The sequence below is a fragment of the Harpia harpyja genome, chromosome 21 (genome assembly GCF_026419915.1).
Source record: "Harpia harpyja isolate bHarHar1 chromosome 21, bHarHar1 primary haplotype, whole genome shotgun sequence".
NCBI lineage: Eukaryota > Metazoa > Chordata > Aves > Accipitriformes > Accipitridae > Harpia > Harpia harpyja.
In genome coordinates this window covers 9,038,039-9,260,152 of record NC_068960.1, presented here as the reverse complement: position 1 = coordinate 9,260,152, position 222,114 = coordinate 9,038,039, and the positions used below count along the sequence as shown (strand labels likewise).

Sequence of the window (222,114 nt, the reverse complement as noted above, 5' to 3'; positions counted from 1 at the left end):
ATGGAGTAAAGACAATAAAAAATAACATGATTATGCACACTGCTTAATCCTTTGTTGAAAGAAGTCCAAATACAGTCTTTTCCTATCCTCATTCTCATACACCAGTGTAGAGATGTGTCATCTGAGCCAAACCAAAATGTGCAGAGACAAGGGTTTTGAATGGAAGCTTAGGCCCATTCTTTGTCATTAAACTATCATTTGAATCTTTTTATTTGTTAAAATTGATGTTGGCTATTGAAGGTACTGATTCTGTTACTGATCAGGTGAATAAACAGATATGTAAATGAACAGTCTAAATTTACTGTCTGTATTATAGTCACAACTCTTTCTTGAGTACATACTGTAAGATGTAGATTATTTCAAAAGAACATCCCTAAAATTAGAGATGATTTACACCAAATTGAAATAGAAATATGAGTTTGAGTTTATTTCTGAAGGGAAATATAAATAAGCAATTTTAAAAAGGCTCAAGTAGCCTTAAGTAACTCAATTGAGTATCCACTTGCTTAACTGAAAAGCCAGTAATTTGAACTGCAGTAACAGCATCACATTATTTGAGATGCTTTAAAATGCTAGATAGCCCATTAATTTTTCAAAATAAGTGTTTGAGAAATTATTAACTAGTGCCCAATCCTCATTACTTTCCAGCACCAGAAGGCGAAGACTGAAATTTATTAAAACCTTAGGCTGTTCAGCTAAAGGAAGGATTAGATTAGCTCTTTTGTCAAGTCTGGAGAGCAAAACCCTTCTTTCACAGCTTAAGTTAAACTCTATGGAAAAGACAGTCTGCCTTAAATGGAGTCCTTTGTTTTTGGAAGTCAAACTGGCAAACTACCATTTTGAGAGAGTTTCATTAAAAAAATTTCATCTGCAACTCAATCCAGCGGGTAGGCAGACATCTCAACTGGTACTCATTGTATTAAATTCCAAGGACCGTATAACGTCTGTCAAGAAGTATCCCAATGATGGTGCAATACGTCATTCCTACACATTAATTTTACTTGCAAAAAGATGTTGTCTTCAAATGCCTCCGAGTTCTCAAGAGTTTGTAATGCACTGGATTCAACCAGTGTACACTCTGTCCTTGTACTTCCTTAACTTTCTCTTACTCCCCTTCCAGTAAATACTATCTCTTTCCAATTTATCACACTAGTCAGGAGATGCTTTAGAATAATTTAGAATAAAAAGATGACAACTTTATATTCTTTAGAAACAAAAATCCTGAGTCAGTTGCATGAACTCTCCTGCAAGCTAACCAGCAGGCAATGCAGTAGTAATTTGTTGACACAATATCTGGCACCAAGTATCTAAATAACACCTCCTCTCTGGAAATTCTGTCCCTAACTCCATCATTAGCAAGGTTGTAATTTATGAAGCCATGTGCTTATGAAACCAAATTTAACACTAAGATTAGCAAGCACACAATCAAGTAAGAAGAGGGTCTCAGCACCTGCTTACTGAATGTACCCCCTCAGTGTTGTCTAGGGGTGAGGAAATGCTCATTAAGTTGCAGCAGTGACCCAATCTGTTCCAAAGGAAGTATCACAGAACCGAAACAGGTTAAGACAGATTAGGTTATCTGATCTATCTTCCTACTAATACAAGTTTGTTCTTGTAATACCTTTTAGATCTGGAGAAAATAAGGCAACCTGGACCTCACTCTCTTGGGGCCCCACTATGTATCCATCAGAAAGTATATCAGTAACATCCATCTTTTATCTACACACAGAAAGGTCACTTATTTGAACATACCTATAAATTCATTTTCAAGAATGCTAATTACAGGAGACACCTGCACCTTTCACTAATTTTTCTAATCCTACTAGGCAAAACGTTCTTGCTTATAAGAACTCATAAGTAGAAGAATTTGGGGCCTTTGTGTTGTCTTTTTCATTGTATAATTTTCCCTTTAACAGCCCAACAGTGTTAAAATCAACAGAGGTAGTACTTCCTGTTTCTGAAATGGATTTTTGTGCAGATGAGATAAGAGAAAGGTTTCCATCTCCTGAGAAAATGTACTAACCCTGTCTTACAGCATCCCTAGCTGAAAATCAGTCTCTGCTATTTCTAAGAAAGAAAATCTCATGCTCCGCAATGTCTGTATACTGCATTTTTTCCATCCTCTTTGAGTTATTAGCAAGGCTGTGAATTATTTGTAGTAATCACAGGTTTTTTGTGGTTTGTTTAATGAGAGCTTCTAATTAAGAAATGGAAATACTAAACCTGTAAAGCCAAGAATTCTACTACTATTACAAGGTACTTCATTTGTCCAAAAATTTTCCACATTTTTATCATGTCCAACTAACAGCTGAGTTGCCTTTTTTTTTTTCTTCCCCATGCATCTCAGCCAAGAAAGGTTGTGAATTCTAATGTTTAGCCAGCTTATCATTCTTCAGGAAGGTCTAGACAATGCTCAGGAAATACGGTTGGGAAGCTCATTTCAAAGAACCACAGAAAAATATCTCTAAGACAGATATCCTTCAACAGTAAATTCTATTACTTTTTCTCTAATAGTAAGGGCAGCCCAGGAAATCACGGACTTCAGTAATCATCAACTAAAGCAACTCAGCCATGCCTGATCCCCGGTGAAGAGGCAACAGATGCATGAACCCTCTTTTATAGACTTCTCTCTTACCTATATATTTTGGTCGCATCTACAAAAGCTTGAAATATATCTTTAATTACATTCTAAGAAATGCCTTCATCTCAAATCTAAACATTAACACAGAAAAAGCATTTAGAAAGTCAACACAGTAAGAAGGACATTGCAGACAATGTAGTAGAAAAGCCACTATATATTCACAAGAACCACAACTGTGTCATTTAATAAACTATCCATTAGTGTTTGTTCACAAAAAGGCGTTAACAAGAAATGAACATGGCAAGTTATCCCACAGTATTTTCTAACAGTTTAAAAGTAATTTATCTCCATAAGTGTAATTTAGCTAACATATCCTAGTGAACCTGGCTTTTAATTTAAAATGGCTTAATTTGGAGGACTATGTTTGTAAGACTAGCATTATCTGAAGAAGGATGGAGAAACTTAATCCTCAAATTTCAACTTCTCTTCATTTTAGTGTTTTAAGAATGATTATTGTTGCCCCAGCTTCCCTTTCAGCAGTGCCTCAGCAGCGACGGGTAAGCTGTTACCAGTCACTTGCAGGCATAAGCTCAAATCTAAATAGAAAGATCCTTTTGAGAGCAGTGATTGAATTGATCAATCCATAGGGAAGGATCTAACAGCCAGGTCCAACCTCTTTGGCCTGCATGCAAAGCACCTGTAAGAGGAGGCTCATGACTGGTTTTTCTCTGATGCCACAGTAACCTATTAGTGATCTGAATTGTTGGTGTGATAACAACAACAATTAGATGCAGCCATTAAAAAATATGGTAACTACCACAATGGTTTTTTAAATATGTAGTAAATTTCAGTTAATTTTAATTATATGATAAGTACAAAGTATCTGTGTTACTCTCATGAAGCCTAAGAAAAGACAATTTTTTTAAAGGACTGATTTTAATTAATCTTAGTTTATTTATAGATCTTCTGAAACATGATTCTCGTCTCAAAAATTGTTGTCAATTTGGATAACTGCTGTAGCATTCATAAACAAGTTTTATTTTTGCTATAGGTGCCAAATATCAGTCTAAATTGTTAGGAGTAGTTTCTTCCTATTAGTAAGTTGAAACACCTGCACATCTCTGTTGCCTTTATTAAAACAAATATCCATTAAGTGTCCAGCCCTGACATCTTTGCCCTAGTCACCAGGTAACAATAATGATGCACCAAATGCCTGCGTACTGTACTATTAATGAGGCATCAAATATGGTACATATAGTACATGAAGATACTGTACTAGTTACCTATGTATATCTTTGTGCAGAGCAGCACTCTACAACATACCTGTAACACTTCTTGCTTACCTGTATGTTACCATTCTTAAAAATTACTATTTCATGAATATCTGTATAAAACAAACCAGTGGTTAATAAAACAATAATGAACACTGTTTTCACCTATAACTGCTAAGCACAGCTCAACAGAAATTCCTGTGACAAGAACCATGTTTTAATGAGTTGTAGCAGCATCACTTAATGATTGTAGCAGGATACTGGGAACTGCTGAATTATAGCTGCATCTCTGACTTTGTGAGGCCTCGAGCAAGTGATTAAAATGCTGCAATTTGGGCAATGAAAAAAAAATACAAGACCCCAAATTAGTGGATGTTTATGCAGTGGGGTTTTTTTTTAAATGTTTGCCTTGATCTTTGAGCTTCTCTTGTACTGTGTACACAACAAGTCTAATGATGCATCTTTAGTACCTTCTTCGCATGCTGTGGGGATTAGTTAATGACTGCACAGCTCTTTGAAGATGTTCAGGCTATTTTATTTTTAATTAATGTTTGCAAGCTACTTTGAGCTTCTCTGATGAAAGGGCTTAAACAAGTACAAAATTTCAGGTAGTTATTAGTCCAACATGCAAGAGGGCAAGACGAGGAAGTAAAATGAGACTATGGGAGAAAGGAAACAGGTCCATTTATCAGGCACCTGGGATGTGTAGGTAAATAATACTGAAATAAAAAAAAAGTTTAAAAAACATGAGACAAGCATACTGCTCTGCAAAATGACAGGCTCCCAATGCATGTGCTGTCCAGAAGTTTTCCACAGAAATTCTGAGGCACATCTTCAAGGAGTGTCAGTTACTATAGTTTTATAATACAGCTCTGGCAGTTCATTCTAGCTGAGGATTGGTTTTACATGTTGACAAAAGACTATTCTCATCTCCTCCCTTTTTGCCATACATACTCCTGGGACACAGAAGTGGTAGGCAAATCCACAGAGTCTTATTTGCAAGAGTTGTGGATTAGATTCCCGTTAAAATCAGCAGCAAAACTCTTTGGGCCCAATTTCTTTAAAAAGAAAAAAAAGCCCTATGATAGCAGCTAGGTGGTAATATTAGGATTTCACAAGATTTGTAATGATGTGGGTGGCACACAGTTTGATGGGAGTTCTGTTCATTCTGATCTACTGCAAGATAAAGCCCAGGCCTTTGAAATAACTTTCTGTTTATAGTGTTCTATTTTCACTCACTCTTGCTCAGTGGTTGATAATGGCTAAAAACCAAAGGAATTTGGGAGCTGCTTTGAAGTCAGCAGGAAATCCCAGTATAAAAAAAAAAAAAAAAATCGCAGCCATTGGGGAGTAAAGTATATCTTTTAATAACAAAATGCAAGTGTTTTGACTTGTACACTGTCAGTCGTCTAACTGGCATAGTGCTGCCACACCTCGATTTATCCAGTGTTTCTGGGGCTTGTCTGAAGGGAGTTCAATTGAGAGAACATAGTTGGTTGAGTGGCCAGTAGTGGATAAGACACCTCTTCTTGCACTTGTCTTGTATACAGGGCATGAATAGATGTTCATATGAAGAAATGTGGAACTTTCTCCAGGTTTCAGCCAAATTATGGGCAAAGAATCATAAAGGATTTTTGGAAGTGATTCTCCAATTACCAAGGATTCTCTATCCCATCGTGCACCTTCCAAAAAAAGGCCTCTCACATAAGCCCCATCTTCTGGCATTTTGTCCATTGTGTGCTCCTGTTTCATCACCTAGAATGAGTAAACCATTGCTTGATTTTATTTTTATCTGGAGTATATTAAATCCTACAAGTGATAGTCTGAAATTGCTCCTTTAAATAAAATTTCTTTTCATTTGAAAACAATTCCTTGCTGCCCCAGAACATGTTTCAAGCTGTTCAAGAAAAACAAAATTCCTCTGCATTGTCTTACCTCAAATTCAAATCCAATATGATCAATTGGGATGGTGTATTTTCTGGCATAGTTTTGTAAAACACCAGTCAAAAAAGACTGAGTGAAGAAGAATCCTGAGAGCCAAAAGACTGTGGGTGGCCCGTTGATGACCCAATCCTGAATATGGAGAGAAAAAACAAACGTAAGAATAAATACATTTGTGGCTTCGCTGTGCCAATTCACCAGAAAAGGGATGTCTTTTCAGATACAGTCAAACAGCACAATGAGATCTAAACCTTGATGGGACCCTCTGGATACTACCATTAGTTCTATATTTTTCAGAGACAACAAATCACAGAAGTCAGTTATTTATGATGACAACAAAAATAATCACTCATTCTGAAACAACCAAAACTCAGTGCTACTGAGAAAGAAATTTCAGGGAGTAGCATTAGCATGTTTTGTTAAGTCTAGATACTAGCCAGCAAAAAACAAAGAAAAATGATTGAATTTGGACACTTTTATCAATCTACCATCTTTTACAGTCTTGTAAACACATGAAAAAAGGCCAAATTTTCTTACATAGTATCTTCACTGATCACTGTGAGGGCACTCGCTACAGCCAACACATCAGATCCTAGTAGAGGAAATAATTCCAGTACAAAGATGCCAGACAAGATCTTGGGCCAGTCTCTTTGTTGGATATCACAAAGGCAGTAGAAAAAACAAGGCAAGCGCAGAATGTCCTCACACTACTCTAAGCAAAGTGGAGTCAAAAGAAGCCCATATGGTACTCTGATTCAGCAAACAGGAAACTCTGCTGCTTATACATCTTTCAGATGCTTTTTCTAGCTTTCTCCTCCCCTGACTTGTATGGAGTTCCACTACATCTCAGTACCTCAGCTATTTAAGGTACATCTGAAAGTTTAAGTAATTTAAAGAGAGCGCTAAGAATGCAAGGGAAATAATGGAAGGGTGAGTAAAGAATAAAATAGCTTGTTCAAAAAGTGTGCGGAAGTGGTGTAACTTTTTATTAAACTTGAAAGACATTTACAGTCACATGTCACATATATAAAATTTAAAAGTACCTGTTATACACTGTTTCTAAAGCATTCTCACACCTGGTTCAGTGTCCCTTGAGCAGGGAAGCCATTAAGACATCAAGTAAAGTAATGCAAAGTAAAATGCATCTTCTAGAAATAGAAGAATGGAAACTACCAAATGCAGCACTGGATTAGCACCAAAGGATTATACTTCCAACTCACCCTGCTGAGCAATTGCCCAGCTAATTCCAGTGCTGTTAATGCAGTGTATATTTGGTCATGAGTATGTGCAAGTAGTTCACAGTCCAGAGCTATAAGGGTACTGCTGAGTGAGGACAACACTGATACACATTTTACCCATTCAGCTTTCAACTACTGAGTCTGTAGACCTGTCAGAATCAGTTTAGCATACCTGGAAGAAGGCCAAACGACAGAGGAGATCAGACACATAACTTCCCAGTGGCTTCAGTGATGGATAGGATTTGGCAGCCCACATTGATGGTACTTTTCCCATTAGTAAGCTGTTGAAAACATCTTCAAGTTCAGATGACATCAACACTTGGCCTTTAATGGCTTTGCCTAAATCAGTGAGGCTGCTCTGAACAACTTCAGTAAGCCTTCAGATAAAACAAAGAAATTGTCATCTCATTATTTACTTCTTACTATCTGGCTAAAGACATGCAAGTCCAACTTGAACGGAGGGCCGATCAAAGCTGGTAAATGTCCTGTCAGAAATTCCTTATCTCACCTGTAGTTATCAAAACTCTTACTTAACTTTGGAAAAGCAAACAAAGAAAAAACACACACAGAGAAACAAAAGGTAGTGAAAATTCCCATTCTAGACAAGGGAAATCAAGTGACAAGAGCTTTAAAGATTGTAACACTAATTAACATAGTGTGCTGTTAATATTGGGGCCTGGGTATGACTTAAAAAAAATAAAGTAGGCTGCCCTACATCAACACAACAAACTCTAATCTGATTTAAGTTCATACTCCAAGAATATAGGTACTATTTCTATGTTCAGGTAGTCAGCTGCAGCTTTCAAGTCTTTTTAAAAGGTTCATCCAAAGCAGAATCTATCATGTTAAGAACAATGTATTGTAAAAGGCTTATAACTGTTTAAGGCTTATGAGTTGCTAGCACTGATGCACACAAGCATATTTCAGTATTAGTAGCGCTACATGAAACACTGAGCCGTACCTGTTAAATTGAATTAGTTCTTGCCTAAGAACTGTATTCATGGACTCTTCATAAAGTAGTGGGTATACCTTCATAACCTCTTTAACATCAAAGTCACTTGGTAATTTGGACAGGATGTCCTGTGCCAAATCTTCAACAGTTTCCTGAAATCACAAGTTTGCAATGAATGAGGAATTTCCCTTTTTTTTCACCTATTTTTATTCAATAAATTCCATAAAACACTATAGATTTTTTATTTTTTTCTGTATAACCAGGTAAGTATTTTAGTCCATTTTCCTGAAGAAATAGTGCTTACATGTTCCTCCTCTCTTTGTGCATCATCCTGTCTGTCTCTGCATGTGCCTGCTTGCTCCTTTTCCCTTCTCAATAATTTTAAATTTGTTAGTAATTTCGGTTTAATTTGCAAAAATGTTTTAGGCAACTTCTAAGGAAACAGGCTGCAGGGCAGAGAAGCATAATCCTGCTACTGCCACAGTGAAGGAAAAGACAAAGCATGCAGCATGGGGAAAATGCTGGGAACACCATATGAATACCCCAGCCATGAGAGAAGCTATACTTACAGCATATTAGATGTCAGAGACCATGATCACTACACAACCCCACAGGAAATGAGGCTCCATTGATTCCACTTTTCAAGAATCCACTTGTGTATAAAATATAGGAAGTCAAATCTGAGGGGCTTGAAAGGTCATTTATCTGTGTCTCAAAGGGGCATGGATTTGGCCTGAGTACAGGATGAAGGAAAGAAATTCCCAGCATCTTCACAACCAGGTCCCATGGAGGGGTAGATGACAGTGAGGTCCATGTGCAAGTGATTCTATTCTGCCAAACTGCCCCCTTTCTTTGTGCCACACAAGTCACAAACACAGTTACATGTTTGGGACTGTAGAAACTGAAGCAGCCAAGGGAAAGCAAAAAATTGCATCTCAAAACCCAAGCATTCAATAAATAATAACAGACTGGAAGTGCCATTATAGCACAGGCTTCACCAGGAAGACAACTTTTGCCTCTAATGGGCTTATGTCACTTGCCTCATGGCTGAATGACTTGACAGAATTTCCTGGCACTCGGGAGTCTGTACCCCAGTGAGAATGGCAGGGATGGTTGGTCATACAACCACTGCTGGATGAAGTCAGGCCAGTGCATGAACCTCCATCATTGGAATTTGTAGACTGGAATTAAATGTTATACTTTAAAATTGCCTAGAGATGGATGTGATGTGAGGTGCTTTACCAATTGTGATTGTTAACTGTGCTCTAACTACAATTCATGACTGAAGTGAAGCACTTCACTGTTATTTTAAAACATGAAAGAAACATTCTTATTCAAACTGCATGTTCTACTCAACCAGGTTGTGTGGTATTAACCAATTTAAATTCAAAGTCATTAGGGTATCTTCCATCTTTAAAGGTTCTTCCATGACAAATCTGTCTGCTTCTCTACAGGAACATTCACATCTACTCCCAATGCCACAGTCATGTGATGAGAGGTGTTGGATTACTCTGAGACATAGGACATGACAGGAAAGGGCACCTTTCCAGAGTGCAAGTTGATCTTTCTTCCCCAGTTACCTGAGGGGACTTGCCACTTCCCCCTGCTTCTCTAGGCAAAGTCAGGAGCACTCCACGGAAAAGCTGGTTAGTCTCCTGGTTATCCTTGGTGATGTCTGCATTTTCATGAAGTCCAAACACTTCAGGGTGTGTTGTAATTGGTAAACTTCTTATGTATTCAATGTAAGACTGTAAAAGAAACATTTAGATACTAGAAATCATGCAATGCTATATTCATAAACTATCAGTAAACCCAACTTGGACAGAACCTTCCCATTTACAATCAAGCACATTAGATCCCAGTTAAATGCATCCAGGAATTGACTTACTCAGTCCACAGAGATAAATATAAAAGTTTTGAATGATTCAAAGACTCACTGAGGAGTTGTTCTTACTACCTTCATGTAAGTAGCAAGAGAAAGGAATGTACATTAGAAATATACAAGGAACTCTGGTAAGAGTCACAGAGGAGGGTAGGATGCTGTATGTATCACCCGTACAACTGCAGGCTACACAAACAGGTGGGATTTGAGCACATTTGTTATACCTGTGCAGTTGTTAGAAGGGAAAAAGGGGATGAAAATTGAGTATATACCTGCCATTCCAACTCCTCATCCTGATCACTGCTTTCAAGACAAAAAGTGGTGCCAAGAGGGTGCAAAAGTACCCTGTAAATTCCTGAAGCCTGACTCCTATTGGCTTTCTAGAACTGTACTGGAAACTTGCATAGGGGTGGCTCTTTGCGTCAACAAACATCAGAATATTGGATGATCTCTACGTCTCCATTGGAGTGTGTTAGATATTAAGTACCAGATTCATATTTCGTACATAAGATATATTCTGGCATGGCTTTGTGAACTTACTTTTTTAATTTTCTATTTGTTGTATTCAGTATATCAAAGTACAGTGTAGATAAGGTTTTTCCCAGTAACTCAGACATAATTTACATCTATTATCTTCTCACCTCATATGGACCATGTGGTGGTATGTAGTAGTCATCGCCAGCTGCAAGCATATACTTGTCCTGCTCTATATCCTTGGTATAGACTATGGAAAGAAGGGACAGGAGAAGACGCCTGTCTTTATCATCCGTTACTCTACCTCCATAGTTACATTCCCCTGGGAAAGGGCAAAGAAAACCAGGATGAAAAATTGAAAGTTAATGAACAAATAAAAATTGTTTTGCAATAATGTATAACTCCAGCAAGTTGAAGTTCCGAAGCTCCAGATCTTCAAAAGTTTTTAAGTCCTGTACTTCAATTGATTCAATGGAAATTAGGCACTTTAACACCTTTGGAACTATGGGCCAAATTTGTGTGTCTTGATGATGAAAGGTTTAAGGAACACTATGAGCTGGTCTGAGAAACTCCTCCTCATGCCACAGTAAATAATCTGATGTTTTAAATGAGAGCTCTTGCTTGAAATTCCCATAAGAATTCTTAGAACTGTCAAAATCTGAACAGTGCTATATAGCTGATCCTTGTCTTGTTCCTTTCATGCAAACTTAACCTGATTAATAATGTATACAGTAGAAAACAAGGGATCACAAATATGCAATACCCCTGTGCAGAAGGGGTTGGAGATATTTAAGTAATGGGCAAGCAATGAGGGGAGGTTTCCAGTGATACAAAGTACAGAAAACAGCTAAAAGCTCACAGTTATTACTTTAATCCTGACTCCCAAAATTCTTTTTCATAAAGCTAATCATAATATTAGCAAAAATCAGGAATGATCTTTATAACGGTGACAAAGGAGGTGCCAAGAAGCAGCTGTCTTTCTGGAGAAGGAGAACTGAATAGCCACAGCAACCAAGTTACTTACAGAGGTCAACACCTCCTGCTTTAAACTGATGAGTATTATCACATCCTCTGGTAAACTGACAATGCTTACTGTGTCAGGATCATATTTATCAGCTAAGGTGAAACAGAGGCCATTGACATTTTTATTTGACATATAAGAAACAAAGACCAGGAGGTTTGCTGGACCATTAGTAATGTTTCTAGCTATATATGAACCGAGACAGCAATGACATCTGAGGGTTTGGGATTCAACTTGTCTGTATGTGGAAGGCCAAGAAAGTAAACCTGAATGGAATCCACTCAGTTTGTCAAGAACTCATCAGTTTATCACTGTACCAGCTGAAAGTGCCTAGCAAAGTCAGCACATGTTAGAGGGTGGACTGCTTGTACCTGTTAGATATGTGAGAGCTTCAAATGGGATTTCTTCATATTCTTTCAGAAACATTTGGATCTGTTGCATACTGATTCTGAGGTCAGATTCGTTGAACTCATATGGAATATTCCAACCTGTTCAATTCAGAAAAGATATACAGGGCAATGATGCACTGTACTGATGACCATGCTCTGGAAATGATGGTATTGGTACTATACTGCTACTACAGAGCTGAAGGTAACAGCTGCTAGACAGTACCTAGAAGCAGCCCTGGAATTTAGCAGGCTGATTATTGCACGAGGGACAATATGACTGGATAACAATATTGTATCCTAAGGCACTATTACTATCATTCTATACAATTAAAACATAAGCACAGGCATTTTGGCATCACACACTCTGGAAAAATTATTTTTTACCTTAAGCAGAATACAGACCTGCTCAGTACTTTCAGCTAATCTGTTGCTATCTGAAGACGATGACAAGAAGAGTTTTAATTCATTGATTGATTTTAATTTTTAATCAATCTGCCCATCTATTAATGCTGTTTATATATGACATTCAGGGTAACAGTATAATTAAAAAAAACACACAGGAGCATACTCCAGGTAAGAGAGTCCTTCAGAAAACCCATACCCCTAGAGCAAACCAAAAAAATAGGGCTATTGCTGCAACAATCCTTCTTCTCCCAGACAGCTGGTCACATTAAGCAGTAGATGTTGCTTTTGAAAGTGACCTATTTGTCACTTACAAAAATTATATTTTTACTTTAAAGCAATAAACTAGTATCGTCATACTGGCAGTCTAGCATTTATTTAAACAGCTGCCTATTAAAATAAGGACAGTGGCTTTCAGTCAAAATATAACATTTCATAACAGTAACCTGTTATGACAAAGACAGACTCAGTCAGAATGGAAGACTGAGAACTTCATGTACACCAGTGGAGAGCATAAACTTTATATAGTTATAAAAATGGAATCTATAATTCCATACATTTCTACATTTTATGTAGAAATTCTACATAGTTTTCTAAATATTTCAAGATTATAGAAAAAGCTGAAGCACAAATCTTACTGATACATATATTTTCATTGCTGTGTTATGAACAACACACTGCAGCTACATAAATTTGTTTCATACCAAGTAAACAAATGCACTAGCTTTGATAAAAGGAAGTATACACATAAATAACAAAAGCAGAATTCAAGAAGAAGCATCTTAATTATGAAAATTTAAAACAGAACTGGATTTGATGGTAAGAACTATAGTAATAAATTAATAATTTAGTAAGCTATCATTTCATGTAACTACTGCATAATATATTTACTTGGAAAACTGGTACTTTCTAGTCCTCCCCCAGGGTAATACTTTTAGTAGCTTCAAGAGTAGCTTTGCCTGAATTAGAATCCCTGCAAATAACAGCTTTTAAACTTTATTATGTTCTGTGCAAAACAGATTGCACTTTTGTAATTCTGCTAACAACAATACTGCCTTTTCACAGAGAGGCTCCAATAATGCATTTCAAAACTACTAATCATTTTGAAACAACCTGTAAAATAATCTCAACCTTACCCAGTGGGCCAAAGTTTCTCCTTTCCTGCACAATAGCATGAAAAAAGCAAAGGCCAAACAGCAGTTTTTGCCACATTTCTGGCTTTTCGCAACTGCTAAAGAACACAGGGTCGGAGATGGGGTCATTAAGGTATGATCGAAGAAGGTTCACTCTAACTCCTTTTGGAGGCTCATTCGTCATTTTGATGCCATTCTGGAGGATACTAACAGGAAACTTTTCTGACGGATAACTAGTTAACCATAACCTGAAAAGAATTTTAAAGAGCACATTATCAAAAAATCATCAATATTGACAAATCCTTAACATTGATCTGCAGAAGACTAAGTTTTATTACTTGCTTAACTATAATAACAACATCTAAATTTGTTCCAAAATCCAGGCATAAAGTAGATTACATTGGACAGGTGGAAAAGATGACATCCTAATTAAGTATCTTTATTTTATCACTGCACATAAATGATATGACTGTTATACTTACTTCTTCACACAAAAGAAGTTTCATTTCTTTTTACTAGTGTCTTCAGCAAACAAGAAATACTCCCATTAAGAAGAGTAAAATATTAAAACTCCTACCTGAACTTATCATTGGTATTCTCAGGCACTATAACTTCCTCGCAGATTTTTTCCAAAGTAGGCATCCAGCTAGTTGCAAGATGGCAGTTTTGTAACAATATCCAGGTTCCATCAGTAATAGCCTGATAAATCATTTTTGCTGCTATTGGGCCCTGGCCCTGTCCAAGTGAAACAGTTTGAATGCCTGCGCCTCCCATGCCTACATCATCAGCAAATTTTAGCAAACCTATGATGGCAAGTTTCACACATGCAAACAAAGACAGACTGTTAGAAAGTAGATCTATGTTATATTCATAATTTTTATAATGCAAAAAATTAAAGGGGCAAAATTCAACAAATATTTTACTCAACTGAAAAAAAAACCACCCCACCTCAACAACCCAGAAGTAGTATCAAATGCTGTATCAGTCACTGTGTTTCTGAGGCATATGCTAAAATTTAGTTGTAAAAAGTAATACTAAAAACAAACGAACAAGAACTAGCCAGGTTAAATGCCTGTCCTCTCCTTTAGCCCTGAGTGCTCAGTTCCAGCCTGCACTACGGCTCTCTACTCTCTTTGTTGCATGGGTACAATTGTTTATGGGGGTTGAGCTGTAAATTGGATCTTTAGATCTGGTTAAAAATAACCCTCCAGCTTTCCCATCAAAACCAACCTCCTAGAAATACATCCTTACGGTATGGCTCCATATTACAATTCTTTTGGCAGAAAACCAGGTTTAAAAATAGTCTGGGTGGTTATTTTTTAAAGGACATTTAACAGATGTGTTTTTAAGTGTGGTCATATACACCATTTAATTAGTAACTGAGAGGGAGGAAACTTTCTAGAGGAGGGGTTGCAACAAAGACTGGGGCAAGTCCCAAACACCCACTGAAAGAATTGTAATGCAAGCATGAATTATAAACTGGTCTGGATGTTACAAGTTGTTAGAACCCTAAATTGCTGCTCAGACACCTAGACATTTCATCACCACTACATTCATTCCACCCTTTAGCATTTTAATGTCATTGTTTATATATGGGCAGATGCAAATGTTTGATATTCCATCATCACTGTATTGTACTTTAAAGATACTTTAAAGATCCAATGAAGGGGCCTACACTGTTATTGGCTTAGTCACACTCAGTGACCTTTAACTAGATAAAAAAAGATTTTTTTAATACCAATCTCACCTGCCATCGGATCAGCACCTGGTGATAATACAAAAATCAAAGGGGCACAACAATTTGAATCACTGTAACTTCTTCCAAGATCAAAAGTCGGTGGTTCAATAAATGTTCTTCCCATATTTTCCACAATGAACCCCTGCACTGCTGGAATAATTTTGTCAGGTCTCAAACATCTGAGAATAACCATGCGATCTAACCCAATCAGTGTGCTCCATGCATCTGGGAAAGCTTCTTCATGGGGTCTCACAGAGTCATATATTAGTTTCCACTTTGAAAAATTCTCTCTTACATGTTCCATTAGTCCCTGGAGGTTTGTCAGACTAGATGCACGTACGAGCTCAGCCCATGATTTGTCAGGTAGCCAATCTGGAGCTGGATTGGGGTGAGGATTATCAAGAGCAACACCTCCTGTCAGTAGGAAACGCCAAACCTCATCGTCTATTTGGTCTTTTCCCTTCATAATGCCTACTGTCAGAAGGAAGGAGAATAACAGCTTATCCTTTTCAAACAGTGAACAACAGACATTATTATAGATGCTTATTGTGAAATGATTGGTTATATTTTTAATTCTCTCTTTTAGATCTTCACTCTTTTTGCTTTTAGCAATAGATTGAACATACAAGTTAATGAACCAAATCAATGAATATTGGTACATAGGTTCAATGTTTGCCAGATCAGAGATGCAGAAGAAGACAACAGCTGAATGAATAGCAACTGGCTTATACCCCATTCGAGTAGAATCTATTTGCATCTCAGTTACAGAGGAAATTTTTTGCTTTTCAGAGATTTCTTCAGATAAGTCTTTGGATGAAGACAAAACATTAATTGCTGTTTCATCTTCTAAGATGTTTCCTTCTGAACTGGAAAGGATCTCCAGGATTTTATCTTCTATTTCCTTTAGTTGTTTTTTGTTGGCTGTGCTTTCTATAATCAGTTTATTTTTCTTTTCTTCTAGCTCAGGCTTTTCTTCTGCAGCTACAATTCCAAGAAGTTGGTCCTGAAGACCCAAAGGTGTAATCATGAAGTTGAGTAGACAAACTTTCACAGCCGCTTCAGGAAGATAATGGGGATTTCTTAAGTGGGTTGTTATGTAAAACCTGAAATCTCTTGAATATTCAATTATATTTTCCCCCAATTTCATGTATTCTACTCCTTGTTGTTTGAATGTTAGCTTTAATAAAATGGGTTCTATGAAAGCATCTAGTTCTTCACCAATATTTTCTAGCAAGACTGGTGTTCCAAGCTGAATAGCATTTTCTAATGTCCTCACATAATGTGTGTCAGATAATTTGATAACTGACAGCCTGTTAGTTTTCTCCATATTTTTTATCCACTTGTTAGCTTGCCTTTGAGGATCTATCATTAAAGCCCATCTTCTTGAGTTAGTAACAATTATGCCATTGTCAATGGAAAAAGAATCAACTGGCAATCCAGCAATCTGCCATGCACGGATTTTGACTGGATCCCCTAACGTATTACTTAAGCTAAAATCACTGGAGCATGGTATGTTCTTTTCATTGCACAGGACCTGCCATTGCTTTTGACATTTTAAGCGGTAATCGATAGTAAAGGCTCCCAAATAAGTGATAGTTCCTGATGATAGTAACACATCTCCTATAAGGTCTACATACCGAATTCCTAATAATCGTGCAGCTTCTGTCCACCTATCCTTCTCTCCACCAAGACCATTAATTAGCTGTTCAGCTCTCACAAGCTTTTGTGAACAAAGTTCAATATTATTTTCTAATTCTCTCTTCCGGTCATTCATGTTGTCCAACTCATCATTCAAAGCTTGGAGGCGATCAACTACCTCCTTAAGTTCTGCTTGTTTTGTTTTTAGCTTCTGCATTTGAACGTCCAGTAATCCTTCTGCAGCTCTCAAACGCTCACGCTTTGGTGCAACCACTTTTGCAACACGATCATATACCTCCATGGCTCGCACCCATTTGCATAGTCCTTCACAGGCAGATGAGACGTTTTTTATGACAGCTGGCTGAAAATCTGGATGATCAATAAACCTCTCTCTAATTCTCTTCACTATAGTGGGAGGAATATTATCCTTGTCATATGCCTTTAAGCTCTCAAGGAATTTCAGATCTCCAAGAATTTTTCTAGATGGCCCCCAGTAGTCTTCTAGCATTTTACCTATGTTGCAAATAATACTAAAATCAGGCTTAAAACATGCATGTTCAAACTGAAAAAAAATACTTAAACATAATATAAAGAATTAACATCAATGATTTTGCAACAGAATTTTACTATGCAACCACTGTTAACTAGTTTGGGAAAATTGTTACCTAAAGAAATCCAGACAGGAACTTCAGCATCACTAACTTATGTCATAATTCTTAATTACATAATAATTCTAAATCAACCAAGCAAAATAAGGGAAACAAATTACTATACAGTCTTTCTTAGCATAGTTTATCAGATAAATCAGTAACTATGTGAAAGCATTCCTTTCTAATGTAGATAAGACAGTTTTGGATGAAAGATGTTTATAGAATACCTATATTCAAGTACGAAGGGTTGGACTGTGGGGGCATAAGGTAGAAGAAAAGTGAAAGAAGAAGGTCTCTTTCCTCTCCTACCTCGCAAATCCTGTGCAATCCCACAATAACAACATAAACCATACAACATAAACCATACAAAAAGAGCTTGTTAGAGTAATTACCTATGGCAGTGGTATAGCTAGAATTCTGTCTCCCAGCATAACTGATAAAGTTTGGTAGCAGGGTTTAGAGGGGGAAATACAGGTGAATGGTGCACAGCACACCGCAGCTCCCAGAGTTCCTCAAGGCAATGAAAATCTCAAGATTGGGTCAAAGCAAGTTGAAGAGATGACTTTGTGCTGATGACTGGGATCATATTTACAAAGCTTGTACAACAGCGTCAAGCAAGGGCAGTATGTTACAATGGCAAAAGCAGCTCTTAGCTATTCAGTGTAGTTTTAAGTCATTGCTAGCAAAACACACTTTTAGCGCACATAGCTGCATTCACGCCAGAAGCACTTCAGCAGCACCTCAAGCATTCCTAGGGCAGGGATAACAAATACTGCATTACCACTGCCACTTGGATCAGGCTTTCTCTCTGGTTTAGTCCCCTTCATGACACAGATACTCTCCATGACGAGCTTAACAGGACCAGGTGGATTCTGCATGGATTTCACAAGAGAGATGTCTGAAGGATTCAGGGTATCAAGAGCTGCAAGTGCTGCCTCCAAAGCTGGCATGGCCTCAGCAAGGTCTCCTTCACATTCATCCTGTTAAGACATTAGGCAGAAGCCTGCAAACCTTCATACAATACCAGGTCCGCAACCTGATTACCCCACTACTGCACAGCCTCAGAGAACCTTCTTTGCTTGTAAGTACCTAATAAAAAGACTCTTCACAACATTGTGTTTCTCGGAGAGAAAACTACTTTCACAATTTGTCTGCACAGTTTAAAGAGGGAAGATTTTTAGAGAAATTAGTAACTTCCATAAACTGAACTGATAGCTGAAAAAGCCAGACAAGCCTTCAAGATCAAAGTCTCTCTGGTCTGACAAGGAGAATTAAAATACAGGTTAGATACAGTTGTTCTTAGTTAAATCTCACAGTGGTGATCAGGTAAAAAATACATACTGTGTAGCTTAAATTCTTTACCATGTACTCAGATCTCAGTAATTACCTTATCTATCACTGACATTTCCAACTAGTTACAAAAAAATATTGAGGAATCCTGCAGCTTCCCACAGGAAATTCTGCGCTACAGATGTCTGGCTATGGCAGTATCTCTTAGGTTATGCCTAACAGGGCTCCATGCAGCGCTATGCCAAATTACCTCAGCTAACTCTAAACGAACTGTCTTTGGGCCTGGAAACAGCATAACCTCATTACTCAATCTGTTGAGAAGGAGAATATATTAGTACACAAATAAGAACTATACGGCTTTTGGGATGTGAACTAGAAAGGGAAGCTATGCAGCACTGTGAGATACAGTCATACTCCAAACAGCCAAAATTTACCTTGTTTATATTAGGAACATGTCATTCATCATCTCTTGCAACTTTGTTACTTTAAGAGCTTGGATCATCCCATTAACACATCATCACAACTCCCATTTACTTGGAAAGACTTGGAACCCATCATGCTCCAGGCTCAAGCCCCTATACACTACCTTAATAGCTTTAGCAACAGCTGCTGCTTCATTAGCCTCTTTTTCATCTGCCGACACTAGTTCTTTCTTTGCATCTACTTCAGTTGTTTCCTTTTCAATCTGGATCATCATTTTGTCTGTTTCTGCAGAAGTTTGAATCAGTTCAGGCTGAAGGGCAGTCAGTTCTTTCTGCATCTCTGCAACCTGATGAACATAACAGGAAATCAAGAAAAAAATTGTGTAAACATTGCATGCATTTCTCATCTTGGTATCTTAGGAAGAAAGATCAGAAGACACTATATCAATACAATCTTAAAAGGGACATTTGATCTAAATAATTATTAAAATAGTTCTCTAGCCTGTTTTTACTAAGAGCTGTTTTATTTAACTGAATAGATTTTTTAAGAGGATTTTATTATCTATGCAATACACTTGCTTTTTTATGATCCACTTAATTTCAATAATGAGAAATAAATTGATTAATTGTATTTTTTTCCTCACAGTCAGTTTCAGTTTATGGAACCCCAAACAATCCTTTATTGCACAGGTGGAAAACAAAAGCCAAAAGAAACTTGGAAGGAAACACAGAATTAGCAACAGCTGCAAACTGGTTGTTCTTCTTCATCCAGCAAGTATCTGGAAGCCCCTTTACTTTGCATCTTGGAAAGATCAATCCCCAGATCACATGGGTTGAAAAAGGGGGTGGTTCACCTGGAACCTGATCAATTTCCTACTGGGAAACTACTCAGGAATTAACGTTTATTATTGTCTTACAACATTCTTCAACTTCTCCCCTATTTTGAGAGGGGTAACAGGTACTAGGATGCTGAGGCATGGATTCTCCATATAAGGTTTTAAGAAAATAATGAGATTTGTAAGGTTTATTCCTTCAACATTTAATGAATACCATCAATTTCATTTAGCTTTCTATTAAGTGCTATAACCTGAACTTACATACCACAATTTCTTAAAATGACTAACTTTTCCTGCTGGCTTTCTATAGAAAATTATCGATAGCATCATGAATATAGTGAAGAGGGAATTTAATAAGTTTTATTTTTATAAGTTTTAATAAGCTTATACAGACCCCATAGTAAAGTATGCATATGGCACATATTCAGTGTTTTCATCTGAAACTTACTTGTGAAGATGCAAAGTCAAGTTTTTGAACTCCCATAAGATAACGAGTTCTCATCATGTCAACTTCTTGCCTTTTGCTATTCAGCAGAGTCTTAAAGGTAAGAATCAATTCTAGGTATGAAGTTGGTGTCACATAGTTGTGTCTTCGCAGTGTAGTGTAATAGCTGATGGAGAGCTCTCTCACACTTTCTTGGAAATATTTGCACATTGACACAACCCTAGAGAAAATTTTTCCACATTACTATGAAAATACAATCTGTCTTTATGTTAATTATGAGGAAATTACTCTAAGCTTATAAAATTATATTAGTGTTAGTGAAGGCAGAATTGTTTTTTCCCCATTATAAGAAATATTTTAGACTCCTTTCAAAGAGTGGCCTGATTTTCAGAAACATCAGGTACATATATCTAGGTATCTTTGACTTGCACTGAAATCCCAGAGTTGGCTTAGCTTTGTCCATTTATAAGGATAGTTTCCTGATCAAGTACGTTGGGGGTGTGAAGGGGAGGGAAATGAACATCTGCTTCATATGTTTCTCGACAGATAAACTCATACTCTTTTCTAATGTCATCTTCGAGTTCAACATCCTCTAAAAACTTGTTAGCAACCATTTCCAAAGCATCTGTAGGCCAGGTTTGGAACCAATCAATGCTGCAGCAGTTTATCAGTGAAGGAAACATCCGTAATCGATTCCGAAATGCATCTCCAATAGGACTTATGGCTAGGGAAAAAACCAACCAAACAAACAAAAACCAATTGTTACTTAAGTTTGTTTGCAGTTAGGAAGCATAAAAAACTAAGCCTAAGAAAAAGCATTCTAAGAAATAACACATTGTATACAGACCTAAGACAATATGCAAATTTTTCTTCACCCTTTCAATAAAGAAATTGTACATAGCAAGAGGAGTGACTTCAATTTTCCTGTTCTCCATCCTTGCTGCACCTTGCATTTTCTCAACAATTTCAGCTTTCTCATCTGTTGTAAAGATATTAGGCACATCACCAGTATTTAAAAGCATGTTGATATCTTCTACAAATGCTTCATCCTTTATTTGATTATCACAGAACAAAAAGGACACATTTTTGTTACCAACACCTGCTTTCAGCATGACTCGTTTAACATCTTCTTTCCATTCATTGACTCCATAGGACTTTGTAATTTCAATTTGAAAGAGTTCAAAGGCATTCATGTAGGTGGCTAGCTTGGCAGCACTTTGTCGACCACTCCCACCAACCCCCATCAACAACAGATGTCCATTATCCTGTTTCAATACCCTGCATATCCTTGAGATATGCTCAATAGCAAACTTGAACATGACTAAAGACATTGGTGCTTTGCTGATATTGTTGTATTCCTCAAGGTAGTATTCCATCACGGTTGTCAGTTGCTTTAAGTCTGTGATTTCATCATACACTTTTACATTACTGTCGGGCTTCAAATAGTCTCCAAAGAACAGGTTGCGAATACTGTCATCAGAGATTTTTCCAGTAGGTGAGAGATGACTCAGTACCTAGGGAAAAGACAAGAATCAACAGATAATTAGAGAATTATTTTCCTTAAAGTCATAATCATTCTTGTCCACATAGTAATAATACTGTGGGAAGCACTGTTTTCCAGCTGTTCTACTTATTACCTTAGTCTGGAAAAAAACCCAAAACAAAACAAAAAACCACCTAAATGGGGAGTATGCTGTAGGTTGACATGCAAGTTTCCACATATGCATACTTCACAGAGAAATTTTGCTGTCAAACATAGGACAAGTTCCCAAAAGGCTTCTCTGAAAAGTACCCACTACTCCTATTTGCTCATCCAAATACTAACTTAAACAAAAGCCCAGATAAATATTGGGTAACACATTTATTCCAGATAGTCCTCTGTACTAACACAGAATCCTTTTCAAGTTATGAATCGTTCTGATATGAAGTAATTTCTATTAACTTGACTAAGAATATGTATAATACTCAATACGGAATAGAAGATCATCTATACTTTTTAAATGCACTGATCAAAATAATTAAAAATGTGTCCAATACTAATGTAATCTCAATGTCTAAGTATTTCTGAAAATGCATCAGTCTCATTCTTGGTCCCAGCACCCACAAATACCTTATTAAAGCTCTGCTTGAAGGTATTTGATGTTGTCTCTTGTACCATCTGAAAGAATACCTTCCTGTCCTCCTCATCAACTAAGCGATCATAGAAAACTCGGTAAACCTCATGAATCCAAAGTCTGATCAGTTTATCTCCATCCTGAAAATGTAAATACAAGAAAATGGGTAAATACAGCTCAGGCAGGATTTGCTTAAAAACAAAAGGATAGAAATGTCCATCTGGACCCTGCTATATCTTGTGCTAAACTCAGTGGGAATCTTTCAATTCCAAGCCAGTCAGCACATGGCTCAGCATCTGCTAACTTAACCAGCTTCCTCACCTAGGTACCATTTTGTCCTTCCTGCCCATACAAACTGGGACTCTTATGTAAAAGCATTTTTCTCTACTGTATCAAATCTCCCTACCCTTCCAACATAAAGTAAAGAATAAATCTTTCAAAGATATGGCTCATGGGTTCTAGCCCAAGCCCTGCCCAAAAACTGTTGCTGGCCAAGATTTCCCCTGAATAGCTTGTAGCTGTTTTGTTCTGTTTCTGTAGCAAAAACATCTCCCCAACAGAAATAAAACTTCTAATACTTCTTTAACCTGACATTTTACTGAAAATGGATGAAAAAAGTAGACGGATGAAAATCATATACATCTATCAGTATTCATTTGTAGTTTGTGACAACAGGCAAACTCGGGGCTAAATTATTCAGTCTTGGTCACTGATGACCTTGCCGTTTGTAAAAGATAGATACTGAGTCTTTTCCCACATTTGTTTCTTTTGTATATTTAGTTTGCAAGTTCAAGAGAAGGGACTGTCTGACTTGATGTACAGGCCTTAACAGATGGGCCTTGGACCTCTGGGCCCAACTGTAATACATATAAAGAATATTAACAAAAATTACAGCGCTCTCCTTCAGAGACAGACAGAAAATATATAGCAAGGTATTCAGGGACTATCCTAATTTTAAACCTTGTCAATCTATTGAAACCACAGTTCATGTATTTTGAGATATTTATGTACTGGTATTAAAAAATAATTTACTTCTTCCATTGCTCTTTCTTACAGCAACATAATTAAACTACAACTTACTTGCAAATGAGTGTGTGGACAGAGCAGCACTCCTTTAATAACCCTGGAAAAATCCCGTAGATTAAAGACATAGTGGGATTTTGAAGGAGTTGGGAGAAAATTATCAACTGCCATTTTATAAATCACCATTGTCGCTTGGACCATTATTTTACCCAGCCTTAAGAAGGAAAAGAGATACAATTTTAACTTCTGCAGATAAATCACAGGAGAAAAGATGACAAAGGTGTTACAGGAAATATATCACATTACCTTAGAAACAGAGGCTCAAAGCCTTTGCCAAAGTGCCAATCAGCAACTGCAGTAAAAATCTTGGTTAATGTGTCATCATCAAAAGAACAGATAGATACAATATTCAAGTGCCGTGTGAAGCGTCCTGTAATACACACAAAAAGATGCAGAAAGATTTAGGAATGTCCAAACATTTTTCCACCTATCAGCTAGCATATTCTAGGATTGACAGTCACTCAAACAACAACATTTGAATTTGGCTCCAGCTCCATGATTTTGTTTCTGGCAAACTTCTGCCCCAATAGTGATGCAAAAGAAATATAAACTGGTTTATCTTTTATATCAGTATTTCACATAGAATAACTGGTTTTAATATGAAAAATATGAATCTCCGTTACAAGGCCACTATTACCCAAATTTTGATTGTGATATGACACAGTAAAACTTTACAAAAACAAGTATCTTGTTATCAGCTTTCACCTAAAAAAATTCAGTCTATACACTAGTAAATTTTACAAATGTAGCTGTATCAGAATAGTTATTTTAATAAAGCCTCCTCAGAGCACATACAGTTATACCAGTATTAGAGTGTTTATATGAAGCAAAGTAGCATAAGTGCCTTATAACAGTGTAGCTGTAGCTACATTAGGGCTTTTACTGACATAACTTTTTCATTAGAAAATATAACCTCCTTCATGGTGATATGACAGGAGTCATGGACTTGCAGGCAACATGCTTGTAAGTAAATGCAAGCAGCCTATCTTAGCAGCAAGAGATACAATTTCAGAAGTGAATTGCCAGAAAGACTTGGCAAGAAGATGTATTCCCCCCCTTTTCCAAAGAATAGAAAATGGTAAAAGTGTCCAGTTCTCTACTTTTAGAATTATTTTCATCATTCATAGTTTAACCAACATTAAAAACATTGTTTCTAATTTTGATTAAACTCCTCCTGGAAAAGGTACAGATCTGACCTCAAGCATACATACTTCTATTTGGAATGACCCAGCTAGTGAATATATCTGTAGGTTTACAAGTAATAGATAAATGTAGAATTTGTCATCAGCAAAACTGAACCTGTCTTTTAACTTCAGTCAATTAGATAACTACTTGCCATAGTAATGTATTTTCTACCTGTAATATCATTCCTGCCTCCCCCAGGTGGACCCATAGCTGAAACAAGCAGCACATCTATGATATCAATCTTGGATGTATCTTTCTTGTCATACCAGTGACCATGATCAATCCATTGTCTGAGAAGCTCTATAGGTGGCTGGGCTCCATACACTTCCTTTGCAGGCATGTTTAGGTCATCTATGGAGAACATAGACATTGAATAAAAAAACCTCAGCATTTAGGAATTACAGTTTTCTTTCAAAGCTCAGAAGAAAAAATAACTTGAACTAGAGGTAGAAAAAAGGTTGTGTCTTGCTAGTCTTGCTTCCCATTAAACTAACCAGAATCAAATGACATTATACTTCGCAGGCATATTTATAGGTGACGGTTTAACTTAGTGTGGTTGGTGATTTTGGTTTATTTTATTTCGTGTCACACTGCAACACTATGAACTATTCTGAAGACAACCACCACTTAAACAGTTAGAAACCTTTCAGCAGGGGGCAGTGCTAATCCTTCTTTGGATGCCTGAAAAAAGCCAAAGAGCACTGAGGCAATCCAAAATTACCAGTCTCAGTGAATCACTTCCTTTGCCTAAAGCCAGAATTAAAATGATATAAAAACCCTGAAAAAAGCTGTCTTACCCACAAATATTATAGCTTTTTTCCCCAAAGGAGGTCCAAATAATCCTCTTCTTCTTCTATCCAGCTTAGACAGAATAATATCCTGGGTTTGGTTAGCAGAAGTTCTTGCAGAGAAGTTGATGAAGCTTGGGATGTATTTTTGCTTTGGAAGTTGTAGTAGAAAATTCTTTGTTATAGCTGATTTTCCAGTGCCAGTGGGACCCACAAAAAGCAAAGGGACATCATGCTCCACATATGTTTTAAGAAAAAACATTTGTCTGGCAGTTTCCATTGTTGGAATGATCAGCTCAGATACCTGTTACACAGGAAAGTAAAATGGCACATGAAAATCAAACATCCAATACCTTAACCAACATGAATATTTGCAAGCAACTACAGGAAGGCTATAGGACAAATGCATTTTTAAAAAATTCTTTTCTCTGAAAACTTAGGCTATAACAAGGTTCTGGTAGATCATTTGGCCCCACTTCTTGTTCAGTGTTTACGCAGTAAATAGCACAACTGGTATTATCTATATTATGGTTCATAGACACTATATAAAGCCTCAAAGGAGAACTGCAGGGTTAAGTATGACTTAATTCTGTTCCTCTACTGTGCAAAGGGAAAGGAAAAGTGCTATCGAAATTTTTTTCTCTTCCTCATCTTCCACTTATCATTAGCAATTTTAGACAGCAGAATGAAATGTAATCTTACATCTCTCATGTACTTAATAGAGAAGACAGTCGCAACTACAATGGAATGAAAAGCTGAACAAACATCGCTTCATTTATCCTGAAATTTCATCTGCAGAATAGGTACTTTTTGGAGATCTCTGCTGTGCTACACTTCCCTTGAGTTCACAGCTGGCATCAAAATGTGAGTGACCCTATTTGGAAATGGAGGGGATCCAGGACTCTCAGTACTGCTCTCCATATCCCAAAGAAGTATTAAGTCTCTTCACTTGCTTTCTCTGATTAGCTCATACTATATCACGATATCAACCACAGAAAACAAAAATGAAGGAACGGAAATTCAGGCTTTGTCTTTTTCCTACCGTGATTTCCCCAACATCAGATGCTATTACAGAGACAAAAGCAGAACCAAAATTTTAACCATCAGCCAACCTCAGGTCTCCATGTTCACCTGCAGTGCCAAACTTTCAGTACTGATGGTACCAGAATTAAGACATAAGCATGAAAAGGAGCCTACAGAGATTAATGAAATGTTGCAGATCAAACATTAAACAGCCTGATATAGTAGAATCAAAGCTAGCTAACATAGTTGACTTATACCTCTAAATGATTTTGTCAAATAATTATTTTCTATAATGAAAGATATCAATGTGAACCTTAGCCCCTGGAGAGATAACTTGCTCTTCTTTTGTGATGTACTCCATCCACATGTTCCACTGCCCACTGCCATGCTTGTAAAAATAGAAGTCATAAACACTCCCTGTTAATTGAAAAACACAACATAGGAAAGCCCACTGATTAAAGAATAAAAATAAACTTCAATCATTTTAGTGTGAGACATCCAACACTGTGAGATCATGAAGGCTTTCTAGTACACAAGATACCCTTCCCCCGCTACTGCCATTATCATCACAAAATTATTTTAGGTCAGATTCAGGTACATTGTTTGAGTACAACATGAGGCATATGCTACTCCTGGTTAAAAGAGCCAGGAAAGAGAACCCAACTGTGCAGCCCAAGGCTTGGCAGATGGTGGCTCTGCTGCAGACTTAACATCTGCCAAGCACTCTATTCTCCCCTACAGCGCTGAGTTTTCTTATTGCTTTATAAAAGGCCAGGCAAGTACAGTTATGAAGAAGCACCTTTTTCTGGGAAGATATTGTTTCTGGTAAGCTTCACACTTTTAGGGCGTGGGTGTTCATCATTCATTCCCAGTAGCAAGTTGCGGTAAAACAAATCAAATTTCTTTCTGCTATCTGCATCGATGATCCCACCAACTGTCCAAACCAAACCAAAAAGGAAAAGCCCCTGCAGCCACAAGATGATTTGCTGACTAGACATGCTTTCCTTCTCCTCTTCCTCCGATTGTTTTATTTCGTCTAAAACACATATTTTGAATTTTAGTTAAATTCCAGTATTAACCATAAATCCCAATTCAAAATGCATTTTTGCAAAAGTATTCCGACACAAACTTGGAGCATTGTCTTCAGTGGAACAAAGCCAAATCTGCAGAGTGAGAATCTTGTCTGTGTAAAATACCATTTACAAATAAAAATAATTGAGACAAAAATATTTACAAAAGGTCCTAATTCTTTTCTTCGGATGCTAGCAAACAGCAAGCAGAAGTATGGACTCACAAGATAATGTTCAGTTTTGTAATGACACCAGTGTCCAAATATGAAAGCTCTGTATGCTAGTCAAAGCACTATTATTAATACCGGTCAGTGAGAAAGGACTTGTGTTGTAGGATCTCAACAGTAAAGGAATTTCTTTGGTATTTCCTTGCATCTGATAACATGCATCTTGTTATGGGACACAGCAGGAAAACAAGAAAAATTGAAATAAAAAGAATAAGGCTTAGGGTACTTACCAAGCAGACAAGTAAAGAGTTTCATCAAGCTGTAACTCAGATGAATAGATGATGTTTGTACAATGGCTTTGCAATGAAGGTGAATAAATTCTAAACAGGGCTGGACTAGCCACATAAACATGTCATTGACCTGCCAGGAGAAAAGGAAATGGCTTTAAAACTATGCAGGAGTTGCCACATTTCCCACTGTCCCTCAATTCTCTCTCAATAAAACATAAGGCATCAGAAATTCTCCAAGTCTGCAGAGGGAGGATCAGGAAAGGACCTGTGTGAGGCAGTACTTAAGTGATCACAAAGTCACACCATCATTATCTGATAGCGAACACAGGTTGCTTCTGCAACAGAGCATTTCTCATGCTAAACTCTAGATGTCTTAGACAGAAGAAGGATGAGTTCAAAACATTTTGAGTCTTCCAGTATTTCCCACATTCCATTTCTAGTACTCACAGCATCTCCAGCTCTCGTGCACTTTCCTTGCAACAACATTTGACATTAATTGTTACAAACTAATTTACAACAGCCCCTAGGAGATCTCGGACCCTCTAAATCATGAAAGTACTTCAAAAAGTTTGATTCTGCATTCCTGCCTTCAAGTTGGCGAACGGTGAACATCACCTTAAAGTTAATCTTCTAAATTAGAGCTATGTAAAAAAATTAAGTCTCGCACCAGCTCTCGGTGTTCTTCCTGCAGGTTTGGAGGCAGTGTATTCATGTAGGAATCCTTCAGTGGCTTCCAACCTAACTGTTGTGGGTCCATATAGATCATACCACACCTGGGAAGAACAAACAACTATGGTACAGGAACCAATGTGCAAGGTGGGACAGTTCCAAGTTTGAATGCTTTCACATTACCTGCTGACAGTTGCTGGAGATGCCTCCTCTAAGTCTGCTGGCTCAAAGATTAAACTCATTTTTGAATTCATCTGTATTATTTCACCACTCATTAAGCATAACTAGAAGAAAAGCATCATGTAAACATGATCTAGTCATGTCAGTGCTGATCATCCAGTCAAAGCAATGCCTGTCATAAAATCACTGGACATTCTACTTAGTGTCACTCCTCATTCACTCATTCATGTTCCCATAACTCTTATTTTCTGGCCTCGTCTCAACTTTTCCATGTGTTACCTTAATGGCTTGCAGTGACACAGAGAACAATGCTCTAACTTTAAATAATTCTGCAAAGAAAAGCAGTTATGACCTGCAGCTTTTTTTTAGTTAATTTATTCACTAAGTAATTTAAGCAGGTTCAGTTTTCAGTTACAGAACTGAGTTTACATATTTCAGTTTCCTAAAAGGGTCAATAAAAAAGCCTCACTGAGCAACCTCATTTCAATAAAGTAGGAGCAAGACAAGGCTTCTAGGGAGAAGTAATAGCTTAGTATCATCTACTAAACCAACTTGTATAACTGGGGGGAAAAGCAATGCTTTTAAGCACATCAGCTTTTTCTCAGCCTCACGCTTCCTTTGACTACCATAGTAAGAATATTGCTACTACTAAAATAAAGTATGTATATTCAAGGACAAGGTTACTGGCAAAAGTTAGGCTACCTTTTTATTATCATCCAGCACAGTGTTCATGTTCTCTATCCAAACTGCATCCACTGGACCATCAAAAATAATCCACTTCCGATTGTCTGTGGTAGAAGATGCTTGTTCTCTGAAGGCATTTGCAAGAACTCCATCTGTCCACTCATGGCTTACAGGATCAAAACTGCCATACAGCTGCCCCATAGTAATTGCTTTGGGATTAATAACTTTGTATTCAACAGCAAATTCATCCATGGATTTTGCTGTGTAAAAAGACAAATAGATGAGCTTAGGAATTTGATAGGTTAGTTTCATTGAACAACTGAAGTACAGAACAAGAAGATTCCTGAGGATCCTACTTTAGCTGCCCAAGGCAAAAAAACCCCACACATTTGGCATCGAGGTAGCAGTAAATAAGAACTTCTGTTACTTGTACAAGGAAAGTACAGAGTCCTACGTGCAAAAGCACATGAAAAAAAGAAAAAAGCAGAGCAGAATAGATTTTATATGTTTATGGGAGCTACTTACAATCCCCCTATCAGAGCTAGTTTTTTCAAGAATATTATGCACAAATACAATGCTTAACAAAATTCATAAAAGCATAAACACATTAGTATGTTTTACTATTCCAGTAAATGCAGACAAAAATAATTCCAGACAAATATACCAGACAAAAATAGTTCAATGAATAGAAACCTTCCAGTTGAGAAAACAGAATGTAAGACAATTAACAACCTGAGCATATCTCTGCAAAGGAAAAACATTAGTCATAGAATTAACTTCATTTAGTGAGAAGTTTGTGGCTGAACAATGTTACCTGTGCACAAATCGCCAAGGGCTCCAGCTAGCACTTTGTATGCACAGGTCTTCCCACTCAAAGGATCTCCAACAATCATGAAACCATGGCGCACCAGCATCATTTCATATATCTGTACCAGTGACAAGACATTGACTCTTTAACACAGTACAAAAGCAAGCATTATGTGTATAAAACTAGAGGTATTTCTCCTGCACTCAGGTGCGACAGGACAAAATATCAGCCAAGTATCTGCACTCTATTAAGGCTGACCGAACCATTAACCCAAATCAGAAGGCAGTCATATTATTATGGCAATTCTCACTGATGTAATTTAGTAAGTCATTGCCCCCAGACATCCCCCCTTCCTCCTTGCTAAATATCATCTCTCAGCTGTAACAGCATCATTGTACAGGGTGTGAGTGCACTAACCAGACACTGTAGACCACAGCCCAGTGTAAAAGCCTGAACTGAAATCAGTGGTTACCAATGAAGCTAACACAAAGGGATTGAAACTACAGTTCTGAGGATCTGTCATATGACTGGGCCCACAGAGCCTGACGTTGAACTGCAAGGGTGGTAACTTTTTCAGCTATCCCACAAGATCTTGCCAGAACTCAGGTCAAAGCTTTCAAAGAGAACACCTTCAAACAGACCTGTAAGAAGAAGCCTTAAGAAGAATTTTTTTTTTTTTTTTTAATCTCAGGTTAAGGCTGATATTTTCCGGTTTAGCTTAAATTCCTAACCAGTTAATACTACCTCTATTTAAATGAAAGATAAAGCATGGATTGCAAAGCAGCATAAGCAAAATCTGAACATATGCCATAAAGTCTGAACTGCTGTTGGAGGGGTCCCTCATGATCCTGACCCAGGCCATGCATTTTTGCCCTTGCCATTACACTGTCACTAGGCTGTACTACTCACAAGGAAAGAAAAAAGTTAAGCATTCTTTAAAAGGTCACTAATACTAGTAAATAGGAGACAATGGGAACACAGAGCTGAATGTGAAGCATAAGCAAGGGTGAGAAATGTCACCCCTTTCAAGACTTCTCAAGGAGACTGTGAGCAGATCTGGGAACAAAGCCTGACTTCCATTCCAGAGTTCTGTTCACTAGGCTACACTGCCTCAGCTAGTACAAGATTCAGTTTAATCTTTATCGTGAACCATAAGACCTAAGATGTGGCTGCACACGTTAGCTCCTTCACAGGCTGGCTGAATTAAAAAATCACTATGAGTAAAGCAGGCTTCTACTCCATGATTTTTACTCAGTAAAAACATGCTGTTAGCAATATTCTATTAATTGATCATGGAAACTATTAGCTATTCATTCATGACACAGACAGACAGTGAATGAAGAATGTTTCTGCTCCTATACTTTTCTTCCCCAGAAGTAAGTATGTGAAAATAAACCTGAGTAATTTTTCCAAGGAACCATGGAACCGGTTGAAGATCCATTTTTTTTATATTTTCAGTTAGTGCCTGGACAAGCAGGTCATAGTCAGGTGTAGGAAGAACCACTCCAGGAAACAGGTCAGATAGGATGCCCTGTTAAGGAAAGACAGTATTTAAACACAGATTACGAAAAGGAAAACTTTTATGCCCAAAGCATAAAACTCTACAAGTAAAACAATATTCACACAGCTAACAGGAGCTTAAGAGGAAATGTCCTCAGCTGGACAAAACTAACTTCCAGGCAAACTGTAGCCATGAAAGTATTCTGTATGCATGTGACAAACGAGTGCCTGGACATTTCATACACATACTGATATTATAAAAGGAGGCTTAACCTGCTGCAAATTTGCCCCAAAAAGTATTACAGGAAAGGATGTGAAAGTGGTTGAAAGAATTTCAGTGATTAAATAGAAGGGTATGTGTTCTGAAATTTCAGAGCAATGATTCTGTGTGTGCTTGTACCCTAGCTTTTAGGTCTTTAATATTGATTGCTCTGTAGTTTAGCATAGTCTTTATTTTCTGTTAAAGCAGTATGCAAACAGAAACTTCATCGTTTTCATTTTGACTTCAAATTTCTAATTGACCATAATTTAGTTGTCCACATCTCTTTTACAACACAAAGCCAGAATGCAAACTTCAAAGAATGGTTTCCACAAATGAAACAGCTCAAGGTGCCTTTTAGCAAGATATCTTATAAAACATTTTATAGAATAACTTGAAAGCCACCACTGAAAGTTTGTTTTTCAAAATAATACTAACAGAACCAAAGAGTGCATCCAGATCACTGGACTGAAATAACTCCACACTAATATGGCAGCATCTAGATCAAACTGTTCTAAATTAAGATAATGACCTGTTTCTGTAGGTTCTTATAACGGACCTCATCATCACAAAATTTAAACACACCAACATGATAGCTTACCTGAAACAATGGCACATCCTGTGCCAAGAATTTGGCCAAGTTAACATCCAGCAAAGCCCGAAGTAACAATACGCTTTCATTTTCAGTTGGGTACTTCAGTTTTAAGTTTCCTGCTGCTGTCAGGGCAGATTTAACAGCACGCATTCCATAGTCATAGTGATGCTGAGATGACAGCTGCTCAGAGCACAAACGGTAAGTGGCAACAATTTTCTGGGCAAGACTGTGGGTATTAAAATATCACACGTAGAATGAAAATATCTCGCCATGCAAGGAAAATAATTTAAGTACCTATATACACAAAGGAACTGCAGTGATTGTCAGACATATCAGCTGATAAGATGGCCCAAAACACATAAGAAGCAAAACTGTAGATTATGCCGTGCCAGAGAATGTGTGTGCCATTTTGAAATTCTGTTTGATATTACGATACATTTTCCAAATGATCCTGTGTAGAGGTGGATATCTGTCAACATGAGGTGGTAAATGATAATTTATGATAAAGCAGGAGATTAAGAAGTACTTTCTGGAGAAACAGAACATGGACAGCCTTCCAGAATTATATGCCTCAAACACACATATATGACTTATAGAGGAATGAGGTACATCAGACTCAACTGAGGGAAAATTCAGCATGTCTTACCTCCGAGAGTCCAAAAATCCCATTGAATAAAGTGAAATTTCTCCAATCAAAGCATAATCTGGAACCATCATGGCAACTGTTCGAAACAGTGCCTGTAAGAAAAAAGGCAAGACATAAGCTTAGACTATGGAATACGGTAATAAACTTGCGCTTGTTTTGTAAGAATAGTAACTCTCCATAAATTCATTAACTTCTATACTCTGTATTCCATTTTCATTACTTTAGGAATCATCTGAAATCTATGAGAGTGCATTAGAATTGTTACAGGAACTGTGATATTATCAAGAGGTTCAATAGGTCTGTGCTAAGCACTGCAGGAACAAATGTTTATAAAGAGTCACAATCCTAAAGAACTATTAATAGAGGAAAAGGGACATGTCATTCATCTCACTTTCATAATAGACAAACTAGCACATGGTGGGGTTAATGTCTTGTAAAAGGTCATGCAAAAAATTGTGGCAAAGCTAGGAGAAGAATTAGGACCACATCAGTCTCTCTGCAGTGTCTCAGCAACTTGCAAAGTTATAATAAATTTAAACTGGGATTTGGATCGCCAAGCCATGGTAAACCAGGAGAATTTCCACTTGGAGCACAGTTAAAGCTGTGAACTAGTATCAGTATGGTTAGACTGAGACCTTTCATCTGTGCATTTTGTACAATCCTAAACACTTACTAAAGCTTAGCAAAAAGCACAGCAGAATACACTTGAATGGGTTATCAGTATATTATTTGATTTCTGCCTTCCTTTTCTTATTACAATAGACCACAAGTTGCAAATTCTGTTTAATTTCTACAAGAAACCAGGATTCGAGATTTACCTTCAGATTATCAGGCAGCTCTGCCCGTCCAGCATACCCAGGGTTCATCGTGATAAACACAGCACAGGCAGGATTAAGAGAGATCTCTGTCCCTTCAAAGATGAATGTTTTGAGTTTGCGAATAATAGCTTGCTGTATGCTAAGTATTTGTTGGGCAACTACAGATAATACTTCAACCTAATACAGACAGAACAGATTGGAAAATGTAAGACACTTGGAGACAATATCAAATGTTTTTGTTTATATATTTTGATGGCTATATTTACATTCCTCCAGGTGAAAATCACCCTGTGTCTGATAACTGAGCCTAAATATTAGCTGTCTATTGAAGCAATCCTCTGGAAGTTAGTGCCACCATTCCCTATTCAACCAATGTAGACAGATCAACAGAGGCTTCTAAAAACCTCCACAGGGAAATATCATCTGCCTGAATGTAGACATCTAAGTTAGGTGGACAGGAACTCCCTCTGGAGGCCTCCAAAAGCACTTTCCTTTCACCTCAAATGACAAAGAATTTAGGCTCTTCAGAAAGACTGATTCAGCCTAGCACCAATTGTCAGTGCTTTGAAGTATCAAGGTAACAGAATATTGGAAAACGAGAATGGTAACACTTGAATTCATTAAAAAACAAGTTACAGCAGACAAATGGAGGTATTAAGGATCCTAAAACATACAAAATAGAATTTCATGGAATTTCCACATTTACTAGTATTTACCTAAATCTAACTCCATCAAAATAACAATAAAACTTATCCAAAGTCATTAGTGACCAAATTAAAAAAAAAAAATCAGAATAAGACCAAGGAGGGGATTAGATGTGTCTGGTTACACAGCTAGTTAACCAGGTCACTCAGTTAGCGACACTCAGCTAGTCATCACAAGAATCCCTCCACGGGGATTTGTCCGTCTTGTGCTGAACATAGATAAATGCTGCCCCACAGCTGTAGTTTGATTTCTCAAGAAGAGAAGGACAGTTCTTTCCCAACAAATGAGTGTCACATACAAAAGAAGAAATTGCACAGGAACAATTTTTTCAGGTAAAATAATCCAGAACACAAGACTTCTGCAACACAGCACACATAGGCATGTGCTCCTACAGCAGGCTGCTGAGTACCTATTTCTGTGTCAGTGATTATCAAAACAAAGAGGCTGTACCACAAATAAAAGTAGAAAATTGGCAATAATGCTGTCATGTCTAAATCTAAAACTTCTTGTGTCTTAAATGAAAGCTTTATCATTTTATTTGTCCGAGTTAAAACGTTACCTCAATTCTATTGAACTCATCAAAGCAGGACCATGCACCAGATTGTGCCAGCCCCTTAAAGAACTTGCCCATTGCCTTGTAATCGAGACTATCGGAGCAATTAAAGACCACACACTACAACAAAAACACACAGAGAGCATCTCTTAGTATTAACACAAAGTGCATTATAAAATTCTTAGCATCTAAAATGGGAAAGGATTATTATTGCTAATATTGGATTACAACACTAGGATGCCATATAGACACAGTCCTAAATGCGTGCTTCTTACAAACAATTTCTATGAATAACAAATAGGTACAGAACAAGCAGTACTTGCTTAAGAATGGCATTTCAAGAAATATCTACATATCCAAACATAAACAATGCAAAGAAAAGAAGTTGGTATTTTGGCACCTGCTTAGCTAGTGCTTTTGCTAGATCTTTTGTTGTTTCTGTTTTGCCAGTCCCAGCAGGTCCTTCTGGAGCACCACCAAGATTTAATTTCAAGGCACCCATTAATGTCCTATAAAAACAAGAACACAGGCATTAGAAATAGTAATCTTTAATGGCAGATTGTTTCTGAAGGGGTGGATAAGTATTTTCCTATACAAGTTCCCCTGGAGACGATTTACTTGTTCCCTATTGACTTTGCAGCTTGCCCTAAAAAAACCAGTATTGTCTCATAACCGATTCCCAATTGTGGAAGCTCACATTCACCCACTTGGCCTACAAGGAACATCAAGGCTTTTTATTACATGCATCCATCCTGTATATCCTCAATTGCACAAGGAAATGCACAGTGGCATAAGCAAATGGCAGAGTTTGCAAAAACACACATTTTCATCAAGTGACACTCATGACAAGAGCTTGAAGCTGGCTTTATAAATGAAGTCAATCTTTAGAAACAGCTGAGAAAGCATAAAGGTTGTTTCATGAACCTGGGAATCACATTGCTCTCCAAGTGGTTTTCATACTAAAAATGAAATCCCTGTTAACACTGGAGTAATCTGATTATTTTACAAAAGCCTCATTCAAAGGCTTTGCCACCAAAAGCAGTTGTTAGGTTGTGCTGAATAGAGTCTTATTGCTTGCACTGAAACTACATCTGGCACAGCTGACTTGCACAGTTTTAGTTTAGATTGAGCTAATCCTAATGACAACAACCCCAGTTTACAGCTAATGCACCAGCCATGTGGCTCTTTCAACACCACTATGAATGCCAAAAGATTAAGCATTTGCCAGCATAGGCATTAACATAGGCACTTTACTACAAGTGCCTTCTACAAGATGGTGAGTTCACAGCTCAGTGCTGAAGTAAAATCTTTACATCCTCACCATATATTTGCCTGGAGATACTACAAAAAAAAATTCTTTAAACCTTAGAGCTAAAATTACCTGCTGAGATGACCTGTGTCTCCAGGGCTCACCAGAAGTGAAATACCAAATGCCCTTGAATATTTCAGCCTTAGGGGATGAAGTGTTTCCATTTCCAACCTCTTGCAAGCAAGCGGAGGAACAGGAAGCTAACTGCATTCAAACATCGGTGAAGGGCTTTATAATTACCTCATTTATTTTACAGGCAGGCATACCATTCCTGTACATCTTATTTCAAAGAAATTAATTGACCAATGCTACTGTAGGGTTCTTTACAGTTCCAGTACCATGAGTTGCCAGCTCTCTTCAGACGCACATTCTTTGATACAACAGACACTATTACTCTACTGGTGTAGAAACCTATACATTGTAAATATTTTACCATATTTGGGCAAAGAAGATATATAAGATTTGCCTCCAAAACCTACAGGAAAATCTTAGCTGCTGAGGTTCCTGCTATTAACCATAACAAATGAAAGTCAATATAGATCAATCAAAAAAATGAAAACATTATTCACAGACAACATGGCTTTACCTATAACATCGATCTGTTAGTGGGGTTATAACCAGACGTGAAGAATTGCCCAGGTACTCATAACCATATTTGGCTTCTGTTGTTATCATTCGCACTATTACATCCTTCTCTTCCCAGTAGTATCTCAGCTGAGAAATCCACTGGAAGTCATTCAGATCTGTGATTTTGTCTTCAACCAATTTTGCAACCACATCACGAGCTGCAGAGTAAGAAACAGATTATCTGAAAAATCTAAACACTTCTACTGTGTTAGTTTACTTAAAACAACATATAAGTAAACTAACATTTACTTATAGCTATGTAAGAGTAAATCAACATTTAGAGTAGTAGGCTGGCTTTCATGTTAGAAAGGAATCTGCATCTGTTTTGCATAGGCAATCAGCTTAATTTGATCTAGATTCCAGTGCCTGTTCTAAGTAGACAGGAGAGAGTTGTGCAGGACTGAGCAATCTCCATTTGCCCAAACACACTAACTTTGTAACTCTGTGCAATAACTCTGTAAAGGTTGTCTGAAGTTAGAGAAAGCATTTTAGCTGCCTCTTTCAAGTAGTTCACCCAACTAACAATAGCAGCACTGCCCCAGATGTAACTAGAGTACCAGCAACTGCAGATTTACCATGCACATCAATGACAGTAAGAGCTCCAAGTGTCAGCCGGGCTCCACTGGACAGCTTTCCTCTCACTAACTCAACAATGTCCTCAATTTGTAGATTGCTCTTCTCCAAGAAATCCTGTCACAGGAACAGAACACAAGCATTAATGTAATGCTGTAGCTAGCAGTTCCTAAGCTCCCATGGGTGCAGTCATTGGAGACGGGTCTTCCAACAAAACATAATAATGGAAGTCTGGGCACTACACAAACATTTAAAATTCTCTTTCATATACTGGAATTTTATTTTACTATGAACACTTCAAAAAGCTTTATGGCCTGAAAGTAGCGTAAGCAGAAGTCTTAATCTTTCTTCCTAATAAAAATGACAGAATTCCACAATAGGAGATGAGCAGATTCTTTCTGTTGGGTTAATTTGGATTAGATTTCTTCTGTAAATTAGTAGTAAATTGTAAATTAATAAATCTAATAGAAATCTAAGATTCTCCTAACTTTACTATAGACATTTTAAATTATATTCTCATTATTACATGAAAAAGTTTAATGAAATGAAAGATTAATGAAGTTTTCATTAGTGACTTAGACAACAGGACAGAGGGCACCCTCAGCAAGTCTGCAGATGATACAAAACTGGGAGGAGTGGTTGATAGACCAGATGGGTGTGCTGCCATTCAGATGGACCTCAACAAACTGGAGTAATAGGCCGACAGGAACCTCGTGAAGTTCAACAAAGGGGAAAGTCCTGTATCTGGGAAGGAATAACCCCCATGTGCCAGTACACACTGGTGGCCAATCAGCTGGAAAGCAGCTCTGAAGAACAGGACCTGCTGGTGGACACCAAGCCAAACATAAGCCATCAATGTGCCCTTGAGGCAAAGAAGGGCAACGGCATCCTTGGCTGCATTAGGAAGAACATTACCAGCAGGTCAAGGAAGGTGATCCTTCCCCTCTAGTCAGCACTGCTGACACCACATCTGAAGTGCTGTGTCACTCTTCAGCTCCCCCATAGAAGACAGGCATGGGCGTACCGGAGCAAGTCCATTAGCAACCTGGTTTAGTTGGCCCTGCTTTAAACAGGATTGGACTACATGATGTCCAGAGGTCCCTTATATTCTGTGATTCACAGTTCTGTGATTCCTTCTCGTTTTTCTTTATCTATGGATTGTTCAGGATATTTTCTTTGAAAGTAATAAATATTTTCAGTTCTGACTGGATATGTGGAATAAGATCTTCAACTGGTATCAAACAACACAGGCAAGTTAAACCTAAGATATTCAGTAAGGATACAGAAACAGAGCTAATATTAAAATGTAGTATTTGGTGTGAAGTTTATTAGAACTTTTCTATTTCCACATATAAAAAGCAGCCCAAACACTGTTGACAGAATTAATCCCCAAATAAATCCTCATCCACCTAGCTCAATTAAGATCAGACAAAAGCCCACTGAATTAATCAGAAATTATTTCCATTACTTGAGTATGCATTTGATTAGCCTCAGTGAAGTGATACTTAAAACTGTTGTGATGACAGAGGCACTACAAACACATAAGAAAAGTCTCTTGTATGAAATAACAAACTTGGCTGCTGCACCTTTATCACCAGGAGAATCTAGTAATAACCAGACAAATAACTGCGCCATTCTGTAAGGGTAGATTCTGCCTGCACATATCCCTGGGGCTTCACATGTAAAGACAGCAGTTAGAAATAAAAATACATAGTGTTTAACAACAGTCTATGACTTTTTGTTTGGTACTTTACACCAGTATCACCCATAAACAAATACAATTTCCTTCGGTGCGATTTCTTCTGATACATATCAAAGTAAATGAAAACAAGCCCCTGCTAAGACACAAGAAAAAAGGAAATAGAAAACAAAGCACACCGCATGAGTAAATTGTAATATGTTGTTGACGGAGGATCTTCTTTGCTAGAAGGAGCTTTTTATTAATTAATCAGAGTTTAGTGCTTAGAAATAGAATGGTAGAAGAAAATCTTACTAGTAAAGTTCCTTTCCTTATAGCCTCAGACACCTCTTCTGTCCAGTAAATGGATGAAACACAAATAACCACTTGTCCAGGCCACTGAAGTACCCACGTTTTCCGAGGAACCTTAAAAAAGAAGATCCATTCCAGACACAGGAAGTCATATAAACATATTAGATTATGGCACTCATAACAATTACTCTTCCCAAATTTCTTTCATCTCATGCTGTAAATAAATGAGAATCAGCATGGAAAGCTTTAATACTTTTTCTTCAAGAAATTCAGAGTTATAACTTCAGACTGGTACTACCGAACAAGGAGAGCTGGATTCCACTTAGCTTCAAACATGTTTCCCTGGTTAAGAATTTCAGCAACCTGTTCATGTACAGTTGCTTGTGAAATCTATTTTGTACTATAATTCAGGAAAAATTACCTTGATATATCCTCTTATGCCATCTTGAATAACTTGTCTTACACTGGCCAGCATCATTTCCTCTACTTGCAAAAGCCATTTTTCTACCATGCCCTTCAAAAAAGAAAAACAGATAAGAGCCAATACACATTTCCTGATTATACTCCTCTTAAAGGACAAATTCTTTGAAATGTGTTAGGCTTAAATATGCTTTCTTCTGATCTGGGTGTGGTATACAGGAGGAAGAAAGGTTGCAATTTCCCAAATTCTGACAGGCAATACTGCAGTTTAACACTGTCTGAAGCCAGGTATATCAAGCCAACTCTAAAGACAATCCAGCTGAAGAAACATCTGCATATGTTTCATATAAGCATAAACAAAAAACACAGATCACAGATTGCATGATCAGTTAAGCTTGGTCATTTTAACACAGGACATGGTTTGTGGCTGGAGGATTAAGGGAAAAGGGGCATCTGTAACTCACAACATGCCACACCTTTCATCTCTTTTTGGTTACCATACAGCAATTCAGCTCCACACCTTCACACTGAGAATAGCAGAAAAAAATGTGTCCTAGTTTCAGCTGGGATAGAGTTAACTGTCTTCCTAGTAGCTGGTACAGTGCTATGTTTTGAGTTCAGTATGTGAAGAATGTTGATAACACTGATGTTTTCAGTTGTTGCTAAGTAGTGTTTAGACTAATGTCAAGGATTTTTCAGCTTCTCATGCCCAGTCAGTGAGAAAGCTGGAGGGGCACAAGAAGTTGGCACAGGACACAGCCAGGGCACCTGACCCAAACTGGCCAACGGGGTATTCCATACCATGAGACGTCCCATCCAGTATAGGAACTGGGAAGTGGGGGCAGGGAATCGCCGCTCAGAGACTGGCTGGGTGTCAGTTGGCGGGTGGTGAGCAATTGCACTGCGCTTCATTTGTACATTCCAATCCTTTCATTATTGCTGTTGTCATTTTATTAGTGTTATCATTATCATTATTAGTTTCTTCTTTTCTGTTCTATTAAACCGTTCTTATCTCAACCCGCGGGTTTTGCTTCTTTTTTTTCCCGATTTTCTCCCCCATCCCACTGAGGGGGGGGGGGGGGGAGTGAGTGAGCGGCTGCGTGGTGTTTAGTTGCTGGCTGGGGTTAAACCACGACAAGATGGAACTGAGATACTTTTCAAAACTTGTAATGTTACTATTTCTACTCAGATCCCTTTTGAACTAATGCTCTGAGTCTTCACTGCCAGCCATTCATAATTTCCCTCATTCCTCTCTGTTTCAGCCATGCTGTGCAATGTTACATACATATGTATATAGAGAGCTTTATATAGATGTGTCTGTGTGTGTGTAGTTCTCTCTCTCTCTCTTATCTATCTACATCTTAAAAGTAGTAGGAACATAAAGCTACAGAAAAGTGCCTAGAGGAATTTACCCCCAAATTGGTATGTATTACTCCTTTTTGTAGGAAATCCTTTTTGTTCTAGAATACCAGTCTGCACTCTCACTTCCTCAACACCTTTCATGATCTGATCCTAAATGTTTTAAACCTCATTCCCCCAAAAACATACACTTCAGGCAAAGTAATAATTTAATATCGTATAGTTAAAAAAAAATTACTTTTGCATTCACTGGATAGATTTTATCTACAAAAGGAACAATTTCTTTCTCTGAACTGATCATGCCTACGATCTCCAGATCTTCTGTGAACTCCAGTTCAGCAATTCCTTCAAAACACTTCTTTAAATGTGGTTGTACTCGAAGAGGATCCTTTGTTTCGGACAATATTTCGAGCAGCTCATCATTAGATAGGAAAAAGAATCTGTTAGAAAAATACAATTAATGAACATGCACTTTCCAATCATGAAAATTGTCATTAATAATCTATTAATGCAAGATAGATGTAATTGGTTTTATTGTTGCTTAAGACACTAGTATAACAGAGAGGAAATTATCTCAAATCCCTTTTCATAAGTAATTTTTAACATTATAAAACTTATCACACCTGTTTTTTCCGAATTTCATTATGACCATCCTTTTACGCAGACGAAGAAAGAAGTGTTCTCAAACTCATGCAGGAAAGACCAGATATATCTATGCAGCCAATAAGTACCTTGTAAAAACACAGAATCCTGTTCCTCATAATCATATATAACTCCTACGTATCACACACTTCTGCACTACTAAAGAGGGTAGGGCAGAGACGAAATTGCAAGTCAGACATGGGAAGGTAGCAAGTTCCTTCAAAAATACCCTGTAAGTGATAATGTCTTTCTAATCATAAGTTTACACTGTGGTAGACAGATTTTGCCTCCCCACCCCCTGGCACTGCAAATTTAACTGGAGCTGAAGAAAATTAATGATGTCTGGAGAAAAGAACAGGTTTTCATTTTTTGTTGCATGGGACTGTGCCCCACGTGTTTACAAAATGAGACTTTTCAGTTCAGTAGAAATGGTTTGAAAGACCTCATGGATTTTTGTCTCTAACTTAAGCCTGTTTAATTAATTTACCTTGGGAAAAATAATCTTTTCTTCTCCAAGTAACTATTCAACCCCTTTTGAATGTCTTCTAAGAGAGTATTTGCTTCCTGAAGTCTGTCTAACATCATGGGTTGTTCAGTTGCTACAAGTACCTTTGTGTCTTTCACCTTTGTAAAAACAAAATACACAGCAGAAACCGCTAGAAGTTGCAATAGATTTGTACATCAAAATTGTTATCATCAATCACATACATTGCAGGAGGCTAAAAAGCTATATATTCTTCTCTGTATTGTGCCTTCCTGTTATTAAATACGCATGCATTATTTCATAGTTTTGCTTTTCAGACTATCAGTTTTACCAGTTTGAACTTTACAGACAATAATGCAACAAGGAAATATCCACAGGAATCAAAATCTTTGGCACTTGCTCCTGTGTCTTGAGCTTGCTACATTTTTTTCCATTCACAAATAAGTTCTGTCAAACAGAGCCACAGTACATCACAACTATTCTCTGTTCTTGCCATCTAGGTGGCATTTTTTCTTTCTGATAACACTCCTCTTAACTCAAAAGGATACACCTATTTCAGAACAGGCTTCATGATTCAGAGTCTGAGCTGTTAAGACAGGTCTCAACTTCTATTTAGTTGTACTGATTATTTCAACACTTTTATCACACAATCACACGCTCCCAATGTTTTTGACAAACATCTCAGCTCACACTACCACTAAGTATCTGGCTCTTACCCAACTTCTTAGTTATAGGGAGCTGAACAGGATACCTAATTGCATTTACTACCCCCATTATCTTATCCTGACACACTACCATCTCAGTACGTATTCACCAAAGTTTTGAGTAACCATGCCACCACATATTAGAGAACAATCATATGCAAAAAAACACATTTAGTTGCTCTAATAATGTGTATGCCTTAAAAGCCTAATGCAAAATCTAATCGTATCCAGAGAAGACTTTGTACAGTCAGTGAACTTTGAAGCAGATCCTGAAGGCACAAATCAGTCATCTTTCTACCTAATTCTGATCATTTAACCATACAAAAGCCAGAAAATTTAGAATTAAAATGTTACTTCAGCTCTAATTCACCCTGCAATATCCAGCCTTTACAGAAATCTCAAGCAATAATGATATAATTTACCACTTTTACTGCAAGACTAGGTTTTGGTGGGCTTTAGTAAAGGATTTTCCACTCCATTTTATACCTTCTTATGACTTAAATAGAAATACCTAACTCCAGAAAAGTTAGCATATCTTCATGATAGTAATAATCGTTACCAGATGTGCATAAAAATACATGATTTATTAAATGCGAGCACTTACCACTTGTGCCATAATGTCCTTCCAGTATGAATCCACAATCCCAAACTTTCTGCCCTCTTCAGGCATTTGAGCTATAATGTCTTCTGAACTAAAAATTGGTTCTAAATACAACCATGTTGCCTGACATTTTAACCAGCTATCTAGAATATCTTGCATTAAACACAGCTTATTCTCCCAAGCCTGTAATGAAAACATTTAATATTTAAGCAAAATTATATCAAGAATTAATCTACACTGAGGAAAAGAGCATGAGTTGCTTGGCTTCGAAGAAAAGAAAAAAAAATCCCAAAAAACAGAAACAATTGAACAATTTTAAGAGAGGGAGAAACTTTATTTAAAGAAAACCCCCACTAATAAACATCTGAATATTTCTTATAAACAACAGATGTATTCTTTCACTAGCGCTTTTTACAGCAACTTGTAAGAGAGCTGCCTAAGAAGTGCAGAGATGACTAGCATGACAATCCAGAATATCTTCTTTTAATTCTACTTGTGTACTTTCTATCTTATCGTCAGTGAAAGGATAAAAGCTTAACAAGGTATTCAGCAGACTGAGTAAATGTCAGTTCACAGGCCCTATATGTAGTGAGTTCAATCTTTGGCCCACCAAAAAAGCTATTTCATGCAACTCTAGCAGTAGAAATCGGTTTTAAAACCAGAGAGAGATTCTTTTTGAATAAAGAATTTCAGATAGCATTGCTTTTGTGACTTTGGCAGTCTACAGTGTAAGGGTTATGCAAGGGAATGTATTGCAAGGAGAAAACACAGCCAGCCTGTATTGCTCATTATTGTGCAAGAGGTACATGGAGATTGTTAAGATAGCTCTACATTAATCATTCCCTTTCATTTCACCAGCTCTACTGGAAAGCAGAAGTCAGCTTTACCTACAATTTGGCTAATGTCCTCAGGTAAGGATAGAATTTAGGTCTTAGCATTGCTTACAAATCATCACTATTAGGCCAGAAAAAGTGGTATTAAATACTGACGGGAAAGAAGTCTCTGCTTTCCGCATAATCTTCCTATTAGAAATTCATCATCTTTAACAAAGATCACATCTTTACAAAGTAGTAGGACAGCTAACAAAAAGGACTTCAAAACCCTTATAGATCATGCCAGTACCAGAGAATTACAAATAAATTCTCTCTCACAACTGACAGACCTATGTCTTTTTACACAATGCAGCAGAATTTGTTTAAATCAAGTGACCCATTCCCAAGACATTCAACTAAAACCCCATGATTATGACGACTAGATTAGCAATGCAATTACAATTTCCTTAGCTGTAAAGCAAGCCTTGCATACCTTTGTCTGGAAACCATTAATTCAAAGCTCTTGAAGAAAAATATGAATGTGTGTTCTTAGAAACAATTAAAAACTATATAACTTCTTATCATGCCAGAATACCTTAAAGCATTTAGGGAAAGCATATTATGAGACACGCAAGCTCAACCAAACCAGCTTTTCCTTACCCAGCATTCAGCTTCTATTGGTTTGATGAAGGGAGAGCCACGCATTGTCTGAGTCTTAACAATATGATCATCCAGCAAAAGCTGGACGTCATCGATTGCTGACAGGATGCTGGTGTTCTGTAAATACATCACATTTTGATAAGGCAAATAGCAGTTGCTTTATTTCACCGCTCATCAACCTTACACTCATTCAGCTTCCTGTCTCCCTCTTCTCTATGATGGTTGAAGGTACGAAAGTAGCAAGGCATTGAGAAATCCTGCAACATGTTTCAAGATACAAACGGTATCTCGACAGTACATCTCTGTTTCAAGGGTCAAGAGATATACTGTTTTGTGAATGGCAAGCTAGCCAGGGGTGCTAGTGACTTCTGACTCAATCTTTTGCACTGTAATTCTTGTTTCTTCTGGGCAAGTTAAAATTTCACTACTGTCCAGCTTTCCATACAACACTGGAGAAGCTCTCAGGCTTGCAGATTTGTTAGGATGAATATGTTGAGATCACAAGTTATCCAGATACTAAGGCCCAAATATAAAGATATATAATAATGGAGACATTTGCCTAGGCTCTGGGGTATGATACCACTTGCCATCATGCCACAATGAATGAGCAGTAACTTCCCTCTAATATTTCTCAACTGGTATTCAGAATCAAAGTAATTTTTTTCAACAATATATATATTGATTTGGTGTTTACTCACAGTATCCCTGTACTTCACCAGACTGAACTGCACGTTGACCCACTCGAATTTCATTTTCTCTATTGATTTCTCTAAGGAATACTCCTTACTCGCAGCTGCTCCAATAGGTTCCAGCCTAAATTGAAATGAAACATATCTTTGAAATGTTTTTGCAACATAGCTGAAGAGAAAAAAAAAAAGCAGTTGTCGTTAGAGTTGCATGTCAGACTACCTTTCATATGAATTTGTTCATAATACTATAGACTCTTATTTCAAGGAATATTTTTGCACTTTCAGGCTTACCAAGTTAGAGATATTAATATTAATTTGAAGATAAATACAGACAGAAAATTCTGAATGTGCAAATTAAGTGGTTTAGGAATATGACTCTCTTTTTTGGTGCCTTTGTGCTACAAGAACAACCAATAGTTCTACCCATAGCTTGATAAAATACAGCTGATTTTACAGCACATTCTAACAGCACACAAAAACCCCCAAACAAACTAATGTCTGGTGTCTGACATGAAATACAGTGACTGTCTAAAAAATTAGAATAAAGCTCCTTACTGATCAATATATTTTGAGAGTCCAAATTCCAATATGTTTTTAAGAGTAGTAGTTTCATTAGGTCTGATCTCACATCCTACAATTTCACTAATCTGAAAATAAAGTAAGAAATAAAATCTATTATCAAGATGCATGTTTGTAACAGACTTCTCAAAGAGCAGGAAATAAATGCTAAAGAACTATTAATGCAATCCCCTAATTTGTTCTTCCGCCATAATTAGTGATTCAAAGAAGCTCCTGCCTGTAGCATTTCAAATTTCAAAACTGGATCTATCACATGACAGGATAAAGGATGTTCTTACTGTGAAATACAGAACTATTACTGTATTTCACGGTATGGAATATATGGAGTAGTATATTGAACTGTCAGTTTCTGTGGTAGAATACTCCCACAGTTAAAGCAGAGTTTAAAGTACCTGCTCCCAATGTCTCTCCTTCATTCCACGATTGCAGGCAATCGACAGGACAGGAAGATGCTGTTTAAATTTATCAAGCTTATATTTAATAGTTTCTGGTAAGCCTCTAGGCCCAGCCAAATCTGGAAAACTCTTACTGAGCTTGTACATAGTCCTCCACATATTTCCAACTTCTTCAGTAATTTCATCAGCATTCAACGTCTGGAGAGATCCTGAATACAACAGTATAAAAAAAGCATAGCACACACATCAGCACAAGGAGATTCCCAGGGTGGTTTATTTACAGGTATTTATAATCATTCTCCTTTAACTGAAAATCAACTGTGTTACAAAAAATGATCTTAATACAAAATTCAAGTCAACAACTGTATTTTACATTGCTTAACAGCATTTATTTCTTCAAAATTATTTTCTCATAACTAATTAACCCCTTCACCTTCTACTTAATTAACGGAAAATTACACTTTTCATCAAATGAACACCAAAGCCTCACCATTCATCCATTCCTCAGATTTGGTATGGAAATTATATGCTGTTATCCAAAGTTGCTCAAAGGGTTGTTTGTTTGCAATTATAGTTTGCAGTAGAGGAAATTGACTCTTCTCCCGCTCAAGTAACTCCTCTTCTTTATTAATAGCCTTTAAGGAATAAATAAATAAATAAATAAAAAGTCTGATTTCCATCAAAGATTCCTACTGTTGTTTAAACTTTTAAATAGGTAATATTGAATACAATTATTTTACATGTCATAAAGCCAGCCAGATTTTTAGATTTAGGCCTGTGGATTTTAGGTAAATAAGGTAACTGTGTTCTTGAAAATTCCCCTAGTTATTTGTTGGCATCTTTTACTACTCAAACAATTTTTAAAATCTGTATCTATTTTAGAAATAGATAATGCACCATGGCATACGGTGAAACCAAGGCACACAAGTTACCAACCCACTTGGAAACCTGGATGTAAGCTCCTCAGTCACATAGGCTTGTAGGAATTTTTTTTACCTGTGCTTATTTTTTTCTATTACAGAAACATCTGGGAGCTCCAACCAAAACAGATATTAATTGCTGTGCTTATTCATGGTAAGATCTTGGTTTTGTCCAAAAGAGCTTACAGTATAAATCAATGTGCAAAGATTTAGATTAAAAAAAAGTATTGCCTTCTTCATTTTACAGGTAGGGAAGTGAAGCACAGAGAAATGCTGTCTGAAATGCAGACACTGAATTCAGATTGAGTCCCAAGTCTGTGCTTTTACAATGCCAACAGACCTTTCATAAAACTTTTAATCATTCAATGTGAGATGCAGGCAGAGAAACATAAAGATCCACATTCCAAGATAATTTTTAACTTCGTGTATTCACTAAGCTGATTGTCATGTCATTTATATTGTGTGCATACACCCCTCATTCTGATCATTTATTAAGAAACTTAATTACTTATTCTGATCTACCTATAACAACGTATCAGTGCTGCTAACTCACGCTAATTAAATATACTAGATGCCTTTAAATCAGATTAAGAGTATTGATATGTAGGACTAGCAATTTATCTAAATCCTAAACTCATTTAATTGGTTCAATTTTCTCTTTTGAGTGGGAGTTAATTAAAATCTTGATCCTTAAGGCTCCATATATGCAGAAATCTCATTGTCTCACTCTGATTTAGAAGATTAATTAAGCGTCACAATGCCTGTGAGATCTCTCAAAGGTAACCATTCTCATTTCCCAGCAGAGGCACAGCTGAGACAAACTATTCAACCTAGAACCACACAGTACACTGGATGGAGAGCCCTGAACAGAATCTAGGAATCTTGGTCTTCTGTTTCCTTCTGGCACCTGACACTTCCCTTGCTGTGATATTACACATATTTAATGTCTATAGGCAAGTTCTGGAATGATACAAACAGCTGAAAAACATTTGATTTTAATTAGCGGACAAGGAGAGGGACTGAAAACACAGGTCCAGCAGCACAAACCGTGGTTCAGGGAAAATGCCACCTCCCTAATATTCTGCTCCTGCCAACTCTGCCAGAAGAATTCTGTTTTCCGTGGATAGCATCATGCTACTATTGACTGCTTGGAAACACTGAAATTCAGTATTTCAACTCAGCAGTAGGGATGACTCAGCATACAGGGACAAGAAGATATTTGCCCCATGTTTGTGAATTTGGAAATTTTAAAGCCATCTTGACAATATATGACCAGAACCCTGAAAAAAACAGGGACAGGAACCAAACTTTTGCTCATCCAGCACATTGCAACCCACTCCATACTTGAATAATAAATACTAACCTCAAATTCTGTTACTGCATTATCTAGATTCTTATTTAACTCTTTAAATTTCTCAGCGTTCTTCTTCATTTCTTCTATGGTCATGACATCCCGCTTTTTGTAGCTTTCTACTTCTCTATTATAACCTTCAAGAGTTTCCTCAAATTGAGAACACCTAAGGTAAAGATAGCTAAGGTAATATGATGTTCTGTTTCATTCCTTTTCAGGTTTCATATTTTATTAACTATAACAGGCACTGTCAAATGAAATCTGATCTCAATACTAGTGTAAAGTAATACTATGCAGTTCACAGCATTAGAATTCAAGGTTCATTTTCAAACCTCCCAATTTATTTTGTTTACTTACATTTGCTACTTTTACTACCTGGAGGAAATAAAGGAAGAGTGAAAACAATGTAACAAAACTATGTGTAATGCTGTACTAAGCAATATAACAAGATAAAATTATGAATATTCTAGCAACATCCTTCATTCCTCCTTTCAGACCTGTTTAAGCATAGGAATATTCTAATCCACCCTCATCAACAGTATTTTTCTGAAATCTCCATAATACTGTAAACCAGGTTTCTTCCTTACTTTCTCAGCTCCCTTCCAAGTTCTCCTTCTTTGACATTTTCTCCCTTTTACTGATAATGAAATTTTTCTTTTCTTTAAAAATACCCAGTGAAAGAAAATGTCTTAACACCATACCTTTCAAGCAAAACCATCTCTGCATGATTTCTCCTGTTACACAACTGATCTCTACTGTTTTCAAAGATTGTCTCAATCTGATCAGGCCAATGGAAAACAGTGCTATTCAGGTTTATGTCATCATCTAAAATAAAAAAATATATAGACATCTTTAAGAAAATACCTTTTAACCAATGATCTAATAGAATGGCTGTTGTGAAGAGTAAGCAAAATAGCTAAAACTACATTTAGGAATAAACTGTCTAAGAAGCTACATATTTCAAGCTGCTGGCTGAATTATCTTCACTGCAAAGAGAAGCATTCCCTAAAACAAGTTTGATAGCAAAACTCTAAAATCAAGTTAAGAATGTGAAATTCTCTGAATAAGATCTTAGCTAGGCAGAGAAAATTAGTAAGAACAGCTATTCCAGAATATCAATTCCGTTCAACTACACAGAGAGACAGACCACTCCTAACTAAATATATATACCTACATAAGGTGGATAAAAGTAAAGTTTAAACCATTTTTAGTCCACAGTGTGTAAATGCCGAATTATTCACAAAAGCTAGACCATAACAACTACAATGAGCAGGCATCTCCATCTTCATATTTGTCATTTTGTTCAGTGCACTTAGCTCATTATAACTAACTGCAGGACACATTCTTATAAACCCAGCTAAAAAGAATATGTAATTATGAAATACTGTGCATGCAAACACTCCAGTCCAAAACATAACGGAAAAATGTCCTGGCTTCCATAGGCATCCTAATTTTTATCGGAAATAAATTCTAATAAACATGGCATATTCTAGTTATGTCTATCACTGTCTGATCTGAAAGTGTATTCTGCTTAAGGAGAAAGGATCATCCTGCCACTAAAATGGGTATGCTTTCATATAACTGCTCTACGTTTTTATGTACAGCAAATAACATACAGCATCTGTGAATGGCACAATTTTGCTTTAAATAGTGCAAACTAAAAGCAACTTCTACAGATGTTTCTTCCATCTTGGAGAACAGCCCTCCAAAAATCAAAACCAGCAAACCATCACAGCAGAACAACAAAAGGCCTCCACTGATCTAATACTCAACTGCAGAGATGCAAGTTCTCACATTCTCCAAAAGCTGTCATAGAGCCTTCGAGACACGGCTTTTTAGTTTTTCACTGAAGACTTTTTATTGAATAATGTAGAGGTGTAACACTATTTGGCCAGATTACATGACATTAATCTGATAATGACTAAGACATTCACTAAAACACAGAAAAAAGCACTGTCTGTGCTGTATGCCATTTCTCTAACCATTCCTTCCTGCATTGGTACATTTTAGCTTCTACTAAATTCTTTTTATTTCCTTTCTGTCTCTTTTGGAGCTTTCCATTAGCATTCTAGAAGACGAACATTTATGCATGCAGAGCCCAATATCTATATATAAATATTTTCAGATGGAGACTTTTATATTCTGTAATTGAAACATACCTGAAAGATCAGCATAGTTCATGAGGAATTCCAGCCTATGTGCTGCTTCAGTGACCTCCTGTCTCAGTTTAAAAGCAGTAACTTCACTGGATGTCTTTAAATATGCACCAAATTCCACTAGCTCTTCAGTGTTGAGAGGCACCTCACTCATTCTCTTTGCAATTAAGTTATATTCATTGCAAATTCTACGATAAAAAGAAAACAGACATATCACTGGGATCATAAGTGAACAGAGATGCAAGATCTTGTTAATCAAGTTTGTCTTTTAAACAAGAATATTAAATTGCTTCATAAATTAAGTATTCAGATTGAATATACACAGCAGATAGGCATTTATAAAGGATGCCTTTTTACTTTGCACAATCAGTTATATTGTCCTACTATGTTTACAAGAACTGATATATAATAGAATGATTGCTAAGTTGGTTCAAAATTACAATTAACAGCATATTAACAGTTTCCTTCCTATAGGTTTAGAATTTCCTTTTCAAGACCCGATCTGCTGCAGAAAGAAATGTTTGAAAGCAGTAAGCAAGAGCTCACTTAATCACCCCACAACAATAAAATCAAGTGCATGGTATGAAAAAAGTTATAAAGAGAAAAATATGAAACAATCAAGTTTATTCTACATTGTACATGGGAACAGAAAATACAGAAAGGAAGAAATCCTGTTATTTTCCTTCTTCCCAGTGATACGCTTTCTTGTTCCAGATTCCAGTTCAGTACTGCAATTATCTATACAGACAGCAGGCATGCAACCGGCAACCATACACAAAGGATAGGTTCACTTAAAGCAATTCCAGCCTTCCAAATGTTAGGTCTTCAGCATAAGCTCGTTGTCTAGATCCCTTCCACAGTAAGTGGAGGCAGAGAGGCCCCTCTAGACTGTGGTTCATCTCCACCTGGAGATGCTTTTTAGATAAGTGGGTTAAATAATTTATTTATGGTGATTGTCTCTCTCCATTCACTGTGGAAGTATTCCACAGTGGGGGTGGGGTTTTTTTTTGCTGGGGATATTTGGTGTTTGTGGGGAGTGGGGGTGTTTTTAATTCACAGAAACAGGATTATTCCACTACATTGGAGTCAAATTATATTTTCAAGGTCCTTTTTTTTTTTCTTTCTTTAAACTTGCCAAGATATGACATCAGGACTACTACTTTCCTGGGGGGGGGGGGGGGGGGGGGGGGGGGGAAGAAAAAGAAAATGAAAAAAAAAGTCAGGGACAAGACAAATGCAGAACTGCATAGTACATTCTTCATGCTGATTTAGCTGGACACCAGCAGGGGAAGCAAGGACCTCAACCCAAATCCTAGAAGGTCAGTAAATGAGGAAAGAACAAGGGCGTACTTTCAGTTTAATCTCTATGTACATGCTATACAGACTAAATTAGATATTTATTTACAAGTATTTCTGTTCCTGTTAATTTTAAATACCCACTTTGGTGTCCTTACATGTCTGGTCAGCACTAGAAAACCCAGCAGATGAATAAAAGTTATCTCATCCACAGATATACAGCATCGGTCCACACAGACAGCAAGAACCATGCATACTAACAACATGTACCTTCTATTTAACTCTCTGTTTTCCATCACTTCAAATTCAATCAATCTATCTTTAAGATTTTGGGTCCGACTGCAGAGTTCCTCATTCAGTTGTACAGCATCCAGACAGAACATGGCCAGAGGGACAGTGACATGCATGGAAGCAATCTCTCTTTTCAGTTTTGTTAAGCTGTCAATCTTCTACAAATGGAAAATAATACATCTGTTATTTTTCCTTAAAATCTATAGATGAAAAATGTTAAACAACAACTAATTAGTTCCCATCCAGCAAATGGATAATATATTCCAAATACAAGAAGGAACAGCTATTTTTTACCTTTCCAGAGCTCAGCTCCTATCCACAGATTCCAGGACTGAAAGCTTTGCACAGTAATGTGCCATATTAAGGAATACCACAAGTTGCCTAAAGAAGTATTTAGCCATATGCTAACTCAGGAATGCAGAGAGAAAAGTAGACATGCCTGACTAAGGACAAGACAGTCAAAAGACCAGTAAGCTGCAGATTCACCAAACACTCTGGGCAGCCTTCCACTGGACTTAGCTACTAAGACCCAACAAAACCCATAGAAGGAGGCCATAAAAAAACCTCCTTCTACATTTGCACAGCAGCCCTACAGTAAGAGACTATGTAAATTGAAATGGCTTCTCTAGTATTTATTCCCAAAGCTAAAACAAGTGATTTGAATGGGAGTTCTTTAGGTAATATATTAGGAAGTCAAGTGTGATGTGTTAGCTGCTGTATGAACATGTAGCAGTTGTCAGTTACAAATTACCTCTGTAAAAGCTTCTAAAGAATGACCTTCCTTCAAGAAATCTGTGACATCTTGCTGTGCATTGTTGTTCAAAAGATTGCTGTATTTCCTGTACACGTTTAAATACCTTAAACACAGGAGATCACAAAAACAAACTTAAGATTCCAATGTGAAGATTCTCTACCATAACAAACAATCAGCTCAAACTGTTTGTTTGAGTCAAATGGATAGTGTTATTAATCTGAGGGTTTGGATAGGCAACAGAGTTAACAGCCAGAACTTACTTCTGGGGACCAAGTATGTTGCTCTCAAAGATCTTTTCAAGTTTGTTCACATACTCTGAAAACAATGATTCCTCTGGTTTGACTGTACTGAGAGTGAGATCATCTCTTTTTAATTCTGGAAATAGAAATCTTTCTACCTAAAAGGCACCATTGCAAATACTGTAATAACACATATAATAGAGAAAATAATGTATTCTATTACCCCTTCACCCACCACTTCAAAAAAATGTTTTATTTGGCAAAAACACCACAATGTGAAAAGGCTCTGATTCATAATTAACACTTGGTTACACACATAGTTTGCTTTTGAAAACTATATGAAAGTGAAACCAGGGCTTTAATATAACTTGAATCTGAAAAAAACAATTCCTATGTTATCTTCTATAATTACAAAAGTTCACACAGTTCGTGAAACATGACCATTATCTTTATCTTCTATTTGTCAGTTTTCTGCCTCATTCATAACTTTTTATATCATAGACAGGTTTTATCCATATTGTATTTTGTATGCAGCTGTAATTTATCCAGTACCTTTGGAAGTTCCTCAGCACTGTGCAGGATATCCCTGAAGCAATGACTGATTAAATCCCAACATTCTTCCAAAGGTGGCTCAAAGACAATCTTGGGTTCTTCCACACTAAGTCTGACTGTTAGTATCTGAGGTACAAAGAACTGCATTTCTTCATACGGTTCTGTAAAATCACTTCCATCCTTAGTGAAAAGAATGAAAATTATACATGCCAAAGAAATCAGCTATAACAATAATAATTTTTAAAAGATTCAAGCTCTCCCAAATCTCTTAACTACACAGCACCAATGGGATCTTCTTCCCTGATTTTTATTCAAAACACTGATGTCCCAATACACAAGATTTTAAGGTGCCAACTCCTAAATGAATCTATAAAAGTTGGAATTAGGAAACTGGATTTAAGCCTAATTGCCTTGATTTTCCCTTAAGAAACAGAAGTAAAGCACTAATTACCATACAGAACAAAAGCTCTAAAAAAAAAAATCCATAATGCCTACCAGAAACCAAATACAAGATCCTGGTCTTTTAATTGCCTTGTATGGTTAGTAAGAACTGCCCTACTCCCAAATTGCCTTTACAGTAATGGAGTCCTAATCCATGACTAGACTCGTAATGTAGATGCTATAATGATTTAAAAACAAACAAACAACAAAAAACAACTGAAAAAAACCACCAAACCCCAAGCAACCCACAGGACCAAAAAACTAAAAAAAATCCCCAACCATGAGCAACACCATCATCACCTGGATGCAAGGCTTAGCATAAGGTTTGACAGCATATTGTAGGAAGTGTGATCCTCTGGCAGCAATGCAGTATTTAATCTGCCACATTTATTCTGTTTAAATATGTTTCATTTTGTCTTATCATCCTGAGTGATCTGCTAAGAGGCAACTTTATTGTAGCCAAAACAGTGGTAAAAACTCTTATTGTGTAATGCTTATTATTATAATGATGTGCATTACTTGAAATAATACAGGGCACTCATTTGGTGTAGACAGGGACACTGCATCCATAAATTACCTCTGCAAAGGATTACATGCATGACTATGCACACTTTTGACTTCAAAGGGGATTATTCATGTGCTTTCAGAAAAACACATTTAAGTGTTTTGCCTGGTTAAGGCCAAGAAAAATAAAACTAAAAATAAATTTAAAAAATGCACACACACTCAAAACAGAGTTGAAAACTCCTGTAAACTGCTAGTTGTAACCTTAGGCCTGCAAAATGATTATTCAAGTGAGCAGTTCTTGACCATACAAAAAAAAAAAAAAATCCACTGAGTATGCACAACTGTTTGAAAGATCCAGCCATGTTTTATGGAGGCAAGAGCTATCTGGGATATTTTAGCCTTCAAAGAGCATTACATTTTATGGCTATATGAATTATTATCTCCATGTAACACTGAAAACTATAGATATACTTCACAGCGTATACCTTGTGGATCATAAAAAATGCAAGAAGATCTTCTAAGGAGTTAACAACCATCTCACGTAATTGTAACGACATTAGAGTTGCCACCGAACGAAAATAGCTTTCAACTAGCTGAGAGGAATCACAGTCATTTTCAGGAGCAAAATGAAGCCATTTCCTTTTCTCATCACGGAAAATGGATGCACAAGTTGGGATCCACCTACAATGAAATAATATGGGGACAAAGTTTTAAAAGCTTTAGTCTTACTTTGCTCCTTGCAATGAAATCTGAACTCAGAAATTACCCAAAGAATGAGCAAAATTCAAAGGGCTAGTAGAGCATTGACAGCTAGATGTCAAACAAAACTATACCTTCCAGGACTTAGAGGAAACCTGAATTTTTAAGCTAAGGATTCTTGTTATAATGGGCCCCTACTATTAGTTTAAGTTAATATCAATAGACAAAATACTAGTGGCAATATTAAATTATTAGTCTTAAATGGGAAACTTGAGTTTGGAAGAGATCTCAGGTGGCAGAATGCAGTCACCTTATATCATGGGCCATTACCTCATATAATCTCTTTCTTACATTGATTGATTTCCGTAATTAAAAAAGTTAGGCTTTCTGTCACCATTTTTATAGATTTAGACTCCACTCCTCTCATGGTTAGAAACCTTCTAATTTCCAGTCTACATTTATTCATAGTCAGTTTATTCCCATTTGCTTTTGCACATGCACTTTTGCAGTTTCAACAGGTCTTTCAGCATCCTGATGTTTATCCCTCTCTGCTATCTTCCCCTCTGTTTTGGCAGCCTTGTGGTTGGGACTAGTGTCATCTCAGTCTAAGATCTGTTTTAAAAAGGGAGCTTCATGTAAATCAGACCCTAAGATACCCTATTTATCTACTGTTACTACTGTGGTACTGACTTGTTCTGAAGAATATTGTGAGCTTCCACACAGTGTCTTCGAATGACCTCCTCAAATTCAGTAGGCAACAGTGGCAGGTCTCTACAAAGCATTTCTTCAGTGCGAACAAACCTTAGATGACTATACCTATGGAAGTAAAACAAATAGTAGGTATTTTATGGAATTCTGTTTAAAAAAAAAATATAGCCAGGAAGGTCTCCTATGTATCTATAAACACTAATTTCACTGATGCATATCACTTCATTGCTAAGCTGTCCAACAAGCGCACTTCTAATGCTTGGGGTTGGGTATTTTTTGCTATCGGCAAATGTAAAAGGCTTCACAAACTTCATTTTGTACTTGCTATACTTAAAATTGTGTTAAGTTTTTGCTAAAATGGTCAGAATAATTTCTTGTCCATTTCCTAGATTCATTAGTGTATCCAGGCATTAAAGTACATACAGAACGACATCTACTGCTTCTATTCTATATTAATAGTAGTAAGTACCTATCCTGGCTACTGTGTGGGGAAAAAAATAAAATTGCATCAGCGTGGCCTATATCACAATCTGTAACATACAAGACCTTAAATTCCTGCAAATTTTACTTAAATGCAAAAACAGTTCTCAGGATTACCAACTACCATACTTAACTTCAAAAGAAAACTTATCTCAATTTTCAAAAGTCCCCAGAACAACTTCCAAGTACAGACATTTGAAAGAGACTCAATTTTAAGAGTTAATTTTGTTAATTGTCAGGAATCAAGATGACAATTCCAAATCACTATTTACTTGAGCATTGAATCTTAATTTAGGGAAAACATCTTTTAACAAAGGGGATGATCTTTTCATAGCATGGAGTTACCCATTCTTCACTGTGGACACATAGAACATGTTCATGCTTGCATTCAGAGTCTGCAGGAAACAATCATTTTACATTGAAATTCTCACAGGCTCAGAAGAAAAAATTCTTTAGAAAACAGAACAGGTTTTGCCACCTTCTCTCTACTGGCTCCGCCAGGATGTCCACAGCATATGTAGAGAAGTCAGCAGATGCACTCTCTAACCAAGTCATAAAATAAAAACATTCTCAATTTAATTAAGATCCTATGAACAAGACATCTTACTGAGAAAGCCAGAGCTGTTGCAAAGTGGGCATCAATGGATTCACTACAAATAGATTCTTTTCATTCCAGCTTTTTACTTCCTCATAAGAGCTGTGCCATGGCACTGGTGCACGGACAACCCTCCGGGGAAAAGGGCATGGGGTACTTCCAATGAACAGTCTCTCTCTCTCAGCTGGATCCATCAAGATGTAATCAACTAGAACAAATCATATATATCATGGTGAGACTACAGGTATGGTCAAAATCTACATATGAAAACACAGTATCTCCATAGTTCAGGAAGTCATAGAATTCTGCACATTTAGAACTTATACACTGTCATATAGTTACTTGCATGTTTTTAGGATGAAATACAGGACAATACTTAAATTACCAATTTGACTACAAAATTATTTCAGAAAAAGAAAAGAAGAATTGGTCCTGGTTCTAAAAATGGGAGGCAGGAGAAACAGCTTTTCATTCTGTCTTTCCAGTTGAAGCACATTTATTTCATGCTTCAATTCCTCATCCATAAACCAGGGGTGGCAATATCTCCCTTTCAAGGATGATTTTTAGAAGGCTTCTTAAATGTTTGTGAAACACAGAAATCTTATGAATCATCTGTTGCATGTAGGAAGCACATGACATTGAAAGGGCTGATCTATGATCTGCGAAGTGCCAAAACTCACATGCTACCAGTTCCATCGGACCAACGGCCTATTCCATATGAGATTAACAAAAGCTGGAAAGCTGACTTACTACCCCTTGTTGACATTAGCATTACCATGAAAAGGGACTGCAAACACTAAAATGGTGTCATTGATAAAAGGCAAATTAAAGGGTACTTAGAAAGATATCAGAGACTATACAAGGCAGAGTGAAAACTGTTTAATCTCTCCTTTTTATGTTGTCATGAATGAGAGGCCACACCTACTCACTGGTCAACATAATTAAGAAAATTGAAAGGAATTATTTCACATGTGGAAAACCCAAGAAAACCATCAGACTACTGGAAAGCAAATTAAAAAATCTCATGTTCTATGAACTGTCTCTTTCACATTCACTTTCAGATGGGCATTTCAAGGATTGAAATGAATTTCAAGGATTGTGACATTCTTTTGTATTTATGTATATACGATGGTCTTCTATTTGTTGAACATGAGCAGTGTAATCACGCGCATTAATGTATCATCTAATTTTCCTTATTCCTGTGATGTCTTAAATGAAATTCTTTGAACACGTGACATGATCACAGTGTAACATCTGCCTTCACTGGAGTTATGAGACAGATGAATTTGGCTGTTAATGGGTATCACTGACTTACTGCAGAATAACAAAAAGTTAGTCTGGGAAGTGTCTGTTAAAATAGCCTACTTTACCCTCTCCCCACATCAGGATCAAATATACTTAGACTGCTGTTGACAGATACTTGTCTATCATGCACTTCAAAGCATCATTCATCAATGAATCAAAGCACATTCATCAACGAATAGTCTGCTGCAGTGATTCATGATCTTTATAGTCACAATGTCTAATTTCTTCTCTAATTTCTTTTGCTACAAATTAAGATGATTACTCCTTGTCCACCATCATTTGATCAACCTCCTCTTTATACATCTGATGAGATGATGCAGAATTATGCATTTTGAATGTGATTTGGATTTGAATTAGGAATGGGGAATTGTATAAGTATGGACAAAACAATTCTATGCACCCAGAGCTACTCAGCTTGGACATGACTATATTTAAGTGATGGGATGTAGGGTTTAGTAAATAGATATTTGTTGAAACTAGAATGTTATGTAGCATGAGTTCTACTGACCTCAGAGGAATTCTCCATGGGTGCTAAGAATAGAATGCAGACTTGCTTTCAAAGTTCAATAAATGTCTACGTACTCTGAATTGCTAAGAGATTTTGAGTCTCACCAATGGCTTTCATGAGGCTGATATGATAGTCTGCCTTAATCTCTTCTTTTAAACTTGCAAGTAAATTCTCCAGGTCTGGGTTAGCAAGAATGTGAGTTGGAATATGCTTTAAAATTACATTCATCACTTCTTTATTCTGAGGTGCCAGCATGTCTTCATGCACTCCATTATATATGTAGTAACAGTACCGCTGAAAAATAATGTTAAAAATATTACACTTACTGTATGAATTTTCTGACAGATAATGAATTACTACAAAATATTTTTAGCTTTTCTGTCACTTGAACATTTTCCGCAATTGAAAGGTGTTTGAATATAATGGATTTTGGCTATATATCTCGGTTCTTTTTAAAGCACTGCCAATGCCTGACATTTTTACAACACTTCCATCTGTTTTGATGTAAGCATATATACCAGTAGAACTGAGTGTAGCATATTAAATTACTGATCTCTGAAGTACTAGCCAATGATGTGAGAGGTTAAGAATTTGGGAAGATACTTCTACTTGCAAACCCATTAGAACAAAAATCAGACTGAGTAGCTAGAAAGAGAAACAAATGGGAAAGGAGTTGACAATATTTAACAGCAGTTTGCTATATTGAACATTCACATCTTCTAAACCTCATGTACTGCCTTCTTTTTTCAATTACTTTTAACTAAACAGTTTACAGACATATATTGCAGATGATTACTGCTGCTACTTTTATCTTAAAAAGAAATTATATAAATACCTCTATATCATTTCTTGAAGGTGGCTTTTCTTGCTTACTTATCTCCTTCTCACGTAAGTACATGACAACAAACTGTTCTTCTGGGGTCAATGGTTGGCTGTCTGTATAATGTATGACACGTAATTCTGGCATATGAGCAGGTGCACACAGTGAAATGGGATCCAAACTGTTTAACAAATTTGATGTACTTCTGAAAAAAAATAATACAAGTTTAGTGAATAAAGAAGCAGTAATGGATTCTTAAATCACTATGGACAAATTACAAGCATTATATAAATCACTTACACTGCACTGAGGACAAGTACGACCTATGAAGTATTTAAATTACTCATAAAAAACCCTCAGTAAATTGTATAACATAGCATACTACTTTAACAGAAAAAATACAATCATGTAAACCTTACAACTGCACACTATCACTCAGACAGGCAGTATCTTATAAGTAATTTTATCAGAGCCAGACCTACTAGCGCTATTATTTAGGTTGCCCAAGATCTCCACCTATTTTCAGGTGATTATCTTACCAAAACCTTAACAGTCTGAGCCAAAAGTTCAAATTGGCTGATTTGCATAAATGTTACACTACAGACTTCTTTTTCATTATTATATACTGTTTTCTATAGGGCCTTTGTCCACACTGCTCATGATGAACAATACTCAGCCAACAAGCTGTCACTCCATACTTGCTTTACTTCACATTATGAAGTCCTTAGTTGAAGAGAATTTAAATATCCCTTTTGTCTTTTTTATGGTACTCATCACCATGTTATCTTAACAAGGAGTAAGAAAGTTACTGTCATAGCAGTTCCAGAGAGGCTTACTTCCTTGCTTTACAGATGAAGAACACAAGCACAAAGAAGATAAAAAGAAATACTACAGCAGAGCACCCAATTTGACACAACTCTAGGAGCATTACAGAGCATTTAAGCACTCACAGCAAAACTGAGAGTTTTGCATACAATCTGCATCTCTATTAACTAAACTTTGGGTTCTCAAGTCAGTAATCATGAAAGGAAGACCTTTCCTTTAGCATGCCTAAGACTGAAATTCATCCTGCCACAAAGAAGCAGTTAAACGTGCTTGCTTAGCACACCATGGAATTCAGTCTTGATGCACATACATTTTTTTGTAGAGACTTAACATTTAATGCTTGGATGCTTAACATCCAAGAAATATTAAATCACAACTCAAATATCTAGACTGATTGTAACAATCTGTATCTTTATAACATTACAGTACATTACCTATTGGAATTCCATTGACTTCTTTGTGTAAGTTTGAGCTTTCTCCTAGAAGGATCAAATTCTTTTGAAGCTTTAAGGACCAGTTAAGAATATCACACACAGGAATATTTTTCAAATAAGATATTATTTCAGATTGGTGAAAAACAGAGCTAAGTCAATTGATCAGATAATGAAATAACAGAAACTACAATGTCACAAAGAAGCCTTTAGTTTTGACTTAGCATTTAGCAAGACATTAAAATGATGTGTTAAATAATCTTGCTGATTCTGGGACTATAAACTAGCTTCAGGAAAGCATTCAGCTCATGCTTAAGACTTCAGTGCTTACTTCCCTCCCTGCACAAACCATGTTTTCTGCACTGGGACTTTCTATTTTGAATGTAAAAGCACTTCTATAAGATGTATAGTTCCACCAAATACACTGCACATGAAAAATCTGAGAAGTACAAACTATTACCATGTGCTTTTCAGAGTACAAATAAACAGGTCTTTTAACAAAATTAATACATCATGCCTTCTCACCAAGGAAAGTACCATGACCTGCTTCCCACCTCCCACCCATGTACTGGAGAAGTACACTGTGTAGAAGAATCAGGTGTATGATAAAGAAACTGTTAAAGAGACCCTATGAACAAAACCAAACCCTTCTTAAATAGTGTACAAGGGGACTAAGCAGATATTGAAGCTATTATGTCTCATCTATCCCAGGGAAACAAAACAATTTCTAACACTTCAGGGAAGCAAAGCAACAATGCAGGATGAGTATATTAACAGACAGACAGCATGTAGAAAACTATAGTTTATGAATGTCTTGCTCTTGATACAGAGGACATTTAACTAGATAATTAGGAAATAAAGTTCATTAATACTTTACTTTGGAATTTTCAGACTAAGTAATGGAGTTAATTTGACACCTGCAACTGGTAAGACACTTAAAGCCTAAACAACTTGTTTTCTGAAAATGTTTGATATATACATATTGGTAAACTTAAATAGCAAGAGTATTACAACTCTTAACCTTATTTGCTTTATATCACAGTGTCATGTTGAATCAACAGCATACAACATCTCGTATTGTAGCATTTACACATATATGCAGTTTGCTACCAAATACATCAGTTACATGGTTTAGACATAAACAGTGTATTAAGCAACATTTCTTGGATTTGACCCTCAGGTAAACGTTTTAATGCCTGTCCCCCACCTTGTTTTGCTATGCAAGACTCATGAATGTGAACATAACAGGGGTGCACATTGAATTTGTTTGTTTTCCTGTTGGTACTTTTACTTCTAGCAATAACAAGAGCTAACTTGTATTTTGTTCATTTTCTGCTTTGCAAACAATTCCCTCCAAATAACTGCATGTGATTATTTGGAGAGATGAACCTAACTAATTAATCAGAAACTGGCCTTACCTTTATTAACGTATGTTTTTGGAAATTTGTCTATACTGACCCTGTGGTGATAAGCTTGTAAGCGTTTGTTAGGGATAAGTGATTTTTCCAGGGATGATGCTTTAACAGATAAGAAATTAGAGATAAAAATGTATAGAACAAGCAAGGCTAAACTTATAAACACATTCAAATATGGATACGCAGTGAGGCTGTTCTCTGCTCTGCTGAACTCAGTGATGTCCCTGTCATTGAAGAGGACTTGAATTTGCACACATTTTTCAATTTTAAATCCTGTGCAGTGAGAGTATAGTTATTAGCTATGGAGTCACTTGGGCTTCGGTAGTAACTCTGTTCTTTGAATGGAGCTGCCAAAGTCCATGATGCTTGTTGCATCAAAGGAGGATAACAGCTGCTCTTAAGGACAAGCTGAAATTGACAAAAAAAACAATAGTTTTACACAGCACAGTCATTTAAAGAGTCTTCTTAGAGCTAGAATAGGGTTGAAGATCAGTTCATATAAAGAGCTAATACATAAGTCTGACAGAGTCATTTGATCACCAATCTATTTTTAGATCCTGATGTTCCACACGTGTAAGAATAATTTTACTAGCGGTTTCTGGAAAAGAAAGAAAAATCACCTGGCAAAAATCTACTGCTTATGCGACACAAATTTCAGGACTGGCTAAATCAGCTCCCATGTCTTATATAAACACTTAACACATCCTCAGAAGTCTAACTGATGAAAATAAAAAATTTTATCTAAAACTTCATTGAATAATTTTCACTTTTTTACCATTATTTTAGAGTATATGTCTCACTTAAAATTTCCTGTTTTCAAACAAAGTCCAAAATAACCCATTTTCCATCAGAAACTACTTCAATTTCTTAGCAAACAATATCTTTCTAAAGAAAGACATCTTAGATGAACTGAAGTGCTGACACAAACAAGCCAAATGAGCAACTGTGAAGCACTTACGGTGGGGAAAGCAAGCTCTCTCTTCTTCCTCCCCTTAAGTGTTGCCATATGTAATTTTTATTTGTGTCACACAGCAGAGGCTGTAGTTGTGCAGCTGTACAAGCTATCCATTCTGATCAATGCTGTACCTGTCAAGCTCTCAGCTGGTTTTGGAACAGCAGTCTAACTCAGAGGTTTTTGTGCTCTGTGATAAAGTATTGGGGGTGGGGAGGGGAAATCACAATTTGTTTGGAAGAAAAACATTTTTACTATTTGCTTCCTTCCCCAGAAACTTAAACTCAAAACATTTAATCCAAAATTTAACAGCAAATAATAAACTATAAATTTAAAGAACAAATTTAAACTGCCAAGGTTTAATATCCAAATCATAATAGAAGTTGTAACAACACTTTTCTAAATAAAAGTAGCTCTAATGAAGTACCTGACAATCTGTTTAGTACTTTAACTTAGTAATTTAGTTTTTCCTATTTTTACTTCATCTACCTATATTACCATCTGCCTGGTAATATATGATGCCTAAAATCATGCTAGCACATGTAATTTAATGTGTAACCTAACACAAGGGGAGAGAGCAACATACCTGATACAATTCTGAAGGTGCAGCTGAAGCAGAAGCAGGTAGGGGCGGTAATTCCGGTAACCGTTTTGCATGACTCATGTTATATACAGAATCATTTTGTGACTAGAGAGAAATGAAAAACAACTTCAAAGACATTTATGAAATACACTGTTTCAAAAAAGATACATTCAGAAAGAACAGAGACTTTCAGTTTTCATTGGAAATGACGTATTGCGACTTTTCTAATTTCAAGGAAATGGACATTCTGTGGAGCAGGCTCCTCAGCAAAACAGGTTTTCAGATTGCACGGTTCTTTGTAGTCATTTGATAAAACTTCCAATCACCAATAAATGTCAGATTAAAAAAACCCAACCAAGCAAAAAAAAACCCGAACATTTTTATATCACTGAAAACAATTCAAATTGTTTAAAATATTTTTAGTTATACTAAAAACTCCACTTTGTGTGGAGTTTGTAATGGTATAAACATTGGATATTAAAATATTAAAGCCTACCAGACTGCCAAATTGACAGTGAAACAGCCCAAGTTGCATGAGCTGCATTACTGGGGAGAAAAAAAAACTAGATTTTTTCATGTCTATAATGACCCAGTTCCAGAAGAAGCTATATTGCCAGGATGCCACTGGAAGAACAGATTGCTCACAATGACTCTGCAAAGTGTTCCAATACAAATAAGAGAATACCTAATATATCTTAGGACTATGTTCCATCTCCTCAAGGTGACCATACTTTGAGGTGGCCTTCCAGGACTCCATACAAAGTTCTCCAAGAATATTTTCTCAGAATTATTTAGCCTCACAGTGGTTTAAGATTTTTTTGAATGGCAACTTTCCTTAGCATGGGCCAAAACCTCACCCATAGTCTGCTCTGAGTTTCCTAAATCAAATCTGTTTAGGAGATTCATGAGGAACAAATTCCCAAACATATAGTGACACTATCAGTAAAAGGAGGTGGAAGTATGTGGTATCTGAACGCCAGTGAATTAAATCACCATAAAAGAGGAGGTTATTACCCAATAAAATTATGTTTGAATAACATACCATCATTTTTTACATAATTTTTAATACATTTTTAGCACGTGGTTATTGCTTTCTGATATATGACTGGAAAACTAGGCTGCTCAAGCTTAGTTTTCCAGCAGACAAAGTTGTGCCCTCCTCAATAGCAAAGTAGAGACCATTTAGAAATAAAATTTGAGAAAGGACTGATCTGATTTACCTCCTTGGTATTCCCCAGCGTGCCTGCACAGACACACAGAAATCAAGATATTATCACTGCCAGGCATATTTCACTATAGACAGCAGGAATTGCTCTTGATTAATGACTAAAGGATTAGGCCTTAGGGTCCTTTAGAAATGAATAAACCATGCGGTTTATTAGGAGATTTGCTCCTTCTTAAAGGTACAAGAGTTATTAAGAAAGCCATTGTTCATTCTAAAGCAACTCTTCATTTATATGCCACCTAACCCTTCCAAAAGTCAAATACTTGAGCAAAGGAATTCTTAATAAGAAGTGTATTATAAAGGCTTAGGTCCAAAGAATATTCAACAAGAACGAGTGCCTGCAAATAAGAGTTCTTCCAATGTCAAACCACTAGCCACCAGTAATAGCCAATTTCATCTGAAGTTTTGAAAAAGTTATCCATTTTTCACAGTCACTGCAGAAAGAACTTACCCTCAGGAGCCTCGGGCTCTGTGTTGGCTTCATTTTGCTTTGGTTTTTTGTTTGCTTAGAAGTTTTTGGTCCTCCCCCTCAATATAAGCATCCTTGTCATTACAGCACTGGAAAAGAATTAGACACTCATTTCAGGTACTACACAACGTGTCAAAACAGTCAGCTTCCTATCCCAACTGCCAGGAAGAAGAAAAATCCCAGCTCTCCCCTTCCTTGTTTACAACACTAAGCTTTCTGCCCGTCCAATCCACATGCTCTCTTTTTTTCCATTCCTCTTCAAGCTCACTTTTTACCTTAATCTTTCCAACTCTCTCCAGATGCCTTTCAAGCAACATTTTTTCCACCCTGCTCTTTCTACTTTCTCCAAAACTAGTTTCCATGCCACTGCCTGTTCTCTTCTAATGTCCCAGGGACTCTGGGCCCCTAATTGTGGTTTACAGCAGACAGAGCCACACATTAATTGCCATGAGAAATAAGCACACGTCAAAAGGAATGGGAAAAGAGAAAGACAGAGATGCCCAGCACGCCTTACACATCCACCGAGCGCATAAGCAAGCAGGGTAGGAGCAGATACTACCTGCAGGTGCCCTTGTTACCAGTCCCTCTGCCTGTTCCAGCTTGGTGAACTTCTCCGACACTCTGCCTTTCAGTCCTCAGCTTCGTCGCCCCAGTTACAGCATAGCTGGTGCTTGGAGACAGGAATTCCCTCCTCCCTCTCTTCCCCAAGTGGAGAGAAAACAGCCTCTTTCAGCACAGTGTTGCGCCAAGCTGTGGTCAAGGAGATTCAGTTGTGGAACCAATGAGCAACTGTACAGGTTCATTTTACCTCTGAAAGCTACTAAAAATGTAGTCCTAAGACATCTCAGATATTCTGACATTTGTATGAAAACACTGCACACAGCAAGGGAGCTCCCAGAGCAATAAAGGCTATATAAACACAAATTTTCTTAGGAAGAACTAGGAAAAAAAAATATTAAAGATTCAAAATCTTGAACCCAAACATCTCTATCACTTTTCCACCATTCAGAATCAAACTCCCTGAAGATCCGAAGACAGCAGGTGGGATACTTCTACTCCCAATTCCTCTAAGTCTGCTTGTATGCATTTGCCTCCCACTCACAGTCATCACTACGTCCTGAAAAAGTCCTCCATCAAATTTCTTCACAAATGGGAATTATTACCATTCGACATGAAATCTAGCGCAGTCTCCTTATACTGACCCTCAAGAGGGGCCTTGTACGTGTTCTGCCAACACAGCAAGACTTCCACTTTAACTTAAACTCTTTCCCAACATCTTTGGATATTATTTTTCAACCTGTTTTCTGTAAACTGTAAGAATGGCTGATATCCCCGAGTTAACAGCACAGTTTTCCTTACATGTTAATGTAATACCAACTAGAAGTGGAACATTGTTCCTGCCTGGCCACATGTGAAAGTTCCTACCATAAACAAAGCTGCTCTTTAAACACAAGCCAGCAGTGTGGGGTACAGAACCAGTGCTGCTAATGCTGGAGCTGGCAAATGCTAGGCTAGTGTGTATGGTAACCCTCCAAATATTTCAGTGCTGGTTTGCAACGTGAGTATTTTCCTGCTAATTCGAGCTGATGCTGGCATAAAGACAAACTCAATTAAGCAGCAGTTATAGTAACTACTGTTCCTCTGTGCACAACAACTTGGATGCTTATATATGCATGTCCTTTGAGGTTAAATAAATTACTTGTGCTGCTTGGGAAACATTAAAAACAGTTACTTTATATAGAAAGAGATTATATGTGAATTTCTAGCAGAATAAATAATTATGCATACCAGGAAAATAATTCACTAAGATGTACAAGACTATCTCCAAAACCGCAGCTATGGCATGTTTCGAAAACAGCCAGAAACTTAAAATCTCCAATATACTTCTAAACTCAGTGGAGCCATTAAACTTTATACTGCCATTATCACTGGATTATGTCACACTATAATTCCACCAGTTAGTTTTTCCCTATGCTCACTTTAAAAAAATTATACAAAATCAACAAATTGAAATTTAATTTTATATATAGAGAGTCTGCTAGGAATATCAATACACTACGCACTTTAATAATATGAGATATAAACGCTTTAACAGTTCAAGCAAAATAAACTTGCCCTCACCATCCTCTTGCAGGTATCTTGTGTTGGGCTTTTAGAGCCCATGGTCCAAATTTGCATTAATATGCAAATCTCTCTTTTACTTCCTCTGTCTACACAGATCCTTGTATCTGCAGAACTCATTGAAATCAGCACCTCAACGACACAGAGCTCTGGCAGTCTGATAGGTTAAAAACCCCATACTTTATAAAACCTTGATAGAACTAAAAAGCCCCCGCTTAGCTCAAAATGTCTGTATGTGTCGATTGTCAACATATTGTTTTTCTCAGAACCAGATGTGTGTGCATACGATTCTGTATCAACCTCTCTTTGTGTTCTAAGACCAGCACGCTCCAAATTAAACATGGTATTTATTTTGTTGCCTTTAAAAAATAATCACGAAACCATTAACGTTCAGTTTTGCAATACTCTCATGGGTGGCACCAATCAAAAACAGCGATTAAAGCAGTCATGAGAAGCACGAATATTTTACTGATTTCTGACTGTAATTTACAGCATGAAAAATTCCATCTATGTAGCAAAAGCTGGGAATTCACTGAAGCTTCACGCTTGCCCGTAACACCATCGTGATGGCTCTGGAAAGCAGCCAGGCCAAATCATTGTGCAACACACCTCAGTGAGCGTAATTTCTGAGATGAACAGTCCCATCCAAATGCTGGGACACTGTAAGATGCACCGATCTTGCTGAAAACCCAGCTGAAATTTTCAAGCAATTATTCCTCACGTGGAGCATCTCCCCAAACAGGTTTGCCACGTGGCCACCCAAACACCCGTGGAGACAGCAGGACAAGGTGGAAACGTGTGGGAACAAGTAACCAGAGATGGAGCGCGAGGTGAAGGCGGTTATGCCAGATGAAGTGTTTCACAGCTGCCATTCCACTACACCACACGGCGTGACCGCCTCAACAGCAACAATCTACCTAAAGGTGCCTTCGTAGCCTCCCACCCGACGGCAGCAACCCCTCCAGCTGGGATGGTGGGATTACATCCCGCTGCTATCTGACCGGCTCTGGCACCGGGAATCTAGATCTGAGATCTACGCTAGGGGCTGAGCGTACCCCTGCACGCAGAGGGGAACTGCGGGGCTATCGCAGATACCCTCATTTTCTACCCTTAATTCGAAAAAGCTCCTAAAGCCACACAAAACCCTGGGACGCTCCGAGGGAGCCCAGACCTGAGAGGCTGAGGCAGGGCCCGGGGGGGGGATGTGTGAAAGGCAGGACGGGCAGGGGGACGTTAAAGGGCACAACAGGGAAACCAATAAAAGCCCCTAAGCCCCCGGGCGGCCTGTGGAAACCTCCCTAGTCCCTTCCTCGCTAAACACCCCGCCGCGGTGCCTGCGCCACGCCACGGGTGTCCCTGCCCCGCTGCTCCGGCCCTCTCCTCTCTTCAGCCTCCCCAGGCGCCGGGCCCTGCCCGCCGCGCCGCCGGCCCCCGCGGGGAGGAGACAGCGGCGGGAGGGCGGCGGCACCTCCCTCGGCCCTGGCAGGCCCAGCCCGGGCCGCGCCGGGCGTTGCATCCGGAGGGCGGGAGGGCGAGGCGCTGAGAGGGGCTGCGGCCCGGCGGGCAGCGGCCGCAGGTGAGAGGGACGGCCCCGGCTCGGCGGGGAGCGGCGCCGCCCCGCTCCGCCTGGCCGGGGACTTGCGGGGCGGCCCGTCAGCCCTGACCGCCGCTCGGTCGCAGCGGGAGGGTCGGCGCCAGCAGCGCGGCGCGGCGCAGCGCAGCCCTGCGGGAGCGGGAGCCGCGTCTCCCTTACCTCCCTCGGCTCGGGCGGGCGGCGGCCCCCAGCCCACCGCGACGGGGCCTCCCAGCCGCCAGCGCCGAGCCCCTGCGGCGGGGCAGCGCGGCCCCTTCAGCCCTGCGCGGCCTCCGCCCGCCCGCCCGCCCTGCTTGGGACGGAGGCGGGGGGAGACCCGCGCTACGCCCCAGCGCTACAGGCCGGGGGAGGGCGGCCCAGGGCGCGGCGGCTGCTGCCCGGGGACCCGCTTGAAGGGCAGCGGCAGCGCGCCTCGGCGCTGACGGCGTGGCGGGGAGGGATTAATCGGCTCCTGACCTCGACGTTAAGTGCCCGGTGTTAGGCCGCGGGCGGCGGCGTGGGGAGAGGTAACGCTCGGGGCTCGGGCGCTGCCTGCCCCGGCGGGAGCGTTCTCGGTGGGGTGGCTGCCTCCGGCGGGAGCTGCTCCACCCCCCCCGGTCACTCTCCTTGCCGGTGCTGCTAGGAGCAAGAACTCGGGCGCTGCTGTGTGAAAATGCTGTGTAAACAAAGGGAGGGACCGTGTCCGGAGGCAGAGTATGAAGTAGTAATACTGACACGGTGACTGTTCAGATTTACGAGCAGGGAAACACCTCTTTTAACCTTCCCCTGGTAAGGGTCCTCTGAGCAACAACAGATTACGTTTTCGAGGGGGAAGGGAGATTTTTTTGAGCTGATGTTGCCTTTAAACTGTCACAATTAAGTATGTTCAGAGCGTTTGAAAGCATTTTGCCTTTATATGCAGAGTTTTGAAGCTGTACAGGGTATGGCTGCAATTCTGAACGAGAGGCTACTTACAAAAACAAGTGTCATTAAGGTGTTACAAGCTTCCAGGACTAGTAGCGATAAATTGTCCACGTGGATTGTTAGAATTGACCTTTTTACTGGTAATTCAATACCCTCACCTTTAAATGTGGGGTTAATGTTATAAAGGAAGAAGGTGAGAGTCACCTTGTATCTTGATACTTGGCTTTGGGAGTCTCAGAAGAGCTTTCGGGGACTAGCCGCCTACTTGAGATGTACTTTTGTAAAAGTAATGTTTTAGACTCTGTGGATCACATTAACATCTGAAATCTACATTCTCTGTTGTTGCAAATGAAATACTTCATTTTCAAAAAAGATCTGTGTGAGCCTGTTACTAATTGTACCTTAATTTTAAGGAAAATTGGATGGCTGAGTGAGAACTGGTTGTTCAAAAGATTCACGCTCGTGGCTGAGGATTACAGCATGTCTAAAGAAATGCAAGAACTGCAGAAGCAATGGCACACCATGGTGCAGTCCATCCATAGCAACTCAAATGTGGGTCTGGATTATAACTTATAATATATTTATAAAGATACTCTTTTCATAACTCTTGGAATATCACACCCCAATTTATTTAAATGCAATTTCAGGACTTCTTTTGCGGGGTGGGGGGGAATGGGTACTCCCTTTTTAAGTGAACACTGAGGAGCCTATGGGAAGGGCTGTCCTCCTACACCTTCAGCAATCAAGAAAGAGAGAAGCCTGTTCTGCATTTCTGTGTTTTACTGGTATAACCATTTGAGATAGTAGAGTGGCATTTTAGTTAAATGGTTGTGCTGCTATAAAAAGAACTAAAACTGCAATACATATTTCCTTAAGGGACAGGAAATGTCTCTACTACAGTAAAATTCTAGTGTGTAGGTATGACTGCATCTGTAAAGAGGATTTTTTTTAAATATTATAATTTTATATATATATAATTTTATATTATAATTAGCAGACATGCCTGCACTGTACTTAGTCAATATACGAGCAGGTTGCAGATGTTACTGAGGCATGAAAAAAAGAAAAATCATCATCATTTTTAAATGTTACAGTATTTTTTTCTTAACAAATACAGTTCTCTAGATCAAAATCATAGTGTTGAGACCCCGCTGAAATACTGTGCAGCTAAACTGTGATTTGTTTTTTTTTTACTTGTTTTCTTACTTGTTTTCAGGTTCTTTGTTTTGTTTTGTTTTTTAATTTGTGCAAGAATGGAACTGGGAAGTCCAAGAGAAACATGTCTGTTCTTGGTAGAATTATATTTGCTATGAAGTTATCTAAATTTGCAGTAAGTCTTCATGCTTTTGAAATACAGAGGCAACGGCTGCCCTCTATTCAAGCTGCAGACTTACAAAAAGATGCTACCTGCAGTTCACTAAAGTAGCAGTGACCTTTAAAAGTTATCTATGACAAGATAAAAACAAAAGCTGAAATGTTTTTCTTTCATCCACAGGTTGTTGCATTTATGAATTCTCGTGTTGGCCAATATTTAGATGACCATCCTTTTGTTGCCTTATCGCTCCTGGTGTTTATTGCAGTGTCTGCTATTCCCGTTGCATTTTTCCTGATTTTTGTTGTTACAACAGCCCTAATGGCCTGCATCGGTGTGATAGTCATGGAAGGTATTATGTGCCTGCATGTATGTACTTACTTATTCCCTTCTAAGGCATGATGTCTTCTCTTTTTTTAATTCTTCCTTCTGGAGACCCCAGTTCAAGCAATTGAGGATTTCTGCATGTAGTCCTCAGGTCTCAGCAGTAGCGAAACTCTTAATACAAGAATAGTAATCGGATTAAGTGTAGTCTATACAGGGGAAATCCTATTTCCCTTTCTAATCATCTCAGCCACGAGGATATGCCTAAACCAGTTATCTTGACCATGCATAGCTTTTATAGAGGCCTGCTAGTTGATTGCAGAAGACTTGTTTTCCCAAATGGTTTGAAATTGGGGTTGTGGTAGAACATCAGATGTTCTAATATACTTGTATATAAACTTGTTTAAATAACAAACTGATTTTCTTTTTTTAGGTGTTATAATAGCCATAGGTGGCATAGCCCTCCTCTGTGTGCTGTGTGGCCTGGGTGCACTTTCACTGGGAGTTTCTGGAGTACTTAGTGTTTGTTATGTCGTTCTTTCAACTCTGGTCAACTACTGGTATGCTTCAAGGTGAGTATTGATGTCTTGATCCATGCTTGGGTTTCAAACTCTGCAACTGTACTATTGCATTGATTACTTTATTCTACGTGAGCCACTGTTGCTTAGTTTAACAAATGTTTCTTGAATGCTAGAGCATCTCTGGCTACACTGGTGGCTTAATGTGCAGCATACAAGTGTCTAGTCACCAATATATATTTTAATGAGAGTTAATACATGCCCTCTTGCCTGTTTACAAAAGAGGAAATGTAAATAGTCTTTAAATGTGCATGTGCTAACACAACACGACATCAAGCAATAAAATACAACTTTGTGTCACTCAGAGTATTTGTTGCTTTAAATGTCATTAAAACACACTTCCAAATTGGACTTTGCCTAGAGGATGAACCGTTGGCAGTTTTTTCTGCATGATGACCCAGCTATGTCTGCTTACCTGCATTTGTAGAGTAAAGGACCAAGATTAGTTGTAGATTTGGAATAGGCAGAGGGGTACTTAAAAGGGGCAGTGTGGCCAAAATAGAAATTACAGGTTTTACTGGATGCTGCACATGTGCTGCTTGCACATTATGTCTCCCAGTACTTCAGGCTTGGAGGCCTATTTCACTCAGCATTGCCTTAGCCATGCTTCTTTGTACCGGCTAGGAGTAAGAGGCACTAGCAGGTTGTGCTGGAGTGCCACCTGTTGCCTGCTTAAATATCTACTAGGGAATGAATAATGATAATCACTTCTTAAACATAAGGAAGAGCAAGAAGAAAAATTACAGCTGCTCCATCCTAGACTTCCTGAGTTTGCTCCTTCATCACAGCTGTGGACACACAAAACTGCTTGTGGAGCCCATGATATCGTCAGGATGACAAGACCATGGTGCAAGGCCCAGTGTGCTTGCATTTGTTCCAGGGCTCCCTAACACTCCTCCAGGATATGCTGCCAGGTCCATAACATTGCCCACCAATTCCAGAAAAGACTTCTTTTTTTCCATAGCATATCTGAATATGCAACCCAACCTACAGACCAGTTTTGATGTTAAAACAGATAATACCTGCTCTTTTTGTGTTCCTGTGTCTTTTGAGAGAAGCTCTGGTAGACCAGCAGTGGATGTTCCAGGAGTCTCAAGACAGGTTTACATCTCACATTGCTCATGTTTTTTGAGCAAAAAGTTAGAAGACCATAATCTTACAGAAGAACAGACTGTAAAACCATTCTTTTCTCTTGTATACAGGGGTCAGATAAGGAAGCAAGAAGTTAATGGAAGTTTGCCACAGAAGAGTCCTTCTGTCTTGGATCTTTCTGCCAATAATGGAAAGAACGAGTAAGTGGGTTTCTCCCCACTTCCTTCATAGGCACTTAACAGTACTACCCTGACCTTTGCAATATAATTGTTTACTTGTTGAGCATTCAACCACTCCTTATGGGAACTGATATGCATCTTACATTGTCACTGTAAAACTAATATTAAGAATAACCATTAAGCAGCGGGGCATTGTGATATTAAGTCTGTGTGCATAATGGAATGTTCCACAGAATTTTGTAAAGGGATGTAATAATAACTGCTACTGTTGAGTCAGTGACAATTAGTTGAAAGAAAGGGTAGGCAGGTATTTGACTTCCCATTTGTAACTGGAGTTCTGAGCGTACTATCTTTTGAAATTTGTACACAGCAGTTGGTCATTTTGATACATAAGTGTCAAAGCTCAGAACACCAGAAATGTTTTTTTGAACGTTAAAAAATATTTTTAAGCCTTAACAGCCTTTGTTAAAATAGTACGAGCACACCATGCTAATGCTTTATATTTATTATATGAGGAAAATTGGGGTTTATCATGTGTTAAGTCATGGTATCAGCTTTTATATACCTTCAGATGTTGCATTATTCTGAAGGGTTATTTTCCTTGTTCTCATTGCCTCATCACATCAATGGTATGCAGTTAGGTCTTGCATTTTGTCATATTTATTTAGGTATTTAAATTGCCTGTTTTGCTTCTCAGTTGTAACTTCTTGTATGTTATTTAAACTTTTTTCATTTTTGCAAATGCTATAATATTTTTAAGCATTAAGAAAGTATCTAACTATATTAGTTTATTAAAGTGCTGTTTGTTTAACCAGGTTGTCTTGTTATTCTGTTTATTCTACAGTAAACACAACTTTTCCAGACCTCCTTGTAGGAAGGGCTACATTTGGAGCTGAATTTTTCTCCTCAGTTAACATTAAAGTACTTTGGCTGGCCAATATCACTGAGCCACAAACTGCAGATCACTCCCCTTCTCATGGAAATGCAGAATCCTAAGGACTATATTAGTGTAATACTCGAGCTTTGCATGAGCCAACATGCTGTTTGACTCCAACGTGGAGTCAATTTATCTATCATCTGAGCCGTAATGTGTTCCACATAGTATTGGTGGTAACATTTTCAGCTGTAGTGATAAGCTGGCCCCACCCTTCAGTAGTAGAGTGAAGGCATCCTTAGCCTTACTCTCCGGTACTGTCTGCAGGAGACAGACAGGACCTGATGCTAGTTCATAAAGTGCTCTAGTATTTACTAAATTCCAGTTAACTATGAAGGATTTACAGAATGGAGACCATAACAGGAGATTTCTTTCATAATTTACTAAGTAGATAAAAATGTTTGTTTTTTCAGGTGCTTCAAAGCTTTATTCCCAACCACATTTTTTTTTTTTAACTTTTGGTTGATAGTAGTATACAAGTGGTAGGAAAGAAAAAAAAAAAAAAAAACAGGAAAAGTACTTTCTCTACTTTCCTTGTAAGAAAAGCTAGTGCTGTGATACTGTTTACATGACATACAGCCTGGAGAAATCCATCTGAAATGTGGAAAAAGATTTAACATTAATATATGTACATAGTTTTTTACATAGCTGGTATCACCACTTTAGGCTCAAATCTCCAGCTGCTGTTAATTACAGTAGAGCTTTGCCAGTTTACAGCAGGTGAGGATCAGTGGGGGAAAAAAAATAGAATGCTGTTCTTAAGAACTGTGTGGTGCTGCACAATGATGCACATCACAGCTGTAGGTAACGCAAACTAAAAGCAAATTCCCCAGTGCATACACTGGACTGCAAAAAACTGAAATATACTGGTGTTTGCAAATGAAGAGACTCCAACTAGGTAGTATGGTGGGGGCATTGAGGTGAAGGAGGCATTTTGCACTGGCTGGTAAATGGAATACATTATCCCTTGTGCAAATGGACTGGTACCTGCTTTTAAGAGCTGTGAAATACTGAAATAACTATTTCTAAGTGCTAGAAGTCCTTACAACTAGCAAAAGGTGAGCCTTGAAATAGCATTCTAGTCATTACAGAATCCTGCCTTTCACCAGACTACTGGCCCCCATCATCAGGATACAGTTTGAGTCTAATCTTACTTTCCAAATCTTACTTTTTCTAGGCAGTAATGCCTTCAGTCTAGGAGTTTACTGGCTGCTAAGAGCAGACTAATGGTTGAGGGAAATAAGGCAATGATTAATGTGACTGATTATAACACAGTCACCACCTCATTTGTTTCCAGTGTTTTGCCTTTTTTACATGCTGAACTGCTGTAATTTCAAAAACACCTAGAAAATAAATCCCTTGTTTATCTCCTATTCTCTTCTGTCAGTCTGCCTAAAATGAAACACGTAACTGTTACTGTGCTCAAGAGCTCAAAATGAATTGAAATGGAGAAAGCACTTCACAGGAAGGAAATAATGATACTGTTTATCATCTGTGCTGCAACTTACCAGGAACAGCCAGAAAACACTAGCTTTCTGTGTACTTACACAGCTTGTACCTTTTCACTTTTAGGATGATCTTGCTTCAGAATCTAAAGAGACTATCCCCAATCTATACTTGCAAATCTTGCTGCAAACTTGACTTTAGATTAACATGGTTCTTTGCAGAATTATATGGAGATATTTATACTCAGTTAGACCCTAAAAGCACTGTCCTCTCAGTGGCTGGCTGCCCATCATTTTATTTAGAGGATTTCATTTACTTCAGGCCCCATTTGCCTCTCCAGAGCTCAAGTTCATTACTTAGTCTATCAGTGGATCCCAATCGCTGGCTTTAGCACCAAAATGAAATTCTGCTCTCCCTGGAAGCGTATTTCCAGCACTCTGCTGCCAGCTCGGTGACAGGAGCTGCCTCATTACATCCTGGCATCACTTTTGCCTGGTGGTGGTGCAGGGAGCAGAGGAGCTGCTTTTTAATCTGCATTAACAGCCTCTGCTGATGCTTAGAGCAATGGCTTTCTGAGCAGCCCCACAGATCTCCAAGGAATGTGCAACCTTTATTCTTTCAACATGAAACACTAACATCTTCAAGCTGCTGATAGGGACCAATTTTTCCTGAAGGATGGATTTTAAAACAAATCACACTGAGAGCTTGAACAGCTGCATCCCCAACAGCTCCAAGGCTGTTCAAAACTTTTCTCTGCCTCATAAGTGCAATAAACAGCTAAGTGAAAATATATATTAGTGTGTATAAACTATAATAGGTGTAGGAGGGGAAGAAAAAAATCACTTATGTGAAATGGTTTTGAAGAAAGCCTGTATATGGATATTATTATCCATAGAGTTGAGCAATATGTGTGTCAGAAATATGAATATATGTATTGAAACATTTATTTTATATGTATGCATTTGAAAGGGTCTAAATGCACATACATGGAATGATATACACACTGGTGCTCTTCCATTCTATTGTTAATATGTGCGCATGTATGAAGGGAAGAGTGGGTGTATGCACATGTTTTAATGCATATATTTGTGAAAGCTACTGAAAAAGCGCCTGTGTGTTGTTAGACACAACCACACACACACAAAGCACTTCGTCATCTTACATACGCCTAAGAAATCTGTTACTGTTTGCATTCAGAGCACTCACCGGCTGTTAGAAGCCAGAACATCCATAAGGCATGTTCTCACCAGTAGTCCTGGCACAGCTGACTTTTTCCTGCCTACACTTGTCTCTGCAGGTGACCCCAGCAGGACGAGCTATGGCAGCTTCATCATGCCCACCCAGTTTGGCATTATCTGCCTGTTGGCCGTTATCGGTAACAGCTTGGTTATCTGTACAATCTTAAAGAAATCTGGCCCTAGCAGTAGCATCCCAGACATCATCATCGGTCTCTCCATAGTGGACCTGCTTTTCCTCCTGGGCATGCCCTTCCTCATCCACCGGCTGCTGGGGAACAGAGCCTGGCACTTTGGAGAGACAATGTGCACCATCATCACTGCCCTGGATGCCAACAGCCAGTTCACTAGCATCTATGTCCTCCCTACTATGTCTATCGACTGCTACCTGGCCACCATCCACCCCTTCACCTCCACTCCCTTCAGGAAGCCCCCCGTGACAATCCTCGTCATCTGCATGCTCTGGACCCTTCCCTTCGTCAGCATTATACCCATGTGGCTGTATGCTCAGCTCATCCCTTTACCTGGAGGTCTACTAGGCTGTGGGATTCATTTGCCAGACTCCCAGAGGGACATTTATTGGTACACTCTCTACCAATTCTTCCTGGTTTTTGCCATCCCTTTTGCCCTCATCGCAGTGGCTTACAGGAGGATCCTGCTCAAGATGGCCAGGTACTCAGAAGCACTGGTGAGCCAAAGATGCACCAGGGCTCAAACCAAGAGACTGACCCATGCAGCGATTGCTATTTGTACAGCCTTCTCCATTTTCTGGGCACCTTTCCACAGCCTGCAACTTGCCCAGCTCACCATGACTTACCCCACCCTGCCTTCCTACTACACCTACAACATGGCTATCAGCCTGGGTTATGCCAATAGTTGTCTGAACCCCTTCGTCTACATCTTGCTGGGCCAAAATTTCCAGAGGCAGCTTGGGGTCCCTGTAAGGGCAGCAGCTGCAGGGCAGGCTTCCCCAAATGGGAGCAAAAGCATTCGGGAGGATGCACTTGAGTGTCCTGGTTTCAGCTGGGATAGAGTTAACTGTCTTCCTAGTAGCTGGTACAGTGCTATGTTTTGAGTTCAGTATGCGAAGAATGTTGATAACACTGATGTTTTCAGTTGTTGCTCAGTAGTGTTTAGACTAATGTCAAGGATTTTTCAGCTTCTCATGCCCAGCCAGTGAGAAAGCTGGAGGGGCACAAGAAGTTGGCACACGACACAGCCAGGGCACCTGACCCAAACTGGCCAAAGGGGTATTCCATACCATGGGACATCCCATCCAGTATAGGAACGGGAAAGTGGGGGGGCAGGGATTCACCGCTCGGGGACTGGCGGGGTGTCAGTCAGCGGGTGGTGAGCAATTGCACTGCGCATCATTTGTACATTCCAATCCTTTCATTATTGCTGTTGTCATTTTATTACTGTTACCATTATCATTATTAGTTTCTTCTTTTTCTGTTCTATTAAATCGTTCTTATCTCAACCCACGGGTTTTGCTTCTTTTCCTGATTTTCTCCCCCATCCCACTGGGTAGGGGGGAGTGAGTGAGCGGCTGCGTGGTGTTTAGTTGCTGGCTGGGGTTAAACCACGACATTGAGTCAGGGCAGCCACTGCTGCATTTGGTGTCCAGCTCCGGCAGGTAGCAAGACCCGCAATAATTCAGATATGCCCCCACAAGCCAGCCCCTCTTCTCTTCCAAAGAGACACAGGCAGGGGCAGGCAGGTGAGCACCATGCACCACATGTCCTATAGGATGGATCATTACTTGGCCTGAAGACAGTCATGGCAGCATTTGGGCAGAAGCTCTATTTGGCATCATATTCCTATTTACATCTTCCCCAACAGTTATGAATTATATTCTCCCCAGGCGATTAAAAGCTCTCGAGCCCTTTGTTAGATTACCCCACATACTAAAAATAGTTTGGTGCAAAACCCCAGACAAGCAGCAACCCTCTGCCCAGGGCTAAGACACTGCCTCCATTTGAAACCTGGGAATTTTCAAATTTATTTCTTGCTTTAAGCTCAGTAAGGAGAAAGAAAGGTGTTTACACTGTTCTGGATAATTTTTCTTCTGAAACATGGTTCAGGAGCATAAAACACACTTCACAAAAATTTTAAATACAACAATCAAGTTCTCATCTCTTTTCTAATGTACGAGCTCCACGACATGTTTAACAGTGGGTGAGACAATCATTTTTCTGTCATTTTAAAGCCAACAAAACCGCCCATTTTCCAGAATCAGCAATTGTCAAGAAGTCCCATAAATATTCCCAAATATATTTAAATTAAAACTAGCCATACTGATTTATTCCCAATCACTCTGAGACACAGTTCTGTACCATCTTGTTAGGGGACAACAGAAACCTGAGTTAACGACAGCTACTGTTTAAGTTACCAAGTTGCTTTGCAGTAGAAAGTAATGATTAGATCCTATCTACATAAAAGAAAACAGAATAGTTTCTTGCCCTTGGCAGCATATCATGTGCACATGCATATCATTGTGGTATTTCCTCAGCTGGCAGCAAGCCTTTAGTAAATACACATCTTGAAGCATATTGCTCAGGTTTTCAACCTGATTGTAGGTGGCTCAGTTTTCATGTGCCCATCTTGAGTAATTTTGAAAGGACTTGACAGTAGCAACCACTGAGTACCCATTCTCTGACAATCAAACATCTCTGCTGCACATGGCAACCAAAAATTACTGGGCTTTAGTTTTGAGACACTATTATTCTACTAATAGCAGGCACCTACATCCAGAAAAACAGGCAAAAGCAAAGGTTGTACACACTTTTGTTTTAAAGGAACATTTCCCTCTTTATGGTAAATCAAATTAAAGCTGCTTAGAAAATGCTTTTATGTTTCAAGAGATCATAAAGGCCAGACCAAATTCTTTACCAAGAATACTCAGTTGCTAGAAAGTACAACCTACTTTAATTTTAATAAATTAAAAGTTACAAACTTCATAACTAGCTTGATTTATTCCCACTCCTATAAACTAAACATCAGCACTGCAAATGAAGAAACATACTATGATTATTTATATGCCCTCCATAACATAGGAGATCTTTATCTCTACCTCTTTCAATATCCAGGAGCCATTTATTTTAATAGCATGTTAATTCAGCAAACAACTATTACAAAACCACATAGCCAGCAACCCCCGAGGCAAGGCTGTCTCCAATAGCTTTTCAGGAGGCACTTCCATAGACAGAGCAATAGAACCATTATACCTGTCTCAAGTGATAACACTCAAAAGCTTTAGACCCCAGCTCGTATGTGGATACACAGCTGAAGGGATTTAATCCTTTTCCCTGAATTTCCATTATACTCATCTTTTGTTGAAGGGAACAGGCTTAATAAACTCAGACACTGAAGCAAGTGAATTTATTCCAGCTCAGAGTCTGGCTCCACATGAACCATTTCCTTCTGCATTTTAAATTGCTTTTTCATTATGTAATTCATTCTGTCATCAGCACTTATCTGGAGCTAAAGCTGTGAACGCTCAGTTACCAGCAGGTTACCATGGAACAGTTTCACTCCTGCTGCCCTGACCTTTGCATCTTTATCAGTCACTGTCATTTCAAAGCTTCTCACCATGTCCTTTTAACAAGATCTGCTTTCAGTGCTGTGCCATCACCACATTAGCATGGTTTTTGATAGGGATATGCTGAAGAAATAAAACTAGGTCAGCACAGACCAGGTGTTTTTACTGGAGACAGTAAGGCCATCCCTCAAATGAGGGTGTAGGTTGTTTGGGTGTTTTTTTTTGTAATTATTAAACACTATGGTAGAGCTAAGAAGTCTTTAGCAAGGGAGGCTGGGGAGATGGTGCAGAGGTCCCATTTTCTCAGCTGCTTTCTTGGTTTCCTGCAGAACAGCACCAGCCTAGCAGGGAAACGGCAGGAGCCTTTCCCACCCCAGTGGCACCATTCCCAACCAGGTCCTCAGCCTACCCAGCCCCAAGGATCTAGTTCACTGGCCCTTACTTCAGACACAGACATGCCTCAATGGGCAACCACTCCTGCAGCCCTAATCCCTACATCCTGGGGGACCCTGAACATCCTAAGTCTTTCTAAGGAGAGTTGGGGCAAAGGTATTTTAAACACCCTCACTAGTGCAGATCTCTAAATTCATACATGCAAGCTATAGGAGAAATATTTTAATTTATGGGGATGTTGACTAACATTTATCTTTCACAGCACATTCACATCAGCCAATATGTTATTTAGTAAATTCTAACCATCCAGAAGCGGAGGTTCAAACTCCGTCCAGCAATAAGAGACAAGGAAACACTTCTCTGCCTGAACAGGCACCAGTCTTTTCCCACACTTAGGAACAAGGAGAAAGATGGAGAGGGGGGAAATATTAAGAATATCAGCCTTGTTCAGCTCAGATGAGCTAAAAGCCCATACAGTTAAGTACAACATGCTGTCAAGTGCACAAACCCTCTTTGTCAAGCACCACTTGTCTAGCTTTTGCAGAAATTCTTCATATTCCATCCAAGTGCTAAGTCAATAGGACTTAAGTACAGTAGGTTGTTCGCTGGACAATAGCTTAAGTAATCACTTCAACCCTAACCCCATCAGGTTGATAAATAGTAAGAGTGACTTGCAAATAAATGGCTCCAGTGTGAAATTCATAATTTCATGGCACTTCTGTTGACACTGTAACTGTGACTAACAGCATAAGTCTTTCCTAATGATCATGTTATCAGTACTCCATGCTCTCCTTGCATGGAATTTACATTAATATTTAGAAAATGTACCCTGAAATCTGTTGTATTAAAAGTAGCTCATTAATAAGTCTTAAGTGAAGCAGCAGATGAGTCCCCAGCCCTGTGCTATTTATGCACAGCATGCTTGACAATTAGCATTAGCAAAGTCTGTCCACTGACTTCATCCGAAGCCCTGCATGCCCAAAGAACAGAGCTGGACTTGTGATGATCACTCTCCCTGTTTACACAAAGTTGCCAGACAATGTTTAACCTAAGGCTGTTACACTCATAGTGCGACAGAGCATTTTCATCCCTTTTCATTGTCACATGCAATTGTATTTTTATGCTTCATTTCCTTGACTGTGTAAGGCAATGTGTACAGGATACAAAATTAAAAGCATAATTGCATAACAAACTGCCTTGCTTGAAATGGACTTGTACATCTACAGATATCACTGTCTTTGTCTATACTGAAAGCTGCAATGAACAACTACAGTGACATTTTTGAAACATAGACTGACCTTTTAACGAAACACTCTTACTATATTTCTTGCCCTACTGAAGTTCTGAGTGCAACCACCTTTCCTGAAGAAAAGCCTTAGGCTTCATTTAGGGGACAGTAAAACTAAAGATCCAAGACCTTTGTGTGCCTCAAGTGTGCAGCAAATCTTTAGTGACTCAGTGCTTTTGCTCTGCTACCAGCTCTAGGATTGAGGGTTTCCAATGTATTTGCTTTGGATGCAATTCCAAATGTTGATGTTTTTAAAAGAAGTACAGCTGAACCTCACTAATCCCAGCACTTTAGAACTCTGTCACTATTTGGTTTAGCGCAGAAGAGTAACTGCTAATACAAGTCACATTCTTCACATGGCTACAGAAGTAGAGTTTCCCCTGAAAATTAGTGGTTTGGTATAAAACAAAAGCAAAGAAAATTGTACAAGTGAAGGCACTAAGCACAGAAGCTCTGATACTGGTGATGACAGCAGGAGTAGGAAGTGGTATAGCAAGTTAACATTCAGTTTAACAGAGCTGTCCCAGTTATCAAGTCCTAGAGGAGTAGAGATCAGTTACTGTAACCTCACAGACCGTAAAGAAACCACAGGTCAAATGGAATCTAATTAAGTTGGTGTGGCACAACCAGTCTTCAAATGAGATGGCATTAATGCCAAGGCAGCATTAGAACTCTCCATTCTCTCTGCCTGCAGGCTAAACATACTGTTAAACCCTGTTTGGCTGCCTGCAACCTAACAGTATTTAGTTTACATGGTTGCATGGTAATTCCCTTCTACTTGAATTTGGAAAACATTCCTTTGTGAGAAGGGCAACATATCAAACCTAAAGTTTAACTTTTTGATAAGAAAGACTAATAATGCAAACAACACCAGAAGGTGACATGGGAAAATTTTTATAGCATCTTCTAGCACACTAATAAATTGGAAAAGTCTTCCAATTTTTGTACAGATTAGGAAGACTTGCATGTAAAAAAACCTATTAGAAAGCTAACTGAAACTTATTGCTACACAGTTCCTTTGTCTTTATAATTTAAGTGCCTCTTAAGCAGGGGGATAGGGGAAATAACAGGTATAAGTAGCTTCTCTTCCAAGCATCAACACAACTATTTTGCTTTAGTAATTAAGTATTACAGACAAAACAGCTTTATCTGTTACTCACAACCCTTTTTTCCTTTCAAAAACCACCTCTTTTTCCTCACTCCGTTTTCAAAGACCCCAAAATTACATACTCCTAGTGCTCCTGTTAAGCAATCATGGAACTTCTGGCCACCAGAACATCAGCTCTAGCAGCAGGAAGAGTCCATTCCACTCTGTGGTTTTCCCAATATCCTTCTAGCCTGCTGTGTTCAGAAAAGGCAGGCTCCAGCTTCACTGTAAATATTCCTCCAAAGACCCCTTCTAATTATCTGAATCATATACTAAAGAGAAAGATTTTTTACAGTAATGTTTTAAAACAAATGCTGAGTGTTGCCAACTGATTTAAATAAAGCCCAGGTTTTAATCCCCAGCTGCGGCACAGAGCTCACATTTACAAGGACAGCTGGAAGAGCTGCACATACTGCAGATGTTGGCACAATATGGATTTTTTTAAAAAAAAACAAACACAATTGAATGGAATTACAATTGTGAACAAAAGCATTTGATAAGCATTTCAAAGAGGAAATTGGCTGCAAAGTTCAACAGGAATGTAACACAGCAATGGGAGATTTCAGAACAAAGACAATCAGGAATTCAGTATTTAGTCATTGTTAAAGCCAAATCTTCAGTGAGGAGATTTAAGAGGACTAGCAGTATTCAGTTTCATAAGTAGATGCAAGAGAGGGAATACACGATAGACAAATAATTACCAGTGTAAGAGTGCTGCACTGAATGCTCTCCACTCTGACAGGTAGTAGAAAGCCCTAAGAAAAGTAAAGGCAGCAAACGTGAAATGGATCCACTAAACAAAAACACATTTTTCTACAATCCATAACTGGCCCCAAATATTTATTATGTAAGATGACAGGGAGGCTAAGAGTAGTAGAACCAGAAATAATTTGTTAGTAATGAGCAACAAACCTATTCATGAGCCTTTTAGGCCCTTGGTTTTAAACTATTTTCAAAGCATCCCATTATCCCTGGCTGACCACTACTGCAACACAGTATAATCTAGCAGAAAAAGCATTAGATCAAGACTCAAGAAGCCTGAGTTAACTTCCAAACTCTTAGCCTAAAATCCATTTATTTGCTTATCAATAATCATGAACAGGCTCCCTCTGTGCCCCTGTTTCCCTAAAAACACTAGTAATTGTATTGCCTTTCTCTGTAGGGAAGCTTTGAGGCTTACAGTTAGAGAGCAAGGTGATACTGGGGACTGTTCTTGCTCTCTTTAAAATGGGCCACTTGGGAAAATTAACTGTTACCCAGTTACAATATAGATACCTCATTTGTAAGCTGTTTAAGTGACAGAACACACAATCTGTTCCAGAGAGGGTGAGATTTTTCTACATCAGAGATATGTTTGTTTTGTTATCAACTGCTAGAAGCTCTAAAATAAGCCACTAATTGGTCTACAGGGACTAGAACAAGCAGATAAGGTATTAAAGAAACCTTCTAAGATACATTACTAACAGCAATGTATCTGAAAATGAGGACCAGACCTACAAAGGTAGAGGTGGCCAAACAACAGAAACTGCTAGCTGCAACAGAAGAGAAGGTAGCAATCAGCTCACAAATTTGCAGCATGAGATAGTTTCTTTCAAGAGCTTAGTACCCAATTAGAGGCAGATGCCAAGCACCTGCTGCTGAGTGAAACAACTAGAAATCCTGAAGCTGATGTTCGGTATGAAAGGACTGGACCAGGTTATCACTAGTTGCAGGTCCATCTCCTTCAGGTGCCCATGCCACAGGTGGGCTGTTGGCTGCCAAAAGCATAACTGTGAGTAGCCACAGCAGTCTAATGCAAGGGAAACATGGCCAGTAGAAGGGCAGCTGTACCCAACAGCAGCACACTGATGCCAGAGCAAAGGGGAACAGGGTTTTTATTCCAGAGGTACAGAAGGGCAGCCCCAGACCACAGCTGAACAGCCAGGGGTTTAACATACCACTGCTGAGCTTCATTCAGCCTCAAGAAGCTTGTGATCTTTGACCCAAGTGTAGTTAAGAATCAGCCAGTGATTTTAGAAACTATATTACACAGTCTTCAGCTCCTCAGGAATGCAGAGCTAGAGCACTGAAACCAATTTGAAGGCACAAAACAAGCAGATTAAGGGACTACTTTTTACATGGTCACTTTCTAGTCCTAGAGGTACAAGTACCTAAACTTAAATTGTTCTAGGACAACTTATTCCATCACATTTAGTCCTCCCTGCCTGTAGCAGTGAGGCATGAAATCAAAAAAATATCACTGCTTCGAAGGGTTTTGCTATTGTTAGAAACAACATTCCTGAAGCCATACAGATAACACAGCATATTCCCCATCTCTATCAGCCAAGTCCTCTTTAGCCATCTCTGTTGCCCTCAAGTTTCCCTTATGTGGAAGTTCATTTTATACATTGAAACTGAGCTTGAGTTTCAGGCAACTAAAGGTCTCCAAGCCTCTATGGGCTAGAGCACATCAGCCTGTGCCAGAGGGCACTGCCTGAACACATTTTAAACTGAAAAGCAACAGCAGAGCCCCACACATGCAGTTTTCAAGTCCAGAAACTTTGACAAACTGACATCACTCATTAACATAGCAGCTGTCTTGGCCTTTAAAAGTCTCAGCAGGAAACTTGTCTTTTCTAGCCAGTTGATTCATTTCCACATTCACTAACAGTAAGCTTAAGGCTGATTACAGGCTATAGCCTACACATGGCCCTCCTCACCCCCACAATCCAGGCACTTGATTATGACAAGCCAGAACCAAGTGAAATTATGACTGACTTTGCCTTGAAAAGCAATGTGGCATTGAGTACTGCTGCACAGACTGATCTTTAGCAATTAGAGTGAAGTTACTACCTGGAACATGTATCTCCATGTACTTTTACTTAAGGGCCACAAAACATTCACTGAGCAGCTATCATTCGCCCCTGTTAAATCCTTATGTTCACCCAAGATTGAATCTAGAATTTTTGTAGTCTAGGTGACCAACATGAAGTGCAATTCACAGCTGGGCTTTGATTCTGCAGAGCAGGTGTCACAAAACACTGCTTGTTTTCACATAGCCCTGGCTAAACTAGTACTAAGTTTATACAGAGTATTTGGTTACTGCTGTAAAGGGTCTAGGTGATACTGAGTTACCAACATCAGACCTAAATATCACTGCACAGCTCAGGAGCACTACTTCACCTTAAACTAATGTTTTTCTTCAGTTAAGTCCTCTCCTACAATCCTAAGAGAGGGCAGGAGAACTCAAAGGAATCTTACTAAGGAGCTAGTTCTCACAGTATTAGAAGAAATTAATTAGTACCCTGTCAGTCACCCTGTAACATAAACTAAGGAGGTAAAGAAACCATCCAGCATAAGGGAAGGTGCCATTGTCACTTGAGTCTCACCCCAAAAGCTTAACCTTTTAAAAGCTTCAATTCTAGTTTGTTAGAGCACTCTGACCAAAGACATTGAGAGCAGTGCCACTCCTCAGCAAGACATTCATCTTTGTCCACTCTAGTTCCTTCAATGCTGTATAGCAACAACTCCACAGCTAAACAAGTCATCCAGAAGACTTTTGCAGTCACATTTCTACTCCAAGTTTATTTGTAAAAACTACACTAACATGCCACATTTACCATGGATGCTCTTCTCTTTAGGCATTTAAGAAAAGCCAAAAGTAGTAGCATTGTGGCCACCAGAGAGAGAATACCAGCAGCAGTCATTGTAATGCCAGCCCATGCCTCCTTGCTCAAGAGAGTGCTCCCTACAAAGCAAGCAGAAAGATAGTTTGTGGAGACAGCTCTTCACTAAACCCAGGTTACATACATTAGTACCACACGGGCTTAGTACCTTGGGTTGCAGACCATCCTTCTGGCACAAGGAGGACAGGACCCCGCAAGCTCACCACTGCAGAGTTCACACCTGGCATCCCACTGTCTACAACAGTAATGTAGTAGAGGTGAACCCCATAGTACAGTGCATTATCTTGGATCAGTACAACCTAACATCTGCTTACTCATTACCTCGCTTGCTTCTAGATGGCCTCGGGCATCTTGTCACACACAAAGGGGAGTCTGGTTGAAAACGGTCACAGATCAGAACACTGCAGTGGAAGTATACCTAGGACAGAGAATGAGAGGTCCATTCATTTTGGGACAACTGCTCCTACTGACTGCTCTAAGTAGGAGAATGTCACCTACTAGGCCAGGGAGGGCTTTGTCACCAGACACAAAAGCAAAAGTCTTCACTTCCAGCCTTTGGCGGTAGTTTGCATAGCTGACACTGTGCCCCACAGGATGAAACACAGTCCTGTAGCTGTCCAGGTCATACTCACACCTGCCAATAGGTAAGAAGCAAGTCAGAACAGCAGGGTAGGGAAGGTTTGTTTGGTTTTTGTTTTTTTGTTTTGTTTTGGTTTTTTTTTTTTAAGCAGGCTAAAGTTCAGGGTAGAGGTGCTGCTATCTTTGTAAAAGTTCCAGCATACCAGTACTTTATACCTGGAAGGCCACCTCAAGTGAAGCCCTTGTACCTGGGGCTCTGTTCCTAAAGGGGAGGCAGGGGAGAATTAGGGAATCCGCGCACCCACTGCCAAAAGTGCTTCCATTTATCTAGCAGGGCACTCACCCATCAACAACAATATTCCACTGGGGAAGTGAGCTTGGATCTTGTGAAGCTGTTGCCCAACAGTCATCCAATACCAGATGGAGGTTGGGATCATTGCGGTTCAGGACCTGAACTTCCAGGAAGATGGGCTGCCGTAGGTACCTTACTATTGGGTACTGATCATCACGGTACGGCTGCCTGTATGAGTCCTCTGCAAGAACAAAAGCCTTGTTAGATAAGAGAGTCCTGAAGAAACTCTGGTCTGGAGCTCTTCAACAGCACCTGGTCTACCAGCTGCAGTTTGTCCTAGAGTCACAGATTTAAGGCATCTGCCTCAGGTAGCATGGGTGGGAGGAAAGGAAGCACATCAGGTCATTAGAAGCCCATGCACCACAAGAGTTCACTCCTCATCCTCCCCTCCACAAGCTCCAGTAGCTTCCCAGCCACCTGAGCCCAGAGTCAGCTTTACCTGGGTAGCTTAGAAGAACTAAGGAGAGGGGACCTTGGTTCACTGAAGAAGCCAGAGGAGGAAGGCTGTCTACCTTTATAGTGAGGGAGGCATCACCATTACTGAAGGAGCACAGGACTGTTAGTCTGTAACAAGGAAGGAGCAGCTAAGTCATGTTCATATATAGAATATCCAGGACTAAGTATTACCCAAAGAAGTTTCCAAACACACCTGAGTTCACTGTCCCTTGAGATCCTGCGCAGTGGAAGGTCTGCCCATAGTGCCCTCACCTCATTCTCATAAACAATCTTTTCCCCATCCAACTGCAGACAAATAACAGCATTAGTGAGGGCATTCCCAATGCACAAAGCCCTCCCCATCAATCCTGGCTACACACTTACCCAGTACCTGGTCCCACATCCATTCAGTGGGACATGAAACCAAACTCTGTCATTCAAAGACGACTTGAAGGCTGGCCGGCATGCAGGATCTCTGAGCCTAAGGGTATCCAAGTCTAGCAGTGGGGTAGTACTGTCAGCAAGGATTTCAAAATCCATGTACCCATCCTGGGTGCATACAGCAGCTGTAAGAGAGGTTCACATAAATTGGCATGCCAGCCAGTGACAGCTCAGTCTGCCAAAAGCTGTTGTGCTCTGACCAGAGATGCCCTTTCCTGTGAAGAACTGGTTTAAGAACAAGCCATGCTGAAGGATTACCATCTGACCAGCACATGGGCCACATCCATTGCAGAAGGCAGTCACTTACCTATTGGTGCATGCTGGTCACAGGGGCACTCTGGGTGCATCACCATTGTCACAGTCTCCCCATAGAAGTGAAAAGTCAGTTTCAAAGAGGACATGTAGGACTGAAGTCCTGAGCAGCTCTCCCCATGTAGCTGAAAGACAAGAGTTACTCTCCTGGAGTGTAACTACAAGAGCTCATTTTAACACATGCATGTGTTAGAGCCGGTTCCCTTGCCCTGAAGCCATGGTACTCTTCGCACTCAGCTAGTTTGTTAATTTGCATTGCTCCAGGCATGCCAAGTACCAACCTACTCCAAGAGGAATATTTTCACATCCAGCTGTTTTTGCCAAGAGACTTCATAAAACCCAAGTTACCTTTGAGTGATGTCTATGTATTATAAAGTCACTGTACATTCCTCTTAATCACAACTGCCCTCAGCCAGCCACAGCACACATGGCTGACTTGACAGGTGCTTAGTCAAGGTCAAAGCTACTATGCTCTCATTCTCAGTAAGCACCAAGGAGTTGTAATCAGACCAACTCCTGTGACTTGAAGATCAGAACTCACCCTGGACTTCAGGATTTCCCTGCTAATATGCAGCTTGACCCCTGTCTTTGTGTCCAGAGCAATCCCATTTTCCTGAAGCTGGTCCATGGGTATGGTCTTATCCTCTGCACCCACAGCCATAAGGGTCCCTGGGAAGGCTGGGATGGCAACAGTCATGTGTGTTGCATTACAGATTGCTGGACCTGCAACAACATCTTTGTTAAATATAACACCAGTTTCCTCAGGGCAGAAGCAGATCAGGTTCTTTCTCCATGCGTTACCTGGTGCACAAAGCATTCTTGACTCCACAGTCAGTCTACGTTCAGGAGGGCCATACGTGAGCTTGAGTGCCACAGTGTAGAGCACCTTATCATTGTGCTGACAATGAAGATAGAGCTCTATTAGAGAGTGCTCAGCTCATGATCCATCATAAGACCAACCCCACAGGGCCATATACTACATCTGGTTCAGGACTGCTGCTATTCATGTTTGCAACAGCAGTTTCTTCCCATCTCAACACCCTTTCGAAAGAGATCTGCTCATGAGACTGCCAGTCAGATGTTCACAAGTTAGGCTATGGCTAGAAGTCTGCTTATGCAGATGCCCATCAGCTGTGCTGCTGTCTGAGGTGCACACTGTGCTTCCCCATTTTGTAGGGCTGGGTAGTTCAATGACAGCTACACAGAATCAAACAGCTTTGCTCACACCAGCTAGGCACAGCACTGCATCAGCTTGACACCAGCTCTGGCCATGACCTGCAAGTGCTTTCTGCAGGTCTACAGGAGGGAGATACCTAGCCTCTGTTAAAGCAGCACCATCTCCTCAGTGCCAACAATTTGTTCACCTACCTTGTAGGAGACAACTCCAGTGGCAGTAAAGGCTACCTGGAAGATCAGGTTGTGGCCATCAGCTAGAAAGTTATAGCCTTGCTGCATGGCTTGCCCAAGGCTTAGCTGGTGTATTCTGGTTCCATCATCAACTGACAGAGTCCAGGTCATTGGAGCTGCTGGAACCTGGCAAAGCAGGAGATCCTTGCTTAGGAAGGGAAGGACCAATCACACAGAAGCAGCAAGGCATTACACAGTTCTTCAACCTGCAGAGCTGCCACATCACAGGCTTTACACTCAAGTTCCCTATATTGATAGCACAGAATTAAGCTTCCTGACAAGATGCAAGTACTTCAGAGAAAACTACTCCAGCTTGGAGACATCAGGCTCAGTTTAGGTCCAAACCCCAGGCACTCCTGCACCCCCCCTTTGCAAGACAGAAGGCACTTACCATATGCTCATCACTGAAGCCTGGAATGAGTCTTTGGAAAGTAACCTGAAACACAGCACAAGGGTTAGACCACAGGAACAGACAGTGGTCAGAACCCTACAACTTCCTAATAAAAATATCTACCATAGTTTTCCAAAGCAGACAGCTGGCACCAGCACCCTGGTTTCCCCTGCAATAGGGCTGAAGCCAAACCATGTGCATCATTAATAACCATTTGCAAACCAACTCTTCAAAGAGCTAGTGGTCACACTAAGATGAACACAAAGCCAACAGGCCTCCCTGAAGCTGGCTGGAGCTTTCCCCAGCTTTCTGCAGATCCCAGCCACGCAGTTCCAGGAGACAGCCATCCTGCCTTGTAAGCCTCTAAGCAGGATCTATAGCACACCCATTCCTCTACTTACTGCCATGAAGTCTTTTGTACAGTTTGTTGCACCAGCAAAGAAAGGAGTAATGATTTCATCTGCATGAACACTATGGCAGCGAGTGCTGTAAGTTACATTCTTCTCCTCTCCCATTGTGTCATTCACCACCAGCCTCAATCTTAGCAGGTGCTGACCATGCTATAGACAAGAGACATTAATTAGAAAGAGGCAGCAGTACTCACCACAGCACGAGGACAACTAAAAGCCATTGAGGCTAAACTCTAGCTTCAGAGTTATTTTAGGTGTTTGTACCAGCACAAGGACAAGACAAATTGTTTTTTTTTAAAAGCCCTATGGAAAAGGAGGAGATCTCTAGGAAAGCATGGGCTCACAAGGTTAGGTTGAAGAGCAGAAAATACTGAGACAACTGCGGGAGTCAAGAAAAAAAAAGCCCCAAGGACTAGCAGGTTGTAGTGCCAGCAAGTCAGCTGGTCAAGAAACAAGTTAATAAATGCCAAAACCAAGAGTCTTGTGGTATTTCAAATACTTTAAAGCAACAGTTACCAGTAAAACCTCTGTTTGAGGCTAGTTTGGGTTGGCCTCCCACTTATTACTCTACCTCAACAGCTATCAATGGCATGTGTTGTTAATTTCTCTATCAATACACATTGTGTAAATAGAGTGGTGCTTTGAAACTCTTGAACCTGGTCCATCCCCCTACAAGATATCCTTTAAAGTAGCTCAATTCCTTTACAGGAGAACACATTTATGGCAGTGTCTAAGGGGGTTTAATCCACAGTTGAAAGAACAAGTATTCTGGTAATTTTTTTCAACTTCTGACATGAACTGCTATTATAGAGCTGTTTTAAATTATCAGAAGTGTAAGTATTTCCACTCCTGAAGAAAGTTAGAGCTAGAAACCCTATTAAACCCAATCCTGACCAGGAAAAAAATACCACACTCCATCACAGGAGCTTCCAGAAAGAAGATCCCTTTACCTCCAGGCTAGTGCAGTTGACGAACAGGACACTGAGCAACAGCCTCTCATAATCTACAGTGGGGTCACAGGACACGATCTCCTCACCACTCACATCTAGGGAGAATGCAGAAGATCAGCCCTGCAGGCAGGCACCCACTTTCAGGCTACAGCGGAAAGGGCCAGGGCAGTAGCAATACATACCCTCAACAGACACATGCCAGGAGTAGTTGCCAAGCTCTCTTGAAAATTCAACTTCCATCCCATTCCTATGACAGGTCACACTCTCTGCAGAGGGAAGACCACCATCAGTTCCAGCATCACCCTCCCAGAGGCACACACTCTGCAAGTCCTCCAGCTCACCAGCCCCACTTTAGAGCCTTCTTCCACACCAAGGCAGAGGGGAAACAGCTCTGGACAAACCTAAAGCCCACATCCAAACCACTACCGGCCCAGAGAGGCCTCATTACCCAAGAGATCCTGATCCCCCAGGCCATCAGCACAAGGGGCTAAGGGCAGCAAAAAGCCAAACAGGACCAGCAACCTGCAAGCAAGAGAGAACCAAATGAGAGACCAGCAAGGAAAGGACCCAGCTCCCCATCCCACACCAAACCCCACTCACCACATCCTTGAGGTGCTCAAGCACTGCTGCTGCTTCACCAACAGCCCCATCTCCTCACTGCCACCACAAGCTTGCTCCTTGGCTGCCCAGGGAGGATTATATAGGACCCGGTTCAGGCTCCACACAGGTGCAGCCTCTCTGCTGCCCGGGGGACAGAGAGCTTGCACCTGCCTCTCCTTGAGATGCAGTCTCCTTGCCGGGAAGAGGAGGGCTCGCAGGAGACCTTAAGGTGATAGTAAGTCTTTGGCATGGGTTGTTGTTTCCTTCTGTTGTGAAGGCATTTATTTCTTGCTCTGATAATGTACTCCCTTTATTGCCTTGCCAGATGTTGCGTAGAAAAATGCACATCTTCTTGGCAGTTATTTTTTCAGAAGGAGACTTCTGTGCCACTTTGATTTTCTGATGATTTAAAACAATTCCACTGGTAGATTTGAATGTAACTGAGAAGATTTTGTTCCACTGTATGGGCAAATCTGCAATGCTGATATAGATCTAATTAGGAGGAAAACATGAGTGGCAGGTTAAGGAAGAGAAGTCCTAGATCAGATCTTTAGACTGGAAGACCTCTGGAGGCTTTGATTGGACTGTCACTGTTCAAAGCTGTGGGGAAGAGGCCTGGAAAGAAAAAAATCTCAGATTCGTGTTATCTTTCAGCTTCCCCAATGCTTTTGATTTCAGACAGATGTATTGGGTTTGCATGGCAAGGTTTTGGTAGTGGGGGGGTGTATTGGGTCTGGCTGAGATGGAGTTAATTCTCCTCACAGCAGCCCTCCTAGCGCTGTGCTCTGCATTGGTGGCTAGAATGGTGTTGATAACACACCAGTGCTTTGGCTACTGCTGAGCAGTGCTGGCACAGCATCAAGGCTGTCTCTCCAACATTTTTGCCCCCCTCAACAGCAGGCAGGGGCTGGGCAAGATCTCGGGAGGGGACATAACCAGGACAGCTGACCTAAACTAACCAAACAGATATTCCATACCATATGGAATACAATACTCCAGCTCAGATATAAAAGCTAAGTAAAGGGAGACAGAAGGGGGCCATTTTTGTCTTCCGGAGCAACCACTACGCCTACCGAAGCTCTGCTTCCCGGGAAGTGGCTAGACATCGCCTGCTGATGGGAAGTAGAGAATAATATCATTTGTTTTTCTTTGTTTTCACGTGCAACCTTTGCTTTCATTTTATTAAACTGTCCTTATCTTGACCCACGCGCCTGTCCTGGTTTCAGCTGGGATAGAGTTAACTGTCTTCCTAGTAGCTGGTACAGTGCTATGTTTTGAGTTCAGTATGCAAAGAATGTTGATAACACTGATGTTTTCAGTTGTTGCTCAGTAGTGTTTAGACTAATGTCAAGGATTTTTCAGCTTCTCATGCCCAGCCAGTGAGAAAGCTGGAGGGGCACAAGAAGTTGGCACAGGACACAGCCAGGGCACCTGACCCAAACTGGCCAACGGTGTATTCCATACCATGGGACGTCCCATCCAGTATAGGAACGGGGAAGTGGGGGGGGCAGGGATTCGCCGCTCAGGGACTGGCTGGGTGTCGGTCGGTGGGTGGTGAGCAATTGCACTGCGCATCATTTGTACATTCCAATCCTTTCATTATTGCTGTTGTCATTTTATTAGTGTTATCATTATCATTATTAGTTCCTTCTTTTCTGTTCTATTAAACCGTTCTTATCTCAACCCGCAGGTTTTGCTTCTTTTCCCGATTTTCTCCCCCATCCCACTGGGTGGGGGGGGAGTGAGTGAGCGGCTGCGTGGTGTTTAGTTGCTGGCTGGGGTTAAACCACGACAGCGCCTTTTGTTATATTTTCTCCCCCCTGTCCAGCTGAGGAGGGGGAGTGATAGAGCGGCTTTGGTGGGCACCTGGTGCCCAGCCAGGGTCAACCCACCACAGGGGGTTGCAGGGGTGGCTTCTGTGGGAAGCTGCTGGAAGCTTCCCCTGTGTCCGACAGAGCCAATACCAGCCGGCTACAAGACAGACCCGCCGCCGGCCAAGGCCGAGCCAATCAGCGATAGTGGTAGCGCCTTTGGGATAACATATTAAGAAGGAAAAAAGTTGTGGGAGACATAGAAAAGGCAGCTGGAGACAGGAGTAAGAACAGGTGAGAGAACCAGCCCTGCAGACCCCCAGGTCAGTGAAGAAGGAGGGGAGGAGATGCTCCAGGCGCCGGAGCAGAGATTCCCCTGCAGCCCGTGGGGAAGACCATGGTGAGGCAGGCTGTCCCCCTGCAGCCCACGGAGGTCCACGGTGGAGCAGATATCCACCTGCAGCCCGGGGAGGACCCCACGCCGGAGCAGGGGGATGCCCGAAGGAGGCTGTGACCCCGTGGGAAGTCCGCGCTGGAGCAGGCTCCTGGCAGGACCTGCGGATCCGTGGAGAGAGGAGCCCACGCTGGAGCAGGTTTTCTGGCAGGACTTGTGACCCCGTGGGGGACCCACGCTGGAGCAGGCTGTGCCTGAAGGACTGCACACCGTGGAAGGGACCCACGCTGGAGCAGTTTGTGAAGAGCTGCAGCCCGTGGGAAGGACCCGCGTTAGAGAAGTTTGTGGAGGACTGTCTCCCGTGGGAGGGACCCCACACTGGAGCAGGGGGCGAGTGTGATGAGTCCTGCCCCTGAGGAGGATGAAGCAGCAGAAACAACGTGTGACGAACTGACCGTAAATACCATTCCCCATACCCCTGCACCGCTGCGGGAGGTAGGTAGAGAATCCGGGAGTGAAGCTGTGCCTGGGAAGAAGGGAGGGGTGGAGGGAAGGTGTTCTGAGATTTGGTTTTATTTCTCATTACCCTGCTCTGGTTGATTGGTAATAAATGGAGTTAATTTTCCCCAAGTTGAGTCTGTTTTGCCCGTGATGGCAATTGGTGAGTGATCTCTCTCCTGTCCTTATCTTGACCCACAAGCCCTTTTGTTATATTTTCTCTCCCCTGTCCAGCTGAGGAGGGGGGAGTGATAGAATAGCTTTGGTGGGCACCTGGCGTTCAGCCAGGGTCAACCCACCACAACAGACTTGTAAAAAAACCCAAAGACTCATATTTTTAGAAGTAATTGAATTCTTGAGATGTGGGAAAGCAAAAAAGATAGATCATAGCAAGAGAGGAAAATTAATAGTATGGATGGTAATATAGGAATGGGATGTTAAACTGGGCTTCAGGGAATAACAAATTTCGTATTAATGTACCATGTATTCATGTAATATATATTCATTTATATTTCTTTTTACAGTTATAGACCTGTGCCTAGAGCAGATTTTAGAGTTTCCCAGCCCAAGTGACAGTAGCTTCAATTCTCTTAAAGTTGTGAGAAAGAGCTTGTCTGTCAACTGCTGGTAGGTACCAAAGTGCTGGAAACTTGGATGGAACAACAGCATGAGCGGAGGCAGCTAGCTGCAAAGTGTGTGACTGCCATCAGTGCACTGTGTAGCAAAGCAATATGATCCATACAGGCAGAGCAGATGAGTAGTGTAAGTAATTTAAAAATTTACATTCTTTAGAAGCATGTCTTTAACTCTCATCCTTGTGAGAACATGGCAAATGCAGAGTTAAAGCTATTATGCAAGTGGGGATACCAAGTGTGCACAACGCCACTCATAGCAATAAGCAGGCATTAGCTCGGATCCGTAACCACACCAGAGTAAATAGCACCTGATGTTAGTAGCACAAAAAGAAATTGCATTTCTGCTTTTGCCATCAATAGCATTAGCATGTGGCTAACCTTTAGCAAGAAATTAACTTCCCAGAGACTCCTGAATTCACAAACATACATCATGTACCTTTTTTTCCCCTCTCCCTTCTTTTATAATGAGATTCGTTGTTTTCAAAAGCAGTGATTATATAGAAAACTAATGAAACAAACTCTGAAGCCATACACAAGTTTATTGTATTATGTATCTATTATTATTTAGCTTGGGTTTAACTATCACAGGGGAAAAAATGTTTCCAGTATACATCCTTTAAAGAATTACACAAATGAGGTACTTTCAGGCAATCAAATCCAATGTAAAGTTAAACTTACTCGTCATTTCCCTGCCCCTGATTCCCAGCATCATTAAGTTGGTGGAAAACCTGTGAGTCCCAGGGAGCTTTGGATCATGTTCCCAGAGTTTGGCTGACTCTGGGCTGGTAAAAGCTCGATCTTGCATCACACCAGAGTCATGCTGCTAGCATGGGGGACATCTGCAGAGGTCTGAGCAGCGGCAATGCACAGTCCCGCTGCAGAAGGACAGCCTGTCCTTGCCTGCTGGACTTAACTCGGGGTTTTGCCAACTCCCGAATGCCTCATAACAGGTTGTGGCTTGTATATCTGAACAGTAAGTTTGGGCCAGACAACATTTAACAGTTAGAGCCACGCTATTGCCACAGTCATCACAATCTGGTGTGCCCTGTGGTGCATGTTAACAGCTCCTAATACTGATCTTTAAGTAGGTAGGTTTGTAGGATGTGCTAAAATAATTAGTTGTTGCTTCACTTAACACACCTGAATTTGCAACTTAAGCTACAGAGAAAGTGTGGCCATTCCCCTGTCCGAGCTGTTGAACCTGTAATAATAACTATGGCCTGAGTTACAGGTAAACAGCTAATTCATGCCCTGAAACACACAACTATCTCCATGGCTTGCTTTTCTTTTTTCTGCTGCAAAACCTACATTTTTTTCTTCTCTTCCAATTCTCTGCTTTTCTCTTATACTTGTTTGATTTTCTAACTTTTTTTAAAAAGGCACTGCCCTAGAGCAGTGCTGAACACCCTCAAGCATCGGGGTGTTGCATACCATCTCTGGAGAGCACAGATCCCCTCAGCATAGATGCACTTTCCTATGGGCTTTGGCTGTCCCTGTCCCTTACACACTGGCAGCAGGACAGCATTTGAGACACCAGTGAGCTCAACATGGCTTTACTTGGGACTGTTTGTAGCACAGCTGATGATATCATGGGAAAAAAAACCCAAAACCAAGAAAAAGGCTTTAGCAATGCAAAGAGCCCGAATGCCGGGTCAGGACTTCTACTTTTGAGCACTCCCAGCAAAAACACTTACTGCAAGTGTCACTATGAAACAACAGACAATGTCACTGCTTCTAGCCCTACAGAAGCCCACCAGTCTACTTTTATGTGCCCAGTACAGACGGGCATCGAGGTGTGTGGGTGAGGAAAGACAGGGCTTTGGCAGAGTTGGCTTTATTGCCTTTCAATTTTAAGTATCTTTCCCTATTGATTAGGGCCTTGCTCCTGCAATGACGTGTGCAGGCAGACTGCGAGGGCTGCCCTCGGACCCCCCGACTCAGGCGTGGATACACCTGAGCAATGATCACGTCCGGATGGGTCTCGGGCAGCACCGGCACGGGTCACGCTCAGCCCCGCTGTGGGAACGGGGCTGCTCAAGAGGACATCCAGCAACAGCGTCCTCGGGCACAGCAGTTTTGCCTCTCTAAGGAGTGAGGAAATAAGACTTTATTGTTGCTTAAATATTGTCGTCATCTCTGAATTGTGTAGCCACAATTACCCTGGGTGACTAATTTCATTCTTCTCGAAGCCCATTAGTTCCAAGGATCTCATTAGGCAAGCAGAGACTTACTTGCCTCCCCTCGTATGGCCTTTACCATACCACGTTTGGTGCTTATAAAAGTTGCAATGAGGAAATGTTGTGCTGGATAATACCTCATGCAAAACAGATGGCACAACAACATCGCTGTTCAGACCGGGCTCTGAGTTATCTAGAACAATGTAACTAATGATGCTGTAGTCTTTCAATCTAAATAGTTTGTTTAACTGGTAATATTTTATTTAAGATAGTTCTCAAAGAAATAGAGCAATAATTATAGATATAGCAAATCCAATAACAAATCAAAGCGGCTAGTTAAATAAGTCATTGGCTTACAACAACACGTACCATCACAACAGAGTTTCTCCTGAGCCTGGTAAGACATTTCAATTGGAAGTGGAATGGTTTTGAAGTTCTTTTCAAATCCAAAAACAAAAGCTTCATTCTAACTACTCAGGGAGTTTACAAAGTTCACAATTTTGAGCTTTAGTCTCAAAAGAAAAATCTCCATTCAGGCTGAGAAATTTAGCTCATTTGATGTTGAATCATTTATTGCATTTTAAGTTGAGGTTTTCGGATGGGACAAAGATGACGAAATACCAGAAGTTTAGAAACAGATGGAGATTTTGTTTGCTCTTTTCTTTTTTCCTTCTTTTTTGTGATGCCCACTTTTGTGACATAAATAATAATAAAGCTTGGAAAGTCCCAGAGCTTCTCTCCAACTGACGTAGGTTTTGCTTTACCTCTAATTAATACCTCGAACAATAGTTTCCCACTTAACATCATACAGAGTAACTTTGTTTTAAAATCAATATTTTCAGATGTTAGATGATAAAAGTAACTCTGAGATCAACACTTTGTGTGCTGAATTACTTAACAGAAAAGGAAATGAATGTACTTCTGTAGTAGGAATCAATAATATTGAAAATGAAAAGGTCTCTTTTGTCACCAACTCACTTTCATGGGTGTAGCTAACAATGTGAAATATCGACATACAAGAAAAATGCTGTCTCCTCTCTTCTACCAGGCAGTGGTGGTATATGCAGTACGTGCCTTGGTGATCATTTTACACTCTTGAGACTAAAAAAGCTTACACTACCCAGTAAAGGAAATAAAATTCCATGGCATCAAGAAACAGCTAATCTAATATATATATACACATACATATATATGTATTACTTGCCTTTGCTCTGCAACAGCTAGTTTTTTCTAGTAGCTGTTATTTAACTTGGTGCTGAGCCTGGTTAAATAGCAAATGGAATAAACAACTAGATTTTTTATTAGAAAAGCATTAATGGCAATGCAGGGAACTTGAAAAAGGGCTGAGGGTAAAACTGTCTTCTAATGCGGAGATGGAGGTTGGCCTGGGTGAAGCGCAGCCCTTCCTCACTGCCCTGAGACGGCCGTGTCTGTGGATGACACGACGGAAAACCAGGGCTTTGCTTTACTCCTACCTAGACTTGTTTATTCAAAGATTCAAACCTGTCACAGGATCTGACTGACTCTCCTTGTCCTCATGGAAGAAAAATGTTGGTACAAGTTTGTTCCTGAAGAGCTCTTCAATCCCTGTCTGAAAAAATAATTACGAGAGAAAGCCTGTTTGGAGAGGTCTCCGGTGTATTGCATGGGTGGCATTATGGGAAGTAAATGAGGTGGCACTCCATTCAGTAATTGCACCAACTCTGGGCAATGAGTTGGTCTGCAATTGCTACTGCTTCTGTAACAGGGGAATAATAAGCAACAAAGCCTCACTGCTAATTGCTGGGGGTAGATTCTCTAAAACATGGGTTAATTCAGTTAGACATAGAAAACAGCTTGACAAAAAAGTAACATTTATCTGGCAGCTGTTTCGAACGTGACCAGAATAACAGATAGCCTGCAGCATTTTATTAAGCAGCAGGTAGTCTCTTACTGATTTCCTCTCAGCCACTGCTTTAAAACTGACCTTTTACATGGTTTTCTCTTAGTAATTCTTTTGAACCTAAAAATTAGAATTACAGTCTAATTCTATAAGCTTCTACTCATAGGGGTAGCCATTAACACCACTGAAATCAGGGGAAATAATTTCTAAAGCAAGAAGTGGTTATGTGAGATGGGGATCAGACCCATCTGTTCCCAGGCAAGGACCACAGTGCCCAGGCTGGGGCAGTGGGCGCAGCCCATCACGTTTCCATTCCTTGAACTCCCTGTTCTATCCTGAGGAGATCCTGCACATTTGTTGCATCTAAAACAGAAATTACAGTACCTGTTAGATGAATGTATATTTGCCAAGTGCCTTAAGATCCTACGATGGAATGCAATTTGTGGTTAAAGGGACTGCACGCTACGCTGTGGTTTTGCCTGCTGTGACTTGCGGACCCACTGGCTGTTTTATCCAAACACCACCCTGGTCTCGACAGGTCTGTTTCCATCCACACGCTGATCTGTGTACTCGAAACAGCTTCACGGATGTGCCAGGTTTGGCAGGGGAGAGGCTTGTTTTCAAATGCAGCAACCCAGTAAATGATAGATTACAAAGGACTTCACCAGTAAAAGTAACTGCTTATGCACTTCATCCTATGACAACTCAGAGATACTTTATTACTTAGGGTGAAACTTGGTCGTACCGACATTCATGGCCTGTTGAAGGTTTTTTGAAGTTTTTAAAGTTTTTTTTGAAGTTCAAGGTCTTTTCGAGTTTTTCCCAAAACAGTTAGGCAAAGACACAGAGCAGATGAATTAATGCCCTCTACATTTAAGTAGTCAAATATGCAATGAATAGTAAACGGCAGAGCCACCTTCCAGAAAATGAAAGCATTCACCACACCATTGCATTATTACCTATGCAGAGCTCTAGATAAGTTGCTAGGATGAACTTTGCCTCCTCATTTCCATCCTCATGGGGATGTCTCAACTTGTAATCATTAATGAACTATCCCTGTAATGGAAGGGTGACTGTACAGTCTGGATATCGTTCAGAGCTGCTTTGGGAAACCAGAAGGTACTGAAAATGTCGAGCAGGTATCACAAAGCAGCGGCCGATGGCAACTTGGACCTCTTGAAAGAAGCCACTAGAAAAGACCTCAATACTTCAGATGAAGATGGGATGACCCCTACCCTTCTAGCAGCATACCATGGCTATCTAGAAGCTCTGGAAGTCATATGCCGGAGGGGGTAAGTGAATCAGCCTCCATTGCTTAAAGCTTGTGGCTCAAAACTCTAACTAGTTTCTAATGCCCCGATGACCTCAGACCCAAAAGACTGAAAATCCCGGTCGTTTCTTCCAATGCATTGCCAGGAATTGTTTCTCTTAATTCACAATGGTTTGGGCCCAGAACCTGCGATCAGGTCTGTACGTGCGGTCGGTGAAGCCGCATCAGCGGGACCATCTCGTATATGGAGCCTGCAGGCAGCGGTTAGTAGGAGCAGGGCCCTGGGACCTTGCCTCGCTGTAATGGAGGAGAAGGTGGCCAACAACCTTTGATGACTACATGTCTTTGAAACAGGCTCTGTAGAGAAATGCATTGTTTGAAATATTTTTAGCAAAAAATCTCTCCCATTTGCTTCCAAAGTACAATTAGTAGACACACCTGTGAAGATTTAATGCTTTCCAGAGGAAGTTACAACTGATAGTTTTGAGAAAGTAAATCTAAAATTGTTATTTCTCTGCTTTGTATAGTATTAGCAACTACCATCATGCTAAAAATGATAATACTGTTTCAGAAGCTGTGGTAGGATCCTTGTAATCCAGAAAAAAAAAAAAAAAGAAAAGAAAAAGGAAAAGAAAGGAAGGTTTTCTACAGGTTTCTTTTCTAATAGTAATATTTCTGTTTGGTATCATTTAAATGTACTACATGCTTAAAATCTTTTATTGAAATGGTAATTACCTCCCACCCTCTGCACTCTCTTGCTTGGAGCCTACCTTTTAAGCTGTGATTCTATAATAAGATCTAATAAAAGAAAATCTGCTCTTGTGTAGAGATACAGTTAGTAAAATGTTCTTTCTGGGCTGAGATGAAGATTAAGTTGACCTGTATTTTCTATCATAATAGTTTAAAGAAGACTGGAAGAAAAAGTTGAATAACTATTTGCATGTATCTGAGTTTTCTTTTATTAAAAATAGAATTGAAAATATGGAAATATGGAATAAAAATAGGTTTTTCATAGATTTGCTTTATAGCTCATTGAACTGAGGTGTGGCTGCAATAACACAATAAAAAAGACCTTTGGACTGCACGGTTATTGCTGTGTCCTCAGGAGAAGCAAAACTAGATTGACAGTTCTTCAACTCATATAATTAAGGCAGCTCCAAGGAAATATGTAGAATCAATAAAGGTTCGTCCCTGAACACCTAGAAGACAGAACAACTAGCTAAGGAACAAATAGCAAAATAATTTTTTTCAAAATTTGATTGAAAAATATGTCTTCTACCATATAAGCTGATAGAAGTCACAGTGGATGACGCAATGATCAGAATTTCTATGTATTTGTTATTTAATGTATTTCTAACTCTTTTTCTTGGTAGAGGACAGCTTTGGGACAGTATTGCCCTCAAAATCTTCAAACATATGCATTCACCTCTATTTTAATCCAAGATTTCTTGTCACTATCAGCAAGCTGTGGCTATCAGATATATGGCTGTAGTCTCACTGGTTTTCTTGGGAGAAGCTGAATTTTGGAAGATGTTCAATCTGTTCTGCAGTCAGTTAATGTTTTCTTGTGATAAAGTATTTTAATTATTTTTAACAAAGTCTTCCTTTCCTTGAAGAAGTTTCCTGACAAAGGCACTGAGATACAGGATGGTTTTCTTTAGAGTGGTTGCAGATTTTAGGACTCTGAAGCTTGCAACACATTCAGCCCTTGGAAAGTGTAGCAATACTAACAATAAACCCCTTTCATCTTGACATAGTTTATCTTCCCAGGCAGATGTTTTCTGTGCTTGCTTTGCAGGTACATGAATAAAGGCAAGACCAAGTAGCAGATCTGCTCTCTTTTGTGTGAGCCTCTTTCTTGGGAAAAAAGGGAAAAGAGGAGTATGAGAACCCAAAGTAAATATCAAATCTTATCCAAAGTCCCACTGAGCTGGGAACACACACTCTAGTTTGTCGGTGGTTTGAGACTCAAAGGCTGGCAGGCTCCAGGGTGAAAAGAGACTGCAAACAGCTATGAAGGGGCCTTGGGGAGGATGGATGACCTGGCGCTCCCAAGGCTCAGGATAATGCAGCCCGTTTGCTAACGTGGGAATTCAGGAGTCTGGCATGGTCGGCCACAGTGAGGCAGTTCCCCAGGGCAGAGCCACAAAAGCAGAAATATGTACACGTGGTTTCCATATGTCTAAGCGGAGAAACTTTGATCCCCAGCTGCCACCAACTTGCAGAAATGCCTGCGCTCTCGCATCCTGGCACGCTCAGACTTGCTATTGTTTCTCAATGTGAGCAGCTCTGTGTCTCAGCTCTGCGAGGACCCCCAACCTCTCTCTTGCCTGTGGCATTTCACGCTGAAGGATGTTTTCAGATTTAGCCCTCAATAAATATGTTAGTGCTTTTCTTCACAGATACTCACAGCCAGAGATCAATGCCTGAAGGAGATTTTGTGATAGGATGTACCATTACATTCATAGTTCAGCTGCTGTGGAACAAATCTCCAAGGCATTGAAATGCTTAAACTCCCGAGTAGAAATGCTCCTTGTAAATTTGGCCCCTGGCTCTAAAGTTATTAAAGGTTTTGGGCTGCTGTGGCTGCCTTGGTTATTGGTCACAAGATGACTCAAGCTCTGTTCTGAACATTGCTAGTGTTGATCCTGCCAAATACGTATCAAAAGATTCAAGCCGATTCTCTTCTGCGGGTAGCAGTTCAGTGTGAAGTCAGTGCAAGAATTAAAAAGAAAGCAATACTTTTCACTGGCTTTAAATTCAATTGAAAAGATGTGGTATTTTATATTCAAATGAGCTTCTGCTTTTCAAACCCCATGAGCAAAAGCAGCTTAAGGAGAACAAAAGTATTGAAGAAAAACAATAGCATCTATCTGAGCTTAATCTAACAGCAACAGAAACAAATGTGTAACCAGGGCTTTACGCCTAATCATTTACCTATTACCTACCAAAAAAGTTACTGTGTGGGCTCATTAAAAACATATCACTGTGACCAGTGAAGAATCCTCCCAATATTGGCCCTGTATTTGACATGCAAAGGGGTAGAGTCACCAAAAAGACTTTAAAATATTCCACGCAAAAGCTATCAAAACAGTTTTGCCATTAATTCCAACGAGTGTAAGTCGAAGCCTGAGCCCACTTTGAACTGTCAGCAGCAAAGCAGTCAGAGCTGCAGCCCCTCGCCCGCAGACGGGTGGCTGCTTATTTCTGCCCTACTGCAGGAGGCAGGTGAGACCAGCAGGGAGCAAAGCAAGCCCTGCCAGCAACCCTACCAGACCCTGGGATGACACAAAGGAAATATCCTGGCTCCGTTACGGGGAGTCGCACGTGCAGTCACAGTCAGCCTCAACGAGCTTGCTTAATTCACAGACAGGCAGGAATCAGAGCTTATGCCAGACGTGCAGCCAAACTCAGTGCTCGTGTAAGTAGGTGCAACACCATTCTAGAAGATGGAGCTAAGCCGACTCCTTTTCACTGGGCTGTACTCCTCATACCAAATCTGAGCTAAACGTTTAGTATCTGTTTAATCCCCCTGCAGTGCTATGCTTGGGTACGTCCAGCTCACTGTATGCTATTTTCCTTCTCAGAGGTGATCCGGACAAATGTGACATCTGGGGGAACACACCTCTCCACCATGCCGCTTGCAATGGTCACATCCACTGTGTTTCTTTTTTGATCAACTTTGGTGCCAATATATTTGCTCTGGACAATGACCTCCGCACTCCCCTGGAGGTGGCTGCCAGCAGAGACCACAATGAATGCGTCAGAATCCTGGACAAAGCTGCCACCGAGCAGAACATGCTGAACCCAAAGAAGGTCTCCAAACTCAAAGCGCAGGCCCAGAGGAATGTGGAGAAACAAATCAAGGAATGTGAGAAGCGCCAAGAGAAACACCAGCATGAAATGAACCGGAATTATATGAAAGAAAAGGTTGGCACAGTATATTCTTCCAGAGGGACACACTCCAGAGTAAAGTTGCCTAGTCTCTTTGCTTCAAATACAACAAGTTCCTTCTCCAAAAATCTGAAAGATACCTTAAAACTGAAGGCAAAAAAGACAGCTGACAGCGCAAGAAGCCAGAAAACACAAAGCAATGACCAAGACGATGGTATGGGTAGGAGAACTGTGATGCATTTGTTCGATGAGAAAGAGGAAGATGACTTACTGAATGACCTCGGAGAGAAAAACTTTTCTGATCATGACAGTCAGCTCTCCATTTTTAAGCGGCCAGGTCTTGGCAAGATTGTATTTGGAAGGAATTTGGCTGCAGATGTAAATCCTGGAACTGTGTCTTCTGAGAAAGAAGGTATAAGTTTTAATATGTCCAGTGAGCTCTTTCAGTACAAAAATGCCGAGAACGGCAGGGAAGATGATGCTGAAAATGGTGCTGGTATCCCTTGGCATGAGGAAGAAGTCATTTGGGATGATGAGGAAGCAGAGAACACACCCCTTGAGGTATTTCTGGCATCACAGATGCTGGATGAGTTTTTTCCAGTCTTCATGAGGGAAAAAATTGATTTAGATGCCCTGATGCTATGTTCTGATGAAGATCTACAGAGCATTCAGATGGAGCTTGGGCCAAGAAAAAAAGTCCTGAATGCCATGAATAAAAGAAAACAAGCACTCAAGAACCCTGGAAAGACTGTAGATACTTGCTTATAAATTAACACACCTGTTGCTGTAACCTGCACACTGATTCATTCTTTTCCTCTTTCCAAAAAGCATGCAATTCTTTCCAGAAGTCTGTTAAAGCAAAAGGCAGAGAGGTTACCAATTGCTTTAGAAAGTACAGCAAGGACAAAGATTTTTCCCTCTGGATAGATGGCTCTGGTGCACAGGATATTAGTTCAAGCATATTCTGCCAAAAAGAAAGAATGCGAAGGTGAAAACCCAAAAGCTACAGATTTAAACCTTTTTCTCCCTGAACTGTTTATGGGGATTGGATTTCTTCTCATCGGAATAACTTAAAATATTAGTGAAGGCCAGCCACGCTACATTCCTTAATAAAGCCCTTCCCTTCTTCTCCAAAACCACAATGCAAAGAGCGTTCCCAAAGCTTGAGAGCTTTGTTTTCTCCACTTGCTTTGTTAGATTGCTCCAAACCACCCTTCCTAGTACTGATGATATGTTAGAAATAGTATCTGAATCTTGATTTCAGCTGTGGCTTATTGACTTTAATAACCTCTGAATGAATGTAAATAAGACTAATTTACAGCAAGTTTTGTGTTCTTGTCAGTAAACTGTTTTGCTACTGTACTGATATTAATTTAAAAATATATGAAGTACCTTGCCAGATGTTCAGTGTGAGTGGTATATTCTTTTCTTGTCTCATTAGACTGGACCCAGTCCCCAGCACCCATCATGTCCTAAATGGCATCAAAACTGCAATACTTTTAACTACAAGAAGCTGAGGTTTTATTTTCAACATTTTTTATCTGTTTTGCTATGTCCTCAGCTTGGTTCCTATAGGGTGCATTTGCCACATGAAGTCCCAGAAAGCAGGACTCTTATTGCCCAGCATTTTCTGTTGATTGTTGTTAGCCTCAGCCTGAAAACTGCATGTAACACACACACACAGCTCATGAAAAGAGAAAGAAAATTAGACCATGCTTCTCTGAAAGCTCCTGTTCTTTACAGTCTATCTGGAGGCATTTACAGCAGGGTTCCCTTCATCTCTCTCAGGCCTGCTCCCTTGGGAAGACAGCACTATCCGCTATAAATTAATCACTCCTATTGAGTTTTGTGAATCTAGTAAGGTCCTTGTAGCAGTCTTGCTCTGGCTAAGATCTGATTTTAGAGGCACAATTATTACCAAGACTTTTATCTTTAAATCTCTTTTTATAGCTTTCCATTAGTCAGCTATCATTTTTTTCCTTAGGGGTATACTGCATTTGTGGAGACTAATCATAATTAATAACCTATTTTTTCCATGCTTCCTTATTTCCACATCTTCTTCTTGTTACTTTGATTTTGTCGTGGTTTAACCCCAGCCAGCAACTAAGCACCACACAGCCGCTCACCCACGAAGCATATTATAATTTCTTTTCTTGGCTGGACTTTATACTGCATTCTTTCCTCCTTGGACTCCTGTACTTCAGCAGGTTGATATTTTCTTCTATTAAGCAGTCCCATCAGAGTCCTGTTCTGCACAACCTTAAATGACTACTGTACTGAGCACAGTAATTAAATCACACAGGATCCCCCCAGACTGTGTATAATTAACCAGCTGGGTTGTTTTCATTTTAGCTAAGAAACTCCCAAACATTTAACAAAGCAAGAAGGAAATGATGAATCTTACACACTTGAGGGCATATGATGAGTGGACTTTGAAGGGTCAAATCCTACCAGTCACATAACTGATGTATTTGCTGGTGCTTCACCTGCCCAAATGCTTGTGACCTGCCCATAACGCACCATCAAAACATCAGTGAGTGGTGTCACTCACGGAAGACCTGTCCAATAATGGCCATTATCACAGAACAGCTTCAGCAGTTCTGGGATAGGCCCCACATATCTCTAAATTGCAATTGAAAATCTGCCTCTCTGCATACTCATCTGCAAATCTGCCCAACTGCTGCGACCTCTGACAACCAGCATGCTTTGGTATGTCCTTAGGTATCCACAGTAACTCTATGGAGCTAGCAGATACAGCACAAGATCTATGAGAAGGAGTTCCTTGCCCTCCTGGAACTGCATCTAGAGACTGCATAAGAAGCCCCAGAGCACCCCACGACACTTAGTTTTAGGCAACTGAATCAACCCTGATATATATTCCCCTTTAATATATATTTTAAAAAGTGGAATAGCACTAATCCTTTTCTTGCAGGGTGGTCCTGGAAATTGGCCTCTGGTATAAAGCAGCCTGTGGAACAAGGCAGGGGAGGGGGGGTGGAAATAAAAAGGAACACTCACATTTCAGTTTTTTTCCACTTATGTGCTTTGCTGTTTTCCAAATTTTTTCACCAAACCCTTTGTTTCTTTATTATTTGAACTATTTAAATTACTGAATCCCAGATCTGACTCCTTAGTAACATCTGTACAGCACAGTTCATTTGGAGACACTTTTTATGTATCACATACAGTCTTATAACCCAATCCAAACCCAAAACATAAAACCATAGGATCTCACATAATCACAGCCCTGCCAAGTACAAGATTCTCCTTCCTTAAGGATTTAATGCTCTGCACTGGACAGACATCAAGAGGAAGGAATGTATAGCATGGGACAGTGACTGCAAAACTGAGTATCACAATGGAATAGAGCAGTCTCAATTTATTTTCCCCTTTACATTCATTGATCACCTTTACTGAGAGAGTAGTCACTGCAAAAACTTGAATACTTTCTTCCTCATCTTCAACCAAAAAAAAAAACCACAAAACAAAAAAAACACAACCCAAAAAACCACCACACCCAAAACAAAAGTAATGGACAACAAAATGAAAGTCAAAGAAGAACAGCAGTATCTATTTAATTTTAACATAAATGCAAGTTACACAATTTGCCACTCCAATTCGTAAGAGAAGGAAACATGGAAATTAAGGCTATTATTTTCCCTCAAAAAAAAAAAAAATCTAAAGACAGCATCCCAGCAACTCCCATTGTAACTGGATCAAATTCTCTTAATGAATTCAGAGGTACAATGCTGAAGCCAGGCTCCCAGAATCTCCTATTGCCAATGAAAGCTGAGAACACTGTGGGTTTTCAGAACCAGGTTTTTGGACTAGTTCCATCTACTTTTAAAGTGCAGAGTCTGTAGAAGAGTAGGTGTGAAAATAAACTGTATTAGTCTTCTTCCCGAGACTATGTCTCACTTTAAATTACAAACCTTGTTTTACACAGGCACAGAACTGGGATTATATTGTCTTAAGTAGTAAGTGCAAGTTTCCACACAGTTCTTGAATTACAGAACATCAATGGCTGTCACTTTTGTCTCAAGCTAGTGGAGTTCTCTATTGCTGAAGTAACAGGCTAAGTCAACACCTAAATTTCTGAACGCTTCAGAAATGACAAAGAAAAAAAGACATGTAAAAATAGAAGGGTAATTTTGCTACAATTAAAAAAATGTAAAAGCTTATAGAGAAATTTTTGTTCTTGTTTCTGCTGATATAAACAAGATCAATGGAGTTAGATTTCTATCCACATGAACACATCCTTTGGCCCTGTTCACTTACTGGTCTGGTACCCTTCCATGCTAAAACTCTGCAAATTACAAACTCTGCCACTTACTACTTTTTTCCAACTAGTTTAAACCAGGCTTATAATTTGGAGTATTATTTATGTCACATCTGCACTGTACTCATTAACCTCTTCTATACTTACTTATATACCATCAAGAGCTTTAATGCTAACCACCTCTGAACCTCCTTCCTGTTGCTCCACTGTATTCTACTGGCTTCAGTATAGAATGACTGTGTCATCTAATCCTTCCACAGAACAAAGAAACACTTAATAGCCTGCATGAAATAATATGCAAGAAGAAATAAGATTTCATAAGGCACAACTCTAGCCTGAGACAGGAATTTGTTTCCAGGGCAATTGCTATTTTTTCAGCAGATGCTCAATGTTTTGTAAGGCAGTTGCATAACAGCATAGAACTGGAACTTTTCCTTACGTAGAACATCACTGTGTTCCTCTGCCAAGAAAGGATCATGGAAATCCCTGCCCCAACAAATACCCATCGAGTACAGCCAAGCTGAAAATATTTGCCTGTATACTTGAAGTTTACCCTACTGAAATCAATTTGCATGGTTCCAACCTTCAAGAAGCTTAGAAAAAGAATTTACAAACACCATAGATTAATAATGTCTCCCTACAGACTAAATAGAAGTTAAATCAAAACACATTTCTAGTGCTCACATTTTGGGTAACTCCTTGCAATACGAAAATGACAATATCCCACCCAGGAACACACTAAGAGAGGTATCGAGTACAGTTTCCTCCCAGTTTGCACTCTTTAAATCTTCCTGAGCCAGGTCTTTTACAAACCCAGACAGAAATACAACTGTATGGAGGCATCATCATTTACATAAACTCCCACTCAGGCATGTGCTCTTAAATGAAAAAAAAACATTGGGGCTGAGGGCAGGGAAAGGGTGAAAGTAAATATGGTGACTTCCAGATCCCAGTCTGAGTTGGAAGGGAAGGGCTATGCAGGAGTCAGAGGTGGGCTATGGTCCCAGAAGAGACTAGGTTACTGTCAATATAGCACTGAAATCCACAGATGCCTTTAAAGTATCATCACAGGTAAATATGGTGCCAGACTCCATTCTCCAAACTGATATATTTTACTCCAGTATGAATTACCTCTCTAAAAACACAAAATCTACCCACAGACTTCTGCTACTAAATAATTAGGGAGGAAAGGTATTGATTGCAGAATTATACCAAAATATGTAAAAATACCCTTGTTAGCATCACTGCAAACATCTAGTATTTGCCATTACATGAGATGCATTTATTAGTCATACTGCAGGTATCTAATACTTGCCATTAGAAAACTGTAAAAATTAGTCTATTGCTGAGATTTTACTTTTCATTCTTGAATGTTCTAAAAGGCACCAATCCTCTCTGAATGTGGCCCTTCTTGTTAACAAAAGATCCAAGGAAACTTAGTGCAAACAATTTTCTTGGCCTCGTTGGCATTGCAGACTTCTCTCTTTAGTTACCAGCTGACCACGAGTCATAAACAAATTTTGCTGCTACTGTATCTTCAACTGCCATCCCTAAAAGAGAATTAAAGTCACCTTCAAACAATTCTTCAGCTGTACAAAATAATTTAGCTTCAGAAGGGAACAAGAGGACTCAGGAAGTTATCTAAGTTGACAGAAATTCTCCATCCCAAACACCTACAGTGTTACGTTCAAAGTTTATAGCCATCACATAACTGTTAGGTGTACTATATGAAGTTAATGCAATAGCATGAATCTAGTTTTCAGTGTTCATATCACTACTTGGCCCTTTCAGGCATGTCATGCAGCTCAGAGCACAGCAATCCATCACTGCTTCCACTCTTTCCCCCAAACATCAACTCCAACCCCACAGTACACTGTCACATTGTCTGTAGGTCAGACAGACTCCAGGGGCATAACAGCAGGGCATTCAGGTTGGAGCTGTATTAATAAACACTGCAGTCATGTGTTGAACAACTGTGAAATGGAAAATGTACTTCTTCCTATTGTTTGTTTGCTTTCCTATCACTTTTCGTTACATCAGTCCTGCTGGATAAAAAGGGAAATGAAAAGGAAAAATGCAAATCACAGTCTAGTTTCTTGTGGACAGTGCATTGCCACAGCAGTTTTGAAGATGATCAGCAGCTTTCCCACGCATGGGGGACTTAATAAATAACAAGGCATTGTTTTCTGTCAGACTTGTACACAGGAGGGGTTGTTCTTACCCAGTGATTTAAACACTGTTGTTTTCTCAGGCAGGGCTGGTTTTGTACCCTTCACTACCTCTCCCAGCTCAGCAAAAATCTCTGCCTGTGAAACAAATACATATTTTATACAAAAACATAATATCCATACATATGTTAAGAGGAAAAACTTTTTTTGAGTGACTTCAAAAGAACAAACTCCTGCAGTTCTGCTATCTCAGAACTGACTCCTTTCCATGGTGTAGCAGATCAGTGTTCAGACAATAATAGAGAAGCTGGACAGAAATCACAGAGGAATGGAATGGTTTTCAGAGAAAAACAGCTGACAGACTTTCCTCAGTCAGTAAGTTTTTTTTACAGTGGATAGCTTGTTACTTATCCAACAAAACACATGGGATTCCACACACCTTACCGTATCTGGACCTCTTATGTTAAATCTCAAAAGTGGAAATCAATTGTTCTGCAAAAACATTAAATGAAAAAAATAAAACTGCATTAAACCTAAAAGAGTCCCTGCTGTCAAATTTCTGCAGATCATGGACTGTCTGCTTGGCTTCTGTTGTCCATTCTCTAGAGGCCTGATGTGTGTCAATCGCACTGAAATCTTATGGGAAGAAAGTTACAGGTTTTAATAAATAGATTTGAAAAATATTTAACATAACTACCAAACATTGCAGGAAATGTAGGTCTTTCAAAAACAATACGTTGTTATTGTACACAAAGGCCAATGCTGAAAACATGCTACTGTAATATGGTGCCATGTAATGGCCAACACTGAAGTTACATGGTTTTGTCAAAGACATATAAAAGTCTCAGTTTGAAACCAGTTTATCTTTCAGCCTGTGCCTGGAATGTGTTAACAGCTACAACTGATGCTCTAAAAAGTTTCAGTGCAGCACATCATCAGTTTCATATACAAGCCAATTGCCACAAAAATAAAGTTCATCATTTAAGTCTTACCCCTGATAATATAACATCTCCCGATTCTGTAAGAGCAGCCTCTCTGGAATCCACAAATAGAACGGAATTCTTCATCAGTTCATCGTCCAGTTCTCTCCAGTCTGGTCTGCTTGCTCCAACAGCTAAGACAACAAAACTGATGAACTTGGGAGGAATGTTTAAAACAAATTCAAACCGTATTTTGTCCAAAAGACATATGTGAACTAACAATGGACATTATTGTGGAAATGCAATATACAAACAATCTGATGTTAGCACTGGAGACATGCTGAATGATAGAACAACAAAAAAAATAGGATGTGCCTTAGCAACTCAGAAAAAGCCTGGATTTCTCTCAACCTGGCCTCAGCTGTAATGCTGACATATAGATGGCTGGTTTCTGTAAAGTGCTAACCCCCTAAATTTCCAATGATGTCAATGAAGGATGACATCGGGTCCAACTCTCCAAATTACAGCTCATTAAAACATACAGCATCCCTGACCTCTAGTCATGCAGATGCTGCTGGCGACAAAAGTCTTATATTTCCCATAAGCACAGCCAGAACAACTGGCATCAATTGGCCTTTGCATTTCAACCTGCTAGAGCATTAAACTGCAGCTCCTCAGGAAGCAGAGTGAGATTCTTTGCTGACACTGTTTCCACCTCTTTGGTACACTAGTCAAACTGCTTCTTCCAAATAATGCTGACAGAAGAGAAGGGGAGGTAGCCCTGCTTAGCCCTTCATCATCTCTTACCAATACAAGAAATGTAAAGATATTTGTAACTATGTATAGCTACAAAACAAACAAACCTTTGCTAGGAGCCTTGAAAAATGACACCAGTATGTAAGTGTGACATAATTATTCTGTTCTGCTTACAGAAGGCACCGTTAGAATAAACTTTGATCATTTGGTGATTCAGCTCAGGGAAAATAAACTTAAGCTTATGCAGACTACAACTCTTCCGCAGACAAACAGTAGCCTGTTTGTGCAACTGCCAAATTAACATGTTTTTGTTGCTTTTTATTTTTTAAACAGAGTTAACTAACACCTAATACAGCTCCTCTAAAACATTCAACAACTGATTTGTCAGTAGAATTTCCTTGTCAGCAGACTCTGGGTAGCTGAGGAATAAGAAAATCATCTCCTTTTGTCCATTATCTCTTGTACCCTTGTCTTTCATCAGATCATTACCAAATGCCCTGAATTTTATAGTCCTTTCATTTGATCCAGACTGTGTTTGCTATGTGTCTATAGAGAAAAATAAGATTTGAAGAATCCCTCAATTATCCTGGACAGATGAGAACCAAAGTATTGTGCAGCAAAGACTTGGACATGCAGACAGAGAGTTCAATGTTACTAATTAGGATTTTTAAACCTATAGCCTTCTATTATTTCCTTGTAACTTTATAAGCAGTACAAGTCGAGCAGGTTATGGATTTTTACTTATGTGGAGAAACTGAAAACAAATCAAGGAGCTTAACTTTTTAAATATAGCAAGACCACTATAAACTTGTTATGGGCTTAAAAAAAAAACAACTAAAACACAGTTATACTGTAGTCAAATGTTTGTTAAAAGTGTCCAACTGTTACAGAATAATAAATTCCATGTTGCCTGAATGCCTCTTCAACAGCAAAAATGCCTTGATGGAGAGAGGAAAAAAAAAAGGAGGCAAAGAAAGGAGAGAGGTCTTTGTGTATGTGTCGCCTCAGGGACTGTAGACCTTAATTCATTTTGGTTGTACTTCTGGATTCCATTCCGTGACATAACACAGACAACAACATTCAATGATAAAGGACTAAATTGAGTTTGAAAAATTGGTAGGATGCTACTGGAATGTGGGACCTTCCTTTAAATTGTTTCCTTTGACAAGTTGCTTTTGTCTTATTACCATGCCATTTGGAAAGTGCACAAGGTCATCTGAACCAGGCCCACAATTAATGAAATAAGCAAATGCTGGCATGTCCAGAGACTCCAAACAATAGCGTGGCAACATCATCACAAGGCCGGGGGGGGGGGGGGGGAGGGGGAAAGCCCCGCAAACCTCACCATAGAGGTCAAATTGTGAAGTTCAACTCAAGTAAAAAAAAAAAAACCAAAAACAAAACAAAACAAAAACTCCACCTCAATGTTATCAGCCCAAAAAGGAACAAAAGAGGAACTTACAAAATTGGGCGAAGAAAAGATGACATCTACCAGGGAAACAGTAGAATGAGCAGGAATCACTTTGGAAATAACATGTTTGTATGGGTTATTTATATGAAGAGCAAGGTGAGCATCAAGTGACAGCATGGTAGCAAAGATGATGCACCACCAGGGAAAAAGCATACCCCATGCTCTAGCAAACATCCAATGCTGGAATATGCAGGAGTTCTGGCTCTAGACAACCAGGAAGACAGGAGTGGAAAAAGTGGTCCTCACTATATGGGAAAAGTCAAACCGAAAAGAACATTCATTCTGAGAAGCAGTGAGTACTGCTTTTCAACAGTTTATTATCACATTGTTTAGCATCAGAAATGTATCCTTTCAACAATGAGAACATAGCATACCATTGATATGGGCACCTGGTTTTACCCAGTCTCCAAATAAAATCGGTGTTGTTGCCATAGTGACTGTTATAATCACATCAGCCCCAGTAACTGCCTCCTGAGCAGAAGAGCAAACCTTCACTGGACCATTAACTGAATTAGCAAACTTCACTGCTTTCTCTTTGGTGTGATTCCATATCCTGACCTTCAAGGACGAAAAAAAAAAAAAAAAAAAAAGACAAACAGATTAGCTTGGAGAATTTCTCCTTGCTGAAGCAGAACATTGTTTCAGTTTTCAGTAGATAATTACATGTATCTAAACGTGGGGGTTTTTTTCCCCTTTAATGTTCTTGTCATACAAGTGACTAAATTTCATGTGTGGGCAGCTACATTTGAATGACTGCTTTGTGATACCAGAATAACAGCTCATTGTAGAGCTGTATTTATAAAATACAAATATTTCCAATAAATATACTTAAGGGAAAGTCACAGAAAGTTCATCCAAGTATGGCACACACAGTAGGATTTTCTCAGAGAGAAAAAGCCATCTGAAACTAGATGTTGTTTCTAACTCCTCCCTTTTTTTTTTTTTTAAAAGGCCAACATTTGAGTAAGAAATTCTACAGCTGTTCAGAGTATTCTTAGGTTCTGTAAAAACAAAACCAAAATATGATTAAACCCTTAACTTCATCGGCTGTAGTACGATTTATTTATATTAAGTGCTCCTGAAACATAATAGAGAAAAATAGATGCATCCTGTTAGGATGTGTCAATTACCTCTTTAAATGTGAACAGCTCTGTGAAGATATCATAATGGCTATATGCTTGAACACCAGCTCCCAAAATGCACAGCACTTCTGCAAAAGCTGGCATTAACAACTAAACAGTATCAAATATTAAAAAAAGAATATGTAAGAACAATATATTAACAGGTATGACAAATATATATCAAAATACTACAAAAGAAAGTATCTTTAGTCCTTTTAAACAAACAAACAAAAAATGCTTTTATGCAAAAGCTAGTATTGATTCATATTAATATAAAACAATATTCAACTACCACTATATATATATTTTTTTTAAATACAAAAGCTAGTATCAATAGCACCAAAGTACATCTTGGCTTGATTCCGGTTTTGAATTGTCTGACACTTGAAATTCAGACCTAACATGCAACAGCACGAGCCAGTGCAAATTCTGGGGCCTCAGCACACTCCAGTATTAGTATAATACATCACACCTAGGTGACTAAGTGTAAAACTACAGTAATGATGTTCTGCACTGGTTGAAAACAGGGCTCATAATACCAAAAACTATCAGTCCTGAAAGTGGTAGCTGTGTGGGTAAGCTGGTCCTGGTAGCCCTAAACTAAACTTCTTCTTCAATTCACTGAAGCCATGAAGCCATAAATCACACTACAAGCAAACCTTGCCATTGTAAGAGCCATGATATGTATGCATCAGGTATTGTAAAAATAGGGATGGTTCTGAGGAACAAATATTAAAATTCAGTTCTATGATTGCTTTCGGGTTTCTAGTGTAGTTCTTGCCTGTGATTCACCAGTACTTGGCAAAGGTGAAGAGAGGGCTGCTGGAGTACAGCCCAAAGCTATCCTTGTGTCTCATTCATGCATTTTCTGTGGCCACTCACTTCTGTATAAAAAGCTTTAGAATTGTCTAGGCTTTCAACACTTATTCTGCTGCAAGTAAATTGAAAAAAATAATCTCATTGATCCCATTCTTTCAGTAGCGAGAACTCTTTTTAATGTTCCTTTCAAAGATTCTGAAGCACTGATTTCAAAGGTTCCTTGCATAAAAGCGTGGATCTTTGAAAAGCAAATGCCATAAAGAGGACAAGATGACAACTATGAGCTAAACTCAAACACTCCTGAAAATTTCCCAAAACAGCAGATGACAATGAAGGATCTGATCTTGAAGTCCCTTCAGCAGCCAAGCTCCTTTGAGACCAGCACAGCCTTGACTGTGTAAAAACTGTCAGAACTGCCGAAGTATAGAATGGCTGAGAAGAATGAGGTCCTATAACCTCATGTCCGAGGAATCCATTGTAAATTGTTCGGTCCCTTGATTGAGCGGAAGCTCTTGGGGACAGGTTCTTCTCTCCAATTTTATGTCAGTTTAGCTCTATTGCCACAGATAGAGTCACGCTGGCATGAAGATTGCCACTAATGAAGTGGTGAGATCAGCCTTCAGTCTGATGCAAAGCTGATGGGTGAAAACCAGAGCTCTGGCCCTCTTCTTATTGCCTCATCCTTTGTGGTGAAGACCAAAACCCTGCTGTGTGATGGATGGTGACTTGCTCTCCTCCCACTATTAGCAGCCCAGCCAAATATAGTTTTAAAAAAAAAAAAAGAATTCAAAACCAAAGATTTCCAACTGAAATTGAAATGATGTAAAGCAACATACAGCAAGATATACCTCACCTGTCTTCAGACACTGAAGTTTATGGCTGTAGTCAGGGATAGTCATCTGGACATCTTCCAGTGACAGAGAAACTGACAGCCAGCCACCTCTGGACAAGTCACCCATCTACCCTGGGCATCTTCTATCTTAAGAGGGCCCACATTGCCCCCTGGAAGTGTGCCTTTTTCCTCTTTCTCCAGGTCGAGTAAAACCCACCTGTCCTGGCCCGACAGCAGAAAACGTACATCTAAATAAAACTGAATTTATCACCACAGCTACATCACCATAAAGGAGTATGTTAAGACAAGCACAAAAGGAAAAAAAAAAAAAAATCACAGAGGAAGACACCTCAGTAAATTCCCAGAAGAGCATGCAGAATGAGCCACAAAAACATAGCTCAGACTCCTTCTCCAATCACACATAAAATGTTAAAGCCAGACATGACTCACTCAAAACAGAAAACCCTGCTTTTAAGTTTTGCCTGAAGGTACATATGTTATCATAAATCTAATTTAAAGCTGTATTGATGAAAATTCACATACACTGAAAGCCATTTACATCATGCCTTCTAGTTATTTTATATATAACACCACTAAATCTGTCCCAATTTAGGAAACAGAAGACATACCTTGGTAGCAATTGCAGAAACTGCAGCTGTTCGTTTTGCTGTAATCACACTGCCATCTAGGACCTTTTGGAAAAAAAAAAAAATTCAGACAGACTTAAATGAAAACTGAAAATATGAGTAAATACCAAACATTTTCATCCAACTTGTGAATTATGTGATATTACAGAGCACGGATGAAAATATAAAAGTTAGTAATTACTATTATACCAACCACAAACCATGTAAAAATCACATGTTAAAACTGGGCAGATTCTCTATTCCAGTTCTTCCATGTCATTCCACCAGCACAAATGGAGTGAAAGCTGGTCAGAGCTGAGCCACCCCTAACACACAGCTCTTCATGCACTGCACTTCCCTGGCTCTCCAACGCAGGGAATAGATAGATATAACTGCAATACTGTGCATTCCAGTAAGACCAGGGACCAGTGTGAGCTGGCAGAGGTTCAAGAGCCTGCACTGTCTTTCTTGGTCTGTACGAGATGACAGTAAGACATGGAATTCCTTTAGTGCATATCATACACAGTGGGGCAGTCCTGCCTCAATGTATATTAGCTGCTGCGTACAATTGAATTAAGGGGCTTAAAAAACTGACATGTTTTCTGATACAGTTTAGGAATAAAAGCCCAATATAGTTTTCTTGACCAGTTTTGGTCCTTTAATAATCATTATTACTAAAGTGTAATGAAAATGGTCAATATTCTTAAAAAATTCTTAAATTCTTTAAACAAAAACCAAATCAGACTCCAAATACTATTCCCTGTTATACTACTTGTAAATCTCTCTAGATTTAACTTAAGATGGTTCAAGATCAATTCTTTAGTCAGCCAAGTTTTTTTTTTCCTCCTTCAAACACAAGGTAAACTTTTCTTGATCATTTCTCTCTTCCAGTCACCCTGTCAGCCAACAGATTCTCTTCACATCACAAGCAGCAGTACAGAGCAGACAGAGTACGCTTTAACACTTATGCAACATATAAGGCTTTAGGCCAAATCCTCCTTTGGCACAAATACGTTTTCACTGATGATGTAGGTAAACTCAGGCCAATTACACCAGCTCCGGCTTCTGAGAATCAGAAGGGAAAACTGACAGAGCATTAACAGAGGAGAATGCAGGATGCATGAAACTCACAGCTTTTAAAGAGCCATTTCTTGGGTCAAATAAGAAGACTGTTGCTTGGTGAGAAGGGACAGAGGAATCCTTCTTGTGCTCATAAAAAGTCACCAACTTGGTTGTCAGCGCATCGTCTGCAGCACTGTAAGCAGGCATGACCCCTAGGAACCTTATAAGAGAATTACTTACATTACTTATGTACCTTTAGCATGGGAACCTCCAGCCACCGGCGCGGTAAACATCAAATAGCTACGGACCAGTTAACCAGTAACTCAGTACCAACGACCTTTTCCGATGCTCTAATCCCTTCCGCCCCGTCCCTTCCTCGCCGCAGGCCCGGCCCCCCGTCCCTCGCTCCGGCGGGGGCGCGGGCGGCATTCCCCCACCGCCCGTGTCCGTCCCGTCCCCCCCACACACACCACGCCGCGCCCCGGCGCTCCGCCAGTCCGCCCTCTCGCCGCCCCGGGGCCGGGAAGGCAGCCCCGGAGCCCGCCCGCCTCACCCGCCGTGCCGCTGCACCGGCACCACGGTGCGCAGGGGCTGCACGACGCCTCCCGCCGCGCCGGCCGAGAAGTTGGCCAGGGCGGCCTCCAGCGCCGGGAGGAGGAGGCTGGCGCGGCGCAGGTGCTTCTCCACCTCCTCGGCGCCGATGAAGACGGGCGGAGCCGAACTCATGGCGAGCACCGGGCGGACGAGACGGGACCGCGGCGCCCCGTACCGCCCCGCACCGCCGCTAAGTACCCGCCGGGCCGCCCCCGCCCCCCGGCCCGGCCCCCCCCCCGGCGGCACCGCCCCGCGGCCCGCCCCACACCCGCCCCGCGCGCCGCCGGGGTCCCCTCACGGGCACGGCGGACACCCCCGCCAGAACCGCGAAGGGCCGCGGCGCGGCTGGAGGCGGGAACGGCCGCGTCCTCTCAGGCGCCGCCGGTCGGCGCCGCCGCCGCCACCCCTCCCTCAGGCGCTGCCGCGGGGAAAGGCGGCTGCGAACGAAACGGGTCTGCTGTGGTGGGTTTACGGTTCGCCATAGCCCCGAGGCACCACCGGGACCGCCGCGCCCCGAGGGGTGGGACAGCCCCGCCCGGTGACCGGGAGGCGGCGGCACTCTGCGCATGCGCGCAGCCGCCGCGGAAGGCCGCGAGGTGTCGCTCTATCCTCAAGGCGTGATTCTAAGCACGAGCAGTAGAGCTTGGGTGTTCCGTCGCTAGAAAGTCAAAGCGGTGCAGGGCGTGCCGGGAAGGCAGAGTCTTCCTCCGAGACAGCCATCTTCTACTCGCCGGGGCCGAGCTGAGGGGCGCGGAAGGATGAAGGGCTTCCCGGTAGTCGCGCGTTCCCTCTCGGTGAGGGCGGCCTGGAGGTGTTGTGCGCGGTGGGGGAGAGGCATAGACGGCGGCGACGGCGGTTGTTCGGGCCCTGGGGGCTGCGGGCGGGCCTGACCCCAACCAGCCCCGGGGCGGCGAACCGGGCTGGCGGGCAGTGGGCTGGCGGGCAGTGGGCGGGCGGGCGGGCGGTCGAGCGAGCGAGCCGCCTTCGTGCCTGTGGGGCTGTCAGCGGGGGGGGGCCGGGGCCAGGGTCGAGCCGGCCCGGCGGATGGCGGAGCGGGGCGGAGGGGCTGAAGGTCAGGCGGGCCGGGCCCGGGGCGGCCTGCGCGCAGCTCTGTGGCTGGCAGCTCCTGCCGGGGCGAGGGGCTCCCCGGGGGCTTCCCCCGAGGCCTCTCCCGGGAGCGGCCGACGAGGCAGGGCCGCTGGTATGGCCGGAGAGAGGTCTCAGGGGATCCGATCTCGCTTGTGGCAAGGTGGTGCCCTTGGCAAGCGGGACTGGGCTGGTCCCGGAGGCGTGGAGGGGGCAGGGGGCTTGTTCTGCTGCGGAAAGTCTTGTGGAGCCGGCGGACAGCTGGAATATAACTTGTGTTAGGTCTCTGCTGGAAATGCTCTTTTGAATAGGATGGCGAAGGACTCCTGAGTCACAGTAGGTTTGTGAGTCAATTTTAGACGTGCAGTAGGAATTCAGAAATAAGCAGACTTAGAAGTTAAAACTAGGTGTCTTCACAAATTTGTGGTGGGGGAAGAAAGGAGTTTTTCCTAGACTCAAAATACATTGAACAGAGCCCGTGGCAAAGCAAGGGGAGTTACGTCATTGGTATCCCTACAACTGAGTGCAGCGGTGCTTCTGTTGCTCAGTTTTTACTTTAAGATGTAGGGGAATTAAGTTACTTTTTTAATGTGAAAGGAAGAGTAATAAACAAACTTATTTTACAGGTATGAGAAACTTCCAAAAAGGGTGGAAAAGAATAGCATTTCAGATTCAAAATCGGTAGTCTTGTAATTTCTGTTGCCAGCTGCTGACGGGAAGGCTCTTGCGATGTTCACCCCTGCAGTTTAAAGGCCTGCTTCTGTTTATTACTGTGCAGTTTGGGGACTGGCATACGTGTCCTCTTTGTATGCCAGCAGTCAGTGTAGATAGGTTGCTGTTCTGAGAGGTGACTTTAGGAGTTGAACTGCCTACACCTAATAAATTAGAAAGTTCTCTCCAAAGGTATGTTCTGCATATGTGGATTGCTGTAATGGTTTGTTCAGTTAATTGCTATACAGTGGTCCTACAAATATATGGTATCAGTAGAGATTCCCACTGCACAACAGCAAAGAGGGAAAAAAAAAAAAAAGCTTTCTTACAGTGCTATTTCTTGAACTTCCAGAGATCTCATGTAAGTCATTGCACAGGTTCCAGCAGTGATGTAAAAAACGATCAGAGGAATTACAAGGGAATCACTTTTTTACTCTGGGGTTTGAAGTCGTTCATTGTCTTTCTACTTTAAAATTAGTTGCTTTTTCAGTACGTAATGGAACATGTGATGAATTAATTCAGGAAATCCATTTTCTTATGCTTTCTCCTCTAGAAGAGACTTTATTCACTTAAAGTAGCTCCTAAAGTTGCAACCTCAGCAACTGCAGAACGAGTGAAATTATCTCCAGAGTCTGAGGATCTTGAGGTCGGTATGAAGACTGGTATTTGTTTCTGTCTCCTTTTTATTGATCTTTTAAAACTTGGTCAAAGCAGAACTGTGACAGTACTGCCAGTGGATAACTAAACCAAATTTTTTCTTTTTAACACAGATCACAAAATTACCAAATGGCTTAGTTATTGCATCTCTGGAAAACTTTTCTCCAGCTTCAAGAATTGGTGTGTTTATTAAAGCGGGCAGCAGATATGAAACCGCTAGTAACTTGGGAACTGCTCACTTGCTTCGTCTTGCATCTAATTTAGTAGGTGTTTATTCTCTTTGTTATTGTGTTGGCAGTAGATGAAATGGTGGAAGGATTATGATCACAAAAAACCCCAATACGATAAAATTTAATGTAAGAGATGTTATAAAGTGGAAAACAATGTACATTGATTCTTGGTTACCTGGTTCAAGTTCAGGAGAAATGTCATTGCATCGTGGAAGACAGGCAGTGATATTTATTTAGAATTATACTCTCCAGTGGTGTCTTAAACTATATATATATATATAAAAAATATATATCTATATCAAGCTATGCACATAACTCATTTTATTTAAGCTGCAGTAAAAGTTAATTTGGGTGGCTGATAGAAACTGAGTTTGTGTGCATGTGTAATGTTTCTGAATAGTTTTTCTTACTACTGCCATCAGAATATTTTAAGCAACTTGTTTTCCCTTCCTGTTTTATGTCTAGCTTCAGTTATACAAGATGCTGTGGGGGCAGATACTTATCAGCAGGTTCAAAAAAGAATCAAATTCATTGATAGCAGGTCCTTAAACAGTTGCTAAAAGGAATAACTCCTGTAGGTACTGCAGGAATATCATTGAATGGGTTGTGGGATGTTATATTTAAACAGCCTTTTCTGTTGCCACTGTCAGGTCCAGAATGTTGGGCTAGATGTCCCATGGGCTTGACCCACTCTGGCTGCTACCCTTGGTGCTGTTTATCTCAATTGCTGTCTGGCTCTAGCTGCAGGTGTAAACACGGCCTCTCTTGCACACCAGCCAGGTTGTGATGATTAGAGCTATACAGTGCCACTGACGTGTCTCTGACTGCTGTTGTATGGGTTCAATCCACATCAGTTTCAGGCAGAAAAAAACCAAAAAACATCCCAGCTGCTTATTACCTCCTTCCCACCTGCTGCCTGAAGTTACTTTCCCCAGACAGCTGTCAGTGTAATAGCATGTGTAGGCATTCCTTGCCCTGGTTTTGTCAAGCTTACCTAATTCAAAGAATCCTATTAATTGTTCAAGCAAACCTGGATCATTCTAGAATGTGGCTGGGGAGCAAATATGTGAGCAATTATGGTGGAAAATCGGTAGAGGATGATAGAAATGATTGGGAGTAGGGCTGCAGTAAGCTGGCTCAACTTTTCAAAATAGCTTCTGTATAAATGAATAAACAGATACTGTTTCAACTTTGCGTGAGCACTGAACAGCCTCAGGCAAATCCGTTCTTAAAATAGGTAGAATTTCAAGTTGTGCTCTTTTTTTTTTTTTTTTTTTAAATAGACTACTAAAGGAGCATCTTCTTTCCGGATTACTCGTGGCATTGAAGCTGTTGGGGGCAGCCTGAGGTTTGTAACCACATATAAAGATAATGTATCTTGGTAAGATGCAAACAAGCTGAATGACTAAAGGAAACTTAAAACAGTAAGCGTAACAGTATGTAGGTGGATAAGCTCAGTGTGGTAATAGTACTTGAATGCTGAACGTTGACAAGGAACATCTTTTGTACTTCTTGTTCTGTTGAGGTTCAAGAGTGCACCCATGACTTGTATTTTAAAAATACCTTTCATTTAACAAAATATAAATGTTATGTACCTGGAAGAAATATAATTTGCCCAGAAAGCTTAATGTTCTTTCTGCCTTTTCAGGCTTCGACATTAAACTTCCTGAAGTCAGTAGATGTTTGGGTTTTTCTCCATCTTTTGTGAATAGATACCACTCATCATACTGCAATCTTGGGAACAATTCAGGCAGTAGTTGGCTTTTGTGATTTGAGAGTTTAAAGCCTAGGAAATAAACCTAAGAGAAATAAAAGAGGGATCTTGCTGTGACTGTTTTCTTGCAATGTATCTTGAATTCATCCAGTAAGATTGTTTTATATAGAATTTGGTTAAAAGCAGCGTTCTATATAACTTGAGACTCTACCCTTTTTTGTTCCTGTTAATCACAACTGTGTTAAAGCAAGTGGAAAAGACCAACTATGTTTTCTGCCCGAAGAGAATAATTTCTAAATTGCCTTGTTTCATACGTTAACACATTTTTCTTCAAGTTTTGCTATTCAGCCTTATTTGTTGTTTTACCTTGAATTATCATGGTATCTTAAATTCTGATGGTGACAAGACACTTGTTATTACTTGAATACTTAAGATAGGAGTTTTAGTTATGTCTGTTTCTGCTCTGTGTGTATTATCGCTCCTTTAAACAGGCATTTCAAGCAGATTTAAGGTTAACTAGATATTCTAGTCAGTATCTTGCTGATGAATTCAGTCAATGGGGAATATGTGTGAAAATCCACTTCTATGTTCTCTGCTGAAACGGATTTTGTATTTTTTCTCGTTTAGCGTGTACTCAACAAGGGAGAAAATGACTTACTCTGTTGAATGCCTGCGTGACTATGTGTAGGTATCTAGATACGCTGTAAACTTGAGTTATTGCATTCTTTACAAACTGCTCTGTAGTAGAGACCTATCATTTTACAGGGTAGGAGTAATACCTATTTTCATGTCTTTGTAATAAATCAATAAATTACTGTATTAATATTCAGCTTCTGTATCATGCTATTGAGCATACGAATGTTACAGAACTGAAGTTGAATTCTTGTACTTTGTACAGCAGTGGTAATAACTACTCTGGCTCGAGTGACATATTTTGTTGTTAATGTGTTGCTTACAGATTGGTTTGAATTGCTTTCAACTTCAGAAGAAATCCATGCTACTTCTATTGTGTTTAATGCCTTTGTAACTTTTTTTATCTAGTGATACAGTAATGGAGTACCTTCTTAATGTCACCACAGCACCAGAGTTCAGACCATGGGAAGTAACTGATCTTCAGCCACGATTAAAAGTTGACAAAGAAATTGCATTTCAGAATCCTCAAGTTGGTAAGTGTATTTTCTGATCCACTGCATTGGCTTCATGGGAGTTTATTCAAAATCAAAAACTTTGGAAAAGAATAGTTTCCCTTTTGCTCTGTCACTTGACCATTTCATTCTTCATCTTTTCCCCGTTGATAGGTATGGTCTTTCTGTTGTTACAGAACTTTTTTTGTAAATCCACAAGTTTTTCCCACCTGTGCAGAACAATGTTGAGCAAGTAACATCCTAAAGACAGCTTACACCATTCTCCTTGACAGCTTCCATTTTACCTTTCTAATTTTTTTTAAGTACAACCAAAGAGCATGCAAGTCATGACTGTTGTTGACAATATATGTGCAGCAGCTTGTGTTCTGAAAACAATATTTAGGTATTACTTGTTGATATGGAAACAGTATTCTACAAAAGACTTCTTGAATTTGTTTGGTTATTTTGGTATAAAAACAATATGTATTTTCATTACACTGAAAATGGATTCCAGTTTTATGTTTATAAATTAAGGTTTGTGGGTTAAAAAAAAAAACACAAAAAAGTAAACACAAAGCCTCAGCCAAATGAAGCCTATTCCAATAGATCTTGTGTTACTTAACTCTAGTCAACCAATTTCACTCATGTAGTTCTGCACAATAAACATCATTTGTACTATGTGAAGCATGCTTACCTTCGTAACCCATTAAAGATGACAACACAGTGTTGGGCTTTGGAAATCTCTGGCTTACATTGAAGTGCTACTATATTTTTAAATTTGGAATCAAGAACAATCTTTGTTTTTTAAACTTGTATCAACTACAGGTTGGTCTCATAGTAACTTCATATTTTCAGTTACAGTTCAGAATCAGAACTATGAAGAAAGGAGTGTCATCTTTCTCTTGAGAACATTTTGAGAATATCAAATAGAAATTAGTAGAATGCTGTTGGATGTAAGAAAAAACTAATGAGGAGGGACTTCAAGATGCTAGCATCCTTCACCTGAATAGGGAGATAGATGAGACATCACACAAAGCTACAAATAGTGTTATAAACAGCTTGAGAACAAGGGATGCTTACAGTGAAGATGATGATGATTCTGAAATGAATTAAAAGGATGTTGGGGTTTGTTGTTGTTTTCTACTGCCCCCCTCCCCTAAACACTGATGACATTTATAGCTTGCTGTTGAGGCCAAAAAGTATTGAGCACAGGCAAGTTGTTAGGTTTTGGTTTTGTTTTTTTTTAAATAAGATACAAAAGAATAGATCTTGTGGTCCTTAAAGTGGACCACAGCTCTGTTTCACTGGGGTAACATTTAGTTTCATTCATAATCTTCATTAAAAGTGGCTCTTATGTTAATCATCACCACTGAAACTTTGTTCCTCTTAGGAGTGCTGGAAAACTTGCATGCTGCAGCTTATAAGAATGCTCTGGCAAACCCCTTATATTGCCCAGATTACACAATTGGAAAAATTACTTCTGAGCAGGTAGGATTATTTGTGTTCTGTTATAAATCTGTTTCAGTTTCTTTATCAAGGATAGATGAGAGAGAATATTAATTTAGTAAATACACAGTCAGTATTTACTACCATATTAGTCTGGTGTTAAAATAATTTATTTCAGTGCAACTTTTAGTATTGGGTACAGAACTCATTCACATTTAGAGAGGTGGTTAATCTCAGTGGCTTTTTGTTGATAGGAAGGCTGTCAATGAAATGGAAGTATTCTTGTATAAAAGGGGTTTGTAGTTGTTACTGGAGAATGCATAAAATGCTATTCTATAGACAGTTCCTTTTGGAAGCATTGGAGTTTGCTGCGTTAAGAAGTATAAGGCTGAACAGTGGATGTCAGAAACACACTTGCCATTTTTGTTCTTTATACAAAATACCCTAAAATGTGAATTTACTGTTGCAGCTTCACCATTTTGTACAGAACAATTTCACAAGTGCAAGAATGGCTCTTGTAGGAATAGGTATGTACGTTCTTTAATGGACACCGCAATTTGTAAGGGAAAACTACTGTAGACGTTTGAGTTCTCTGTAGAAGTAAAATGTTACAGTACACTTAAAACACTTTTATGTAACTGCTGTAGCTTTTCAATGCAGTTACATTACTTGGAATAAACTATTGTATTGCAGGTGTAAAACACTCTGACTTAAAGCAAGTTGCAGAGCACTTTCTAAATATCCGAAGTGGAGCTGGTATTTCTAGTGCAAAGGCTGTCTATCGAGGGGGTAAGTATGTTTCTTTTATCTGTTCTGAATGACTTTCTGATTATTATAAACGTAGTATTATTCAAAGTTGCAACTGAAAATTATATGGTTGTACTAAATGCTGTACATGGGAAGTGACACTTCAGGCACATCTCCCATCTAAATAAGCAGAGGATTATTCCCTGCCATGGAAAGTTCTGGGGTAAAACTGAACCTATATCTCCAACAAAGCTTTACCTGCAAGATCATTTGTTCCCTAAAGCGAAAAACAAGCTGGCATATGGTTTCTCTAGGCATTTTTGGGAAGATTCCCTTAAGAATAGGTTAAGGACTGCCTGGAAGTGGTGGTAGGCTTTCTCTTTAGGGAAGATCTGTTGGAATGTCATTAAGTCCTTCGTAAAAGACAAAACAACACTTAGCTCTTTCAGAGCAGTATCTTGTACTAACACCAATAGCTATTCTTTAGTTGGGGTATCAAATCACTGTAAACAAATGGGAAAAAATAGGAAGTTTCCAACATTTAATATTTGACTGGAATAACTTCAGTTTCTATAAAATAGGATAAATATTCTTATGAACAGAAGGTACGCTACTTTTCTGGATATTTATTATCTGAAGACTCGCTGAGTTTTATCATGTCATACTATGTGTGGTTTAGGATCAGGTTCAAATAAGGTGTAGTAAGGTACTTGGGTTTGTCCTTGCAAGAAAATTTTTTAATGTGAAGGACTTCTTAATGCTTTTTTTAAAATGCTATATATATAGTATACTAAATACATAGTATACATATACTATGTATATTTCTTTTTAATAAGAGTTAGGAGTAACCTCTGAGCATTGTAAGTATAAAGGGGTCTAATGATTAGGAAGCTACAGTATGACCTACAGCCTACTAACAGTTTCTTGCTGTCTTCCTGAGTGGACATGCAATAACTTCACACCCTGGCTTCTCTCTCATGAAACTTAACTCCTGGCTAGAAATGTTTCCTTTCCATACCTCTGAACATACAGTAGTTTCTAACTGAATGCTGCATTACATTCTACACTGTTGTTGTATTTTTAGGAGAAATCAGAGAACAGAATGGTGATAGCCTTGTCCATGCTGCCATTGTAACAGAAGGAGCTGCTGTTGGGAGTGCAGAAGCAAATGCGTTCAGTGTTCTTCAGCATGTTTTAGGTGCTGGACCCCTTATCAAGAGGGGAAGCAATGTTACCAGCAAGCTGTCCCAGGGTATTGCTAAAGCAACTAGCCAGCCATTTGACGTAAGTTCAAAGGGTTACTGCACTCTGATATTTTAAGTGCAATGCATGCTATCCTTTGAGAGGTTACTACCTCCAGTGAGAATCTCCAGTAGTTCATTCTTGCACAAGTTACAATATTTCAGAGAAGGTCTTCCAGTCTGATCTCCTCTCTGCACAGATGGAGTTTAGCTTCCTGAATTACAGTATTTCAGATCCTAATAATAATTATTTTCCTATGCTTGATACTAAGTTGTTCTGATACTTGAAACAGTTGATAATAATGTTTGTTTTGCAGGCTTCCGCATTTAATGTTAATTACTCTGATTCTGGGCTCTTTGGGTTCTATACCATATCCCAGGCTCCAAATGCTGGGGAGGTGAGTTGCTGATTAGAATTCAAGTATTAACAACATAACCCTCAAACTAGTGTTTTGATTTGAAATAGTGACTGATTCATCTGAAAAAAAAGTCAATTCATCTGGTTTCTTGTATAAGAATGTTGCATGTTCAGTTATGACTTAGCTCTGTAAGCTGGGAATGAGACTTGCTTTCTGCAAAGTATAAATACCTAATACGAACTAGAGCTAGTAAAATACCTTGAATTGCTGACTGTAATTGCTGATTTACATGTGTAAGCCTAAGTGCATCACAGGGAACATGCTGGCTCTTGAAGCTGGCAGAATTGAATGCTCTCATGAAAAATGGTGAGACCATGCAAATTAATGTGGTATCGTAAGTTAAATCCACACTGGTTTTTGTGTCTCACTTTGGTATTTATTACAGTGGTTTTAGTTTTGTTCTAAAGCTGTACAGCATTGAGTTCAGGCTAACAATCCTAGCACTGTCAGCTGCTCATTTCTGAAGTTTTTAAGGTGTCAGATAATAGAAATAGCATGTTGAAATTTAATGCTGGAAGAAGTCTTAAATGATTTAATTTTCCTCAGGTCATTAAAGCTGCTTTAAACCAGATAAAGGCAGTTGCTCAGGGTGGCATCACGGACGATGATGTCGCAAAGGCAAAGTAAGTGAGTAAAGAACTGTCTTGTGTGTTTTAAAGAGAAGTTTCTTAACATGTAGCTACTTGTCAAACACTTAGACTATTCTGTACAGCAGAGCTTATTGTTGTCCTGTAATTATTTCCTTGGAGAACTGCTCACTTTCCTGACTTAAAACTGAAGCACTGTCAATACTCTTTTTTTTCAAAGCTATACTGATTCTCTGCTAGTGGTATTTCCTAATAAAAGCTTGTTAGGTAAGTGTTAATGTTTTCTGAAGACTGTTTCAGTGTAAGAAATTAGCAACTATCAGCAGATGCTGTCATTTTAATCATACTCTGTAGTATTAAGATGTATTTAAATTAGAATCCTAAATTGCATTACTTAGGTAATTCCCTTTACAGTCACACTGTGGCAATTCCCAAAACAATTATATTAAGCAATCTTCTGCATCTTCAAAGAATAGTAGTAATGACGGTCTGGAAGTATAAAGCACTGAATTAGTGATGTTACATCCAAGTGCTTGAAATATGTGCCCCTAGGAATATTTGAGATGGGGGAAAATTACTATTAGAGATGCAATAACACCAACAAAGTTTGGAATTTCTAATTTATAGAGGGTTGTGCACATTAGTTGGTGCTTGATCTCCAAGTAGCATTAAACTGCACTGAGCCTCTAAAACTGTAGTTGTGCAATACAACAATATAGTACAGATTGACTCAAGTAGCAAAATGAAAATATTGTCTGTTGCATATATAAAATACTTACAAGACTCCACATAAAGCTTGATTACACAGAACATGATAATTTAGACATGACTGGTTGTGCCTTAGTCACTAGTAGCTAAATGGTAAATTCTGGACCTTTATATTTGGCATGTATTTTGTGTGTTGGGTTTTTTTGTTTTGTTTTGTGGGTTTTTGTGTGTGTTTCTTTTTTTTGTAACAAAGTTGCCTAGTATTAGGGAGTTACACACAGTGCTGTGGCTTCCCTTCTGGAATGGCTTCACATATTTTCTCTATTACTCTTTGTCCTTTAGTGACACACACAAAAAAAAAACCACCCCAAAAAACAAATTCAAGGTCAGTGATATTTGCAAAATCTTGGAATTCAGTCAAAAATACCAAGCTACTTAATAATATTCTATTGGAATAAACCATTTTCTGCTGTTGACTTTTAAAAAAGAATAGGACTAGCTTATAAAAATAAGATTTTTGTATGTAGCAGTGAGACTGCATGAAACAGAAAAAACAGTATCAACCTGCTGTCTTTTAACAGAACATGGAACTATTGCACAAGGAGCCTAACCATTTACATTCGTTGCTTCTTTGTCGCTTACAACAAAATTGCTCTGCATACATCTGTTCTTGATAAGAAACTGGAATCAATTTTAAACCTAATTTTTAAATTTGATAGATTAGTTTGTCTAATTCCTGGGGTACGTTTAGTTTAGGTAGCATTAGTTACTTCAAACAAACAAATTCTGAGCTAGAGGTCTTCTGACTGTGCAGGGTGGTTGATCATTCCAAGGCAGTAGGTGTTCAAGTACCCTGTCATTTTCATACTTGGACTATTTGTGGTGCCTTTTTCCTAACTACAGAACCCTTTCATACTTGAAAAGGAAAACCTTTCAAAATGGAGAGGAATCTTGAAAACTTAAAAAGCACCAAAAACTCATTGCACTTACGGGTGCAGTGGGGAAGGTAATAACAGGACTTACATGCTCACTCATCCTTAATGCTTGCTTTGATGGCAGAAATCAGCTGAAAGCCACCTATTTGATGTCAGTGGAGACTGCAGAAGGCTTACTGAATGAAATTGGCTCCGAATCATTGGTTTCTGGCACACACACATCACCATCTGTTGTTGCTCAAAAAATTGACTCTGTAGCCACTGCTGATGTTGTGAATGTAAGTATGTGTTGGCATCTACAGGTGTTCCTTAATCACTGCATAAGGTTTTTTTTATACAAAACTGGTGCTCATTTGTTTGTGTTTATAAACACACACATATACTATCTTTAAAACAAAAAAGCAACTCATTTATAAATCCCAGCTGGTTATCTTATGATGTGTTTACTTACATTATTAACAGAAGACCCTTTAATCCAATACACTGTAAAACTAGTGTAGCTGGGAGTATGTGAAATTCTCATTTACTTCACTTAAATTTACCAAAACTGCCAACTAGTATTCATGGAAAACTTGATAGTAGTTCCAGCGCAGGCACTTCGGTGTCAAGGCTTTTAGGATTCCTGAGTCTAGAATATTTGGTGCGCTTAATAAAACAGTTAGGCTTTCAATGATAAACTGATGTGACTGCATTGCTATTCCAAATTATCTCATTGCTTATACTTGAAGGAAACTTCAGAAATCCATCAGAAAGAGAAATTCTAAGACAGAAAATCTTTGTTTTCAGTCATCACTAATTTGTGTTGCAGTAGCAACTAGCAATAGCTTTAGTAGTAAGGAGGGATCTGCTGTATCTTGTGGTGTAATAATTATTCTAGGAATAACCATTTTCAGAGTTTACACCTTTTATATCCAACTGTCATTCTGCCATTCCTGTTTAGATTATAAAGTAATGAGGAGCTGGATTAGAAGCAAATAAGTTTAGACAACAAAATGAAAATTGTTTACTCGATGACATACTATAGTAGTGTTGGGATTTGTTGTTTGTTTTAATAACTTGAAGCTGAGGCTATGAACAGCAAGATAAACTCTGTTGTAGCAAATACTTCCTTATATCCATCTTTCTGGTTTGTTTCCAGGCTGCAAAGAAGTTTGTTAATGGGAAGAAATCAATGGCAGCTAGTGGGGATTTGGGAAATACTCCGTTTCTTGATGAGTTGTAAAAACAAAACTGGGATGCAGATTCAAGATGGACCTGAGCTCTATGTCACCTATGTTCTAAATAAATTACTACTAACTTGTTATTTATGAATTCAGTTCTTTCAGAAAGTTAATCTGGAGTAATTGTGGGCTTGCACTCATCAAATAAAGTGCTGAGTTCATACATCTTGTGTTTAGTTTTTTTCCACTGAAAATGACATCTAAAATGCTGATAAGTCTGGCTCTGTACACTGAAGGTAAAACTACAGTGAGAAAATAAGGTGACTTTTAGTCAATGTAAAAAATAGTTATATCAAAAATGATTACTGTGATGCAGACAAATACTGTAATTGCCACTAGTTGTCCATGTATTCTTGTACGTTCAGGAAGTTCTTGATAAACTAACTCCATGATCCTTAGATCAAGTAAATGAAGAAACTTACCTTCAAACAAAGATGAATATAAGACCTTAGAGCTTGCAACTGCTACTTGTCTGGGGCTAGTAGAGCTCATGTTTCTGAATGTCTTCTCTACAAGTAGCATTGATAGACATCTTTGAGGGGTGGGAAGGCATTGCTAAAACAGCTTTATATAGCTAATATATGATTTCAAATATCTTAGGACATTTAGGTTTTTTTGAAGTCTAGGCATATATTAAAAGAAAACAGATAAAACTTCAGAAATCTAGGTTTTGAAGAAGTTTTGAGCTATTCTGAAACAACGGCAAATCCTTCCAAATAGGATGTATCTGATACAGAAGGGCAGGGGGAAGAGGAACTGGTCTCATTGTTTTCCATAGCCCGGTATGAAGGAGGTCTAACACCACTAGCATCAAACTTACGACTGCACAATGCGTCAACATCATCGTGAAGTACAGCATCACAAACAGTGTCTGTGCCTACTCTAAGTGTCTGGCCTGTATCGGATATCTGCCAAATTTTGGGTATTGATGGTAACTTATGAGTGAACTCACAACAGTATGGCTGGGAAGATTTATAGTGAAAAGTTTCCAAGTCTACATCATCATCGCTACTGGACCCGGTGTCGTCTTCGTCCTCGGTGTCTTCGTTCATGCTGAAAATACACAGCATGGTATTACTTTAACGTGCAATAATTCCCATAGCCATTTAGTTAACTAATTGTGGAGCCTTAAGTTTTTTCAAATACTTGTTCTAAAGCCAGGTTCATGAGTTCTGAAACTCCTCTAATGTCAAACTAATACTATTGTCCATAGTCCTTTGCACACTATTTCCTTTGGACTCTAAAGTAATAGCTAAGTTGTAATTTGGTCAACAGAAAAGCAAGCTATCCTTTTTCTGTTCCTTCAGAATAGCAAATAATTTGATTTATTTAAACATAAGCTGAGAGGTTTAATCTCTTGGAAAGCCCCTTGCTCTGTGAGCTTCCTTTCTGCTGTTCTAACCTAATTATCTCCTTTTAATACTTCTGTTCCTTCCCCTACCTCTGAGGTCTCTTTTCTGTTAGAACTTTGTGCCTCAGGAAAACTTGTAACTGCCTTGTATCCCATCTAGATTAATTATCCTTACTGTATGAGCCACCTTTAGAATTGAGAGCAATATATTTTTAAAAGTTTCTGTATGCAGTAGCTCTCACAAGAAGAGATTATTTTTCCTGAAGTTTAATTTTAAAAGTCATAATCATTAACCACTGTCAATAGTTAGACTGATTAAGAAACAGGTAAGCTTTTTACATGGTTGTAGCAAGACCTCCATCTTGGTATTATCAGCTACTTGTAATTGTCTAGATCCTTGGCTATTGCAAATCAACATGGCCCCTTTGCTATTATTGCCAGCCAGACTTTTTATGCTCAGTGTGGAGGCAGGAAGGGCCATATCTAAAATTAATGTTGGTCCTGACCCTGTCTTCACTCTAACTAGAAAAGTAAACTTTTCTTTTGGTATTTGTTAATTTTGAATCACAGTTTTCTATTTCAGAAAAGTAAATGAAAGTAAATCTTTAGACTAACATTTTATCCTAAAATGTAAAAGCTATTACACTATTTCTTGTTTCTTGCTAGAATAATATGCAAGGTGTGAAATTCTAGTTATGTACAGTACTTATTTCTTACTGTGCTGTCATCACAGGAAGCTTTACTTCAGGAATTAATTCAACTGCACTTTGCCAGTGTTGAGGTACTTCAACAAAATCTCTGTAAACTCTGATTTGTAGAGTAGTTCCTATAGGAATATTGCGCAGGAGTTGCCTAAGCTCTCGCAGAGTCCATCCTAAAACATTAGCATGTCCAATTTTTACTAGAACATCACCTGTCAAGGAAGAAAATGGACAGCAATCAGTTTAAGAGACTTTTTCAATTTTTTAATGTTTGTGTTACAAAATATGTAGTCTTAACCACTATACTTTCACATTTTTATGTAAAAGCATGTGTTTAGCAGCTCTTCAACTGGATGCAATTTTTTTTTTTTCTATTTTAATGAAAGTTTTTTAGCTCTGTTAAGAACTAATGTTTTCACAACACTAAGGAAAGCTGCAGTTCACTTGTTTAGTTTGGGATTTTTTCTGAGTGAACACGCTAAACTTTAGATTGCCTATTCAGTACTACCCTCCATTTCTGTGGGGTTTTTTAGGCAAGATAAAGGTACAATGGTGAATGCTCTGATCAGGACCACTACTTGGGACCAGACAGACTCCAGCAAGGTTGAGCTGAGGTTACATAGCTGCACTCCAAACAGTTCTGCTGGCATCTTTCCACTGCTCCCCTGTACCTTTTCACAGCTGGAATACCCTGTCTATACATATCTGCTGCTTACCCTTGTATGTCACCTTGCTGTTTATGTGTTGGTATGGAGCCAAGCATACCCCTTCCTCCACAGTGGCTAAGTTTACCTAGGTGGACACTGGAGAATCTGTGTAACAGCTGTGTCACTTTGTGTTCTTCTGGGTCCCTGGATGTTTCCAGGGCTTTACTCTCCTCGGTGGCTGATGCCTGTCCCTCCACTCTGAAAACCAACATGTGGTCCCATTGCAAGACAATGTCAAGCGAGGCCGGGGAGAAGTAGGAGGTGCCCACAAGAGCTGGTGCAGAATCTAACTGAGGAGTTCCAGCAGAAAGCGATGGTGATGGGTTTTGTGTTTGTTTGTTTTAAGGGATAAGGCTGCAAATAATGTTCATATTACCTGCTGCCAGTGGAAAGCACTGAGCTGCAGTTTTGCAAAAAGCAGTACTGCATCCAAGAACAACAGAGTACAGAAGCCCCAGCACCTGTAGATACCATGGGGTATAAACAAGATGGGCTTCCAGGCGTTGGAGGGAGTTGCAATTACTGTGTAAACCTGTAATTTTGGAGATTGCAAAAGGCAAGCAGAATCAATCTGCAGCAGACTATACAGCTCTATCAGCAGCCTGGCAGAAACAGTTGCACAGAGGACCAGTATCGGTAAACATTACATACTGAACTGCAACAGAACAGCATACGGGATTTAAACAAGCTGTACAGCTGTCTGCTGCCATATTAGGCAGAGCAAGGAGCCTCTCTCCATCTGCTCAATTTTCTTCTTAACCCTTTTGGGTTAAAAATGCCTGTAGCAAAAATTTACAGGCTTTAAAACTGTTTACCTGAACTACTGACTACCATTTTTTCATTCACTTTTTCCACTAACTACTCCTACTCCATCATCATCACACCCTCTATCCACTCTAGCTTGTCACAAGATACTGGTTCTACTGGGGTGTAAACAAGAAGTTCTAGAACAAGTACCAGGGTAGCAGATACCAAAAAAGCAACAGAAAACATTTTACCAACAGTTTTATGTAAGTTCTCAGCCTCAAACAGAAAGATAAATCACCCAAATTGTGTTTCAAAATGCATAGACATAAATGCACTCATGCTTTAAAATATCTGCAAGACGCTCTCAGCTTTTAACAGATTCCTTTAGAATCTGTTTTTTCTGCCCATACTGTCCTGATAATACTGTTGTGGCAAGTCAAAGCCATCTCTGAACTGCAGACGTGAATAATTTTGCTTCTCTGCTCCAGCATCTAGAGCCTGAACCACCCAGCCTTTCAGTTCACCTATCAGTTTTGTGGTTGATAGCCTTTAGCGGCCACTGAAGATTTATGTGGAGATAACCTCTTGCACTATGAAGGTATTTTGAGGAAACACACGTACTAAGCAGCCCTGTTTCTTCTTGCTGGCATGGAGAATAGGGCATGCATACATACATACGAGTTTGGTGAGTCTAACTGTAGGATTTTACCACATTAGTGCCTCCCACTACCTCTGCTAATTTCGACCTCCTCCCCGTTAAAGTCAGGAGGATGGCACAAGCTCTTTCAAGCTATAAGCAGTAATAAAATTGTTCTTTTAGGTTCCAGTTTGAAATTACAGATAATACTCATCTTAATTAACTCAAAAAATAAGTCCATAAAGATAAAACTTAATTCACTGAAAAAAAAAATCCTAAGCAGTGCATTCGTGCATCATGTTTTTCTCAAGCCCCATGCTCTGTACATTGGATTTAATGCCAAAATAAGTGTGCTGCCTGTGGTATCATTAAGAGACAGGGCTTCTACAAAATACTATCTTTTCTGCAAAATTTTACAGCTTTGGTCATAAATACAAAGTTTTTGTAAGTTCACTCTAAACATGAACTGAACAAATTCAGCTGTTTGCTTTTTTTCTGTGTGTGGAATGTGCTGAGTTAGATCCAGGTGCTCCATGAATGATGCTCAAATTGTTCATTTTGGCTCCAAAAACTAAGATCAGCTGCAAAGGGACAACGTTTGTTATCAGTCCTCAACCCCCTTTAAACTGTTCAATACTTGCTGCAGTAAATCAAACACATCATGTGCCATAAATAATTTGACTCTTTGTTCTTGTGGGTTTTATTAAAATGCTCTTGGAGCTGGCCTTTTTCAAGTTATTGCAAATAGAACTACTTAGTTTCAGTGATTAATATTCTGTATTTTTTACCTTATAGATGTAAAAAAGCCCCAAACAAGCCAACAACCAAATCAGTATCATATATATGCTTTTGTATACCATAGGGGGTTTTTTAGGGAATAGATGAAAGCTATCAGCTCCTACGATAATAATAATAATAATAATAATAATAATAATAATAATAATAATAAAGTACTTAATTCAAATCCAAATCAAATTCTATTTTATGCTCAGGATTTTTCCACTGATTTTTATATTCGAATCAAAGGTGCAAAGACTTTTCTAAAAAGAGGTTAAGAACGCCACTCAATGTTTTTTATTTCATCAAACAAGTAGATCTTTCTTCCTAGTGCTTGGAATTCTAATTCTCTCTGAAAGGTGCAAGAAGAAAGGACTGCCTAAACTATAACGGCAATGCTGGGGAAATTGTTCTAATTTAAAGATATACATTTTCACTGTACAGCCAGTAAATTTCTAAATTACTTCATTACGGTCAAGTCTTAGCTTCATAGATTTCTGTGTTAGAGACAATTTAATACTTGGTAATAACATAGCACGCTATCGTCCCCAAACTGTAGTTCATGAGTCTAATGTAATTGGTCTAAGGACCCATGTGAAGCAGTCAAATTTACAAAGCTTTCAATTACAAGCTTAATATAGGTGTCTGATGTTCCACAAGAAACTTCAATAACTAGAAATAGTCTGTTAGTACTAATATGGCACATTTCAGGTTTAAAGCATTTTGCAAACGAACACCTGCATGGATTGTTAGAGCACAGAGATTAGTCCATTGCTACTTTGTAACTATTCTGTATAATAGAAAGAAAAAGCAAACAATAAGGCAAATTAATTTCAAGCCTTCAGGAAGTTTTGTGTTACTTGTAGAGTGAAATTACTTGAACAATAATGGACTGAACAAAGAATGATAATATTCAAGTTTAGTTGCTATATAAATGTAATAGTCAAACTATTTTTGGACAAACCTGCTGATGAATAGGAAATCTGTTTTTGCTGGAGAACAAGATATAGACTTAAATCTTGATCTGATTATGAAACAGTCACCCATATCAGCTATTTTAAGATCACAGATATTTCATTACAGTGGAATGTTGGCACTGAGCTTTATACAGTTCATGCTGGTTTCTTTTCTCTGTAATTTTAAATTGAGTTTCTTTTGATCTGTGTAAGTGTAAATAAATCAGAGACAGGCTCAAAGCATAAATGCAGAACAAGAATATTTTCAGTGCTATTAAATTTGAATATCACTGTTGTTTTTTTACCTGGTTTCAGCTTTCCATTGTTAGCTGCAGAGCTTTTCTCAACAAGGCTTGTTATCTGGAGATATGGCCCATTCTGTATGATTATGAGACCCAATCCTTGTTCACCCATCCTAATATTTGCCTTCAATGCTGCAATCAGTGTGTGCTGAGAGATGTTTTCCAGTGCTGGCAACTGCCCTTTGAAAAGTGGGAGTAAAATTTTACTAATTCAAAGTGTGATATTATTCTTTAGTAAAAGGTTTAAGGAGACATTTGAGCAGGTGCTGTACCCATTCTTAATTGTCCAAACAGTTAAGTCCCTCACCCTTAATTGCTTCTCTAGATAGGCATTGCCTGCTGAGTTGCTGCCAAAAAGCCGTAATAGCAATACTTATAAAAAGTTAGTGTACCCCATAAACTAGCTTTCTGCAAATAAATATACTGCAAGTAGTTTTTACTTAGAAACTTATTTCTTAAAAAGTCACACATTTTACCAAGAGAAAAAGGAATTCTGCTGTTACTTAAGTATTCATTACTAGTGGCGATATATTCAGGAAAGGTAGAGAACAGGGTACAGAATAACAGAACAGAGGAGCTGTCAGCTGTTAAGGACTTCCAGAAAAGATTGAATTCCTATAAAAAATGGATTTTTCAAATCAATATTTATAAAGGAGATTAATTTCTAAATTTCCAGCAGATTGGTTCCATACCCTCTGCTGACATGAGGGAAGGGACTGTACTTGCCATATTTAGCACTTACAGAAATAAAATACTCTTGAGCATCCGCTATCCATTAAAACACACAATACAAGTAATACAATATGAATGACATTATCCAACTGTCTCCACCAAGAAACATAATAGGGTAATAAAGAAATCCTCCATCTCTCAAGCCTGTTCTCCTCATCGAGAGCCAGGAAAAGTTAAGACTGTCACACAAGTGCTTGAGACTCCTAAAACAAACTGTATTCTGTTAAAAATGACTTTTTTTGTCCCTGTTTTAAGATCTAATCTCTAAACGTAACTTCTGACAGTAGAGTAGCAGTAACTTAACTCTTGAGACCGTCTCCAGTGGTCTGGAATCACTTAATGAAAATTCCTACCACTTTACCCCTCTTTAAAATACAGAAACTTGGTCATCTTCCTAATGGCTTCAGTAAAGCTTTGGATCAGGCTCTAAATGACAGCACAGAATGTCTATAAAAGAATTAAGATTGAAAGTACAGAAATGTGAACATTTGACTTGTCAGTTTGGCTGCTGAACTGAAAAACAGAGAAGGAAGCAGGAATGGTTTGAATATTTTGTTTCTTCTCAATGAAAAATGCAGGATTTTTTTTGTTGCTGAGTAGAATACTACATTTCATTTGGATTAAATACTTAATTTTCATGGTCATGCAAGAAAAGCAAAGGAAGACTCACTCTGGAACACACCTCCATCTGTTGATAATTCTGAGAGGTTGAATGTCTGAGCTGCTACTGTTTTTCCAGCTCAGGAATTTATGCAAAGTGGAACAGGATCAGTAGAACGGATTGAAACCTTTCCTATGGTGTTCTTGGTCACTTTTCAACGTGTGTTTCAATCTTTTTCAGCCAGAAGAGGGAACTGAATCCTAGTTTCCTACTTCCAGAATGAGTACTTAACTCCCAGGCCAATAAATGTAAACAGATTATAAGAAGTAAGGCTACTTTATATTATTTTCTAGCCAAAATTATTCAGCAAATTCCATTAAAATTCATGACCTGTTGTAGGTCATCAAATGATCAGCAGTGAAACAACAAACAAAAAATGCTAATAATAAATCTAGCTAACTTTAATTAGAAGCCAGAATCCTGATTTTAAGCATCTTCTTATTGCATGAAGTTATCTTGCTGGACATGAGAGCCTTAAGACCATGAAAGCTGTGACTAATCCAAAGCCTTCAAAATATTTAGGAGGAATGCTAACATTCACACTTTTAGATGAGACTCTTGTCTTTTTACTATACCTGATATTAGTCTATATAGTCTCCAAGGAAGGTGGATTTTCAATTTGTTCTGTGCTACAGAAAGTTTAGACACTTGACAGAACTTACATTACAGTTCCCCTGACACTGTCCTGATTTTCTCCAAGTTCACCCTTCAATTCTGCAGTTTCTGCAGGCAGCAGCATAGGATCTTATCCAATCCTCTTCTGCTGAAGAAACATCCTTTTCCTATTGTCATCTGCCTACAATTCCGTTCCAAACACTCAACCTCAAGAGCAGGAACGCCTCTTGATACTAAGAAAATTTGGGGCACTGGGGGCTCTGTGAAAAAAATAAACTGACTGGTAGCAGAAGGACTTAAAAAGTTTGAGATACTGAAAGACAGGACTGGAAGAGTAGTTCTGGGGCAGAAGTGAGGAAATGGAAATGAACAGAGGAAGAAATGACCAAAAGACATGGAAACTCACTCTTAGCTTCATCCCCAACTGCTGGTGAAGACTGTGTATGTTCCATCGAGTCCAGACGAAGAGCTTTTTCTATGGAGCCAAAACTCCTAGGCAGGTGTGTCCTAGGTGAGCATCTTGGAAATGTGCTACTGCTCCATGATGGCCTGTAGAGGAAAAGTCTACAAGCAAGTAAGAAGGTGACAACGCCCAGCAACTGCTCAGAACGCTGGGGCAGGTGGGTTCTGAATTCCCCCAGCACCACACAAGTAATGCGGGCATAGGCAAGTCTGGCGTTGGGCAGAATCTAGTGCATTGTTTCAGTCCAAGAGGAGTAATTCGATTTAGGCTGCCTGTCTGTCAATACCGCAGCTCTGCCTGAGGCCCCAAAGCTTTCTGGAGAACCTATAGCTGGCGGTGTCCTCCCACACGGCATCCTTAGGCATGTACTCATCTCCTAATAAACCTGAGAAAGATTAAATAACTGACCACACAGCCTGCAGGATATGAAGACTGGATTCTGTCACTATTTCTGACTTCATATTTGCCTGCATAGCAAAAGCCAATGAAAACCATATCTTCCCTTTGTATACCCTCTCCATCCCTCCTTCCTTTATTCCTTTTGCCACGAAGCTGACTTATTTGGAGACAAGCTCATTTTGAGGCAGACTTCTACATAATGCTTGTATTAAAAGCTACTTAAATACCACTTAAAGCCAATTTATAGGATAGTTGCAGATGATTCTTGGAAATAACTTATTTTCAAGGCTGCTAGATTCCCATTGTTAGTGCAATATAATTTTTAAATCTTTTAAATAAAAAATCAATTGCCCCATTTCTTCCATACACCAATTGTTCCCTGTTTAAAGGGAATAATCTGAGCTGTTTTTCATCAAAAGTTTTACTATTTTCTCCAACCTTAAAATCTGTCAAGAATAAGTGATTTCAATAGAACCTGAGTACAGCTCTTGTCCTCCAAATAATAAGTACTACTGATTGCTGTTGAACACTTTAAGATTACTTTACTAATATCTCCATTTTGTTTGTATAGTCTCCCATCTACATGAAAGACTTACATAAAAATAAACAGCACAGACAATTGCCCGCTTGGCTTCCCAATATGTTCTGTAAAGACCACTTATGCTGCTCTGGAAAAAACAGGTGGGTATTCACTGTTAGAAGGAAAAAAACATATGTAAGGTATTAGATGTTTTTCAAGTACCTGTAGATGTGGGGGCTGCTAAACTAATTTAGTTCAGCATTCCCATGCCAGAATGACAGTATCGATAGCACAGTTACTGTTTCCAAAACCGGGCTGGTTTCCCACATTTGGTGCATTGTTCATTTATTGGCAACAGATTCCCCTACGCTTCAATATAGCTGAATCTATGGAAAAGCATGTCGTTAAAAATCCCTTTATTTGGTTGAGATTTCCAGTCAAGATTAATTAGGTTTTCTTCCAAACACACAGCACAGACAGCAACGCAATGTAGTGCTTTCATGGTGCTCCACAGTCGTGTAACATCTGGAGGAACCTCCATGAATCGGTCCTTCCACTTCCCGTTTTTACCATTGCTACAGAAGCAACTCTGACATTTAAGCTAATGCTCAACATTTCAAAGGGGTAGAGAGTGACAGTGACTAGCGAAACACGAGGGGATTTTTTGTGGTGAAGACAGATCTATGATCGTTCCTCAGCCCCCTTTACACAGCGCTGACCGAGTCGCTCGCTCCCCTCTCTCTGTGCACCGTTTCCCGTGGGGGAAGGCAGGCCCTGCCGCTGGGCGGTGAGGAGGGGGAGGCCCCGGCTGCGCCCAGCCTGAGGGCTCCGGGCCGGGGCGGGGAGAAGGGAGGGATCCCCGTGTGCCCCGGTTGAAAAACGAACACCTTTGGGGGGTAGGGATGCGGGCGGGCAGCGAAGGACCGGGCCGCGGGGCAGGTGTTGGGGCCCATCCGGGGCGAAGCTGGGAGGGGACGAGGAGGAGCCGAGGCCCCGGGTACGGGCCGCCCCTCACCGGACACCCGCTCTGAGGCGACGGCCGCCCCTCCCCTCTCTCCGCAGCCCCGCGCGCACCGGCCGGCGGCAGCGCCCCCCCAGGCCCCGAGGCGGCGGCATGCCCCGCCCCCTCCCGTAGGCCCCACCCACCGGCGGCGCTCCGCCCCGCCCCTCGCCCCTCTTCAACCCACCTCCGCGCCCAGCCACCTGCTGCCCCTTTAGGGCCAGCTCCGCCTCGCGCCCCGCCCACCAGCGGCAAGCCCCGCCTCGCCGCGCGCCGCTCCCTGGAGAAAGCCGGTCGCGGCCTCGGGGGTTCCCCCGCCCCGTTGCGGCGGCGTCCCCGCCCCCCCCGCGGCAAGCTCCGCCCCGCCCGGGACAGAACGCCGGGGAGAGTGGGTTTCCCTTCCGGAGTAACCGCCGCCCCCCCGCCCGCCGGGTTCGCTTCCGGCTCCGTCCGGGGGGCCCGTTCCTGGCGCCGCTGCCGAGGGGAGCGCGGGGCCCATGGAGCCGCGGCTGTGAGGCGCCCCCGGCCCGGGCCCGCTGCGGGAGCCGGGCGGAGGCCGGAGCCGGGAGCCGCCGGAGCCGGAGGAGATGGACAAACTGACCATCATCTCAGGATGCCTCTTCCTGGCCGCCGACATCTTCGCCATCGCCAGCCTGGCGAACCCGGACTGGATCAACACCGGCGAGTCCGCGGGTGAGCGGGGCCGGCGGCGGGGACCCGCCGGGGGGCGGGGGGGGGGGGGCAGGTGGCTCGGGGACCGGGGGGGAGCTCGGGGGCGGGCGGCGTGCGGGGCCCGAGGCGGCGGTGGGGGCCGGGGAGGCTCCCCCTGAGGGGCCGCTCCTCCTCTCAGGCGGGGGCCGGGCCCTGGCGCGGTCGCGGCGGGGCGGGCGTGAGGCGCCGGGGCGAGGAAAGCTGGGGGGCCCGGCCCGGCCGCCGGGCGGGAGGGGCGGCCGGGCCGGGCCCCCGGGGGCTGCGGGGAGCTCCCGGGGCCGGCCCCCCTGCGCGGAGAAGGGCGAAGCGCCCGGTCGGAGCTGGCGGGAGCCTCCTGCCCGGACAGAGCCGCGGGTGGCCCGCGGTGCGTCCCGGCTGCTGTCCCCGGCCGCGGCGGGGGGGGGGGGGGACGGACACGACACGGGCTCTGCGGAGCCTTGTCTCCCCAGGGGTCCTGCTGAAGCCCATAAACCCTCTTTGCGCTCTGTAGAGCCGGAGGGCGAGGGCGGCATCCCCGGCTGCGTCTCCCCTGTTCAGTCACCTTGGACAGGGAATTTAGATCAGTGTCTCTGCGTAGTTTGTGGCAGGCTTTGAATCTTTTGTACTATGCAGACGTTTCCTTTGTTGCAGGGAAGATCTTGCTTTCCTTCATCTTTTTTTTTCCCAGAGTATTTCCTGCATGCTGATTTTTATCAGGTTTTAAGCCGAGGTCCCGTGTGTTTTTTATTTTAGAATCTGACATTGTTTTCTTTAAAAGAACAAGGGTTTGTGTATCTGTCTTTTTGCTAATGATGTAATTGTATGAACAATTTATTTCAGCCTGTTGATAAGGACCCACATGTTCTGATGAGTGGAGCAGGGAGAGATAAAAGGAGGAGGGCTGCTCTTTGATCTCATGTCCCAGAGAAACCCCAATCTCCTTGTCAGGAAAGGAAGCCATCCTTACTACAAACAGATGAAACTAACTTAACCACCTTTTCCTAAACTTACAATTTCCAAGCAAACCACAGGTATAGAATTTCTATGAGAAAAGGGGTCTTGGGGTAAAGGCTTCTGTCATAAATTCTTGAAGAGGGTTTAAAAAAATTGTCTTAGTCTGCCTTGCGTTTTCCATGCCTAATATTTGGTGAGTGTAAGAGGATTGAACTGGTTCAAATGGAGTCATATTTCCTTTATTCTGATGAAGTAGAGTATTAAAAATGTTGGCTATTAGGGATTGATGACTGGGCATTCCCTCTGACCAGACTATCCTTATGGTTTCTTTGAATTGCTTCTAGTTACCTAGTCTAGAACCTGGCCTGTTCTACATGGTCCAGAGGAGAGGAATGAGTCTCCTTCCCGAAGTGCAGCATTCAGGAACTCGCTAGATGAATTCACCGTTCCTCCTTTAGCTAATTGTGATGATCTTCCTGCCTGTGGCTACATGAAATAGTTGGTTCTTTCATCTTACAATTCCACCCAGCAGCAGTGCTGCAGTAATGAGCCCTTCTTCAGGGGCGTAAAGTCAAATAAAATAATCTTCATTTAAATATTTAAGTGTGTCATTCTTAAGTCCTGCCTCATGTTAACAGATCCTATGCAATGTGTAAGATGTTGGATTCTCTCTGCCTGTATAGAAATGAGATAACAAAAACTCTTCTGAAGAAATTGCTGATGGAAAGAAAGGTCTTTTGGGACCTAAGCACGGTCCATTAAGTTCTTTGTTAAAGACAAATGTTTCCTGAAATATTATACCTAGAAATCATTAATTCTTAGTTACTTGATGGATGATTACTTAAGAATCATCTGCCATTTCTGGGCTGTACTCCTTTTACAGGTGCAAATAACAGTTTTAATTAGGCTGGCAAACATGAAATCTGTGTGGATTTTTATGAAGGACTTCACTAGTCAAATAATGTTTTGACAGACCTAAGCCTTTTTTTTTTTACTATATTTTGAAGCTGAACAAATTGTTGACTTGATAAAATTGTAAAGGAGAGCTAGCTGTCATCCTCCCTTAACGACTCTCTTGTAGATTTTTATTGATATGGGATTCAATGCACTCTGTTGTAAAGTTTCTGGTTAAAAGCAATATAAATGTATATTTCTAGTACTTAGACCTTCTAAAATGAGCCTTTTGCCCAAACTGTAAAGAAAGGAAGCGTGAGGATGCCCATTGAATCAAGGACTTCCTGTAGCAAACACTGTAGTATTGAATTATGAGAGAAGTGCTTTTATGAGTGCCATTCATTATGCAGAGACTGCTGTGGAGAAGTATGGCATAGGAGGACACAGCCCTGATGGTAAACCCTGTCCCAGCTGCTAGTGAGATTCAGGCACTCTCAGCAGACTACCGTACTTGGACCACATTCAAGCTATCCAGCTTCCATATGTGCCACTAAGTGGGTTTTTTTGAAGCATCCTGCTCTCAGCTGGTGAAAGAAACTATTTATTTGCTTTGCCTCTGTGTTCTTAGGTTCATCTCCTATAGGAATTATTCTAGATTCTGCTTCTACAAGTCAGCCGAGTACCAAGGAGAAGGGGGAGTAATACTGTTTCTCTACTTGGCTGCTGTCCTCGGGGTTCTGAAAGGCAGCGTGGAACAGCCTGGTCTTCTCAATACTGCAGCTGTTTGAGAATTGCATAGAGCAGAGGTCTTGGCAAACCTTGGAGGACAGCACTGCATTGGCTCATTCAGAGCTGTTTACAGCCATTAAGGTTGGGAACCTGGGCTTACGTTTCAGGGGAAAAAAAAAAAAATCTGTTCTGATTTGAATGCTAAACAACATGTACATCTTACTCCAGAGATAATGATGATTTTCTGCTAAATTGGATAGCAAAATAAATCAGTGGCTTTAATGTTTTTCTGAAAAATCTAGATTGTTTTCAGTATTTTTTTTAAAAGGAGCTTATGTTCTGGGGAAATCGATATAGGGGAAGGGCTGATTAGTCTCCTAAATCTTACCCTTAAGATAAGTTTTACAGTCATTTGAAAAATGTCGGCTGTAAAAATTCCTCTCCAACATTGTAATTATGAGCAAAGGATTGCAACTGAGATCATTGAAGGTTTCAGATGCTTATCTGTCTTTAGGCCAGAGGAGCTACACCTCTGTGGATGTGGGTCCAAGTCTCCATTGGGCGCTTTTTCTTTATGTAGTTTTGTAAGAATTGTTCATTAACTTGGTTTCAGGTACTTCATACATCTTTAAGATTATAAAGGAAAGATGAAAATTAAATGGATTTTTCTTTCAGAGAGTTCTCGGTGAGGTTTAGTTGTTCGTGGTTTGCAAGTACAGGACACTGATAACTCCAATCTCAAAACCAGTGGCTTCTCAGTATTCTTGCACTGACATCCTTTTCTTATCAAACTGATATTCTACGTGAGAAATAAGGAGAGAGTTGGCTTTAATTTAAGGCAATGCCTAAGTTCCCACTGATTTCAATAGTAATGAATTTTGTTCCTGTATCTCTATACTTCTGCGATCAACTTTAAAAGGTGATAGTTTTTCTCCATATGTTCCTTTTTTGTGTGGGAGGGTCTTTAATGATTTTGGTATTTTGTCTTCAGTAGGGGAGGAGGGAGGATAGAAGTTGCTCTAGCTTCAGCTCTCAACCCTTTTGGAGGGAAAATGGTATGAATAGTATGCACAGTTGAAATTAGACCTGTTAAAAGCTGTACATGTTGGGGAGGGTTGACAATTTGAAATGCTTTTAGGATAGGTGAAATAATTCAAGGGGTGAATTGAATCAAATAAAATCCCCCTTCAGAAAGCTAAGCTATTGGTTTGTTTATGTGACTTAGTCATCCCTTCCTATGTAGCATGATTGTTCATTCGATTCCAATTTACAGAACAACGTGTACCTTTTTTTATAGCAGTCATTAAGTTAATATGGATGTCAGAATTTAAGGCTGCTAAACTCTGATGGGTAACTTCTAAAGCAAGTATTTATCACATCCTCTTATGTTGATACATATATCACAATGGGACACACAGTATAATGTTATGGCCAGGCCACTCAGCATATGCACAGCAGTGCTGACTCGGGTGATACGAGTGTTCGGCAGAGCTTCCAATTTCATCTTGCATCTGTGACATAAGCATCAAGGTCACTTATGTTAGGAATTATACTTTTCATTTAAACTGCCTTCTGTACCATGCTGTGGAGTAACAGTATGATAGTAAATTGTGAATCTACAACATGCCACTTACTTTAAATTGTCTGTTTTGTTTACAAATGCTGCCTTTCCATGTATCTTCCAAAGTATTATGTGTAGTTCTTGGTTTTGCGTACTCAGTTGCTTTTTTATTTGTGAAGTATGATTCCGGATTCAGTGGTATGTATGGTCTTTATAGAAGAGCAAGCTATACCCAGCAGGCCATTCCTCCTGAGGCAGTTAACTCCCTGCTCATGTGAAATAAGCTGTCTAGTACTAAGTGGCAAATTACTGCTATTCAGTGTTATGCCTCTGCACGTGATAGCTCTTCCTGAGGAATTTTGCTCCACAGTTCCAACAGGAGCTGTAGCTTTGTTGGGATCAGCTTAATGAATTATCACAGGTGATATGACCAAGCAGTGATTCCTGGCTCCTGCTGAGCTTGAGACCACATTGCCACTGAAATATTTTTCTCTACTTGGAGCACTGACTTGTACATGGAATAAACTCAAGACCACATGAAGGTACTTGAATGAACCAGTATTTCTAAATAGAATAGAGTAGATAGAACAGAATAAATAAAGCATTAACAACTTAAAAGAGGGTGTAAACTTGAGTTCCAGCTAGCACTATTGTTCTAAATGCAGTTGTCTGCTCAGAAAGTAGTGATATGTAAAAATCGGTATGGCACATTACCACTTACTTCTGCCCTTTAGGGCCTGTGCTGAGAAACTGTTAATGTACAGTGGTCCTCTGTGGAGGAGTTGTGGTATAGGGCAATCATTGTGCTGAAGTAGATAGTGTTTTGGTTTGTTTCTTTGATGTATGGGTAGCTGGCTTTTCAAAAACTGTCCGTAAAAGGATTCTGGTGATCGTTTGTTAAGCATCTTGCAGTATACTCAAAACACAGCATGCTTCTCCCAGTTCTTTTCAGCAGAGAATGATGGGACATGATAGGAACCAATTCTACAACATTACTTTTTCCTAATGTTTTTTATACTCTATCATGTAGTGACTGTGACAGGAGAAGTTATTTGCCCTTTCATGAACCTGTTGGGATTGCATGCTGAGAATTAAAAAAAAAAAAAAGGGGGGGGGGCGTGTGATGATACAGAGAATGGAGAATTACGTGCCATTATGCCCTAGAAAGAAGTGACTGCTGAAAAGCAGTCTCTAAAGCCATCTGAACATCAGAGTGTTAAAATTAGGTTCTGCAACATAATTTCTAGGAAAACACTTTCCTTTTGGTAGATGCCCCCACCTGCATGAGCAAGAAGGGAAAGGTGGTTCTCTGTGATACGTTGCTGATCTGGACAATGAGGCGATTAGGACTTGCTGTAAGATGCAGGCACTGCTAACAGTACTTGCATTTTAGAGCTGTTGCCAGTGCCTTAAAAACAACAGTACAAAAGCCAAATAAGAACTAGTAAGGACTGGCAAAGAATCTAACCCTCATATAATCTGAATACTCTAACAAGAGCAGTCTGTTAATAGGTGTGCCTGGACTGGGAGTGTCAGTGCCATCTTTAAAATTAACATTTCCATTCCACTTCATTACTGTAGATGTCCCTCAAGTGGATGTAAAAATCTGACAAAGCAGAGTGTTTGAATTGTGCTTGGGTTCTGTAATTGACCAGGCCTTAAGGCACAAGAAAAATTAATAGTAAGGCATTGTTGTAATGAATTAATTTTGTGCTTGCTCAATCACTCAACATTTAAACATATGGAACTATTTTATGTGTAGGAAGAATCTCATAAAAGAGAGCTGTGTCAGCCTGGTTATTTGAGCCTGCCAGAGCAGAGATGAGAGCGCCAATTGTTTTTGTCCATAGAGGAACTGATGTTTTACATCTGCTTTTTAACAAATACAAATTAATACTGCTTCTGTTAGGTGAATGTTTTGTTTTCTCTTTAGTGTGCGGAGGAAGTTTGCCTCCCACCAAATCCTGTTGAATTCCTCATTCTCTAATTAGTGTTAAAGAATTAGGTAAGAAATACCTGATTATAGAGTACAGATCTGGCAGCCAGTAACTTGTATTTACCTTTCAAATCTAGCATCTGGCACGACTGACTTTGGATGTTGGAAAGTTACTGTGGTAGTACCTCAGTTTCTTCCTCTGTAAAATACAGGTGGTGTCTTTATCACAGGAACTTCTGTTAGCATTAGCAGCAAAGCTTTAATTTGATGATTTTTTTTTTTAACCTTTGTTTCCTATCACAGTTTTACTCTAATAAACAGAGGGAAAAAAAAATCTAAGAATAACAGGTATTTCATTTGTCTTTTCTGATAGTAGGTGTTTTTGCTAAGGCACTTGAGTTTCAGGTATTTGGAATAACTTTTTTCTTTAAAGTATTTACTTCATAGTGGTATGTACAGTTACCATAGAACTAAATTATATGCAGTATGTGCAGATACAGATTTGTTTTCTGTCTATCCTATGCATTACTCCAGAAGTATGTAGCTGTAAATCTGCTTTATAGACAGTACATACTGCAGGAAAGGTACCTTGTTGAGATGACAGCTTTGTGTCTTCAGGAGCTATCTGTGTTTCACTAATAGCGATGATTTTTTTTAATCAACTTAGAGCTGATTTTAGGTGTGTGTATTACATTTATTGCCACAATATGTCACCGAGATTAACACAAGAGTGACTTAAATATATGAACCTTAAAAGTAAGGGTTTAGTAATATGTACTGCAAAACAAAGATTTAAAACTGTCTGAAACAAAAAAAAAAAAAGAAAAAAAAAAAAAGGGAATCCTGTTAGTGACCTAGGCTTATTAAAAACATTTGTATCATTTAGTTTCCAGCCAGCACTTACATGTGAGCAACATTATGTAAACTCCATTTGTACTTTTGCCAAGGCAAAGAAGATCAGTAGGTCAAACTTTTAAGCTTGACCTACTTTTTTATAGGTACCTCACAACAGCTCAACTTTTTCCCACTTATTTTCTTGCTAGTCTTGAAACAAAGTAGAGAGAACTAATCTTGTCTGCTGCAATACAGCTGCAGTATGTAGGATTTTCATCTTAAGCAGGAGTTTTCCACCTAGTTCTTGAATCCTTTTCCAGCAATGGTTGATACCTGTGTATTTCAGAAGAAGGTAACTAAAGTGAGTCATGGATGAGGAGGAATATTGACATTTGAAGACATTAAATGCTGCTATCTATTTTAAAATCAAATACAAAATGATGTTTGTAGTATGGTGGAACAAATACAATATGGAGGTGTTTTTTATTTTTCGTACAAAGTAATTTGGGAAAATTATAAGTTGTTATAAATCTATAGTTTATACAATTTTAAATTAAACAATTTCTTATTACATAATTAAACCTGTTATTATAATTCACAGTGCCTACAAATTTAGTAATGGACAGAGTTGGGGCGTTTTTGTTTGTGGTTTTTTTTTTTTGTTGAGGGCTATATGCAGGAAAAAAGTTCTATGGTAATTTTGCAGCAATCCCCTTATGTGTGCTCCAGCTGTTTTGCTGAATCTCATTTTTCTTCCCCAAGCCTCTGACTGATGGAGATATACACAGATCTGAAAAACTGGAGATATGGCCAAGAAGAGGATCTGTGCAGGGTACGTGTCTATTTTAAGGAGAGGGGAAACAAGCTAGAGCATTTGACTGGCAAAGCACTTATATTGGCCTAATTCCATAGGAATCTATATGGAATTAACAGTCAGAAGTCATATCCTTTCTGAGGGTGAAGCTTTTGGTTTCTTCCTATTATATTTGATTTCCTATTTGATGTATTATCTTGTATATGCTTTTTCAATTTTGTAAATAGAGTTGATTACAAGAGTTTGGTCTCTCTTGGGTACTTTAGGAAACAGCCTGATTGTGATGGTTTGTCTGCAGGATGAGCTAATGAAGTATGAAACACTAGCTGCTAAGAGTTAGAGGTTCAAAATTCCACAGAGTTTGTAGAGTCTCGTTCCTCTCTTTGAGCAAAACATACTCAGTCTATTATGTCTGGGTCCTCGGGATGAACTAAAATGCTCCCTTGTGAAGGCATCAAAAGCCTCCCAGGGTTTTACTGCGGCATCAGAAGCCAGCATTTCCTATCCATGCAACGTAGTGTGATAAGCAACAGTTGGCTGCTACCCAAGAGCCTCATGGTAGCTGCAGTTCTGTGCCATAAATTACAAAGCACTTTGGGATTATTAAGCATGACAGTCTCTCAAGGTGTAATGATTAATAACCCACTTAGATGTTTAAATATTTGTCCAGTTGAAGACAGTTCACATTAGGCCTTGAACTTGACCATGAACAATTCTTTGTGCAGTTGTTTGGACACTGCATTAGTAGGGCTGAGCTGCCTCAGTGCTTGGTACATCCAAGAATTTAATAATCAAATGACAGCGTTCATAGGCAGTAAAGTCAAGTAGTTTACTTTTGTAGCGCTCATCATTGAGCCAACTTCCCAGTTTATAGTTTTGCAGTTCTTGCTCCTGGATTTCCTGTTCTCTTGCTCTCGTCATTGTCCAGGTTATTCTTGCCTTGTTTCCACTTCTCTTGCTGTCACTGCTTCCAGCTATTGGCAGCAATGTAATTTGAAATTTAGTTGTATTTTGAGGAATAGGTATGGAATCAGAATAAGGGAGAATCGGACACCTGATTGTTCAGTGTGCCTCAGAACTGCTTTGGTGTGAGTACTTCAAAAGAGCAGCTTTGAATCTAGATTCTTTCTACACTTCTCAAATTGATGGCATATATACTAATGTTATTAGGATATCTCAGTGAAACTGCTTGCTTTCTGCAATAAAATCTTTGTATACATCTGAAATGGGATAGATCCTGACCTCTGTGATAGGCAGGGCAAATGTACAAGTAAGGGGGAATGGTTTTATCTGTACCTTCATCAGTATGAGCTTAATGCGTCAAACATACCCAACTTTTAATTGTAATGTCTATACCAAAACAAAGTGAAGAAAACTGATAAGAGGTTGTGATGGACCTCAAGTTTCCTGAAGGTTGACTTTTGTGTAGAAGGTGATTTGTTAGACTTGAAATTTGCTTTAATGTTCAGTCTTCTCTGTATAAAACAGAGATATTATAAATTGAAGCATTAAGAGATACCTTTTCTTAAGCATAGACAGTGACCAACAGTATTCCCACAGTCAGTGGAAGTGTCAGCTCCAGAACTGCCACAGTGGAAGATTCTGATCTCCTTTCTTGTAGAGGAGAAAATGCAGTGCATCTTCTGTGCCTGTTGATGTGAGGAGGGTTGTAGGCATTGCATGCTGTGGGGGAAGAGAAGTCACAAGGGTGAAGAAAGAACTTTTTTTTTTTTTCCTTAGGTTGAATTCCATTCTAAAACTAATCATGCACCTAAATTCATGTGTTAATGATGTAGTTCTCCATTGTGGAAACTTGTGTGGGAAGAAGCATGTTTCACTTTGTTTTTTAAACCTACACTTAATTCAATTTAAAAACTATGCAACAAGATTGTACAGGAAACCTGAAAAGACTGAATGGCCAAGAATTTCTAATGTGGTCTCGTAAATTCTTTCAGTGGAATATTATTGGGTCACTCAGCAATTACAGGAAGCACCCTGAAGGTTAATACATGAAAAATGGTGAAATAAAGAGAGTAAAGGCTAGAAGTAGTAGTTGCTGTTTTACAAACAGAAGTCTGTTGACTTATGCCCAATGTAATCTGAAGTAAATGCTCTCTGTAAGTATATGTTCAGTAAGATGAAGTTGGCGATAAAGACAGAGCATTTCTTGGCTGTTTATATTGAATCTAAAATTAGAAGGAATTCTGTTTCAGAATGTCAGTATAACAACTGTATAAACATATGTTAACAGATATGCTCTTCAGAGCACTATATAACATCTGATTGCTTTTTAAGAAGAGTCCCACTTGTTCAGAAAGGACTGAGCCCTGCTGTTAAGATAAAGTCGTATTTTATTTCAGTAAAGTGCAAATTTAACTGTTCAGGAGTGGTCTGTCTTCTCTTATTCTAGCCAAAAAAAAGGCTCCAGTCTATTTTTGTAGATGCTGATTTGTGATAAGGGAGAAAGTGTTATCACTGCACAGACAGCACCTGTTAATTGCCTAAATAATTCAGGCTTAAGTTATGCAGGCTTCCAAAACAAGGACTTGCCCTGGTGTCACAGTTTAACCCCAGCCAACAACTAAGCACTGCACAGCCACTTGCTCACTCCCCCCTGGTGGGATGGGGGAGAGAGAATCGGAAGGGTAAAACTGAGAAAACTCATGGGTTGAGATAAAGACAGTTTAATAGGTAAAGCAGAACCAGTGCAGGCAAGCAAAGCAAAACAAGGAATTCATTCACTTCTCCCCATCAGCAGGCAGGTGTTCAGCCATCTCCAGGAAGGCAGGGCTCCATCATGCATAACAGTTACTTGGGAAGACAAACGCCATCGCTCCAAATGTCCCCCCCTTCCTTCTCCTTCCCCCAGCTTTATATGCCGAGCATGACGTCATATGGTCTGGAATATCCCTTGGGTCAGTTTGGGTCAGCTGTCCCGGCTGTGTCCCCTCCCAACTCCTTGTGCCCCCCCAGTCTCCTCGCTGGTGGGGTGGGGTGAGGAGCAGAAAAGGCCTTGGCTCTGTGTGAGCACTGCTCAGCAGTAACTAAAGCATCCCTGTGTTATCAACACTGTTTTCAGCACAAATCCAAAACATAGCCCCATACTAGCTACTGTGAAGAAAATTAACTCTATCCCAGCCAAAACCAGCACACCTAGCAAAAGGGTTAAGAAAACAGAACTTCAGGATAAATCCTGACTGTGCTCCCTGCCTTCCTATTCTTCTTTTAGTGTTTTTGTTGTGATGGGAACTAGTAAATGCTTGAATTTGAGAATTATTACTGAAGAAGAAGGTTGGGTGGTTTGTTTTGGGGGTTTTTTTGGTTTGGTTTGGTTTTGGTTTGTTTTGTTTTTCCAATTTGCCTGAAAAGTTGAAGTTACCTTTTATACTGAGGGGTCTTAAAATATTAATCAGCCAGGAAACTGTGCTGGCTGTCCTTGAGCATGGATTGTATGTAGTTAAGCTATATGTCAGTCTGTCTTTCAGCACATGAAGCGTTACTTATACAGAATAAATTCTTTGTTGGCCCTGTACCTAATCTCTATGTAAAGTGCAGTTTAACCTGTATTGCCAGTTGTTACAAGCATGTCATACACAGCTTTGGCAACAGTTAAAAAGTGCCTTTAGGAATAAAAACTAATGTTCGGTTTTATTCTACTTGAAATATTACTCTAGTTGCAATGAAATACATCTTGGGACATTCAGGTGCCATTCTTCAATTGACAAAGGTGCCTTATGGAATAAAGCATGTCTAATAGATGTAGATAGTATCTTTTATATCCCCACTTAGTAGAGTGGGGGAAACTTGTGTGTCCAAGGAAGGGTTTGCAAGACCAGAAATGTGCTTAATCTTTCCAATTATTCTAGTTGTTCTAAGAAAAGGTATTACTTCTACCTGCAAACTTCCGTTCTCCTGTCCTCATTGCTATAAATACAATCCTGCCATCAGTTACGTGATTTAAAGAAATTGCCACCAGATTGTTAGTATACTTTATTTGCTTTTTAAATATTTTTTTCTTTATTTAGTAGGTCTGCTGTACTTTCTGGCAGTCTGGGCCTAAAATTTGCTCTCAGCAGTGGACCAGGAGAAAGTTAGGCTCAGCTGTAAGAAAGCATTCAAGCACATAAGGTATATTTAGGCTGAGTGTTTGCAGAGCAGACACCTAAAATTTGCAAATATGTTTCTAACCATATAAATGCCAAAATGCATTTCAACACTTCTCTTTTCACCTTACACCACTGGGTGATTCATAAGACCATGGAAGAGCCAGATCAGTGGGTGTCCTTGGAGCATGTCTGACACAAGCCGAGATCAGCGCAAAGCACAACAGTTACAGATGACAGAGGAAGATGATCCTTATTCCTCCTGAATTTCATTTGATAAAATGTACAAGCAATCTTGAGGACATGGCCAGACCCTGAATTTTCTCCCTACCCTTGAACGCCCTTGTCACTAGGCTGGAGAAATAGCTTTAGACTGTAACCAGGAAGGTTGACAGATATTTCATCTTCAGGAATGGAGAACAACAGGATTCTTTACTCGGTGTGATTTGGGGGGTTTGGTGTATCTGTTCTGATCTGCTTGGACATCAGTTTGAAACACAACTGACTTGGTGAAATGGTGCTTTTAGATATGCAGGAGTTAAAAATGGAGAGCTCTGAAGTCCAGTTATTGCCAGCCTGTGAACAGACCACCTTATAAGACACTTATGTGGAAAGTGATCCACTGAACTGTGAAGATCCAGAATTTCTGTGTTCTAGCTGGTTGTGTTGTGTTCATACCATGTGGCAAATTCTGGTGCTGCGATTACTGACCCAGCCTGGTCACCTCGCGTCACTGGCTGCTGTAGATGATGGCCAGCCTCAAAGAGCCTGCATGTCAACCATATGATTGTGAAGTGATTAGTGGACCATTTCTGAGAAGGCTGGGGTAGAGTTGTGTGGTGTATTGGAGGGGGAGGTATCATTTTACAACTCTGTCTGAAGCCAAATATAACTCTGTTAAAAAGAACACAAGCTCATCAGATGTTAAATGGCAGAACAGCTGTAGGTGTCATAGCTTCTGGCTTTCAACTGAACATACAGCATAAAACTGGTGTAGCTGACTAGAAAAATCACTTTTAAATATTGACACTGCCTTTGATCTTTTTTTAGGCAGTGAATTTTGTCAACTTTGAGTAGCTCTATTTTGGTTGGGGGGAAAATGGAAGTAACTATGGATTTTTTGTTTTTTAAGCTAAATGTAAAAAAACCACAAAAAACCAAAAAAAACAAAAAAACCCCCTTAAAACGTTAAGTTTTTTCTTTTTTCCAGGCCCTTGCCACTTCAGAAACTGTAAAGATTCTAGTCACTGACAACATTATCCTATTGTGAAAATGCTTGTAGTGTCAGAAAAACAACCAGAAGGATGCAACTTTAATTACAGATCCTGTTTACCAACATTTAATTAATGCTGTCTTCTGAAATGGAAAAGAATACCTTCAGCATGGGCAGATTTCTTGGCTCTGATACGTGAGAACACACAGAGCCTTTGTTATGTCCTCAGGAGAGCTGTTCCTGCATTGTTGCCTGAGGATAGCTCTTTCAGTGTGTGGTGGTCCATCTTTTTAAAAAAAAAAAAAAAAGAGAGAGAGAACGAAACCCAAATATTAAAAAAACCCATGCCAATACACAAGCAGCATGGCATTGAAACTTGTATGTTGGAATTCAGAAATAAACTTGTTTTTTATTGGTCCAAATGTCTGCAATTTAAACATTGCTTCCAACTTATATATCATAACGATTGTCATCTGTAGTAATAAACTTTTCTAAGTCATAAGGATCTTTCCCAATAGATGGCCTGTGATTTTTTTTTTTTTTTTTTTTTTTCCTCTTTGGGTGTGGAAGGAGGGAGGGATAAGACAGTGCGGTTTTTGTGGAAGGGGGATTTGGTTTGAATTAGGCATGATACAAACACTGAATTGAAAACTTTTGCGAGAACTCAAGCACCAGATGGTCTTCAGCAGCAAGGCAGGCTTTTCTGCTAATATACCACAACTCTTTTAACATTGAGTTTAGACTTAAAAAATGAGAATTCTTCTGTTTAAAAGCCAGTAAGCTTTGGAGTTCTAAAGAGTGCCAAAATGGTACCTCATAAATTAAATTCTCTGGACGTTAGATTGTTAAATAGAATTCAGTTGGTAGGTTCCTCATAGGTAGCGTAAGCTGGGTTTGAAGCTAGGGATGTTACCTAACCTACTGTTGCCAATATGAGTATTTTTAAGAAAGTCACTTAGTTCCTGAAACAAGGAAACACCTTTACATCTCTAGAGCAAGAAGGATGGTGCATTTCAAAGTTGGTTTGAAAGGGAGTGTTCTGATTTCAGAGAAGGGGATAAATGGAGAAGAGAAATAGCAGCTTGTATAATAACATGCTCTATCTTGCAATATTGACTTGAATTGCTCTTAAAAGATGCACTCTAGAGATAGCAAGGACTTTGCAAGTAAACCTAGGTCTTTATTAAAACTGATCTTTTAACATTGTATAAATACTTTTTAGGTGTTTGTTTCATACCAATAAATATGAATTGATCTTGCATCTGGTCTGCTTCACAGTGAGACACTCCAGAGCTTTTCCTCCAGGGTTACAATACCTATTAGATGATTTGAGAGACAAATCGGAGTGAATGCCAAAACCAAGATGTGGCATACAAAGGACAGGAAAGATAATTCATAATCCCTTTGTTTTGAACTCCCTATGTTCTGTGCCTTTGCAGTTAATCCTCTGTTATTCTTTTAAGCCTTCCCCTAGATCATCCTTTAACATTCATAAATCTTACTTTAGTAAGTCTGAACTCGGTTGCCTCTTAATCTACTAACTGAACAACATACTGGAACATCCGCAATAAAAGAATCAATCTGTCGTGCCACATCCTGAATACTGTACTTGCATGGTAACCTCGAAGTTATTTTAGTGACCTAAGTGCTAAAGAGCATCTATTTAAACTACCCCCATCCTTCACAAAAGAAGTAATTATTTATGTAAGAACAGTAACAGATATGGTATTCTCATACTTGATTGGAAACTGGCAGTTGATCCTATCTTATATTTTGATCCTTTTGTATAGCCTGTGTAGTTATTTAGGTATAATCCAGTTATTGTATTGTCCTACAACAGTGACCTAAGAAAAAAAGTGGAGGAAAGGGTGTTCGACTTGATTATGGTTACTTAGCTACAGTTAATTATGTGTATGTGCTATTTTACAAAATGTTCTGATATGACATTATTTGAGGCTGTAAACATTTTTAAATTGCTTTAATGGGTCAATGGCTGAAAATTTAGGTGAGGACTGACTACATTTCCTTTTACAAGGCTATAATTCTGAGCAGCTGTAGATACAAAAAAATTCTATGAGCTATGCCTGTGCGTGTCATTCAGTGCGACCTTACGTACAGAGACCCTGTGATTCTGTTTAACTATTACAACATGGACCATGCCTTTTAGAATCAAGAGGTCTTCCCCAGCATTGTTAATCCTTTTTTCCTCCCCGGTTTTAAAGTGCTTTGCAAACCAGCAGGATACTGTATCTTTTTCCTTTTCACACCAGAGTTGGTACATATCCTGCAAAAGCATAGCTTTTTCCCTAACCTTCTGCATTGCTTACTCTAAGCATGACAAATCCCCTCATAAGAGAGGGTATAGGGCCTGATTTCTGGTTGAGTTTTACCCTGGAATAAGTAGAACTAACTATATGCACCCTGGAGTACCTCCCAGGCTATGGTACGGGAGGATCAGCAGTGTCAGTTCCCTGGATTTTGGGAAAGGCAGAAGGGAGAGTACTCTGTTTCCAAGGAACTAATACCTGGAATTTAGAATTAATAGAAACTTTCCCCAAAACAAAATACATATAAATAAACCTAAGTAAGTCATTCTTTCTTCCCCCTTTGTATAGTAACATCACTTAAAGTGCTCATTGCAGGAAAATAAATTCCATATGTAAGACTGGGAAACATCCCACTTAAACTGCTAAATTCCTTGGATGACTTTGAAAAATTTTCGTCTTGGAAATACCTCCTCCTTGTTTGCTGTTACAGGCAGTTGCATTAAAACTATTCTTACCATGCTCTGTTGTTTGTTCCTCTCGGGAATTCCTTGGTTATGCTTCACTCACTTTGAAAGCGGTCTTCTGTCAGAGAGGCTTGGTTGCAGGCAAGGAGCAGCAGACATGTTAAAGGCAAGGTGGCCGAAGTCAACTTGATGGTTATCCTTAACATTGGTACAGGGAATTAGTCTGCCATGACCAAATCATTGCATTCTCTTTAGACCTTTAAAGTTTCCACTTGGATTTGGTAGCAAGCTACGGCTGTGCACTAGTCAGCTGCAGCCTGTTCCTCCTCTTAGATGGACCTAGACCTTTTTCCATTCAAGTTTATTAATTAGATAGAACTTAGAAACTTTCCAAGAACAACTTCATTTCCTCCTGTCCTTGTCTGTGGCCCAATAATTGTTACAGCGAATGGCTTAACTGAGCTGCCCTTATTTTACATATGTCATTCTCTGGCATGTGACTGTTACCTAACCAGCAGCAATGAATGTTTTAGTGTGCCCAAATAACGTAGCTCCATGCACTGTGCTCATTACTAAAACATAAAATTTATCAGTGTCCTTGCCACATTGGCGGTGCTCTAAGATTTACGTCACCAGCACCTCATTAGGAACCCTGTAAACTGTGCTCTTTGCTTTGCAAAGATGGTTTAACAAGTCCACAGTACACTAAAGAAAAGTATCTTGTTTGAGCAGAAATTGTCTGGCAGTCACAACTGGGGTTTCTAGCAGAACCACGCCATCTCATCAGGACAGCGAGGGAAGGATGGTGGGCGGGCTGTCTGGGAGCGGCTGGAGGTTTTAACCTCCTCACTAGGCATATTGGCCTGTAATATTTATTTAATATTAGTAATAGGCATTTTGCTAAGGATGTGGTTGATACACAGAAGATAAAGTGAGGAAGCTGTTGTCAGGGAATATAAAGGGTTGCAGATGCATTTAAACCCAAGGAATAGCATTTTCTCTTAAACGATGGGAAATAGTAAGGACATTTTCAAGTGGGGACAGTAGTGGAGTGGAGGACAGAGGAGGAGCAGGTACCCCAAGCTGTATGAACAAGAACAGTTCTGGGGATTTGTGTTTTGTATGTTCAGGAGACAGCGTAGCTGCTGAGCTCTGTGACCTTTTAACGTTTGAGCCCCACCTCATTCACTGCATCGTGCTTTTACCATATTAGTTGCTCTTTATGCTATGGTAAGCTCTTCACGGCAGTGGCACCTCTCCTGTGTCCATCTGGCATGCTTGATCCCACGTGTTCTGGCAATCAAATAATAGAAGAACAGCGAACATCTGAATAGCTGCTGTTATGCTACTGCTTTCCAGCTGCGGTATCGCTGTGCCACTTTTAATAATTCAGAAGTGATGGAGAGGTGGGGGAGTGAAAGGGCTGCAGCAATCTTTGTTTCTCTCCATAGCTTGTGATTCCTCCTTGGTGGCTCTGTAGTTACCACGGAAACGGGAGAGGAATGGCACAGCACTGGCGGGGCTGGAGTGGGACTTGTGGGTCGGCTCCGTGGCAGCCGCACATCTGCACAAAGGGGAAAAATGAGGGCTTGCCTTTCTTTGGTTTGGTGCCTTTCCCCCTCTTTCCCTCAATAGTTTTGTGAAACTTAATTGTTAAACAGGTGATGCTCCCAAATGTTGGTGTATTTGTTAAAGAGTCTTTTTATTAGTGATTCTAGTGAAAATATGCAGTGTCAGAAAAAGAGCATTACTGGTGGTCTGGAGGAGTTGGGTGAGGTAGTGTAGCAATATGATCATGAAATCGTTTCACTGGTATAAACTGGAATCTTGGTTATAGTCAGACTGTCACTACTGGAAGGTTGTTTAATGTTTTTGAAATGCACTGGCACTTTAGGGAATAGATTTACTGGAAAAGACTAAGGACCACTTCACTGACATTTACTTAGTGCAGCATTTTCTGTTTTGATCAAGGCTGTATCTCATTTTTAGTAATTAGAAATATATATCCTAATCACCTCTCGCACTAGCTGTACTGACCTGCATAATGCCAGTCTCGGAAGATACAGAGGGAGAGGCATATGAGAGAAAGTGAGCAGCCCCCTGCATCTCCAGGTTGTCGTTACAGCTCCGGATGGCTGTGCAGTGCGGGCATTGGGAGGTGGAGGATGGGCAGGCACGGTTACTCCACTGCACATGTTTTAGGGCTGTATCCATCTTTAAGCTGCCTAATCTACTAGCATTAGCTGTGCTCTTTGTTTTGTACCTGTGTTAGGTGCTTAGATTTTCAGTGATTATGCTGGAATTGTTCTGAGGGAATGACTAAAAACCTCTTTTACTTAGGGATCAGAGTGGAACTTGGTGACTGGCTTGAGATGGACTGCTGGGCTCTCCTCTAACTACAGGCAGAAGGAGACTGTTCGATTCACTATCTATGTCCCTCCTTTCAATGATAGACTAGACAAGGTTAAACACTATTTTCTGGAGCAAGTTTTTGGCAGCTGCCTGGCTACTGTTTGCTTGATTACTTAAGAAGGGGACCAAGACAATAAAATACCATGTAAACCCACTGTTCTTTTGAATTTTGTTGCAAATAAATACTTCTTTTGAAGTCTGCATTCAACAGGAGCTTTGTCACTATGGGAGCAAGCTATGAGGTTCAATTTCCTTCTGCACAGTTTATGTACATAAGTGAGGTACTCCTGTATAGTGAACTTAAACTTGAACTTTAACTAAATACATAAGCACATAATGAGGTTGTTTCTCCCAGTTACCTTTGTGGAACCTTTGGAAATAGTTCACAAACCTTCTTTTGCCCTCCATTTGCCTCCACACAGTTTGCAGACTCAAGGTTCAAAACCTTGAATATCGAGTATATCTACTTCAAATTTGTAGTCCATGAAGCAGAGTTAAGAGAAAATACTAAGTATGTGCTAACAAAAGCTTAACCGTAAAGTAATGTTTGTATTTTTCCCCCCAAATGGCAGATCCTGAAATTTAATTGCTGACACTTCGAAACTCTGATTTAAAAAAAAAAAAAAAAGAGTGGAACAACACACTTGGGCACTGGAAGTGATGTTTAGGAAACCCTGCTCTGAGTAGTTTCTTGCCACCTATCCTTGTGTCTTCAAAAGGGATGGTACCCTGGTACTGGCAACTGAGAGATTTTTGTGCTCTCTTTTTTCATGTTCAGTTGTGGGTTTGTTGGGGGGGGGTTGAGAAAATCAGCCTTTGGACAAGTAGATGCTGACAGCAAAAAAATTGCACTGAAAAATAGCAGTTCAAGATGGAGTTCTCCTCTGTTTCCTTTGGATATGGCACTGCTGGGCTCAGCTTTGGTCCTGTCTGAATCTGACATGTTAAATGTGCTCTTGTTAATTGAAAAATGTCTTCAATATAAATGGCAAATTACATCTGAAAGATGAGTTGTCTCTTTCGAGTACATGCTCATCTATAGCAACTGTTCTTCAGTTTCAGTTAATACACAAAATGGAATGGAGTCCAGCATAGTGGTTCTTATCACTGTTGCTTTTGCCAAAGTTAAAAATGCACTAAATTATTGCCACTGAATTCAGGAGAGGTTTCTGAATTCAGAAAACATCTATTGAGTGTGTGATGTAATTTTTATGAAGTCATTCTTTAGATGAGAATTGCAGTTTAGAAAAAACTGACTTCTACTGTAAGTATAGTAAAACTCTTGTTAAGGCCTAGTCTTGCAGAGTGCTTGAGATTAATTTCCTGTTCTATGATACTGCAGTGAATAGCCTCTTTATCCCCAAACTACAGGAAACTATTTAGTGTTTTGTATGAGGTTCTGCAATGTGTGTGTGTTTCAGGGAGCTTGACTTTTAAGGACACATGCACATCTCCCCTCTGCCCCAGCAGCTGGTGTAAAGTGAAAACATTGCAGGCTACGAAAAAGCAACTGACAAGCAGTTCATGTAAAACTGTGTACTTTACAAGTATGTGAACTGTGCGAGATTGCGTGTGTAATTCTGGCTCAGTTTTGTATAATCCTGGGGCACAGCAACGGTGTGATTGCTGTATATCTGGAGTAGAAAATGCCAATTTTGTTGGGTTTGTAACTGACTCTTTTAAAAAGGATTTTACTTGAGCTTTTAGCTGAAAAGTTATCTCGGATTCTTTCAGTTGATGAATATGTAATTAAAAGGATGTATTTGAATAGGGTTAAAAATTTGTAGTCTAAACAAAGGTTACAGGAATGCTTCAACAGAACTAATTCAGTAATGTTTTTGCTCTTGGTTCTCATCCTCTAGGAGTGTATCAGAAGCACTACATCTAATAAAACATGATATTCTGCGTCCTAATTGCAGAACCTGCGATTCTAAGCTCAGAAGCTGATTCTGGTGGTACTCATTGCTGAGATGTAAGCAGACAGGATCTGAACACTTGCAGAAACTGGCTCCAGGGTGCTAGGATGTGCATGCTAGGACTGGTTACCCTTTTGACTATTGACTTATTGCTTTGTTTCATGCTTTTTTTCGAAAAGAAGCTAAAAAGTATGACACTTGTTTCTCGCTCCAAAAGACGTGCAAAACCTAAGCTTCCAAATCTTACTGTAATTGTTTCTAAGTTGCCCTCTTTTTATTTAAACAGGTCAACTATAACAATATTTACTTACAACAACTTGTGGAGGAAGATGTTGACTCTAGTATTATCCACTGTTGTTTTTATTCCTCATTTAGATGAAGTACAGTTGTGATTATTTAGGAAAACAGTTCAGAAGAAGAGAAAAAATGGAGAAATATAGGATTTAATGTTTAAGAGACACTGGAAGAAACAGATTTTAATCTTGCATGTTAATTTTGGGTTAAAATTTTCCAAACAAAGAGAATTTCACTATTAAAGCTTACTAAAAGCTTCTTTATGAGTCTCAAACCACGGAATTGGATTTTAAATTGGATTTTTTTTTATTTAACAGGAAATACCTAATTTTGTGTAAAACTTTATGGTTCTTGTACCAGTCTTGTCCTTTTTCTAGGATCTTTTTGATAGATCTTTTGTGTAGATATCCCACTTTGTGTGTGTAGTAACTCTTGTTAGCTGTCAAAAGAATTGACCAAGAATTGACCAGTCTCTTGCATAGAGGGACTCTTACAGAGTTACTGTCAAGAAGTGGTTTTTTTTTTTAAATCTTCTTAAGAATCTTGGTATGAATTAAATGTAGTTTCTGCTGCAAGACTTCAAGGATTAAAGCTGTATTTACAGATGACGGAAGAAAGGCATTGGACAATTAAAGGCATTTTAGGGGGCTGCAGCTCATTTTGTTAGATTATAAAAGTATTTCATCTTGCACAGGTGAGGGAGTGATCCTCTGTACATCTCAGCTACCACTTTAGCTGCTATTGGCAGGCTTTATAGGAGTGCTTTATCCCTTTGATTAGACCTTGATTGCCACTCAAGAACCAGATACCGCTTGCAGCCATCTCACTTCAACTTGTGCAAGCGTATGATGAAAGAACATGAAGACAGATGTTTAAAGCATGCCCCCCCCCCCATCCCCTGTGTTTGAAAGGCTTATTAAGGTTCATCAAAGAAAGGATCCCTTAGTTTTGGATGATTCTGAGCTTTGGTTTGCAATTGAGCGCCCCTCAGAGAGGATTTTGAAAGTTTACTTGCCTCTCTGCTGTGTATTTTCAGGTGCTCTCACAGTTGGCCTTGTGCGACAGTGTCAAACCATCCATGGACGTGACAGGACCTGTATTCCTCCACGGCTGCCTCCTGAGTGGGTCACTACGTTATTTTTCATCATTATGGGAATCATTTCACTAACTGTCACATGTGGTTTGCTGGTGGCTTCCCACTGGCGAAGAGAAGCTACTAAATATGCCCGCTGGATAGCTTTCACTGGAAGTAAGTGACCTCAACTACACAGTTGACCTGTATGCAGGATAAACTGGTGGAGTCTAAAATAACAGTACAGTGTTGTCAAGGAGAAGTGCTTAGGACTCTTACTATACAAAACATTCCTTCTCTTTAAATACCATGTCTGAGAGAAAAATAAAATTCTTCAAAAATTAAGGGGTTGATATTTTAAGTGACTATAATTGAGAGGGATTAATAGTCTGTGGGCCCAAGGTAAGCAAAAGGAAGGGCTGACCCCTTTACTTTCCTTGGGCAGGGCTATTAACTGACCTAAGAAAATGAGCAGGGACAGAAGAGGTCAGTCCTGAATTGTGTGTCTGATAGTCTTTCGTACATCCCCACTCCCATATATCCAGGACTTGCTCCTTGCAGAATGGAATGACTGAAATTGCTTCCCCTAGGAAGAGGAGGCATCTGAGACTTACTGCAGTCTGAAATCCATCCCTGCTTCAGGTGTCTCATGAATACCTTATTCAGGGTTGATGCCGGTTCAGTCCTGCTTCATGCTCACAGCGGGTGTTTTATTCAGAATATCTGCATCCTAATTGGCTATGCAGGAGGATTGCCCACTGCAGAGCATCTGCTGTGCTTCACAGCACTGAGACTTTTGCTTCCATAAGTGACCCGCTTTAGCTGAAGGGAGGAGTACTAGTGTTTTTCTGCCTCCCTTGATTCTGCTCAGTATGAGCACCAGCGTAACTACTCACAGCTGAGCCTTGTCTAGCAGCCCTTTGTTTCTGCACAGGGAAACGTATCTTATGGTTACTTCAGTGCAAAAGAAAAACAGTTATAACGAGTAAGGGGAATAACTTTCAAACTTCCTTTTCTTGGTGTGTGTTACAGGCTTAGCCCAACTGTGAAATGGTGCCTTAATGGTGGGGATGACAGCATGAAAAAACTCAAAACCTGAGGGCTTTTAAATTGACTTGAATTATGACATACCACTAAAGGTAGTGTGAACACTAACTAGAAAATGCAAGTTTGTGGTTTACACAGGCATAAATAAGGTTTAATGGAACTCTCTGACAACTAATGATACCTAATACGAATGAGATTTAACCTTGTTTTGGGGAAGGGAATAATACAAAAAAGTGCTCAGCTTCAACAAAGGTACTTCACTGAGGCACTTGTACAATCAAAGCTATCCTTCTGACAACTTTGCTGCACAGCGTATTAAATTAATAGTGCAGCTTTTGCAGACAATGGAGCTATTGAAATGCTGTAGCCATTGTGATTGGCTTTTATTTATTTTCCAGTGAATGATTAAAATAGCAGACATGAGTATTACTGAATATTCCATCCCAACTTTTCCAGCACCCTTGTTTATCTATACATATTTCATGTATATCTAATGTATGCAGGGAGGGTTTAAACTCAAAATGCCATATCAAATTAAGATGCTTACAGTAAGCTGAAGTCAAAGCTATAGGGGAAAGAGGGGTTTTGGAGTACTATATGTTAATAGTTGATACCACAATTTATTTACTGAGGTTTTTCTCTTAATTGAGAGCTTGTATTTTGGGCTTTACATATTTTAATGTTTTTTTAAATATCTCAAATCACCACATCCCTGCATCTTTAGTTTCCTACAACTGTGATGGTTAGTTCAGCCAAAAAATCTGATACCCTAAAGCTGGTTTTTTTCTGTATATTTCTTTAGGCTTGCAACAGGTCCATTATTAGAAGTCTAAATATAGAAGGACATTCTTTTATTTCAGCACTTCCCTTTTTGTTATGAGATGTTTAATAATGAAACATACTAATTTGTTCTTTTGCAAGTCAGAATTATTAATAATGCTATTAAGACATGATCGCTGCGTTGCCAAAATTTTAAAATTCAGTGTCTTTGGTATTCATCTCCAATACATATGACTCTGTGACCTTTGCATTCCTGTTAACGATGATAGGAAATTTTATTGCTTAGCTCACTTGTAAGAAAAATTACTTTTGAAAAAAAGAAGTGAATGGGAGGTAGAGTTCTGCATTTTTCAAAAAGTTGATGAGAATGACTTCCATGGTTCATTGGATGGCAACACAAATGAGTAGCCTATTTGTAGATTAGTATTAGGAAACACGTAGCCAAATGGAATCAGCTTGGAATACCGTGAACAGGCCTTTCCTGTGAAGTGCCAGTGCTGTAAGATGAAAACATGTGTAACTCATTAGAACAGGGTAGGGAAAACTTTGTAGTTGTATTGCATCTCTTCTGCAAGTAATTTCAAGACTCAACGGCCTAGTACAGGCTGTTAGCAGATATTCATTCTTCTCACAGAACTTTCTGAACACAACATAGGACATGCTATCCTAGCCAGGCAGAGAAGTCTGCTGGGCCTGCCGAGGGCAGCTCAGGGACTGGCAGCTCCATTCTCTTAAAATGCAAGGGGTCTAGAGTAAATCATCTAAGGGGAAAGGAGTCCTTTTACTCAGCCCTTTCCTTACAACTCTGACAGCAGCAAGGAGAGCCTGGTAAGAGGTCACTCTTGCCCAGTTCATGCTGGAATTTATATATAAATATATAGCTTATGTTTTTCATGGAATTTTTGCTTGTAATCTTGTCATCTTGGAGGACTCCAGATTTTTTCAACTGTCTACCTATAAATATGAATTATTGCTGAAAGTGGTCTTGTCTATCTTGTTTAGCTAAGGGACGCACGAAGGACAAATGTTTGATCTGTCAATTCTCTTTCCCGTATACAGTTCTAAAGGGGTGCACCCAAGAGAGTATTTACTAGCACAGCGTTTGCAGCCTTTCCCAGCCATTGGTGGTTTTACCGCACAGAAACTTGTTTTTCTGGCTTCTCTGCAAAACAGCTTTGTGGAGGGGATACTTCCCTCCTCCAGGTCATACTGCATAAGTGACAAAAGTCTTCTAAAAGCAAATGTGAAAGTTTTCCTTTGATTTCTGTAGAGAAGAGTCTTCCAAGAATCACAGTATTCCTACTGATGTGATAGTATTGTAACTTTGGGCATACATAGTATCAAAACTATCACTCTTGTTTGAGTCCTGTTAACTGTAGTACCAAATTCATACAATGTAATGGAGAGTAGATTCCATCTTGTTGTTCGTTTGTGCGCTGTCCAGGTCTTTGTGTGCTTCTTCAGTGAATGAGGTATTGCAAACTCATGGGTGTGCCTTGTGTGTTGATAGCAGTCAAAGATCTGATCAGCTATTCCTTTGCATGGTATTATTTACTGGTTGCTCAAGTGTGAGCTAACTGTCTATTACCATCCCAGCTTCTATACCACTTCATCACTAATTATGCCCTGTGACATAGTGGCATAAGTTGGTAGCAAAAAAGTAACCTGGCTTTGGTATTGTTCCTTGTATCTCTGAAACTTCTCCTTTTTTGCTAGCCTGACTTCAAATTTATGTAAACGCCTTGCCTTTTCAGGGTGCTCATTATGCCATCTTCTGGTTTAGAAGATAGGATGTGGTAAACCTATGCTAAATCTCAAACATTGTAATTTCCATGGTCCTTGGGACAGATACTGTTAAGTTCCGTAATTAGAAACAACGTCCAGAGCTTATTCTCTGCGGAGGCAACCTTGGTGGTCTTATGTATATTATATCAATCTTGGCTATTGCAGGAATTCACAGAGCTCCCACAAGATCTGTTTACATCTTATACAGAGTCAGGTCTCTTACCATCTGCTACAACTAGAAAGGGAATTAATTCTGTGTCTGCTGCCACTGAATTGGGTGCTTCTCTGAGATGTATCAAGGGAGGAGATGCTGGACAGAAAAATCATATTTCTACCTTTTTTCCCAGCAGTTACCAGACAGTCTGTTATTCTTTTTGCCAGAGGATTTAAATGCTCATGAGTATAATGGACTTGCTTTTTGGGATGCAAGTAAAAATGGGGCAGGATAATCACATTCTTAACAAACAGTAGCTATCTTGCAAACATCTGTCCCTTGTGTTCCCCAGTGAATAAAGTGCTTCTTGAGTTATTAAAGATTTGTACCAGGTGCTGCTTTCTATGTTATGCATCTCTAAAGAGGCAAGCAGGTATTACAATGAGCCCTCTAAAGACTAGACCATAGCTTTTTCCTTCTTTTAATACTCTGTATCCTGGATTTTTTGAAGTTGTCATTGGATGCTCAAAACAATTTCAAGCTAAAGAATTACAGGAACTCGATCTTTTTTTGACTGCCACCATTCAGAACCAGACTAGAGATGATTGTCTTTTGTTACCTAATTATTTTTGTTATAGAAATTAAGTGTCTTTTCTGCAAATTTTCCTACCCAAGGAAGAATTTTAAATCAAAAGCAAGTACTCTTGAGGGAGAAGTTCTTTATGGGTTGCTGGAAATTCACTGAGTTGATACTACCAGATACAGAGAGTTACATTTGGGCTACAGTTTGTATAAGAAATTCCTATCCTCTAGCTTACAAATCTCCTTCTAAAAGAATGCACACTTAAGTTAAATGAGCACTTCATATATTGGATTTACTCCTTAGTTTCTTCTTTTTTTAAAAATAAATTTATCATGCAGTCTTTTCTTAATCACTTCTCAAACCTTTGCCATAATTCCTTTGCCAGGCTTCCTAATCTGACAGAGACTTTGATGAATCTGGTTTTTATTTGCTATTTCAGACTAAAAATTCAGACCACACTGACAGCCTCACAGCAGAACATGTGCACTGTGTGTATGCACAGTGGAAGAGAAAAGATGGCTGGTTACTTCCGTAGTAAACGTTTGAAATGTGTATGCGCATCAGCATTCTGCGCAGTAGCTGCACAGGCAGAATTTATGTTTTTTTCCTGCTGTGAACTGAGGGAGAGTTGAGGTACCTGCACCCTTCTGTCCTTGGGCAGGAACACAAAGAGACACTGGGCACACACTCTACTTGGCGGTACCATGCCGCTAGCAGGTCTCAGACCTAGGAGCACTGGTACATGTATGTACAACACACCTCAAAGAACAGTGGTTTAGTAGAGAGGGATAAAGATCTATTCTTCAACCATATCCATGAGGCCATCAGAACTTTTCCAGATGTGTAGTTCTTGAATATAATAAAGGAGATTTAATCTTGAAAGTGCAGGTTGTTTTCAGAATCCTAAAGCTATTTCCTGTAAGTGTATTATTGTTAAAATACAACAGAAGTTTTATATGTAACTGGAATGCTTGTCAGGGACAAACTGGATGTAATAGGAAGTGTGCTGAGTTATGATAATGTGACTCGTCCTCATAATATTGTTCAAATTGTTACTAATTGTATGTTGCGTTACTAATCACACATCAGCCACTGTTTTCTGAACCACTCAGGTATAGAGCTTTTCTACGCTTACGCAGATCTGCTCAAGAAACACATACCCAAGCTTTCTCTCCTCAGATGAACCAGGTGTTTGTTAAGATACAATTTAAAAAAAAGGAAGCGTTCTTTAAGGATTAGATTGTGTAGTGTAGAAATACATGGGCCAATAATCATGTAGATTAAAACCTTCTGATTATTTAATGTTTAACGTCTGGTTGCTGGTTCTTTGGTTTTAATAGATGGCCTCACGAGGTAGCACTGAGCAAGAATGTAGTAACTATGCAGCTGCCAGATGTTTTTTGTTTGTGCTCTTTTTATTTCCCTTTAAAAAATAATTCACCGATGCTGTTACATTAAAAGTGAGACACGAGCTCCCGCTAGTGGAACATTAGGGTTTTTTCCTGCTCAGTATTGTCAGCTGAAAGAAAGGCTGATCCTAGTGGTAGCTGCTCTTCACTCAAGGTGTTGTAAAAGCTGCTTCGTGTGTTTGGGAAAACAAGGAGCAGCTGATGTTCTGATATGGATTGAGGTTTATGAAACTGTCGTTTTTAATTTAAGCCCAAGTCCTGCTTGGACACTTTTTGAATTCAGATTCATTGTGCCCATAACTAGTCTCTTCTATAGAACATGAATGTGTTTTCCTCAAAGCTGAGACCTGTGCTATGCAAATCATAAGCTTTTAGCATTAAGATATAAAATATGTGATAAACTATTTGTCTGGGATAAACATGGAGTCTATTTTAAAAAAAAAGTTTTTAGTATGGGCATGTGACACTGTAGCTGGATAAACTGGAGCATGTGTATTTAGTCAGGAAGAGCCGTAGTGAAGTTACATTAAAAAATATTGAGGCTGTTCCAGCTCACCTTTTCTTCATTCTGACAGACTAGAGACTTTGTCCTGGTAAGGCCAAAGGGGACAGGTGAGCTCCTGAATTTGTTTAATGTACCTTTGGAAACAAGAGCAGCTGCAGCACTGCTGACTTCCACAGGAATCAGTGATGAAAGTGATGGCTATTACTGTTGCCAGTGTTTTTTACTGTTGCTTGTTTGACTTGGGGGGAAGCTCAAGCAGGGAACAGCTTCCCCAAAGTTTGTTCTGTCTTTTAGTGGTGGAGAAGAGAAAGGGGAGACAAGGACAGCACCCGTGTCCCTTACCAACAAACAAAAAGCAGCAGTCTGTGTTAACTGAGAGAAGACTGAAAAAATTAGCATGTAATGCACTTTTTTCAGGCAGGAACACTGTAACTTGGCTTGAATTTTCTTTTTCATGTGACCAAGTTTATAGGTAGACTTTGAGGACTAGGAGGGGCTTCAGTGTTAGCTGTGCATCATGTTAGGAGATGGTGGTATGTGGCTTTGTAAGGTTGGTGGGATATCTCTCCCCCAGATATAATTTAGGTTTGGCTGAATGGGTATTGGGATGCCATGTTCCACTTACAATAAATAATGTTTGAAACAAAGCTGAAATACATAGAAGTGAAGTAAGAGTAAAGCTCTAAGAGTTGACTGAACTGGTAGAACCAGATAAAATTCTGTGTTATTCTAATACTGATAAAAAACCCTAATTGCATATTCTTGCATATGCAATCAAACCAATTCAAAAGCTAAGCCTTTTTATTGTGAAGAATGTCTTGCCTCTTGGAGGAACTATATTTGGAAGTAATTCCCTTGATTGAGACAGTAGAGCCCTGCATATTGCTATGTTCAAACTAAACAGGGTTACTTATCCAAAGGTATGTTACAGGAACACTGACTTTGTCATCTGGGAAAGATTACAACACTGGATGTTCTCTCCTGGATTTGACCAGAGTACTGAAATGTGCTGTGAGGAATGTTGGCCACTATTGATACCTGAAGGCCTGTGAAATCCATAATGTAATTCTAATGAATGGCTTTAATAGGAGTTCTGGTTTCTTTTTTGTACATTCACACAGAGTCAGTTGTAAGCACAAACCATGTACATTAAGTCTAACTGTTCAGGTGAAATAAAAAGCCTCATTGCTTGGTCCTCTTTGTTCATGGAGTCTGAAATTGAAGTTTTTCACTAAGAAGCTTAGATTAAACTGACTCAGAAAACTTTCTTTGTATTCCAATGGAAAATCTCAAGGATATTTCATTACTTCAGGAAACATTCATATAACTTTAGGAAACTTGTACATTTTAATCTAAAAGAATCTGTAATGACAATATATGTGTTTTCTATTTTTAGCAAAACTTTTACGGAAAAGGAATTTATGTGGAAGAATGGGAGAGGGCAACTATGGTTGGAAAAAGACAATTCTGATAATAGAAAAGGAGTTTCTTCGATGTTGAATGTTAGTTTGTCTTGACTTTGGGGAAAAATTACTCTAAAATAACTGGAGAAGTAATGAACTCTGTGATGAAACTCATGGATGGTGGTAGAAGTACATCTACCAAATTTTTAATCTGTAAAGACAGTTCATGATCTAGTGAGCAGGACTGAAATTACAATCAAAATGGGGGACTTTCAGTCTTTCTTGGAAGTAGATGAGGAATGTTTTGAAAGCAAGATAAAGCCTACTTGGTCATTTCAGTCAAGTTAGGTACTGGAATATCTTAGCTCTTCAGTTTAGTCAGAATACTTTGCTTGCTTTTCTGGACTGCTCTATGAACTGGTAAATATTTTGACTTTAACTCAGCAATGACTGTTTTTTCTTTTCTCTTTTCTTTGCAGTGATTCTATTCTGTATGGCAGCCCTAATATTTCCAATAGGATTTTACATCAATGAAGTTGGAGGTCAACCATATAAATTACCCAATAACACAGTGGTTGGGTCTTCGTATGTACTGTTTGTCTTATCCATTTTCTTTACAATAGTGGGACTTCTATTTGCTGGCAAAGTTTGTTTACCTGGCTGATGAATGTCTGAACTGCAGGACTTTATTTTGGAAGAGAGCAAGACATCAGAATTGCATTCTCAGGAGGATGCCTAGATCAGACTATCAAACACTTACTGAAAAGAGGAATGCTTTGACTTGTTCTCACTATGCACTTTGGATGAAAAAAAGGAGAGCCTTTCCCATAACCAAATACAGACAACGTTGACTAATCTCCTGAGCATATTTAATGCAGTCAGGTCTGCACTGTGATAGGAACTAGTGAAGAATGCTTTACACTGAGAAGCATAATGCCCCATGTTACTGTACTGTTCCTGTTTTTAATGTCTAATGATTTGGAAGTCAAAGTATTTATGAACTTTGTGGTAGACCAGAGGGTTGCAGAGGAATTCAAGTGAGGCTGGCCTCGCTGTTTAGGAGATTAGTATTTTACATCTTCCTTCTGATGAGCAAAGCCTTTGGCACCAACGTGGATCAATCTTGCATTACTGCACCAAGAAGCCAATAGATCAAAACATGTTCTCTAAATGTATGTAACAGCAAGGAGACATACATCCCCTCCCCCATAAGCTCTACAAAAACACTAAGGAACGTTTTAGAGGGGGATTTCTTCCTTATATTTATATAAATATATATAAATATATATATATTTTGCTGATGCAGTATACAGTGTGTGTGTATGTGTGTGTGTGTATATACACACATATATATATGTGTGTATATACACACAAATGGTTCCTGGAAAAGAACTCAGAACGCTTTGCTAGCAAAACACTGTGGTGTGCAAAACTAGAACTCAATAGAAAAAAGCCATTTCTCTGAAGGCCACATAGCTGAGAGTCTTCAGTTTACCTCATTCTTTGTAGCAGCCCTTGATTTTAACAGTTTTTGTAATAGGTACAAATGATCCCATGCCTTTCTAGGTGCAATTTTAAGTTAAGCTAAAATTGTTTTTATGGTAATTTATTTGTATATGAGGGTAGAAGGTGAGATCATGTCATACCTTAAAGTTAAAAACCTAATTTTGGGAAACTGACACTATTTAAATTATTAGCAACTGTTGTACAGAAAGTCTCTTTTTCTACTGCATTGTTATATTAGCATTCATACATGTTCAAGCACAGCATTTTACCATAGATAAGCATTTCTCTAGCACATGTAAAATGCAACGTTTGAAGTAATGCAAACACTGTTCCACTGCAAAGATGAACTTATTTTCATTTGAGTATAAATTCATCTTTACCCAAAAAATGAGCAGTATAATTCTTTAAATAATATATGCCTTGTTTACTAAAGTTGTTATTTTAGATGTGGACTTAAGGGCCACCCAAATTTGGAGTAAATATTCTTCACTAAAGGTAGTTTTATTTTTCAACGCAAGAATCAACCTTTCAATCCATAGATGTCATAATTCACTACTCAATCTAACCTTGCAGAAAGTACAATTTAGTGTCCCAGGAAAGCTGCCTGCACTATCAGTATTTATTTTCCAGGTAATACGTGGTTTACCTGAGATTCATTATGAAAACAAAAAAATTGTATGTTTCAAGTACTGTTTCACTGAGCTTATTAGAAGAACTGCATTGCTAAATAGACATTTTTCTAAAATGTTAGTGAAAGTGTATTTTAGAATGAGGTGGTTGTTTAAAATGTAATCAGCAGTTTCCAGAATAATCACTTATCACATAAGCTTAAGTGTTTGAAAATAAGACAATTTGCACGATTCTTTTAAACTGTGTGCCATTCAGACCCTAGTGGGTCCCTGTCCTCCTCCTCTTCCTCTTCCTCCTCCCTCTCCACCTCTTCCCTCTCCCCCCTCACAAGGTATTTTAATATGAAATGGTTATTTGCTGAATTAAGTATTTTTTCTTTTGACATTTTTGAACAAACTTGTCACTGGAATGGTCTATAAGTGACTTTTTCTCCAGTCAGCTCACTCACAGGTAGAAGGGAGTGTTTATAGAACACTAAATTTTTCTAAAGTATACTAATCTGTAAATACAGCCAGGCACCTGCTTGGAAGTAATGGTTTAAATATGATTTGGTTCCTAATTTAAGCCTTCATCTGCATGGGTAGTCCGAGGTCCCCAGCGATGTTGGTGGAGATAAAAAGCAGGGTTCAGCTGCTGGATGTGTGTCTAAATTTTTGGTGTTATCACTGCTGTATCCTAAGCTGATGTATTCACTAAAACTTAGATCATAAATTAAGTTGGAAAAAAAACCCTTTTTTTCAGAAATCTCGCTCTTGTAAATAGTTCTAGGAGATTTTTGTAACTGGAACACAGATGGGGGGAGAGTTTCTTAGCTGCTAAGATTTCTGCCCACCCCACTTACTTATTTCAGTTATAGTAACATCATGTATACAGTGGATTTACGCTTAGATTAAATGGATCATCATTTAATAAAAAAATATGAACAGTTACCTTGGAGCATACCCAGTCTGTGGCTGGCTGGCTGGAAATTTATCTGATCTGCCAGTGCCATTGCTATGAATTGTTAAATGATAGCAGAGATTTAACTAGCAGATTGTTTGTTTAAATATTTGAGCATTTTAAGCCCAGAAATAGATGCAGCTATCTGCATTTAAAAAAATCCCACCCAGTAATTGAAGAGACAGCTGTCAACAGTTGCTTTTAATAAGGTCACTAAGTACTATATAGTACAGTATTAATTTATAGCAGAAAATCATATCTTGTAAACTGTATATAAAACACTGTTTTATGGTGCAATCATTTGTCAAACTTATGTCTGTTACTTTTGTTTTAAAGTTGTGTGTATTCTTTTCATACCTAAGAGCATCACTGTAAAATCTGCTGAAGACTATTTATAGGTTTTATTTGCACAAGGTTTTGTTTAAAACTACAGGAAGTTCGTATTGAACATGCCTAAACATCTGTAGACTTTTTCAGTTCATGAAAAGAAAATGTTTCCATATGAATCTTCTCCAAAGGTAATCCCGTATTTGTGTTGAGTGTTTACATAAACTTTTCTGATTCTGCCAGCCATTATATTTAACTTTTTGAAGGACAGCTCATTTCACGTGTCACTAGGGATTCTTATTTAGTCTTTTGCTTCAAAATTCCCCAAAAAGTTTGATGTCCCATCATAATGTAATTTGTGCTCATTTTGTCATTTATTTGGCTAACAAAATGTAAGACCAGAAACTTAAAATACCTTCAGAAGGAAAACTAGTTAATTTGTCTGTATAAATCTTGTCATTGAGCTCAGCTGAAATAATCACCTGGAAGCCGTTTGTCTCAGACCTGGGCAGGATGTGCTTCCCTGAACACACCAGTCTAACCATTTAACATTGTTTTCCGTTGTTAATCTTGCTGGCAAGTGATATCAGTTTCTTGAAGATGCTGGTAGTGTGCAACACCACCTGAGCCCCTTCCTCTGGCTGAAGTAAAGCCACCGGATTAGGGCCTTCCTGTCATACCTGTGTTTCAGAGCTGTTGTTTAACCACTTCAGAACACAACTGTAGATTACTGTTTGCCCCAACACACACACACACACACACACACACACACAAAAAAAAAAAAGAAGAAAAGAAAGCTGTCCTTTAAAACCTTTGTGAAGGATGAAAATAATGAAGGAAATGGTGTCTGCAGGCGGGTTGTCCTGCCTGGGCGTCACGTCGCTCCCCGCTCAAGGCCTGACCGTCTGCGTCCCCTGCCCCGGCCTTTACTGAGGATTGTTTTCTAATTGGTTAGAACATTTTTCAATTAATGATTTCCGAACAAATGTTAATACAAACTGTATAAAGTGAACATAATTTTCTTCACTTGTATTTTTGTTATTGAGCAAGTTTATCAAAATAAATTGTCTACTAAAGCGACTGGCCCCGGCTGCGCTGACTGGAACCGGCCCCTCCCCTCCCCTCGCGCGCAGGTATCTCCTCAGCCCCCGCGGGGTCCCCGCGCGCGCCGCCCGCCCACCACCGCCCTCAGGCGGCGGGAAGCGGCGCCGGCGCCTCTCGCTGCGCGGCCGCTGGGGCCGGCCCGTCTCCACCGGCAACGCCGTAACACGGCGGTGCCGCCGCGCCGAGCGGGGCGTGGGGGTGGGCTGCTCCCGGGACCCGCGCGGGGGAAGGGTCGGGTGAGCGCCGGCAGGTGCCTTGGCCTGACGATGCTGAGGTGGCTTGGGGGATCTCTGTCACTGGCGCGGTGGCCGCGAAAGCCCAGGCTTTCGGGACGTGCCCGGGGCGGGGGGTGTGGAACGGGGAAGCCTTTCCTCCGGTGAGGTGAGTCTCTGGGGTCGGGACGGCGCAGGGTCGGGGGAGCTGAGGGGCCTTTTCCCCAGGAGGTGAGGAGAGTCTCGGGGGACGGGAGGGCGCGGGGAGAGGGCTGCTCCGGCACCCGCTGGTGAGCGGGAGGGCACGGCTGGCTGGGGACGGAGTGGGGCGGCGGAGCCCAGCGAAGCGAAAAGCGGGGCTTGGCGATCGGTTTTGCTCCGGTCTTACTGCGCCTAAACCCGAGGGGCAGCTCGCCCACACGCCTCCATCCCCGCGTCTGACGGCCCGGCTGTCTCCAGCCGCCTGCCCCCCTGCTTCTGCTGCGGCGCACACTGGCCCGTAGAGCTCTGGGCTTTGCTTTGGTTAATCTTTTTGTCTCGTCGAGCTGTGTAGCTAGTCTCCCAGCAGCTGTGCGTACATGTAATTAACTGCATAAAATCCCTTAACAAATAGCTCTGGCAGAACAGTTCCTAAATGTGTTTTCTATGGACGGATAATTGTAACTTCTCTTTCAGCTGTCTTTTAATTTGCTGTTGTCCCACATGCAATGTAATTATCATACAAGTTGCTGACAGGACCTTTTTTAACAGTGTTTATTCCTGAGGATTTAATCTTTTTACTCTAATACTTTGTCTTTTTTCTTTTTTTAACAAGGCTATGTCTATTCATATAATGGATACACACATCAGGAAAATGGCACAGTTGTTGGACAATGATCAGTTTTTGGAAAAAGTTGGGTGAGAATACTGTTACAAAATCTTGTTAGGACTTCATATGTAGGTATAGAGTAAATAACTGTACTTCATATATACTATGTTCCTTCAAAACATTTATCATATATCAAATGGAATGTGTAAACAAATGTTGAAGTATAAAACAGTTCCTACAGAAAAAACCTGTAAGAACTTTATAACAATACAGGAATATTATGGGTAATGAAGTCATCCCATAAAATTCGTTGTCTTGTAGGGTGACCACAAAATCCAGTCTACAGGGTGATCACGCACTGTGGCAAGATTTTACTATGTCTCATGTAGGACCAGATAATGGATTGCTGGTAACACATATCAACAAGACACAAGATCTGCTGGTAGGCAAGTTTTCCTGTTAAATGGAGCAACTAGAAAAGTAACACGTACCCAGTATAAATAGAGAGCGGGGAATAAATAAGCTGATAGACAACTGATATGTTTCCTTACATGTGTTTGCATATACAAACAGATAATTTGATAGATATAATCACTGTAGTCATGAAACTACATATAGTTTCTCTGCAGAGATGAATCAGATTGTGAAAAAATCGGGCAAAACAATAAATGTAAATCAACTGCAGGAGACAATATATAACACTTCAAATTCTGTGAGGCAGGTTTTGGAGATGCTTAATTTTTCTTCCTCTCTGGTAAATCACTGGGGTATTTCTTCTAATTCTTTTACTAAACTCTCCTATTTCTTGTCTTCCTTCCTGTCTCCTCCAAACTAAGCTCTCCTTTCCCTTCCTTTAGCTCACAGTCTGGGGGTATTCTGAAAGCTGCTTTTCTTTTGCATCCCACATCCAAAAGAGTGTGCCAGTACCTAAAATTACATTGTTCTTGGATATGCACTGTCTACCAGCAGCTATCCTTAGAACTTACATTTTTGTCACATTTGAACAGCACATTTTGTTTCTCATACTGCATTTATTTTTTTATTTGATCTATAGAGAGTACAAATGAAGAAAATACAGTCTAAAAAGGTGCAAACCACAGAAGAATGGCTAAGAAACTACAGTTTAGAATCCTTGCAATTAACATTAGAGCATCTGATAAATGAAGGCAATATTATTTTGTAAGTGCAACACTGCCCTTTCTTTAGTCAGTCCTAATTTGTGTGCATCTCTGATGCTAATTATGCATAGTGTTCCAGGAATTCAAGAAATGGTGTTGAAGAGATAGAGTTTACAGAAGAGACTGTTACGGATTTTGAGTCCAGACTTTATGAGTAGGTATCCATCTTGTTTATGATTTTGATGCGTAATTGATTCTATATCCCCATCCCCCATGGTTACAGGTACTGCCTTAAATCTTAATTTGTTATCTCTGGGAACTTCAGAGTATCTCAGCATTAAATCCTTTCTGCTGAGATTTATGGTAGGTGATAATTATATGTCACTACAGCTGAGGGTTTTTTATTTTTTTAATGAAGATGCTTATCAACCAGGATTTGAACTGAAGCACTTGGCTCATTTTAGAAAGGCAGCTAGTGAATGGTTGGATTTTCACAGGTAATACTGTGTGTTTGTGGGTTATGTTTACTGTAACTTGGATTAGTTTCAAGTCGTGGATCTAGTCATGGTATGTGGAAGTTAAAAGTTTTCTAAGTGAATTTTAAATGTATAAAATCAAGGAAACTTAAATTGAGGAAAACATTTAATGAATAGGTTCAGTAAGCTGTAGAGTAATCATAATAGTTTTGCTGGTCTTCACAATACTTGTTAGACTGTTCCCAGGAGTGCCACTACTTCAGCATACCTCACCATGTCAGTCGTGAAGATCCAGAATCTTCAGAAGGTCCACCTTCAGCACTTGGGCCGTGTGCCATCTAAGCAAACTATCTGCAAATCTGGTTTTAAAAAGAGTAGCTTTTGTGTTTTGAAAAAGCAGAAAGTTTTTCCCCCTTTGAAATGTTGATTTAAACTTCCTGTTCACCAAATTCTGAAAACTATGCATATGGTATTAAAAATAAGTTGGTTGAAGTAAAACAATTTTGGAGGACAGCTAGCACTTTGTTTTACTTCAGGTTATACCTATTTTGAAATGAAACTGTTGAAAGTTGTGCTGCAGTTAGTCCGGCGCTTCAGTGAGCGTGCTGCCTTTCAATCACAAGGTTGTATTTTATGAGTGTCTTAAGCAATAGTGCGGTTCATATTAAATGCATCTCCTGACAATAACCTATGTGTAGTGAGCTAAGCTCAGTTTAGCCTGAGCTTCTGTTGTTCACACATACACATGGTGAGTACCCCTCTCCTATCTCTGAACAGAATAAGCCAGCAACTGATCAGAAAACATTTCAGTGATCCCGTTTTTCAGACAGCTGCATAATCTAAGCAGTCAAGCAGCTTTAGGGGAAGAAGTGTTTAAATGGCTAGCCATGCAGCCACCAGTTGTATGAGAACACTGAAAACAGTATTTTTAAAAGGTGATTTTGCATTTGCGAGAAAAAGGATGTGATGAAGACAAATGGTTGAATGTTACATTGATACACAACGCAAAAGAATGCCTTAGCTAAATGTGTGCTATGCCTTTTGTCAGAGTGATTGAACTTTATCAGCAGAGAATTCAGTGGCTGTTGCAGGACAGCAGAAAGGTAACTAACTTTGCAGTATATTTTTAGAATGGAATTGTATACAGCATTAAAGAATAAATTAACTTTTGAATACTAGTGAAAAGTGGCTTCCAGAAAGCTTATCTATTTTCATTATTTACTGTGAGTTATACATCACGTGCAGTGATACTTATCTTGACAATAGATTGTTTTTCTTGATCTTTCAGTGATATGTGGTTTTCTGCTTTCTAGATCTAGTCTTTTTCTTTCTCTTAGCAATCTTAATCATCAGGACCTCTCAGCACGATTTAAATGGAAGCAGACAATGCTGAGCTTAACCTCTCTGACTGGAGTGGAGCTGTCTTGTAGTCCATTGTGCCTTCTCTTGCACAGCTGGTTAATCATTTATTGTCCCTAGCAGTGCTAATGCTTGGGAATGGGAAAGGGACATAACTCCCTCTTGAAGGGGATAGAGAAAGAAGCAGCATTCCAAAATCTGGCTTCCACTAAGTTGCTTGATTTAACCTGAAGAAGACGCTGGAGACAGAGTTATTTTTTTATCCTCTCAAATAATGAGTAGGTTGTCTTGGGAAGGAGCGAATATGACTCACTGGTAAGGATAAACTGGGAGCCAGTAGTCCTCTCTTTTTTTTTTTTTTTTTTTTTTCCCTTTCCCCTTGGCTTTGTCACTGTGTCATCTTTATGCTAAAAAGCTTAAAGTGAAAATAAATACCTAATATTTGATTTTAAAATGGTATTGTACAGAATAAACAGTAGCATTTTTAAACTTTAGATAAGCTTGGTATTTACAATGACTTCTTTTTTAAGGTGTTTGGCCTTATAAAAGGAACCAAAGTTGGACTTGTGGTTGATGTGTCTGATATGAGTTATGGACGTAGACTACTGGATTTTCAGAAGGACCTTTTGGTAAGTAATAATAAAACAGACTTTGGCGATTATAGCATATTAATCAAGCTTTTGTATAACTACAAGCCAGGAACTAAGTAGAAAAAAAATCTGCTTAAATTGATAATAGACAATACAATAGAAGTTTTGTGGTGTAGAAAAGTATGTTTTAAATGCCTGAAAGTGTAGTCTTTGTTAATGTCTAGATCCAGACAAACTCCAGTATGTACCATAATAATAATACTTTTCATATTAATATTTAGAAGTTTCTCAATTCTTGTACCAGCATTCTCTATGGAATAAACTTGCCTAACAGAAACAGCTGTAAGAGCTAGAAACAAGTTCTACATAGAGCTATTTATAGTTTCCTTATGTCTTTATGTTTTGTCACAACAAGGCACACTTCACAATTTCAGTCAGAACCTTGGTGAGTTAATCACTTCCTGAAGTCCCAGAAGAAACTTGTCATTTATTGTGCTTTTTATTTTTATAAAAGGTTTGTGGTAAGGAAGAAAGATACAATGTGGCTGGTTTACTGTCTAACTTTGAAACTTTGTACAACTTCATTTCCTGCATTCAGGAATTATTTAAATTTTATTTATATTATCTGCATTTTTCATTTGTGTGTTTTAAATAAAACTACTTCAAGAAGACACAAGTTCCACATAGTGTGGTTGGTTTAGCCTTAATACCTGAACTATTGTTTAGCCCTATCCATGAATATGTATTAAACATTTTTTAGTAATTGCTTGATGGGTGAATATGCCCATTCTAGATCAGTATGTTGTTTCATGTGCTTATCAGCTGAAGAGAAAAACTAATACCAGTACAACAAATATTCCCTGCCTCCTGCCCTATTGACAAATTGGCTGGATTACCATAGGTTTGCAGGTTCTGTCTCTGTACTCCTTACCAAATATTTGAATCTGTATGACTTTTCCTTGGAAGCTTTTCTCTGTAGTAGCTGAAAATAATGCTGTCAACTATTTTTAGGAAATTACTGTTTTTATTCTTTTACATAATAACCCTACTAGAAGCAGCATAGATAGTAATGCATTAACAATTGTTTATTTATTAGTGCTTAATAGATGAACAGCTATGTTATAAGAAGCAATTGTACTGCCTCTCATTCAGTACAGAAATTTCACCTCTGTGGGAGAGTCCAAAAAACATCAATGTTCATGCGTAAGTAAGTTCATTTCTCTGAAAAATAAAGGTGTTTCAAACAAGACCTCCATTTAATTAGAGGAATCTCTTGCAGATAATAAATAGTGTTTTTCATCTTGTGCCTGCAGTGATTTGTAAGAGGGGGAAAAAAGCAGTGAATTTAAGCACAGTCAGTGGTTCAAGCTGGTTGTTCATGCATAAAATATATCGTAGCAGCTCCTGTGGTTTGTAGTAATCTTCATGATCTATCTTATTTAGTGCCTGCATGTTAAGTGTACATATTCTTTTTTTTTTTCCCCCTCCCCCTAGGCTGCATGAAGCAAGACAGTGGATACAACAGCTGGAGCCTGGTCGAGGCTGCAATTTGCTGAAAGCCTTAAAACATGTCCTTACGATGAAAGAACTGAATTCTCTGGTTCTTATTGTAGGAAGCTGGTAAATCCGTTATCCTTCCTAACAACCAGCTTTAACTTGGATACAGAATTGGTACAAGAATCTGAACTTGATACAAAAATAAATAGAAAATTTAAGATCCAGGTTTTATGTATTTTTAGTTCATACCACTGAATTCCTTTATTTCTTCCCTTTTTTACTATTTATAAATCTTCTCTTTTCTGATACAAAGCTACGTCTTTCCTTTGCAGATCAGTTACTGCAGTAATCCATTGAGAGTCTGCTAGCATTAATGTTACATCAATAAAAATCCTTCAGCATCATTAAGGATGTCACTGGAAGGGTCCACACCTCTGGGAAGATTAGATGATAAGCTAGATTTTGCTGTAAAATAGCATTAAGCATTCAAAGATAGTCTTCTCTCTGATCTTGGTGCTGATGGAAAATTTAAAATGTCTGATTAAATAAATGAAACCAGGCTGAGATTAGATAAATTATGGACTTAAATTCTGCAGTTCAACTGTCATAATTTGAAAACTTGGAGTACTGGAGTCAGGATTACAAGAAAAAGACTACAGTAAGGGTTCTGGGAGTGTTACTGTACTCCTAATTTATTAATTGTATTCATTTTAAATGTGCGAAAAAGGGATGGTGTAAGCTTGCAAGCTTGATATTTAGGGTGATTGAGATTACATTTCAGCTAACTTACTGAACACACAGTGTTCAGTTAAAAGGTTCCAAGTTTTGCTTAGGTCTGCTTTGAACAGAAAGCAAAAGTTTTTAGTATGTGCAAGTGAAAACTTACTTAATTTCTGTCCCTGACAGAAGTTTAGCTGGAAGGAAGGGTTTTTACTAGCCATGAAGAACCATCAAAACTCAGAGCGTGAAAGCTGTGTGGGTCGCTAAGTTCTAAACACAAAGCCAAGTTTTACTTTCTTTGGTGCCTTTGGAAGACAATGGACATCCTTAAATACAGTTGAAGATCTGAGTTGAAAACTTTTCTGTCACAGTTTGTCACGGGGTAAAACCACAATTCCTGATTTTTAGCTTCCAGGGCTAGCAAGGAATAATTTAGAACATTTCACCTACATGCTGTTATGAACTGGAATAGAATCTTAGTACTTTTATTATCATTCAGGTTTTCAGGACAGAACCAAACCCCAGTAGTGGTACCTCAGTAACTGTTGAAAGAGGGAGAGGAGGTCACATTATGCTAAATGACTGAATTACATTCCCATTATTTATTATTTCTTTCCCACTTAGTTTTCTTCCCTGTCTTCTTCAATATGGCCTTTTTTCACCATTTGATTACTGCCATTGTTAATATCTTTTTTTTTTCTTATGTATTTATTTATATCAGCCCTGATCAGTCTTTGGAAATATTGTCTGACTATGCTCAGCAGTGTATGGTGGGGAGAAAACTGCAGACTCATGCTGTTACATATGATTGCAGCAATCCTGCTTCTCTCGTAAGCAATTGTGTTAATACTTACTTCCTTAAGTGTCCTGCCATTTGTTTCGTATTCATCTGCAATGTCTTCTCTCATAAACTTCTGGGGAAGCTAACTTATTCATTAAAGAGTTCTTGATCTAGAGTTGTATTTTCTTTAGAGCAGATTTGCACACATGAAAAGATTTGCTTGGAGCATTCATCTTGGTCCATACCAAAGCCAGAAGTGGCAACCAAGTGGTGTTGGCAGGCTTGGCAGCTGAAGGGGAGCAATTATTTCCAGATGTGTATTTAGAGAAGACTTTGGGCCTAAGAGCTCTTCTGCAGGTGAAAGCAGAAAAATAGGGGATTTCAGGTAGGCAATACTGCAGTAAGGACAAGTGGGTGGGGAGAGGGATCATAGGAGAAAGGCAGGGACTTGGGAGTGAGATCATGTGAGTATGGCAGTCTCTGGAATAGTATCATGGTTTAACCCCAGCCAACAACAAAGCACCACGCAGCTGCTCACTCACTCCCCCCCCACCCAGTGGGATGGGGGAGAAAATCGGGAAAAAAGAAGTAAAACTTGTGGGTTGAGATAAGAACAGTTTAATAGAATATAAAAAGAAGAAACTAATAATGATAGTGATAAGACTAATAAAGTGACCACAGTAATGATAAAAGGATTGGAATATACAAATGATGCACAGTGCAATTGCTCACCACCCGCCGATCGACACCCTGCTAGTCCCCAAGCAGCGATCCCCCCTGCCCCCACTCCCCCCAGTTCCTATACTAGATGGGACGTCACATGGTATGGAATATCCCGTTGGCCAGTTTGGGTCAGCTGCCCTGGCTGTCCTGTGCCAACTTCTTGTGCCCCTCCAGCTTTGTCGCTGGCTGGGCATGAGAAGCTGAAAAATCCTTGACTTTAGATAAACATTACTTAGCAACAACTGAAAACATCAGTGTTATCAACATTCTTCTCATACTGAACTCAAAACATAGCACTGTACCAGCTACTAGGAAGACAATTAACTCTATACCAGCTGAAACCAGGACAGATAGGAATATTTTTTGTATGGAATAGCATCAGTGCAAGACCTAGCAGCCTTGCTCAAATTATAGTATTGATCATGAGCAATCGTTTGGATGTTAGCAGTGACTGCCTGAAGGAAGAGGAGGACAGAAGGATAAGGAGTTACTTTTGATTAGCTTCTGCACAGAAACTTGGTTTTAGGTGTTGATTGCTTGTTTAAGCTTAACTCTAAGGCATGCAGTGACTTAAGTTGTAGGGCAGACTGTTGAAATCCTGGTTTGAAGAAAAGATTGGATGCAGTAAGGGTATTGCAGTTGTGGGAAAAGGATTACAGTGGTAGATGATAGGAGAGAAGGAGATGGGAGAGGTGAAAAAAGCAGCAAAGGATTTAAGAGGTATTTGTGGGCAGGGGAAGGATAGCCTAATATTTATACTTGTAAGCTTCGGTGATACACCTTTGATCTTACTAGCACAAGCCTGCCTTCAAAGGAAGACAGAGTGACTGGCATTTTAACACAAGGTGAATGAACTTGACCCTTATTGCCTATTTTGTAAATTTCTTTACTGAGTTAGTTTTTCAGCCATATTAAAATAAGACTGGTAAGAAAACAATGGAAACATAATTACTTTGGCTTTCTCACTACATGTATCTCAAAAATTCTCTCTAATCGAGAATTGAATACCAACAACCTATGTTATCAAAAGAGACTACCAAATCAAAGTAACTATTTTTCTTCCTATTTATATATGTAGGCAGTTCTAAAGAACCTTGCAGAAGCTGTAAGAGGCCGTTATCATTGCTACTCTTCAAAGGGAGAGGTAGGTGACAGCTAGAGAGACAATGCATTTTGCTCTCTTTTTGATCATTCTTCACTTTTAGAAGGTAAAGTAATTATCATCTGAGTAGAAGTTTATAGCAAGACCTGGTGCTGAAAATTGCTGTCATAGAAGTGCTGAGGATGTGGTCAATAAACCTGTAGTTAATTCTTTCTGCAACTGGAAATGCTTTCCTAAAAGCACAATAAATTTTGCAGATATTGTTCACTGGCTTAAAGCTGATGAATAGGATGAAATCAGTGGCTTATTGTAGACTGATTCAAAATAATAAAATGATATCTTGTTTATAAAATAATGAATAACTTATATGCAGTGCATTAGATACATTTACAGTCAATTCTGCTATGCCAGGCAGTCTTGTATAGATGTATGCATGTCAAAGTAAGAAAGCTGTGTTTGGTTGGTATTTGAATAGTAGTTAACTTATTTTTTCCCCCTTTGTTTTTATATGTACAGAATTTTGATAGCAGTGATGTTCATCTGCTACTTCAGGAATCCCAGAAAGCTAAGGACCTACTCAAGAACATCAAGCAGACTTTTCGAAGAAGAATTCATAGCTCACTTATTAGTAGAATAGCAGATGTACGTATCTTTTTTTTTTTTCAGATACACTTTGAAGTATCAGGGTAGAAGTTTTTAGTGTTCACAATGTGAAAAAAAATCTGTATGATTAATCAAGTATTTTGATAAGTGAACTTTGAATATTATGTATTGGCCATCCATTGTAAGAGCAAATTAAGGCCAAAACCAATAAAGGAGACATTTTGCTAGACATTCTCCAAAATGCAGCAAGTTTTATAAACCAACCAAATGCGATGAAAAGAACATTGTACCATGATCATAATGGAAATCTAAGATAATTGCTAGCCTAACTGTATGCATGATCATTTAAATGAAGTTCCAACAGTTTTTTAAGTAAAAAGTTACTTACTCCTACCTGATTAAGGTGGACACTTAAATCAGTTGCAAAATCGTAAGGCCTTGTCTACATCCCTTATTAGTGTTGAAGTTAGGAGGCTACAGTCTGTCTGTTACACATCTGTCTCTGTGTTGGTCCTGTCTTATTGGCACCATTTGTTCTGTAACAATTGCCTTCATAATGTTTCTATTTTTATGCCTTATTTGACCAGCATACCGGAAGTTCTTACCTTGTTTGTCTTTTCTCCAATAAAGTAACTTCTAAGTGCTCTTGCTGAAATATGGATGAGGAAGCAAAAGAATCTCCTGTGATTTTTCTTTTTTCTGTGGAGTGTTTGGATAATTTCTAGTTCTGCTTTGATTTCGTAGAGAGATTATTTACTCATCTCTTTCTTTCACCTTGTGCAGATAGTGTTAAGAGGAAATACGTATCTCTCTTGCCTTATGCTCATCTCTGTACTTTCTAGGAGCCTGGAAGTTTAGAAAGTGGCTGAATTCCCCTATGGTTGCTAAACTTTAATGCCAAAGATTTGGCAGCACTGTTTTGCAAATCTCTGAGGATTTTTTTGTTAAAAAAATAATCTGTTCGCTGTCACAGCTACTGTAGGCAGTTGTGTGAGGTGGACAAATCTGATCTGAAAAAGGGACTGAAAGCTTCCATTGGGTATCCTTGCATATCTGGTCATCTGACCTGAGACATTTCCAGACAGGATGCAAACTGGTTATTTGTGAATAATATTTCTAATTCTGTTTCCCCTCATCCTCCCTATTCCATATATATATATAGAATTTATATATAGATATAGAATATCTCTCTTCCAACCTCATAATTGCTAAGGACCATGCAGAGTACATATGGAGCAGAAGTCACCCTGAAATGACTTAGACGGTCCTATATCCCCAAATAAAAACACGTCGTTACAGAGGCTTACCGGCCAAACCTTCTGTATAAAAAAACACCTCCACAAACTTCTGTCCATTCATAAAACAAAGGTCTCTTACCCCTTTCAAAATAAAGGAATTGTAGTGCCCCATAGGAGTTTTTGTTTACTTGTTTCCATTGGTGTGAAAGAAGGTAGAATGTGGTTCATTTGACTTGTTACAGGTAGAAAATGGAGAAGCCGAGATTTGATCTGTGTGTAACAAAGATCCTTTTCCTAGTTTCTTTTCTTAGAGAAATGATTGGCTGTTTTCATGCCAGTATGTATAACCATGATGTTTTAATTTCCCTGTGGGTTTTTTCATTGCGGCAAACACAGTGAATTTAATGGAACAGTGTCTCCCAAACCCCATTTTTAGGAGGACCTTTGATAGCTGTTTTCAAAGTATATTGCTTGTTGAAATCCCAGCACTTTGGTGAACATAACTAAAACTAACATTCGATGCTGGATATTTTGGACTGAGGGTAAAAAAAAATTCTGCTGAAACTTGAAAGAGTTTTTCTTAAAATCTGTTTTAGGTTTCCACAGAATTTGCAAATACACCACCTTCTAACTTCTTACCAAAGCCTCCAAAGCACGAAGGACCATTAGTTATTCAAACACCGTGTGTCCTGGCCAAAACCTCAACAGACTGGTTAAAGACAAATGGATTGAAAGGTAGCACAGAAAGAAAAGCTTAACAGGTATGAAACATGAATTAAAGACACAGCATATGTTTTATTTAATTTCTTTGTTCCTTGCTATAGCTAAAAAGTTAAACCTTTATCAAGTTTTGGCTCCCAATGCCTTCTCTCCTGTGGAAGAATTTGTACCTATTCTTAAAAAAACAGTATCATCAACTCTACATGAGGTAAGTGATAAAGACCCTTTCTTGTGGGTTTTTTTTTATTTCTATTGCTACATTTTTCTAATTAAAATCAGTACTTTATAAGTTAGTGAAATTCTACAGGCTTTAACTGAAATTTGAGTCATAGATTCAAATCATATACTTATGCCATTCTTAAGAATGATTCGGTAATGAATTCCATGTTAGTGGAGCTCATATAGGCTTCTGTAAACACATAACTGTATTATTTATCCTTCTAGAAAGCAATGATGCAGTTTGAATGGTATGATGGAACTGTGAAAAATATCCACGTTGACCTGCCAGTATTATACAACTATCAGGTGAGTTGTCTATAGTGATGTGGCCTTGTCAGGGCTAGATTGCCATCTAATTATTCCACATTAATTGTCCTGTTACATAAGTACTGCAGGGATTCCTGTGCAGACAGCTGTCCGTGTAAGTCTGCAGTGATCTGGTCGGGCTTTGGACCCAAATTCTTATGGTAGTGAGGAAGGAGGCTAAGTAAAAGAATGCGTCCATCAGTGCTGCTCATAATACAGCAATGTGCATTTTGCAATCTATGTGTAAGAATGTATTTACATTATTTTAACCACGTATGTATGAATCCTTTAGCCTGTACATTGAAGGGATACAACACAATAGAGTGCTCCTGCTTGCTTGAACATAACTGTCCCATTTAATCTTGGTTTAACTATTAAAAAAAAAAAGTTCTGTATTTTGTTTTATTTCTTTGAAAGTCAAACAAGTTTTATGAAGAAGAACATCTAATTGTTACTGGGTAGACCAGGAAAGTCTCAAGGCGTAGCAGGAACATTCGAGGAAGTAGTGTAGGAGCAAGCTTGGATGATTGTTGCATGACTTGAAAGACATTGTGTGATATGAAAGCATGCACAAAGGCACATAACATAGCAGCAAACAAGAGCCTCTTCCTGTCATAGCAACGTAGTCCCTCAGATGTGTAGGAAAGAGAATCAGGGCAAGGGATTATTTTGAGATAAAAGTTTGATCTTAAACTATCAAATAATCCAGAAGACTGGTTGAACAAGGCATTAAAATATTATACTGTGCCATGAGTTTCTTTGGTAGGTGAGCTTCTCTCAACTCCATGGATGGATGGATGGAGATAGGGAGAATGGTGAATTAAGGGGAGTGATAAAAGAAGACACAGTATTCCAGATCAGTGATGTTGATTTCTGTGTGTGGGGAAGGTGGCAGAAGCATATGAAAGTCTGCATTATGAAGAAAGCCACAGGAATAAAATTAGGTTGCCTTGATCATGATCTTGCATTAGTCAATATTCTCTCTTTGGATAATGTGTACATACACATGAGTTTTTCTCCTGTATGTGTAGTTTGGGGTAGATCCTACAGCATCCAGCACCCACTTTCCTTCTGTTTGAAATCCTGCTATAATACCTTAAGACCAGTAATGTAGTACAGTCCATATGGAGAGTCCTGTAGGATTTGGAGATAGAGTTTATATTCTGAATTCAGCACCTGACCTGTACTTTCAGAGACATCACATTAGCCTTTTCATTGTGAATCCTTCACCTTTTCCACATGGGAAGTAGCTAGTTGTCTCCATTGTAAAATGATGACATCCAAATCTAGTAAATTCTACGGAATTGCCAAATGGTAATATTCTGCAGATGGTCACATCAGAAGTAATTCACTCTGAACTTACTCTTTTACCAAGAGTAGCATTTTAGCCTTGACAACGTTCCTGCAACACTCTTGCCATGCAGTTAGACAGAATATATTTTTGCTAATGTGACTGTCAAGGACAACTGATTTCAATGTGTTTTCAGCATAACCAACCTTTTTTAAAAGTCAGAAAACAGAATTTATCTCTGCTTACTTTATAGAAGGTTGTCATACTTTTGCTTTACTCTAAAGTGTCAGAGGAAGCTGGGTATTTGCATTTCATGTTTTAGGATATGCTCAATTGTTCTTTATACTTAATGTGAATTCTGAAAATTCTGGCAGCATAGCACTGCAAACCACATTCTCCTAAATTATTCTAGTTTACCCCCTTCATCTGCAGCTTGGATGGAGCTTTGGGTTTTTTTCTCTTTCTTCTTCCAATGTGAGTGTGGTATGAGGAAATTACACTCTTCAGGCTTAGCTGGGCATGTGTGGACAGTGGATGCTGCAGCTTTGGTTTTGCACCTTTATCTGCAAGGTAAAATACTGTGGAGGGATTTGAATCCTGGGAAGAACAAGAGGATTGTGTCATTGTGCAGCATGGTATGATGAGCAGAGGCACCCAGTGCTTTCAGATCTAGAGCCCCACATTCTACACTACGGGCAAGACAAGAACTGTTATCATCCTGGGGCAAAAAGTAGCAATCACGAAATGGAAGCTTTTAAGCCTTGTTTGCTATTAGTTAGCAGGAAATTAGTGGGAAACTATTTTTATGAAAGAGTTCAAGAAGGTTGAGCACACCCTGTTATTTAAGCTCAGAAAGCTGGCTAGAGTTCAGAAAAAAAGTAGGTTTGTCCAATGATACCAACGGCCCCATTCAGTTTGAGAAACTCCATGCCTTCCAGTCTGTAACCATGTGTATAAAGGCTGTTTCTCAATAGTCTTTCAGGCCTTTAGGAATATCAGTAATTTCCATAGCAAGCATGTGGAGTTTGCCTTGGGGTCGGTGACAATGATTTAATAAGACTAAAAGTAGAATAAACATCCAGCTATGTACTCTGGCCCACCCTTGAGACAGAGGGAGATGTTGGTGATAAATACAGTGGATGGCAAGTAGGGCAGGGAACCATTTCTTTTGTGTGGCATGTGTGGTGATCTCTAAATAGTAATCGAGTGGCAGAACAAAGTAATATCTCCATGGCTGAGTCTCTGGTAATGTAAGTGAATTTTTCATTGGGTAACTTTCTAGCAAGTAAATGATTTTTGAACTATGCCGGTAGCATTGGCTTTGGTGTCTGTCTAAAGGGAAGCTTTAAAAGAGAGCTTGCAAACAATATTGTAGATGGTGTCACTAGTGAATTCAATAAGAACAGTTAAATACCTTATAGATAATAGTTTTATGTTAAGTATTGATTGCATCATCTCAAGTCAGAGCAGCTTTATATTCCAAGACATGTTCATTTGTGTTAAGCACACAAATTATGTGGTGTTTTTCTTTTCTATCTTCCTTCTTCTAGCAGCCCTGACAAAGGGGTATGGGAATGTTTCCAGGCAGGGCAAATATTTATTTAAAATGGAAGAGGGATGAGAAATCTGTAGAACTCTATAGTCAGACCTCAAAGGAGAATGTGAAGTTTAACTGGCAGACATTAAAGCAGCTTCTGGCTCCTTGATCATCAGTAGATGCTTGTGTTCTGTGCTCCAAAAGCTGCTACGTTATAGCTTTATTTCTGAGTTTCTTGCTTGATTTGCCCTCATACGTATAATGCATAGATATGCTTGCAAAGGTCATGTTCTATAGAGTTTGGATAAATTGTCTTAATGTCTTCAAATTGATACTGTGTTCAAGAACGGTATGTGTTTGAAAATATTGTGGTTATTTTAAATGATGTGTTTTGTTACGAACACTGCCTGAAATTGCTATTGAAGAAATGGTAAGCTTGTAAAAACTGTGGTTTGAAACTTTTTTTTTTTTTTTTTAATGTACTTGACCACTATTTTGGGACATGATAGCAAGAGGAAACATGAAGAGGAGAGTTTAGAACTTTAGAACCTTTTTTGGTTTTTTATCATTGTATGTTTTTCTCATGGACTGTATTCTCTTATCTTTACTAAGAATGAAATGCTGTTGTCAAAATGAATGAAAATCATTATTTTTTTTCATCACTATGCTGTATTAAGCATTTGGCAATAAAAGACTTACTTGAACTTTTTATTTTTAACTTAAAATTTCTATATTTTTATCCATAGAAACTCCTTGCTAAAATGGTAAGAATCTATGAGAAACGAATTGACTGGCTATCTGTTGCTAGCAGAAGAATATGGGGAAGTGTTTGTGAAAGGAGGTATCGTACTTTGATAACCCTTTTTTTTGTGTATTGGTAATGGTTCTAGTTTGCCAGCCTTTGCTTTGTGTGTAAGTCAGCACCAAGGAATACAGGGCAGAAAATAGTCAGATTTAGAAACAACAGTTGCAGATATGACCAGTGTAGGCAATCCGCTTTCAAAAACAGATATTGATATTCAGCTTTTTTAATGATCCAGTGAATTTACTGAATCCAGTGATGATTAGTCAACACAAAACTGCAATTTCCATGAGACAGGATGAGATTCTTCAATTTGATTTATCTAGCAAGTAAGCCTTTGGGGAATGTTCTGTCTTAAACCACACATAAACAGAACCTGATGTTTCCGGCCAAAGGTCGGGTTTACAGTCAGCTTTCCAAACCCATGCTATTAGTATTTATGCCTAGAGTTTTTTCTGCACAGCCTGTCATGGGTTCTTATGAGAAGATGAGATTCAACCTACCAACTATCTTCTGCCTCCACCACTTGTTGAAGTGTATTCTAGTGCCAAATGACAAATGTCAGTGTAGGTATACTCAAAAACCTAAGATTTTTTTTTTCCCTGTGTGAAGTTTGAGGTCTTCATCTGATTATGTATTTGAGGATTATGTTTATTTACATTGTGTGTGAGGCCTTACCTAACCTCAGTTGCACAATTGCTCCTTTTGTCCTGTTTACGAACCTTGACTATGAAGTTTCAGACAAAAGGAAGATAGCTGAGGCCACTGTTACTAGACATTTTCTTGTTCATTGATCAAGGATTGAATTAGCTCATCTGGCCACTGTAACGTGTTGGGAACTTGCGTCCCACTGTCCATCACATCTGTGATTCTTTTCATAACCACTGATCCCAAGATATCCCCTGTCCATTAACTGTAACCATCCTCCATTGTCTCTACAAGCAAGACTTAATACTGACCGTACTGAAGAAGGTCATCATTAACACTTTTTCTCAAAACAGGTAACGTGACAGTTAACATCAGTCCATACCTGAGCAACCACTCTGTCACTGACTTGCTGGGAGAAAACTTACCATTTATATTTGGAGCCATACTACATACATTCCTGGAATTATGGCTGGGGAAAGGACAATGAACTATCCAGCAACTCTTCTCGTTGGATAACATCCACGCATTTCAGGCGTGTTTTGGATATTCAAGTACAGAGAAGAAAGAGGACCTGTTTAGGGTTCAACAGCCATTATGGCACTACATGTGCCAGTACCCTGATTATTGCATAGCTTAAGAAAGATAGAATTTTCCGTTGTTACTTTTTTTTTTTAAAATCTTACCTTATATTTTGCAGATTATTTTTTTAAAATATAGATTCAGTGTTTATACATCTTGTTACATAGCTAGAAGATACTTTCCCTGGCAAGTTAGAGTACAGTGAAGATAAAAATATGTAATTAAATAAGATTTTTTTTCTTTTCTTTGATGAATACCATATTTCTTATATAGGGTGGTTATACTTGTTGATATATCAGTGACAAACTCTATGTACATCATCCATATCCAACATTCTTTGCGACTTTTACTTGAGGAACAAATGTCAAATAAGGATTACTTCAATATTATAGCGTAAGCAACCATTTAAGATTCTTTTAAAAGAATTGTAATGCATTGCAATGAAAGAAGTATGCTGAGAGATTGTAGTTACTAATGGCCATATTTTAGATTTTTTAGTTGTATTTAATGTTTTATGATTAAGTACTTGCAAGAGTAACACTGATTTGTTGTTATTGGATAGGTGCATGGCTCAGATGTATGGAGACCAGATTAGTAATTAAAAATCACTGTTTTGGGTGAGGCTCACTGGAACTCATTGTATCATACCTGTAACAAATTATCTTCCTGCTATATTGTTCATAACAGTATTAATTCACATGTCAGAAACTTTTACTGGAAGAGGATTTTGGTGTCTCAGGTACCGTAATTGAGAATGCCCTTTAAATTTTATAGTAACTCCAGTACTTTTTTAAAAACGTAATAGTACTAAAATTCCGTACTCAACACTGGTAGCCAGAAATGTATGGCACAGCTGCTGAACAGCAGCTGGGCAGGTTTCTGAATGGCAGGTAAAAGCAGGAGACAGCAGCTTATGGAGTTCCAAACCTGAAAGAAGAGAGCCCTTACCTCATGAGAGATACAGGCAGCATCTGAGGGTTGGGGTTTTTTTGTTGCAATCTTTCCGCTGAGCTTTTACCAGCTCACTTAAGATCCTGTTCAGGAAAGAAAAATGTAGTCTGGCCCACTACCTTGAAAATCCGACAACCCCTGAGTGATGGATAAGTGTGAATAATTAAATGGTTTGAAATAGAAAATAGTTAGCATCAGGCAATTTTACATCTGTAATACCCCAAATGAGATTTTTCTTTTTCAGTGAATTTATTCTATCTTTTCGTTTGCTGCTCTAAAGCATAATCTGAAAATTAATTGCTGTTATCTTTCCATGAAAGATTTGGGAGTGACATTATGCCTTGGCAGCTGGAACTGGTTCCTTCCCAACCAGAAAATTTACAAAATGCTTGGAGGTAGGATCAAGTAACTTTCCCGTACATCTGAATTAAGTGATCGTAGGTACCACAAAACAGATAAAACAGAAACAGATTTAAACAGCATTTTGAACAATTTAGAAAATTGATAAATTTATCATATTACAAAAATAGTTTGCCATGAACTGTTCTACACTGATTATTGTTTGTGATGGTTTGTTGTGAAAACAGCATTATAAAGTCTACTATGTCCTAGTGACTTTGTATTTCATATGTATACAGAATATATATGTGCGCAGATATAGAAGTGTCTGTGTAAGAAATGCACAGGTTACATGAAGAATTGAAAACTGCTTCAAATTCAACTGGGATGTGAAAGCTAAACTATGTTATTTCCCCACATACACTGGAAACAAATCCCAGGTTTCTGTTTATGGAGTTACACCTTCAGTGGTTTCAATATACCTCTGTGGTTTCAGTTCTATTCCTGTAAGTTCTACTATATTACAATTTTTCTACATAAGAGAGAATTCTTTTATCTCTATGCTCTCAATCTTATCTTAAAAACTAGCTTGCCATGGTGGCAGTACAGAAACCAGAACAAATAATTTGGGTCATTCTGTAATCTGGTTTTGCTGTCTGTCATTGTCAAAAATTTTAGACTCCAGTGCAGTGTTACTTAAGATTCTTAGTTCTCTTTATTGCTTTAAGCAGAAACAAAAGGTTTTGTTGCTTCATTCTTTGAACTGTAAACATCATCTTTTAGGTGGGTGTTGAACTTGCAGTGCAAAGGGAGTAGAAATTTCATGAGTGCTCTCAGGAGAGCTGTGGAAGTGGACTTCAAAGACAAAGATAAACACAAATCACAAGGACTTTACCTGCTGACTACTGGAATACCTGATCAGGAAACAGTAAGTATCATCACAGGTTTTGCAACTCTTCTGTAAGTTCCTGTCAGAATTAATCTCAACTTTAGTTTTCTCTCTTCTTTTTTTTTTTTTTTTTTTTTCTTTCTTTTGGCTAGTCACCATACCTTGTTGGCAGAATACTTCTCCTTTACATATCTAAGCCAGCACAACTGTCAGGATCTCAAACTTCCGTGTCTGCAGTTGCTATTCATGTGTTGGAGGTAGTGATTATTAATAATGTGTGAATCATAGAAGATTCAAGAGGTGTTTTTAGGATTCCTTTCCCACTCCAGCTCTGGCCATCATTTCACAGCAAATTTCTGGGTTTGAACAAACCAACTCCAATTTTTCTTATGATATCGTTTCCTTATAACTCACAGGAACAAAGCCACAAATAATTTTATGGTGGAACACCATAGTATGCTATGTAGAGACAGCTCCTACTTTTAGTAACAGTAATCTATTGTTTGGATATATGTTCATAGTGCATGGGCTCTGTGGCTGTTAAGCCACATGCACAGCCTAGAGTTTCTGAACGTACGGTAATCCAACTGGAATAACCGTGCATGTACAGTAGAGTGTCTCTTGCTTTTGCTACTGAACTTCTGGAAATTCTGTGCAAACCTAAGAAATCATTAGAAGCCAATGTGGATAACAAGAAAACAAAGGATGTGTACAAAATGGCAAATGAATAGTTCCATCCCTACTACTTTGCTTCAGTGCATGGCTACCTTGAAGTCCATGACCTGTGTCTTTGATTCCCATAGCTACCCCGATGCTGTTGCCATTGTCACTAGTAATAGCGACAGTTTTTGTGTGTATGCATGAATTGAGGGAGGCATTCAGCTACTCAGGGTATGTTCCTGTACTGAATTGCTGAGGTTGGGAGTGTTTGTACATCAGTTTAGGAACCAGTGGAGTAGATGGAAGCTCATCTGAGGTAGAGGGTCACTACTGATTTCCCCCCCCCCCCCCCTTTTTTTTTTTTCCTTTTTTTCTTTTCCCCTTCTCTGTCTTCCAGCACACAGTCAGTGCATATGTGGCTGAAGTTTGCAGAGGTTTTGATTTGCAGCTTCATGTCTGTTTGTTCAGTGTAATGGAGGACATTGACTCCAATAGGATTATGCCAGCCCGCTATGCTAACCCAACTGAAACTGCCATTGCTTTTAAAGAAATAGTACAGGCAGCCAACGGGAGATTTCATTGGTTTGGAGAAGCAGGTATGTGAAAAGGAAAGTCAGCATGTACTTCTTTTTCATTAATTAAATAATATTTATTAACGCTTTTTCTCCCCCCGGTCAAGTTGTTTACTTTTTTAGGATGTGATAATGCTATACTAGCACTGAGATATAAACAGAGGACCTAGTTTGATTGAGGCTTTCAGTTGTATTGCAGAATATTATAATTGCAGCCTTAATGCAGGAATTTTTTTTTTTTTTTTTTTTTTTTCTATTTGAATTCACTATTTTCTGCTAGATATTTTAAAGATGCGCATTTAAAATATAATTTCTGATGTGGTAGGTCCAGACTGCCTGGCTTACAGGAAACAAAGGCTTTTTGATTCTTTCAATTGATATTACATGCTCTGCACATTGTTGTACACTTAAAAAAAGATACATTTTGTACACTTAAAAACCCCATACTGATAAGCATATATTTGGTTATCAGGTATTTTTGAAAGTGATGATATCACTATTATTGTGTCTGAAATGGAAAAAGCAAACAACTACTCCCAAAAGGTATGAATTATATGTATCTTTTTAAGTTACATTTTTCTTCAGAAAGAAGTTCAACACTGTTCAGCTGACAATGCAGAAGACTGGACAAAAATAAAATCCTTGTAATATGGGCAGGAGTGCTCTAGAGTGTGAGAATAGTCACTGTAGAGTAACTATGGACTAGAAAGCAGTTGTACAATAGCACTGCAGTGATTGGTGTTGGAGTGGCCATGATTCCTTATCAAATACAAGGAGTTTACAATTGAAGTGATTCTCCTTTTTGTTGCCAGTCCTATAATCCTATGATTAATTCTTCTCAAGTGTAATTAATTGTCCATTATATTTATATATATAAAAATATATTTAAAAGTTTTATATATTATATAACAAATATATAATATTATGTTCCTGTAAGTCACAGTGGAGGGAGGGGTTGTCGTTGGCACGATACATTCGTTCAATTCTAAAACAATTGTTTTCTGAAGTGTAATGAAGGTGTAGAACTAGACCATATCTCTTCATATTACATGCATACGAGTTTTTCCAAAGATATCTAACAGAGTGACTGAGGCAGTATAGCCAGCCTGGCAGTACAGTGGTTGTTTCTTACAAAAGTGTGATTAGAAAGATATATGCAGTGAGATATTTGTCCAGAGATCTGAGCACCTTGTTACATGCAAGTCTGAGTCACAGAAGTAATTTTAAAAAGAAGAGTTGGTGGATATTCAATGGGATCTTAAAATATTTTGTTATTATTTAATAGTTGCATATACTTGGTTCATCTTCTTCCAATTTGTTCTGGTCTTGGTATGCATACTGTTGCCTTTTCTTTTAGAACGTTTGCTCAGAGCAGGGAGGATTTCACTCTTACGTTGTTTGAGCAAGCACAGCATGAAGGGGTTCGTATTCAGTTAGAGGTGTTAAGCATTACCAGATTAATAAATTTGGTATGAATTTTATTTATTAGTAAAGTGATAAATATAGAATACCTGTCTTTGAAATGTCATTTACTTAAGTTTCACGTATATGAATTACTAAACAATGTGAACTTCCATTGCAGTGTGCCTTCCTAGTGGAATCCTTAAAGCAACGTTCAATGAATCAGTCTGTTAATCCATTTGTACCAGAAGAGGACTCAAATGCGCTTACGAAGAAAGAGAAAAGAAGGCCGCAGCAGTTGCCATCTCCTAGACCCACAGCTCTCAGTCTGGCTAGAATGGTTTGAAATGGTCCTATTTTTAAGATGCTGTGTGTTTTAATTAGAGATCCTACCCAACTATCAGATGCTGCTTTTTGTGAAAGAAGTGCTTAGGCTGAAAGTTTGAAGGAAGTAAAAGAGCACTGTGATAGTACTCTGAATTTACATTTTAATTTGCATTCAAAATGCTACATAAACAAAAAAGTACATCTTATTAACTCCTGCTAAGTAATTAATTATAATGGAACCACACTGTAGTGTCTAAAATTGTCTAAATAATTCCTCCTCTGAGCTTAAAAATTTAGTGTTTAATGAAAGCAAAGGCAAAGCAGAAATGTGCTTTATTAAGTTATGTCAATTTTACAAGTCCTTCTAGCAGGTACTGAATTTTATGGTATCCTGCTCATTTACAGATGAGAGAGCTGCAACTGAGTAACATGCTTTTGGCCACACAGAGAGCCAGCATAAAACAAGAAATACAATTCAGGATTTGTTTCCTGCCCGCTGTGCTTATTTCCGTGGAGTTACGCTACTGAGTCCTTTGGGATTTTGCTAATGTTTTCCTTGCTAATTTTGACTGTGTATGCATCTGTTTTGAGTGGGTGTGCAGATCTCTGATATACATAAATGGCCAGTGCCAGTGCTTACCACTTTGGTGTATAAATGACTAGATACAGAACTGCCTATTGCAAAGGATGTACTTAACTTTTGACCTTACATTTTCATGTCTCATGTTTGAAATGGGCATGGCACTCTTAAGTGTAGGTGTGTTCATGTTGCAAAGACTTTTGTAGGTAAGCTCAAACAGGTCTTCCATGCTATTTTATCAAAACCAGTATATTGTCAACAGCTCTTCACAAATGCAGGAAAAAAGTAATCACTCAGAGATACGACTACATAGCATAGTTTTACAGGGATTAAACTTGTAGAAAACTGATACAGGTTTGTCTGTAGATGTTTGGTGGTTTTTATAGTAGGGCTGTATGTTAAATTAGATGTCAGTTACTTGAAGACTCTGTGTCACAGCAGAAGTCTGATCCTACAGTAGGGTTAAATGAGTGTTCATGTTGTTTAGTAGACTGCGCAGCCCCTAGAGGGTTGAGCCATACATAAAGGAAAAATTACTGTTGTCAGCACTAGGTTTCCAATATTCAATAAAATTCTGAGGAAAATACTGTTTTCTATAAAACAGTGCCATTACCATACTAGACTGCTCCTTCAGGTGGCAAAAATGGTCCAAACTCATCTGCCTGTAGATGTTAGTCTTTAGCTTTATGGCAGCAGATGAAATTAGCAAGATAATTAGAACAGAGCAATTAGAGTTACTTAACCTAGCAAGAAATCGCAAATTAACAAGTCATCATGGCAATCTGCTGACTTTTTAGAAGAGCCAAAGTAAAACAGGAATTAGAGAATAATGAAGGATAGTTCCAGTTTTGATTAATGCAGTTATGATCCAACTAAAATACTTTTAAAATTTTTTTTAATTATATGTGCTTACAGTATATTAAAGACAATCATGGTGCAGAGAGAAGTACTTCCATAAACATACTGGCATGGCGTCCTACTAGTGCCAAAGCAGGAATTCCACCAGGTATGTACGGATTAGAGGCTTTTTGTCTTCACTTTCTTTGGGTTAAAAGAAAATACTAAATTAGAGCTTTAATTTAAGGTTTAGAAACACTTGCAATTTTAATCTTTAATCAGACTGATATGAAACTTTGCAGTTGTTTTGCAATTACTTAGGTATGAGTTTTAGCTGTATTGTATCTAGCTTTCTTTTAGGTTGTGAGCAGAAGGAACATTGCACAGCTGTATAGCTATTTCCAGGTCATATGATTGAACATCCATCCTATATCAGGAAATGTCAAATGTGTGTGGTGGAAAGTAGAGCCCTGCTTTGTCTCATGCCTGAAGCCATAATTAGAACCTTGCTTCTCTTGGTTTTCAATTCATACTACTTTTTTTTTTTTTCAAAGGCTCAACAATTCAGAGATTTATTATGTTATTAGTTCAATATATATATATTTCTGCTAACACTGTTAGATCCCATCATAATAAATGTGCTGTTCCACTTGATTTATTTATGATCCAGTAATGAAGGAAAAAAACCCACAAATGTCAGGTTATCTGAAGTGCTGACTCTTGCAACTGCTCCTGATATATGAAGCAGCTCTTAAATTAATTCCAGTCACTGTTGGTCCCTTAAAGTCCAATTCCTTTCTCCTCCATTTTTGTAATTTTCCTGGGTATCTTTGCTAACATTTGCAATTTTTTTTTTTTTTTGCATTAATTTGAGTCTTGAAAGCTACTGATTTGTTGAAATGAGATTGTTGATATGTAGCAGTGTTTACAAATCTGGATTCATATTTGCATACGAGGTACTTTGTACAATGTTAATTGGCTTTTCCAACAAATACTATGTTTATTGTAAACCCCTAATCTTTTCAAATTATGCCCTGTGACATTCTTCCTGATGGTAATTTATAAATTTGTAAAGGTTTTGGTTCCATTTCTATGAAAGTAGCATAAGTAGTTCTATAATATGGATTTTTCTTAACCAGTATCTAAAAATTAAGTATTTATAATTGTGGTAATAGGAAGTTATGAACTGAAGAATAGGGTTGCATGTAAGAGTTTTATCTAGCTGAAGTAAGCTAACATTTTTTTATATTTTTATTAATTTGTAGCACAAACAATAAAAGAATGGCCTCAGACTAACAATAAAAGAAAGCATAAACCAAGGAAGCAGCCAGAGTTTTCTGTGTCCGTATTTTATACTGATAAAGGAAGAAATGTGGGTACGTCTTACCAGGATATGATGATGAAGCCTTTTCATTATCAGCATCTTTATTATAAAACTTTTAGGATGTTAAGTCACTGATAATCAGTGTGCTTTAAATAGTGAGTGGAAGTGAGTTTCACTTATCAAATAGTGGTGGGGTTTTTTGGTTTGATGTTTGGTTTGGGAGGGGTTGGCTCTTTTTGGGTGTTTTGGTTTTGTTTGGGGGTTTTTTTGGTAAAGTCCTTTGGGATCTTTTGGTCAAAGATGCTCTAAGGAAAAATGCTGTCATCATGGTTTAGATGATTACAGAAGACTTGGTTTGGAATTTTCTGAAGGTGACAATTTTTAAAAATAAGTGATTTTTTTAAAGTACTTCAATATATCAAACTCGGCTTTTTTTTCAAATGTGGAATTGTGTCTGAAATACTAGTCTGGGTTTTGGGGTGGTTTTGGGGTTTGTTTATTTTTTAATCAACAGATTCAAAAGGGCTATGATTTAAACCTAAGGTTCCCAATATTACTTTGTTCATTTTCTTAACTAGGTACAGTATACCGAAAGTATCCAAAGATAATGTGCGTAAGAAAGTCTGTTCCCTCTGTTACATTGCCAAAAAAAGAGGAAATCTGTTCAAGCAAAGAGGTATTTTGCTCCTTACTAGGAAATTGCCATTTTAGAATTATCCATATGAATTAATGTGAACATGTTAGTTGTGATTCTGTACAATGTATTATTACTTAAACTGTCTAATATTTACTAACAACCAATTGCTCCATTTGTTTGTCTTACAAGTGGCTGACCAAGTACAGTATTAAAAAGCTTAAACTGGAATTGCCCAGACTGATGTTTGGTCCAGGCTGTACTCACCAAAAGAAAACTGTGGAGTCTCTGCACAAGAAAGTATCGGCAAAATACTGTTCTATCTTCCCTAGTGTAGAAATCAATGTAAGCTTTTGCAGATGTCATATACCTACAACATTGAAAGGCTTTGTATTTGTTTAAGACAATGCATGTTGATCAATGTTTGTGGCTTGGCAGTGTGATGTTCCCTCCACTATTCCCTGTTCTTTTTTCTAAATGACCCTTCTGTTAGAAAGCTAGAGGTCTTTTATTCACCACAAAAAATACTTAGTATGTTTGAAGTGCAAACTGCATGGGATCTTTACAACATATGGCATCTCCTCTGATCATACAGTGTGAAAAATAATTTTAAAATTTTAAGTAAAGCTTTTAAAAATTATATGTGAGTCGAAACTGGGAAGATGTTCGATCTTGACTGTTTGGGTTTGTGCAATGACTGGAGAGAAGCATAGAAAGTTAAGTCCAGGATATTATTGCTCTATTATATCTATAAAACTGTCAGAAATAATGAACCAATGCACCTGTCCAGTCAAATTATATGATTTTGTTGCCCAGCATAACTGGCTGAGATGAGAACTAGGCTTTCCTAATTTGGGTAAACCAGTTATTTAGTAGCAACAGAGTCGCAAAAATTTTCTTACACTATTTCATAGAGGTAAAGACAAAAAACCTTATCTCCCTGATTTCTAATGCAGACATTGCATATATAGCAGCTGAGCTCAAATCTCTTGAAGTAAGATGCTTTTGTACAAACTGAATTTTTCCAGGGGGTTGTGAAACATCTGCAGTTTCAATCTAAAGAACTGGAAATCTACACTGAACAACTGGAGAAAGTATTGCAGCGCTATATACAAAGAATACAGTGGCTTCTGTCAGGTATTGGTGTGCATCCGTTTTTCTACAAAGCACGACTTAAACATATGTTAAATCTTCTTGTCTACTATTTCTAATAGAATAAATCTGACCATAAATCTGGACCTCAAATATGAATAGAGATCATTGTTTTGCATTTTGCTGAAATTTTAAAATGTATCTTTATGACAATAAAATAAGAATGCAAGAGAATTCAGCATCTGTGTAGCTGATGAACATCTAGCTTCCTGTGAACTAATTAGGGCTGTGGTGTAAGTTTTAGTTTTTTGTATGTCGTGTTCATGAATACAAGGTTCCTGGTGTCAGAAGCTTTCTATCAACAGAATATATACAATGACATATACAAGCAAAATTAGCTTTTCTGTTTCTTCTGCTAAGAATGTGCCCTATTTAGAAGTTCAGCATCACTGCTGGTGAGAAGTACTTTGATCCCTCTGTTGCTTATAAAGATCTTTGTTGGGAAACAGTTTAATTTTTTGCTGGATTTTAAAGTAGGAGCTACAAATTATTTAACGCAAGTTGCTACAATTGGCTAGTAATTAATGCTTGACAGTGCTAGATTTGAAATGGCAAAAGATTTTTCTATTATTAACCTTTGAACTACCTCATTTCCACACAGATTAGAATTTATTATGTAGAAATATGCCCAGAATAACCCCTAAAGACTGAAAATTTTACAGTATGCTCAATAAAATAATATGTTCAATAAAAAAAGCCTGTGTAATGACACTTAATTAGTTTTAATGTTCTGGCCCAGGAAGCCGAAGATTGTTTGGTACCATTTTAGAAGCAAATGTCTGTGTTTTGATTGATACATCTGGTTCCATGGACCCATATTTGCCACATATCACAAAAGAACTTACCTCTCTTATCTGGGAACAGCTGAGAAAAAATGAAGTCAGGTATGATGAACTACTGATAAAGACTGAAATCTGCACTACTTATTATTACATAATAAGGTTACTTAATAATTACAAATAATACAGTACTGAAACACAGTACAAGTAATTATTATTTGTTAGTGCATAATATGCATGTGACATGAACTGCTTTTTCTGTTCTTTTTAACCAGTTTTTAATTCTGAGCTCTTTAAGATTTGAGCCTCATTTGCCATAGGCTGATGCTGTTTATCCTTTTGGGCTCACCATTCCCATAGATTTTGTCTTCCTGCAGAGTGAGACATGCTTTCTGACTCTTCCAAAGCTGAAGACCTTAATCCAATACTAGGCTCTTGGTTTTGGTTTTTTGGTTGCTTCTGGTTTTGTTTGGGGGTTTTTTATTGGGTTTGGGTTTGTGTGTGTTTGGCTTTTTGTTTTGGTTTGGGTTTGTTGTTTTTTTAATTTCAAAACAGGCTTATCTGAAGTGACTGATAGTATTTGTTAGGGTTACATGTTGTGGGCCATCTTTCTCCTCAGGTTTAACCTGCTGAGATTTGCAGAAAACACAGAGAGTTGGAAGGAGTGTCTTGTAGAGGCAAATGATCAAACATGTCATGATGCTGTGCAGTGGGTATCCAAATTCCACGCTCATGGTAATACATGCATCCTTATGGCTTTACAGGTTAGTAAATTGTGTACCGTATTTTGGAGAAGACATTGTATCTTGTGATAAAACACTTCCATCTGACTGATAATATTTTAGGAAAATTACTTGGTCAAAGCATACAACATTTTTATGTGCAAAACACTGAACAGATCTGGAATCAAGCTACTGTTCCTGTCCCCAGGGCTCATAGATACTAGAATTCATTGCTCATACTGAGTGTAAGAAAAATGTGAAATATCAGTAGTTGCATTAATGTTTGTGTTCAAAGAATACTGGAGAGAGAAAATAGCCAGTTGCTCAAAATTCTGTTTATGTACAACTGTGGCTGTGATATATTTGCTCTGGGCCAAACAGGGATTTTAAAGAAGCAGTGTTTGTTGGAATCACATGGGCATTGAGTGTAATTCTTGAACTTCAGTAACAGGTGAAGAAACTTTTCTCCTATAAAAGTTCTCAGTGTAGAAATCAACTAGTCATAATAATTTAAAACAGAGACTGAAAGAACTTGCAATTTCATGAGATTTAAAATTTGAATAAAAAAAGAAATGTTGCCTTAAATGAATGATTCTTCTTCCAGACACCCTTGCAGAATCTCTTTATAAATTTTATGGAATTCATCATGAATTAAGTTCAGTAGAACTATAAGGCATGTCTGTATTACAAAAATGTCCACTGAGTCAATTACCGTAGCAAGTTTTCATAATAGAAAAAGGCCAAGTCCTAGTGAGCCTGATTTTCAGACATTAAGCATCTTTAACTGCCAAACTGTGATGTAAAAATCTTCTGTCAGCAGTTCTCCAAAACCAGTTAATTTGCTTATTTCAGTGAGTCAGTTTTTGGTGATGCCCTGCTTATGATTATATTGCCTTATGCTACAAATTATCTACTTGTTTATTTTTCAAAATTATATCCTTGATCTCTTTCATACTTAGTGAAAAGCAAAAGACAATAATAACTTGATTAATGATGTAGTAAATATAAAACTATCTTAAATCATTGGAATAGTGTTTTCATTCTTAAGTATAACTCTTCGTATAAATGTACTAATTATTTAAGCTTATTTTCTGCTTTTCAGAAGGCTCTCAGTTTCAAAGGTATAGAGGCACTGTACATATTGACTGATGGAAAACCTGACACCAGTTGCAGTCTGATTTTGAAAGAAATTGAAAGACTGAGAAAGAAACAAGATATTAAAATCCACACCATTTCTTTTAGCTGTACAGACAGGTATATGATATTTTGCAAGAACAACAACAACAAAACCTTTAAAATTACTGGTTTATTTATTGTCAAAAGGCTGTGTTACCAAAATGGGCCACGTGCTCAGTTCACTGAACACCAGGATTGAGCTAGACATTCATGCATACGGGAACTGGGAAGGCTGTTCTGACACAGGTAATTGCCACATGGCCTTCATCTCCCACAGCTTATGTCCTTGAGAGAGTTACCTCCACACACACAAAGAAGTGATATGCATCACCAGTCTGCAATACTGAGGTCGTTCCTGTAGTTCTATCATTAGTCTATCATATACACATCCCTGTAGAGGCATAAGAAGTTAATACACTGACCTGGACTGGAATCGGGAGCACTGGGAAAGTGCTAAAGCCAGCCATAGTGGGGTGTTGGTTAAAGACAGATCTCTGGATGTTCCTTTTCGGGGGTCTTTGCATGGTCCAGAATTGGGAACCATGATACAATATCAAAAAAGTATGCATTCCTCTAGATTTTAATTCATGACTGTGCCTGTGTGATGCAGGGAGCAGATAGCCAAACAGGCCACCAGTTCTTTCTAGAATAGGTGCGTGTCCACATTGCCACCTCAAAATGCAGTAGTTGTCTAAGGTCTTCAGGAACTCAGCCTTGCCTGCCAGCCCTCCTGTCCCAGTGGCAGTCATGGGGTTAACAACTTCTGGGTAATGCCTTTGGGTTATCCAGCTGCCATGAGAAATTTTTGACCCTCTCATAGCACAAGCTGACAAGCAGTGTTGTTTCTGTTAGGTCCTAGGCTGCATCCTGCTGAACTGTGAGGTGGATGTTGCCACAGCAATGGAAAAGAGCTGTAAAAAGAGATTAAAAAGCATAAGAAATAAAAGGTTCAGGAAGGTGAACATGCAACAGAAAATATGGTCATAGGAAAGGCAAAAGATTTCAAAGCAGGAGTGAGGATGGATGAGGAAAGACCAGCAGGATCTCGAGGAAAGACCAGCAGGATCTCAAGGAAAGCTGAGAGATGATAGTCATGAGAAAATAGGGAACACACGATGGTTGGGCCATTCTGTAGCGCTTCAGGGTGTTCTCAGAGCTCTGGATGGTTCAGGAGTCATCTGTGGGCATGTCTGCTAGGTGTACACGGGAGAATGTTGTGCTAGTACAACCACACTAATACCTGATAAAATGTTGAAAGCATATGTGCACTGGAGTTTCTAGATGAGTCTCCTGCTAAAGTAGCATAGTTTGCACACAACAGAGCTACTGTGAGAGCTAAACCAACATGTGACAGACAAAAATAATTGGGGGATTTGCTTCAAAACTCCATTACTGTTCCAAATTAAATTGCCCAGATCCTATAGTGCTATGGTAGCTAATAGACCTTAAATCCCTCAAAAGATGACAGTTTGGATGTCATTCTTCAAGCCATTAAGGGGAGAAGTAGTGGACTTCTTGATACCTAGTCTGTGACCTTTGTGATTTTGGAAGTGAGGTTTGACAGGAAGAGTGTTACTTTATAAGCTTTTATATATCTTCCTTCCTGGTAAAAACTTTGAATTATGGGCCCTAAGTTGAAAAGGCCACTTTAAGTATTTATGAAAAGTCTTTTAATTCTGAATATTTTGAGTTAATTTATTTGCATATCACTTGGTTAACTGGTCAGTAGCCAATAATTGTCTGTTAAGGAAATCCGCTTATATAATAATGGAGATAATAATTTATAATAATGGAAATAATAATTTATAATGCCTTATAAATAAGGGAGAAAGATGTCACTTCTGACTATGAGTTACTCTGAAACAAAATCTGCTGCTTCCTTTCGAAGAAATGTAGTGATTTGTGGAGATTTTAGTGTCCAGAATGGAATCAATCCTTACAGCTTACTTGAAATTAATGGACATGTGACTATTTTTGACTTTGCAATGCTAGTACTTGGGAGACAGGACTCTAAAATGATGTATAAATGGCAGTAAAAGTGTGTGATTTAGCATACTTGCAATAAGAATACAATAACAACTGTACTAGTTATCCTAATGGTTCTCATTGGTCAATGAGAAGTAATAGAGGCTGGGGCAAGAGAATAAAATATGGGGCATGCACAAAATGTTCTTTCCCTTTATGGAGTCTCCCAGCTTTTGGTTTTCTTCCCGTGTGTAAAATATTACTGCCCTTTACCTGCTAGCCTGGCTTCTGGATTTCTTGGTTTAGTTTCTTTTTTTGGTTCTGTTGCTACACTGAACCTATTGTCCAAAAATAGCCTGTCTTTGGAGGTTATGACAGCTAAGCAGTGTATATTCTTCATGAGCAATTGATAGATAGAAACTATACAGAAGTTTATAATCATGTCCGCCAAACTATTTGTTTTGATGTAATATTCTTTGAGGAATTCTTAGAAATTCTTCTTCTATTGTTCTTGCTTTCAGGGAAATAATTTTCATAAGTAACTTACTACTTTGTTGTTAACAGAGGAGCTAATGAATTTCTGAAGAAGCTTGCTTCCCAAACAGGAGGGCGCTACCATTGCAGTTTTGGAGATGTGGATGGACAATTAGCAGCACACAGAATGTTGACAGCGGGGCTTGATGTTGAAGATGTATGTTAAATAGATTGGTTTTGTTGGGTTTGGTTTTGTTTCATTTCAACTTAGTTCTTCATCAGTAGTCAAACTGCATTTAAAAAAGAAAAATCATGAGAAAAATAAATACAAGACTCCTAAGATAACTTCACATTGAAACCGAAAGGAGAAATTTTAATATATGGCTTTGCCTCTCTGCTAGCTGGCTTGGTCAGGTGACCAAACCCATGAAACAAGTATACAATGGAATACAGTTTTTGAAAGAGAAGCAAAAAAAAATCTTGTATCTGGACACTGGGTTTTAAGCTAACTTTATCTTTTGCTGTGCCCTCTTACCCTTACCATCTTTTATTTTATTTATGTAATTGTAAAATCCTCATACAGTGTTCAGCATGTGAATGCTCCAGCAGGAGACCTCAGGGATTGCCAAAGTAGAAAAACACATTAATGAACAGAACCATATTCAATACAGAGTTGCTCTGCTCTCCCCTGGTAAGACCAAGACCTTCTCTGCAAGTAGATAGGAGTAGGGAGATTTAGAGCTTAGGCTCAGTTAATTAAGTTGGTAGAAATTGAAAATAGTAAGTAGATGCAGGTTAAAGTAGAATATTTTAATTCTGTTTTCAGGATCCAGTTTTCCCGTACTTTGAAGGAGATGATTTAAAGAAACTTATTCAAGAAGTAGCAAAAGCTAGAAGTTTCTTGAAACAGGCAAAATCTTTGAGGTGAGTATTTATCAAGAATCTTTCAATAATTGCTTTTTTATTTCATGAAAGGACGACAAGAATAACTGGTTTCCAGTGTCTGCTATGTAAAAAAGAATTGCTGTTTCTTTCCTTGTACTGTCAAATTTAGTGTTTTTTTGAGGCTTGGAAAATGACATGCAAGCAAGCTGCTTCAGAGGGATTTACTTTTAAGGTCTTACACAATTAGCTACCATCTGTAGTAAAGGATCTGAGCAGATTCTAACAATGTGTTAAACTTTAGGGTTGTTGTTTTCTCTCAGTTGTTGTCCCTCCATTTCTTACATCAAAGAGAAATTACATTAAGTTGTTCCTCTCCTTGCTGAGTTCTGTCATCTGCCAAATTGATGTATTTCTCTTGGTATATATTGTTAAAAGAGAAAATTGACTCTTGTTAATGTGATGCAATGTTCTTTTTAGTACCTATTCCTTTAGTATGACTTCTTACTCAGAAATGCAAATTACTTTTATTTTCTAAAATCTGTATGGGCTGCTTCTATCCTACCTCATCCTGATTTCTCTAACTGCATCACCATCCATTCTCTGTCTGCTAGAATTATGTTCTCTGCATGGAATAATGTGAGATCTTTCTTCTGTTCTCAAACAATCCCATCTCAAACCCAAGGGAAAAAGAAACTTCATATTGAGGGAGGATGTGGAAGAGAAAGAAAGAGAGACCAACCTGAAGAGTGTTGGCAGAACATTCTTATTCTATGGAGAGAGAAGGAAGCTGAAAATTACAGTGAGGAAGGAAAGAGGGGAAGACACAGGACAAACTCCGGTAGCCCCAAGACTTAATAGGGAAAGGAAAAAGATTAAAAGTCAAATTAATTAGGAAAGCAGAAAAAGACTGACATTGAGAGATGAGATCTTTGAGAGGAGAATGATTTTGTCAGACCCTTGGGTAAATCAGGAAATGTAAGAGTTAAGAGGAAGGCTTAGGGAATCTTCCCAGAAAAAGGCTAGTAGAAACTTTACAGGTCTTTAGAGGCAAAGAGAAAGGGAGATTGATAGTAACTTGAAAAGTAGAGCAGCATATCCCTGTTGGCACTGCATGCCATCTGTATCTGAGTAGACTGAATTGGCTCGAGTGGCACACCATTTCATGGTGCTTCTGGTATCATTCAGAGCTAGCTTTGATACCTGCCTAGAACTGGAGTGAAGAACAGTTAAATTGTATTGATTGTTATGTTTCTTCATTGTTACCCTTCCTAACTGCCAATCCAGAACCAGAAAGTGCCATTTCAATAGTAATAGTGGACAAAAGTACTTGCAAAGAGCCTTAAAATGCATTATACCTCCTCAATGAAAAGATTTCTGTTGCACAAGGACATGGCTAAACAGAGATACAAAGCTACTATATGTCTCCATGAAAAGCTGCTGTAATTCTTTGGGGTTTGTTTCTCTTTCAAACAGGTTATTACTACAAAAATGGAATATAAAGCAAAAGGACAATTCTGGCTTTAAAAAAAGTGCTCAGGTAAATAGTCACCACAAATAGATCATAGTTTATATATAGTTCATATGTTACCATAGAAGAATAACACTTCATAAGCCTAACATAAAATGTGTTAATTTCCAGCAGTGGAAACTTTTTTTCCCAAGTTGAAAACATTTGTAATGATTTTAGTTCTTAGCAGAGCTAGTCCACAAAGAACAGAGCTATACACAAAGAACAGTTCAAAGAGAACTTTGGATATTTGGCGTGAAAGGAGCAAGGCAGATGTGTATTTGTAGTTATTAATGGTTTAGCTCTTTCTAAGAGCAAACAGCTAAACACATTAGAGGGTTAGGACCAGTTACAATGGCTGTAATAACATTTGCTACATGGACTGCATGATTTATCAGTTAAATGAACAAGGCTGACTGAAAAAAGACCCCGCTGATAGTAAAGACAGCCTCGGCAAACACTGGATTATTGTTACAAAGTTGTGGGAGAGGCAGCTGGACAAACTAAACCTCTGGCAGAGCCAACCTGCTGCTTTTAAATTGGCAAAGTGAAAATTACAGGAGAAGAGAAATTACTGGGTGGAAGTACATTCTCAGGGTTAAACAGTACAGAAGCATTTGTCACAGAGCTGTTTGAGGGGGAAAAAAGTGGACACGCAGACAACTGCAGAGAGTTGCACTAGAGAACTTAGGCCTGCCAAGATATTCCTCAAGGAATTGTGTAAGGCAGATAGATACATAGTGAGACTGTTTTTTAAATCCTTGTTTCTATAGCTGTAGTTTGTATTTTGGTTTACAAACATTGCCGAGTCATTCAAAGAGAAGGAAAAAAAAAAATCCAGTCAGATCCGCTGGTTAAGAATGCTTGCTTCATGGAGAATGGAACCTGGAGCCTGGTCAAGTATGTGCAGAGTTCAGCATGTAAAGGCCGATGACTAAAGAGAGAAATGCTTGGTGAGGAAACAGATACATAACCATTCTGTAGTAGCAAGAAAGTTGTTACAGGCATGTAGAGACAGACGCTAGTGTTCCACAACCATCTGTCTGTATAGGTAAACTATATTGTTTGTAAAGTGTATAGGAAGAGGCATTCCTGTTAATGTACTTCAGAAAGTACATAGCATTGTAACACAATTAAACACGTAAGTGAGGAAAATTGAAAGTTAATCAAGTTAATTTATATTGGTTTTCCATTACCATTTTGTCAAGGGTGATGGTCAGCCTATGCAGTTTATATATTTTGAATTGTATTTTTAAAACTATTCATGTGCTTGACTTCTAGGATTAAATTTTAGACCAAGAAAAGACGCTGAAGAGGTTTGGAGTGGTTCCACTCGCCTGCTTCTTTTCAGAGTGTGCTTAAAGCTTCCAGCTTCAAGGAAAGAGGGAAGATGTATTCTTTGTTGTCTCTGAACTTCTGGCAAGAGAAGTTACAGATGATAAGTGCTGTTGACTTATTCCACTTGCAGACTTTGCAGGACTCAAAGTAAATCAAGCCCTGAACTCTCCAAAGTTTAAACATAAGTAGAAGATATTTCTCAATATAGCTAATACAAAGTTTAAGTGTCATGTATTTCTAATACAATGAGTAGTTATACAGGGTCACAATTTTTCTTTCTCTTCTATTCTACTGCATCATACTAATAATTGCTTCAATCAGTTGGTGGTATGTCCAAGATGTCTTTTTTGGCAGTTGGTTTGAGACTTGTTTGCTGGTGCTCATTATCGCTAACAGACGGGACAGATGGCTGTGATACTAGAAAGAGAATTCTTTAGCCAGTTTCACGGAAAACAAAGCTGGGAATGAATGTTTTTGCCAAAAGAAGTTTGCTAATAATTATTTCCACTCTTCGCTTTTTTTGTTGGCAGTAGAGGATATAGAGACATGCAAACAAGTAATATTGTGTTGCTCATAAAGCCTGGTTATATTTGTGTAACCAGACACTGCCAGACTTCTAAGCAATTCTGTTAAGTTCTTAGGTGTTTCCTATCCTAGAAAGATTAAAAATATGTTTGCCAGTACTGTGTAAGAAAATCCAGTTTAAGCTAACTGCAGTAATGAGGCATATATTTTTCCAGTTGATTTATGAAATACATTTTTTTTTTTTAACGAAGAACTCTGCAATGACAGCTCATTAGTATTTTTTAGGTGTTTACTGTTGTCTTTCAGAGGGTTAGGATTCATCTCAGGTGTTTAATATATGTAATATTTAATGAAATGGATTCAGACTGCAAAATTCAGATACTTGATCTGAGTTTATTCAGGAGCCATTTGCATCTCCTGAGTTCCAGCTGATGGGAGTGATTAGATATAAGTTGATATGGGAGTTACTATCTTTTCTGTCCCTCCATCTGTTTTGTCTCCATAAAGAATTAAAAATTATTTCTATCATAAAAGTCTCTTTTTAGTGTTGTATGCTCTGCAGCAGCTGACTCCTGCCTTCCATGTTAGTATCAGCCTACTGTGGAATACTGCAGTTAAAATGGTGCTTTGTGCTAGGCATCACTTTCTCTGATTTTATTAGTATGTGCATTGGTATGTGTGTAACTGCTGAGATGCTTTGATATGAAAACGTTAATTGTAAATTAATAGGATTAGTTACATTTTTATTTGGGGTATATAAATATTAGAATATGATCTCTGATAAAATGAGTGGATTTGTACTAATGGAAATGTAAAACAGTAAATCTAGGTAGAAAGGATGAGGTTTCTGTATTGCCAAAAAGAGATTCTTATTTATTCCTCGGAGGATTTAAGAAATGTCACAATACTGTAGCATAGATTCTGATACTCTTATAAAGGTCCTTTAAAAGAACCTTAAAAGGAAATATACTCGTGCAGGTATGTTAAATGATATCAGAGACTTTTTGTGAAATAAGATAGTAATGCACATGTCAGATTTTGCAAATGTGGATAAGCATCAGAATATTTCAGTGTGTTGTGTTAGGTTGCAATCTGTCACACCTCCCATTTACAGCCTCTTTTTTTTAGACTGATTGTCAATGGATCTATGTAATCCCAAGTTCACAGCAACCTACTAATACTCATCTCTTCACTCAGTTGTTTGTTTTGGTTTAGACTGGTCATTTGTTTCTGTGGGCAGAGCATAGCAAGTTTCTCTGGTTCACTTGAGTATCCTCCCAGACTTAAAGTAGGTGTTAGGAATTCAGGAGTCTTCTCTTTGCTGGTGGTATGAGCTAAGGGTTTCCAAGTCTCCTGCTGAAGACAAATGCAACTGAAAACTAAGGAACAAATGTTGATGTTAGAATTTTTGTAACCGCAGAAGCTATAAAATAGTTGGGTGTTACAGTATTTAGCCATTGCATCCCATCCAACTTCACTTCTTTTGTGTTTTCAGGCTGTAGCCTCTCCATGCTTCTGAAGCCTTCTTGTCTTGCAGGCTGGTCAGTCCTGCTATCTACTCAGAGCAGCTTCTTCCTTTAAAATGTAGTTTCTGTCTCCTGCCTATCACCTACCTGGAAACTCTCATCCTACCTGCTTCCATCAATCTGAGGGCTAATTTGTCAGGAAAACATTTTAAGGAGATGATTCTTAAGATGTGATGACCTGATTAATGGAGTGCTCTGTTAATGGCTTTTCAATGTTGATCTGTCATGTATATGTCATTTGCTTTCCTGGTTTATGCTTCCTGGAATGCAATTCCCTGTATTCAAGACATAATAAAAGAGGAGTTTTATAATTGACAAAGATGTGTATTTTTCTGCCAGCTTGTTTGTAAGTCATGTCATTGCTGTGACTCACTGAATATGTTTCTTTGAATGCAATGAATTGAAGACAAACAGCTAAACCAGTTGCTACCTTGAAGTACGTGTTCTACTCCCTATCAGAGGAGTGCTGGTTTTGCAGCAAGAGTGGGTAACTTCTGTATGGAACGGCTCATGTGCTGCCATAATTTACACTCAACTTCCAGCTGCTGTGCTACAGTTAACTGGTGCAGATGTTCATAAAAGCTTAGTGTAGAGTGGCAGTTCAGGAACTCCTTTCTGCATGGTTCAGCCATACTGGCTTCAGGGGACAACAACCTTCAGAAGAAGGGTGGGACTGCTAGGGATAGTAACAAATTAATCCATCTAAATATGCCTGAATTTGAGTCCACCCCAGGAAGTTCATGCTGCTTCTAAGGAAGATAACAGCAATAAGTGTGTGTTGTGCTGTGTCCTTTAGAATTCTGTCCAGTAAGAATTTCTCTGTGCTTTGTAAGCATGCTCTCTACTATTAGTGCGTATCTAGATTTGTAACTATAAAGTTCCAAGACTTTAGGTACCCAAACGTGTTAATACAACTAAGTCACAAGAATTTTCATGGAATTATTTTAATGCATCTCAACCAGTTAGATGGATATAGGATACTTTCATTGAACTTCAGGCCTCTGTGAAACCATCTCAAACAGATGCTTATTAGATGTTTGCTTTCTGAATAGTTTAACAAAACAGAGAGGAAGAAGGGAAAATCCAATTCCAGGAAACCTGCCAGCATCAGAAAACACGCTATTCTTTCCCTGTCTCTGTTACAATAAAGGGAATATAAGTTTTAGGTAATTATATTGAATGCACTGGTGGAACTACCGTATGAGGAGATTGATAATCCCTGACTCGTATCATGTGAGACTTCATCAGTTAGAATCTTAAATTCTATTCAGAGTTTGATAGGTAGATTAGGTCAACCCTGTAAGCCGCAAGTTTACATGCTTTTAGTGATATAGCCTGCCTCTTGTCATTGTGGCCACTTTTAATGTGGTACTGAGACTAACCCCTAATAGAGTAATAACTAGCAAATAACAAACTTAATCTCTGTTAGAGGGTTTTTCTTTTTTCCTTTCCTGCTTGGAAAGTTCTGCAGCTTATGTTACAATTTCTGGGTTCATAACAGCAATAGAAATGAATGAAACTTTGTAAATGAAACTTAGTAGAAGTTATGATAAGATTTTAAATTATATCTAACTGGCATAGTGCAAAACATCCATCCTAAGACACCTCCCATGCCCTTGTCACTCCTCCAATGCTTTTTGGTATGAAAACAAACCATGTAGTAGTAATGATGATCTGTATTTCTCTCTTCCAGTGCAATGACCATTAGAAAACTTTTGAATTAAGAGGAAACCTATTAGGATTGGTCTTCAATAATCTTTTTAAAACCTGCATATATATAGCTGCTGTGGGTTTTTTTTTGTTTTCTCTGTGATTCCTATATGTAAGAAGCCAAGCTGTCATCCCTGCTCATGCCTTTATTCAGTACAAGTTAATGCAGTATTTTTATTTATGATGCATTTGTATTCCTTCTCTTCAAATATTGCATAAACTGTCCCCATTTCTAATAAGACCTAAGAGCTGATAAAGGGCATGTTCATTGTTGCTATTAGAAGTTGCTTTTTTTTCTTCCTGTAATTCCACCCTGACTTGGCAATGCAGTCTTAAAGTTATCATTTCATTTGACCTGTAAATCAATCTGTGTAGCATGCAAAGTAAACAAGAACAACATAACTTGAAAAGCATTTTATATGGCAAATTCCAGGGCTGTGCTTTGAAGTATTTATGTGTGCTTTATTCCTTCCATAAGGAAATGGTGAAATATGCAGAATTGTAACACAAATAGATACACAAAGACACAGGAAAAAGGAAGGAGTAGAGTGAGAATGTTTATGTATGTTAATGAAGAACTGAGGGACTTAGGAAGAATCTGATCTCTTAGCTTTGCAGCTAGCTGTGTGAAGAATATAGTAGAAAACCTTGATTTTTTTCAGACTTTTTTTTTTAAGAAGAAAAATATGTTTAAAGTACTAGATATGGTTGGTTTTAGAAACATTGTATCTGATAGTATTAAAAAGAAAAAGCCCTTAACAGATGACAGGACATAAGAAAAACAGAAAAAGCATAGTATCATTTCTACTAAATGTGTATTTGTAACTTTCTTCTGTTGTTATTATATTATACAGAAATGTATAATTACATAGTTATAGAGAAAAAATATCTTTACAAAAGACAAGCTATTGAAATGCATAGTGATGAATGCTTAGTATCTTTCTGTAACGAAAAATCAGAGGGAGCTTACTGCTCAGAGGATCTTAACTTAGTCCTAGCATACAGTTGTTCTTTTGCTGTTATTAGGCCTTTTGTCTAATAACAGGAATAAGGATCTGCATCTTCTTTTCCCTTTTGGCATGGACTTACAGCGTGACATGTAAGTTGCTTTGCCTCTGTATCTTACTTTTCCAACTTAGCAAGGAATGTGAAGAACATTGTATTATCATAAAGTATTTAATGTTGCATTTGAGTGATGCATACTTTGGGTATTAAATTACATGTGTTGTTGCATTAATACTGTGTTGGGAAACTTTTTTAAGGACTACTTCATTCCTTAGAAACATTTGATATGTACCAATGTTTAGCATTTGATTATAAGAAAAATAAATATTCTTAAGTTTCCTTTCCCAAATTCAGATCCCATGATTTCTCTTTTTGAAGCAAAAATTCTAAGCACAGCAAGGTATGATGCTTAGAGGAGAGTTCCATTCTTTTCCTCTTTTCCATTGACATTGCAAGACCTTCTGATTTAAATGCTTTTTAATGTTTCCTGTCATCTCTCACTTAAAACGTGAATACCTCACCATTGTCATTTCACTTTGCTCAGCTCTCTTGTTTTAGACTCAGTCCTTGTTATGAGGATGATTGTTTTTGTAGTCACAAAGAGCTAAGTACCTTTAGTCAAAAGTACTTACACCCTACAACAGATTTGTCCAGACTTCTTTGGGGTTGCAGAGAGGATCAGCGATTTGGTATGCTGTCCAAACGAGTCTCGCCACTCTGAGTTCATGTGATTGTGTCGGTACATATGACTGGGCATCTGGATGTGAGCAAGTGCACAAGGAGGTGCTCGAACACATGATGAGCCTGGACAACTTGACTAATTTAGGGCTTAGATACAGAATTTTTAACAAGTCAAATGAAGAGAGGGTATTTTTATGCTGCAGTTATTTCAGCAAAATCCTATCCTTGAGATAGCTTTAAGAGAGAGCTTTGTCTCTTAAGCTTTTCTGCTATTCTTCTGCCCTTGGGCACTGCAGAACATCCCATCCTGCCTATGACTCAGGCCAAACATCCGGCTGTCATTTTAATTCAGACCTCTGTCTAGCTCTTCATGCTTTGGTTATGTCTCTGTTAAAGGCTCCTTTCTGCATAGTATCTTCCATGCAATTAAAAACCCTCATTCAGGTTCCTGTTACCTCACAGCTGGAGCATTGCTCCTGTTCTGTGCCCTGCAAATGCAGACCTATGAAGTTAATGGGACCTGCTGAATGAAAGGGACAAAGCCCCAGCCTCCACACATCTGTCTTCTAGGCCATGAGCTCATACCTCTCTGTGGTCCAGCACCCAGTACTGGTGCCCACAGAACTAGCATGGGGACAAGAGTGTTCCTTTGTACACTGGAGACATGTAGCGTCTTGTCTTATGCCCTGAATCCTACTCACTCTTACTCAATTCAGATTTATATTGGTGGATCAATCAGCACGTAATTTTAAAACAGCTTGTGTAAGCTTACTAGATTCCTCCATCAAAGGTGCAATTACATTTCAACATTGCTTTACAGCCTGGATGTGAGTAACATTTTGATAACCCAAGGAGGCATTTCAGAAACATGGACCTTCTCCATGTCGTCTCCTAGAAGTACTGGATGTTTTGTTTATTTCTGTGTGCCTACGAGAACTGTGAGTAGTTATAGGAGAAAAAGTAGAAAAGGGCAGTATAGAGTTGTGCTTCAAGGCTAAAGCAAGCTTGAATCTTAATGCAGCAGCTTTTCTCACTGTAACTTTAGCTTCTGTTTCTTTCAAAAAGACTTAGCAGAATGCAGTGAATAAAATATGGCCACACCTCTTCTTCATTAAAGATAGGAGAATAAGTGTAACAGGAGAGGTACAAAATACCGGTTCCGAAAGCTCTTCTGAGGTGTCGTCTTCTGGCTAAGGTGGAACCCAAAGCCAAGTTAAAATACTCTGTTGATTTTCACTGAGCAATGAGGGATTGATATGCTATGAATAAGCTGACCAGCTGCTTTGACTTATGGAGGAGTTCTAACAGTCCAGGGATAGAATAGCCACTTTCTTTCTTGGATTAAATGGTAAAAGCTATCAGTGGACAGCTCAAAACACACAATTTGATATTCTTGGGGCTTTTACTCTGAGCTGCGTTTGTCACTCATTCGGCAATCTGAGAAGTGCAGATTAGCTTGACAGG

General features: G+C 39.2%; 10 protein-coding genes across 13 annotated transcripts; 6 read left to right on the top strand and 4 right to left on the bottom strand.

Moving 5' to 3' along the window:
- Positions 1-5,195: 5,195 nt before the first annotated feature.
- DNAH3 (dynein axonemal heavy chain 3) lies at positions 5,196-67,588 on the bottom strand. Its single transcript, XM_052772421.1, has 62 exons — positions 67,366-67,588; positions 66,789-66,895; positions 65,116-65,217; positions 63,760-63,985; positions 62,166-62,235; positions 60,922-61,111; positions 60,191-60,380; positions 58,286-58,481; positions 57,181-57,306; positions 56,277-56,472; positions 54,844-55,023; positions 54,313-54,449; positions 54,050-54,155; positions 53,278-53,456; positions 51,715-51,899; positions 50,257-50,380; positions 49,568-49,721; positions 47,775-47,919; positions 47,282-47,493; positions 46,866-46,957; positions 46,320-46,434; positions 45,622-45,738; positions 44,153-44,332; positions 42,848-42,984; positions 41,957-42,158; positions 40,361-40,453; positions 39,943-40,053; positions 37,952-38,066; positions 37,336-37,534; positions 35,841-35,949; positions 35,447-35,560; positions 34,183-34,359; positions 33,365-33,456; positions 32,725-32,944; positions 31,761-31,895; positions 30,371-30,482; positions 29,575-29,816; positions 28,876-28,976; positions 28,691-28,796; positions 28,024-28,153; positions 27,296-27,532; positions 26,810-26,913; positions 25,483-25,777; positions 24,857-25,036; positions 23,747-23,870; positions 23,498-23,654; positions 22,414-22,557; positions 21,151-21,817; positions 20,862-21,027; positions 20,307-20,523; positions 19,187-19,369; positions 18,092-18,290; positions 15,032-17,173; positions 13,862-14,087; positions 13,288-13,532; positions 11,732-11,848; positions 10,507-10,661; positions 9,564-9,731; positions 7,993-8,135; positions 7,204-7,408; positions 5,788-5,925; positions 5,196-5,607 (listed from the first exon to the last, which is right to left on the bottom strand). Exons 2-62 carry the CDS (start codon positions 66,819-66,821, stop codon positions 5,254-5,256), a joined length of 12,216 nt encoding a protein of 4,071 aa, XP_052628381.1. The 5' UTR covers positions 66,822-66,895; positions 67,366-67,588; the 3' UTR covers positions 5,196-5,253.
- Positions 67,589-70,308: 2,720 nt separating this feature from the next.
- On the top strand, positions 70,309-75,720 carry LDAF1 (lipid droplet assembly factor 1). Of its 2 annotated transcripts, none has more exons than XM_052772442.1 (5): positions 70,309-70,503; positions 71,838-71,976; positions 72,920-73,088; positions 73,494-73,632; positions 74,841-75,720. In XM_052772442.1, the coding sequence occupies exons 2-5, from the start codon at positions 71,905-71,907 to the stop codon at positions 74,932-74,934; spliced, it is 474 nt and encodes a 157-aa protein (XP_052628402.1). In that variant the 5' UTR covers positions 70,309-70,503; positions 71,838-71,904; the 3' UTR covers positions 74,935-75,720. The 2 variants fall into 2 exon arrangements, with proteins under 2 accessions (XP_052628402.1, XP_052628401.1); XM_052772441.1 differs by lacking the exon at positions 70,309-70,503 and adding an exon at positions 71,269-71,289.
- A 2,244-nt stretch (positions 75,721-77,964) lies between these two features.
- Positions 77,965-80,164, top strand: MCHR1 (melanin concentrating hormone receptor 1). The gene is made up of 4 exons (XM_052773184.1): positions 77,965-78,044; positions 78,582-79,534; positions 79,578-79,580; positions 80,124-80,164. Exons 1-4 carry the CDS (start codon positions 77,965-77,967, stop codon positions 80,162-80,164), a joined length of 1,077 nt encoding a protein of 358 aa, XP_052629144.1.
- Positions 80,165-88,474: 8,310 nt separating this feature from the next.
- On the bottom strand, positions 88,475-98,578 carry ZP2 (zona pellucida glycoprotein 2). The gene is made up of 16 exons (XM_052773413.1): positions 98,452-98,578; positions 93,836-93,930; positions 92,877-93,035; positions 92,476-92,520; positions 92,046-92,210; positions 91,479-91,575; positions 91,219-91,400; positions 90,673-90,802; positions 90,309-90,490; positions 90,139-90,230; positions 89,929-90,053; positions 89,481-89,670; positions 89,057-89,192; positions 88,880-88,976; positions 88,707-88,793; positions 88,475-88,620 (listed from the first exon to the last, which is right to left on the bottom strand). Exons 1-16 carry the CDS (start codon positions 98,576-98,578, stop codon positions 88,475-88,477), a joined length of 2,055 nt encoding a protein of 684 aa, XP_052629373.1.
- A 4,117-nt stretch (positions 98,579-102,695) lies between these two features.
- On the top strand, positions 102,696-108,396 carry ANKS4B (ankyrin repeat and sterile alpha motif domain containing 4B). Its single transcript, XM_052773408.1, has 2 exons — positions 102,696-103,124; positions 106,690-108,396. Exons 1-2 carry the CDS (start codon positions 102,961-102,963, stop codon positions 107,762-107,764), a joined length of 1,239 nt encoding a protein of 412 aa, XP_052629368.1. The 5' UTR covers positions 102,696-102,960; the 3' UTR covers positions 107,765-108,396.
- A 2,144-nt stretch (positions 108,397-110,540) lies between these two features.
- Positions 110,541-121,864, bottom strand: CRYM (crystallin mu). Its single transcript, XM_052773395.1, has 8 exons — positions 121,604-121,864; positions 121,120-121,270; positions 119,992-120,054; positions 117,721-117,822; positions 116,965-117,148; positions 114,436-114,557; positions 113,497-113,581; positions 110,541-112,825 (listed from the first exon to the last, which is right to left on the bottom strand). The coding sequence occupies exons 1-8, from the start codon at positions 121,774-121,776 to the stop codon at positions 112,761-112,763; spliced, it is 945 nt and encodes a 314-aa protein (XP_052629355.1). The 5' UTR covers positions 121,777-121,864; the 3' UTR covers positions 110,541-112,760.
- Positions 121,865-122,278: 414 nt separating this feature from the next.
- Positions 122,279-134,634, top strand: LOC128134985 (cytochrome b-c1 complex subunit 2, mitochondrial). Its single transcript, XM_052773392.1, has 14 exons — positions 122,279-122,438; positions 123,995-124,087; positions 124,212-124,361; positions 125,612-125,676; positions 126,670-126,726; positions 127,084-127,208; positions 128,557-128,654; positions 129,082-129,139; positions 129,306-129,401; positions 130,444-130,643; positions 130,918-130,998; positions 131,566-131,642; positions 133,374-133,527; positions 134,388-134,634. Exons 1-14 carry the CDS (start codon positions 122,403-122,405, stop codon positions 134,469-134,471), a joined length of 1,374 nt encoding a protein of 457 aa, XP_052629352.1. The 5' UTR covers positions 122,279-122,402; the 3' UTR covers positions 134,472-134,634.
- A 104-nt stretch (positions 134,635-134,738) lies between these two features.
- Positions 134,739-144,320, bottom strand: PDZD9 (PDZ domain containing 9). 2 transcript variants are annotated; one of them, XM_052773396.1, is made up of 5 exons: positions 144,114-144,320; positions 143,062-143,204; positions 140,651-140,827; positions 136,538-136,733; positions 134,739-135,522 (listed from the first exon to the last, which is right to left on the bottom strand). In XM_052773396.1, coding segments are annotated over exons 1-5 (885 nt in total). In that variant the 5' UTR covers positions 144,116-144,320; the 3' UTR covers positions 134,739-135,155. The 2 variants fall into 2 exon arrangements, with proteins under 2 accessions (XP_052629356.1, XP_052629357.1); XM_052773397.1 differs by having other exon boundaries at positions 140,651-140,822; positions 144,114-144,194.
- A 1,123-nt stretch (positions 144,321-145,443) lies between these two features.
- MOSMO (modulator of smoothened) lies at positions 145,444-179,338 on the top strand. Its single transcript, XM_052773398.1, has 3 exons — positions 145,444-145,730; positions 167,155-167,367; positions 175,336-179,338. The coding sequence occupies exons 1-3, from the start codon at positions 145,625-145,627 to the stop codon at positions 175,518-175,520; spliced, it is 504 nt and encodes a 167-aa protein (XP_052629358.1). The 5' UTR covers positions 145,444-145,624; the 3' UTR covers positions 175,521-179,338.
- Positions 179,339-180,307: 969 nt separating this feature from the next.
- VWA3A (von Willebrand factor A domain containing 3A) lies at positions 180,308-217,573 on the top strand. 2 transcript variants are annotated; one of them, XM_052773391.1, is made up of 33 exons: positions 180,308-180,471; positions 180,704-180,824; positions 181,437-181,561; positions 181,640-181,714; positions 183,025-183,079; positions 183,866-183,964; positions 185,022-185,128; positions 185,420-185,545; positions 186,864-186,972; positions 188,725-188,790; positions 189,265-189,390; positions 191,186-191,324; positions 191,414-191,517; positions 191,754-191,834; positions 195,409-195,503; positions 196,965-197,084; positions 197,963-198,037; positions 198,765-198,909; positions 199,928-200,126; positions 200,575-200,645; positions 201,685-201,843; positions 203,326-203,416; positions 204,513-204,623; positions 205,150-205,247; positions 205,398-205,550; positions 206,234-206,342; positions 207,097-207,241; positions 207,756-207,900; positions 208,961-209,112; positions 211,564-211,690; positions 212,300-212,397; positions 213,832-213,895; positions 215,147-217,573. In XM_052773391.1, exons 1-33 carry the CDS (start codon positions 180,392-180,394, stop codon positions 215,150-215,152), a joined length of 3,576 nt encoding a protein of 1,191 aa, XP_052629351.1. In that variant the 5' UTR covers positions 180,308-180,391; the 3' UTR covers positions 215,153-217,573. The 2 variants fall into 2 exon arrangements, 1 of the variants encoding a protein (XP_052629351.1); XR_008232890.1 differs by lacking the exons at positions 208,961-209,112; positions 213,832-213,895; positions 215,147-217,573 and having other exon boundaries at positions 212,300-212,327.
- Positions 217,574-222,114: the final 4,541 nt, after the last annotated feature.

Bases quoted from the DNA above. Each gene is read 5' to 3' on its own strand.
- VWA3A (XM_052773391.1), top strand. From the start codon at position 180,392: ATGTCTATTCATATAATGGATACACACATCAGGAAAATGGCACAGTTG. The intron at 207,901-208,960 runs GTTAGTAAATTG...TCTGCTTTTCAG, and splicing joins GCATCCTTATGGCTTTACAG to AAGGCTCTCAGTTTCAAAGG. The intron at 209,113-211,563 runs GTATATGATATT...TGTTGTTAACAG, and splicing joins TCTTTTAGCTGTACAGACAG to AGGAGCTAATGAATTTCTGA.
- LDAF1 (XM_052772442.1), top strand. From the start codon at position 71,905: ATGTCTAAAGAAATGCAAGAACTGCAGAAGCAATGGCACACCATGGTG. The intron at 73,089-73,493 runs GTATTATGTGCC...TTCTTTTTTTAG, and splicing joins CGGTGTGATAGTCATGGAAG to GTGTTATAATAGCCATAGGT. The intron at 73,633-74,840 runs GTGAGTATTGAT...TCTTGTATACAG, and splicing joins AACTACTGGTATGCTTCAAG to GGGTCAGATAAGGAAGCAAG.
- CRYM (XM_052773395.1), bottom strand. From the start codon at position 121,776: ATGAGTTCGGCTCCGCCCGTCTTCATCGGCGCCGAGGAGGTGGAGAAG. The intron at 117,823-119,991 runs GTATGTCTTCTG...GATACTGTTTAG, and splicing joins TTTCTGCAATTGCTACCAAG to TTGTTAATGCCAGCTTTTGC. The intron at 112,826-113,496 runs GTAAGAACAACC...ATTCTCTTTTAG, and splicing joins AACAGTGTTTAAATCACTGG to GGATGGCAGTTGAAGATACA.
- LOC128134985 (XM_052773392.1), top strand. From the start codon at position 122,403: ATGAAGGGCTTCCCGGTAGTCGCGCGTTCCCTCTCG. The intron at 127,209-128,556 runs GTAAGTGTATTT...TGTTCCTCTTAG, and splicing joins ATTTCAGAATCCTCAAGTTG to GAGTGCTGGAAAACTTGCAT. The intron at 131,643-133,373 runs GTAAGTGAGTAA...CTTTGATGGCAG, and splicing joins GATGATGTCGCAAAGGCAAA to AAATCAGCTGAAAGCCACCT.
- MOSMO (XM_052773398.1), top strand. From the start codon at position 145,625: ATGGACAAACTGACCATCATCTCAGGATGCCTCTTCCTGGCCGCCGAC. The intron at 145,731-167,154 runs GTGAGCGGGGCC...GTGTATTTTCAG, and splicing joins CAACACCGGCGAGTCCGCGG to GTGCTCTCACAGTTGGCCTT. The intron at 167,368-175,335 runs GTAAGTGACCTC...TTTTCTTTGCAG, and splicing joins CTGGATAGCTTTCACTGGAA to TGATTCTATTCTGTATGGCA.
- MCHR1 (XM_052773184.1), top strand. From the start codon at position 77,965: ATGGATTTTAAAACAAATCACACTGAGAGCTTGAACAGCTGCATCCCC. The intron at 78,045-78,581 runs GCCTCATAAGTG...TACACTTGTCTC, and splicing joins GCTGTTCAAAACTTTTCTCT to TGCAGGTGACCCCAGCAGGA.
- DNAH3 (XM_052772421.1), bottom strand. From the start codon at position 66,821: ATGAAGCCAACACAGAGCCCGAGGCTCCTGAGG. The intron at 51,900-53,277 runs GTACATGTTGTT...TTTTTATCGTAG, and splicing joins AACAGAGAGTTAAATAGAAG to AATTTGCAATGAATATAACT. The intron at 45,739-46,319 runs GTGAGTAAACAC...ATGTATTTACAG, and splicing joins TGGTGAAGTACAGGGATACT to AACACCAGCATCCTGTCAGC.
- ZP2 (XM_052773413.1), bottom strand. From the start codon at position 98,578: ATGCAAGATCGAGCTTTTACCAGCCCAGAGTCAGCCAAACTCTGGGAA. The intron at 92,521-92,876 runs GTAAGTAGAGGA...GCTGTGTTTCAG, and splicing joins GTACAAAAGACTTCATGGCA to GTTACTTTCCAAAGACTCAT. The intron at 90,054-90,138 runs GTGTGTTTGGAA...TCCTTGTTACAG, and splicing joins TCAAGGGACAGTGAACTCAG to ACTAACAGTCCTGTGCTCCT.
- PDZD9 (XM_052773396.1), bottom strand. The intron at 136,734-140,650 runs GTAAAAAAACAA...CTTCCTTGACAG, and splicing joins CAATGGAAAGCTGAAACCAG to GTGATGTTCTAGTAAAAATT. The intron at 135,523-136,537 runs GTAAGAAATAAG...GTGTATTTTCAG, and splicing joins CTTCCTGTGATGACAGCACA to CATGAACGAAGACACCGAGG.
- ANKS4B (XM_052773408.1), top strand. From the start codon at position 102,961: ATGTCGAGCAGGTATCACAAAGCAGCGGCCGATGGCAACTTGGACCTC. The intron at 103,125-106,689 runs GTAAGTGAATCA...TTTCCTTCTCAG, and splicing joins GAAGTCATATGCCGGAGGGG to AGGTGATCCGGACAAATGTG.